At 38.4% G+C, this 288358-nt stretch overlaps 1 protein-coding gene across 4 annotated transcripts; it reads right to left on the reverse strand.

Moving 5' to 3' along the window:
• Positions 1 to 9546: 9546 nt before the first annotated feature.
• On the reverse strand, positions 9547 to 185635 carry RASGEF1A (RasGEF domain family member 1A). Of its 4 annotated transcripts, XM_030030738.2 has the most exons (14): positions 185463 to 185631; positions 66585 to 66699; positions 35400 to 35579; positions 28735 to 28863; positions 22727 to 22864; positions 19035 to 19256; positions 18669 to 18743; positions 18341 to 18433; positions 16488 to 16590; positions 16117 to 16196; positions 15285 to 15476; positions 13631 to 13754; positions 13296 to 13368; positions 9547 to 12225 (listed from the first exon to the last, which is right to left on the reverse strand). In XM_030030738.2, exons 2-14 carry the CDS (start codon positions 66624 to 66626, stop codon positions 12201 to 12203), a joined length of 1476 nt encoding a protein of 491 aa, XP_029886598.1. In that variant the 5' UTR covers positions 66627 to 66699; positions 185463 to 185631; the 3' UTR covers positions 9547 to 12200. The 4 variants fall into 4 exon arrangements, with proteins under 4 accessions (XP_029886598.1, XP_040983268.1, XP_029886600.1 ...); XM_041127334.1 differs by lacking the exon at positions 28735 to 28863 and having other exon boundaries at positions 185463 to 185635; XM_030030740.1 differs by lacking the exons at positions 66585 to 66699; positions 185463 to 185631 and adding an exon at positions 64808 to 64826.
• Positions 185636 to 288358: the final 102723 nt, after the last annotated feature.

The raw sequence follows: 288358 nt of genomic DNA on the forward strand, positions 1-288358 counted from the left end.
ATAGTTAATGTCAGGGTTGGGTATTGACACAAGTAGTCCAAATAACTGATTATTTGAGGACTCCTGAACTTTCAGGGGCCCTTGCAGGCCTGGTCTTTCTCATGTTTTAGTTCAGCTCCCTGCATTAACTGCCTGTGTAAGAACGTGTTGCTATGGCACACAGCAGCTGGACAGCTCATTAGGAGCAGAGGCAACCATCACCTATTGCATTCGTTACAAAAGCCAGAGATGCTGCTATGGGCTGCGTGCTGTGTTAAGTCAATGCAAGGTACTCGCAACTCAATGGTAGTAACAAGAGCAAGGATAATTTTAAGCATGGAATCTCCTCGGATGCGTTTTGCTGCTGCGTGGTACTGGATTCGGTACACACGCCTCACCACGTGCATCTGCGGGGAAGGTGGTTTTACTGCTAACAATCAATCTGTAGAACGTTTACAGCAGGAAAATGCTCGGCTCTAATAGTGCTTTACAGGTTGTGGAGTAGCTTATTAGCAACTCTGACATTGGAAATCAAATAAGTTACTTAAAAGCTGTTACTCATGATTTAAAACTTGCACTTCCAGGGAATTATTACTAATCCTGTACAGTTCATGTTCCCTAATGACTTACCATTTTACCTACTCATTTATCTCTAAATTATTATATAATTAGATTAAAAATTATAAATAACTACCTCAAACTTACAGCTTTCAATTAAATCTTAAAATAGTTGGGTTTTTTTAATCAAAATTCTCAAGTATTTTAACTTTTTCTTTTGGGGTAGGCTACAGGCTTTGACTATATAGTTAAAAAAAGATCTCTAAAATTCTTAGTTTGGATAATGATTGTCCCTCAGTGAATTAATAGGTATTTTTTTCAAAGTAAGATGCAACGTTTTTCTGTAAGCAAGGCCCTCACTGAACTGAGTTAACTGATGAATATTACGCAGGTGGATTATTTTGTTTGTTTTAACAGGGATTCCCCAGAAGAGGACAGGATGCTTTATATATCCCTAGTAATCCCAAAATAGACAAAGAAAAGATTGAGACCTACGAATTGCAGAGAAAATGATTCTGTTCAGTGTACTGCTCCGAAAGTTATTCAGATTTATACAAATACATCATAAGATCACCACATGGCAACTGCCTTCCTGGTCCTCTTCTGCTTTTCATCATTCTTTGTCTGGGAGTTTTTCTGGCAAAAAGTCCTCTGGAAGTGCTTCACTTCTTCTTGCTCCTCTGCCGTAGCCTCGGGGAAAGGCATGGGTAGAGCCTATTTCAGGACTCAAATTTTGCAGTTGTTATCAGTTACTGCTGCATTACCCCAAGCTAACTGAGCGAGTGTCTTCACTTCTGTGTGGCTGTGGATGACAGTGACACTTTAATTATGCTCCTGAGCAGTTAACGCAAAGCGGAGTCACTGACCAGCATTGGTCAGAAAAACGTATGAATCTGGAGAGCAGTTTGTTTTCCCCAAGTTCTTAGCATACCTAAAAGAAATTACATGTGCTGTATGAATATATTATACCCTGAAAGCTTGCATGGCTCTTTTCTTCACCTCTTTAAATCGCACATCACATTTCTTGTACTGTGGTTCATCTCTTTCTGCGTGCTGCCTTCCTTATCAACCCAGTCTATTTTTTCTTTGGTGTGGCTCCTCTTTTAGGTCTTCCAGCTCTGTGCCTTAAAGCCTTCAGCCTTTTATAAGCTCCAGTCCTGGCTCTTGGGTGACGGGGGAGCCATGGGGGCTGACCGAGCGGCGGTGGGGCTGAGCGGTGATGCCTGGCAAGGGAGAGCCCAGGGGCCAGACTCTGCGCGGGACGGGAGCTGCCAGGCAGCGCGGGAGCTGCTCTCTGCTATTTACCGGCTCTCAGAACTGGCTTTAAACCACAAAGGACTCTGTTTCTGAACTCTGTACGATGGATTAGGCTTTTTTTCATATTTCTGTATTTGTCATAATATTTCATGCCGAAATACGGTAAACCGTTACGGCAACATGAAGTTCATGGCAAAGAGTAGTAATTTAAGACCATTACCCATAGCCGGTGTTTGATTGCACGCCATTGCTTCTGCTCTGTAATGTGACTAGATCAGAAATAGTAGGATATGCCTTTTATTATAAAGTGAGTTTACAAGTGATTTCAGGTACCTGAGTGTATTTAACTTCTTTCTGACTGCATTTTGGCATAGCCGTGCATGTGATACGAGCGCATGTGTTTGTATACAGCTGTGTAGCTGTTTTCCGGTTACTGCTGCGTGCTGTAATGCAGGGTAGGTTTGCTCTTTCCCAGTAAAACGTGTAACTCTTCCTTGGAGGTGTTTGCTAACCACATCCAAGAAAAGGAGGAAATTAGTCATGTTTCAAATATGAAAATCTCTCGCTTGAATAATAAAATCTATTCTGTGTGTTGCTTTAGGCATAAATCTGGCTAAATGGCTGGAAAATGTTAGCTAAGTGCCTAGTCTCAAGCTCGTAACTGCCGGGGGGGGGGGGGGGGGGGGGGGGCGATGACTGCAGAGATAACGTTATTACCATGTGGATCCGCAGCCGCGTGTTGCACCTCGGGCTGCAGCCCGTGCAAAGGGTGTAGCTGCTGGGTCGGGCTGCAGGCTGCACCCGCGGCATCGCTGCCCGCCCCGCTGGGGAGAAGCTCCCGCCGGCCGGTGCGTGCCTTCGCCTTGGGAGCCTTGGTCTGGGTTTGGAGTCTAGCAACAAACACGGCATTGAGTTAGTTGCGGGAGAAGTTAAGCCGCAGGCGTGTCTCCGTGCACAGAACAAGTTCAGTAACTTAGTTATTAATGCTCCAGCATTGATCCTGAGTTGACATTATTGCTGGTCACCTCCAGCCTGAGCTGGTGCAAATGCAAAACCCATCAAGCTCGACGGGCCAAGGCCCTTCGGTTGGAGCCACAGGCGGTTTCTGGAGAAAGGAGGACCGTTGAGGTTTTGAGTAGTGCACTTGGGTTGTTACCAGTTGTTGCGGCTCCGACCTGCACAGCCCTAGGGTGTCAGAAATGGGTGTTTGCCATGCACGGACCATGGCTGGCTCAGTGGAGGAGACCAGCTCTTGGCTTTCCCAAGCCGTGTTCTGCCTGCAGAGGGAGAATAAAACCCACGCTGTTCAGCTTGGGCTGCCTGCCGCTGGGGAATTGCAAAGATATATGAAAATATTATGCTTTGGAGTCAGAACCACCTGTCTGCCCAGGGTCGGCGCTCAGGTTACGTGGCTGGGTGTTGGGCCACGTCCTCCTGTTTTGATAGAAGCTGTTTATATAACGCACGTTTCCCATTTTTTAAGCTGTGGTCCAAGTGTAAAAAAAGCCGGCTCTGTTTTCCTGGAGGCGTCACTGCATTTTAGTGTTAGAGTAGTAAATATAGTGACATTTGTTTAAGTAGGAACACGCTCCACTGAATTGAGATGTGATTTTTTTTTTTAGCTGTTGTATGCTATCTGTGTTAATTGTAACCTTTTCAAAGGCACTTGCAATCTGTGGAGGGAGGGGGGAAGTGTTCTTGATTAAGGGAAGTCAAAATGAGATTAGTTCAGGGCACACTTTTATGTTAGAACCTTTACGGAATGAATTCAAGTTGTGCTTTTGAATTTGCAAACTTGAATTTGTTTAAAAATATATCATTCGATGGTACGAATAGATACTGGTTTGGAGAATCAGAAAATACAGATGGAAAAGTGGAAAAAAGTACAAGGAAATACTTAGTTCTGGGTCCGCTGCATGCAGAAGAAAATACTTAGTGGCTTTTCTTTTAATTTCATAAAAGCCAGTGACCTTTTAGACTTTGAGATACACACAGCTATGAAACTCAAAACTTCTTTGTAAACTATATTTAAGACTGGAGAATTGCATAAGGAGGGAAAGAGAAGTGATGGGTAAGCCCTAACTACTTGTATCTGAATGCAGACACGTATTTGAATTGTGGCTTTCAGTGCATGCGTGAATATAAACTTTAGAATTAAACTAAACAGCTTTTTGCTTTGTCAGATCAGTGAATGAAAGGAAAAGAACTTCAAATAGCCTTTAAAATGATGATTCAGCATAAATGTAGTAACTCATTTGACTACTGCATGGGTGTAATGAGAAAATCTTTCTGTGTGGCCCAAGGTGGGTTTAGCTTTTGTTGCCTGAGGCACCCTTGCTGTGTGAGTGACCCCCAACTACATCTTAAAGAGACTGGTCATTCAGTTTTTACTCAGCTGTGAAGTAAAACAAGGAACATCAGGATATGGCTAAAGTTAAGCAGTGGTTGGTTCATGCCCCCACGATGCTCATCTCCTCCTCGCCAGGCCTGACTGCTTGTAAACTAAAGGGCTACACCTCTTTCTTCACTGGAAAAGCTGTACAGCAAAGGAGACTAGGATAAAATGCTGCTTTTCGCATTTCTGTGGTTGCACCGGCTCTGCAGACCTCTGCTTTTATTGATACAGTATCAATTTTTCCGAATGCATCACAACGAGAAGTGCGTTTGGGCCCCGTGGCTGTTGCAGTCGCAGGGCAGCTGTGCAGGACTCACCTTGCAGGGCCAAGCACCCCCCTGCAAACAAAATTCCCCTATGCTGGCTGACTTTCCAGGATCCAGACTTCCAGCTGTTGTAAATTATAGCATCGTGATTTCCTTCAGCCTCTGGTGAATTTGTCTCAGGTGAGAGATCGGCCCCACAGGTCCGCTAGGGAGGCGCAGAGCAGTGCTACCCCTTAGTGCCAGGTGATGCTAGAAGAGCTTTGGGGGCCTCACCCTGAGCCCCCTGGGAGGGGCTGCCTTTGCCACGGCTGTTGTGTTTGCTGTAACGATGGCAGCTGCATGCTTAATTAGGGCCTTGTGGAATAATTAGCTTTTCTCATTTGGTATCTGAAGCCAGGAGAAAAAGGTTCTCCTACTGCTTTCCCAAGCAACGTGGTCTCTCTCCTGGGTTAGAATAAGGTAAATGTTTTATTGAATTTTCTGGGATGTACTGCTCTGAGATTGCACCAAAAAGGGAATGGCTTTCAGTTTTTTAACACGGAGATCCTGTATGCTTCTGCAAAGGGTCCGTTGTGCTGGGTTTGAAGAACGGGTGGTGTGGCTGTATGGCAGTACTGTGCAGCAAAAGTACTTCTGAATGGAAGGTAGAATGTTAAATAAATCCCTTTTATGTTTAAGTCTAAATGTTTGCATAAGGTTGTATTAAGACACAGTCCTGTTTTGGTTAGCTTAGTCCTGTTCTAGGATAAGTGAAGTAAGTCTCTCTAAACTTGAAATATGCCTAGGTAGGAGTTTGTGGTGATTCAACTGGTTTACCTGAGCTGCTGGAACTTTGTATGTAGTGTGGTGAGTTTTTCAAAAGGAGTGTTTTCAACCCCAACAGTTTCAAGGTTGCCTTGTAGCTGTAGGACTTGTGTGTCTTGCATGACTTGTGTCTCTTGACCCATGTTCTCTCATCTTTCACTCCAATTGCTGTAAAACCCCTTTGCTGATGCAAGTGAACTTAGTTAAAGGCTTTATTGCTTTTTATCACTCTCTTCCACAGGTAGAATGCTTTGCAGGCTGTACTTGAATTGCGTGTAAAAGAGGATGTTAACCCATTCCTGCCATTTGCAATGCCAGTGGCTTACCAAACTCTTTTCGAGATGATCTTGTGTTTGTGGTGGTGTCCGATCTTAAATGCCACCATTTTTTGCAATTACTTTGGCATCTGCGTGTCCGGGGGCGGGGGGGTGCACGTGCTCTTCGCTAGCACCTAACTGGGCTCAGGCTGCTGCTAAAAATGCTCTTTTAGAGAAAGAAAAACGTCTCTGGAATCAAATAAAACTTAACGTAAAGGCTATAAACCTGCCTTCGATGCTATGGTGTGCGACCTGGCTGGCTCCTGCTGAAGGTGGTGTGCCCGGGCAGCAGGGTCACTCACGGTTGTGGAACGAATGGGGAGTTTCTCCTGCGCGAAGCGGTGGTGTGCGTTTGCACGGCGCGACGGATGCGGAGAAGACGGGAGGCGAAGCTGTGGAAACACGCGCGAACAGGCAGAGCGGTGGCTGTGGCCCGGGGAGAGCCTGAGCTCTTGCAGGGATTTCCTGCAGCCGTACGCAAGCTTACGTGGCTTCTCGCTGACTTCGTTACAAGCTGCGGGGAAAATGATCATGTTAAAGAGATAGTTTGAAGAAAAAAAGAAAAACCTTCGAGATTGCTTGGTGCCCAGGTACGCCGTGGAGGGGAGCTTAGCGTGAGATCGAAGCTTAGGCTACTCTGAGCGTGGAAGTTGCACGCTCTCCTGGGCCGTGCAGCTGTTGGGGAGGAGCCGGGATGGTGTTCTGGCCTGCAAGTGCAGTCCACATAGAGTAGTTGTTGGGGTTTTTTTGTGTTTGTTTGCTTTTAAAATCTTGTCAGTTTGACTTTTTGGCTGCTGGGTTCCTGTGAAGTTCTTCCTGGGCTACTTGGATACTGTGAAATTTCTGAGAAGTGAGATAAGAGGCGTATAGGAAAAAAAAAAATTGGATTTGCTTGGATTTGTGGATTTATTTATTACTTGCTTGGATTTTATGTTTTTGAAGTGCTTTAGGAGTGATTTTTTTCAAATTGAGACAAGTTCTTCAGCACTGAGCTATAATGTCCACAGACATGAATAGTTTAAAGCTTCATTAAATTCTGCTAGTGCCATGAGTGTTAGACTTCAATCAACTCAGTCACTTACAGCTGTGCTTGCTGAGTCCCCCAGTGCTCTGTTGCTGCAGTTGATGATACGTTGCACTTCTCCATTTTAACAGATATCTGAGGAGGTGGAGTGTTGTTAGTAATATCTTCCTTGAATTGAATGTAAACAACTGGATGTTGTTTAAATATTTAAAAGGAAACTTTCAATGTCAACACTGCTGGATAGCAAGATTCTTTGAATTTAGTACCGCCCAGAATCAGAAGAGGCCTTAGTGTGCTCATGTGATAGCAATTAAAAAGATGTTAAGTCCTTTTCTGTCTGTGTAATGAGGTTCTGTTGGATCTTATTGGACTTCTGCCTCCAAACAGAATTATATTAACTTTAAGGTTAAGATATCTGCTTAATCTGAAGAAGCTAGATAAGATTTATAAAATATTGGAAGCAAATTTCCACTAAATTTAAAGTTCCTTCCTGACCCAAATTAGGTGGGGATGTTTGAAACTGGTGCTTTGGCCTGTGTTTGTTTTCAGCTTGCTTTCAATCCTGTGAAATGGTCTCTGCACCTTGCGCTGAGGTGGGGCTATTAACAGGAATCCTCTGCATGGCAACAGCCCTCCATTTTGGGTGTTTTGTTTGTGTTTTGGGGGTTTTGTTGGGTGGTTTTGGCTTTTTTTTCTGGTAGGTGCTACTCATGGTTTCAAGTAACTGTATACTGTGTATATATATATAATATAACAGTGTATATATATATAATATACAGTATATATATATAACTGTATACCACCAAACAATGTTTCTTACAGAACTTCTTATATAGAAGTGCTTTTTCTTATTAGTTGTTAGAAGCCTAAGTGTTCTTAATATCGTAAGGTATTCATCCTAGTAGATCAGAAACAGTATATTTACTGTCTTAGTATTTTAAATTAATGTTCTAATTCCTGGTGGTTTGAATTTCTTCCTCATCACGCTTCTTGAGGAGAAGGCGGAGTATCTGTCTGAGGCTGTATCAGCAGTCCCTGTGTGACAGAACTTGATTGCTTTTTAATATTTCATTATGAAATAAACTAACATCCCACAATTATTCTGCAGCAATCAACTGCATCCGTTTTCTGTGCAAAAGCTGAATGTGGTATCAAGGAGCCACGAAAATGCTGATGTTAGAAATTGCTTACAACATTGGAAATATTAGAAACATTTAAATTCCTTGCTGTTATGAATAACATTATGGAAATGGTTACACTTTATATTGTACCTCCAAATTACTGCAGAAATACACCCCAAAATGTTGTTTCTCTCTCTTCCAAAGCCCAAGGCCCACCTTGGGGAGCGGTGAAGGAAACCAAACCTCTGCCATGTCAGGGAACCTCTGTTGGAGGCCCGTAGAGATGTGCCGAAACCTCAAAGCATACCCGGTTATCTCTGCCTTTCCAGGGACAAGCATGGAAGGAAGAATTTGAAAGCAACTATTGCTAATATTTGCATGCTCACTGGTCTGGAAACTTCCTCGATAGCATGCACTAACAGTTTAAGATAAAGTCTTTCTGCAACTTGATTTTTTTTTTAAAATATCTCACTCTCCATACAGCCGTTTAATAGCTGCCGAGAACTATAAGACAGAACTGTGCCTCCACACGCTGTTTGCAGGCTTTTGTGGTTAGCTGGGAAGCTGGGGTTGCCCTGATAAAATTATATACATTGCAGATTGAAGAGGGAAGATCTGTCTGCGCCTCCTCAGAAGAATTACTGATTTCTCTCCAAAAGATGTACTACTAATATCAGTTGTCAGCTGACTAGTCAGTTGAATTTTGGTAAACTGAGTTTTTTGCTAAAAGAAAGCTGCTGCTTGGGAACTATTAACTTGATAAATCAAGTTGCTAACATAACTAAAGATACCTTACTGGTGCTGAGTTACTGCTTGTCATACAGTGCCGTGCTCTAATGGCAGTAAAGTGCCTGGAAAGCAATTTTATTGTTTACTCTTACGCTTGTGTAAATAGTTTATTTATCCTAATGACTGGATGGGACATAATTGGAAGGGAGTCTTCAAGGATGTTATATGCCTGTTAATTATGAGTGTAAACTGGCCATCAGGAAGACTCATCTGCTTGATCCTCTTAATGCTGGTAAACATCATTATCTTTTCTAATGAGCCATGATGACTGAAAGTAGTACTGTTCTACTCTGGGAGTCTGTTGTGGATGTCTGGTTACCAAAACAATTTCCCCAGAGAGTTTTCAATGGATTAAAAATGCTTACGGGACCTCTGGATCTCCTGCACTTGCAAGATCTAACATTTTTTAAAGGCTTATATTCCTGAGAAAGGAGGTAGGTAGCACTGGGGCAGTGTGTTAGGAAAGCTGGATTCTCCTCGCAGGTCTGTGCTTGTCTAGTCCCTATGTGACCTTGGAGAAGTGGCTTTGCTTCTGTAAAGTAGGGCATGAAAAAGGGTAGTGGTTGCCACCAAAGGTCCTGGAGCGTTGATATGTCAACAGAATCTTGCGACAGGAAACCTTGCAGTCTGCTGCTGCCAGCAAACGTTTCTGTGCTTTTCTGGTAAAAGGATAAATATGTGGGAGGAAAAAACCAAAATTCAACTCCTGGGACACGAAAAATGTTTTTACACAGTGGAACTGTTCATCACTTTCACTGAGAGAATGAAAATGTTCCCTGGCAGAGACACTGTATCAAACCCATAAAATACTATTACAGAGAGCACATTAGAAGTGGCAGCATATTGTTGGCTTAGTGTTGCTCTTGCCTTTTGTTGAAAGATATTTAAATATTTCATAATGTATCTTTTTAAGTCAGAAAGTAACCTGTTGATTCATAGCGACTGTATTGCCTTTCACAGTTGGTTCATCCCCTTCAGCCACTGGTTTGTATCTTGATCCGTTTGCAAGTGAAAAATAAACATGGAAAAAGTTAAGCCTGGTTGAAGCAAGTTTTTTTTATTAATGCAAGCACATCCAGTCAAACACGGAATATCCTGCTTTATGGTACAGCTTTATATTTAGCATTTCAGCTCAGAATAGCAAAACACAGTATTTAAGGAACGTATCAAACTGAGGGAGGAAAAATAAAAAGGAACCGATGTGGATACTGCATTGATTTCAAGTATATACTAGGACTGATTGACCAGTGAAGTGCACATTCATGTGAAAGCTTTTTTTATACATTTACAGAAAGTGTTTTAAAATTGCATTTCAAATATATATTTTTTTCTTAAATTTTAAGCATCCCTTTTGAATTTCAATTACATAAACAAAGCTGATATACAATCCCTCTTATAGTGTCTGACAATGTTACTAGCTAGAACATCTCTGAAAGTGCAAAACACTGTAATAATACAGTATAAATATTCTTACTCTAATCCAGGGCTGAAGGTCAGTACTTCAGCACAGGAAAAATAGCAGCAGATCATAAGAATTATCCCTTCCCCTTTTCTGGGCTGTTACTGTTAACAGTATTCTACTACTTCTTTCTTCGTGGCATGACTTGGTTTTGTTTCTCTTTGATGTCAATGCTATGAGAATAGCAAAATGTTGATTTATCTCCCTTCCTTACCCCAACCTACTCTTCTAATTTTAAGTATTTGTCAAGGGGGGAGTGGAACAGGGAGAGAGGGAAGGCTCTTTAATTTTTCACTGTACTACAGGGCCAATACGGCAAAAAATTTCTACGAAGTGATTGCAGATGCTACATGAAACAGTGGCACTGCTCTTGGTTGTAGGCACTCAGCAAGAAGAGTCTACTGGACTGGAATAAACCAGACCCTGGGTCCAGCAAGTCTTGCCCCTTCTTCAACAGAAGGCAGAGTAAGATAAAACTCATCTACTTGGAGGTGATAATTTTTGAAGAAGCTTGTGCAGAAGTCCTCTGTGAGGCTCTGTGAGGGAGGCTGTAATCACTGTAAACTCTAGAGGGCCTTGTTTAAAAAAACAAAAAAATATCTAATTGTCTGGCTGAAGTCATCATCTTTACGAATATCCAGGCCTTAAGCCTTAAAAGAACAATTACTGGAAAGGACAGTAGATATTCATGGGTAATAATTTGTTCATTAGACAAAACAGATTTTAATCTGAGCCTTTTGGTTTTTTTCTTAATTCAGAGATCGGGTGAGAAAGCAAGTCCTGAACTGTATATTTTTTTCCTAGAAATGAATACCTTGAATCTTAACGTAAGCTCCTCAGGTGCTCACTTGGATAGCCAGATTAGGTCTAAACTCAAGACTAAAAGGAGAAATTAGAAATGGTAAGCATTAGCAGGTTTACAGATCAGTTCTAATTTTGATACTGACCTGAGTTCAGAAGTTTGACCAATTTCTTACAGTGTTTTTCCCTTATATTTCAATGGGTTCTGGCCCACAGTTAATCATGGCTTGCAAAATATTTGAAAAAGCTTATATCATAAGTTGGTCTTTGCTTTAATTGTTTCTAAGTGCAGACAAGCATTTTCAAAGGAACCAAGGGAATTAAATAACCAGTTCAGTGGTGATGAACTCTTCTTAAGCTTCTTTGGAAATTTTAGCCTTAATTTCAAATTGGACATCTGAGTTTACTTCCCTCTCCCTAGCTCATGTATGATTTTTATTTTCCAAGAACTGTTTTCAAAAAAACATATTGAGCCTATTTTGCAGAGATAATCTAGGTTAGATATCCTTCTCTTAAACAAAACAAAAAGAATCCCTGATTTTTAAAAAGGAAAACACAAACTATTCTGACAGCCAGAATTTAAAGGATAGTTCCCAGAAATCTTAAAACTTAGACACGTGTGCATCTTCACACATGCACGCACACATACTCACACACAAACGCACATCCCCCCAGCAGTTACCCCATCTTACCTCTTTTAAATCATGTAACAAAAATATGTTTGCTGCACCATCAATGTTACAGGCAGGTATACTCTACTTCATGTGCCATATTCTCCATTTTATTTAAAAAGTACATTGTAGCTGGTTTCGAGACATCCATATTTTTATTTTCTTTACTTCCAGTCCAGCGTAATAGAAGGTACACTAAACGATATCAGTACCTTGTAAGGCACTATTTTCTGATGTAGGAGAGGAACATGCTTACTGCAGATGTCTAAGGCCTTGACTCTACAAACACTAACGCATGTGAATGGTAGCACTGATTTGAAAGAGACCCTTCACTTCAAAGCTAGAGACACATGTTGAGTGTTCTGTAAGATACTGGTCCAATGGAGTATTTCACCTGAACACTGGCTTAAGTTGGGATGTGTGTTTTCATTTTTATTTATTTTGGTGGAAGTAATAAAAAATAAAAATTTGGATGCTGATAGAATAAGATCTCCCCAGGGATACCATCTCCCATGATACATTTCATCTCTGAGAACAGGGCCCTGCCCTTATATTTAAAATAAAAAACCAAAACCCTTCACTTAAGTGCCTTAAGGTTGACATGTGAAATATTTACCACATTTTATTTCATAAAAGTTACTGTATATACAAAACAGACCTCAGCCAGTGAGGTCTTTCTTAGCTCAGTCCAAGTCTTTCACGTTGTAAAAACATGTTCATTCGATGTGCTTCAAAGTCTGCAGATCAGATCCAAAAATCTCAGGCTCTATTAAGCAGAGTTGTCCTAGAAGAAGTAGTAGTAAAAAATAAAATCATCTCTTCTATCGTGACAAAAAGTTTTACAGCTTTGGTAAAGGTTGGCAATAGATCTATCTTGCATCATTAGCTGGAAGCCTTTCTTCAAGGGATAGATTTTCAACTGCTATAAACTGGAATACATCTATGAATTCCAATAAAGATGCTGACTTTCATTTAAACAAAAATGTAACTTTTGTAACATTACTTCAGGCCCTTAGGATGCTCTTGGGTAAATAACATATGTTTCTCTGTCATCCTAAACTATTGCTTGCTGAACAGCATCAGATTTGAATGCAAGGTGTATTGCATTTGTGTCATAAGTGAAAAGCTTACATGGACTTCCTATAAAACATTGGGATCAATGGGAAACAGTGTCTTGTCCAGGACAATACAGTCATAATGTAGCTCAGCTGCAGCTCAGGACATATAGGCGGCTTCATTCATTCCTTATCTGGTACAGATATGTCAAATCTAAATGTTTAACGTGATTTACAAAGGTCTAAATCTCTCTTTCTGCCTTGGCCTCGGTATTAGAAGAAATCTCATCTAAATTAACTGATCTTATCATGTACATGGAAGAGGTGCTTCCCCCTCTCAGAGGGAGGGAGGAGTCATTGAGACTTTCTCCTTTAAGAGTAGGCTGAAAATTAGAGTATTCATATAAAATTTCATCCTTTTATAAGATTTGTAAGTGTGTAGGTATGATAAATGATAGCACCTTTTGGTGTCTCTATATATTTGTTCCCCTGAGAAAAGCATGTCTGAAAACTGCCACAAATGTAGATTCTTTTACTGTATTTGATAGCCTAAACGAAGCACATTGTCTTTCGTAGTCCCAGCAGTGATCTTGCAGCCTGAACTGATCTGGCTGGAAAAGCTGTACCAAAATCCAAGCCCTACTGAATTTTTTCAGATTTGAATTATAAGGAAAAAATAATTATATTTGGGCCAAAATGGTCTTAAGCTGGGTATGCAAAGAGGAGGGAGGAAGCTGATAATCACATGCCTGCGTAGGTAGGTCTGCAAAAAGACTCATATTCTGAGGAAGTTTAATACCTGAGTGTTTTCCAGCTGTCTTTTTCCATGTGGTTTTCTGGACCTTCACTTTCAAAGGATGCAATGAACAGAGCTAGTAAATAAAGTAAGAACAATCAGATACATGGGTTCTTTAACTGGGGAGGGTGGGGGGTGAACCAACAAACCCTAAAAGTTACAATATAGCGGGTGTAACTTAGCAGACTTCATAATGATGTTTGTTCTCATCAGAAGCCAATACGGAAGTGATAATACATACTTATGAAATATTTTTTTGCATGTTAATTTTTCTGCATATTCTGTCTGCATTTCAACAAGTAGGAAGACTCACTATAATGTTCAGTAAAGGATTTTACCTTCTTCACTATAAATGGGTGCTGTGAGTAGATAGCTCTGGATCTTCTTGTCTTTTTCAAAAGGGCACTCAACCTGCTTCCATGTCAGGAAATCATGAATCTGTCTTGAAATTTCCCAGAATTTCTGCATGAGGTAGTTAAAAGAATATTATTAAAATCATATTTGTTTTCTTTCAAATGTTAGTTGTTTTGTTTCAATTTTGGAGCCTCTCAGTCTTGTTCTTATTCATACCTCTTCTCTTATCCCTTAGTCTTCTTCCTTGTTATCCTTTCTTCTGACTTCTCCCTTCATCTCCCCCTCTTGCTTCTAGTTCCTCATCAGTTGTTAGCCTCTCAAGTTTAGAACAGTGTATCCCTGCTAACTGCTTGGTCTTTTGCATTCAATTCTTTTAATCATCAACCTTTTCATATATAATAAAGTGCTATTGGCCTGTTTTCTGTGTTGTATCTCTAAATTAGCCTGCGAGTGGAACTGGTCAGTAAATAGTTTTTATTTACTTTTTACATTTGCAACTTTCAACTTAAATGAAATGTGACATATCTGATTTTTTTATAAAGCACTTCTTAAATTTAAGAAATAATCAAAATAACATATAGAAACTATAGATATCCTTCCCTTCCTAGGATTTTAAGACATGCATAACTGCTTAGGGTTTGTCTTGTACGTTCTGTGTGCCACCCTCCCCTTATCCAGCCTTAATAATGGCAAAAAACTTCAAAAGTACTTTTGACAGGCTGTGGTCTTTTGGACACGTATGTTTATCAGTCAGGGAGAGAGACTCCAAAACCTGTAGAAACTCCCTTGAAGACCTGCTAAATACCATTTGCTGGTTGTGTGTAGTGTTTATAGCTAGCTAACCTGATGAGGTTAAATCAGCTAATGCTGATGATTTAGGATGAAGTTACCTATTACAATTTGATCAGATATGATGGCTTGCTGCCACAGAAAAGCTTACTTTCCATTCTTTACTGCCTTCCGCTTCTCCCAAATGCTTTTAAACATAAGGCAGGGTGCAGGGCTGAGGAGCAGCCATCATACGTGGTACACTAAAATTCTTACGCTTCTTGATTTCAAGTGCTTTCCTTTATTTTTAAGTGTTGCATGAGTACAATGTTCCTTGAAGAAACTTCCCTTTCCAATTAGCTAACGCTAGACTATTTCTGTATTACTTAAGTAATTTTTAATGCTGGGGGTTTGGCTTCTGAAATTCTTATTTTCTTTTCAACCTTTTTGTGCATCAGTTTTGGTAACAAATTAGTATTATTCCAATCAGTTGTGCTTATGTGAATTTTATGTTTTGCAGTGCATCTGTCCCACTTCATGTAAAACTAACAAAAAATAATCTCTATTTCAGTACATTTTAAAACTAATCTTTTAACTGAAAGCAGTTTCATTCCAGCACTTTTATGGATTCTGTTCTGTATGTGCACTTTTGGGTCTGCTGGATATGTTATATAAGCATGGCAACTGCAAGCACTAGCTTTCACAGAAATTTGAAATCATTTCCCCTAGATAATGATACTGCTTTATGTCTAGATCACAGCAGTGCTGAAGGAATTGGTAATATAACAAGCTAGAAGTTCAAAACTGGCAAACATTTGTAATGTACAATGTTTAAAAAGCATTACAGTTTCCATAACAGCAAAGTCCTACCTTGAAGTTTATCTGCCCATTGGGCAAGCGGTTTGTATGTATTTTGTGCAGAAAGTAGATATCTTTAATAAACAGGTTGAAAACTGGGATGACTATTTTCTCTCGATTGCTGTTGGCAGTCTGGGATCGCTGTGCTGCTCCTTGCAGGGCTGTGCGGTAATTACAAAAGTTGCTGGATGGATCCATGTGATGCTGTTTTTATGGGGAGGGGAAAAGGCAGTCAAGTAAAAAAGCTTTGATCTAACCATCAGACAGTTCATTCTTTATGAATTCATTGGGCCCCTTTTTAAACTTTCAAGATAGAGTACTTTATACTAATCAGGTCTGGATTCAGGTTTTTCTAACTTCAATCTTGTTTGAAAGGAGGGTTCTGTACTGGCTTTACACCTATGCTTTGCTTCAGTGGTTAATGGAAGACTGAAAGGAAATGATAAATGACTATCGGGAAAAAAAAACCAAAATTCTAACTTGCTGTCACCAATCTTTCTGATGACAGTTTCAATTAAGTTTTGTTTTCATTCAGCTCTCCACTAGATGGAGTACTCTAATTAGTTTTAAGGGTAGCAAAACAGCATTCACTCGACTGAAAACTACCTTGATGTTAAATTGGAAAAAATATGCTAGGAAGAAATAACCTAAAGAAAACTTGCAGCCACTTTTCTCTGCAGGCAAGTAGGGAGTTTAAAAATCAGGAAATGTTCTCCCTAATGTTTATATGCTGGTGACCACTGACAGAGGTGCCTCTGTGATCTCTGACTTAGTAATTCCACAGCAAAGGTTTGGATGAAACTATTTGGTGGATTTCTGTATAAAGTCTAAACTTTATACATACCTCTAAAACATCAAATTTGGCTGTTTTGACCTTGGACCAAGTTTTCTTTAGCCGTGCCACAGGACTCAAGTTCATGCCAGCTGAATGGAGAGAGAAGAGACAAAGAAAGAAACAACTGAGTTGAAAAAATATAGGGCTAACACAACTGTGTTTATGTATCAGCGCCACACATTTTGGAAGGCGGTTCAGCTTGACAAACAAAGGTTGTAGCTAACACTCACCCACCCATACATTAATCTGTCACTGGTACATACTGCCCCTGTAGAAGGGTGCATGCTGGTGTGGTACCCCATGTAGGGCAAGTATGAGCATAGTCTTGCCAGTCAGGTTGTAAAATGGAGTGCCTTTTGTCATCTGTTAAGGATACTCACAGATAATAGCCATCATTGAGTTGAAGTTTCCAATATTGAAGCATTCTCTTGCCACATCAATGAAAAATTCCACCATTCTTGTACGCTGCTTTTTCTTTACAACCTGAAAAAAACCAACACCTGTTAAGAGGGAAGGGATGGCCTGAATTTTGGATGGGATGTTCAGTCAAAGGCATTGTAACAGGTTGATTGAATAGACATTTCAAGACTTTGTCCAGCTAAATCTTATGACAATAGAGGCCTGAGGGTATTTGTTAAGATTAATTTTCAATAAAATAGCAGAAGTATTTGTGCTACTATCAGTTATTTGTCTAGTTGTGGGGGAGTGTAAACTTTTGTTTATACATAAAGTTCAATGTCTTGGGGAATCTTGTATAAACAAGCTGGACACTGTCAGCAATTTCCTGTTACAGGAAAAGAGAGATAACATGAAGCTGCTGTCAGAAAGAATACATGCAAAAAATTTAAACCTCTGAAGAAGCAGGGAAGGCAGTGGACAGACTTAAGATCAGGGGCACGTAACCTGAATGTGAGAGAGAACAACTGCCATGTCCCGATTTTCTCATTTTACTGTGTATACTGTTAAATGACTTCTTGAGAGCAGGTAGTGATGATGATCAAATATACAAATTCCCACATGTGCAAAGGATCTAGCAAGTGATGCTGAACATCATCTTTGCAGATTCTTTTATAAATGGCAAAGCAAAATTAATATATAGCACTGTCTCTAAACTCCATTTCCAAAAGCCATCAATTTATTTTTTTTTTAAAGCTAGTATTATTGCCTAGATTGCATTCATTCATCAAAATCCTTTCCATATTTAGATCTAGAAGCTTGGTCTGGCTTATACAAAAATAGCTCCTGAGTGGTGACTGCAGGCTACTTCACCAGGGAATTCCCTTTTTCTTTTTCTAAAAACCCTCTTACCTTGATACTTCAGTTTCTGTGTCATATCAAAAGAAAATGGTTCAGTAGTCAATGGCTTGGCTTATCCCTTGGTATGCTAAAACCTTTTGACTGGTTTACTAAATGTATTAGCCATACCAGCCAGCTCTGGAAGATGTCTTGGTGTGGTTTTGTAATAAGTTTCTGTGAGAGCAGGAATCTTAAGAGATTAGGATCAATGTATCGGACTTCATGAAACTGCACCAGGCATCTGGATTTCCACAGAAGGGCTACTGACCAAGCAAGAATACAGAGAAAAATTCCCATTTGGTAGAATTGGTGCATATTAATAGGAATCTAAAAAGACAGAGAATACGCATGGTGGGGGAAAGGGCGTTTCTGGGGCAGTATACCTTCCATTTCTTTGCTTATTATGTGATAAAAGTTACTTTAATCTCTAATAAGGCTATTCTCCCTCTTTTTTTTTTTTTTTTTTTTAACCTCTCTGGGAGTCCACTTTCTTTCCAGACTTATGAAGAAAGTTTATTCCTGATTTTTGTATAAAAATGAATATATGACAGTGCTAATGATATCTAAATGCAGTGGAAGGACAGCTGTTTATTGGTAGATCTACGTTTAAAGATGAGTATCTTTGAGAATTTATGGATGTATTTAAAAAAAAAAAAAAAAAAAAAATCCAGAAGAGTTTCTAACTCAAACTCCACACAAGTTCCATTTTGCTGCGTGACTAATGCTACTACAGAAGCTACACAAAACTAGAGAATATATGCAAAGCCAAACATAGCCATGAACTCTTAATCATATAAGCATGCAAATAATTTAATGCTTGAGTAATGCCATTATCTTTAATTGCACTGCTAATGTTTAAATCTCTATTAGGCCACTGTCTGCCTTTTGTCCTTAAGGCCAGGATTGCTTTGCTATCTTGTTTTCTACAAATACCTACCCGACAAATCTCTGTAGCCACCAGCATGCTGAGACAATTGAACCAGTTGTCATAGGCCTCCAAATTATATGTTTTGGTCACATCACCTCGGCACTGTAAGAGAACAGTCCACATGTTCATCCTATCCTGTTTCATGGTGAAGTCAATATAACAAAGGATAAACTTCCTTTTCATGTCTTGATAAAATCTTGTTGGATATTTTTTAAGGCATGAGCTTAAAGAAGGTTAGAAAATGTCAGCCTTTCTTGCACAGGGTATACTCGAATTATGGAGGTCCTTTACCCTGGTTATTCTTTGTTTCATTTTCCCTCCATACCCCTTCTCGTACCTTGTGATTATCCAGGGAGTCCATGTGGCTGACAATCTGCATCAGATCCTCTGGGTAAATGTTGCTCACCCTTTCCTGTGTTTGGAGAGATGAAAGATTGTCACTATACAGACAAACAGGGAGTTCAGTGAAAAATGCATAAATAAAGCCAAAGTTAGGAGAACATTTTGGTAACTTTCATCTTCCCACAGTGTAGATGTGTGAGGTATTTTTAGCGGTGTACCTAATTGGTCTTGTTCATTACTTGGTATTTTTTGATTAAAACATCGCAGGCTTTCAGTGAAGCCATAGCAAAATTCGTATTGATGAGTATATTAATATTTACTAGATGGAAAACAAAATAATTCACACAAATTAGTGTCTCACCAGTTCAATATAGGTCAGCTGCTGTGCCAAGATCAGAGGGTCACAGCACACACTCAGGATGTCCTTCTGAGTTGACTGTGGCTTGGTTTTGAGGATGGTGCCTTTGTCAGTAACAGGTTGCCGGAATTTCTCTCTGATTTCCTGGTACTGGCTCCGTGCAGAGAGGGCCATCAGGAGATTCTGTGTCATCTGGCTAATGATCTTTTTCACTGTTCCATTTTCCTAATCAAAAGGCAGAAACAGCGACTGCTAAAAACCTTTAGCTCTTGCAGACACAGATCGCCAAAGAATTTCTGACTGGGAAAAATAAATGCCTATTATCCATTTTTCTTTCATCTTACCTGAGCTAATCATCCTGTGACAAATGAACTTGTCCTAACTGCCCACGCAATTTCATAACGACATTGTTATACCTGCCTGTCTTCTCAACTCTGTTCCACTTGCTTGGCTGGTCTGCTCCTTGTGGCCTTTTTTGGCTAGTACCCCATTTCAAAGGCATCTGTGTAAACAGCTTAAAAGTGGGTATAGTGAAAGGTGGTTGAGTTGCTTGCACAAGGCTTTTTGGATCTCCTGTGTACCAAGTGCCAAAAAGCCTCCTTCTTGTTCTGATCAGACCCACTGATGATCAGGTCTATCTAGCCCAGGCAGAATCCAGGGAATTCACTTCATGTCCAGGAATACACCCCTAGAATACCATGGCTTAGCTTTGAACAACTATAGCATCCAAAGATTTAGGTAAGAGCACAGTATACATCATGTTCTTGGATAACTAAAATGCCTTTCTGTTCATCAGGTACAGATTTTAAATGTAGGCTCTATAAGGATACATACTGGTAAAGCCACAGAAGTATAATCCATCTGCTCGGTGTTTTGACAACAAAGGCAAGCTGAATTCTTTCTGCCATTGACTGTTTGTGTCCTATAGACATTTCTCTGAGATCAACCCCAAAGAGCTAACTTGATCACTTTCCTACTCCTCTATCCCTCCTGTTACTGTTTTAAATGACCCAGGTCCTCTGACCCTGTTCTTCCTGCTACTGGAAAAAACTACTTCTACCAAAGACAGTCCTTCTCTTTCCTACACAATTGTTCTCTTGCTTTCATGCAAATTATTTTTATTGAAGTTAGCCACAAGGTTAACCATTAGTTTACAACATGCTGTGTTGGTTTCTGCCAGGCAACTGGGTACTCTACAAAGAACTGCAATGAATCTGGGATCATTCAAAGAAGCCACTAATGCGCAGTGATGACTGAAATTACGTAGCAGATGTGAGAGACGATGACTACTGAATACTTGTATATTGCATGCTATAATTAAGCAATAATAGTGTCAGAATGTTGCTTTACAAGGCAATAATATGACTCCCAAGTGAAATCAAATGAAAAGCTGAAGGCAGTGTAGCTCATCTTGAGGCAACTGGCTTACCGCTCAACAGCAGCTGGCTGGAGCCATTTCTGATATTGTGCTACAAGTGTTCAGAAATGCCAAGGGAGCATCGTGGGGGACTAAAATAAAGCGCTAATTCTGCTCTCTGGTATGCTGAGCTTCCTCTTAGAAATCATTTGACTTCAGCTGCTATGCCTGACTTACCCATGTGGCTGGGAGGAAGCAGACTTTCTGGATATGGATCATAGAGAATCAAACTTGAAGGCAGGTGACAGTATCGCAGGTATTATGTGAAAGTGAACAAAAACTGCAGTGACATGAAAAACTATGGCTTAATTAAGCTATTGTGAATTTATTAGCATCTTAATACTAGACAAATGCCCTTAGAGTTTTAGCAGTTTCTTTTCGTTGCTAGTCTTACTGTGAGTTTTCTCACAACTTTGGAAAACAAGTCAATGAGTGTATAATAATTTGTCCTTCTTTTGAGTTCAAGTGAGACATTTGTACTTCATTTGGGACGCAACCCTGGCTGTAGCTATTTGGTGTGCTGTCTGATAGCACTAGGACAAGCACCTGACAGCTTTGTGTGAGTTTTCAGTTGACCTTCTATCCTATGTATGGAGTATAGTGTCCTACGGGGGGATTTGGAAAAGCTTTAAAATACAAAATAAAACCCCAAACCATTACCATAATCCCTTGCTGAAGCACAATATCGGTAGTTTCTTGTGGTAACAAATACTGAGAGCAAGAGCTGCTTTTTGTCAGTGTCAAATTATGTTTCCTAGGGGTCAGATGTGGCATAGCTCTTCGCTGATTAAACTTGACTTGTAGCCTTGTTAAGGGGATAAATATGGTGATGCTGTAATTAATGGATGTCATCAGATGCCTCAGAGACCAGAGCACTGAGCCACTCCACAAAGACGTGGTTTTCTCAAATGACAATTTATTCATACATAACAGAGTGGGAGGGAAGGGGAAGAGAAAGAAAGGCCACAACTTCTTTCTAGTTCAAATAGACAAATTAAACACGAAGATACAGACGCTAAATAAAACCTCTGCCAAGTACCCTTTCACAGTAGCATCTCTGCCAACACACACCTCTTTGCCCTTGTCTACAAAGGGAATAGAAGGCATATTATAATCTTATTTCCTCTTCCCCTCCTACTCAGGCACTGACATTTTCATAGTAGCATCCAGGTAAACAGCTTTGCTGATGCAACAAAACTGACATGCTTCCTTTTGGCAACTTGGTAACACCTAATTATATTGTGTCCTATCACTGATTCATGAAGTGCTGTCAAACCTGTTCTTCATTTTCTCTGTACCTGAATCAACAAAAACACATAATACAATTGTCTTCCCGTTTCCTGCTAATTGTTCTCAAAAATATCTTGAAGTTGTGGGTTTAAAAACAAGGAGAAGCTTCTACTTCTACAGAAGTAAGCCTTCACATTCATACAAACACTTTACAATTAATTCCCTTGCAGTTCTTGATTATATCTTTCTTTCTGTCTATTGGTAATTATAGTGACTTTCTCAATGGGGAAAGAAGTATAGGCTTTGAGTGTTGAGAGAAAAAAAAAAACCACAACAAACAATAACCAACAAAACAAAACCCAGAAAACTAACAGCCCTTGTTTTATTTATTTGAATTTGCTTTATCCATTTGCTTTAGAAAACTAGATCTCAGAAAAGACTTTTCTTCATAGGCTAGAAACTCCCAAGCTGTTAAGACTGGTGATTGACTAGCTAGCAGAGCTCAAATATAACTTCCTTTGTGGAAATACTGTGCATGTCACCTCAAACATAGCAACAAAACAGTTGCTGATTATTGTTAGGAGCTAGGAATTAACTATTAAATAATAAGCATCTTCACCTTGAGCAAGAGTACATTTGATAGAACTAGTTGGTGTATCTTGCAGGACTTACATATATAGGGTAGTAACAAAGTACAAAGGATGGTACGTAATTCATGATGGAAGTTAACTACATTGTGCCATTATAGTCACTGTTCTTTCCTTTCTCCTTCTGCACCACATCCCTTTTTCACATCATTTGTGACTATTTTGTCTCTTCCTCTTACACTTGGTGATTATACATAGACAGTTTCTGCTAATGGACTGCTAAGTTCACTGCTCAGCCCATGTCCTGCAGTTACACTGACAGCTTAGCAACTGCTGCTGTAGTCCATTTAGAAAATACTGCATGCAGGAGCAAGGGTTTGTATATAATATGATAAGCTATATATAAAGGTTGACAAATACTGCTTTACCATTTAATGCTTTTTCTCCCCCCTCACCCCTACCTCATCACATTGTGTGATCCTGTGAGCAATCTCCTTCAACTCTTTCATGGATTTTTCATCTTGGAAATCATAGGGGAAAGTTTCAGTCCATTCCTTCAGGAGCTGAATGATTTTGGCAGCGAAGGATTTTAGCTTTGCCTAAAAGAAACAATGAGTTGATTACCGACCACAAACCTTTCTGACTGCGGAGTAAATTAGCTGATGACGGCTGACGTAAAACTAAAGACACCCATGAAAATACTTTGCATTAGTAGAAGCTGAAGGGGATAACAAAGAACATATGTAACTGTAAGCCAGATTACTAAATAGTATGATTTAGCTTGCTCTCATGATAGCTTGGTAATGTCTCTTACCAAACACTGAAGATATTTTAAACGTTAGTTGTGTAAAGCTAGGAAGATGACAGAATAGTTTAAGTGACTTATTTGACTGAAGTCAATGGGACTTAAGCTGACTTATGCCATCTGAGGCAGCAGTACCTTAGCGTTTGAATTCAAATGCATACAAACTGCAGCACTCTACCAAGCATCTTTGATGAGAAGCGTTCACAAAGACATTTTTGTTCTGTAGAATTTATCAGACCCTCCAGATTAAGCTGTATATTGAAATAAATGAATGACAGGAAAGATGTGCGTGTTCTCTCCATGACATCTAAAACAAAATGGACTTTGTAAATAAAAAGTATTGGATCTTACTCAAAAAGCTATCAACCACAGAAAGGGGAGGGAGAGCTATTTTCTAAGTTCTTCTGTTACCTATGAATCTTCTAAGGCTTTTCATCAGTTAAACCTGAACTGGATGCCAATTACTCTACTGTCGTAGCAACAGAGAGCAGCATCAGTAAATCCAAGGGAGCACTCGTAAAATTGGAAGTGAGAGTGCTAAGAACACTTTTAATGAACAAGAAGAATCAAAACTTAATTCAGGTTATATTTATCCTCCCACCCAACTTGTGATGCACTAAGAGGAAGTTTTCATTTGTGTTCACCTCCCCACTTGTGTAAGCTACAGAAGTCCCGCTACACTGCAGTTCCTTCTTCCCACACACGGTGCCCTGTTCTCACTGCACTCTCCATCAGCTTCTTAGGGGTTACAGAAGGTGACTTAGCATGTGAGTGTCACTACAGGAAATCGGTGTATTTTCTTTTAAGACTAATAGAGAATGTCTTCCAAGAATTGGTAGGAACTCCTGCCAAAACATCATCTGATCATAGCATGTCCCAGTTTGTTTAATCAAAACCAAAAGTCAACGAAACTAAGCTATCTTTTGCCTTTTTTTTTTTTTTTTTTTTTAACATCTCGCTGGTATATGGCCAGCAGGAATATTAATAAGAACTCTGAAGTTAAAGCATGCACCCTTGAATCCTCAATGTGTAAATGAGCCAGTGCTCCTTGGAAGTCTGAAGGGAATTTTCTAGCTTTTTTTTCAGAGCTGCAAACTGCATTCTGGTAGCATGCTTTTTGTAGCTGTTTTTACTGATAGCACTTAATTGATCCTGCTAGTGAGAGAAGTACAGAATAGTTGGATAGTGAAGGCAAAAAGAAAACATCACCGTTCTCTTTGCCAGCAGTAGGCATTCCTGCAAAGCAGTATCTGCCAATGCCACTCCTGTGGAGCCCAGCTTCAAGGTATTTCTAAACAGTGTGGGACAGGGTTCCAGATTATAGTTGTCTGTCCTCCAAACTCCCATTGTTGTCTGCCTTGGGGAGAAGAAAATTTATACTTTGCTAGGAAATGCATGGAACCTGACATTATTAAAAGAATAGTCTGTAGGTGGTGATGGAGAATTTATTAGCCAGGCAGTGTGCTTCCATTCAATTAAACTTAACAGGTATGTGCCTGTTCTACTTTTGTTCACCAAAAGCTGCTACAGAACTGTTTTTTGGTCTTAATTATCCTGACTATCCTTTCTTTTTTAACTTTTGAAACTGAAAAAGGAGGGACAGGGCCCGGAAGGTTCCAAAACCCTTTCTTAGGCCGTGGCAAGTATCTCCATATGAACACTGATGTCCCATCTCGTGTATCTGCTTATGAGTTGCTGGGGTTTGCTTCCTTCATGATGGAAAACTAGGCATCTGTTGCAAGACAAACTGCAAACCATATTACTCTTCGTGTAATTACCCTTCAGGTGTAAAAAAGCTTAATGTTTTATCAGATGCTTTTAATGCTCATGAAAATAAGGTATGCTTTCCGAGAGCAACACTAAAAAACATTAATATAGCAAAACATGAGATTCCTGTTTCACGTGCACTCTGATGAACCCCAAAGCCGCGTGACAGGCTTGATGCATATATTGTGTGATAACCTAGATAGAAATCACACAGATATGTGGGTAGCAGCACACGTTTTCCGTTTTGTCATGGTTGCAATAAACCTACCAACCTACTTATTCTGTAGTCCTACTCCAAATGTGAGCCTCCCCTTGTGAGGCCTAACACAGAGTTCTCTGGAGTCTAAGGGAATAATTCTTCCACAAATATTTCTTTGAGAAGAAAAATAATTCTATTGATTTAAGTACTGTGGATCAGCCCTGTTCTGCATGAGACAAGACAGGATTGAGAAACAGCTACCAATTAGAAAGGAAGGCAATAGCAGTACTGTGCTTGTAGGAAAGGGAGGTTTAATGAGAATGACCTGGTTATGAGTATTGTTCCGATTTTTTGGTTTTAAAAAGGAGAACTTATTGGTAACAAAAACTGAGGGAAATCATAATTTCTGAAGGGACTTATGTATTCCGAGACGGGCAAGACAAGCTTAATAGAAATTAACTTCTTCCTTCTCTTTTTATTTCTTTCTTCTTTAGTTTTTGGTTTAAAAAAATACCTTCAAGCTGCAAAAATAATGCACCACAATTTTAACAACAGGTTTTTCTACTGGATAATACTATACAAGTGCTTTTTCCTGTGACAATCTTGTTTGAGTTTTTCCAATCTCTAATGCGCTTACGGAGAGTTAAATTTTATCCTTTCTGGTCAAGCTTAACTACTGACTTGTATATTATAATTGACGTCTCAAACTGTGAAACCCTTCCTTTTTATGAGTGGCCAAAAGGACTCTAAGCGGGGTCCAAGACATCTGTCGTGGTTTAACCCCAGGCAGCAACTAAGCACCGCACAACCGCTCGCTTGCTTGTTCCCCCCCACCCAGTGGGACAGGGGAGAGAATAAGGGGAAAAAAAAAAAAAAAGTAAAACTCGTGCGTTGAGATAAGAACCATTTAATAGGACAGAAAGGAAGAAAAAGATAATAGTAACAATAATAAAATAACAATAATAATAAAAAAAGAATTGGAATATACAAAGCAAGTGATGCACAATGCAATTGCTCACCACTCGGCAACTGATGCCCAGTTAGTTCCCGATCAGCAATCCGCACCCCCAGGCCAGCTCCCCCCAGTTTATATACTGGGCATGATGTCCCATGGTATGGAATATCCCTTTGGCCAGTTTGGGTCAGGTGCCCTGGCTGTGTCCCCTCCCAACTTCTTGTGCCCCTCCAGCCTTCCTGCTGGCTGGGCACGAGAAGCTGAGAAAAAATCCTTGATTTAGTCTAAACACTAGTTAGCAACAACTGAAAACATCAGTGTGTTATCAACATTATTCCCATACTGAATCAAAAACATAGCACGATACCAGCTACTAGAAAGAAAATTAACTCTATCCCAGCTGAAACCAGGACAACATCCTAGAGCATTTTTCTTCTTAATTCACTTTGCTCTGGATTGTTTTCTGTAGGACTCTTTGGCTAGCCAGTAACATCAAAAACAAAGGAATGATAAGTATTGTGGTGTGTAACCTCAAAACCTGGCTCCTTGCCACTTTTTCAACTCATGCTATCCAGGCAACAAGTCAGCCAGCTTCTCATCTTAAGAGAGATTTGCATAAGCAAACTCTATCAGAAATGATCAGAGCTGCTTAAACTACTTCTGCCAGCTATTTCCTGCTACGAAGCCACTTAATTAGAAGGTGCTGGTAGCTGATGATACCTTAACGAGTTATGACTGTGAATACATAGAGTGTCTTGAAAATTTATATGTTGCATGTGAAATGAGCTTTTATTTGTTGCCAGATAGAAAAACAAATGTTTGCAAATGCTAGCGGCCAAACTATTCTCTAAAACATACAGGTGCTTGCAGTAGAGGACAGTAAAGTAGTCATTTGAGAGGGATGTCAGAAGTTTATGTAGTGTTTTCCAAGAATTTTGTGTTTAGTGGGCAGGAAAAAATTACAGTTTATATTAAGGGGGTAGGAAGGGATCAAGGGCATAGTAGGAAAAGCAACCAGTGAAGCATGTAAATTAAAGCAGCCTCCCAAACACTCATGTTTTATTGTCACTCTGCTGTTTGTTGGTTTTCCTGTAGGCCCATTTCCAAACTGTCAGCAGAAGGTGTAAGAGCGTGGGTGTTTGGAATATGAGCTGCTCTGTTTTACATCCTGCTGTTAGGATGTAATGCTATTTCGTTTCAATGTGGAAGCCATGATTTTTTTAACACATCTGCTGAAAAGCCAGAATAATACTCCTTTACAACTAGTATCTTATCTTTAAACAGCCAGGTGATTTAGTCCCCAGATACTGTTTTCATTTTAAAATCTCCTAACTATATTGTTATTCATAGAAATTTCATCTTGTATCCCATTATTTTTAAATCCAAGTATTTCACATATGTATTTTGACACTAGCTACTGACAGCAGTCTTCATATGTCTACAGATCAGCTTTACTCATTCCACATTTCAGATGGTCCCAGCATCTCTTACAAGTTCCTACCTCTGTTGTTTAGTTACGTGTTGCTGAGGAACCACTACAATTTACGGAGCATCAGTTTGAGGTTGCTCAGTCACAAATCAGTTTGGCAGCGGCGATGGGAACAGTTATCACCTCTGTGTACAAAGCTGGGTGCAGTGGTTCTTGCACCTTCTCTCCCCGACCCCTTGAATTCCCCAGCACCTACACAACAAGTTACATAGCTATTTGGGAGAGTAGATCAGGGGACTGACCTGGATGAAAGCCAGTTTGCATTAAGTGGTTGGTTTTTCCTGTGGAGTAATTTTGTGACATAATATGAGACTGCGCCCTAGGAACAGTAGGGGAGAAAGAAGCCCTTAGGTCAGTATTGCTGTCAAAAGCTCTGTTTTGCCAAACCACAGGGTTACCTTTTATGCTCCCCACTCAGTTGTGATACACTAAAGAGAAAACAAAATGGGTCTATCAACATGCTGAAGATCAGGAATGTGAGCATGTAACTTCTCACCATAGAATAATGGATCCAAAACGTGCCCAGGATTTGAACAATTTCGGTCTTTAAATACTTGCTGATTTCATCCTTGCTTCTGTAGCTCTTATGTGCGTCCCATCTTGCACTGTTCTGGTACTTCAATTTCAGTCAAAAGCCATTCAGTACACACTTTCCATAATGGTGAGACTTAGATGGGCTTAAGTGCATACCGTAAACTGATCCAGTTTGGTTTAATCGGTTGTAGTAAAACTGCACAGTCACATGTGTCAGCACAGGCTACCATTTTAAGTAGTGCATCCCTTTATTTTCGTGAGAAGTAACTTCCTGATTTACTGTTACATCAAGTTAAAACACCCCACCAATAACCTACAGCAGAGCACTCAACTCTAATAGGATGATGAGGGTGACTGGAGAAGAGGAGGGAATCAGATTCAAGAAAGGTGAAAGTCTGAAAGTGCAAAGCGACATACGGGGCAGGTTTCATGGCAGATACACATAGCTCCAGTGCACGCACCAACCTGTAGCTCATGAGCAAAGTTATATTTCCAGCTGCTGTATCCGACTGGTAAGATAGTACATAACCTATGTTTGTGGCTAGCAAAGAAGCAACAGTACTTCAAGGAAAAAGACCCAAATAAAAGTGCATCCAGTAACACATGCCAATTACAATTTCAATTTATTCTTTATCAATCTATTTAGCTTTACAACGAGAAAGAGAGTGGGAAATAAAGGACAGTAGCACAGCTAACTGAAGGACATAATGGTTTGTTTACCTTTTCTGCCTCAGTCCCCGTTTCTAGCTGCTGCTTCTGTTTAATGCAGATCTGCCCCACTTTAGCCAGGAGCTCGTGTGGGTGAATGAAGACTCTTGAACTCAATAGGAAAGTGAAGATATAAGTCCTCTGTGGAAGCAGAGAGGAAAAAAACCAAAAAAACCCCAAGTTATATAACTTTAACAGAAATAATCTGTCTTCCTTGGAAAAACTATTCCATAAACCACAAATGTAACTTTCCTTCATTTAAACTTTTTATAATTCTTCCTGTCTCCAGAGACGTGGTGGTCTTTTCTAGCTCTGTAAAAAGGAAATGTTGTAGGCTTCAAGGCTGTTAACTGTGGTGTTTTCAGATTGCCAAATTATTTCCCTTTAAAATGCCAAACTTAATATGCCCAACTAGTCATCACTTGCCAAAAAGACAAATGAAGTATGTCCGATGTAGGGCGTTATGCCTCTTGAACACCACTATTTCTGCTGCTTTGTTTCTTTAAGAGTGATTGTTTTTCACTGAGCTGCAGAAAACTGCTTCATGTGTATTCCAAACCACAGCTGTAATTTCTTCATGTATGAGGGGTTTTTGTTGCTTTTTCCCACAATCACTGACACAAGGATTGTGGCCGTATGACAATAATTTAGTTTTAAGCTTGACTTTACTTATTTGGGGCCTGTTTCAGAGTCTTTTGAGTATGAACGCTGCTAATAAATGCCAACAATTATTACTTCTCATTAGAAATAGCCTCTCTATTTGTATTTTAAAAGCTGTATTGCAGTGTATCCTGAATCATACTCTGGACAGTTTAGTTGAAGTGAGGATGCCTTCATGCCCTAGTCTTGCTTCAGTGTTTGAAATTTGGCTTCGTATTTGAATGTAATTTCCTGAGTAATGACAGTAGCACCTCATAAGCACTTCTGTTTTTCCTTTAGGCTTTCTGACAAAATTTGGAGTTAGGAAATTGTAGGGGATCTCCTTGACAATGGATTTCAATAAACAATCATTATGTTTGCAGTGTATACTGTTACTTTGCACCGTGTTTTTTTAGAGATGTGATTTGGCAGGCCACAGCTAAGTGTGCATATAAATAGTCAATGTGCACATATACCACCTTGGACTGGCAAGTAAATTGAGACCTCTAAAAACTTAAGACCACCTGTCTAATATGTGGCATCTCTGCTATCAGCTACTGAATTCTGCTGCTTGCAGTCTCTAAAACACACTTTGTAGTTAAACAATAACAGTATCTTTAGGACTTCAAAAAAATTATGGGGTTTATCTCTCTAATCACAATAAAACGTGCTATTAATGAAAAATGTTTCCACTTCTTCAGTACTCAGTGTGCCCTATAATATAAATTTAGCACTAAAAACTTCCAAATATCAGAAGGGAGAAAAGGAATTTTTTTTTTTTTAACAAAATGAATAAAACTAACTAAAAGTCACAGTGTTCTGGGAGTAAGTGAACAGTATAATAGATTAAGCATATATCTATTAAACATCCCACTCTGTCCTGAGCTTGTGGAGGAAGCTAGGGAAAGAGTGGAGTGTGATACAGAAGAGGCATTTAAAATGCTCATTCTGATTTGAAGATCTTACTAGCACTGGGGTTCATGTATTAAATTAGGAACAGCATTAATTCTCTACAGTCAGAACTGGAGATAATCCATAGTCTTTGCCTCTCTATTGTTTATGAATAGAGGAAGAGAGGAGGAGAAGGGTTGCCTGGATGGACATTTTGGATCAGGTTCTTGAGTAGTGCTTCCACTGATGCCTACAGAAGATGGACAGCTGGGGCCACCTAACAATCAGGCTCTTGGTGACTTCGAGCAGGTGGCCAGGGCAGTGACAGGACACTGACAGCGTGGCCTCCATTCTTGATGGCGTGGTTGCAAACATCCCCTACAAGTGTACATTGGGAAAATTTAAGAAACTGGGCTTCTGTTTGGTATTTTGTTTATGTCCTTTTCCAGAATTTGAGAGTTTATTTTTACAGTTACAATGACAAAAAATTGAAGTTCATTAATTTAAGAAAGAAATTCAACGTAGTTCTTACGCCTACATCTAGAAACAGTTGATGACATTGTGTCAGCTTTGGAGAAGCTTTATAAAAATCTATAGTAGGGTATGCAGTGTGTTATGGATACTAAAATTAGGCTGAAGAGCTAACCTGATTCACAAAAGGGGACTTGGTTGTGTTATGGGACAACGTATCACATCTTTTATTCTTATGTATGTGGGAACGATCCCTAAACTGTTACACACCCCATTCGGAATGAAAGCAAGAGAAAGAATAGTGTTGGGTTGTGAGATTTTTTTTTTTTTTTGGGGGGGGGGGCAGGGAAGTTGGGGTTGTTTGTGTTTTAAACTATGCCTGGTTATCCTCTGTTATTTTTTCGTAGCCAACTTCTGCATTCATTTCTATCAGTGTTGTCTCTGAACTTAAAACTGTGAGTCTGGACTATCTGGGAAAGGAATTTAGCTGTTGGGTGTGTCAGCTGTCACTGGTTGTGTGAAAATTTTTGTTCTGTAAACATGAAGCAGCCCTCACTTTTATCATATTTTGCATTTGAGAGAGATGGGGAATTAAAAAAAAAAAAAATTACGGACTTTTGATACTTTCATCCCTTCACCACATTCTTGTTTTGGGAGTTTAGAAGCCTGTCTGAAAGATGCCTGTACATGTAAGTAGCAGGGAACCACAACTTAAGCCATGCTGCCCTGCAAGTGACCTTTGCTCTGATAAGCTGGAACACATTCTTTTAAGGAAAGATATAATTTTGCTTCTCGTACCAATTCTAGTGTTGGTCTCCTTGGTGGAAGTTTGTGTGATGTGGGACAGTGTTTATCCAGAGTGACTCTGAGAAAGGCCTACTCAGAGTATCATTTCCCTGTTGTTATACTGCAAGAAAAGTGTGACCCAGATGACCTGTGCTTTTATTTGGTTTCTTTGATATGTTTTATATGATGTTCAAAAAAGTGCTGAACTGGCAAGATGCAGGAAGATATATGGCCATGGAAGTGTGTACTTTCCATTTTAGGGTTGCTGATGTGTCTCCAATCAGTAATATCTGTACTGGACCCACGCAGTGCTTTTCCAGACAACACTGGACTACTAGGTTTTAGAAACAAATTATTATTACTTCTGGAACCCATCTGCTGTATTTTTATTCAATTTTTTAAGTCACTTAACTGGAACTAGGTTCACTATTTTGGAAAACAAAATTGTTCCATTATGGTCAATCAAGATACGCTGGTTTACAATATATTGGTATCTAACTGGGGGTGGGGGGTTCATACTTTTGTTGCTTATGCTGGCATAGACAAGGAGTAACTGCAACTAAGAACCAAATTAATAATCATAGGTCTGACAGCAGTATTGACGCCCATCTCCTTGTCTCTCTGCTAACAGCCACTCCCTATCCAATAAAGAAAATTCAGGCTGAACTGAGCCATACATTTCAGCTTAGCAGTAGGTCTTGGGGCTTAGGAACACAGTTGTTTTGAATAGGAAATATTTCATACTAATGTCACATGCCTTATCTAGATCAAGGATTTCTGTGATTTGATGCACCTGCACTACTATACCTATATAGGCTAAATGTTCTAACAGTGTAAAAAACCTACACTATCTCAGAGGCAGTCCCCTAATCATGAAGCTGATGGTTTGGAGAAGGAAATTTAGCTATGAAGCTAGCTGGTTTGACAAAGAATGATTAAAAAAATGCTTCCATAAGCTATGAGATTGAAAGTTAAGCTCCATTTATCCTACAAAAGTGACATGTATTTGGGAGAAGAGGCAAAAAAAAGTCCTTTCTGCACTTGGAACAACGTAAGCTGATACAAAAGGGGCTTGTGCTTTACAAGGGAATAAGAAGCCAGATTCCTTTAGTGCCTAAAGTTGTTGCTAAGAGATGATCTGAATTATAGTTAAAAAAAAAATAAAAGTGTGAGCACACAAGCCTAAAGAAGGAATTGTTAATCTCTGACCCAAGAATGCACTGATGTCTTCTTGAGGAGGAAAAAAAGAAAGAAAAATATTTTCTTTGTGCTCTCACTGCTCATTCTGGAACTTCTTGTTTGTGAAATATTTTCTTGAAACGTTTTCTTGCTTGGGCACAAGGGTTGCAGACTGGTACATTCCATTCCTAACCTCCCGAACTCTTCTGTCTCATGAGTATACATTTTTCTATGTGCTGAACAAGTCCCTGTACACAAACAAGCCTCAAAAGAGCAGTACACAAATGTAGGCCCTTATCTTTCCCATCCTCCCTTGCCTGTCTCGTGTTCTGCCAACATGGCAAATACATTTTTGTTTTGCCTCTGTAACCAGCATAGAAAGATACTCTGCGTTTGCTTTTCCCCCCACGCCCTTTTTTTTCTGTCTGGAAGGTTACTGTGATCTTTTAGCTTAATGTCCACACAGGTGGGAATGCCTTCCAAGTATGGTGCTCAGATGGACTAATCAAAAAATTTGGATGAATACTGCAACTTACAGATATGTCACTCTGAAACTAAGATAATCTCTGCTAAGGTTACCAACAGCTTCTCATGGTGCGAATTAATTGGTGATGCCTTGCTGCCTGCCTTTGCATGTATAGCCAGAGACATGTGACTGAGAGGTGTTTATACCTTTCTCTTGAACATACAGTATTGGCTACTCTTCTGACAGGATACCAGCATAAATGGCTATCACTCTAACCCTCTGTGCCAACTAAAAATAGAAATGAGCATGAAATTAAGTATAAACATGCAACTGAACTGAAACAGGAAACTCGGATTTGAGGATGACTCAAATACAGCTCCTTCTTCATGTTGTTCAAAGCTTATTTATCTACTCACTTCATAATTAATCCTTTCAGCTAAATTGGGTGAGCTGATTTAACTAAAAGCATGTGTCCTGCTGTAGAGGAGATGAATTTGGTTTAATGCTGTTTTCCAAGTCCCTATCCCTGGAGTTCCCTTGATTGCTTCTGTTGTATCTCTCTCAGCTGTCAGCCTGCTGTCTATTTAAACAGCAGCCTCCCAGGGTGGGGTCTGTGACTGCCTGGTTTGCAATGCTCCCTTGCATGGGGTATGGGATAGCACGATGGAAACTAACAGCATTCCAAAATAAGCTGTAGACCCCTTAAGTAATGCTCACTTTATGGAACCAGTTTCAGAGTAGCTGTGTTATAAATAGATCTTACGTTACAAGTTACAATAAGGGATGTGCATTGGCAGCTCCTTAAAAAACTTAGCTATAGTCCAGAAATCCAAGCAGCAAGTAACTATATTCTAGTATCACACAAAAGACAAGGAACTGACTCGTTGGAAGGCTTAACTACAGCAGCCTAAAGCTATTCCACTGGTACATCATACCCGGCTCTACCCGCTGCTTTCTTCTGCGTGTCTGTTCTACAATATGTATTTGGGGGCAGGGAGAGGGAGCGGAGATTTAATGTCTAACAATGGTTATCCCTCTGTGTCTTATAAAGGACTTGGTACTAAGTCAGCATCTGTCAAAGATAGTACAGTTGTACGTTAGCCATATTTAAATGCAAGGTTTAGGATTACCTTTGAACTGGAATGTTAAAACATCCTGGGTTTGCTTTTTTGAATCTTCCACTGATGATTGCTGGCAATTCTGCTGCTTATACCCACTGAACTCTCATACAGGGAGTCCCTTTTATGTGCATGGTGATTGTGAAGATGGGTGGTGTATATGTAGGAGCTTGGAGGGACTTTATCGTGACTGATGTGAAACCACAGTAACAAGTTTTATACGAATTAGACTGAGAAACGTACAAGAAGATACAGCACAGCCTGCTACTGCAGGCATTAAGTTCAACATACAAGTTAATAGTGATTGCAATTTCCTGCCCCCTTGTTAGTCTTTACAAAGAGCTGGGATGCTTCTGCCATAGCTGCCACTTTTTCAGAGCTCAAATGGAATATATGCTATATAGCCTCTCTGATCTTTGGCAACTTGTTTAAATATCATCTTTCATTAATGGATACAAGGGTAATTTTAAGTGATAAAGTGATCTCTTAATAATATCCTAGGTTCAGAATCTTACTGCATGCCTTGGAGTTGTAAGTAGTATTTACTTCAGGGGACTGCACTGAGGATGTTTAATCAGTTGCAAAATCATTTTGAGGCTCAGGAATATACATTATTACAGTGCTGGCCCATTAAAATGTCTTGAGAAAGAGAGCATTTTAATTAAAATCTATTTTTGTTTTTTTTACGACGGCCTAACTAGGAGATGCATAGAAAATTAAGGAAAAAAAATACTAGAGCTGATTTCAGGTCTGCTTCCCTAGGTAGGAGCTGGTTAGTAGTTAATCTTGGCTGCATTAGAGCTAAAGCAGCTTAGAGGGATTGAAAATTCTGTAGCTAATGCTGCTTTTAATTGGTTCTTAAGGCACCCATTTGGGTTCAACATGGCTTTATCTTTCTAACAAGTGTTCTCATTTAAAATCAGAAAGGACAGTATCTCCATTGAGCAACATCTTTAGTGACTGAATATTGCAAGTAAAATAAATGCATCTTTAGCCTACATCTTAATCTTGAATCAGATGGAGGTAGAATTTCTTGAGGAAGCACCAATCCAGATACTAATGCAATAAAACCATGGGAAGGAAAAAAAAAAAAACAACCAAACCCCAAACCTTCAGCGGCTACTTACATCTGGATAATAGTCCATGGTGGGCACCAGGCGCTCTATCAAGGCCTCCAGCGATCCAGAAACAAGGTTCCCATCCTGATAAACAGGGTCCACACACCTATCTCCCATATCTGGCTGCACTTGTCCACTACAACTGGAACCAAGCATGGTGGAAAATATTGGCGTCTGGGGCATAGTTTCCTGCAGAAGCGGCAAAAAAAAGAGAAAGGGTTAGGCTTTTTTTCAGGATGTCTTATGTGTGGGTTTTGCAGAGGCATACATTAAACACAATTACATATTTCACTGAACGCAGCCTGGGCATTCGAGCTAAGTTCTGAATCCAAGCAGTCACACATCTGTAAGCTGGCTTTGGGGTTTGAAATGTACTTTAATCTATGTCACTAAGGCTGTAGATGCAGAAGCTGTAGAAATTTTCCTCACTGTACTTGATTTCTCCTTTCTCCCCAGTTTTCCCCTGGCTCTTTATGCATAAAACTATACAGGGATGAACATGCCAAATGCTTTCTGAATTTCAAAGATACTGAAGCAGTGCCTTACTGAACAAACAAACAAAAAATACTGTGCCTTAATGTACCTCTTTTTGAAGTCGGACCTTTGACCAAAATACTTGATTTGTGATGATAAATCATTCACCACTTCTGTAGCTAGATGTAATCCAGGTCTTGACAGTAGTGCATCTTCTCCTGCACATATACATCACTGGCAACAGTAGGGTATGTACTGTCTGAGCAGAATTGCCTTTTTTTGTACATGAAACCATGAACTGGGTGGAACTGAATGCTGTGACATATACTGTAACAGACAACTCGAATAACAGTCTCTTTGGAGATTTTTGCTTAGGAAACAAACCTGCTGTTGCAACACAAAAGCCACACGAAGGTTTGGGGTTTCCACCCCCCTCCTCTTGGCCACAAGCTATATCAGTATACCATAGTTACCAACTGTGAGTAAACTGTGGGGGTTTTTTGTTTGTTTGTTTTAAACTGGCTACAGCTTAAATATATGCAGAAGGCTAAACAAAACATCCTGCTACTCTATGTAAAGGTTGAAAATACTATTCAGCAGCAGTATCAAAACAGTCCCGTGTCCCATCCCTGTCGTCCCCCCCCCCCCGCCCCCCCCCCGGGCTGCTGAGATAGTTAAGACTGTTTAGAAGGTAAAGTGCAAAGAAGGCAGCGTTAACTCTTTAGCTGCTGTCTTAACATCTGTGAAACAAATGTGATATTGTCACACTCTGAACAGCGCTTAGGTAGGTAAAAAGGATTAGGCCATTACCAGTACCTTTAAACTGACAGCTGTTTCTAACTGCACTTATGTCTTATGCCTAAGTGCTCTCTTAAACTAGTTTTTGAAAAATTGCTAAAGCCCTAAACTCTTAAATGCTATAAGGTGTGGGCTTTGGTGGGTTTTTTTGTTTGTTTGGTTTGGTTTTAGGTAGCTCTTGAAACAACTGCAGAGAAAAACTACTTTGTATTCTTCTAATGCAAGGCACATTCTTCCTCTCAAACTCTCCAAAGCGATCATTCATGTTTACAACCTGGGATACAAAACATTTTTCTGTTTTTAAGCTCAGATGAATGCTAGGTACATTGGTAAGGAAAACATATCAGTATTAACAATACTTGTTCATCAAGGTGACAGATTTACTTATATATCAGGCTGATAAGTAGAATTGTTTTGTGGCTTAACCAGAAGACTTTTATGTATTCGTACGTGACACAGATATAAGGGAAGTTAAAATACAGCAGCTGTTTAACAGCGACTAGGAGGGAGAGTACTCTAAGGAGTGGAGTTCAGTTTCAGAAGTTCAGGACAGAGTCAAATAAAACAGAAAATTCAGTATCTAATGGCATATCAAAAGAAATGAAAAATGACAATTCTGCACAAACGTGCATTAAGGTTACTCAGTATTTCACAGATTTATCTGTTAGGCCTAAGCTCTGCAGTACACAACAATCTGACAAATCACCGGAGCATATGATGAAGCAGCCAGCTTTGCTATGCATACTATGTAAGTCGCCAGCAATTTGTTTTTTTCCCTTTTAAGGTCCATAGCAATGAAGCCGAAAGCCATTTCTCAGGCTGGACAGGCTGTGATGGGCACTTCAAGCTAATAATATGAAGTTGCACAGGGCTTTACGGGAAGTTAACCACCAACCGAGCACCTACTGAAAAGATGCTTCAGGAGGAAACGCGTGCCGGTTTTGCCATCAAGTGTTTTAAACTCCTCTAAGCCGTTCGCTGCCGCATCGGTTTTGTTTTTAAAGACCCTTTTCGGGAGCAGCCTCTACCGCTCTTGGCCGGATTGCAAAGGCCGGGAGGCGAGCCCGGCTCTCCCGGCGGGGCTGGCTGCTGCCACCGGCGCCCCTTTCCTACGGCGCCGGCTCCAGCCCCGCCGGCGCAGCCAAGGGCCCCGACCGCTGAGGGGGCGGCAGTTAATACCCCCGTCGACAGCCGCAGCCCCCTCGGCCCCTGTCACCCACGCGTTTCGCTGAAACTCGCGCTACTCCGCGGCCGCACGCCCCCGGCTCCTCGGGGGCAGCACCTGCCGCCCCCTGCGCCCTCCCGGCGGCGGTCGTCGGCCACCCCGGGGGCCGCGGACAGCCCCCTCTCGCCCCTCTCTCCCTGCCGCAGCACTCCCGCTCCGCCGCCGCCGGCGGTGGGAGACTCTCGCTGGCGTCCCCCGCGCGGCGGGACCCCGGCGGGGCGGGCTCCGGCGCAGGGCGAGTTCGGAGGCGAAGCCCCCCCACCCCGTCCCTTTGACCGCCACGGGGCGTTCCCCCCTCGGTACCACCGAGCCGCCGCCACCCCGGGGCTTTGCCCTGTCGCCCGCCGTTCCCCCCCGGTGCCCGCACAGGGTGGGCGGGGGTCACGACGGCGGCGGCGACCCACCCGACGCGCTTACCCTCATTTTCCTGGGCGACGTGTACATACGCGTGGGCAGCAGGGGCGGCAGCGCCGGCGGCCCCGCGGCTGACAGCTCTGCCCGCCCGTGGCGGAGCTGCCGCCCGCCCGGCGCGGCCGGCCCGGCCCCGCTCCGCTCCCGCCGCCCGTGACGTCAGGGCCCAGCGCGGCGCCCTGTTGGCTGAGCGCGAGCGTGGCCGGTTCAAACGGAGCCGAGTCAACGGCGCGGGGGGCGCGCGCGCGTGGGGCGGGGGGGGCGCGCGCCGTGCCTGTGGCCGTGGGCGGCCGGGCCGGGCCGGGCCGTCGCCTCGTCCCTCTCGGCAGGGGTTGGGCTGAGGCGGGTCCGGCCGCTGGCGTTTCTCTCAAAGGTGGAAACACTTGATCTCTCTGTTTTCGGGGGTGGGTTGGTGGTTTGTTTTTTTTTGGGGGGGGGGGGCTTATTCCTGTTTGGTTGGGTTTTGGTTTGCGTTTGCTTCCCCCAGAAAAAGGTTCTTAAGCGACCAGACCGCTCGGGTTTTTTTTGTGTTTTTTTTTTTCCTTCTTCTTCGTACCCCAAGCACCGCGTGGATTTCTGAAAGCTCCTGACCGGCGTGTGCTTTCCCACCGACGGCGGGGAAAGCGCCCCGGCGCCCGGCTCCGAGCGGCTGGCGAGGGCCGCGCTCCTCGCGCGGCGCGGCCTTGTGCGAGACGCGGCCCGAGAGGAGGCTCGGCAGGCCATTCCCCCTGTTGAGCTGTTTACGCCGGCACGCGTGGTAGCACCCGATGTAATTACTGCAGCATTGACGGATGCCGCCCAACCCTCCCTGCTAATAATTGTTTTTATTATTCTTTCTGCTAGAGTTGTTTTTCTTCTCGAATTGCCCGAGCCAGTCATCTGATAGTTCGGGGCTGGTCGTAGAGAGCAGGGCTGGCACTGGACCAGCCCCTATTGTTTCACACGCAGGCTTGGGTGCGTATCTAGAACCTGATCTCCCGTGGAAACACTCGGTACATCTAGCCGCCTCACCTACACCCGGGAGCAACTGAGGGTTGCCCTCTTTGCGGCCTTCCCCCACGTAAATGTATTTTTCCCATCCTGTTTCTCATTCTACTTGAGTTGGTATGTTTTAGTATTTACCCTGCTGTCTCCAGGCATTCATTAATCTTATTTTTATTATTGAACTTATTTATTTAATGGCTCTGAACACGTAGCAGAAGGCTTCACTGGTTTCCATGGTGATTAATGTAGGAAAAGCCTTTTTGGAAGAAAGCATGCCAGTCTAGGTAGGTGGGCAGGGCAAACGGATTTGGAAACATGCACATACTCAAGAGTATAAGGAATATATTCATATTCGCTCACCATTTGAGGACAAGCACTGTCATCCATCCTAAACACGCGGTAACTTTAAAAAGATTTGTAGCTACTCATCATCTTTACTGCTTGCTAACTAAATTCCTTCCTGGTTTCCAAATCTTAACAGATCTGCTGTATAGTTTATCTTCCTTATTTTAAATTAGCTTTTTCTCTTAAGTGACAACTTGAAAAGTCAGTCCTTTTCCTCCCTGCCAAATCTGCTTTGCTCTTAGTCTCACTCCTGTATCTTAGCTGTATTCCACAACATTTAGAGCATGCAGGTGTTGCAGCAGATCTGATACCTGTTTACTCTGAGGCTTTCCGTAGTTACAGCACCCTGCGTGCCTTGGACACCGAAGAACTCCCAGGCGGTATCAGCTTTGAACCCAGTGGTCCAACCTGCTGCAGTACCACATTAGGACGTTAGTGTGTAACACTAGAGGAGGGTGAGGGACAAGTTTTGTCAAGTCCTGTTCAAAACTATCATCTTTACAAAAGTTTATCAAAAGCAGGAGGTAGGAGTTCATACGCTAACACTGTATAATAAATATGATAACCTTTCTGAAGGCTCTGACCACCTTCTAATAACTTGTTTAATATTTACAGCTAAGAACACCACCAGCAAGCCTGCAAATAAGTACGCATGAAAAACAAAGTATTGGATCTCATTCTGTTTCTGTGCTAATCTGTTTTCCCACCTTACTCAAATGTTTGCTGAGGCTTGTAGAAGTATATGTCCATTAATCTTGGCAAAATGTACATAGTTAATTGAGCTCTAGTCACAGATTCAATCTGTTGTGAAAACAATCCCTCATCTTTTTTTTTGTTTGGGTTTTGGGTTTTTTTTTGACATCAGAACTTAGATCTATCCTGTCATTAGAACTAAGAAACACAGGAATTTAGAAACGTTCTAATAGCATTAAGGAAAACTGTACTAGCTAGGAATGCTCTCTCTTCTCCGAGAGTCATGTATCTGTTCTGGTCTATAGACAAGGGCCTGTTATACCACTGCACAATAAGCACCCTGAAGAGCACCTAGGGTTTCTACCAAGGTTTGGAATAGCTGACGGACCACACTTCTTCCCCAGAGTACAGATTGCATGGGAGCCAATTCTTGCCATAATTGGGTAAAAAAAAAAAAAAAGTAATACATGTAGAGATAAGTGTCCGAGATGTAGCCTGTTCTCTACAGTTCCTGATGTTGTGCCTATTGGCACCATATCAAAGTGTTTTTCCATGCTCCTCCCTTCTGCAGTCCAGCAGATTCTGTTTAGATTTTTTGGTATGTATACGTAAAGGGGTGTGTGTATATTTCTTGTTTGTATACATACCTATGTATGTGTATATAAACGTTGGGGTATATGTTAGAGAATGCAAGTTTCAGGGAAATGTATTTTTTTTCCTTTTCTAGCATACATAATGCTTAGTTTTGGGGGCACTGTATTGTCTAGTCTTGCAATGTTTTTGGAAAGCTAGTTTTTATAAATAGGAGAAGCTGAAGACCGAAATTCAGCTTGTATAGCATGTAACAGATGAATCATATTATCTTTTTATTTCCATTTCTCTTTCTGTAAAGTGTGGTTGATGACCTTTAGCTATCTATATTCTGAGTGTTGAAATCTGTCGATACAGAAACTCTCTAAGGTCTAATTATTTTTGTAGTTATGTAAGTTCTGTTCCTCAACAAATTGCTTGCATTTTGAAGATGTTTTCATTGGGCATTGCCTCATGTTACTGGTGGGTGGACCCTAGAGCAAGTTTAATCAGCAGAGCCTGTACTTGTTCTGTAGCTTGCTTTTGAGGCAACACTGCTGTGGTTCAATCCAGCTAGTCAGAGGAGTATCTCGCTGCAGAGTGAGTCAGCAGCAGTCACGCCATGACTGTCTCAACCTCGAAGGTTGCTTCAACCTCTCTTATACTGGCTAACGTCAGTATAACATGTTCTATTAACTTATGATTAATGAACTGGATTGTTATTTGCAGTATTTGGGTTCTATTCCTGCTTGTGCTACAGACTTGTCGGACAAATTGTTTAATCCCACTGTGCCTCAGTATTCATCTGTGAAACGTTGATAAGGATGTTTTCACACTGTTGCGCTTACTTTGTATGTTTTTATATTTGGACAGTAAGTTTTTGCTTTACTGTGTTTGGATACAATTTCCTAGTACAGGAGGAATCTCCTTATATCTCTTCATAAGTGGCAAGTTGCTGGTCAATAACTTGGTAAAATTAAGAAATATTAGCAAAGAAAAGCGGGTGAAAGTGAAGGAAAAATCAATTTGAGAGTGAAGATTATAAAGTTAGATGTGAGAGTCAGGGAAGAAGAAACTCGAGGTTTTTCCACTGGTCTTAAAAAAACCAGCATTTTGGAAACAACTTAAACGTGCTTGTGTGTATGTTTCAAATGTAACTGTACTTAGGAAAAGCAAGTAATTATAGATGTCATTAATGCTGATCTGAGGCTATAACCTCAAGTGTAAAGGGACTGTCCTAGAAATGCTGTCTTTGGAGCTTTCATTGTCAAGTTACTCAAGTCACTTGTTGGTCACCTTCCACACAGATCTGGTTATTATTAACATTTAGTTTCATTTAACAGAGTGTGTATTTAAAGCCCCAGGTCTGTAGTGAAGCAAAGAGGAACAAACACAGAGGAGTCTGCATGGAAAGTGGACTTAATTGTGTATGACATTTTTCATAGCATTGATTAACGAAATGGGATCAAGTCTTCATCTGTCCATTCCCACCCTTTTGTGTACACAGTAGGATGAATATAGCGTGTCGCTTCGGTCTTTGAAGTACAGCTGGGTTTAGTGCATAGCCTTGTTTGTTACTCTGAGGTTGAGTCTGAACTGTTACCCAGAGATCTACAGTCTATGAAAGTGGCCAGGGTATAGAGGGTCACTGTATTTGCATGTTATATTCTGTTCCAGTAGTTCGGATGGGGCTTTTGTATGGACTGTCGTGGTTTAACCCCAGCCAGCAACTAAGCACCACGCAGCTGCTCACTCACTTCCCCCCACCCAGTGGGATGGGGGAGAAAATCGGGAAAAGAAGCAAAACCCGCGGGTTGAGATAAGAACGGTTTAATAGAACAGAAAAGAAGAAACTAATAATGATAATAATAACACTAATAAAATGACAACAGCAATAATGAAAGGATTGGAATGTACAAATGATGCGCAGTGCAATTGCTCACCACCCGCCGACCGACACCCAGCTAGTCCCTGAGCAGCGATTCCCCGCCCCCGTCTCCCAGTTCCTATACTAGATGGGATGTCCCATGGTATGGAATACACCATTGGCCAGTTTGGGTCAGCTGCCCTGACTGTGTCCCCTCCCAACTTCTTGTGCCCCTCCAGCTTTCTCGCTGGCTGGGGATGAGAAGCTGAAAAATCCTTGACTTTAGTCTAAACACTGCTGAGCAACAACTGAAAACATCAGTGTTATCAACATTCTTCACATACTGAACTCAAAACATAGCACCGTACCAGCTACTAGGAAGACCATTAACTCTATCCCAGCTGAAACCAGGACAGGACATAAGCTAGTATGGACCATTTGTAAGAATTTATAATTTAAGAAGTAGAATGTAGGTAGAGCTTCAAAGCCTCAGGCGACTGTCTTTAGGGAACATTAGGATTTTGGTCTTATTTGTAGGGCTGCACAGATGTTCAAGATTTCCTTGCCGTGCGTACAAATTTTATGATTTGCAAGCTGTTCTTAAACCACTTTTAGATGAATTTGAAGATTTCTAGATTTCAGAGATTCATGCTGCAGAATAACTTGATGGCACATTAATAACTTTGCAGCAGATGGGAGTGGGAGAAAGGAGTTTCAAATCGTGGTTCTGAACTGAGCAAAGCTTTTTAAGCTTGAGACTTGAAGTGAAGTTGAACACTAATTATCAGTCTGTGGTTATTATTGACCATGCCTTTGTCTCTCTCTCTGACCTGGGACAGGATGAATCTTTCCACATAATAGTTTTGTCAGAGCCAATGGATGTTGTAGTTTGAAAATGGCATTTTCCAATTTTAAAATGTTTTGCTGAAGAGGTCTTGACCAGCTCTACCCCTGAGATATCCAGCAATTTTCAGAGCAAACCTAGCTGAAAATATAAAAACAAATTGAGATGTGGTTCACTGCTATGTCTGTTTTCAGTTCTACCTGAAAGGGAAAAACTAGTTCTGAAAATGAAGTTACATATCTGTGGAGCAAACTATGTTTTCACTGGCATAAGGTCAGCCCTGTGACACCATTGAGAGTAATTCTTTGCTGAGCAGTGTGAAACTGATTTTTCACTGATGCTTAGTACTGTAGCTCCCCCTTGGATTGAAAGGAAGCTCTTCCCCTGGATTTAGAGAGGACATGGTGCTAATCCCCAGTTTTTTGTGCCTCTGCCAAAATAGGAGATTTAACATAATCTGACACAAGTTGCCTATGATACTCGTGTGCGGCTGTTAATTAGTGACTGAGATTTTAATGGTTATTTTGGCACAGCTGCCTGAAGAAGTTCACTAGTAGTCTGTTTAGTTCCTGATTTTCATAGATGCTCCAGTCGTAGAATTCTGTAGTTTTTGGAATTCTCTTGCCTGCTAATTGAGATTTAAGGTACATCCAGAAGGGAAACAACACTGTAATATATCATGGGTGTCCTTATCATATTCTTGATTGGTGTGGATGAATCAGCTTTGGTAATATAAAAAAAGGGAGGGGGGGGGGGCAAATAAAAAGGGGTGATACTCCTCCTTTGAATCAATAATGTAGCAAGAGAAACATCTTACAGGGTTCTGAGGACCTCAGGTCATTTAAATGCATAGGAGAGCTAGTCAGAGAGTAAATGAAAACAAAAGATCTCAGAAAAAGATGGCTTCGTGTGCTCTGCTTAAAGGAGCTGTTACAACTTGTCCTGTGTAAATGACAATTTAGGCAATCAGGGTGTAGTTGAACAGCTGCTTCTCCTATAGTTGTAGAGTTGTTCCATTCTTATTCACGTTACGTGTTTTCTGGAGATGACGGAGTCTGCTTGCTGTTTCTCATGCCTTGTTTTCCAAGAAAGGGCAGAAAAAGCATAAAACCCCAGGTTTTAATGTTTGTGATTCGATCTGATTTTGGCTATAACATGGAAGAACAAAGGTATGTTAATGTTATATGCGCTCTTTTTATTGATTTTATTTAGGGTCTTTTTAAGCTGAATATTTAAAAGCAACTGATATTCTATTTTAAATTGGGTTCAAGCTTGGGTTCAAGATAAAGGAGTTCTGGTCTTATCCTAGCTAGTGTGTCCTTCACTTGCATATTCATGCTTGCTTTGACACCAGCTATTCCAAGAATGTGCCACCATGCAGAAAGTGAAAATGAATTATGCCAAGAAGGGAGCATGTACATACATCAGCAATTTGGTGCCCAGGGGAAGAAAAATCTGCATGTCTGCTGATGTCAATCTTCTCGATACAGTATTTTTGTAAATGCACGTGGGTTGCTATTTCTTTTAACCAGCTCAACAAAAAGGAAGTTTATTTTTAGTGTTTTAAGCTTCAGGGCATCACAATTAGCAGATCAAAATTGCCAGTCTAACTAGTCAACCTTCTGTTTGCTTTAGCAGAACCTATGACAGCAACATTGTTAGCATTCCCACCGGTATTTTAGAATATTCATTAAGGTCAGTGATGGGATGTCCTGGTTTTGGCTGGGATAGAGTTAATTTTCTTTCTAGTAGCTTTCTATAGTAGTGTTATGTTTTGGATTCAGTATGGGAATAATGTTGATAACACACTGATGTTTTCAGTTGCTGCTAAGTAGTATTTAGACTAAGTCAAGGATTTTTTTTCAGCTTCTCATGTCCAGCCAGCAAGAAGGCTGGAGGGGCACAAGAAGTTGGGAGGGGACACAGCCAGGACAGCTGACCCAAACTGGCCAAAGGGATATTCCATACCATGTGACGTCATGCCCAGTATATAAACTGGGGGGTGTGGATTGCTGCTCGGGAACTAACTGGGCATTGGTTGGCGAGTGGTGAGCAATTGCATTGTGCATCACTTGTTTTGTATATTCCAATCCTTTTATTAGTATTATTGTCATTATTATCATTATTATTTTCTTCCTTTCTGTCCTATTAAATGGTTCTTATCTCAACGCACGAGTTTTACTTTTTTTTTTTCCCCCTTATTCTCTCCCCCATCCCACTGGGTGGGGGAAAGTGCATGAGTGGCTGCATGGTGCTTAGCTGCTGGCTGGGGTTAAACCATGATGTGGGATCAATTCCCCCCCCCAGTTTTCAATCTCTTTGGTTTTACAAATTTTGTTTTACAGCTGATGGTGGGAAATGCTGGGCTGATGAGCTCATTTGCAGTAACTCACTTGCAGCTGTACTAGAATGCAAACAAATTTCTATTAAACATGATATATCTGTCTTACCTGAATTATGGCAAGTAATTCAGTTCCTGGACACATCTATTGCTTGGATTCTTTTAGCTGACACAGCCAAGAAGTTCAGCAGCGGTTATTAGGGAAGTTTTAGAGTGGGCTAAAATCTACTCAGTTTACAGGGCAGTTAACAGCTGTCAGCTTAATTCTAATGACTTTATTTGGAATAGAATCAAGGTATGATAGTCTTAACAATATCTTGAGCAAAAGAAATAGAGAAATATTGAGAAAATGAAGTTAAATATGGTTTAATTTTAGTAAGAGGTTGTCATCAAATTAGTATTCAAAAAATTAATTTATTTTTAAGAAAGCATTTTGATGAATAACAAGAGCTAGCGAACAGATGGATGAGCCCCCAAGCCTACTTAGAAATGTGCACATAGATGAGACTATCAGCTACAGTGTGTTTCAGCATACTTAGCTACTTTGGAAGGACTTGCACTATCATATCACAAACATAGTGAATAAACAAATGTATATTGAATTGATGCTGAGTAGTACAGAATACAGGATATTGTCTCATATATATGTATATTTATCCTATCTTATGTATCCTAGGACACAGCCTCAGACTACCAAGCATAAACTATTGAATGTGAAACACTAAAATATGATGACCCTCTGTCAAATCTGTGGTCAGATTTGCACTGGATTAAGCTGAGGACTAATCTGCAGGTGGACAAACCCCCTGCTATATATGCATAAATGTTGAAATTAAAAAAAAAAAACAAAAACAAAAACAATCCAGTGAGCTACCTGTATGCTAGTGAAATTTACTGAACAATGACTTAGTCTTCTGTTTTGCTAAAGCATCTTGACATAAATCAGTCAAAGAATTAACATGACTGAGCTACTTTGGCCCAACCCTTTATGACAATACCTGTATCAGGAAATAAATATAAGTGAACTACATATAAAAAGGATTTAGTGTCTTCCTGGAGCTTTTATTTTCCCTGTGCTCTGTTCTGTGTTGATCAAGTCACAATTCAAATAACTGATGATGAAAAAACGATATGCATCTTGAACCTGTTTGGCTTTGCCATTTAGGACTGGCACTCATCTGAATGTTAGCTATATCATAGGATACCAAGTTTCAGTAATTTCCATTTGAATATTTTTTTTTTTTGGAACACTTAGTTATTCTGATGTCAGTAGGAAAATAATTACTGAATTTGTCACCCTTTTCTCTGCCTTTTGCAAGTTCATTGCACCCATATTAAAGATCATTTAGGGAGGATGTGTTACTATTTTATTTAAATGTTACAATTTATATTCTTCCCCCCCCCTTCTCACCAGAAGAAGAATCCAAGAGTATAAAAAAAATTATAGTGAATTCAAGAGCCCTATATGTTCTGATGTGTCTGGGTTTGAACCTTACTGCTGCTGTTTGCCTCGCTCCAGTGGCATGAAACAGATGTCACCTCAGCTCGCAACTTCAAAGGGGATTCCCCAGGCATGAACATGTGGGAAACTTAAAGCTCATATTGTTTCCCCAGGGGAAGCTTGTTCCTTCTGGTGCTCACTTGTGTTCCCCTTTAGACTAGGTTCTTGGGTCTGCAAAAGCTGTGCGTACAATGGGCAGAGCCTGTTTTACTCTTAGCTCAGGTTTGGAGACTTTTTTTAAACTTATCTGTTTTGCAAATGCATTGTTACTTAAATATCTCTTCAAATTCGTTAACGAAGTCTAGCCTAATTTTAATCAGTAAGATTTAAAAATGCTTTATTGTGTGTTTTCATTGTAAGTGTTTTACAGATGTACATTAGTCGGGAGAGTTCTCTACCTAACTGGAGACACTATATTCAATCATTTTATTTTGTTCCAAGAATGATTATAAGCATGATAGTAAACATTACAGACAAAATTCTCCCATGGTTACACACCAGTCTGCATCGCGTCACTGAGATAAGTAAGCCAAGAGGAATTTCTTGGCATATTCTACTTTGTGCAAGACCAGTCCAGAAAAGGGGAAAAATCACATTGTTCCTACTTCTGTGTTTCTTATCGGATCTGCTCTTTCACTGGCATAAAAATTGGGTGATGCAGGAAAAATTTGAGACTATAGAGGCATTCAAGTGTTGGCATTTTAAACGTCTCTGATGTAAATTGAGCACAATCCTGCTGTATGCCCTTGGTAGATGAAGTCAAACGCCTGCCCCCTCTCACACCTACATCTATTGAAGTAAAGAAGGGTTTGTTCAAGTGAAGCAGTGGGTTCTAGGAAATGGAATTGTAATTTTAAAACAAAAGATGAAAGGCACTGTATATGCTAATGCTTTTTGTTGGTAGTTATTTTCTAAAGTAAATGAAAGCCTAGAATTGCCCTAGCATTACATGATATAGAAGATAATAATTTATAATAGCTAGTACATTAATTAACTTTTGTAACAGATGTTCTGTGAATTTGTTTAAATGTGTACTTCGTTGTTTTGTAGTCCCCAGTGAGTCTATTGAGTGATACAATTTTTTGTGGTTGTGAAAGGTTGTTTACTGCTACTAAAAACCTAGAGAATATTGGATTGTTTTATGTAGTCACTTCATTTTTATGGTTTGCGAAATAGTAGCAAACTTAAACTGAAGTCAGTGAAGGAAGCACCGGATTTCAACAAGGGCGTCTGTAAATAACAGTACAGATAACTTCATGCACAAACCATGAAAAATCATCTCTGGCCTGTTGTCAGTTACCCTTGTCAAAACTGCCAATAACAAGGCACTGAGCCTAAGTGCCAGCATTTGCCTAACTGGAAAGGCTTGCTTCAGATTGCCCACAGTTACAAAGATCTATGAAGATACAAGATAGATAATGGAAAATGGGTCTCTTAGGAGAGTACAAAACCCAGAGAAGTAGCCATATGTTTCTTCTTGTTCTTACAATCTGCGCTATCATCATCATCTTCTGAGATCCAATCTTTTTCACAAAATCCACAAAGTGAAGTAGAATTGCAGGAATATAAGGCAACGGTGGAACACCCACTGGACATCTTTATCGGGAACATAAGATAGATATCCAAGCAAGAATAGCTTATCCAACTAGAAGCATTACTGCCTGGAAGTCATTTATTCCTTAATTAAAATGCCAGATTCTCAGGAAGTTGGTAAGCTTTCTGAAACGAATGGAAATAGACTGCTTGGCACCCTTTGAGGATCTGGGCTACTGCGTTGACCTACGTGTTGGCTAATGAACCTTCCAAGATGCATCTTTTGACCTGGAACCAACTCCTAGGCTACTATGGTAAATGACAAGTGTTTTGGCATGGTTATTTCTTCTAAAAAGCCTCATAAAGAAGCTAGAGGAAGTTTCACAAAACACTTTGGCTTCTAATATTATCCTGAAAACATCAGAATTGCATCTGAAAGCAATTTATAATCTGTCACAAAACTCTGTTTTGACGTATGTTTTGTTAATTGAACTTCTGAGGATGTGCAATTCCAACGTGTCTGTTTAAAGAAGCGGTGTTGCTTACCTGTTTCACGTATTCACAGCTAAGCTAAACTTTCATCTTTATTCTGCTCAGCATTGCTGTTTCTACTAAAACCTAATACATTATTCATAACTGCTTCTAATTTTGGCCTAACTTTGAACTGGAGATAATTGGAATGTCTTCAATTGTCTTACATGTTCACACATCAAAGAACATCAAGTCAGCAGTCAGCATTGTTCTTGTGGTATATGTATGTGTCTGTTTTGAAGAGTGAGGAAATGTTGTTTTGCTAGTGATACTGGGATGTTCCCCGCTCTTCTTTCAAAAATAAATGATGATAAATTCCTAATGATCTTATAGAAGTGGTGCCATAGGTTATCATGTCCAATGCTGCAGATCTGTCTTAGTACAAAACTCATTGGAGGCAACAGAATTCGTCTGAGTGACTTCAGTAGGTTTTAGATAAAGCCCCATGTAAATCTTGATTTTCAGCGTTACCTAGTCACTCCTTTCCTTTTGGTGCTGCAAGGCTGTTACGCAGAAATCATCAACACTTCCAGGTATCCTACATATCCTTTATTTGCTTTCCTTCTACTCATACCTGTTTCCTCCTTTCCCTCTCCAAAGTCAACCCAAATTCAGGTGCAACTGATAAGGAGTGCAGTGAGAATCAGAAGATGCATGCTGTTCAAGTAGTGGGATTTGGTGGGTAATTTTACTGAGTACTGCTTGGGAGGATGCAGCGTGCAAGGTCCTGTTTTGCTGGATTAGCCTTTGATGCACAGCACGTTTATGGCTTGACATGACACCTGTTTCCTAAGAAACTGAGAATGTAGTAAGACACATGGGTTCTCCTGCAGGAAAAGGAGATATGCTGAGTATCTGAGACTGATGAGGATGGGGAGAGCAGAGTTTAGGCATGGGCTGAAGAGTGCTGCTTGAACTGCGTTGCATTGCAACTGGTATGAATCTGATCACATCACATGAAGGGAACTCGCAGAGGCTCAAGTACATCATGTGCCTAATTCCTGTTTGAAGTTTTGCAAATACTCCATAATAACTACAGTTGTATAAACATGCAACCTCACAAATGTTATGGTGCTTTTTTCTTCCTGCAAGCTAGATGCAGTTACAAACAGCCTCTCACTGGCATATGCTTATAGACATTTGCAGTGTATGAAATCATGAAAACTGTTTCTTAGGGATTAATGTGTTAAGCACTAAAGTGCTTTACTGTATAATTTGCAATAAGCCATATTACTTTTTTCTACAATCACAAGTCGCTATTTTTGTTACTGAGCTAAATGGCCTCACCATTTTTTTTTATTACTGCTTTTCCCTATAATCCCTTTCTCTCTATTGTGATAATACACTTGACTTTCAAAGTCAGATTCTGCATGTATTTTTTTTGTTTTAAACACAGATACAAATTGTCTCATTAACATGGCTAGCAAGAGCAAAAAATTAAAGATTTTGCTAATTTTTTTTTTAAGTCTGGTTGTACTATCTCTGTCAAAGTGGCTATTAATATTCTACAAACCTGCGAGCTCCGCTGAGTTGAGATCATATCACTCCAAATGTTACAGCACTGAAGTCACACCCCAAGTCAATATGCATAGGTGGTACTTAGATTTATCTTGAAGTTGCCCATTCAGTTTCCTACCAAGATCTCTGCTCAGTTTAGAAGATAACCAAAGTTATTACAGACTGCAAGTGGCTGATATATCTTCCTTGGCAACAGCCCAAAACTAGCAAAATACCATTTGAACTAGATTTAGGCATCCATAGACACCAGCAAGATTAGTACCTATAACTGAAAATCAGTTCCTTGATGTATAAATAGGTCACAGTTCTTTTCTGCACCTTTCAATTTTTCTTTTCATATTGTTGATGAATAAACAGATGATGTTGATTAAAAAAAAAAAAAATTCATTTCTCCCTCCCAAAGAATGATTTATACCATGCCTGTTGGGCAGTCAGGTAGTTTACTTAAAAGTCACCTACTTGCTTTTAGAAAGTAGTTATTAGGTGGGCTTATTTATTCCTTTTTTAGTCCTTTGTTTTCATATTTTGACCAAAATGAGTTCTTTTGCAATTGATTTTTGAAATAATGAAGTAGTTGAAAAGAAAAAGGAAAGATGTTTAACAAGTCCATTATGCTCAAATTCTCCCAAGGATAGTTTTGAAGGTGGCAGCTCTAATTTTACTGTGATATTGTTTGTGTTTGTACAAATTAGGTGTCATCTTTGGGCCATATCCTGAACATGCATCCATCTGTGTATGGCCAGAGAGCTCCAGTAGTTAATAGTTTGGATTTTATTTGAAAGTCTTGTCTGAGAGGATGCTGTAAGTTAATGCACTGTTGTGCGCTGACTGGGGAGCTTACAGGTGAATTCATGCCTGATTTTTTGAATACAAATAAAATTGTACCCTCAGTTGGGTGTGTGAACTCTGGTCTGAGAAGTGGTCTGGAATGACGCAGTAGGGTAAAATAATCTGGAGTTTGCCTGTGAGGAACAAAATAGCCATTCCCAGAAGTTACAGCTGTGGATTGGTCCAAACACTGAAACAGCTGAAGCCTTCTTCAACAAGATTTGGCTACAAGTGAGTGAGTTTAAAGTATTTACTGTAACTATGTTGCTTTTGAAGGATTTAAATACTAATTCAACTACTAGTAATATTCTATCTTTTAAAACCATCAATCTGATCTTTAAAATTTGATATTTTACAATTCACATTACAAAGGAAGTATACTTACACTGCCACGATAATAATTATAATGATATTTCATATTATTTTTTATTTAAGCTTTTTTATGCTTAAATATCTTAAAATTCACTAATGGTATTTATGCCCAAATTATTTGAACAGGAGTTTAGATTCTGTCCCTTTAAAGTACACATCAAGGCTTAGACACACTGTTGCTGTGTTGCCCTTTACCTACAAGCAAGTACCTATCATAGGCATTTGCAATATGTGTGGGTTTCTTTCAAGTGTATTTTTAATTGTCCTTTTTCTGTTTTATCATATAAAAAGGTAACCTTTAACAGAAACAGCTAGCTGGCAATACAGTCCCCAAAACTGAGCTGGCTAAATAATCTGCTCACATTTCTGATTGCTTTGAGGACTGTTCCTGTATAGTTATGGCAAATGTCCCAACATCATCTTTCATATCCTTTTAGTGATAATCTGTGTTCAGCTCTCAGCTGCAAAGAACTAAAAGAACATTTCAAGCCCACACAGAGTCTGACGAGAGCTCGCGGCTGTGTACAATTTAGAACAGCAAGCTGCATGTTCCCTGTTGCAGCACTGAAGATGGTCAGGATTTTATTTATTTATCATTTTTTAGCATTATTCAAATACCGCTGATATGCACCAGAAAAAAAAAATTGAAAATCAGCAATTTTTTTGTTCTATGCTAGCAGAATAAATAATTTGGTAAAACTATGAGAAGGAAGGAGGGTAAGGATGGATTGAAGATGCAGACAAGTTTTTTTTCTCCTTAACTTGTTGGTGAACAATAAGGAAAGAAAGTCAGCCCAGGAAAGGCATCACTTACCTTGTAAGCTTTTAACCTTTCCCCAAAGGCCTGTCCTGCAAATCCCTTGAAGTCCTGTGTTCAGCTACCAGCATGTTTTGCTACCCATCTTCTCCTTCCCCTCCTCCAGCCATCTTCCCCCCCCCTTCCCCCAACTTCCTATTAAAAGGAAAGCTACCAGGAGCTCATAAGTAACAGGCTCATGCTTTCAATCAAAGGAGAGAGCTGAATAGCCTTCCACTCGGAGTGAGTTCAGCAGATCTAGAGTCAGGGCCCCTTCATTAATGAGAAAGGAATCTGTTCACCTTCTGAAATCTTTCAGCACTCCCTGAAGCTGCCTGAACCACACAACTTGCATTTCTCGTGAATTTCCCCACTGTGGCCACAGTTCCATTTCTCTCTTTCTCTCCTTCATCTCTTGAAAACCAAATATGCAAAGGTAATTTCCCTGCTCTTGTACAAGTAGATCCTGAGGTTCCTGATCTTTGTTTGCTCATTAGAAGACGCCATTTCAAATTAATTCCCTCCTTTCCCTGGCCCCCAAACCCTTGGTTTCAGTGAAAAAAATTAGTTGGGCTTAGACTTATATGCAAGGAAAACTAACATTTGCAACAGGCTTGCCAGGCATGTGCACAGTGCAGGTCCAAACATTGGTTTTGATTCTCAGGCTTGGTGGTTTCCACTCACGTTTTTTTCACTCAAACCTCTTGTTTCAGTTCACACCAACTGAGTTTTGTTTTGAGTTTACAGGGGTTAGAATGAACCCTGGAAATTCAAATGCAAAGCTCCACTGGAACAGCTGCTGTTCTCTTGATCCAAACTACATTATCACCTAAAATGCTAAAATCGTCCTTAGCTTGTGAAACTTAGCTCAGGTTTGGTGAAAACCTTATTAACCTAGCATGATACCTGCTTGGTTTGGGAGGCTTTATTAGCTGATTTTTTTTGCACTAATTTTCTATCATAAATATTAATATGACTTCAATACCCCACCGCATCAGGAATTGTATATCTTCATTCCACATGTTGTCAGAAATAGAAAGGCGTTCTTTGTCGTTATTCTAAAAAGGAATTTTTTTACTATGTCTGTATCTATGCTATGTCTGTAATGTTAAAGGAATAGTTACCATCAAGGAGAGAATAAACCAGTGAGGGAAGACATCATATGTGACTTCTACCAGATGGGTCCCAAGCTTGCACAGAACAAGTATACAGTTGTTATTCTATGGATGGTCTCATATATAATACTTTGGTCTGGGGACCAATGTTTTGGTGGCACTCCTGCTATGATCACATATGTAAATATAAATGACTTTGCTTGTGACAAGTATAGGGGAAGATGCTTTGTGCGTGGCAATAGGAATTGAAAAGGAATGGGAATTGGTAAGAAATGCGTACTTTATAGATTCAGTGTAGCTGCACATAGGTTTAGGTTTTGCTAGCGCCTTTGACATCAGGCAGTTTCGGTTCCCATTATAGTATGCAAATAGTTATGGTCAAAATTCAGACTGAATTCGTCAAATTCAGACTGGATGGCCAAATTCAGACTTCTGTGGTCTTTAAATCCATTCCACTTCAAGAGTTATCTTTTTTTATTAATACCTAACTGATAGTGAAATTTTTTCTGTTAATTTCCATGGTGGAATCAGGAGAAAAAGTCATAATACATAAGAAAGAAATTTTTGATTGTTGAGCTCTCTTTGTTATTTTATGTTGATAGTATGTACACTTCAAGGATATAGTGACTAACTGAAACTGATAATCTGAGTGAAAAGTACCTAGAATTCTTGAATAAGCAAGAGATAACTTGTCAAAACAAGCCCCGTGCAATAAAGATTTCCATGGGAGAAAATAACGACTAGAGAATGCACAACTGGAGTACTGTGTATGTGATGTTAAGCACTGTGGGTGCTGATTGCTTGCTAATTTAAATAGATATTGTGAGAGCTCAAAACCAGGATATGAAGTGCTGGCAGTAGCTTTCTCTGCCTGACAATCGCGAAAGAATAATTTGTGATTGGAATTACAGATACAGCTGTAAGATTATAGGCATGACCAACTATGTTTCCCTCTTCTCCCCTTCCAGTTATTTTTTTTCATGCCTAAAGTAACTTAATTGAGGATTGAAAATAATTGGATCGGAACATAGGGATGAAGGTATCCCAAGTGGAGTTCAGAAGTACTGTAGCGGTAAGGTAAGATGCTGGTGTATGGCAAAGCACATCACTGCAGCAAGCGACTGTAAAGTCTGCCAAACAGAGTGCCAGTTTGGTGTGACTCAGTCACTGGCACGTGAACAGCCGATCAGTTGTTCCTGGTGTCAGTGGTGAATATCCTTAAGGCTACGTATTTGTGCTCCTGCCCGTGCCTACTCTTCCAGCTGTTCAGCGGCAGCGCCTCCTGGCACGCTTTGCAGCAGCCTACGCAGCAGAGGGGAAGGGTTCACTTCTGCTCTCCAGGCTTGTTTCTATACTAGCAAGCATTTCTCTCCTTGTTATCATTTCAAATCAGGGAAGGGACCTGCTGCTTGCCAGGACTGCACTCGGGCTGTGACGTCCGACTGCTCCTGTAACCGGGCTCCCGGGGCCGCTGCTGTGCTCCTCTCGCCTGCCTCCCCGCCGAGCCTCGCACCCCAGCGCTTCCCAGCCGGCTGTGCAGCCTCACGGTCCTTCTTGCTACTCTCTGCCCTTTGAAAGATTAAGAAATCAAAGCTTTTAAAGCATAAAACTCCTCCTCTCTCATCGCTTGGCGCTAGCCTTGCTTTCAAATGCAGCTAGTGTTCCCTCGTACTTCAAACAAGCCACTGAAACTCTGGGTTAATTCTCACAACACAGCTATCACCGACTGATTTGTGTGTGCGCACGTGCGCTGCAGGAGTGGCTTGAGGCCCCGTTGTGCAGCTGTGCCAAAACCAGGCAGGGCGGAGGCATCCCGGCTGCAGTCCCTCGCCTCTCTGTGTTGTGTGTGGGGAAACTGAGGAAGGCAGAAGTGGAAGGAGCTGGCCTGGGCCACACACTAGGTGAATCGTGGGGCTGGAAGGAGAGCCCGGGTGGCCTGGACCTTTCACCGGTCTCTTCCTCCTCCTTCCCATGCCCTCATCTGAGCATTTGACTTCCATTTTGCAGCTTTGCTTGGCTTCCCTTCTCTGGAAGCATGGGGATCGTTTGAGCCCCTGTGGTGCAATGACCTGCTTTTTTCAGGGGTTTTCCGGTTAGGCTCACCATGAAGAACAAAACTCCTAGGCATAGCTAAAGCTCCTTGCGGTGATTAAAACTGCACTGCGCCCACAGCAAATGGCATGAGAATGTTTCAAGGACTGCTCATTCGTGAATCGTTCCCTGCAGCTGTGCCCAGAAGTAGTTTATTTAAAACTTGTGTTCCTATTTCAGTATTCCGAGAGAGGAGCATTCAGGCTCTTTTAAATTCTGCCTAATAGAAACTAAATTAAATCTTACTGTCATCTATCTTCTATACTCTTATTGTTTTAGAATCGATTAAAAGCTTGTTTACTGTTACGTGGGCTGCTCTGGATTTTCAGGTAGGCAAAGAATGTGATCTTTTGAATTATTTAAGGTTGTGTTGGAACAGTTACCTATTTACTTTGCTATTGCTACTAAATTTCAGAAGAGGCTAAGGGGGGGGGGGGGTGTGTGTGTGAAAAAGGCACGCAAACAACTCTGCAAGTCCCACCGTTGCCACACAGGAAGGTCCGTCCTTAAACCAATTTAAAATTTGGGGCTGTGAGCCTTTGCCTTCTGTTTTGTTACTGCCGAGGTTAATGAGTCAAGGGTCAGGGCATTAATCAGTGACTATGGTGCAGAAAAGAGTTGCTAAACTTGTGGTGAAATACGAGCTTGCTGTCATGGGAACAGAGTGGGAAAGGCAACCTTTGGGAAGAGCCAGCCTTACCCAGCCACCGGCGAGGGGGAGAGCCTGGTGAGGGCACCTCTGCCTGGAGCCCTGGTTTAATGCTGATCTACATCCGGGCCTGTCTGTACTCTGTGTTTAATCTCCATTTTTATGGATTTTCCTGTATCCTTTAACAAGTCAGTAGCCTGCTAGAGTCTGTTCCCTAAAAATTAAGGTCAGTCATCAAATGCCTGATTATTGTTGCTTGGTCTGAATGGTGAGAAAATACCAAGTAGTTAAGGTAAACTCCACAACCCCAAAAGTTTCTGAGATGTTATCCTTGCCCAGCAGTAACTGAAGATCTAAATCCTCTACTCGGTCAGCTGACAAGTTTCCTTTAGCACAACCCTTTAAGAAAGGAACTGTTAGCAGAGTGTACAGCTTTTACAGTGCAGTTCTGAGTCATGATACTGGAAGGTGCTGAGCAGATGTAATGCCCATCAATTTGTTATTATTAATTAACAGAGAGAACTGCTTCATGCAGATTCTCCCTTTCTTTCATGCACTCAGCCTGACTTCTTTACTTAGTTTTTTGTTGTTTAATTTGTGATCAAAATGTGAAGATGCTGCTTTTGTGAAGAGATCTATGTAAATTAAGAGATTATTATTTATTTCTTTAGAATATGCAAATCAAATTTCATGTTCTCATTCAAAGCAGAGACTCTTTTCTCCTGGCTATCACCAGTCTACAGGGAAAGCTGTTGCACTTTGATATGATTCCTGAACCATTAATCAGACTGACTATAGTTTTGCAAGAGGCAAAGCTTTAGTTGCTTACAGTCTGTTCTTTAAACTTAAGCTATTTATTTACTGTGCATCCTCCCTCCTCCCTTAAGACCTTCAGAAATGAAAAATGTAAGGGTATACCAGTTTGTTCTCTCATTTAAGTGTGCAAACACTTTTCACAGCTTTTTTCTGTGGCAGAAGCAAGGTCAAAAGATGTGGCAGAAGGTAATATAAAATAATGTGTCCAAACTAGATTCTGGTTATAATTTGGAAGCATTCAGTACTGCCATCTGTTTGGTAGTCCTGAAACACATATGGATGCTCCATAGCACAAGTCAGAGAAACCTGGCAATTGCTCTAATTTGTCCATAGTGTCTGTGGTTCCCAGGGACCTGGGCACAATGCAGAGATAACTGGGGTCTGGTCGTACCCCACCTCAGTTTACTGCCTTCGGCTGCTGCTTTGCTATCCTAGCTTGCCCATCTCCCTTCTCTACAAGTAGCGCAGACTTACTCTTCTCATTTCAAATGATCATCAAAGCTAGCGGTAGATGTTATCCGGCGTTACCTCTGCAGATATCGTCAGCATATGAGATAAATAACGCTACCCTTGGTGTGTTACGGCTATTCTAGTTTATTCTCAAAAATCCAGTTTGGCTAAAATGGTTGCGTGTATTACTGAGAGACTTACAGTACCAGTTTTAGGATTCAGTTACTCTATGTTGTACGACTGTCTGTTATTTGCATAAAGAAAAAAGAAATAACGTTCATTTCTGTTATTGCTTGGTGGCAAAAACTGTAATGAGGTGTCTATTGCTGATGATAAACGTGTACAGTCCCTGACAGCAAATGAAATTTTGGCCAGCTGATTCCTAGCCTGCATTTTCCTAATTTCTTGCCCTTTGGTCAGTAAATTGTGTTGGTATTGCTTTTGCAGATTATTTTTATTTCATTTTAAGACCTGTTTCTCATTTAAAAAAAAGAATTAAAACTTTTATCAGAAAAATCAGACTTATTTCCAATCTGTTATTTTTCACTGTCAGTTTCCTAACCTATTTCCTTCCTCAAGGGACTTAAATATATGAACTTCTAAATACAGAGATAGGCAGTTTTTCTCCTTCTTCTATTTCTTTTCTTTTTAAGGGATTTTTTTTTTTTTTTTTTTTTTTTTTTTTTTTTCTTCCTCTAGTGCCTGTGAGGCTGGAGCCCTGGAGATTTCAAGCTTCTTTCATCCTCCAAAATGTCAGCAATTTCAAAGTAGTGGGTTCCTGGATGATTCTTTTTACATGCTCTACAGTACTCTTCAAACTTGACTTGCAAGCTCTTTCTCTGCAGGTGAGAAGGGAGTGCGGGCACGGGACACATTTATACCTTAGACTCTCTGGCTGAAACAGTCACCAGGGAGAGGAAAGCACCCCGGCACAAGCAAGCTGTGCATGGGCCAAAAGAATGACATTGCTTTTGGCATCTCCACCCTCTTTTTGTGGTCTCCTTCTGAAGTTTGCAAAGGAGCAAACTCATGCAGCTGAGAGCCAGCTTTAGGATGTCTTAGCTTTCTGTTCTTGTAGTGGAAAGAGACATTAGAAACCATCAAACAAAACCAGCTATGTCAAGTCCCTTTCTGTTGCAGTCTGTGATCTACACGCTGCAAGAACTCTCAGCCTTCAGCTAATTTTTCTTCTTTCTGGGTTACAAACTACCACGTGACAAAGCTGGAGATTTGTAAAGGCTTGTGTGTGGGGGTCCAGCGTGTCTCTTCATTTAGACCAGAAGATGATGGGGGGGTGAAGGGAAGCAGGGAATGGGAATAAATCCTATTCCTGGTAACCAAACCCAGCAGTGGTAATGAAGAGGCAGGCAACTGATAGGAGAGGAATGAAATTAAGAATGCTGCTATGAAAGACAGCTGGGCTGCATGACCACGTTAGTACAGAGAAGGGAACAAGGCAGAGAGCAGGTACATGCCGGGGGGAACAGAGGGAGATGTGGATGAGCTGGGAAAATAGTACGTGTAAGGAGGGAATGCAGAAAAGAGGATGAAGAGATAGGAATGAAGAAGTGGGACAAAGCCAAGTAGAGTACGCAATAATCTTTGACCTTAAAACATTAAAGGCATTTAAAACTTGTCAAAAGTTATTTTCTCCACAGATGTTTACTGCATATTACTTTCTTAGAGGAAGGAAAGGTGCTTCTCATGTTAACATGAAGGAGGAGTTTCAAGACAAATGTCCTCTTAGATTTGTGTGGTCTGTTCTGGGCAAAAAAGAAATGGCTGTGTTTAAAACAAAAATATCTGTGTGCAACAAAAATATCTTTTTTTTTTATTATTGTATATTATGATATTGAGGAATGGTCACTTTTTCTTTCGGTCTGTGCTCAGGATTTCCTTATTTTACAATGTGTGAGGGGTGCAGCTGTTATACCACTTTTATTTTAATGGTATGAGCAAGGGCTTAACTGTAACGAATTAGAGAATATTGTTTGACAATTCAGGAAAGGATCTTCTAAACATTTTTCTTTGGGAGATGACCTGTACCCTTCCAAGGAAGAATCTTCTAATTCTGGCTGAAACATCCCCCCTAAATTTTCAGTCCTTAAAGCATAAAAAATTGATCCACTATTGCCAGGCAGTCCTCAGAAAATTGGTTCTTTCACATTCTCAAGGTGCAAACCATAGGTTTTGGATGTAAAAGCTGTTATTGAATCTTAATTGAAGTCTGCACAGTAATAACCTACAGGCAAGATTCTGCAAAGCATGAAGATACATTGTTTGAGTTTCTTGGAGCTTGGAGTAATCTTTACGGCTACAGATAGATGACTCTCTTTCCATTTAAGTATCCTAGAGCATATTTAAGGCAAGTTTAATTAAACCAAATCCATAATCAATTATTGTTCTTTCCCTACTTCTCCTTCATTGTTAAAGTCTTTTTCAATGGAATGTTAATTACCCTGTCAAATCTTTCAGTAATATACAAAAAGGTTATATTAAAAAAAAGCTAAGATTCTATTAAGAGAAACTCTACTCCTTTTTTCTGAGTGAAAAAAAGCACGACCAGTTTAAGAACAGGGTGAAAGAATTTCTTGGACTTAATTTTGAAGAAAGTTTAGCAGTTGTGAAAAAGATGAAAGTAGCAACTTGGAATGTGTATTTTCATAGGTACGTTTAGGTAATAACAACTTATGTAGAAGAAAATCCCAGATTTTTTTTTTTTTTTCTTCTCTTGATATGTTATTTTCTACTCCCATGGAAAGAAAATGAATACAGGATCTAGGTGCAATGCTCTCTTATGCTAAACTGGAATGAAGTACACAATTCTTATTTTGCTTCATGTTGCTTTGTCCTTTGAAGCGTACAAGAAGCAAATTTGGAAGGTAATGTTTCATGAGAGCTTGTGGTTCCCAGGCTATCATAGTGTGTGTCATCTTGTCTCGGGTGGTGTTACTGAGTGTGACAGATGTACTACAATTTCCCTACCACAAATAGGAATGTTTATTTTACTTCTAGCATGCTAATTGCTTAGCTGTTGTATTTTGCAAAGCTGTGTGAAAATAAGGAGGAGGGAACACTTGGAAGAAAAGAAAAAATCAAACCATAGTTTTGGTGCTGTCAGAGGAGTGGGTGTTATATGTGGGAGGTAAAGGTGTAGGGAAAAGGAGTGACATTTACTGAACTTATTGCTCAGGCTCCTTGTAGTTCAGATGTGCCTACTGATGGTATTTGTAGACTAGTCCATGTGTGAAAGAGGAAAAAATGACCTTATACCTAAAAAGGAAAAAAAAAAAAAAAACTCTAGCCTCCATTCTGTCTAAATCAAAAAGCATATTTAGCAATTCAGAGTAGTCTTTTGTGCCTTCAGAACTGTCAAATCTGTCACATACAAAGGCTACATCAATGAAGGGCATGTATTATATTAGAAGTGCTTAATGCCAATAAGTAAAGCCCGGTGAAAATGTAAGAACAGGTATGGGGGTCTTTAGCTGTTGACTGCTACAATTAGCTGAATGCCATATGGCTCAGTTGCACAGTTCTCTGACTTGAAACATCATCAGCTATCCTGCATGAGTGTAATATCTAAAACTAAACATACTGCAGAAGACAATTGATATAAGGCTCCACAGAGAGCAAACCTACCTGCTCTTTATTTACTCTTTAAATTTTTGGTGGGTGAAATGAGCTAGGCAGCACTATGACCATGCTGTTATTTACTCCAATGAAAGAAATAAAAATATTTGATGTGTTATTTTCATGCTATTAAGCTCCCAAAGGCTAACTGCTGTGAAGAAGATAATGTAATATTTAGTCGTCAAGTTTGGGATTAATGGATTAGGATGCATAGTTAGTAAAAATCAGCACTTGTCACATCTGTGTGAGTCCCATGAGCTATAACCATCTTGAACATCTCTATTGTTCCAGTCGTTTTCAATTTTGTTTCCTACCCTGCAGAATTTCCCAGGAGATGTGATGGGTCAGTAGCAGGCCAAAGGACTTCAGACCTAATCTAATCAATATTGTGACAAACGTAATGCAAGAAGCTATGTCACCTTGGAATCCCAGTACATTTTATCAGCTCTGCGCCTAATGAGATGTGACAGCAAGGTTGATCTGCGACTCCTTAGGACAGGAGAGAAGTTGTGCAAGGGCTTGTGCAAGGATGGCTGTGTGACAAAGGATAATCTAGCTCCATGATGACCGCAGCTAAAGGTTGAAACTAGATGTCCTTACTTACACATCAAACATCAAATAGTTATTTTAATAACCTTCATTTTCAAGTAAACTGTTTATCCATTTATTACCTTTTCAGCTCCTCTAACATGTCATCTATATTAAAAGAGATGGTAACTTTATCTGTTTCAGTGGAAGGTTCTGAAATTGGTTTCACAAATTAGAAAACAGTAGTCACTGGCTTTATATGTATTCCAAGCAAAGCACATTCACTTCAGTCCTCTGTAAATGGTTTAATATTTTATTTTGAATTGCCCCTTTTTGCAATCACATACAACTAGATCACTTGTTCCACCAGTATGTGATGTTTCTATGAGACTAAAGTCAATGACTTTTACTTCTTTTGTCCTGTAATTTGCTCCCTCAGTACTTCTTTATCCTAAATTTAGCTGCTACCTTAGTAGTCTTCGCTGATGTATTCTGGGGTGCACTCTCAGATTTTTGTGCCATTCTAATTTTGAGGTGCCATCTTTGCTAGAGATTGTTTTTACGATAATCTCATTTTCTGTGCTCAGGATTGTATGTATCATTACCAAATTTGACAGTTTCTGTCCTTAATTCTAATCATTCTAGTTTCTCTGCCCAGCTAGGTTCGTCGAGACCCTCCATGTTTTGACCCATCTTGTCTGTTGTCTTTATAGTTTCTTTGTTGTTAAGTGTTGTCCATGTACTGTGATGCTACCTCTACCAGGTTATTCTCAAGGCATTTGCTTGCTCTGTCCCTTTACCCTTAACTTTCCACCTCAGAATGAATGGTAATTACTGTCAAAATGTTCTCATGCATAGAAGTCCTGTGAACATATAGACTATCATTTGGATATCTGGAAACTAGTTATGGTATTACTATCATAACTATCAATGTTGGTCAAGAAGCTCTCGTATCTTATTCCTTTTCCTTGGGGAGATAACCTTTGAAGTATCTTGTGAAAATTTACCAGTTTCTTCTCTACACATAATATTTTAACATGAAAAATTATATTGCTTGTCCTTTAATTTAAGAGCAAGCTGTTTCTGAATCTCATTTTCAATTATTGAAGTTTCCTATATGAGGATTTCCATAAATTGCCTTGATATGTAAATAGTGGAGCAAAGCTGCCTTATACTTTTTACTAATCCTGCAATTACATTCCGTAGAGCCTTTTTACTTTCCTTAATATGAAACTAAACCCTCCTCTCACCTCATATGCACTAAGAATTATGGACGTGGCAGCTAAATCCAGCTTTTAAATCCCAGGCATAGTAGCTATATGCTATTGCTGTTCACTGTCTCTTTCTAATAAGCTGTAAGCAGTGCAATACCTTATTAGTTAATTTGAAAATCGTTTCTCAAGGGATTGCATGGCTTATGTACATCAGGTCCCTACCAATCCACTTAAAGCTTAAATTCACCAGACTGAGAAACTCAGTGCGGGATTGGATCTTACTTGCTGCAGCAGAAACATTCATTTCCCTGTAAAGTACCAGGACAGCATTTTTGATCTGGCAGAAGTTCTACTGAAAACACCCCTGAACCACATTTTCTGGAGATGGGAAATCCCACGTGTCTGAAAATAACAGCTCTCACTTTCTAATTGTTTTTATTTGTGATATACCAAAACCTGCTATTTTTTTGATCTTACAGCAAATATTTTTTTATTCTATTGCATAAGCTAACAAGGTGTATTTTTTTGCAATTCACATGCACTGTTACTCTTGAAATTTCAGTGTTGTTATTGCTCTTTGTTTGTTTAATTAACTTGGAAAAAAAGGGACCGAGAATGAAATCTTTGAGACAAAATACCTATCTTTGACTCAAATATCTGGAACTTGATTGTTGATGTTCTGGGGAGCACCACCTGACTTTGGGATGGGCCGACCCCAAAAGGCAAATTCAAACATCCCTAGAAAGCTGAACTTTGATTCTGTGTTTATGGCTTCTCAGTGTACTGCATCACTTTAAACCTGCCTGCACAATATTGAAACCATCTCACTTTGTGAGTATTCATTCAAATCGGTGTTTCTGTCTTTTCTGGTATTCCACTCAAGAGGAAAAAAAAAAAAATTCATATACCACAATAACGTGAAATATCAACCTCTGTTTCCATTTCTCCACAACAGCATTGTATAAAGCCACCACCATGTAATCTTCCTTATGGATGGTATCAATTCATTACATACAATCTAAGTATGACATAATACACAGAATAACCATTGAATTATAAACTGCATCACAATTTTAAACGTGCTTTCTCTGTAACACAGTATTAAATTACTTTGACTATATCACGTTTGGCTAGATGTCTCTCGATGGCTGAACTCTGCCATCGCTGCAGTAGCAAAACCTAGCACAGAGATCCTCTCACCGTAGTTTGCCGCGAGGCGTATACGCCTCCTAAAGCACCAGCAGCACATGGAAACAGATAGTATAGAGCACAGCACTGTGCAAAACTTACCGGGGTCTCGAGGACCATGTCTCCTCAGAGCTGGGGCACCCCACGCGCCCGAGTCTGTCCCTGCTTTATGCTGCCGCGGAAGCAAAGAGCTGCTTCACCGCTCCTCTTTCGCGTCTACGTTCAGGCAAAGCGTGCTGGGGACTGTGGTGAGCCCTGTGTTTTCCGTTACAATTATACCCCAGAAAAACTGAAAGTACTACGGAAGGTAGTGCACAAGAGGAAATTCTAAGTCTCAGCCTTCCACTACGTAGGGGTCATGTGCTGGGCTTCTGGGTAGTGACTGGGAACTTCCATTCCTGTCCTTCTTCAGCTACAGTGAAAGCAAGGCTGGTTTGCTGTTTTCTCTACATACAGGGTTATAGGAATTGACATGCTCGTTAAGACCAGTGTACAGATGCTGCAAAGGAAAGGAAGTAGGTTTTGGGCAGGCATTTCTAACTGGCTGCTTTCTTGTATCATTGCTGCTAAAATTTCTCCAAAATTCTGGTTTTGATTTGGTAGGATTTTAGAACAGCATCTCTCAAATGTCTTATTTGGGGGGGGGGGGGGGGGGGGGGGTGGAAATATACAATGCCTACAAAGTTACCTGGAAATTGTTTACAATGTTTTCTATGGAAATCTGACAGCTAGAAACCAACAGCCTGGAATGAAACTTGTTGACTCTTTTTTTTTTAATCAATTTTCATTTGACCATTCTTTGTACTTGATTTTTGCACAATAATGTCCACAGTATACCAAACGTTCTTCAGAAGCTCAGTTAAATCATGCAAAGAAAATACTAGATGTATTCTGGTTGGAAACCTGAATCAGTTTCCCAAAGGTATTATATCCTTGATAAATAAAATAATAAGAAAGGAAGAGTTCTTTCTATGCCATATATGTCTACAGTGTGAACTCTTCCATGCAGAGGCAAATCAGGAAGTAGGAAAAGGAATTTTCTATGTAGGTAATGTTAGTTTGTAGTTAACAAAGGCAGCCTGTCAGTGGTGAGGTGTTTTTTGTTTTTTGGTTGTTTTTTTTACTGGGTTTTGTATAAAGGTATAGAAATTTAAATGAGGATGTAGACATAAGGAGACTAGGGAAACTGGAGACAAAGGAAATGAGGAAGAAAGTACAAAGGTGATTGCAAAAGACTTTGACATGCCTTTATGGAAATGGAGCTGGCATTTCCATACAGGAAATGCGGAGGACTAGTTTAGAAAGGGAAGGTAACGAGATAGAGACATTACTATATGCTAGTAGAATAGATTTGGAAGAGGTTAGTGGAATACATTTAATTTAATCTTGCATGGGGCATGGCACCCAAGAAGAACAATAGTAATGGATAAGAAGGATGTGACTTTTACAAGTGATGTGTGTGTTCAGATGAGATCTGAGAAGTGGATGACTGAGGAGCACATAATGAGTCCCTTAATCAGAGATTTGTCTGAAGTGATGGAAGAAAAGGATGGCGGGGCAGGGGGGGGAGCGGAGAGTAAGGGTGTTTTGAAAGCAAATATCAACAATACTGTATTTTACAATGAACTGCCACCACTGTTCAGTGTCTTTGCCTGCATTTCCTAGTGCACAACTGGGCTTCAAATAGTTCCAAGATTCTTTCTTCTGCACCTGCTTACAGAGTCTTCTAACATCTGAACTAATTTTTATTCAAGTCTAAGGCTGCCCAGTGTGATTTCTGAACAATATAAATCTCTAACTATAAATTATCCTACACCAATGCTTTCAAATAAAAAAGAAACTTCTACGTAAGAATCATAAAAAGTAAAATAATACTTACTTTGCATTTCTTTACAGCAGCATTGCACAGTGGTTCTGCCATCCAGCCTTTCCCAGTGGGTGGACTTCCAGCTATTTCACTCTATGATTTTTGTCATGTGTCTTGCCTCCTTCCCCTTAAAACAAGGGGTGCAATGGATTACTGTTCAGAACACAGTTATTTTCCACTGAAAATACATTGTAGTATCAGAATAAAATTTGACATGCATAGTTTTAGAGAGGGGAGGGTCATAAGAAGGAGGAAATAGCACAAATTACGGTATTACAAAAAAAGAAAAAAAAAGCAGAATTTTAAATACTAGCTGCCAGAAGTGCAATAGGAAAGGAGTTGGAAGGGTTAAACTACTAAACTGTCTTAAATGTGACATAAAAATAAAGACTATAGAGAAACTGGCAGCCATTCTGTTGACATCTAAGATAAAATGGACTGAAGAGAATCCAGGTTTGAGCTTTTTCAAGACACATTGTAGTTATGATAAACACAGAGATAATTCAACACCGACCAACTTCAAAACAGACTCTTGAAGGTTTTTGGTAGGACTTGGGTTTTTTTCAGTTTTTTTTTCTACAGGAAATTCACTCTTGCTGCACTACTAAGCTGAACTTTGTTGTGATTAGTACCACTGAGTTGGGTGCAGGTATTTGTAGTTTCAAGGCATTTTTTTTTTCCTAAATATGAAATTAAAATAGAGCTGTGAGCATGCTGGCTGGCACCAGCCACACAGGTTTGTTACAGCTGAAGCTCTTTTCCTTCAGTGATGGCACTAACCTGAGTTAATCTTCTCTAAGCAGGTATTTCTTTAGCACGAGACCTCTACCTTTTTCAAATTTGAATTAGTCACTGGAATTAAATATTGGGGGAGCTTGACAGACAAGTGGAATAAGGACACGAAACTCTTTTCCCTTGAAAATCAGACTAAAAAAATAACGCTTATTTGCATAAAACAAGGTGACTAAATGTATAAATATTTTATAATATTTTACACCAAGTAGGGTAACAGTCAGTTAGGAGAGTGATAATAACTTCATGGCCATAAGGAATTAAGGACTAAATCTTCATATACTTATACCTTCAAGTCTGAATTTTCCAAAGTGATTCAATGTCATCAATGAATTTTGTTTTCAGTTAGTGCTTGATCAATCTCTTAGTTTAAACCAACTTTTTAAAAACTTCTAAGACTCCTGTGGTATCAGTTAATCTATAGGTTATTTTAAATCAAAGTAACTGTCTGTTTTCAAAGCAAAAATCTGATTTCTTTTATTTTCATTATACAAACAGAAGGAAATACAGGAAGTAAGCAAGAAACATGAAAAATTCAATTTTGACTTTGATATATGTTGTTCTGTTACTTTCATATGATACAAGGTTTTTCCTTAAGAATATCAATGAAGAAATGTTGCTTCCTTTCCATGCTAACAGCTGCAGATTTTGCCTGGAACTGAAGTGAAAATGTTGTTTTGTTTGTAGTTTTCTGTTTGTTGTTGTTTGGGGTTTTTTTGTTTGTTTGTTTTAATAAATATGTTCCTGATTCAGCAGAGCTTCTCCAACGACTTTGAGGGTGAAGATGACTTCCATATAAATAATTCAAAGACCTTCTGGCAGTCCTTCAAGCTCTGCTGCAGATGCCATCAGAACCTAATGCAGTAGGAGCATACAATTGTATTTAGATTATGTGATCAGTAAACACAGTTACTGGGAAACCAGCTATGTTTACGAGGCTTCCTTGTAAAGATTTGTTTTTTCAGTAAAGCCTGAAGTGCTCAAAGGTACTGACTTCCCATTGTAGGGTATCTCCTGTTACTGTTCCTGTCTACTCGTTGGGATGACAAATAAGTCTAGAGCATGACATATATCATCTTGCCTGAGAATCAGAGAAAGCCTCTTTAATGCCATAGCCTAAATGTGATCCATGTGCAGTTACCAGGCAAAGTTTGTCTTGATGTTCAGCTTTAGCAAGACGTGACCTTTTGTAGTTGCTGCATTACGAGTTAGGCATACGCATGGGTGCAATCAACACTTACTCTGTCATTTCTTATTCTGCTTCTCGCAACCACATATCGCCCTTGAAAAGTCTGAATGGGCTCAGCTTTGGCGGAAGGTGGGTGTGCCTATATAGGGTTAAACTAGGCTGTGACTTCAAAAAACTGTGTGCAGCCAGCTTCCCTTTTTGTAAAGAGAGCAGCTTCCTGCTAGCACTGATAATGCAATATACCACTGTGTATATAAAATGGAAATCCCCATCCCCCTCAAAATGTTATGTAGTGGAACCTACGGCAAGTGTAAAAACATGATGGTATGTTTATTTTTGGAGAAGTGGGAAACTACTGTGGGAGTAAAAAGTTCTTATGGTTTTTTTTTCACCATCCACCCAGTTATTTGTAGACAGTGGTTTGGAGGAAAAGACAAAAAAAGCTAATAAAATCCCAAAGAAATCACTGAATTTGGGGGGATATTTTTGCAGAACTTGGTAGTAGAGGATACATACTTGGTATTAGAGAATACAGTGGTGATGCCTCTTCTGCTGCATCTTCCTTTTTGAGATATTATGATAATATTAAAATAACGCCCCAAATATAGTTTTTAAATGTATAAGTGTTGTTTAGTGTTGAATGCAAACAGTTGTGATTTTGCCTAATGTAAAAGACCCATATATGCTGCAGGCTTAAAATTAGAAGCACTGTACTTCCCAAGAAAGGTGTAAGAGTGCTGTTGACAAAAGGTGTGTCTTATGTGGGCAGATTGTGATTAATATTTCTTATTGTGAACACAGACATAGTCGTCTTTTGTCATTGGAAGTCACTGACTTTGGAAGGAGGCACTTTTTTCCTCCATTTTTGATATGTGAAGATTGGCTCCAAGTGTTTGGCAACAGAGTCCATTTCTGAATCTTACTACTGCAGTTTAGTTTTGATGGAGTATTATCTCTAAGCAATGCCAAGGCTACTGCAACGTATGAATACGGATTTCGTTTTATTTTTTTGTACTTGCATAGCGCCTGTATTTTGACTTGTACTTCATTATGATGCTAAAAGTTATCTTGGTGTCTCCTCTTGCTTGTACTGGTTTGTTATTATCATTTATCAGTGCCATTGATTCTGCTGTTAGCAAAAGCGAAACTTTAGAAGAGGAGGATGAGAAATCCAGAGAGATTAACAGTTTTTTATTTCCAATTAGTTGAGGACCATGAGCAGTTGGATAACAAAAGATATCTTGTTTACCAGGTAGGAAGTTGTCATAGTGTGGGTTCTTGGAAGTCCAGCAGGTTGGCTGGCATCTGAGAGATGGAGTAGTCGTGTAAAATAGTGCTGACACCTTTTCGGTTGGCTGCCTTTTGGGGCTACTTGCTGTGTTTTAGTCCTGGGCCACGCACAAAGTAACCTCAGCGGTGTCAGCACTGTGGTGCTGATGGAGAGGTTAGACTTATCTGGCACCCTGCTGCATTTGCGGTCTTTCCAAGACGCTGGAGGCTCTGCTGCAGTGACTGTTACAGGACCCTCTGGCAGAGCCCTGTGTAGTGACTGCTTTGAGGAAATACTGACCTAGAACAGGGAGCTGTTACTGGATTTTCATGGCTTTTCGCCAAAAGGGAGAAGATGCTAGTCATGAGAGAGGAAATTCCAAGCAGCGTGGTCTGATACGAGATGGGTAGCAACTTGGCCTGGAAAAGGTGGTTATTAATCCATTATTCCATTACTCAACTATTACTCTAGGAAGGGATTTGCAAGGATTGCAGGAACTAAGCATTTTTTGAGGTTGAAACTTTTATTTTGAATGTAGACTTGCAATAGTTAAAATAAAAGTGAAAAAAATAGTCCTGGTTTTTCAATATGTAGGAATTTTTACATTTTTTTTATTTTAAATCATTTGTCAAATAGTGAAGACTTTGAGGAAATAGTCCTTTGAGCTATTTCTCATATACTGTGAATAAAACTGTGTTCCCTTTCAGTTTTATTTGAAGTAGGAAAGAGGAAGCACTCTAAAAAAAAGACCCAGAATATCATTGCATGATGTCTGATTTGTGGCTTTCTGAAGATTATCTTTGGTTGCCCAATACAACTTGTTGTTTAAGAGAGTGTTGGTGAGAAAGAGAAACTTTGTGCTTGAAACCAGCTTCCTTATTTGAAAGAAAGCCTCTTCTTTTTTCTGATCATCATGACAACAGGATGGGAACTAGGTTTGATTACGTTTGTCAGTTAAACTTTGAAAATACAATAAACCCGGAAATATGTCAGGAAAACGTATAGATTATGACTGGTACTATCTTAAGTTTTTCCTTTAAAATGGAGATAAATTTCCCTTTAGCTATCCCTGGTACATTGCTCATAGGTTAATGGCTAGTAAAGGAGCTGACAATTCATAATTCCTTACAAGTCTCTGAAAGCGCATCTTCACTGCGCAGTGGAGAATCACGCAGATACCCCGGGCTGTGCCGCTTTGAGTTGCTGCCTTGCATGCAGTGCTGTCAGAGGCACTCACATGTAGAAGTAGTACAGCAGCATGAGCCCAGTATTGTGCCAAGGTTTTACACCAGAGAGTGGGACTTAAGTCTGTAGAGCTAACTGCAACATTTAGACCCTTAAAAAATGGACAAAACGTGCTGGACAAAACTCACTTCAACAGTTATTTTATATGCATGTAAGAAGATGGAGTGATCCTACTTCTTTTGATGATGCTTTGGAAAGTGACTCTGGGGGTGGGGGTTGTATTTTAACCTCAGGCTTTATCTATAGCTCTTGTTTAATGCAAAAAGCTGCTCTTAGACTCCCAACCCTTGTTCCTCCCTGTGACACCTGTTCAGTTACATATTCAATTTTTTGAAGTCATGGAGAGACATAGACCAAAATAAAATGTTTTCTTCCATACTGGTTTCACTGTGAGCTCTTTTCTTTTGTTGTTAAGCAAAGACACCGTGGATTAAGTAATTCCCACAGCTTTTTCTGCAATTTGTTGAAGACATTCTTGTCATACTGATCTAAATGGTATTAAATGGCTTTATTACAGAGAACACATCTCAGAAATACATCATGTAAAATAAAGATGCAGAGCTTAGGCCACAACTTGCATGGTCCCATCTCTGCCAGGGCCTGTCATGTATGAGCCGAGCATGGCCATGCTACTAATAATAACTAGACAGACGCTATTTGTGGAGAGCTTTCAGGGTGGCAATAAATGTTCTGGCCACCTGAGTAGGGAACAATTGTGTGGTATCGAAGGCAGAGTCTTGCCCGTGTTGGCAGCGCTGCAAGGACTACAATCCCCTGTTCTCCAACTGTTGTAACAGATCATAGCAGAATGTTGGTCCTTTACAAACAAATGCAATGTTTTGCTACCCATAACAATTATAGGACATAGAGTAAGGCATATATGCACACTGACAGTTTAGCTATATACTGGTAGTATAAATCCAATTAAAACAGTGTAATCTTGGGAGTGTCTGAAGACACAAGTTGGGACCAACTCCATTTTCTGGTTCTGCTGTAGATTCCGTTGTGAGCTATCTCCCTTGAGCTATTCCGTTGTGTTATCTCCCTTGAGTCTGGTTTGATATTCACATGGCTATTTTGGTATTGACTCTTATTTTTCTGAAGCATTCTTGGAGAAGTGGAGGATGGAATATATATTTTTCCATTTCTTAATTCAAGTTTCATCTCTGTCCATGTGCTAATGAACACTTTAATTTCAGCACTTAAAACTGGAAATGGGCAACTAATTGGCAAGGCTGTACTGTGCCTTACTGTTTCATTGTGTAGAACTCTATGATGCTGAATACAGGGCTTAAATTACTTGTACTAAGTCCACTGCTTTTTTTGTTTAAAAGCATTTCTATTTGCAAGTCAGAGGGGGAACTTCTGGCTGTAGAATTGCTCTACACTTTTCAGGAAATAGGCTATTTACTGGGGATTTCCTTGGTGAAGCAGGTTGCTTGGCACGGGCTGAACGTTTGCAAGTTTTAAGCCAAATTTTCAGTGGCCTATCTCCATTCCTGGACCCTATCTCCATTTTTGATCATCCTTCTTAGCACAAATATTTATACTCAGATCACACTGGAACATTGATTTCCTCTAAAAACAAGTGTCATCACTGGTGAATCACTTTATATTTGCATTAATAGTGAACCATCCTTTGTCGCTTACTAAAGACTCTCCGGTTGAAAAGTTGTGTTAAAAGGTAGGGCTTTTTTTCTGTTTTGTCTTACCGTGGTGGCTGTGTTTTGCTTTACTTATGTTCAGGTGGTTCTCTATAGCTTGACTGTTCAATGAGAGCAATCAGTGTATGAGCTGATGCTTTCAGCTATTATCTATTGCCGAAGTCTTGTGTTTTCTGATGTCCCCCAGTGCGTGTCCCAGAATAGAATGAGGATCCTCTGAAGAGCATGAGGCCTCAGGCGGTCACCACATGTGACCAAAGCAGAAGCTGTGGAAAATGCAACTATCCTTAATTCTGAAAGGAAAAACCCAGCAGCTCAAGTGAAAAAATCCAGCCTGGAAAGCACCGAACAGTTTCTCACATAAATCTTCAGAATCTTCAGCATTTTTCTTGTTTACAGGCAACTCCAAACTCTTTGATCTCAAAATGGTTGTACAGTCACAATGTTAGAATTGTTATAAAAGGTGTTTGAAAGTGATAATGTGGAAGATGATGAACACGTTTGAGAAGCAGGCTTTATTCCAAGAAAAAAAGGCACTATGAGAGAGGGTGCCAGAATACTTCTGGAAAGAAGGGGAGCTGGTGTTGCAGCCAGGATGTGTTTCATTGGATCGAAGTGAAAAGGAAGTGAAGAAAAACTTGGACTTTGCACACATTATGTAGTCATGGAAAGCAGGATATATATTAAGAGTTTGAAATTTTCTGCTAATAAAATATTGCTATTATGGTAACGCAGGCTTACAAAATAAGTGTGGACACTTCAGGATCTGGGCCGAGGGCCAGCAGACAGTGAACTCGGCTTCTAGCATGAATTACGACGATGTTGTTCTCAGTAACATGTTGTTTTCCTGGTAGATGCAAAAGGCCACTCTATGGAAGACTGACTTGAATGAATAAATAAAGCTTGCTGTGACAAATGAAACTCCCCCCCCCCCAAAAAAAAAAAAGAAAAAAAGAAAAAGCCACAACTTGGTTGCCATTCCACAGCACTCTAAAGAAAACGCACCAGGAAAGCCTCAGCCAGTGGATTCTTATCTTATGGCTGTGTGCTATGTACAGGAGAAAGCGTGATTCTCATATATCGGGATAAGGTGGTAAAAGAAAATGGTAAGATGCTTGGCTTCAAAATACTAAGAGGTTCATTTTGTTGTCATACCCTTCCTTTTTTGAGCATATTCTTGAGCATATTTTGCATGCATGTGCTTTAGCATTCCTTTGTCATGTAATTCTGGTAGAATTATCCCCTGCCTTTTATGTTTCTGGACAGAATTTTCTTCTCTAAAGCTCAGGCTGCATCTCCTTCTTTGGATTGTTTTAGTATTCCACACTGTGTTGTGGTGCTTTTATCTATCTATTTATGTATTAATTTCAAACAGTGAGTGTTAGGTTGTGCTCTAGCGCTTTGGGAGTGAAACATCACACAGAGTGAAAAAACAGAGAATTAGAACTCTGTGTCCCAACATAATACACCCCTCATTAGGCTGAATAAAAGTACGGGAAAAGCATTGGAAACCGATGCTGTGCTGAGCACAGTCTGCAGCTCATGAGAACTATATCGTTTAGGGTAGCGTCATTGATAATGTGTAGCTGATTCAGGGTATTGAGAAGTTACCGATTCCTACTCACTGAATGATGTCTTCTGTTTGAATCAACACCTTGCCTTTATATTAGCTTGATGAAAGTTTTATTTCTAATGTTTAAAAGTATAATGGATACTGTCACAGGCTACTATAAACAGCTTAGGGATTTTATTGACAAATTGTAAGAAATAATTTAGAAAAGCTATCTTCAAAAAAACCCAAACAAAAACCAACAGCTGCCTTTCCTTCGAGAAACTCTGCAACTCTTTACCCTCCTTTTCTCATAACCAGTGGGTGACAGGGTAGCATATGATTTGATGCTGAGCCTTTCTCACAACAGAAATGTCTCCATTCTAGTTTACAGTTTGAAAAACTGTCAGTATGTATTTCTATTTCTCAGAAAAACTTCTCATTAGCACTACGTGCTTGCTGTGGTGAGGAAAACATGACCAAGAAAGACACCCTTGATAATTACAGAAATGAGACAGTCATTACCACAAAGAAACACAGAAAAACCCCCAAAACACTAGTGGGTGCTGAAAATTATTAAGACCTGTACTTCCAAGTCCCTACTCTGTTGTAGCAATTACTTTGTGCATCAGTTGCCAGCACCTGTTAGCAGTTCTTTGCATTTCAGTTTTCTCACTGTGCAAGGTAGTATCTTCTTGGGGTTTTGGGGTGGGTTTTTTTTTTGTTTTGTTTTGATTTTGGTTTTTGCTTTGTTTCTTTTTCATTTATCTTCTTTTTGCAAATATTTTCCCTGCCACTGATGATGTGGGAGGTGCAAGTCAGGAGTGGTGAGCACTTGCGTACCCAAGAGTGGTTTTCCCAACAGCAGCAACACAAGGAAAAGGCTCCCCAGGGCTCAGCCAGGTGCTGGTGTGCCCGTGCAGGTACACCCCTCCCGCCCTTCCGTCCTTCAGTTTTATACTTTGCTCAAGAGAAGCAGCCTCAATCTGGCAGTAACATGGTGAAGTTCAGAGGTGAGCAGGCACCATGGTAGCTGTCACTGAGCTCATTTAGCACAGCATAATATCTGCTCTTTGTCGTATGTTCATCTAGGCTTCAGGAGAAAAACAAGTGTAAGTGTGACATGAGCAAATACAAGCTGAACTGATCAGGAATAAAGGTGAGAAATACAATTTCTCTCCCACCTGATTATTTTAGGCATTTATTTTCATAAGTCTATGTGTTGGTTTATGTTTGGTATTTTAGCATGACGTTTATGACAGTGTTCTGATCACGCTGCTTTGAAAGCCAGCATTGGTATTTAGCAGAAATTTAACCTGATCAACTAATTTTTGTGGCCACCATGAGCTGGGCACCAAAAATGCATCATCTGGCTGATTTATTAATGCATGAGCTGATGTACCATGTATATAATGTAGTTCTGGCCACTGCCGTAGTCCCGGGAAAGCGTCAGGGCCTAAAACGTGTCTAAATGCCACCTTTCGTAAGAGTAAACTTCAAGGTCACTGTTAGAAATGACATTTTATTTTAACTTTCAGGTCCAAGAAGGTGACAGTGTGTGAGATTCTCAGCTGAATTAATTGTTAATTCCATTAAAATCATTACATCAGCTGAAAATGAGGCTCAGTGCCATACAAGGTGACGTATGTAAATAGATGATGTCATAGCCACGTCCTATGCTCTCACCCACCACAAACCTGCAGACTGATTCTCACTCGGGCACTGGGAATATGCCTCCATGCAATGGCACAGAGAAATTTGCTCTCTGTCCGCAGTCTGGCTTGGTGGTTCACGGCAAGTCCAGTCTGAGAGCACTAGAAGGATTCTGATCTACCGTTGTGCCCACAGAGTGACAGATCACGTAGGCCAAGCATCGTGGTGTTCTCACATTTTTGCTTTGCAGATTCCAGGTGGCAGCTGCCCATATACCCAACGGGTAAGAGACACTTTGCCCATTCTGCCCTGCTCACAGAGATATAGGCTACTTTTATCCCACCCCTCTGTCATATCCTCAGGGACTTGACCGATCCTTTCATTTCTGTACATTCACCTTTTTCCTTATGTGCCAAAACAAAGGCTTTGTGTAAACCCTTTTGTTTCTGGAATCAGTGTTAACCATTTGTGAGACATCTTCTGTCTAAGGACTCTAAAGCATGCTACAAACAACAACCAATTAATCTTTACTATGGGGAGCTGGAGTTTATTAGATTATTTTTGAGCGGCTGGGTTTGCTGGCTACAGGATGTTGAATGAGTTACTTAAAATAGGGTGCAAAGTCTCAGGAGTGCTCTTTACCTCTCAGGATAACAATAATTTAGTAGTCTTCCTTTACAGACTGAGAAGGAGCCCAAAAACATAAGCAGTACCACTAACTTTATTTTTCAAATAAGGCAATGGGTTCTCTGCTTAGTGATTTTTGTCTGATGCCGTCCTGAGTTAATGGCAAAGCCAGGTAAACAATCCAGCTCCCACGACATCCAACCCTGTGACCCACTCAGCTCATTTATTGGTACAAAACCCACGAAGAAACCCATAGCAATACTGTCTCTCTTTGTCTGACCTTTCATCACTCCTTTGTAGGTACATGTGGGAGAACTATTTTTCATACAGATTTCCAGTAGAGATAATGTATAGTTTGTACACGTGAAGTAATTTCAAGGGCCTCAGCTTTCCCTGAATTGAAGAGATTTTGTAAAAAAAGTTTCGTAAAGCTAATTCATAATTAATCATAGCCCTATGAAAGTGAATTGCAGTTTCTTATAGATAGTTAACGTAGGCATGTGATCTCCTGTGGAAAGCCCGATTAGTCTGCATTTAACAAGCCTAATGCAATTCCATCCACTGAGGTGATTGCCAAAATATTTTAAAATATTTTTTCTGAAGGTTCTTAAGTCCTTCCTTGTCATCACTATATGATACTAAATACATCTTAGCTGATTTGGAAGACAAGTATTATTATTCTTTTTATTTTTTTCTGCAGTTGAAAAAGGAGTTTTTCCCCCAATTACTGGATGTTAAATCTGAATTGAGTAGAATTCTTCTCCCATTTTTTTTCATTTTTGTGATTATTGTAGCATGTAGGGACACTAGGAGTGATTGCTCTCTTAATATCAAGGGTAGAAGTTATTTGATTATTTTTTTTTTTCTGTATTATCTTTTCATGGTGTATGCTTCTCTTGAGAAGAATGTTTTATAGTCTAATTTTAGATTAGGTACAGATTAAACAGGTTTTTCATTTTTTAATTCTGAATTATATGGATTATCTCATAAGTCATTAACATTTGCAAGTCTGTTGTGTAAACCTTTCTGCTTTCACATCTATTTTATACAATGAAGACTTTCAGTGGCGGGGTTTGTTTTGTCTTGTTGGAGATATTTCAGGAAGAGCATCATAGAAATGGGGCCTGGAAGTGACCTGAGATATCACTTTAAATCCACCCAGGACAAGGTACATAGTATTCTTGGCACATCGCTTGGAAATGGCTCTTTAAAGCTTTTAATGAAATACTTGTTTGTGTGTGTTGTAAACAAAATAATTACAGTCTTTCCTTGTAGGATATTTTCCAGTATTTTTCATTTCTCTTGCTTTTCTCTGGATGCTTCCTGGGTTTTTATAGTTTGGAGCTCAAATTTGGGCACTGTATTCCAGCTGGAGAGACACCAACGTTGAAAAGAGTGGAATAGTTACCACCACTGCTTGCATATAACATTCCTCTCATCTCTTATTTTAGCAATCACGCTGAGTTATATTATTGCCTCATATTGGGATCCGCTACACCTCCTACTTACTGAGTTCCTCTGTTCGCGTGAGTGCATTTGCTAGCAGTTCTCTGGGCTCATCGTGCACGTGTCTAATCTGAACTTTATCCTGTTATTTTTAAATTCTAGTTTGCCAGGAACAATTGGAATTTAAATGCTGTCTTCCCAAGTACATCTCCTCCCACTTTGGTAACGTTCCTAAATTTTTCATGTCTAATTTAGATCATTGTTGATTATGTTCATAAAATACTGAATAGACTGGGCAGAATACAGTGCAGACCCCATATAATCCCACTGCAGACAATTTGCTAACGCAGTAGCAAGCCACTGATAACTATGGCTCCATTATGATTTTCCAGCGGATCATGGGTCCTGCTTGCGCTGATTCCCTGTGGAGGAAACTTTCTTAGGCTCCATTTAAGAATGCCCTCTGTGACAGAGCAAATAGCTTGAGCCATAGTTAAGATATGTCACTCCTACTGCTGTATCCTAGTTGCTAGGCCAGTTATCCTGTCAAAGAAGGAAGACAGACTAGTTTGACATGATGTGTTCTTGACAAGTTCATGTTGGCTATTTCTCATCACTTTATTGTGCTCTAGGAGCTTGCAAGTTGATTGTTTTTCTTCGTGGGTCTTCCTGAGCATTACGGTTAGTGACCTTGTATGTAATACAGTGAGTCCCTCCTGCTTCCACCATTTAAAATGCTGTGTTTATCTTTCCCCAGTAATCTAACATCTCCCCTTCTATGCTCTTTTCTGGTTACAAAACAGAACGTTATGGAATTGGTGCAAATAGAGTATTGGAAAACTAATTACATATCTATTCTCATGAGCTTCTCATCTGAATACTGCAGCTATTAGAGGATTAATTAGCTTGAACAAACATCAAATGTTTACAGCTAACTGATTTTTCAGCTTTACATCACACACAATACCATTATGCTAAATTTGGTGTGATTTTTGCACACAAACTTCAACAACAACAAATTCTTGGTACAATACAGTTAGTTTCCAGGACAACTTTTGCTGGTTTTGCACCAGCGTACTAACTGCCATGCTAAGCTGCCCTGTTCCAGCCCTGTTGCAAATATATACTTCAGCCTATTCAACAGCTCCCGAAAGCAGCATGTCTGCAATCTACCTTGACAGCCATTGCTCAAATATATCCAAGTATCTTTGACAAAAATGGTTAATAAAAACTGATGCTGATCTATTTGCATTTCTCAGACCTAAAGATGCACAAAAAATAGAGCAAAACGGGTGTAACTGAAATGTCAGAATCCAGGGGTTTATTCCTTTTCCATATTTGCATCATCTGTACGAAGCCTACAGTTGCTGTATTCCACGTCCTTTCTCAGGTTCCTATTTATAAAGAATGCATGTAACAGCTTAAAATTTTTTGTTGTTTCATTCAAGTCAAAGAGTTTATTCCCAAGCTTAGCAGTAAGCATACTTGCAAGCGATTGCAGGAATGTGCTTCCAGGAAATCTGCTATGTTTCTTGTGAGCATTATCACAAATTCAACCGATGGCATTTGAAAGAGCAAAATCCGTTGGGTCTTTTTGCACCGGTTCATGGTATCCTGTTTCACGAACTGGCAGGTCCTCTTGTTGCCTCCTGTAACTCTCACCTGCACTCTTTAGCCCTCAAAAATACCAATGTTTGTTTATTTTAGGACTACAGATTATGATAAATGACCCTCTGACTGCATTAGTTCTAGTAAAAACATTAAGATAAGATATTCTCTGGATGCAAACTGCTTGGGTTACATTTGTAGAAAGAATTCATCTGTGTCATTTAATGTCAACTCTATTGTAGAGCTGAATTTGTAGACAGTCGCTATCAGCTTTCTTCCTAGCACCATACGCCTGCTGTGAAAAAGTTTGTCCTGAATAAAGACAAGTACAATTTATCATTTACAACTTGTATTTTTAAGGAGTCTCTGTCAGCCAAGCAGACGAGGTCTCTTGTTTCTCGAGCTGAATATAACAAAGCATGACAACGAAGCATCTCATTCAGAAATATTAGCGAGTTATTCTGAGCTGTTGTCTCTTGGGTTTGGATTTGGCTTTCCTGGATTTGATCTCCTTTTGAAGTTGGTAGGGGGATTTCTTTTGATATCAAGGGAAACTTCATCAGATCTCTCATGAACAGAGCCTGTTAAAGTCACAAATTTAGCAGGATTGTTGTGGGCTAAAGATCACCTAAATGCCATCAGTCTACTATAAATGGGGCTGCTAGTGTGATTTAATCACAGATAGTATCTGTTCTGTTGATGAGCATTTTCCTATGCAAGGATAACGACCGGAACCGTTAATAATGTGTGATGACCTGTGTGCAGAGATTTTATAGCATAATTCCAATTTCTGGAGAGCAGAGGATCACAATTAAGGAAGCTTAATAGGGTACTAATTTATTTTTCAATGTTAACAGAAAAAAATACTTTATTAATCAGGCTGCTCTGAAAATAATGACAAGCATGCTAGGAACCAAAAATACCACTGTGCGTTATTCCCCAACACACTTATAGGAAGGTCCTTCATGAAATGTTCTAGGTAGGGCAGCCTGTAGAAGCTTGCAGAACTTGCAGAGCTACTACTTAAAATATTGCGTGTAAAAAGAGGAATTCTGTGCTTGCTGTTAAAAATAAACTTTTGTCTTTTAGAGGTAAATTCATGTTCTCTGACCTTTTGGAGCATTGCTTTAATTCACACTTAATCAATTCTGAATATACCTTTCCATATGTTCAGACCTAGATTTATTTCTTTGTGTGATAAAGTTTTTTGTAATTATACAGTTAAATGTCTCTTCTCTTTTTTTTTTTGTCAGCTTAGAAAAGAAGCATTCTTTATTTAGAGAGGCTTGCAATCTCTTTTGCCTACATTTATTTAAATGTTATTCTTGCTGGAAATTGCCTTTATATTTTGTTTCAGAAAAGTTTATTTGACAGTTATGAGTTTTCAGTTTGCTAAATCAGCTGTAAACCTTACTCTGTGTTGTAATGATGATCTTTAAAGGTAAAAGTGATTAGCTCATAAAAAGATTTTAAATTTCTTTTTAGATTAACTGTTTGATTTGGTCCACCAAGACCGTTTTGGGTTGTTTGGTTTTGGGTGAGGTTTTTTGACATGTGCATAACAGTATTTTTCTCAGTCACTCTCAGCAATTTTGTTGCTTTTGCATTGTTCATAACCTGCTGAAGAAATGAAAAGGAAAGAAGTAATTGCTGAAATAGTTTGTACTTTAGAAAACAGTAGGTGACATGAATATATTAATTCTCTCACTTAGGTCTCAATTCACACACTCATCTAAAGCATTGGCATCCATTGAGTTTCTACATGTACTATGCTGAACTGGGATATTGGGTTTATCCAAAATAATATGAAAATGGCTAGTTTATCTTAACTGATAGTAAGAGTGCTGTGACAACTTAGTGATATGGGATCTGAGAGTTAGAAAGGACTTTGAATGGAAAGCACTATTATTAAAGTACTATGTTCAGTGTGTTAAGCAAAATGTGCAGTATTTCAGTTCTTTGTACTTCCTTAATATGTATTGTTGTGGTAGAATAATAATGGAAAATAACACTGCTACAAACTATAAAGTAGTGTCTCCATCCACATACCATCAGCTAGTATTGTCTCGATCCCAGCTTTACTATTTAACCAGAGGTTGACCAGGCCACTGAATAGGGACGATGCATTTTTGTGTGTGATGGGTTGGTGCTAGAGTCTATCTGGTTTTGTTAAAATTGCATGGATATTGATTTGTGTGTGTGTGTGTGTGTGTATGTGTGTGTGTGTAGATGCACAAGTATAATGGCATTGCTTAAAAACAATGGATAATGCTTGTCATAATCTCATTTGGGTTAATCAATTGTACTTTAGCAGTTTTACATGTGAAATGCTGATGGTGATCATGATACAGGTGGAGAAAAGAGTGAGATGCAATAGTTACCGAAACATAGCTCGTATTCCCATAGTCACTCAGAAATATAACTTGAGATGAATATCATAACAATTGTACAAATATCTAGCAATAAGTTAATCCTAATGATACACAGTCTGAGCACTTGAAATAAACATTAGCTTTTTGTTGACTTGCTTTCTCCCCATAGGCCTTTGATTGTTGTAAGGGAGGACAGGCTACAGACCTATCTTTCAATCACAGCTGGTCTGTGGAAAGAAGTGCAGCAATGGTGCAGGCCAGGGAGCATAAAAAGTCACAGATCAGGGAAAGACAAGAAGTGTCTTTGAAGCTGATCTTATTTGCCTTTTGAGGACTGTCATACTGTGGTGCTCTTAGCGGTCTCTGATTGTAAGATTTCTGTCACATAGATATGAAGTTGAATATACGATATCTTTTTCTCTGCTACACATATCAACAGAAAGGATCAATGAGTTCTCCAAATGGTATAGAGAAAAAAAAAAAATCTGCATCCAGAATTTGAGCTGGGTTAGTCAAGAACAGGGCTAATCATATTTGCATTAAAGGACTGTTCGTTCCTTTTTTTCCCTCTCTTTTTTTTTTTTTTTAATTATTTATTTATTTTATTATTCCTGTCTGACTCGGTAAACTCTTCTTCCAGAAATGTGGGGTTTGTTTCTAGAATGGTGGTTGGTTGTCCTTAAGTGGTGTTCTTTTTCTAGTCTTCCAAAGAAGACTGTGCATTTAGCATATAGAGTACAAACTCAATCAGTTTGCTTTGTTAGTCTGTGTATTGCAATAGTAAAGCGAAAAAACACATGTTTTTGTCTTGCAACATATGAAGGAAAACTGCTTTTTCTTTTTGGTGTGAGAGTATTTTGGTTCTTTAAAATTAATTGTTACAATACGTATTTTGATATTTTGTAAATGAATGATGAATGATAGATATTGCTAAATGTGCACTGACTTGCTCTTGGTTGCTGACTCAGGAAATAAAATTGGTAAAAGCAGACTGGTTTGTTTTTACAGTTCATATTCTGGGTAATGCCAAAGGAGAAACCTTCGCTCCTAGGTTGCTTTCACACCCGACAAGCCTCCAGTTGGAGCTGCTTCTGAAAGCAAGTACAATTTCTGTCTCTTTCCTCTGGTCCCTGTTGCTGTGGGGTGGGCAGGGGAGAGGAAATCCCCAGAAGCAATTCCAGTCCTTATTGCCATCTGTTCAACATTCATCCTTGTCACTACACGTTGTGAGAAAACTATTTGCTTTTGGGAGTTTGATGAGCTTCCTACTGACTTTGCGTGTTGAAATGGCTTGGTGAAAAATGCAATCGGTGGTCGGAATCGATACAAAAAGAAGGCCCAAAATATACGGCCAGGAGCAAGAGGGTGCAGAGACTAGACTGGAGGGGCCAGCAATCAGGCAGGCTTGGTCTGCTGTGGAACTGCAGCCTCAGTGGCTGTCCCAGCTATTCACCTCTGAAATTTGGGTTCCAAAATGAACCAACACCTTTACTCCTTGTCACTTAAATTCAGAGACCTCTAAGTGTTTTGGCTCAGGAGGCTCAATTAAAGTTGTACTGGAAAGCTGTAAAAGAATTGTGAGCAGAAATCTGTCTGTAAGCTGCAAGAGATCTGCTGTGGCTTTCTTCCTGGTTTGGTCCCAAATTTACAAATTTCCAGAGGACTAGCAACCATCTGTCCCAGTTTTATTTTGTTTCTAGATGAGACTTTTTTTGTCTTCAGCTAGCAAAGAAATATTTTACAATTTTTTTTAATGAGTATGCTAGCAACAGAGCATCTCACATAAAAATGCATTTTGACAAAGTTAATACTGCAAAGCTTGCCAAAAAATTTGGTATTCCTTAAAATTTGCCAGTTTAATATGTCTCTGATAACCAACCATCTTGAGGGGTCTTTCCGCAGAGTTTCTTTTTTTGGTCATCATCTGTCACTGCTTGTGATAAAATAGTGTTGGGATTTAATGATATATCCTAAATCCCTAACTTGCCGAAGCCTTCAGTACTGTCCCAGCACATGTTCATCTAGATGTAACATTTGGTGCAAGACTGTAGTATGGAAATGTAGATAATGAATATTGGTATTTCCAATTCTTTCCTAATGTTCCATTCAGTTTTTAATACTCAACAATTTTCTCTAGCTACTCCCAGTTACACCCATGTAATTCACAGCTTTTTTTTTTTTTTAATTTTTTTTTTTTTTACTGTGCCCTTTCTCACTTGTTAACTGTCACTGCAAGGATATTTTACTTGGAAACATATGAAAGTAAAACATCTGACTTTGCTGTTATTGATATCTGAATTTTGGTTGCCTAGTAGAACTGGCTGTAGTATGAAGCATATTTTTCCTTCATGTCAGCCTAATGAATTAGATATTATTACTTAGCATATTAAAAGAAGAAACTAAGAAATTTAGATTGATTCAAATTCATACAGATATTTTGAAATGCAAAAATTGTCTGGCTGCCATTTTGCACAAAACCAAAAAAAAATAATATATGGTTTCACAGTGAGGTGGTTTTACATCCTGTGTTGGAAAGCCTGTTTGTCATCTGACACGCATTTCTACCCGCCTTTTCTATCTGAGCAGACTGGGTTCAGGAGTAATGGATCCAGTCATCTGTGGGTGGAAGGGTATTGCTGTCATAAAGAACAGAAGGAGAAGACCTTTGGTCATAGTCTTAGCAGAAAGGCCAAGGAATAATTCTGCGTAGACTAGGATACCCAGATCAGCAGGAGGGCAGCACGTGTAAGGGAAACTTGTCCTCAGGATGTCTGGGCTATGTCTGTCATTTAGACTGTAGCGTGGCTACATATCAAGGTGCCGCAATTAGATCACTGGTCGGCCCGGACCAGGGAAGAGACAGATAACACACATGGTGTGAGCGTCAACTCCGTCTTTTATTGCGCAGTTAATTCCTTTTATACTAACAACGGTAGGTGGGATTACTGATATGTCATAGGGAGGCGATGACTAGCCTTCTACCTTTCTGTGACATTGCGAGATCTTCCGAACGCCGTACCCTACATAGACTAAGAGGCTGCTTTATTCACAGTAGCCATCAGTTTGTCATTCCCCATACATATTAAAATTCACCTTGAAATACAGCAAGGCATTATTTTTATCAGCTCAGGAAAAACCCATAGTTGCAAAAGAAAGAAAAGTGCAAGAACATCTTATATGTTATGCTTTTATTAAGGGATGTTGTAGAACCACTTCTGAAAATTTTATGTACTGCATTTAATGGCAATTTCTAGCTAATGCAAAGTAAACTCCGACAAAAATCCTTACGATAATTTTTGGCGTTCGTTGCTCCACAAAGGCATTCCACAAGGTCATCTAAAAGGATTTTGTACAGAGCTGATAAGACCTTAGTCCGTAAATGGTCTCTTACTGAAAACAGCATTATACTTAGCTTTTATTCATTACGAATTTCCCGTAAACAACAGTATCTGTGGTTTTAATATTAAACTTTGTGAAGGGAGCCATAAAACTAGTTGCACAATGATGGTGTGTGGATAGTTTAACCCCTTTTTCTTCCAGAGCTTCTAGTGCCAGCATAATTGGAAGATACTGCCAATTATTACAAATGATGTTTGCAGTTTGAAGGAGCCGTGTTTTGCCAAGTTGTGTGAGTATGTAGCGAAAACATAATGTGCTGGTTCAACCAAGCACTGCTCAGTGTATAATTTTAGCCTGGTGAATCATTATATTGTGCTAAAAGCTTGCTACAACCTCATTGCTGTAAAGCATTAACACAGTGTCTGTAGGCCTTCATCTCCATTAAGTCAAATTCCATTATAAATGCATCTCTAATGACATGTATTTTGCTGTGGTCTAGTAAATGCTTTTTCCCCACCAAGCATTTCACTTTTACATGCAGGGCACTCTGTGGTAAATGAAGGTTATGTGAATTAATGCGATGTGGAAGATACTTAAAAATCTATAACTGAATCTTCCCTGTTACTCCCAACACCAGTGCTTTGATTGGAAACCTTGCAGATTAATTCACTGAAGTCAGAACCATATGGCAGTGACAAAGCATAGCACATACCCTGCAAGTTGCACACACAGCAGTAATTGGAAATGAGAGATAATGCGGAAGTCATAAATCTCAAAAGCATAAACATCAGCTAAACATCTACATAAAATTACTGACTGTGTCTATATTTCAGGGTTCTGTTGTTTTCTCTCATATAATTTGTTCTTTTGAAAAGAAAACCAAAATGGAAGGGTGTAAAATATGTGTTAAACCTAATACTGTTTGTTTAAGTAAATATGTAAAAGCTGCATGAAAACAGATGCCCACAGAGCCTTTCTGCAGAATTATCTATGTAAAAATAGCTGCTGTAGAGTAAAATAAGTACAATAACATACAGTGCTTGATACTTCATGTGATAAAAGATGCAGGTGAGAGAACTGCCAGTGGCATGTCGAGTTGTTATAATTTTTAGTGTCAGAGTGTATTAGAAAACTATTTCAAACACCCACAGGAGGCAGCACATCGGTAGTGAGTTGCTGAAAGTTGGACAGGACTGCACGTAATGGGTACTCTGGGGTAGATCAAACAGTAGCTTTATTCCTGGCATACTTATTCATCTCAGAGCTTCATCAAATCATTGCAAAAGTGTTTTTCTGGAGGGAAAAAAAAAAAAGGGGGGGGGGGGGGGTTTGCTATCCATTCATTCATTGGAATGGCAAAAAAAGAACCATTTCAGGAAGATACGAGAGACAGCAATAGCTAATTTACCAGTACCACCTAGGGGTCCTGCATAGGAGATGAGGGAATGCACCATATCCAGATTCACACTGTAGAGATATTTTAAAGTAGCAAAGGTGCCACTAGTTCATTTCGAAGCTGACACAAACAACATGGATTAGTAGCCAGGCGCAAGTGCTCTGCTTCTCCAGTTGCCCAAACCCTTGAAGATGTTAGACAGGAAGCCATCAAGGATCACTGAAATACTGGCCAGCACTTACTTTGTTGAGGCGACAAGGTCATGGCCATGGGTAATACATTACTGTAATAATTATAATGGCATTTGATTGTTATGGCTCTGAAATGCTGCACAGCATGCGGCAGTCCTTAGGAAACACACCTGCTGGGAAATAACTTAAATGGAATCTATTTGGCATCTTCTGATACTTCTATACTTGGAAATTACTGGGAATTTGGAAGAACCCTGATTTTTCCTGCAAACCCAGATTAAGCTAATAAACTAGCTCTCTTTTGGTTTAAAATCTTTAGCTGATTGGTTTTGGTCAAGGTAAGGAGTAAAATTTAAGCCATACAAAAAGGCAAATATGTTAACCATAGTTGCTGCTTTTGACTGTCTTATCTCTGAAATACTTTAAATTATGTTTCAGAAGAAAACAAAACAGCCTAAACCTGCATTAAGGTCTCCATGTTACAGCAAGTTTCATTAGAACTTGAGCCTCATTACTCTCTTCCTAATAATCTCAGTTAAAGCTGTGGTTTAGATCCTGTAATTTACTCTCAAAAATGAATTTTTTTCCTGCATCTAATAATAGAAAGGAAAGCTTCTTTCTCCTCAAGAAATTACCTAGTTCAGCACCCTACACTGAGGAAGATCAGATTTGTCTGCAAATTTCCCGATGGGTATTTTTTCTGATCTATTTGCCAATATCACAAAAGCACTGTACTAAGAAATTTGTTTAACGTTTTCATGTAACTAGAGGGTGTTTTCTGTAAGGAGCCTCTTCCCATTCCTCATTCCTCTTTCCCCTTCGTAATGTCCAGTGGTGGGTTCATTTCTGCATTCTGCAAAGCTCTTTTGTCAGACCAAGGCTGCATCAATACCTGCCCTGTTCAAGTGATGCAGTAAGAACAGGTCAACGTTTTTGCAATATAGAACCTTAATGCTTCTTGCTGCAAATAGAGATCTTTCCTTTGTGGCCTCCTTTTTCCTCCCCTTCCTAACCCCCAATGTACGTGTGGCCATTGAGAGCAATTAATGCTGTCCACTGTATGGCAATTTTTTACTTATCAGCAAATGAAGTTTGGTGCTCTTTAAATGAAACAATCCAGTTGCATTTTCTAAAATGTTGTTTTCATTTCTGCTTCTCTCTCCTGGGCACTGTGTGTTGTCTATATCCTTTTCACTGTGAAGAACTCCAGTTTGAGCCCAGTGTCCCATTAGTATTGACAAGAAAGGCATGACTACCTCTCCTATCCTGTGTATAGCATGTAATATTCCTGTCATTACCTACCAGGGCTGCTTTTATTTTTTTCTGCAGTGTTACATAATTGACTCAACTGTGATTCATATCAGCACTCTGGTAGTTTTCAGCAGTGCTGCAGTGTAGGCTGACAAGTTCTCCTCCTTCACTTTAAAAAAAATAAAATTATTTTGTCCTTTAATCCAGTGGATTTACTTTGTGCTCTCTGCATCCCAAATTATCCTTTGGAAAAGTCACACATTAAAGATGCATCTAGTGGTACATGCTAGTCTTCCAAGAGAAGCTACATGTAAATACTAATGCTGAAGTGGTTAGTTTTAAGCTGCATTGTAAACTTTTTGTTGCTGTTCAAGTCAAAGGTGTACGTGAATATAAGGTCAGCTGAGTTGCTTTGAAGAGCCAATTGTGGCTGAGGAATGACATTTTCCACGTGCAAAGCACTTGCTTGTAGGCCAAGTGTAGAAGTGACTAAGTCTTACTGCTGTAAAGGATGTTAATGGTTGCGTCAACTCAATTTGAAGTTCCATGGATTATCAAAACTGTCATCTTTATCATAAGATTAGGCAGATGAGGCAAAGATTATGCTGACCTTGGAACTGAGTTCTGTTATTTACAAATATGATCCATTCAAGCTCAGTCACATTTGTTTAACAAAGTACCTCATATGTATCTCAGTTTCTGCCCAAGTATGTCTGGCCTGTTGCTTTCTGTAAGAAATTGTCTTATTAGTAGCAAAAGCACCAGGCAGGTGTCCTTTTTTTTTTTTTTTGTCCCCTTTCTTTTCTTACTTTCTAATGTACACAACTTCTGCTTCACTGAAATTGCAGAAAAAAAGGGCTAATAGGTTTCAGAAATTCTTGCTTGGAGGTTTATAAGCTATTGCTAATATGAGTATATTCCATTAGCAACCACTTGACTAATTTTGCTGCTTAACTTGCTATGAAAATTGTTCCTAATACGTTTAATCTTGTTGCTCGCTTTCTCTTGAAATACCCTGTTGCCCAAATATTATGTGGCATAGTATATCAGCTATTGACTTTGTGTTATACTGTTTGTTTGAGAAATACCCTCTTTAGTGTCTGTCTACATTCGTAAAACATAATTTATCTTGATTAGAGTCCTAGTATTTCCTGCCTGAGGGATAAAACCTCTTGGATCATTGTACACCAGAGAAATCCCTATCCTTTCACAGTTTCAGCTATGTAAACATATCTTCTCTGAGCTTCCGATATCTAAATATTTTTAAAGAAGTTCTGTGATTGCAATAAACAAAGAAAAGAAATATGTAAATTGTGCTGCCTTAAAGACAACTAGCAGCACTGTAGGACTGGACTGAGACCTCCAAATAATTGTTCTAGTCTGAGGGACTCAGTTTCTATCTTAACTATTTATTTTAAATGCTTTTTTTGGCTCACATTACAGATACTTTTGCTGCCCTGGCACTTCTGTTTTTATTCTCTCTACAGTCAGTGCATGCTGGAGAAATATACATCTTAGTGTGTCAAATCATCCCTAAGAGAAAAGTCTGCATTTGTGAAGAATTCCTCCAAGATCAAAGAAAACCTCGTTTAGGAAAACAGCCTACTTATGTTGCTGCCCTAGGTTCAGGAACATTAAGACACATACATCAAAACTAAACTATTATAATGTGTACTAAGCAAAGAGAAGCCAATGCTTCCTTAATTTAGGTAGCCATGTCAGCTGAATGGCCTGGTTGCAATCCAGTACCAAAACATAATTGTTTGAACTAGTCACTTGGTTAAAAATGTGGAATCCCTACCTCATTTTTTAAAAGCATCAGACTAAGCTTGTAGAGGTGTTCTGCCCAAACATTTTCTCACTGAGAAATCCAGATTTGGATAAAACAAAATTTCAGAAACTTACATATTTTTTTTTCTGTATTATTCAAACAATATGACTTTCTTTAACAATGAATGAATACATAATCAAGCTATTTTTACAGGTTTTTGAGCTGTTAGAACAGTTAAGGCACATTGTGTGTTGGCACTGAAAAGCAGGGATACATGTCAAAAGAGGGAGTTTTGTGTTTCCTAAAGGGATTTTACCTTTTTTTTTTTTTCTGTTTAGAAAGTTTTTTCTTGTCCTTTTTCTTTTTATAAAATCATTCAACAGTTTCTGTACCCAAACACTGAAAAAGAAAATGTGCTGAGTAAGAATCCCTGTATCATTCCAAGCTAGCTGTTGCATTCCTCTTAGTCTCTGAACAAGACTTTGGATGTTTGGGGCCACATGGTGTAGTTCTGTAAAAAGGCTGGGGTATTTTTCTTTAAAGTCTTGTGCAGTTCTCCTTCAGTTTCTTTAATCTGGGAGCGACTTGTCAGTTTTGATTTTTTGCCACAGGGAGCAGTTATTTCTATTTAAAAAAAAATGCCCAAACCATTTGATTGAAATATTTGGCAAAAGAAGGAATTTAAGCTAGTGCTTTCAGAAGCTGATATAATGGGCTGATGTTTTCTTTCTTCCCTTGATGCTTGCTGCATTAAAAGCAATGTGGAAAATACACAAACCTGATGAAACCTTTTCAGAATGGAAGAGGAAAGAATAAAAGCTTGCTCAAAACCTATGGGGAAATTCAGAGATATTCTGTTGATTTGTCCTCCAAGACCAATATGGTCTTTTTAATTCCAACCCAGTGAGAAGAGCAGCAGCTTTGAAGAAAATGGTTGAGACAGGAGGATTTTAAGAGAGAATCCTAGGATTTATTGGGTCATGCAAGTTCAGATTGATTCTACAAAGGCTCTGTAAAAAGTTAGGAATGAAACTGCTTGTTTTTAGAACAAGACAGCATCAATTAGAAACATGCTTGTTAATTGGAAGGTGTTTTTGTTGGGTGCTACTAGTGTAATGGAAACAGGCTTAAGAGATTTTCTGTGTTGGATCTCAAAGCTGCATTCCAAAATTTCATGCCAAGTAAAAAACTTCTTAGCTGCAAAGAGGAGATAATAATACCTCCTCCCATAGCAGGTTGTAGTAAAGACTCTTGGCGAAGCACTTGGATACTAAAGCGAGGGCCACTGAGGGAAAGCTCTGTCAGAAAGATTCCTGTCTTAAAGCAGTTTTTGGTTAGTATGTAGTTAGTCATTCTGTCTTATGTCAGTATGTGGTAGTTTACACTGAACAGAGAGACTAAAGCAAATTGTTAATTGAAGTCTGGTTCACTGGGCTCTGCCTATTGTGTACACAGAGTGAGCGAAGTATGATCATGTCACTTGAACACTGGATCGTAACACTCCAGAGGGCGAAGTCAAGATTATACAGACCTCTTTAATCACGACCTTCCCTAACTTTGGAATGCTTTACTTGTACGTCCAATGATTACTACAATCATTTTGCAGCCTTAATAACCTTCCTCTTAGCACACTCTTTTGACTATGATTTTATATTCCATCTCTTCTTCACATGTAACATAGGAAGATACATATTCCATTTTTGCTCAGCAGCAATTTGTTCCATATTTCCCGGTCTAATTAAATGAGAATGAATGAGTGCTCTGCGAACTGTGACCCATAGTACACAAAAATTATTGTGGAAGGCTCAAAGTATGTGTATATATCTTATGTTTTTGTGATTCAGGTATGCATTTGCATGCGTAAGTGACCAAGAAAGTATCTCTTTAATATGTATTATTTCAGCCTTTGTAATTAGTCATCTGTCTTCTCCCTTCTCTCTTCTCCCCCTTCCTCCAACAATTTTTGATCACTATGGAATGAAAAATGTCACTGAACCATATGTAAACTCTTGAAGCTATCAATGCAAATTCCTCACTTTTTTCAGGGGAGGAGAGTTTTTGGCATGCACCATCAGTTTATGTAGTGTCTTTATGTCCCACAACGCTGCATTTTTTTTAATGGTTTCTGTTGTTTGGTGTTGCCCACCAAAAAAGAAATGCATGATAACCGTCCTCACGAATGCAGTGTTACTCTTCCAGCAATTTAACATAGAGACTTTTAACATAAAGCAAATCACTGTACAAAATCTGCTATGGAAACAGCTCATCTGAACAGCTTGAAGACTGGGATGCTGTAGCTGTCATGCTAAAGCACTGTGAATTGAATGTAAGATTGTAAGCTTAGCCTTACTATTTCCTTAAGTTTCTGATATCTGGATTGGAGTCTCTTTATTGTCGACTAACAGGACATTATTTTGCATGCAGTTATGTGTAGGTAGGAGTAAGGGGACTCAGTCGCCTGTGTGATGTTCTGCAAAGGCAATTTCTTTGCAGGAGAAGTAATAGTTGATTGTTTCTTTGGAGCTGCAATGTGCTGTGGTGAAGTTATATTTCTGTTGTTGTTAGTTCTGCTTCTCTGAGGTACCAAGCAAATATATGAGAGGATTTAGATGCAGAAGAGGTTGGAGGCTTTCTTCACTGGCTACTGCTGTTGGTCTGTTGAGGACCACCACTGGAAAGAAGCTTCTTTTAAGAAAGGAGAGTAAAATAGTAGCGTATTGTGCCCAATAAAAATCCTGAGTAAAGCAAGGGATGAGAGAAGCTTTCTAGCTCTTACTGCATAGTGTTGCAGTCAGAGCATTTTCCAGAACAGAAGATGTATTAAGATCTGTGAATATATTAAAAGATATAGTTGCCACTAATGTAGCAGCAGCATGGAGTATTTGATATATGGACACATATTTATGCAAGGAAGTTGAGAAATCTCTCCATTAGTACTGATCAGTATGTGCACAGTCTGGCATCACATGAAGTGGTTGTTGCTGCCTGTTTTAGATTGGATCTATATCCACTCCTTCCCTTCCTCACTCACTGAGCAGCTACCATATTTTCTCAGCAAGACTTAGAGCCATGACTGTTCCTGAATGATGTTGCAAAGCTTGAAACAGTAATTCAGCAGCAAGGCCGAGCTGGTTCTCAGTGTGATGCTACTTAGAATGGCCCCAGTGCATGACATTCCTGCATTAGGCAGCAGGGTCATTTCAACATCAGTGTCAATATTTAATGCAGTACTGCAATGCCACATCACTGAACTTTTCTTTTGGACCAGACCTTTCTTTTGTAGGAGCTGTAATTTAGAGTGGATCAGAATTTTCATTCCCTTTGTGCAATTTATATTCTACTCTGGTTGATGCCAACCCTTTCTTGAGGCACTCTATCCATTAACTACCCATTCTTCAGGGAATGGTATAATGCCTTTCCAGATTAAGATTACAAAATCAGTCTTTTCCTCAGATTTAACTGTTGCTTGCACATAAGCAATCATCTAGTCTTTTTTCTACTAAACAGTATTGTCATTAAATGACTAGTAGGCCTGAAGTCATTATCTTGAAGATAATGTCCATTGCTGAAAATGCAGTTGAGTTGCTGTTATCCTACTGAAGTGAAACTTGAAGAGGAAAGCAGCAGATCAGTGCTGCTTTCTGGTCTTACTAAAGAAAATAATTTTTAGCCTGGAAAAGAAAGTTAAATTCCTTTGATTGGTGCCATATGCTTGAGTTTATAATAGGCTTTTGTGTTCCCTCTTAGCTGGATCAGATTGAAAGTGGGATAATTATCAGTGAGGGTTAGAAATAAAATAATCAGTTTGCTATGTCAAAATATCTTCATTTTTATGTCAGTTGTGCTGTCTTTCTGGTATAGTGAAAACCAACTCTGGTTTTAACAGCAACAGCACAATAATCGAACTTCAACCCTTTCCTTGCAATTGGTTGTGGAAGTCACCTGCCTGTTTTGCCTTGTGCACAGGGGAGTAGGGCATACGTTTCTAACTATGGCTGGTATGCTGGTATTAAGGCTGAAAGGTTTGCATTGGTAAAAATTATAAGCACAACATCCCATGTCCCCCCCCCCCCCCCCCCCCCCCCCCCAAATCAGACAGTAATCGGCAGTAAATATTCCTTTCTTATTTATCTCCATTTTTTCCCAATAAGATTCAAATTTGAATCACCTACACTACAGAGTTTGACCGGAACTGTTATTTCAACGTTAACTTTGAGTGCTCAGATGCAATAGCTTTAGTTGACTTGGACAGTTGCATGTTTTGGAGAGAGATCAATGAGTCTGCGTGGTATGTCAGACTAAAGATGAGTTTATTGACATTATAACTGTTGTTACATCGGTATAGATAACGGTAAGTAAAGAGTACAAGCAAACAGTGCTACTGCATGTCCTAATATGTGCCTATGCTTCACACCCACTGTGAATTTAAAAAAAAAAGACCACAGTAAATTTACTGGTTTTTCAACAGCAAAAATTTTGCATTAGAATATTTGCAAAAGAATTAAGAGCAAACATTTCGTCTTGTAGCTATGGTCATCCACTCCTTGTGACTTCATTAAGAGTCCACCTGGTGGAGTTCTCCCTGGAAATGTGTGCCAAAATTGTGTGCACCTGTGTCTAATTAAAGAGCTTCTAATTGCTTAAGAAATGTTATGACCTAAAGGCTCTTATAAAACCAAGAATACCTAAGATACATAAGGGAAGCACTAAAGTCTCTATTGAGATTGTATTCTTTGTACTGCATTTTATGATATAATTTTAAGCAAATATCCAGCAGTTGTAAATGTTGGGAAAAGATGATAAGAGGCTGTTGCTATAGATGACTTGTATTGCCATGGAAATACTGTTCTTCAGAAGTAATAAGCCTCCTTCCTATTGTGCATTATGGACTGCTAATAAAGCATATTAAAAAAAAAAGAAAAAAGAAAAAAAGCAAATGAACTTACTTGAGAAATAGGAAATAATAAATGTTTTTTAGGATAATGAAACAAGATATTGGGTTTGGATAGGAAAATTGCATTGTTTTACAACGGGCAGTAACACAATTATCAGATGATTAGTCTTTGAACATTTTCCGAAATTCAGTTAGTACAGAAGGATAGAATTTATTTTCAGTTTTGGCACATTGTGATTCATTTCATAAAATCAGTGTGTGAGAAATCTGTTTTCAATACTGTCTGGTGGGGCTTTTTCCCCCTGGATTTCAACTGTGCATATATTATCCAATAGGATAACATAATAACTGTTGGTAACTAAATAATCTGTCACGATTTGTATAGAAATGGGCTATTTGTTCTTCACTCTAGTTTTAAATTGCATAAGAGTAGATAACTGTTGCTCTTCAGCAAATGGATAATAGAATCAATACAAGTGTGAAAGTGTTTGGGAAGTGTTCATCAGTGGAAGCATTAATTATTTTTCATTCTTGGAAATTTCATTTATTAATATCTGAGAATAAAATCTTTCCCTGATTTTCTGTCACACAGCTCAGAAAGCCTCAAAGCTATTTCCAGATAGTTCTTAAGAGTTTTATTTATTTCTGTTTCACTATTTTTTTTTTTTCAGTCATAAAATAAAGAAGGATGAGAGCAGAGATGTGCTCTGTCTTATCCTTTAGTCTGCTGAAGCCACTAAGAGTCTGTTGGTAGACTATAGTTCGTTTTGGACTTCCCAAAATGGGGAAAGACATTTCAGTCTTCCCATTTTCTGTGCTCTACAGTATAGGAATAAAACAATATGAAAGCAAGTATACGTAAACAATTTAGAGTAGAAAAGCGTTACTACAGCTAACTGGTTTAAAGCGCTCTCATAAGACATTACCTAAGGCAAGTAATTTATCTTTGTTCAAATAAGTATTAGGGAGACAATTCTGTTGCCTCAACAAGGATAACAAGAGAAAGGCAAGACAGTTCTTGTCTTCTTTTTACAGAAATCGGTTTTTGCTTTTGAAAACTCTTTTTAAAAAATTGTAGTTGAATCGGAGAAGTTCATCATTACCATCGCATGTCTACTGATTGTGTCATGATCCCAACAGGCATGTAAAATTCTTAATGGCACAGTAATAAATTCAGCTATTTTAGGAATGAGAAAATTCTCTTGCTTCATTGTGATTGGGATAAATGCTACCGACTTGATCCTAACTTGGGTTAAAGGAGTCCTTCAGGTATCAATTCCCTCCCTCCACAAATACACAGTATTTTGGGGGTATGCCAGTTTTCCTCTATATTTATTTGTTGTCTTGTACAACTGAGGAAAAGCTTCAGCTACTGGCACGCAGATAAGATATGCAGAAGCAGGATCCTGAACTTTGAGCACTGACTAAAAAAGAGCAATCTAAATTAATGCATTTCCACAAATCCTCACAGAACTGTCTTTAAAAGACAAAGTGGTTTTTTTCCTCGTGTTTTTGCCAGTTGTTTTAGGTGTGCCCTGTAATTGTATGAAAACAAGCTAGGTCCTGTTTTGCCGTCTTTGCCCTTTATTAGAATTCTGGACCTCTAATTCTGTGAAGTGCAGACTACCTCCACATCCTTTTGTTAAAGCAGGCAGAAAAAAATTGTGCTGCGTAGGTTTTGTTTTTTCAACCAATTTTTCTAAAAGAGCTTTAAAAATGCTTAACTCATTATAAAAAAGAAACAAGTCAGATGTGCTGCAAACATGTTATATACTGTGAGCCACTGTCTTCCTCTGAAATACTTCAATACCCTGGTTGCCATGGCAAGAGAGAAAAAGAATAAAAAATTCCTGCAGCGAATACCTTTATAACTCCAAAATCATCACTCAGCAGGGCTGTGTGCTTAATAACTCATAAAAAATACTGTGGATTTTTCAGAAGGCTGGGAGGGAATTTCTCCACTGATTTGTCTCGTTCTGTTCAGATGATTGCACATGCTGCTAAAGAGCAGAGGTGATCAGGAGGGGTAGCTACATGATGGTGTGATTTTTAGCTTTGACGTGGGCGTGAGCATGTTCAAACCTTCAGGCAAAGAAAGTCTGGTTCCCTGGCATGGCATGGAGGAGGGTGGGATGGACCAGTGCCGCTTTAAGCAGCGTGAGTGGCGTGGGAGGACAGGGACACTGCTAGGGTCCCTTGTGCCTCCCCTTCTACAAGGAGGAGAAGGAGAGACTGGGCAGCACGTTTTTCAGCCTGAGGAGTGCTTTTGTTAGCTGATGCAGCCTCACGCTCAGCGAAGGGCCCCTGAACCCACGTGCCTTGTAGCTCTAAAGAAGGCTGAAGATGTCACTTACATCTGTCAGTCAACAACTTTCACAGCCGTGAGCTGTCCCCTCTTTGCCAGGCCCCAGCTCACATCCCTTCCTGCATGCTAACAGGCTTGAGTATCTCTATGTCATGCCATGTACAAATACCCAAGATTTCCAAAAGGTCTGGGCTTTATGCTGGAAGTGGGGGAACGTTTTTGCTCAGTGGATACAGGGTACAGATCTCCAGTGTCCTGGCTATTTTAAAAACATCCCAAGTCCTTCTAAGCCGTAGGAATATAATTTCTGAATCTTTTCCAAAGAAGCCTGACCCAGAGGCACTTGGTACCCAATACATCATGCCAGTACTTGGAGCGTTTCATAGAGTTCAGGTTGAGACCTGCAGTAGGGTGATGGCATTTTGAGACTCTCAGTGATAGATGAGAGTGCCCACAGTCATAACAACTTGATGCAGCATCCTACTGCTAGCACCATCTGCTGCAATTTTTAAATATAGAAGGGGATTTTTCTTAGTCAGCATGTTTCTGTCAGAGCTAGCTCTTCATAGACCTAATCTGAATGCCTCTGCAGAGCTTCAAACTTCATCAGCTTTCTAACGGAATAACACAACACAGTCTAATCTTTTCAAAGTGTTTGCCTTTTCTTAGCAAATGGAATCAATTTTTCCTCTTCAGTGATTTCTGTGGCTGTGTCTGCACTTATGTCTAAAATTTTTCCCGTCTTCGCACTATCATTTGTATTTCTATCAAGAATGATTTTAGGATTTGAGAAGCCATTAGCTGCTGAAATATGTGGAGAGTTGCCTTTTTGCTTGAATATTGCTACCATAAAGCAAAATCTGTGATAATGTCATCAAACAGCTAAGTTACCTTACTTAGCTTCAGCTCAGTCCCAATTTTTATTCAATGGATGCCTCAAAAATGCGTACGAAAGCAATGCTAAATAGCCATGGCAACTGTCTGCAAAATGCCAGATAATTTTTCTAAGATTGTTTAAGCATCTGTCAGCTAGGAATCATGATTGTTAAACAGCTATATAAAGGGTTCCAAAAGCCAGAAATGAAAATGTGTTTTTATGGTGGTGGTTGTCAGTAGTTAAGATAGCACCATGCAGGTACTGATCCCGGTGCTGCAGGTAGCTCGCACTCTGCTTATTGTGCCAGTGAAGCTTCTAAACTTTGCATCACTCACGCTGTCCGGTACCTCTGTACTGTTCACCTGTATGGAAAATGGCCTGTTTCTGAACATGAGGACAAACACACTCAGAAGAAACAGCAGTATGTACTGCAGGAAAATTTTTCCTGACCTGACAGAGGGATTAGGCCAATACAAGCCATCAAACAAGCCAGTTCTATCCACTGGCAGTATTTTCTCCTTCCTCCCCAGGAGACAAAACTGTTCTGTTCCCTGCTGAAACTTCTTACGTGCTGCTGCAGGCTCAGGGCAGGCTCAGGCAGTGGCCAGGGTGGGGTGCAGTGCTGGCTGCTCATTCACCCAAGTCTGTAAGACACAAGTGATCGTTCAAGGAGTGCACAACTTGTCCTCACTTTCAGAGGCCTTTTTTTTCCACCTTCATGTCCCTTGGACCTCGAGGAAGGTGTGACACAACAGGGATGTCCCGCAGGGTTGACACCCGCAGGCCACTTCTTCCTCTGATTGTTCCCCCGCAGCTGTTCTGCAGACATTTCCTTCCCTTGCTGCCCACTGAATAGCAGCTTGAGAAACTAAGTGTACAAGGAATTGCTGGCTGTATAAATAAAATACAATTTTACATATGTATGTTGTGCTTGCAGATCTTAGGACTTTAGACTGGTCTACCTAAGAAAGATTTTACATTTAGTGTTTGTTGGGATCTTGCTAAGCAGTTGGTTATTTTGCTGAGATTGGTGCCTGTCTGTCTTCTCAAAATATTTTATGGCATGGTTATACTGTATTGACCTGAAATACATCAGTATTTTGCATAGGTAAACAGATGACTTAGAAACGCATATTTATTTATGTAGCAGTCCATAATGCCCCCTTCTGAGCTGTTAGTTCATCCTGCAAATATATACCTTATTTAGTTGCTGAACTGAGAATTTATATGTGTATTAGTTAAAGATCCTCTTGAAAAATAGCTACAGTTATCATTCTTCATAGCTGCATATTGTGTCTGACATAAAATGAAAGAACAAAATCACTAGCTGAAGCCTTGGACAGCAGATTAAATGTCTGACTAATAAAGCCTGAAAATGAAGATTGGTGACAGACATTATGATCGTTCTGACCAATGTGAGTTTAAGAAGCCCGAGATTATTTTGTTTGAAGAGTCTTAATGAGAAAGAGAGTGAGAATCACTTGCTAGCAGAGCCACACGTGGTAGGTGCTCTTCGGAGTGGGGTTGTCAGCCCTTAAGGAGATTGTTGCTTCATTGTTGCTTCCTCTCTGAATAACACATTTGCAAAATAGAAATAACAGTTTCTATTTTTCTGCATCTGCTGTTCATGAAATCCCTTGTATATGCTTTTTGCCTTTTTTTTACACTTGTGAATTAGCACAGCAAACTTCAGCCTTGACTGGCCTAAGTTAGTGCTGCAGTAGGATGCAAGTAAACACTCCAAAAGAGGGGACTGTGCTGTGAAGTATAATGGCAGCAAGTGTGAATGTTGGGGCTAATCCCTGAGATTTTGTTCTTATTTGAAATTTGAATTCAGTGTTAGTCTAATACAGTACATGACTGAGAAGAAGTAAGGCTCAATATCGATTTATTTTCAGAAAAAGAAAGTCTGCAGTTAAGTTCTCTATAATGCGTTATACTTATGCACAGGTTGAGTACAAAAGGCCAGAGGACATAAGACTAGGGATGATGGGTTCACGGGATTATAGGATACTCGTGATAAAAGGAGCCTCAGGCAGTCACGTAGTCCAGCCTCCTGCTCCCTTGTTTTATTTCTTTGCTTTGCCAGAATTCTTGTCTGATTCCGTGTAGGTGGTTCAAATTTTCCGTGCTCCCCTTAATATTTCAACGGAGCCATAATGTAAGAGTATCAAATGCATAATCTGAATTGTAGGCAACTTCACGAAGTCTTGTGAGAGCTAAGATAAGCAATATTTCTTTAAATCTGCGTACCGATGTTGGTCTATCTAAATCATATATGGCACCGAACAATTAGCTGAGTAATCAGAAACAACTTCTGTAAGCTTACAGGGCAATAGCTACAGTTACTGACAAAAGCAGAGTATCTGACTCAAGTGGTCCATTGCACTTCTGATGATGATTCCCGTTTAAGAACGGTAGTAGTTAAGTGCTCAAATGAATTCAGAAATACAAAGTACATTTTGTCCATCTCTGAAGCAGATTGCATTTCTGATCTAGCCTTCCTATTCACATTGTTAAATTTGGTAAGATGTAGTTACCTGATTTGAGAAATGTTGAGCTCTGGTAAGGTTGTAATGAATGCTGAATTTGCAAGGAACCCACAGGTGATCTGAGAACAGTTATGGGTTTCAATGACTTCTGTGTTAGCTCTCTGACTTGCAGAGCAGTTATTACGTAGCCTGTAATGATGTCTTGTGGGATCTCCATCAATCTTGGCCTACCTCAGGCAGCTGTAGCACAGAGAGGAACTGCATTGCAGGAGTGAGTACTGGAGTCAGAGTTGATGCTGGCTGACATGGATGATCAAATGATCAAATTGCAGGTGATATGTAGTACAAAATTTACAGCTCTGCCTGCTCTGAAATGTTTTGAAGAAGCTGAAATTTTCTAAATGACCTCAGGAAGGAGATATTTCTAAAGGTACAGAACAGATGGAGACATGATAATATATTGGTTCCATGTAGCTCTTACCAGTAAATTATAGCTGTAAGAAAGTTGCTGGGAAGATAATGCTGGACACTGAAGGATTCCTATTTCTGAATCAATTATCACAAAACTGGCAGCTGATGTACCATTTATCTTGATAGATTCTCTTTTGCTAGGTGATACAAAGATAAATTCACAAGGGGGAAAAAAACCTCCTATGCTTGTGTATTGTTAGGCATCACAAATGGTCTTTGAATAGTGTGTGACCTTAATTCCTGGAGAATGATATGTTCTGTAATGCATAGGTCGTGATTTCAGTTACTTCTATATTTAATTTTTTTTAGTCTTATATCTGTTCGTTGTATTTCCCATCTACTGTCCATAATATGTACATAAATGAGTTCAGTGCTTTCATACCAGATTCTGAATACGTATCTTCTTCAGATGTATTTTTTTTTTTTTAGATTCAAATCAAGGCTATTAGAATTGTTTAAAATCATATTTAAGGGAAAAGGGGAAAGTTGATCCCTAAAAAAATCTTACCTCCTTAGCACATTTTAAACTCTGAAATTGCAATGATTTATATCAATTTACTATGAAGGTGAGTGATGATGAAAATTTTCAGGTGTTCAAATTTGATAATAACTCTGCACATTTATTTGGGGAAGGGCCTCCAAAATACAGATACTTCCCTAAACTTTACACAAAGCTTTCACCTGCATTCTTGACTAGAAGCATCTCCAAGTTTCTGTCTTGAGCAGAGAGCTTCTGGTTTTACCATTTGAGAGCAGACCAAAATCACTCGCTCTTATTTCTTTCCCCAAGTTTGGCTTGTGCTCTGGAGTGGAAACAAATTAGTTTACAGTAGACCATATTTGTTCTTTAGCTGATGTGCCAGTTTATTGTTTGGGTAACGACTGTTACAGGAGAAAAAGTTTTTATATTGTAGCGCTCTCTACTCTGTATTTTTTAATAGAAACTTGTGGGGCATTAAAATTGACATCTTGGTTTTACCCTGTGAACTCCAATAGAGTCGGATTAAGAGCACTTACTTTTTTTAATCGGAATTTGGAAGATAACATGTCCATTAGGCAGACTTGTCTCCCAAAGCCACGAGGGTGATTGACAGATCATGCTCCCTTGGAACTCATCTGCACTTTACGAATCTGTTCATGAATGCTTATCTGTCCCCAACAGATATAATGAATCTTTCCCCTGCTATTCAGGATCCTGTTATTCATACCCACTTTCTTATGACCAGTAATATTAAAAGCAACCTTTTCAGTGTAAAATTTCTATACCCAGATAATCACAATATAATGAGGAAGCATCAAGCCTACAAAAAGTGAATGATGGAAAATTTGTTGGTTTTTTTTTTTTTTTCCCCTTTTAATTTGCTGTTGAAAATGGACATAGAATGGAAACATAATTGGGTTCATGACAATTTTATTAATATAATTCTACTTATGATGACATCAAAAACTCAAAACTTGGCGAGGAGAGTTTTTAAAATTGGTTCTCTGTACTTACTGACGGACAGTTTCTCAGCTTGTGATAGTTGTTATGGATATCATTCATATGCGAGATGGTTAACAGTAGTGAATTATTAAAATTTACAGACAATTCCCATTACAAGTTGGGTTTTTTGCAGACTTCTTGTGTTACTATTTTTGTAGGTCGTTTTGGTTTACTTTCAGCTATTTGTGATAGTAAATTCAGAAACAGAAATACAGGATTTTTCTTCTGCTAATTCAAGTGGCTGTTTCTTAGAATAATAGTGTACTTCATAGCAAGCCTTTATAATGCAGCAAGAAGAGGGTTGTCATATTTCTTGTGAATTTGCCAGACGGAAGTATATGTGTCTGGGCTTCATAGCCCGTGCTCAGTGAGTTCGTTAAATCCAGGAAGCACCGAGCTTACTAAGCAGGTGCTGCACAGGTAGCCTGAGTGACAGGGTGACATGTGTGTGCTGCAAAGTAGCTTTTTGGGAGCGTGGTGGCATGTCTGGGTGGCTGCAGCTGGGCTGTGGGATGCACACAATGTACAAAATTCTCCACTTCTGCCTGGGTAAAATATTAAAGTGGGGAAAATAAACGTGTGTTGGGCACGTGCTAATCCAAATGATACCTGCACAATTCCAACCCATTTGGGGCCGCATATAAGTCCAGCTAGAAAGAATGACAGCAGCTATAGCTGCCTTTGTCAGACAAAATGCTCTGTTTTTCATTAAAATTAAAAAGCTTTATTCACAGTTGGGTGTTTGGTTTGCTTTCTTTGATATAAGTTGCAGTCTAAAAATTAACTTTGGAGAAAGAAATATCATCTTACTGAAATGCCTGCTGTGGATTTTCTTTCTTTTTTTTCTGCCTGTCTTTTCTGTTTTTCTTTTAATCTCCCCCTCCCCTTCCCCCTGGTTTTTGTGTGTGTTTGGTTTTGGGTTTTTTTTTGTTTGTTGGGTTTTTGCTTTTTTTTTCTTTGGTTTTTCTTTTTATTGAATGAGGTTGTTGGAATTAATTTGTTTCTATGGAGTTTTACAATGCGAGTAAGTTATCAAAATTTTCAACAAACTCTAGTTGACTGCTGCTGACTCACACGGGCTTCAGTATAGTGTAAGATGCTAAAACATCAGGGGTTTTTTCCATTTGTTCTTATGCATGAAGGCTATATTTGACATATTATTAGACTTGCAGTGTCAAGCGTTAATAAATTGAGCTCTTCCATTTTGATGTTACTTTTATAGCTTAACAGCTTTTACAACTTCTGCTTCTTTTACGTGTATATTATTTTTTACGCTAATTACTGTAGCATTTTTTCCCATGGATTCTTTGATTCATTTAAGTATAGGACAGCTCTCCTTTGTGAGCATGACTGTTTTGTGAAACCTCTGTATCGTGTTGTACAAATTGGGAGCGTTACCCTTTCAGAGACAGAAATGCATGAAGAAATGCAACATTTTAAGCTGTTGAATGCTATCTTGGAAAAAAGGATTTTCTCACAGTCTTTATCACATGCAGATACTATAATGATATATGTGTACAAAAGGACTAGATGAAAGTTCTGTAGGATTTTTTTTGTTATTTGTTTTGTATTATGTTCCACCTTCTAACTGTTTGACTTGGCAACTTTAGTAAAGTTTTCCTAATGTGCCTTTTCCTGTTGTTCCCTATAATGTATGACTGAATGACTGCACTTGTAAAAATTTGTGTTTCCTTCTTTTTTTTGTTCCCACTCAAATCTCATTTACTATTTGTCTCAGTTACATCAAGGAAATTTTTTCCATTTTGCAATAAAGTCAGAGGATGAAAGTGTGTGCTCTGACAATTTTCTTTTATTAACCTGAGTAGCTTACATAATACGGTATGTCTTATTTTTTGCATTGTTTATTGCTTGCAAAAGTTTCAGGAATGTTGATTTCCTCTGTGTGCTTTGTTCAAGCAGCTATGCAAATAATTCCCCTGCCTGAAAGTAAACAAAAGTGCTTTAAAAAAAAAAAAAAAAAGAAAAAAAAAATCTGTCTCAAAAGGCTTCATATAAAATCTGCTGGAGCCTATGTAGAGTGGAAGGAAATTCCTACAGGTCAGTCAGGTCTTTGGGGTGGTGGTGATCTATGACAAGCATGGTAGAGTCCCATCTGCTACAAAATGTTCTAAAACCATCAACTGATTTTACAAAAGTCCGGGATTTTTAGTCTGTTTATGGTCTTAGAGCTTAGGGGAAATTAATTCAGCAATGTGGAGATACATGTGGATTCTTTCAGAATTAGAATTTAAATTAAAATTTAAATTAGAATTAGTCATTACAAATATATAGGTGTGGTTTGAGATGCAAATACGCCAAATAACAATGATGAATGTTTCAAATATATATATCTGTCAGTAAACAAGTCCCCATCTCTCTTCTGCTAGAGTGTTTCTTAGCAACTGCTGCATTTGTCTTTGAGCTAGTGTTTCCTTGACAATACTTGTGGCATATTGTACATGTGTATGAGGCATTTCATTCAAAGGACTTTATAGTCCAAGCATGTATTTGTAAAGCATCCTTGAAATGGAGCTATTGTTTGGCAAAAAGCAGAAGTAAGCAGGCACAGCACTGTTGCATGATTTGGTAGAAGGAACGGAGAATAGGAAACAGGAGTTTGGGCTAATTGTGACAGGGATTCCTTTAGATGTAACAAAGAGAAAGTCTGTGGCTAAAACTCACCCTTTCTATCTTCAAGTTAGCAAGGTGTATTTTAGACTGGTGAAGGAAAGCAGATGAATAGTCTGTCTTGTTAGGGTGTCATTTGAGCAGAACAGTGGAGTTCAGCTAAGTTATTGTCTGCTTTATTCCTGGGAATTTTACAAACCTCTAGTCCTTCTGTTGTCTAAGCCTCTTCACATGCTTTGTTGAAATTATTAATCCCCTTCTCTACACACTGTCTTCACCCTGTGTGTCCAAGACTAGGTTTCTGCACTGTTAAATAGCTGGACCTCTCTGTGGCAAGCTGTCTAACTGCATATCTCTCACTGGCCTTGTCAGCTCCTGCATCATGAGTAAGCAACTACTGTATTCCAGCTGCCTGTGACTTGGTTTCAAAACACAGACAAGGTGCTACCTTTCTTAAGATCTAAATATATCAACAAAAATCTTGTATTTAAGGGATCTCACCAGGCAAGTTGCTCCAAGTTTCTGTATTTCTGTATTCTGATACTAAGAAATCAATATTCTTACTGTTACCTGAGGATCTAGTTAAGATTTGCAACCATTTCCCAATTCAGAGAAAGCAGAACTTTTGTTCAGGGTAACTATCGGGTCCAGACAGAGAAATGCTATTGTTTTTCAGCTCCTCTATTATGATTCTTTGTTAATATTATCTGTCTAGTTTTCCAGACAGTCTGTTCTTAGGAGGCAGTAAAGGACATGAACTCTCAGATGCTTTTAATCCTATATTTCTTTCCATTTTTCATGTTTGCAGCTTTTGTTGCTTTCCATTTCAGTTTGTCTCATTTAATTCTGTGAGCAGAAAGAATTTGGAAGCTTAAGGCTATTGGTCTGGAACTGCTCATCAGCTAGACAAATTTGTCATGGATTGTGATTTAACATTTTGCTTCATATATTTTCTTCAGAGGATGATTGCAGTTTAATGTTATTTTGCATTCCAAGTAGTTGTAGATTCCCTGTCTGTTATCAGACCATAAGACTTCTTTCTGAGCTCTCAAAAAGTCCTTCAGTAGCTCTCAAAACTCCTGTCATTTGGGATGCTAAAAAGCAGGTTGAAATTTCAATGGTAATTTGTTACAGAGAAATCCATGAAATTTGAATAAATCAACAAATTCCTCTTTCTGTCACCAACCCATTTTAATAACATGAGCATTGTAAAAAGTTTAGTTTATGAATCTATTACCGATTGCAAGTTAGTTTGGCACACTACCCTAGAAACACTGACTTGAAATCAGTTCAAGAGCTGAAAATAGGTGTGCAATAAAGATTTTAATGGAAAATTAAGTGACTACAATTGGCTGTTATCTGATTAAGCTACATGAAACGGATTATAAGTTTGGGGCTGCGTGTCATATATTTGCATTATTGAAATGTCTTTCCACCTTTGGGAAAACAAAACAAACCAAAACAACCAACAACCAAAACCAACCCTAGTTGACATACTTTGGAATATCAGCTGAGAAGACAAAGCAAGGAAAGCAATTGCTTGGGGAATCACTGCTGGCTCAGATGCATTGGCAGGACAGTAGGAAAAGAACTACCACAGCTGCTTCTGTAGTTTGCTCTGCTGACTTTTGTGCTGAACTGTTTCCACCCTGTAATTAATGGTGAACTTTATCTTACGGAGCTGTCATTTTGGCATCTTTCACTAGTACAGCAATCACTTTAAGTCCCTCTTTTTTTTTTTTTTTTTTTTTCCCCTTAAATTGGCCCCTGTAGTTTTGTAATCAAGAACAGGATGCACCAGCTTTTAGCTCAAACTGGCCCATTATGTACACTTGAGAAATGAGTCACAGTCAGAACCTCTTAGAATAGGTTCTTGTTGGTGGGAAGACAGACAGACTCAAATTCCCAGATATGAATGTGCTTCAGTGTTTTTGTATGGTAGTGAGATCTAAAGCAGCAAGGGAAGTACTTTGAAGTTCCTGGTTTAGAGTTCATAGATATGCTAAAGTAATGATAACTTTATTTGAGACGTGTTTGTGGTGACATGGTGACACCTTTAAATGTGTCAGTTAATGTAGCATGTTGGGTGCTTAGCTACTGAGTAGAAGTAAGGATGTTGATTTCTAAGTCTCTAGTGTACTCCATCTACATTTTCAGTCCATTCTTTTCAGAGCTTGATATTTTCACTCCATGCTTTTCCTCAGAATCTGTTATCTTTGTTTCATAAAGACATTACTGAGTAACAACCATTCTGGTTTTGGAGCATGTCAAGTTTAATCAAATTACATTATCTTCCCTTTTGTGTGTGTTTTCTTTTAAGTCATAGACCAATGCTCATGCAAGGGTTTCTGTCTCTTTTTCCGCCTTTCTGATTTCTCACTATTTTGTATGCACACTGGATTTGAAATGCACTACCCGCTGGAGTGAGAAGCTAAGTATGGGCAGCCACGGGTTGGATAATGCAGATCTTCCTGCTCCTATTTACGACTGACTCTGCTGTTTCATTTTGTGTTCTTCTCTGCCACCTGGAATACTATTTCATTTTCTGACTATCTAAAATTTCCACTTCTAAATAGAGGTTACACCTTCCACTGAACAAAAACTGAACCTTTAGTTCAGTCAAAAGACTATCAATAGTGAGGTATAGGCCTTATTTGCCCACGTGAATAATTCTGATTGTGTAAAATCAAAAAGATGTCAAATTCAGTTCCCTAATTAGAATTTGCCTTCTCCATTTGCCCCAAATCAATTTTGATTTTGTTACTGAATCCCAGAAATATCTACCAAAAGAAGCTACTTACAGGAGTAAATGTTCTACCACAGTTAGATTTCTGCTTTCATTGCTTTTGGTTTTGCAAAAGGAAAATGCTTCTTGGGTACAAATTTAACAGACGAATTGCAAAGAAATTATTTCTGATTTAGAGTCAATCTGTTCCATTAACTGTGCAAGGTACAGGGGTTTCTGCCTCCTCCTGTTGTACACCAGAGTGACACTATCATTTGCCACTCACTGCAATGATCTACCACATACGTAGGAAAAGAAATGCACTCCCATGCATTAAAAAAAAAACAACCACCAAACACCAAAAAGCCCCAAATCCATATTATTACCATTTCAGCTTCTTTTTGCCTTAAACCTTGTTGTGTTTTAGTCAGCTTAGTCAGTGGGATGATAAAGATTGTCTTGCTTATAGCATTTATTTTGAAGTCCCCAAGCAGATTCCAATTAGTTTCTAGCTAAGAGGTTATCCAAAAGTATGGTCTTTTGGAAAGGATGGTCTCTGGGACAAAATATTTCCTTGAAGCTTTTTATAACTCCACTTCCTTATAGTTTATGATATCTGTCAAACGGGTGTTTATGTGTAGCAGTGATTGGATGTGCAAAGACACACTCTTTTACGTTTGCATCTTGCTCCCCATTCTCAGTACCTTCATAACCTTCAGAATCAGTCAGGATTTGATCATTTTGTTTAAGTTGCAGTTTTGACTAGCAACAGGTTTTTAATTAAGTAACAGCAAAACCAAACAAAACCAAAGGAAAAAAACCTCTCACAAAACCCATGTAAAATGGTCAGCTATAAAACAACCTTTAGCTTTATGAATAAATACACAAACACCTGTGCTAGCACAAGAAGGACTAGCGGGTAGGGCGGGGTACAAGAGAAAGAACAGTGCCAGACCGGTAGCTTAAAGTGTAGCTTAATTTTTGGCTTTAGCCTGCCTTGTTCAGGAGGCATTTGATTCAATGAAGGACCAGATTTTCCTTCTGTTATGGCATTTACTTGGGCATAATTCACTAAATCCTATAACCCTTGAAGTGATGTGAAGCTTTCCTTTAGGGAGTCATATATTGGTACCAGATCTGGTCTAACTCATGGTCTTGTGTTTTTGCTCATACAATTTTTTTCTCCTGGCTTTTAGAGCTGCAGGTTTTTAATTGTTTGAAAACAGGCAAGGTAGACTCTCTAACCTTGGAAACTGAAGGCTTGCATGAATGGGACTTGTTTGGTAGGATACTCAAGTGTGGAAGTACTTTTCAAAATTATCTTTTGTTGCTCAAAGTTTTGGAGTCACCTGTTCGGGTAGTAAGAAGTTTAGCAGAGCTAGACTTGCCTTCTGGTGATTTTTATTTGCATATGTACTTGCCAACATATTTACATGGTGTGTTTGGTTTTTTTTTTCTTTTTAATGTATATCTGGTTTTTAAGTGCTTTGAAACTTACAGATCAAAACACAGTGTACATATAAGTGTTATGATTATGAAGTCATACAATAGGTAAAGAGTTGGAACTGATTGTTTGCCAAAGACATAGTGCCCAAGATGAAAAGTTTATTCAAAGAAAGCCATAACAGAAATCAGTTGCTCTCTTTAGTCAATATGAATGATGCTAGAGATTCTGGAACAGGAAAAGGCATTAAAATGTCAATACGTGATGAGGAAGAATGATACAAAGCACATTTTTTATTTCGTCACCACGCATGCATTTGGCAACTTGACTCTGTATCAAGAATAGCATTAGCAAAGAGATTATACTGCCCATTGACAGCGTTAACTGGAATAGAATGAGTCTTAAAGTGGATTTTATAGAAGAGAGGGACATACAGTTAGGAGACTGGAGGCAGATTGACAAGAAACTAGCCTATAATCTTATATGTATGTAAAAGGAAAGAAAACTGATTTTATGGAGATTGGCTAAAAGCTTAATATTTTATTGACTGGTTTCACTAACAGGTGTAGAAAATCAAGCTCTAAATAAAAGCAGGAAAATTCAAATTAAATTCACCATCCAGATAAGAACTGAGGGTGTGCTAATAACTAGAAAAGAGATAATGCTGAAGCATTCTTGAAGAGCTAAATACTAAACTGAATATTAGGAAGCAAATTCTCTATGTAAAAGGCATTCTGAATTTAGATGGCATCTTAGATGGCAACAGTGAGTACAAGATTCAGAAGAAGGAATCATAAAGCAAAATAAAAAGCACAGCAAAAACCCACAAATCCTTTCATAATGCTATCTTTAATGAACCAAAAGTAGGATCTGACTGCTCTAGTACAAAGCATAGTTGGAATAAAGACATCTGGATAAACTGCAGCAGTCCAGTCGGATTTATGAAAATGATGATGCTTGAACCCTAATTCCAATTCCAACGTTTATAGCTAAATATTAGAGTTACTGTTCTGTAGGTTTTAACATTTTCTTTTGCATTAATTTTTGTTGAGGGAAGATTTGGACTGCTAGAGAGATAGCAGTTAAAAATCTTACTGACATGGAGATAAGGCTCCACTTCTGTGCTCCCATTATCAAGTAACCAGATCTTCAGTGTGATTGAAGAGCAGACAGGGAAACAGGTCTGTATTTGCTAGATTGTTTGCAGTAAATAACTCAGCCACCTCTGCTAACTGCACAACTCTGCCAAAATAGTTCGATATTGGACTACTATGTTACCTTAGATTAAAATTAATGCAGAACAGCATGCACGGTTTCCTTGTGCTTTCTGTCTGAAGAAATAAAAGCTTTTGATGAACATTAAATACAAATATGTCTTTTTCTACAGTAAGAAATTTTAAAAGCGTTGATTTGTGAAAGGATGTTATAACCCTGTATATAAACTGAACCTTCTGGGAAAAACGTAGGTTACTATAATAATGAATCTTTGGGATTACGTGTTTTAAGGACAAAAGACAGGTTAAAATAATGGGATAAAACTTGCTTTTAAATTTGACTTAAAGATTTTAATTTTGGTCCAGAGGGTTAAAGGCTAATATGTAAAAGAGGCCTAAGTCTGAAGAACTGTTAAAACTCTCATGAATCCTTGGTTCAGGTCTGCCTTTGTGAAAGCTCCGTTCAGACTCATCGTGGTCTTTGACTGAGGTTGAAGCATCCAATGGCTTTTTCCTTCTACTAACTGTGATCAGGTACTTCATGTAATCAATGGGTGTACTGGGGAAGACAGCACATTGAAATAGCGCATTAAAAATAGCAATAAATAGAATAATCCTGTTATGAAATACAAGGGTTCTGAGTTAGTTAATTCCAGATTATGTAAAGAACTAACTGCAACAGTATTGCTGAAATGTTAGCGACCATTTTTGTGATGGAGGGTGGATGGTAACCCAACCAACCAGAGTGCAAATGCAGTACTCAGGCATTTGAACAGGAGGAAAAGATATAAATAAATCAAAGTCTATTAGTCTGTCATATGAGTTAGAACTGTGATGCTTGGAAAAAAAAAAAACCCCAAACATGAGAGCAGATGTTTCAGCAATTAGTTGGTAAAGTCAGGGCTCTGGGCCCAATCAGAGGCCTCGCTGGCCCTGACCCCTCTCCCCTGGGGCCTTGCCCCCACCCTGCCCATGGCCCAGGACCCCACGTCAGCCCAGACCAGGGCCACCAGCTCCCCACAGCCCTGCCCAGCCATGGGCCCCCCTGAGCTGGGACTACCTATGTCCCCTGGCTGCCCCGTTCCCTGGCCAGGGCGAGCAGGTTGGGCCCTGACTCACTCCAGGCCCTGCCCCGCTGGACCACGGCGAGCCCCGGCCATCACAGTGCGCCCCGACAAGGAGTGCCTGGAGATTAATCCAACAGTAAATCATAGACACTCTGGGTTTGTCAAGAACAAATAAAGTCAGGATTGTCTAATTTGCCTTCACTGATAGGACGGCTGGGCTGGTGAGGGAAAGGGAAGCAGTTGGGTTTCAGCCGTATTTCTGCCTGTTCCACACAACACTGTCACTGCTGAGGAAATGGCTTCCGACCCGCACGCAGGTCTTGCGCTCATCCCGGCTCCTCTGAAAGTGAGAATTACTTCATGAGCTCCACCTCCTATACTTAGTCAAAATAGATAAATGGGCTTACTTGTGACCGGGCAGGAAGTGGCTATTCAGGATAGCGATCTGTAGTTTGAAGAGCAGTGGTATCAGCAGACTTGCTGTGAAGTGAGTTAAGAAATAGCTGTAAAGCACTTCAAAATAGTTATCAATAAAATTCATCAAAGGAGAGATCATTTTATCTGATTTCCCAGAAGGGATTAATATGTTTCCAGGTCTATTCAAACTCCTCAGCATCTTGGGTGATGTAACTGGGATTAGGTAAATGCTGCAGGTGATACCAAGCTGAGGGAGGGGAACTGGCAGGGTGGAGAGCAGAGCTGGGTAAATGGCGAGACAGCCTCAGACCAACAAGATGACACTCGGGAAGACAACGGCAAAGTACTGCCCTGAGATACAAAGCCACAAATGCAAAAAGAGGGAGCAACTGGCTGGACAGCAATACAGCGGAAGAGTATAGGAGTTTATAGTGGATGACAAACTAAATGTGAGCCAGTCGTGTGATGGTATGGAAAAATGGCAGAGCCTGTTCTGGGTGGAATTGGCAATGGCAGTGTGCGTGAACCGTGGGAAGCAATCGTCTCCCTCTGGTTCCTGCCAGGGTGTGCAGGTGGTGAGGCTGGCCCGATTATGGGCACTGCATACAAGGGAAATGCAGAGCAGGAGGAAAGAGTCCAAGGAACTGCAAAAAAAATGACAGCTTTAGAAAACATGATTTGTGAGGAAGGGTTTGAGGAACTGTTTGGCTGAGCTTAGAGACAAGAGCAGAGTTTTAAAAATCTGAAAAATATTGTCATAAGGAGAGGAGTATTCTCACCAAGGGCAGGACAAATGCTAAGTTGCTTAATTGCAGCAAGAGAGATTTAGGTAACAAATTAAGAGTGCGAGTTTTGTAGGTTAAGAAATAAACTGTAGACCTGTCTCCTTAGGAGACTGCAAAATAGCTTTTCTTGGAAGTGTTTAAAAATGGATGAGATGGATATCTGCAAGGATACTAATTCAAAGTAGCAGTTAGCTTAGATCATCTCTTCACCTTCCCCTTTCAGCTGTGTGTTGCTACATTTCTGTGATCTTTAGAAGAAATTCACTGCATTATTTATTCTGATAGGAATGGCTCTCTTCCATATGTCCAAATGAAGCTACCTGAAATTGCAGTTTGGATTGCTAGTATACCTGACACAAAGCAGTTTGTTTTATTGTTTGGCAACTAAAACATAGCAGAAAATCCATGGGAAATCAGTCCTGTAAATGACTAAATTACTTGTCAATGTTTTGTGACAGTGAATACTGAAGAAGCTCAAAGTATTAGTCAAGATTCATTGCTCCTCACTCTTTGTACTGAACAAGTATTTAAGTCAGAAATATCTGCTGTAAAAGCATGTAATGCCCAATAACACAAAATAAAGAAAGGATCATTTCTTGGGTTTGGGAATGGCCAGTATTTGCCATAAAATGATGTATTTGAAGTTCTGATTTGAATGAAGATTCCTTTGTGTCTGGAGCACACCATAATATTTAAAATGCAGAAAAAGGATACAAGTAAATGATTTTAAGAATTGCTAACCATACTGTCATCTTCTCAAATTCTTAGACTGAACACAAACAAGATTTCTTGTCATACTTGTGGCAATTAGAGAAATTGAGAATTCACACTGTAAGTAATGTCTGAACATTCTTTGTTGTGTCCAACCTTTGAAATTGTTTAAATAGTGCAATTCACAGCCAAACCAATCTCACAGTGTTTATATCTCAGCTGAATAATTTTGAAAAGAAGCTGAAGTGACCGGCCTGAATTCAAATGGAGTGAGCTTTAGCTGTGTGACCAGTTTAGGCTGACTGGAGCTGTAGTTGGTGTATAATTTGTCATTTCAAACTGATAAGTTACTGACTATGGATTTTCAATTTATTTATTTTCTTAGTGAAAATGGCAGTTTCAGAATATAGTTGGTGAATGCATGCAATTTGTTTCCAGTGCGTTTTCTCCTTAAGCATATAACCTTTGGGAAGTGTGTTGGAAGTTGTTCAAATGCTGCCTTGGGGGTCTACCCTCAGCTAATACTTCTGGAGTTTTAATAGCCTAGTCTGAATTGTTTAAAATTTATCCAAGGATGGGGAAAAAACATCATAGCAGCCAAGGTGAAACACTTGTGCTGCTGCTCCTCTGCCTATTAGCAGATTCCAGCTATTGTGGATTAGTTATCATCCACCAGATTCTATAAAAATAAAATCTCCTTCCTTTTGCCTGCCTTTCCTGGCTATAGCTTAGACCTACCTTCCCCATTTCTTCTTTTCTGTAATATGTCATGGTATAGCTCTTGTATTCTTGTGAATTGTTTATAATATTTGCCTTAATGTTCTTGTTCTTTGCAAAGCTTCTGACTTTCACTGTATGTTTACTTATGTTAGTATGCCTTTCCCTTTTTCTCACATCTCCCATATTTCAGTAATCTCTCAATTTAAATAACATCAACTCTTTTCTCTGCTACCTAGACAGAGTAAAGGTGAACTTTATTTTGTTGATTCCTACAGGGAAGCAACCACTGTTAAGACTAATAAGACTGAGGGGAGAAAAAGATGGCACTATTCTGCAGGTGGATTACAATAATATTACAGATTATTAAAAAGATTAAATCATGTAACCTTTTAGCTCAAAGTACAAATGCACACATTTCCACATTTCAGTTCCAAAATCATGGCTATGTTTTACAAATTTGGAGGAGAATTATTTTGTGTCAAATTAATGGATGTCTTCCTTATCCAGAATGGAATCTGTAACATCATCTTCACTTTCCTCAGAAAGTAATTTGTCTTCGTTGTTTTAGGCCTTTATTGGGTGTCAGTTCTTGAATTTAAATGAGGACAGAGGAGAGAAATGTACAAATGTGCTACTTTGCCATTTTCAAAATAAAATAGTGGAATTTGTGGTGTCCACCCATAGAATTTTGTGGACAGCAGGTGGCTTATGATAATTTACAGTAACAGTTCAGAAAAAGTTATTAATTACTGTAAGATTTTAATGATGTTACCCTCTTCATAGCAACCCCGCTTTTCTGTGCTCTCACTACTGCATCCTCGTGCAGGTGCACTTTACTGCAGTTGTTAACTAAATGTATATGCAACTTGGTTTATGTTTAGAGTTTGGTGCATGGGCTTGGATTTGCTTAAGATTTAAACGTTTGCAGCATGGTCATATTGTAGAGCAAGGGAGGAGAGGAGGCTTTTACTTAAGTAGCAAAATGATGCATGTTTATGAAGGAAAATTAAAAAAAGTTAGTAACACCACTCATTATGTGAGGGGATGCATCAGGACCCCTTTCTTTTATCTATTGTATCAAAGGTCAGAAAAAGCCTCAATTGTTAGCAGAAAAATCCCATCAATGTCTGTTAACTTGGAATCTTGTCGAAATGTCCTGCTGGTTAGCTCATGTTGACGGCTGAAGGTAACACAGCACTGATACTGATCTGACAAACACTGCGTGCATGACATTCAAATGCTCCAGAAGGTGTATTGGTGGTGCCTCTAAAATTAAAATCAACAGGTGGGGTTTTTTTTCTTTATTTTAAGACCTGAAGGCACAGCAATATTTTCTAGAATGGTAATGCAGATTAATTCCCATGAATATTTTCTTTCAATTTACTAGTAACACATAAGCTAAACTAGGAGCTTAGTCCAACAAGTTTTTGCTGTGTTGCTGTGCTTGGGAAAGCTTTCAGTCTGCCCTGCTGCACAGTGATTCAAGAAAACTTCAAATGTAATAGGTTAAAAACGATTTTGCTATTATTTCCTTGTGCTACTACCTACTTTCTATCAAATTTGTTGTTTAGTGTAATCAAGTCAAACTAAAAGATAATCGATTGCAGCTGGTACTTAAAATTACTGCTTCAGTTGCAGACTGAGGGAGAACTTGTGGAGACAAAACTTGTCTGTTTTTCCCAGCAATATCGGTTGGTCTAATTTAAAATAAATAAATTTTTGCACAAATTATATGGTGGCAAAAATATATATATTAAATGAGACAACCTTACAGCAATAGAGATTGTTCTTTATTCCACCTATCTGAATTCTTTCAGCTGTAATGACACTAATAACTTCTAATACAGTAGCAGACCGTTTACTTTAATCTCACTGAGATGAAGGAAATGCCCATTACAGACAGGTTTTTCAGATGCATAATTGTTTTCTTTTGTGGGTAACCACACCGAAATCCCTAATCCTCAGGGGTCAGAGGACTTGGCACATTCTCCTAGGGAGGCCTCCCTGTCTGAGCTGACACCTTGAGCTAGGCTTGGGAAAAGAAGACTCCGCTTTTGCTATACTCTTTTTTCCATACTCTGTGCTTCCATAACTATGTCTCTAAGTTTTTTCCAAAAATTAATATTCACAGTAGCCCACGAGGAATGCAAGACTCGCCCAGTTTACAATATAGTGAGCATTATAGTAGTGTCCTAGAGATCCCCAGCTTTAGAACATTCAATGATAATGGTGCCTTTGTCACAAAGTGCTGTTGAAGCTTTCTTGCTGAAAACAAATGTACAGTCAGAAACATGTAGGAGTTAGTCAAGTATTAGTTTTGTCACTTTTCCCCACAGATTTAATGACATAGTTGTGAGACTGCTATTATCCTGATTAAGTTTCCATAATAATGACTGTTCCTCTTATCTTTGGTCTTTAAACATGTCTCTGCTATTCATGGAGTTTAAAAAAAAAAAACCAAAACAAACCACCAATCCTTAAAATACTAGGCATCTGAACTATGAGGTGCTACACTTTTGAGATACCACTTGACTTGCAATAAAGTAGAAGGCGATCTTGTTGCAAAAAGGCAACCCTGCAAAAGGAGTTCAATGACACTGGTAAAATTAGAAATATGTTCTTACCTCATGGTGAGTAAAGAAGCATGGCTTATTTTACTGATTGAAGTATGATGGTATAATACCATTTTGTTAAGCAAAACAGGGTTTGTGTCAGGGCTTTGAAGTAGGTCGTTGAGAAATTTTAGAGGCAGAAGTTGCAAAAAATGTTGAAATGTTACATAACAGTTGGCCAAAGGATTTGAAATTATTGTATGAATTAAGAACGCCAGCCTGGAGTGCCTGGTAGCCATTAGCTAAGACACTTTTGAGCATGCTTGGGAAGAGCTCTGATGCTTCCATCGTAGCCTACTTCAGTTCACAAAGAACTCTCTAAGGGCAGTGGGCTGCAGTAGCATTTTCACCCATTTTTCTTTTGTGGGTGAAAGGTGTAGTTGCAAACATTTTTTTCTGAAGAACAAGTATAAAGCATAAAGGATCTGTGCAAAGAAACCATTTGGTTCACTGCACCTGCACAATGCACAGAGACTGCATTTCTGCAATTGTTATTAATGTTCTTTATTTGTGCACACTGGTCATTTGAAGTGCTTGTCTAAATTCATTCTTTATTTGTAATCTGGTACTAATTATTTGACTAATTTCTTTTTTCATGTCTACAAACTGTCACTGATGGATGTGAAATACGTTTGGGAAAAATGTCAGAGAATTTATCAAATAATTTAATCAGCTCATTAACAAGCAATTGTGAATATTGGTTATAGGAAAACCGGCTGAATGTTCTGTCCCAGCTGCATGGTCCTAGATCCTTTGCTGACATAGGAGGTGTTTATTATTTTTGTTATTTCACTGGAAGAGCTCCTTGCTGAATCAGGTTTGGTGTGAATGCTTGCAAGAAGTGAATTCTGTTTACGTGAAATGTGCTGCCAGTAACTTTATTCATTCAGAAATGCTTCCAGTAAATAGACTATTCAGAGAAAATAAACACAGATGCTCATACATACAATGGCAGATTAATTTAAAATTTCAACTAGTATTCATAGAAAATTGTTTTCAGTATTTTCACAGACCTATTTGCAGTAGTAAAATAAAAATTATTTTCCTTGTTCACGATATTATGACTGGGTGCAATGTATGTTGTGTATATGCTTTTGGTCACTGTTAGAGAGCAACTAACATGTCAGGGATTTCTTTTCAATATAGCTTGCTAGTTTTTTGAGGAAAAGCTGTAACACCAACTGTTTTAGAAGATAGTTTTAAAATGGTACAAAGAGCTTCAAACAATTTGGGGCCCAAAAAGCACCAAAAAAAAGGTGGGTTTTGTATTCAATTTAAATTTGTCTGTGGCTGGGCATTTAGCTCTATCAGATATTTTCTTTGAGCTTATACAAAGTAAGTTTCCTCTTCATGGGCATTTGCATTTGGTAAAGCGATGATTATAAAATGGCTGCTATTATCTGATGTGAACTTTGTGCTGTAACTAAACAAGCATAGGAAATATGGTAGAAAAGAAATTAGGTGAAAATCATTCTGACATTGCTCTTTGTCTTTTGTACCATGCTACATAAATCTTTTCCATATATAAAGTAACCTTAGTCATCTAAATTTAAGACAAAGGAATAGTACCTAAAACTGCAGATCACTTGAGGCTTCTTTGGTGCTAATTAACTTACTTAGCTCAGTTGGTTGGCAGATTTTAATCACTATAAAAGCTCCTGTGGATATTTTAATTTGTTTTCATTTTAAAAGCAGAAACATATGGTTCTTTAAAAGATGTGTGACTTTTTCTGTATTCATTTGAGAAATCATAATTAATGTTTTCATGTACAGACATACATTTAGTTTCATCATCACTCATTTTCAAGCTTAACCCCTTGCAAACATTGAGAGTTACTGTGCTGAGAACAGTCAGCTTATAACTTCATTTCCTGAAGACCTTGCCTTTTTAGTCTTAATCAGAAAAAAAGAAGGGTGTTTGCAAGTATTTCTACCAAAATGACCCAGATAATAGTAAAATCTCTTAAGCTTTCAAAATATATTGATAAATTGTTCAAAGTATAGGGCCTGTCTCATTTAGACTTTCAATGTCTGTCTTTAATAATTAGAATAACAAAAGCTAGAGGGTAGTTGGTCTGCCTTCAGACATGCTACTTCAGGTCTTGGCCTCTCTATGCTATTCTTCTCATTTTACCCCATCATCTGTATTAGAAACTGCTAGCCGTTCCAACTCTAAACGACTCCCAGTGTTCCCTAAAATGATTATAAATTTTTATTTGATGTAGACCAACCCCAGCCTTATGAGATTGCAAGCCCAGGTATCATACATTCTCTTGTGAGTAGGTAAAAAAAGGCCACTATGAGGCAAATACCTGAAATCCTCCTGGACATGATTTGGCTGTCCATTAGTCAAACTGCTAATGAACTGTTAATGAGTAATTTAAAAAGCAATCTTAATATGCATGCTTTCATGAAGCAGACATATGTAAAAGCATTTATATTGCATATTCTGCATGCGGATCAAAGACTTAACAAATTCGAATGCTTTTCTCCCAGTTATTCCACTGTTTCACTGATTTCATTTCTAGGTTTGTTCTACAAGGTAAGAGTGGGAGTCTCAAAGTTATGGATATTTCTGCCTATGAATTCTATGCAATCAGGTTAATGATAAATGATCAATCATCACTGATGATTCCAGAGTCACATCTTAGAGTTTACTAGTGCTAACAGATAAAGAAGATTCAACATACTGTGTCCATGTCTCATTTACCAAGTGGCATTAATTTATCAAGTGATAGTTCCAAGTGCAAAAGACAGATTTAACAATGTTTTAATCCAGCTGGGGTAGATTTTGAATTTTTGTGATAAGAGCATATAAGGTGTGGTTTTATCATTTTGAGTCTGTCATTTTGATTCGCTTGAGTCTCACTATCATTGTTACCATTCAGTGTAGTATTTATTTGGTATAAATTGTTGAACGAAACAAGTAAAAGAAAGCTCACAGAAAATTTGTGTGTGGGGTGCATTTAATCTCATTTCATTGCTTGAAAATGAGAGTGTTTGGTGAAATACTTCATACTAATTAAGAGAGACATCCCACCTCTGTCCCAAGCACCAAAACATTGCTATAAGATAACCCGGAATATTCTGCTCCAAAAGAATTCCTTTGCACGACAGAAACAGTAGGAGGGGAACCCAGAAGAGAGTACGTCCTTACTAGCTTTCCCCTGAATCAATGCTGTTTGCTGTAAAATATGTAGAGAGGCATCCACAGAGTCGTTTTTCTCAGAGTCTGTGAGATAGTGCAGGAGCATACCGAGAAGAGCTCTCTTGGAGTTTGTTTCAGTATTTGTTTCCAGTCTGCAGCTGGGCTGAGGCTCTACTGCAGCAGCAGCACAGTACTAGGTTGTGGTGTATTTTCCACCCCTGCTAGAGGGACTGAGTTTTCTGCATGCTCTGCCAATATAAACTGGCTTGCTGATACGCTAGTCATTGTCATTTGGAGGAAGGAACGTGTGGGGAGGAAATGCTGCCTTGGTTGTGGTTGCTCTCTGGAGCAACCACATCTGTGCCTAGATACTGGGGAGAAAGGGAAGCAAGGATTTCCACCCATTGTGTTTAGGAAATGTCTTCACTGATTATGAAGACTCTTAAGTAGAAGTTCTTTCCTGCACTTTCAGTTAAAATCTAGTTTTATTGCATTTCCATTGGGGGATCACCTCAGTTAAGTCAGTATCAGCCCAGTATACATTTCTGTTATGCTGAAAAGAGCAGAATTCTGCTCTCCACAAGCATTGCATCAGAAAATACCGTTATAGCTATGACCAAATGAGGATGATGTGCCACTTTCTGTGACAAAATGAGTTTGAATTTGACTGGACAGAGTGAATATATGTGAACGTACTCTTCATTCATTTGCATTTTACAAACTTGTCCCTTTTTGTGTTAGTGTGCTGTGCATAATACTGTCAACATACTAGCTGCGTTTGCACTGGATTTCCTTTTTGCAGCAGTCATCAAAAAATGTTTCTGAGTGTTCACATTTAATCAGTATTACACACCTGGGAATAACTACTAATACGGTAGGATTTAAAATGACCTTTCTGGCTGATAATTAAAATATAAGAACTTCACACATCAGTAAAAATCCATATTGCCTGGAAAGATATGGAGTAAATATAGCTAAAATAAAAAAAGGGTAAAGGTAGCATACAGGGTGTGTTTGTGCAATATTGCCATATGAGAATGGCAGAGGACAAAGAAAGGTGGTCATGCAGACAACAGCTGCACTGAGGCAGCCTTCTGCAGAGCCTAATAAACCTTTAATTTCATCTTGGAGTGCCTGAGTAGTGAGGCATTGTTGCTGCAGAAAACCCAGGTGGAATACCTCCGGGAACACGCTATGGTGAGTACCAAGTGGACACCCCCATTTTTTTGCCTGTCCGCCTCCGCTTTTCCGAGCTGTACCGCAGGCGGCAGCGGCCTCTGTTGGAAAATCGCCATCTCCTCTGGCTGCCTTAAACTAGAGCTGTCCCAAATTCTCACAGCACCTCCCTGCTGCGTCTCCTTCCCCTCTTCTTGGGGCTTGCAAGGGGAGATTGTCCTTGTCCTGCAAGCACTTCCAGGCCAGAGCGATTCCCCTGGCTGGCTGGGGGCTTTCACTGCTTCACAGATTAACTGTGCAGTGGGTCTTCAGGAGTAAGGAAGCTTTTGCCCGGTTTTGATGCTGCAGCAGTGCTGACAGCAGTAATGCCATGCGGAAAACCAAGTATTAAAGGCAGCGCATTTTTGCATTTTGGATGTAAATTGATCCTTTCCTCAAAGATGTTTCAAATGTATGGCACAGCTGGGGAAGCTCAGTATTCAGCATTATCTCTCCGAAGCAACAAAAGTAAGGGCAGATTCTGGACTTGGTTCAGGTTAGGATATCTTGGCTTGCCCTGCTTTTTGTGACATTCAAGTGATGCAATTGATATGGAGCAATAGTATACGAAATGAATGCTCTATTAATAACTTCCCTTTAACAGCCACTTAACCCAGAACCTTAATTTGGTATTGAAACCTTCACTGATAGTGCTTTGCAGCAATTGTACTGACAGCATGTCTTGAAAGTTAATGGCATGCCTAGGAATCAAATGTTTGGCAAGATTGACAACTTTTAGAGGTTTATTTCAGGTACTGTTTGTCTTGGCGTAAGAGACTTGAAAAATCTGTCCCCAGTGTATTCTGGTTCTTTTTCATCCTTTCTCTCAGTTCTGTGCATGGAGTGATTTCCCTACCAAATTTGCAAAGGTATCACTTGTTCCTTATTCTGTATCTCCTGTAATAACTCTCTTCAGTTGTAACACTAGTAGAAAGCCAGTTAATTTTATATGCCTGTATTATATATATAGAAATACAATACATTTACATTATATAAATTTTTTTAGCTATGTATGGAAAAAAAATGTATATTGTCCTCTGTAATTTCCATTTTCCAGTCTCTAACTTCCTTATTTCTCTGTGTTGAACAGCAGTGTGTATGTTATCAGTGCTACAGATGCAGTCTGTACCAAGGTGCAAAAAGTGGTAATATGGATATAAAAATGTTAAAAACCAACAAGGAATACTTTTTACCAATCCCAAAATAAAATGAGGACAAAATTATGTTTCTGACCTTTGGGAATTTTAGTAATTTGCATCTTGTTAGAATAAAGTCTTCGTTACTTATTTTTCTTAATCTGTTGGTCAAGACTTAATTATGCTTGGACGTATGTTTTCCTGCATTTACACAACTGAGGTATGAGAAAAGAATGCATAAGACCAAATATTTAATTACCAAAAAGCATTCAGAGAGTTATACGTAAAGCATCTTGAACAATGCAAAGCTGCTTTAGACTTTAAATGAATTTACTGGGATTCATAGTAGCTAAAACAGGAAGATATCAAAGAATTTTAAAATTTGCCATAATGTAGGTAGTTGGCCTATCTTAGGAACGGGGACAGTTAAGTCAGGTTTAGATTTAAGGTGAAGTGACCTACGCCTTCAGCCAGATTTAGATTTAAATAGAACCTGAATTTACAAGTGATGAATGCAATTGTAAAAGATGTGTGTAGCTGCACAGGCACCTGCTCACCGTGTAATGCATTTTTGCAAAAGCTCCATCTTCTATACAGCGCAGAGAGCCATGTAGAAAAATTTGAGGTCTAAGGGAGTGGAATATCCACACCTAAGAAAAATTGTTGCATTGTCTCCTCATTTGCACTGAATCAGGCATGTCTCATATTAACTAATGTTATAGCATTTACATTAATATGTAAATGTACGTAAAATTACTTGTCATTTTTTGTCTGGTCAAAAGACCTAATCTTAGCCTTTTTTAATAATATTTTTGAGTTATGTTATTTCTACTTTATAACACTGTATGCAGTTTTTGCAACACGCACACATGTGTATGTGTGTATATATGTTTTTACCAGTTGTATTCCTCTGTGACATAGCTGACAGTCTTTTCTGTCATTTGATTCACAGTGCTTTGTAGTCTAAAAAAACTTAGTGTGAATAAAGTTACTCTCTCTTATGTATAGAGTCCTGTTTCAGTCAAATATCTGATGAGATTGAAGCTGGAGCAATTCTTGTTACATTTGGAGTAACAGACCTGTAGCTTTCTGATAAATCTTACATTTTTTGAAATATTTTCTGAGCTAAGTTTCATATAGCATTTAAAAGGCCATCTACCATACAAAGGAAATTTTGTGTATTCAGTTTTCATTTTGTTTATAGAAATGACACGTTACAGACATATTTATATAAGTCTTTTAATTTATTTCGTATACTGGGTCAGTGTGTGATGAACCACTTGCTTTGCCAAGCAGTTTGCTCACAAGGGTAATCCAACTGATCACTTATGTTTAAAGCTTATCTGTCTGTTGAAACATAGGAAAAGATACAGCTAAGATCTGCAGAAAAAAAAAATCAATATACTGAACAAATCTTACGTAAGCAAGCAGCTCAAAAGATGTAGCTGAAAAAGTGATGAATAACACTTTAACTGCACGTGATGGAATGTATGTTCTGGAAAAGAACAATACCAGTCTAAAATGGGTGTACTTAATACATATGCGATAAAGGCAATTGCTCATTTGTGTCTAGTTTGGAAGGGATTGTAATGTAGGGGGATTCAGGATTTTCCTGCCATTCAGGACATGTCTGCTACACTACTTGTGTTGTAGTATGACCTTGGAAAGGTTGCACAGTTGCTATGTTTTTCTTTCTCTAGAATGGGAAAAATATATAACCTTTCCTATATATGCTCACAGATCCTTTTGTGGTATACCACATAATTCTAGAATGACATGACTGAAGATTTTCAACATTTTTCAGTGAAAAAGCATATATTTTTGACAAAATCCTTCCCTTCTCTTATTTTATTAACTGTTGCATTATTTTTTAATATAACGTTACAGTAAGAAGGATTGAGTCAGTCGTGTGTATGTGCTTAGTACTTGCGTTGCAAGACAGTCTTGTTCTTGCTCTGCATCCCTCAGGAGGAAAGAGAAATTAAAAATGCTGGACATCACTAACTTTTAGCAGCTAAGCCAGAGACATAACTGATCAGCTGAGTCCAGTACTAAGTGCTGTATACTGGTGTTTAAAGGTGCACAGAGTACTTTGTGTGTAATATAAATCAGAAAAAAAGTGCTACTACAAGGATTTAATTTTGAGTTGTCTTGCTGCGCAAGACCTTGAACTCGCTATCTGGGCTTTCTCATACTGCATGCAAAATCATGTTCTTTCATTTTTCTTTTAAAGGATATGGGTTTCCCTTGGTGCAAGAAAGGGTCAACAGAAGCTTTCCTTGATGCAGTGGACCAAACTGGAGTTAAATGCAGATCTTCATCTGAAGTATGTAGTAGCTCACTTGAAACAGTACAGGCAGCTGATGGTCTGGCTCTGACACCTTTAATTCTGCAAGTACTTCTATGTGTCTAAACTTTTAAAATCAGTGTGACTTAAGCATACACTTAATATTAATTACATGCTTAAGTGGTCTGCAGAACTGACACTTTAAGTAATTCAGTAGATCATATATATTGGAAGCAGCTCTTGCCAATACTGCAAATATTGTGCTACAGTTTTATAGTCCTCAGGTCTTTGCAATGCTATTGCGGAATTGAATTATAACCTAGGTCACAGCCTGCAGTTTTATTCTTATCCTGGAATTTTTCCACCTTTTGTTTGCATTTTCTGTTACATAACTAGTATTTTAGTTCTTAAGTTTCCCAGGCTTTTTTCTCACCCCTTTACAGTTACACTCAGAAATAAAGTAGATGCCTGTGGGGAGAGGAAAAAGGAAGGAGGAGTGCAAGAAGTAAAATGAATCATGCCTGTGCATGAACAGGGATGCGGTAGCTATTTATACTGTAGTGTAAATACCAGATTAGTAGGATTTAAAATGTTACTGCTCTGTAGGTTTTAAAAGGCATTATAAATTCTTAGGTTACTTCTGCTTCACTACTTTCAAGGTAGACTTAATTAAGAAGGCAGACATTTGCTTTCATTTTTAAGACTTACAGCACATAGTGGTTTTCCTGGACTCATCAATTATTTCCCCACCTACTGCTTGCTGTTTGAAAGAGGGGCTGTCTTACGCTTGCCAATGAGAACTGCCCACTGATAACCTTGCTCCTAATCTCACTAGCTCTCAAATGATTCATTGCAGATTGATGGACCCAGATTTTGTGAATCCCCAAGCACATTTGGCAACCTGTCCATACTATGCAGTCGGTACTGGGTATGGATTTGCCATTCCTTAAGGAGGAAGGTACTCTGCTTGTCCTGTTATCCCCAAACCGCTTGTTTTATGTGGGGGAAATAGTTTGTTATTTCTCGCGAAGTAAAAGAATAACTTTTTCATTACAAATTTGGCAAAAAATTCCTGGAAGAACAGAAGCAAAAGGTGTTGTCAAGATGTATTGAAACGTGCCTTTATATTTCTGAGTAAAGGTCTTTCCTGTTGGAGCAAACAACACAATCCCGAAATGCACGATGCCAATCTCAAAGATATTTCTTATGCCTAATCCCTTTCCTTGGTCAATGTTATCAACTTGCACGCCTCATTTATTAGGTAACTACTAAGTGCAAATTAATCTACAAAGCAGTCTCTGGAGCAGAGCTGTCTCTTCTCGTTATTCCTTTCAGACTTCTAGCCCTATGTGGCAGTAAAAAATGCAAATGAGTCTTTTCTAGGCTTGTTTAGCACACAGCCAAATCTGGTATCTTGAGGGCACTATGCTATATATAAGTTTATTCCACATTATATCCTAGCCTAGGAAGTTTATAATTCTGTTGATACTAGGTTTCTCTTGCAGATGTCTTAGGAAGAAAAAACATTTCTGTGTCTCTCAACATTTTGGCATACAATTCATCCTTCACTTGACGTGCTTTATTTTATCTGTTCTACATCAGGAATGTTTTTTGCCTCGATGATTTTCTTGCCTGTGAGGTGAGAGCTAGATGTCAGTCAGTGTGCATGACAAATTACTTTTGTGTAGATTACCTTGAAAACACTAAAGGTGCTGCTGGCAGTAAAGTAGACTGATAACAGGGTTGAGGAGGGGATTCTTGTTTCAACAGTAGCCAAGGAGGGTGAGAACTGACTGCAGGCTTGCTCCAGAGAGGAGGCTCAAAAAACAGTTTAGGCTATTCGTGGTGCATGCTGAGAGATGTTATAATTATGGGAGGAAGCATTTCTTAGTGAAAATTATTTGGAAAATAAGTAGGAAAGGAACAAGTATTCTTTATAACTCATGTACATATTAAGGTCTGGAAACAGAAGCTGCTGCCAGTGTTGGAAGCTGATGGGCTTGAGGTAGCAATGTCCTCAGATTCATCTGAGGATGAATGTTGTGTTGATGTCAGAGCCGTTGTTAAACCATCCCCTTGATTAGGGGCTGGTGGTAATGCCAAGCATTTTTAATAGTCCCAATGGAAATTCTATGAAAATAGAGGAATTGGCAAGTAATGCTGTTAGGAAACCTATTGTCCCTGGGAAAAAGGACATCTTCTGTGTAGTTGCTGTACGTGTCAGGTAAAGACAGGCTGGGGGCAACTGAATCTTTTGTCAGGCTAATTTTAGTGGTTAAACAAAGCAATTGTGTAGGCATTAGCTTTTTGGTAGAACTGATGTGCATCTAATAGGTGTTAAGTGCTTGCCACATAATGTTTTAAAGAATTCATGCAAGTGGTTTTGTCTATGGGAACTAATTATCTTTGCACATAATCTTCTGTAGTCATAGTATGATTCCAGCCACCTGAGAAAATCTACAATTTATTTTGCTGTAGTGCCATGGTTTCTTTTAGGGGAAAAACAAAAACCAAAAAGCCACCACAGATATGCTGGGATCTACATGTATTTAATATATGAGGCCTAAATATTGTCATCATCGAAAAAATAGCAATAGCTTTTTTAGAGTGGATGAGAGTATAATATGGATGATTGGTCAGATCTTTGTAGAGCTCAGTTTTGGTTGGAGGTATCTGTAGAGGTCTGCTTGTCTAGGGTTTGAAAGATAGGAACGTAATTCCTCACAGACTTTGTGAGCTCCCTGTGCTGTTTATGGATGATTTGGAATGGGACTGTAATAATTCTGTAGCTCTCAGGGAATGAATACATGAAAATGGTGTGCTGATAGCCCACTGAATGGAGTCACACACAGACAAAATGAATGCGAGTGAAGATCAATGCAGAGAATTCCATATAGTACTTTATTTCTTTATTCTGCTACTCTCTTGCTCAAGAGTCAAAAAAGTGTTCTTTAAGAATGTGCATGGAGTGGTAAGTATACCATTCCTCTCCCTTTTTCAGCTAAGTGTTAAGAACAGTGGATGAATGTTTTCAAATCAAAATTGCTGCTCTGCAGGATTATTTTACGATGTGAGGTGCATGTTCAAGTGTGCATAATTTCAGAGATTAAACCCACAGGCTTTCGCTTTCCTGTGCCTAAAAACATGATCTATAAAGAATTGATTTTCCCTGGCCTGTTTCAAGATGCAAATCCATTTTCAATTTACTTACTAAAATGTGTATTTGAGATCCATGTCATTAAAAATCATCTTCAGACTCACTATATTTGTAGGGAAAGGTGAAGAAGAGATAAAAATCAATCAAACTGTGTTCAGTCCAACTGGAAATTGAGCCAATTTCAGTGATATTAATATCTCAATCATAACAAATAGAGCCAATTTCTAGAAGTATTGCTATAGTCGAGAGAATTTATTTTGGCTAGCCTTTTTAATTCGCCAGCTGTAATAAGAGCATTATATCAAATTAAGGAAAATCAATGTCTCTGGAGACAAGGAATAGGACACCAGGGCTTTCATCTTTAAACCTCTGGTTCAAGTCCAGCATGGGGCCACGCTGTCCCCTTCCTGGAAGGCTCTAACAGAGAGAGACGTGTTTCCTCCCTGGATGGATGGTTCAGCATTGGAAGAGGCTGCCTGCTGGGGCTCTGGACTCTCATCCCCGGAGGTATTCAAGCCTCAGCTAGGCAGGGCCACGGCTGACTTGATCTGATGTTGTTGGTAGCCCCACACTGAGCAGGAGGTTAGATCTGATGGCCAACAACGGTCTCTTCCAAACAACATTTCTACGGTTCCATGCTAAACCTTATTATTCAAAAGTGTTGCATTTACATGATGGACAACTTGGAATAACTTTACTAAGCTGCAGGGCTTGTGCTGTTACAGAGGAGACAAGAGATTTGCTTCCCCACCCCCCCCCCCCCGCTATCATGACACTGATGGAAAACAGGTATCCTGCTATCAGTGCCATTTTCTCCCCTGCCTGGCTCTATCAGGAGCCACATTTTCAGCCTGCTGCCATTGTGATATCCTTTCTAACTGCATGCTGAAATTCAGTTCTTGAGCTGTCATCACGTACTAAATTGGCAGACAGGGTTATTTCACGGCAGAGAATTCCCTTTGGTAAAAATGTGAGATGTGCACACGTGTGCATGTGTAGTATCCACGTGACATTGGTTATGGTCAGAATATGGGTCTTGGCGTAGCGTTCCAAGTTCACCAGCACTCATTTTCACTAGAGTTATCCCTTCCCAGAGCAGACAGGTTGCAAGTAAGTGCTGGTTGCCTGAGAGAAATAAACCAAATTGTATCTGACGCCCTGTGGTCGCTCTGTTCCTCTGGAAAGTGCTGCTACACCCCCTAACTGTGTTCAATAGCTCGGTCACCTTACTGACTTGAGCTGCCTGATCGATGTCATCTTTTAATGAGCTACTTCTAAAACATCTGCAAGAGAACTTGTCGGGATCTCACGCATGTGGACTGCTGCACGCCAGTACGGCCGTACCTGTCACCTGCCCCGGGACCACCTGGCAGAGAGCTTAGCTCGGGGCATGCAAGTCCTAGGAACCATCTGGGAGTGGGTAGTTTACAATATTTGCAAACATTTCTTTTGTGTGTTTGTGTTTTCTTTACCCACTCCTAATTCACATGCGCAATGATACTTTTTGGTTGCCTGGCAACCAGCTGGGACATATGGGATGGAAAGTGGGACTTGAGTATATGGATTTGGTTTTCTTTTCAGGCAGTGTCAGAATGTTCAGATTGATTAATACTTAATTTGCATGTATTATTGCATCACTGTTTTTATTATTGATAAGCAACAATATTAACTGCCTTGGCTGCTTGGACAGGAAAGCAGCACACTTGCTAGAGCCCGTGCTAGGCAGTCTCTGGGAAAGCTGCCCCCAAGCAGCTCTGCCACTGCAGCTTTGTCCTGTCCCGAGCACACGCTAGTGGTAACCCGAAGCTGAGTGGTCCCTGGACTGGGAATAAAAACCCCACACCCACTGAAAATGAACACACCAAAAAGAAAATTTCCAAAATGCTGTGTTTCTCTTAGGATGGGGTTTTGGTTTCTTTCCTGCCTGGAAAATAACATATTAATCGCACTAGCTTTCTAACCAGGGGCTAGTCAGCACCAATATTTTTGTCAGTATAGGCTTCAGTTTTTCAATGTAAAATTCTTTCACTCAGGTACAAAATAAAACACTTGAATCGTGAAAATATAATCTGTACATAGCCATTGTCACTAATTTTTATAGAAAACGAAAGAAAGGTGAAATATGTCCAGTGTCATACCATGGTAAATAGATGTCCTTTCTGACATGTCATATGATGCACTGCTACTGTGCAACGTAAGAAAGTGGCAATATCTTTTGAAACTTTTTTTTTTTTTTTGAAACAAAGCAGAGGAGAAATGGATTTTGACTGTGATAAGGAAAGGTGTCTGAGAATCCCGATGTGCTTCCATGTGACCTAAAAAGCAGTTCTGAATTGTCAGAATTGCCATGAAAAAATGAAATTCAGAGTTCTTATTGGCTCCAAATCTTAATTGTTTTGATTTTTTCAAATGCCTTGAGGAATCAGTGTGATACCAACTGCCACCAAGGTCAGTGAGTTTGCTTGCGGTGTTATGTATTGCCCAGGGGTAGATAGGCTGCTAACCTTGCAGTTGTGCACTGTGAGGGTGATTCCATTTTCTGGAGTAGAGGCCAGCTGTCAAAATGAACGTTTTTGTTACATGCACAAATGGGTATCTGAATAAGATTATTAAGGGGGTTTGCAGTTGAATTTTTTTTTTTTCTTCTCCTGGAGAAATAAGCCAGTATTAGAGGTAGGCAAAGGCATCTTTCTTGCCATTTTCCTTCTCTCTCAAAATGTTCTTGTGCACTTCTAATTTGTGAAAATGCTTTTGGACTCTGAGAAGTATAAAAACATGTCCACATAAATGAGAAATAGGTTGATAGTCAGTAAAAGACCCAGGGGTATGAAGCAGTAATTAGGATAGTGCATCAAGATGTGTCAGAATAGTTCACTACTTCCTAAATTCAATGTGATAATTACAGAGATGGACCTTCAAGGATCCTCTGGACTAGTACTGAAAGAGATATGAAGATTAGATCGCTATCTGTGAGGTAGAATATAAAGTCCAGGCCTTTATACTGCTGGTCTTTAATCCAGCAGATGCTGACCTACCACATGAGCTGTCAGTCAACACTAAGATGGGTGGGACAGCGCATACGCTGCTTGACCAACAGCCAGCACTTTGCAGCAGTGTCACTGGTTGTGGGTCGGTGCCGGTTGCATCCTGACACCTCAATGACTCTTTGACATGCAGAGATTCTGCCAATAGTTTTGCTGCCAAAAGTATTGATGCCAACGTCAAACTGACTGAGGTCATTGAATAAAGCCCTAACCCTGGCAGGTTTTTTGCTTCACACACATTCCACAATGTTGGTAGCGCAAGGGAATATGAGAGTGGGGCTTGCAGTGTGCAAGCCAGATTTACTCAAACTCTTTTGGAAGCAGTACTTGCCTACCTGCACCACAGCAGCCATTCTCCAACTTGAGTTTCTAGTTTTAGGGGTTCATAGCAATGCCGATGATGAATTCTGCAACAGTGAGTTAACATGTATTTAAGCTACATCCTATGTTTATAACTCTGCCCCCTCCTTGTTTTTTTATTTGGGGCATATATTTGGTTCTTGCATGTCCACATTTTAGTAATAAGTGAAAATTTTAATTTGAAAACATAAGGGGATAATTTGTAATTGATTTCTGCTCTTCTGGTGCTTATTTCCATGCTGGTAAATAGGAACTATGTAGACTGCTACATGTCTTACAAAGTAATTTTATACCATATGCTCTGTGCTTGCAGATAAAGTTGCTTTAGTCAGTGATAGCAAGTGTATTACTTTGCATAACATCAGTGTGAGTTATAATTGATGTCTGGCAGTTTGGAAACAGCTCTTATCAAGAACATACAGAGATTATAGCACAATCATTGGTGGTTTAAATAGTGCTCACAGAGATTGTCTGGTGCTTTCTATTGGGTATCTTTCTTTGACAGCTCTTAACATATGTAGGTTGACACTTTTGCTACAAAGCAAACTTCAGTTACTCATTTTTTAAAATGTGTTCAAAACCATTAAGTGTTTGCCTTCAGCACAATCAGGACCGTGTCATTCATTCAGGGGCTTGTTAAAGGAATGCAAGCATTCAAAATAGATATTTCATTCCTAAGGCTGCTGCAGTTGTATATGTTAACTCCATCCCTTGCACACTTGGTAGAAAAGGAATTTAATATTATTATTTTATGCGTATGTTCCTGTTAACATTTCTTCCCTTTTTGCCACAAGTGGCTGCTCATATTTGTATTTATTTAATGCGTTATCATAATGATGTATGCATAAACTCTTTGGTGTTTGTCTCTACTCCTGCCTGTTTAATTTGTGTCTGGGATGTTGGGGTTGAACCTCGTGCTGACTCCTGAGAAACTTGTCCTGGAAACCCTAACCAGGTTCTAGGTCAGTGGGCTTGGCCAAATGTTGGTATATGCATATTAAGATCTTTAAGGGATGCTATGTTACATGGATGAATGGAATGGGATAAGAAAAACTAAAAGATAGGAAAGAAGGTAGTATTATGTCCTATTTGCAGAGGGGAAACTGAGACCCATCTTGGAGAGTATTTGACAGAGGTGGGAATTACACCTGTGTACCAAAGTTAGTAGTCCAGTGCCAACAGTTCTATCATCTATTTTAATAACAATAATAATGGATCATTAACCAAGCCTGGATGCGTTCGATGCCCTAATTTGGGAAGGACCTGCATGTTATTGAGCCATGGCTTTGAGTGTGGCTCTTGCACTTGTCAAATGCTATGTAAGGACATCTGATAATGCTGCATCAGGGATTAGGCAGTGGCTGCTAAAGGTGCCAAAGGTAATCCTGCCTGAGGAACAACTCACGTGCCCTTATTATTCCCACTCTGTGCTGGAATGAAGGAGACAGAGGAGCTGTGCTGCTTCCTGCATTGGTGACACCTGCCACCTTAAGCTGTGAAGGTCTAGGCAACCTAGAAATCAAAGCCTTTCAATAGAACACTTCTGTTCTACTTTAAGCTCTTCTCTCTTTCCTTTGCTCTTAGAATCCCTTCCTTTCTCCTTTTTTATGTTTCCTTGTTTGCACTTTTCATTTATTTCAACTTTCTATAGCTTTGCCTGTTTTGGAGCCTCATTTGATATATATGATTGGTAATATAGATCCTGTATTTCCCCCTTTCTGACTCCTTACGGAATGTTTTCAGACTTGAGCTACAATAACTTTTTTTAACTAAATGTTATTCCAAATTATAATTGATTCATTTAATCAAAATCTGACCATTCCTGGATGTTTTAGTAAATAGCTAGTGTTTACCATGGTAATTGTCAATAACAGCGAATAATACAATTCCACAGAAAAAAGTGCCATTTTGTAGCAATACCATTATTTTTTGTGAATCTAGATATGTGATTAACTTTTGGAACTAGAATGGCTAATTGTTAACTGGATGTAACATGACTTCTTTTTTTTTTTCATTAATAAGAAGTGCTTTTAGAACATGTATTTCTATCACATTACAAAGGATATAAAACTGTTAACAATTTTTTTTCAAATGAAGTATGGCTGTTCAGCAATATGTTAAGGCCAAATGCTTGTTCGGTTTTTATTCAGACTTTAGTGAGGCAGAATTGTCATTTATGTCAGTCTAAGATTTTAATTTCTTTTCTGATAAGCAATTTAGCTAAAGACTTGGTCTAAATTACAGATATTTGCCACTAGTTACCAAGTTTTGGATCTATCCTGTCACTATAGAGCCTATGCTTTACAGAAAACCAAACATTATCATTGCTTGCTGACTCTTCTGAGACTATTCAGCACCATATAGTGCTGCTTCTCTACAGTATTTCTGGATGCGAAGTGAAAAAACGTTTAATTTGCCTGACGCACCTCTGCAATTCAAGATGGACACAATCAGCTGAGCAGCTGACATGCTGCAGTCCTACATTTGTACTTATAATTTTTTAATCTAGAGACTCTAGGTTGTGAAAAAGTGACTTGGTTCCCTTTAAAACCTGCTAGCTAATTAATCATGGTTGCAGAGTGCTGTTGCAGGCAGCTTCTTATAACATTTGATTAATAATAACTGCTGATATGGGGAATGTGTTACTGTGAGCAGGATCACATCTGGCAAGTCATCATGGCTACTCGCTGCTCTGCACTGTAAGCAGTTTTTTCCCCAAAAATGTGTTGACCTGATTCTATGCTGTTAAATTCTCAAGTTATACTTACTACCTTGTAGTGTGCATCATATGTCCAATTCACAGTTTGAGACTATGGGAAGCAAAAGTAAGCTAAGGCTGCTATGCAGGCATTTAGATCTCTCAGCTCACCAACTTTTTTTTTGTTTTTCAGGCAAAATGTTGTAAATATCAGATGGGCAAATTTGTCAGTGACTGCAAATTTTGTCCACATCTAATCAGCAGTGTGATTTTTTTTAAACAAATGCTTCTGAATTTAAAACAAGATTCTGGATTCTGAATTTTATGTGATTAAATATTTAAGGAAAAAGTTGAGCTAAAATAGTTCAATGAACTAGAGCGCCAGAACACTGCTCTCGGGGGAAAATGTGGTCCCATTTCTTTCTCAGCTGGGAGAGGCTAGGTACTTTCACAGGTAAATGATCCTTTTGTGGATTCATCTTCTTTTTATTTCACTAGACTTTCAGTCAAGCTGCTCTTGTGTGAATCTCCCACACTTTTAATGTGTGAACCATTTCTCTCTGTATATCACATAGCAAAACAAATTCTTGCAGAACATATACATTCCTTAAAAAAAAAAAAACAACAAACCACCACCACACCAAAACAAACCCAAAGAAAATCCACCTTTTTATTTTTTTTCCTGAGCCCTTTCTACACCTACACTAAGGCAAAACTAGGAATGGCAATTGACTAACAATAAAGAAAAATATTTTAATTAATACCTGAAAGGCAGTTGTGTAACACTTATTTTTGTATTATAATTTTCTATGATATAACTAAGAAGCTCATGAAAGCCCTAAGCAAGGACTAAATACTTTGTAATTTCAAGCATAAACTCCATGAGACTGTCTTTCAGGTGTTTAAAGATAGAAACTAGACCATAGGCCTTTTAGATTACTTGATGGATGTACCTTTGAAACATTGAAGGTTTTAATTCTTATTATAGTTGAAATGCTTGCAAAGTACAATTGAATATGTTACAGATTATTAAGGGGGTTTTGTTGTTTTGAGAGAGAAGAAGATTGTACTTGATACCCCTTTAAGTTAGGGCTGAGACTTAGCCTGCCAGAATATGTTAGCTCATTTTCAGTAGCTAAGTTTTAGCCTAATGAAAACTGGAAGGAAGGGGTCTTGGGTACCACAACAGCAGAATATCTGTTTGCATAATGTGCTGCAATAAGCTTTGAAATCTGTCACTATTTATGTATGTGCATATTAATTATTATTAATTAACATATTAATTGTTAACTATACCAACATGCATGATGGTAAACTTGTTACCCATTTTACCATCTGCACTTCTTATTGTTTTCTTCTCCTATTTTTTCCCCTTAACATCACTACCATAAGGAAAACTTGACTTGGAGTTAACATAAAAATTTGTACCACCTCCCTCTCCGAGCCATGGAGGGAAGGATTGTCACGATGTCAATATGAGTGCTAGTAAACAATTGTGAGTCTTTTCATGATATATAATGAGAGTTTTACTTGTCCTCAATTCAGAGCTATTTTCAATGCTGACTCGGAATGGGCTAACACCGAGATTTACAATCAGCTTTCATCCTTTCCCATTGTTTCCATCAGGGTATATTCCTTTAACTATAAAAGCAATAAAATAGTAATTTGTAAAAGCAAAGCTATCCTGGTAATCATGCTGAATTGTTCCTATAACCCATGTCAACGGAAGGAAAACACATGACTGAATATTACTACAGCATTGTAAAAATGAGGTCTCCAGCAAGTTTAATAGGATGCTTACAGCAAAGTGGTGCCTTCCAGAAGGGCCAGACCAAACAGCATTAAGATGTTTTATGCTTGTTCTATCTTGACAACACAATCCTTATAGCACTGAGGTTTTAAAATTTAATGAACATGAATGCTACTATCTATTCAAGTACATAGTCTAAAATAGTGAAGGTTTTCTTACCACCCCACACTCCATGAACCAACATTTTTATGACTCAGATAGATAAGTCTGTTTATATGACATAATGGGACTCAGACCATATTTTGATATGATAAAAGATAACTCCTCTTAGGTTAAGACAATAGAAAGTCTAAATATGCAAGATGGGGACTAAAATATCGGAAGAAGGGATAAATCATTCTTTATCACAATAGAAGAGTGTTGGAAAAGATACTGTAGCCTTTGTCTCTGGAGTGCCCTGTCTGTTCTTCATGAAACATAGCCCGCCAAAGGTAGCTTTTAATTTCGTGAATTAGCTAATAAGAACAAAGCAAGAATATAGAAGTAGTAAATTATATTAGCAGAACTCGTGAAATTAGTACAATAAGCATATGTGGAAGCTATATACATCTCTGCTACCTTATTCAGTATCTACTTGTATCTGCAAATATTTCAGAGCTAAGATGTTCACAGACAGAAACTGCTGGTTCTTAAAGGTGCAGAATGTAAAAATCCCTGTTAGGGCTGAAAAGCATCCCTGGGATCAAGAACTGTAATCCGATCATGTAATAGGATTGATATAAATATAATCCTATTACTAAACCATGTGCTTGCATGTCAGAATGAGCATTGAATAAAGGCTAGAAGATGTTTGGGTCATGCTGCTCTTTCAAAAGAGATAGTCAGTGTGCACCATTGTAATATACACTGATTTAAAAGGTGTATTTTGGTGTAGGCAGCAACTTCATAAATAATTTTGCTAAAGGTTCTGAGCTGTCAGTTGTTGGGGTTCCCCCCCCTCTTTTCTCCTCCAGCAATATTAAAAAGGAAGGCTGAAATAATTTCTTTTTTAATAAACCTCATTGCCCACGATAGATGCAAACCAACAAATGATACCATATGAAGTAAACCCCCATATAGTGTCAGAAGGGAGAAATCGTCTATCTGTGAAGAATATACCATTGTATGCAGCTGTTAAGAATAAAGCTAAATGGCTCATGTCATGTAATTAGCACAGTTATAGTATATTAATCCCTTAACAATGTAAAAGCCAGCAAGTATTTGTTGAAAGCCAAGTATATGTGATGATTGACCTGGATTGCTGAGTCTCTTGAATTGTAGTCACAAAGAGGTTAGCAAATTAAGTGCCTTTGCCCTTTCCTGACACATTAATCTTGCAGTGAAGACACCGAGAACATTTTATGCAAGTATCATGCCAAAGAAGTGCTGGCAGTAGCTTTTTTTGGCCCACTTCTTGTCATCAGTCTTGAGGTAGGAGACACCCAAAAAGGAACTGTACTCTGCACTTTTTCTAGTTTTAAAGCCTGAACCAAGATAAAAGTATTACAGTAGGCCAATAAATTTCCTTTGGAAGTTTCATTTCTCAAAACACACCAGGTATCAAATTCCTTCAGGTACCTGATTTTGTTTCAGAAGTAGTGCTAAATGTGTTTTTCAGATACAGTGTAATGTAGGAAGTTTTGTTCTGTCTGTCTATGTGGTATAACTACCGAATATGTCAATCTGATTTTGGTGAACAAACTTCTAAACTATGCCCTCATGAGTAAGCATGCATGCAAACATATCTGTATGGGCGAATGCTATTTTAATTGTAATTAAATAAGTAAGAAGTGAGACTGAATTATCTGCTCAGCCCTTGGCATGGTGTTTCCAGTTCAGGGTCTGCAAAGCCTTGTGGGGAATCTTTGTGCTACTGCCACCCACCAGGTATCTCATTGCTGTCTTCAGGTGGCAAAGGGTATTCCAAGTGGGAAAACATTTGAATTGCCATCCTATCAGCATATCGGTACCTGGTAAAGCAGGAGCAAAAAGAACTGTAAAAAAAAAAAAAAAAAAAAAAATCAAGGTGTGTGTGACTTGAACATCTAGACGTGTATCAGTCTGTACTCTCTTGACTAGAAAAGTTTTTTCCAGCTTTGGTCTAGGTAGTGAGATACTCTACAAATACCTGAAGACTGGTAGATGCTGAGGATATGCATTAGTTATGTTGCTATCTAGAGTTATCTTGATTTCAGTATTTATCTTCTCTACTCGGGAGATTTAATACAGTAGAAAGAGACAAACCCTCATTAAAAAAGTTCAATAGCCTAAGCAAACAAAGGATTTGTGAACTTTCTAAAGGTAGCACTTGGAAAAGAGGCAGAGAAAAACTTGGAATTTAGTTCGTGTCTTTTGAATCCCCCCAAAATGCTTATGATCTCAAGACTCTCAGGTCTCTAGAATATTTCATTTGGTACATTCACATTTTATCTGTTCAACCTGAAGCAGCCTGTTTTGCAACATTACAATCCAGACATAGAGAAATTAATTTTATGGGTGGACTATTGGAGAAAATGGTTCTCTGGTATTAGTGTGACATGCTAAAAGCTAATATTAGGTGAACGTGTGGTATTTCACAAATCTCATGCCTTTTCTAAACCTAGTTGAGGAACTTGCTGTGGTTTGTTCTCATCATTCTTGAATTATCTCCTGATATAAAATATATGATTTATCAGTGGTGACAGATGCTGCCTTGGCTTTGCAGTTCCTATTATGTTAATGGCTCATGGTTGTCTGGCAAACAGCTTTTCTCAAACGGTCTGTCCTTGTTCAACAGCACTGAATTATTGTTTCACTAGCGTTAGTTTCTTCTTATAATTAACTTTTAAATGTGCTGTAGGAACATATGGAGCAAACAAATTCATTTTACAGTAACCTGTAAATAAAACCATTTCCAAAACAAAACTGAGAGTTAATACCAAGCAGTAGTGCAATTTGCTACCCCTAGAGAGAGTCATGAAATGAATTACCCATGGACATGAAATGTTGATGAATAACTAATGCTACCTCACTTCATCCTTTTCGTATATACTATGCACAAAGGTGTCTAGAATAAGAGCGGGAGAAGGGAACAGAATGGCTTTCAAAGTTTACTGACAAAGTTTACTTTCTTATTTCCTTTAACTATTTTCTTGTGTTTTCTGATCAGTCATGTAGGTTACTTATCAGTTCCTGATTACTACTTTTACGTAGTTTACCGATTTTTTGGATGATGTGATCTACTCTAAGATCTGTTCTAATTCATCTTTCAAAAATGACAGTGTTCAACATCTCCATGCTCCTAATCCAAGTCTTTGTAGACATTGCTAGTGGATGTCTACATTATATAGTGTATCACAAAGAAACTCATCAAAAGGTTCATTTTTTAAGTAGCAATGAGTGGAAGTGGAAAAAAAATGTTCCTATTAAGTTACTTTTATAATCAAACAGTATGGCTAACTGTAATGTAGAACCGAACATATGCTTCATTATATTTACTTGTGTTGCAAAATGTTCAGCCTTTAATGCTTTAGGAAAAAGTATTTATGCAGGTCAGAGCTACAAAAATCTCATTTTCTTACTTCAAGTTTCTTTAGACCATCTATCCTTGTAAATGTGGCTAGATAATAATTGTTTCCTACCAAGCAAAATTGTTATTTTAACTCCTATTTAAAAAAAATCTTTAAGGTAAAGCTATTTTGTAACCATAGAGTAATCTTTTTAGTCAAATGCTGATGATGTACCTAGTGTATCTGAAATCAAAACCACACGTTTTGCAACATACCATCATTTTTTATACATAAATGTTGGCTGTACAAATACAGGAAACTATCATAATTTTAATAACTGAAAAATAGTATTTAGCTTATGCGTAGAGCTCTTGAAATCCATGTAGTTATACATTTTCCTTTCTATTAAAACTTAGAAGTCTGTGGCACAAGGAAGGATGGCTTGTTCCAGGTGACCCGTCAATGTAGTGGCAGAACTGATAATTGAGCCCTATGATTTGGATACCCAGTGTGTTAGTGCTTCCATGATTTGGGCAGCAGAAATTTGTCAGAAAAGGAAATTTGAAAGAAGATACATTTTTACAATGTTTATCACCGTTTTCTAGAGCTATGAGCTTTATGATGCTCCCGTGAAGGTCATTGTGTAGGGGCAACTGGGGAAACCTTGGGATCAGAGAGAATGATGGATGACAGGGCTTCTCACAGTAAACAGTTGCAAAGACTTTTTAGAGTGGTTTTTGAAGAAAAGCAGAAGAGAAATGATACAAGGACGAATCTTGCCTTTAAAAATACCCACCCACCCACCCAACCAACAACAAAAAACCAAACCAACCGAACAAACCCACAAGGCAGCAGGACCTGGGTTTTGCAAAGAAATCTTGGCTCTATCAACAAGATAAGAAAAACACTCTAAATCTTAGGAAGGACTTCAATAATAATAAAAGTATTTCTGACTTAGAATGGCTCTTCTAAAAGGAAAAATGATCCCACAAGCCTGTGGTATTGTTTATGATCACACAATTTCTGTATAATGCCAGTTTTCTTTTTCTAGATGCTATGCTACACACAAATTGGCAGCTATTTTTAGTGAGGTTCAAGCAGATGTGGGCTTAAGACTAGAAATAAAAGTAGTGAGAAGAATATCAGTTTCATAGATCAGGAGGAAACAGATCTTGGTTTGATCAATTATAATAATTTCTCTGCATTAACAAGACTCACGTTTTCACTACTGGAAAGGAACGTGGTGTAAAACTGCTAACCAATGAAGGCAGTGCTGGATTGCGGTTACCATTATAGATTGGAGGCTTTATGTGAGGATTGGGTTTGAGGTTTTTCTTTTTCTTTTTTTTTGGTTTAGTATTTCAAAGCAGGGAATTATTGGATTAGTGTTTCCTATTTTATTGATGTCGGGATGTTCTTTCTGTTCCAACAAGCTTTTACATTTTAAGAAACCAGCAGGTCTGAAAACTCTATTCCTTGATCAAATTATGCTGAGGTTTTCCTCTACTGCCACTGATAGCAGTTGTTTAAAAAAATAGAGATAAATAAAAAGTCCTTTGACCAAATCAATATTTAGATAAGAGATATTTATGCACCTCTTAATTTAATTTACACAGGACCAGATTTATCTTCCCTGAGAAACCAATCCTATGGTTAGAGGAAGAAGGCCTGCAGGCATATGGTGCTCTGCTAAATGTATTAAGAGGCTCAGGACTTAACTTCATGCTTCAAAAACATGTTGGTATAATTACAGGTCAGCTTTACAGAGAGCTACATTGTTCTTAAAATTTAAAAAAATCAGGCCTACCTCAGTTCTAAGATTCGTGATCTTGTTTCAAAAAAGATAAAACAAAAACGCTAGTGTTGTAATCTGTGCTCTAATCTAAATCCTACCCACTGCAGTAGAAGGAATAGGAAAAGGCTTTGCAGAAAAGGGGAGATGTTACCTCGCTATTTAGAAACACGATTGGGTTGATTTGTTGCAATTTTATTGGACTGTCATACTGTTGATTTTTACCTATAAAGATCTTGAGGAAAAGTTAGGTCCTGCTAATGGGAACAGAAATATCATCTGATAGCTAGCGCAGTCGCATTACCTGGGAATTGTTTCTCAAGCCATCTAATCAGGACTAATTTCTGCAAAACAAGTAATGATATACTAGGAATGTGAACAGAGAGGAGCAAGGTCCTTCTTATCACTTCCTGCAGACTGTACTGAAGATAGGCTTATCTAAGGGTCTTGCACATGGAATCAGATTTGACTGTGGCCTTCACAAAACAGATTTTTTCCTCCACTCCCACTTAGAGCAGTTCTTAAAAAACAAGAATAAAATAAACAGGTGAACACTAGTGACAAAAATTTCTATATGAATACAACGTGTTGATGAATCTTAGTTATGTCCTTTTCCTTTTGTCTGTAGTGATTGTGCCGATTGCAGTGCTATTTTTCTGTTAATGCGACGTACAGGAAAAAGCTAGCCTCTGTAAAGCTGAGGCTTGACCCTTTGAGTTGCTGAATGTTCAAAACTCCCATCGAATGTACTGAAAACATTTCTGTCTAATCAACTTCAATCATGTGGGGGTCTCAATAACTGCTTTCTGTGAGTGACATTTTGTGTAATCTGTGTTTGTGATTGATTTCAAGCAGGAGATTGCCTAATTTACTCAGTGTCTCTTTTCACTGACAACTGTGTAGCAAACCTCCGAATCACTTCTCATAAAATGCTTTTTGAACATGAATTATAAACTGTGAGATTGTGAAACATAGAGAAACAGCTGGTCAAAGACAAATGATTTGGGAACATTATTGAAATGTTTCACTGATTTTATTTATATATTTATTTAATCTTCTTGGTATTCATCTGTACACACTGGAATTTTAGAATTTTTTTAGACTTCTTTTTTAAATTAATTTGCTTTTACCTTTTTTCTTCTGTGTTTTTATAATTGTACACTGGCTGGCTTCCCTCTAGAATGGTCTCCTTCTGCATCAAGTTGCTGAAGCAGTTTCTCCACTAAATGCATAGAAACTAGTAAACCCAGACTTCCTTACAGTATGTTCACAATATCAGAAAATAGCCATCTTCAAAAATATCTCCAGCTTTTGTCCCACTTGGGTTATGATTATAATAGTGAACTCATCTGCATGAGAAGCTTGGTGGGTTTTTGCTTGTTATTTCAGCTAAGTTCTGCACTCTGTGCTGGCAGATAGAAACAAGTTGTTAGTACTAAAGTTGCATGTATGCAGTCAAAAAAATATTAATTCCCCTTTATCTGTTTGTTGGGGTTTTTTCTCCACTTAAGAGGTTAACACCCAGAGATGAATTTCTTAATATTTGGTGGCATGTCAAAGTGACTAGATTGTGGGGGGTGGAGTCATTTAGAAAAGTACTTGGTGAAAGTAATTTTTCAAACCTGAGATTGATCTCTACTGAGTGAGATGTTTTCCAATTTAGAAAGATTGTAACATAATTAATTTGGTAACAATCAGGGGTTTTTTTGTTACCGCCTCAGCTAAAATAATAAAAAAAAAGAAGATAAACCTACACAATTAATTTACAGATAATCTACACAATACTAGAAATCAAATCAATTGTAGCTGTTTTTTCTTCTCCCTGCCCCCCAGCTCCAAATCCCTCTTATCCATTATTCAGCCTAAATATCTTCCTACCAAATCTTGGGGTTGTATTCCCACTTCAGACTTGGTGTGATGGTTCTTTGCAGCTTTCCACTCAGTTTCTCTCTTCTGTCATTCTCTCACAGATTCACAAGCTTTTAAATAATAATAGCTAGTGAAATTCCCCTGAAATTCCCCAAGAACTTTTAATAGAAATCATAGATACTTGACAACTAAAAAAAAAAAAGATTTTTCCTTGTGCTGCTAGTTAAATCAGTATTTGCTGAATACATACAAAATATAAGTAGTATGCTACTTTTTTTTTAATGTCTCAACAAAAGATGCTTTAAATTCTCTGTTTTATTTCACTCTTTCCCCTGAGCATTTCCAATGGGGATTGCATGCCCACTTACAGAATTATGTTATACATGGAAATGACAGCCTGATTTATTTGTAGAAAAGGTACTAGAAAAATCAGATATAACAGGTAACGTTGTTATACCAAGGAAAAGCTGATTTCCTGTCTTCAGAGAGCAGCCTGGACCTGATAAGAATGTTGCGTGCTGGTAGCTGAGCAGTTCTGGGGCATTATGACATACATGATACTGATGGTGAAACAAAAACCTGTGTGGAAGATAGCTTCATTTGATGACATAGATAGACATTCTCCTTTTTTTTTTTTTTTTTTTTTTTTTTTGAGACAATAGATGAAGAAAATATTTTTTAACACGTAAATACTTTTTAAAGTATTTTTGCTGTCTTTCAGTGATGCTTTTTGCATACCTGAAGGGTTACAGATTTAGTTTAATCTGTATTTAAGGTAATAAAAAATTACAGAGTTAATCTGATTCCTTTTATTTGGGAAATCTAATGTTGATTTCTAAAAACATTAAGATATTAACTAACTAAACAGCAACACACACCTCTGAAGAGGTATGACTGAATCCTCCAACAGCTAGCTACTGAAAGGCATGATGAGGTTTTGACATACCTAAATCACAATCAATTGTAGTTCTGGATTTTCTACAGTTTTTGATTTGCAAAACTCCATTTTAATTAATGATTGGTAGTCCTATGGAGGAAAGTACGTATCACTGTGTTTACCTTCTGTCAAAACACACTTTTCACTGGCTGGGTAGATATAACAGCACAACAATGCTTTATGAGACTCTAAAGTGTGTAGCATGTTCTGTCTTTAATCCATTGCAGTTCATGTATATCATTAATACTCAATGTCACAATTCTATGCGAATGTGTAATCATGTATTAAGTGATGAAGTATTGGCCAATTAGGTGTATACTCAAGCAGACTTTAGACTGAGTTTGTGTTTAGAATTTACAGCCATGTAATTAGTAATCAAAAACCTTGCCTTCAAATGAAACCTGTGTCTCGTGGCAGTTTCTGGTGAGCTCTATTCAGACACCTTTAACAATAAGCAGAAAATTGTCTTTCCAGTTGACATGTTGTAAATTAGGGCAGAATAACACTCATTTGTCATCTGTGGTGGTTTGATCAAAGTATGTTTTAGAGAGCAATCCAGAGAAACCTTAATTGTTGTCTTACATGCTCATGACTGTGGTGGTGGTGTTGTGTATGGTGGCACATTAACCAAGTGTTTGGTTCCACTTTGCTGCAGAACAGGGATTTCAGGGATCCCTTTTTAGTACAGAAAAATTAATATATAGTATGCCGTTAACTTAGCATGCTGTTACTGAGCCATCTTTCGGGAGCCCACTACATGCAAAGTGGCCTTTGATTGGAGGATTCAGAAAAATAGCAATGATTTGGGGAAGTTTTCCAGTGATCAAACTAGCATGAGTAAATAAGAGTGGCAGACTGCAGAAGAATGAATCTGTAATTTTAGTTTTTCCATCTAAGCTGTTTTCCTCTATTCAATCTGACTCAAAATACACAAGATTAAACTCAACAGACAGAAGATGGCGTCAGGTTACTCAGTCTTTTGTCTGAAAATGGGAGTTATTTGCAGAACTGTGATGGAATCTTTTGCCAAAATAAGATAAAATATTCAGAAAATGGTAGTACCTTGACTTAAAGCTTTACCATTTTCATTAAAGTTTGTGTTTCATTTATGTCCATCATCCAATTTCTTGTCAGAATTATAAACATTTACACCGCTGCCCCCACTCTGCTTCTCTAATTGCTGATAGGGAGGAGTAATAAGACTGAATTTGGATGTCAAAGGTGCAGATTCAAGTGCACACTCTGCCCAGTTTGAAGCAAAGACTGAACTTGGGAGGTCTGTCTCTGATTAAGACAATATAATGAACTTTAATATTATTATATTAATATCTTATCTTCCTGATTTAAATTTTCATGAAATTTTTCCCATCGGTGCCCTGGTTTCAGTAAAGCTTGTTAAGATTTTTTTCAACACAACTTTTTTCCCTTGCAGAAAATGCTGATTTGATTTTTCAGTAACAAAAGCAGCTTACAGAGAATTTTCAGGTTACTATTCCCAATATTTTTAACCTGCTGAAACACTTAACATCAAACTTGTTTTTCAGTTTAAAACGTGAAAATTTTTCTGAATAAAATAATATGAGGTGTTTAGCACCTCTTATAGTGAATTACTTGTGTAGGATTGTCTTAGATGGATCTTCATAAGCACAGTCATTCTGCACTGCAATTGATTGGACCTTTATGTAATATTGTCTGGTATCTGCATTTTTTTAACTTCAGTACAATAACTCTGCTGATACTTACTAAAAGGAGAGCTTTTAAGAGATACATAGGAAAACTAAGATATTTTGGGGCATAGATCAAAGGAATAGTCACTAGCTTCTACCCAGGTTACAGAAGTTTTTTTTTTCTAGAACAGTTGTAGCCAACTCAGATCAACATGTTGAATAGCCACTCTCCTGTCATTAGAAGAATTGCCCACACTGTGCTGGGATGGCTTTTACACTGCTCACCCAACTTTATTTTGCTCATCTGGATCTTGCCACAGCCGTCACTCTCAAGGCAGTTTAATACATATTTAGCGGATTGCTCAGGTGCTGGTAAGTCTTACAGTTAGTGCTGCTAAAATTCCTACAACAATAATAAAAAAGTGATTTCCTTTTTTCATATTGTGGCCTTGTTTTTAACATTTAAAAAGGCAAACCTGATTATGAAATGTAAGATACCCTTGCTCATCCAGTCTTGTGAAAAAGCTGCATTACATTAGCTTTTGTATAAACTCAGTGTCTGCAGGTTCCTATAAGAGCTATCTGTGCTGTACTACTATGTAGGAGATACTCTCAGTGTTCAGAATCTGATCGGAATTATGAAACAGTGGCAATACTAACATTTTCTCACAAGATCTTCTTCCAAGTTCTGCAGACTTGGAAAACTTGGAGAAACCTCAGATTATTTTTGTTTTTAATACTTACTCCAAACAACCCTCAACTCATGATCTGTTTAAGGTACTCTCATCACCAGTCTAAACTCTTGATAGTTAGCACACACACACAGAGTCATCTAGTTTTTCTAACCAGAAATCCCACCAAGTAGATAGATAGCAAACTTTGTTATCTCAGCTTCACCTTTTTTTTGATCAATATCAATCCTGTACTGTAAACAAAAAAATTTAGTGCATGAAATCTGGAATAGGAGGCCTTGATATGGCTACCAGTCGCTGTGTGTGGGCAGATAGGTCGGTGGAGAGTGGCTTGTGTAGAACAGCCTGCAGGATTAGTCTGTGAAGAATAGCTGACTTGGTGTAAATTAGGGATATTTGGTTATTTATGCAAGTACTGTTCTTGTAATGCTACCCGTGTGAGAGTGCAGAGAAACACGAAAGATGTCTGGGGTAGTAGTGTTTTAACCTGTTACAGTAGGATGTGCTACAGCTTGCGTGTTATAGCCCTTGCTTTTTGGAAGCATGTTCTGAAGATGATGAAGCTGGTGCCTGGGTGCACTACACAGTTCCTTCAGGTGTCATTCCTGAACTATGAGGAGCTGGGCAAGAACTGTCTGGCTGTGCAATGTTTTTGAGCCATTTCATGACTGAATATTTGGATCTTTTATGTTGTTGCACTGAATTTCAAGTTATGCTCCTACCCGTGTGCTTGGACCCCTGGCAACAGCATCTTCCTGCAAGTTTTCTCCCTGTCCTGCAGCATTTAATGCACTGAGCAGAACAGAATCTGTCACATGGCGAATAAGCTATTTAAGAATGAAAAGAAAACAAACTCTCCAAGTGCATAACCTTAAAGAAATTTTAATTAATGTCAGCAGGGAAATCTCTGTGGGGAAAAAAAATGGAACTGTAAAGTGTTTGTTCTGGTTTCACAAAGTCTTTCTGCCTCTCCCCTCCCCAGCTGGTTTCCTCCACAGATAAAAACCACAGTCTCCAAATGTAGAGAGATAAATATTGGCAGCTTTCAGGTTTGCTTTTCATCCCATGCCTGATGGGAAAATGCCAGTCAGTTTTCAAGCTTTTCCAAGGGAGCCTTTAGGGGCTTATTCACCAGACTTTGAATTTCTGGTAAACTGTTCCCTGCAGCTTTGGTCGTGAGACACAAAATTCATTTGTATCCCATTTTCAGTTTCTGATTTGCTGCCTAAATTTATTATGACTAGATTCTTAGAGGGTTTTTTTGGTTTGGGGTTGCTTTTGTTTGTTTTTTTTAACTCTCCTGAGCTTTACTGGCATTGTTGTAGGCAGTCTTTTTAAGGCATATCCTCTAACATGGTTTTAGTTACTTACAAACCTTACCTTTTTGTTTCCATAAAAATATCCATGAAGGTTTCTAAGATGTTTGCTAATGAGAGGTGATTTTTGCTGTATTTTATGGGCCATGCAAAATTGTTCCAATGAATCACCATTGCTGCCAGCCCAAAAAGGTGCATTACTTATTGCTAGTATGACTATAAAACAGGATAGATGGAAGGATATTGTACAAATAAACCCTAGGAAGACTCTAACTCAGAAGAAATTTCAGTCAATGTTTGATGTGTTTGTTTATAGCAACAAATTTAGGTAATCTAAGTGGTGTTGGTTTTCAAGAGAGCCACATATACATATTATGTCTAAAGTAGGGCAGCTGCTGAAGACAGACCTGTTTCCATGATAGGGACAGTTAAAACATTTAATAATAAGAAAATACAATGTGAGGAAATTAAGTTCTATCTGCATGATTTTCAATCTACACTACACATACCACATTTAAATTACTCTGTGGTAGGGACCATGCTGCATTTTCAACTGATTAACCTTTTTTTTTCCCTCAAGGGAAGCCTTTTTGCTCCTATCATGTTTATTAATTTAGGGGTTTTCCATCTATGTAATTCAGTGGGATAAAGTGCAGACATGCAAATAAGTGACTGGAGTGAGTTGATGCCTGATAGTTGATCATGTATTTGCTTTTAACCCAAGGCAAATGAAGGAATTTAAGTTAAATTAACTCTGTTTTACTAATGACTAGTCTAGCGTGGTTGGCTTTACTTTAGGTAACTTGTTCCTGTCAGAGCTCTGAGTTATATGGGCTGCTGTTTTACCAGAGAAAAAAGGATAATGGTGATTTTTAAATACTGATGTCATTCCAAGTGCTTTAGAGTCTTCCTCATAGATACTTTGTGTTGTTTTCTTTAATTGTAAAAACTGTTTTGTAGTCAGATGTGACAAGAGGGGTTTTTTTTCTTATTAAATTTTCATTGTAATTTAGGTCCCTATTCTTATATGAAGGGACTTATTCTTTCCTAATCTTGCAGGCACTATTAGATAAGAAAGATAGATCTGTTTGTTTTAAAGGGACATTATTTTTTTCCATTTAAGATTTTGATTATATGTAATATATTACTGTAGTACTGTGAACTACTCCTCTAAAGTAACAGAAGAAAAATAATAAAGAATATTTATTTTCATGTCAGAACGAAGAAAGTTCCTTAATATAAGCACAAGATTATTAATTGTATATCACAGTCCTGTGGACTGTTAGAAAGCTGGTGCTGTAAATAGGGCTGATGCTGTGCATTTGATAGGAAACAACTGGATATGAACATACAGCAAGATCAGCACACAGTATTGCAGTCCTGTTTGCTCTTATTTTTTCCCTCTTTCTCTTTTTTCCCCTTTTGTTCTTAATTTTTCCCTTTCCCTTTTATTTTAATAGGTGTTTTCAGCAGGTGACAGACTTGCAGCTAATTCCTAAATCTGTGCATAGTGAAGAGCCATTAATTTAATCCCTTTCTTCTTCATAGTGTGAGATCATAATTCCCCTGCTCCTGCTAGGCAAAAAAACCCGAGTGAATGATAGCATCAAGCAGATACATGAACAAAACTGCATCTTTACTTACGAGTGACTCTCCTTCAAGGGATGATCTCCTAGCCCGTTGGTACAGGAGGATCCTCCACACGCTGCTTAGATCCAGTTCCCTTATGTTAGATTGAGCTAAAGCTCTTGATCCTGCTCGCTAGTGGGTACTATATGGTACTTCTGATTTCATTATCATCACAGTTTTATTTAAATTTGATTTAAATTAAATTAATTAAATTCCAAATGTTTAAAATGGCAGGGCTGTAGGCCTGCCAGAGTGCTGTTTTTTTCACCTGAAATTGAGGGTATACGTTTTATGCCTCAGGGCACAAGGTTATCTCAAGTGTGCAAGGCTTAAAGGATAAGTCTGGAGGACTGGATAGGTTAGAAAAAAGGAAAAGTTGGTCCGCTCTGGCCCATGCTTTCTGCTGGGAACAGTTCTGCAGTGAATTATCCTTCAATGGAACTGGTATCATCCTCTGTGAAGTAATGGGAATTTTTGTGAGCGGGCAGGTATTAAAGAAAATATATTTCTGAGCTTAGTGACTAAGTAGGAACTTTGTTACTCCTCACAGAACGTATTTTATCCATTGTTACAAGGCTGTGCTGCTATTTAGAATGAACTATTTTGCAGGAACCTCAGTATCTTCATTTCTGAAAGTCTCAACGTTTTTGTTGTATTAAAAATGCTGTAGGGATGAGGTGCATTATAGATAACATTGCAACACTGTACAAGAAGAGAATGGAGACACTGGCATCATAGTGAATTCTCGACATCATGATTTCACAGTTTTGCAGTATGGTTAATACCGACAGGTGTTGATGTGGTGCTACAGAGGTCAGAAAATATATCAACAGGTGCTATATAATTTCCTAAGACAGGTAATACATTATCACAGTTTTTTATAGAAATTATATTTTCCCTTATACCCTAGCTTTTTCCCTTTGATCAGAGGGAGATTCAAATTGCTTGAGAACATTGTAATCTCATTGCCCGCTAATTTGGGTTGAAAACATGTTTCAGTTTTATATCTTCTACACATGTCCTAAAGATATCATCATAAAATGGCCAACTATGCTTTAGTGGGGCTAAAAGACAATTTTTTTGTTGGATGGTAACTCTGTCTAAGAAGAAAAGATGTACTCTCTGAAACAATTGAATGGGAAGAATCATGGATTAACTAAATTTAATCTGATAAAGACAACTCAATATCTAATTAGTCTCTTGTCTTTGTTGCATGTTTTGAAGCTTGAGGTTCATCATTAATGAAAGTAATTAAATTAACAAGTATTTTATCACCAACAGCATTCCAAGAGAAGGGGACAGGTTGGCAGTGAAGGGATAGGACAAAGGCATGGGTGGATCAATAACACGCAGGTCTGCCTTTCCTAATGACAACTATTGTGCTTCCAATTACAATTGCTTTGATAGCACCCAGGGAATCTAAGCTGAAGTGTGCAGAGATAAATTGAGATGCAGTATTTACGCGATAATCTTGTAAAGGTGACTGCTGTACTTTGAGTTGCCACTTTTTTGTTGCTTAGAGAACTTATTAATTAGTCATGTAACTTTTTAGAGCTTGTCCAAAGGACAGACTGAATAGGCTCTGCTTAGCAACTCATAATATAGTTCTGATTTTCTCTTGACAGCCAAGGTTAAGTTGCAAATTTGTACTGCAACTCATTACTATCTGCAAAGGATTAGCCTTTATATTGCCATTCTTGCTTCATTATATTAAAGGTCATTTGCCAATTGTTACTTTTACAAAATGAAGAGAATCTACACCTTACTAAAACAATTGTTCAAGAAAACATGCTGATAAAGACAAAGTATTTGCCAAAGGCTAACAGTAAGGATATTGTACTGACCTCTGTTGCATTTGCTAGTCAAAACACTTAGTAGGTAGGATTAAAGCAAGCAAGGGTATTTTGATATATATTACATTTTAACATGGAACAGCTAATTCTAGATTTCATAGACTTGAAAACAAAGGAGGATTCTCTTGGGCAGATCCATATGACAAGACTAAAATTTAATATTTAGCGCCCATGGAGCTACATACTGTTGCCTTACTGTTAGTGTATGCGTTGAAAGTGGATGATAGTTTCTCATGAAGGTCTGATTGTAAATGTCCATGTAGGAACTGAAGAGCAGGGAACATTTCTGAAAAATTCTGATCCTTGTTTAGATACCTGTTAGCATCAAAAGTTACTTGGGGAAAGGAGTTGTTTTTAGTGTAAAAATCTGTATTTAAAGCTCTGCTTTCCATCAGATCTGTTTAGAGAAGAGAATAGAAGAGCATAAAGACGAGTTTCATGGGGCAGGAGCTATGGAGCTCAATTCGAGAGAAAATAATGAGAAAAGGGGATACTTTCAGAATCCAGACATAATTGGGATATAATTTGCAATTGAGAGATAAACACTTGAGTCATTCCCAGCAAACTGGAAACTCCCTGTGGTAGTGTGACTCAGAAATGAAGGCATTTGTAAGTATTTCCATGGCAATATGCTCCTCCACAATTTTTATTCATATCTTGCAGCAGTGCACAGCGTTCCTCAGAAAGGCAGAGGCTGTGGCAAAGAAAAGGTAGCTTTGTCAGCCCTGTTACTAACGTCTGCAATAACAGAAGCATTTGGTGTCAAAGACTGTTTTTTTTTTCCTTTTCTTGGGGTACAGGCTCTTAATTAAGTTGGTAGAAAGGCCTGGGCTTGGAAGCAAGGTGACCTTTCAAACATTAGGTATAATGGCATTTTTTAAAAAGCTGGGGGAAGAGTTAGGAAGGGGATGTAATTAATTGGCAAGTAGGGAAGAGCAAATGATTATCAAATTCATCTATTATAGCTGACATAGAGACTTCTGCCTGTTTTGGACCATGAATGAGTGGCATATCAGAGGAAGGCCTAGGATGGAAGGAAAAGAAATAAAACAAGAAAAGGAAAGAATCTGCTTACAGCTGACTGAAAGATAAAGATGTTGCAGCAATGTGAGAGTTATAGCTCATTGATCCTTAAACTATTTTTGATGCTTCAGTGGCATATTGATTCAAAAGGTTGTTATGTGGGAAGGAAGATGCATAGACCTACAGAATGGTTGGTAAATTGTTGAATAAAATAATTATCATGGGTTCATGGGCTTTTGAGGACTTTAGCTATGTTGTAAAATGAGATTATTTTACCAGAAATTTTTTGTTAAAAGTTCTAGTTGCTATTGCCAAAATATCTGGTCTGTCACAGCAATTAGGTGCCTGTATAATGGTACCAGTAGATGATCACTGAACTGAACCGTAGTTATCCTAGACTTCAAAACACCTGACATGCCTGTGCTATCTGGGAGAAAATAGGACTAAAGCAAAGACATGCAAAGAGATTTTGAAAGGCTTTGAAACCATTCTAGTAGGTGTACTGTTGTATGTGCTGTCTCAGAAACAGAGAATATTCTGAGTCATTCTTCGTACACTAATGATGTAATTTAGGAACCAAATGTGCCTTTCTTTAGCTTCCCATTACCGCTCCTTTAGCAGGCAATTTGTCACTAGGTGAAAAACGTGTGTTTCTCTCTTCTGAAAAGTTTTGGTGTCTCTGGTAGCAGACGAGAGTTAGGGGGGTCTCTAAAAGCTCATGAGCACGAAGAATGAATGTGAGGAGCAGAAATACATTTAGCACATAGACCTCTCTACAGCGTGGGGTTTGCAAAGGAAGGGAAAAAAGGTACCAATGTAGCTCTGCAGAATCGGCTGCAGGGATGAATGAGGGGTGCTAAGCTCAGGTCTGGTGTGTTTAGATTCTGTGAAGTTTCTCTGACAAATCTAGCCCGGGTTGTCTCAAATGATCTCTTCAGAAAACATTACACAGTTAACATGTGGGACTCTTTTAAAGGTCCCAGCTGTACTTTACAGATGGAAGTGTAGTTGGGTGTATAGGCATGATAAAGCATGGTGATTTGCTGCTCTGGGTGACATACTCTGCACTGGCTGTTGGCTGCCTTCAGAAAGGCTTCTGCAATTCCTTACTGTGCTCTCTCCATAATCTGTTCAGTACTTCAGGTAAAAGATAAATAGGGAATTTATAGTAATTGTAGTGACAAGAAACCCAATTGTGCTAACTGTAGTTATGACTACTAGCAGTTATGGCCAATGCTTGATCTGGACAAAGCCTGCATTTAGCTAGTGCCACATGGTTCAGTGGTAGTAAATTGGGTGTTACAGAGGTAAAATATTGAACACATATTTCTTAGTACACCAGTTGCTTAGTGAAGACTAGATACATGTAAAATATATATACACAAATTATATACATATAAAATATATAGAATTTTTTGTAACTTTTTATTTATAGCTGTCCCTATACACAAAATTTCTATATGGCTGTTAGTAAATTGTATTTTGAACCTGCACATAGAAAAGATCTTATGCTTGGTGTGTCTCTAGATTTCAGAATCTAAAAATGAGAACTTTCCGTTATAAAGTCTAACATAACCTAAAGTAAGGCTGACGGTATTAAGTTTTTTATGTGGAGAGTTGCAGCAGTAACAACTAGAAAGAGTCAGTTTCAGCAATGAGCAGAAGGGAAATCAGTCTGACAATTAGGTGTCTGATGGTTTCGTCTTTAATGCAAGAAAAGGAAGATGATTCTGTTAATGACATAATAAAAGCATGTGACCATGTTAGTTTAAAATGTTTGTAATTGATAATAGCTTAATTGTCCTCATAAAACATTAGTGGAGGCAGGCTGTTTTTTTTTCCACGTACTTGCTAAAATTTAACTTAGTTAAATGGTTGACAACATTGTAACTTTAACAATATCATAATAAAAGAATGTGCATGTAGACTTAATCAACAGCAAAAGATAGTTAAACTGATATAGGTCAGAAATGTTGTACTATTTGCATACATTAGGGAAGAGCATGTTGAATTGAGAGAGGGAGGATGGGGCAGTTGATTCTCTAAGATGTTTCATGCATGTTAGAAAATTGTATTTGTTTTCTGTTACGTTATCTTTGGGAATTCCTAATATATTTAACTTCTGAAATGTAAAGGTTTTCTTCTTATCCTTTCTGACATTTGACTCCATTTTTTTGTAGTCTTGTACATGTTTAAATGTGTGGTTCTTAACCTGAATGCAGTCTGTGGAAAAGTTGAAATTCACGCACTGAAACCCAGGAATCTTTGATAAATAGTTGCAAGTAGCAACCAAATCTACTTTCCTAAAATATTTTAGAATTATTTCTAAGTATGTTATAATTATTTGCTTTAATGCCTATGAAAGAGGATATGGATTTGACCTTTTGTAAACACTTTCCCACCACTCCAAATTAATGAGTATTTGATATGCAAATTCTCATTACAGAAGGAACTGTGGATGATTTTCTTAAAAGCTTGCTACATGCTGAGAAAGTCTTAGCCTTTTTCAGTTCCCTGAATAGGTTATATCAGTGCAATAATTCGTTATATTTTGTCTGCCAGTTGGGCCTTTTAATTTAGTTGCAAAACAGCAGAATAGTATTGGGGAAAACAATGAAAATAAAATGAGCAAGAAGTTTCTTGGATAAATAAGAACAAATCCATGTTATTTCTGTTTAGCATCCAATCAACTTCTGTAACGGTTTATAATTAACTAGCATCTCTCTAGATCCACCATTAGGGCAGAAAGTGCAAAGATGCAGTAATCTAATAGCTTGCAAGCTTGCACTGCTCCATGCCCATAACTTTTAAACAAATAAGTTTATTTGATTTTTAAATAAAAGGAGGAAAGAAATATGGCTGTGAAGTTACAATGGCAACAATATGATTCCCCCAGAAGGTGCCCTGCGTCTCTTAGCTAACCTAATTTTTGCCTCTGTTCACCATCCTATAAGATGGTGGTAAGATTTCTTCCGTAAAATCTGCTGTGAGAATACAGATGGTTTTGAGAAGTTCTCAAAAACATATGCCAAAAAATACTTAAGTAGCTTAGATGTAGCTTAGCATACAATAAAATACGGATTCTTGCAAAAAACTTGTAAGTGCAGTTGTGAGATTTTGTAATATGATAATAATTACCTATTGATAGAGAAATTTAATCGCTATAAAGGGAAATGGTTTTATATAAGACATCGAGGAGTGGTATTTTGTTCTTTGTCTGCACTGTCACAGTGACTGAATAAAGTATAGAACTCATAGTAAGAAGAATGGAGTCCCAAATTTATAATGTCTTTTTAGTGCACATACGTGTGGTAAATTTTATGTGGGTGGATTTTGTAGCCCTTGTGCTGAAATAAGTTTCCTGTGATGACTCAGGAGCTTATTAAACAAAAGATAACAGCAACACTATTTAAAAAAAAATTAGTAGAATTATTTTTATTGTCATCCCAGATGGTACCTATGTTTTCAAAAGGGAAGAATTAGTTTGCATTTGATAATGACTGGTCACCAGAATAGACAGAAACATGTTTACTTGAATGTCATTTTTTGTATCAAGAACTGCAGGTTAGGAAATACAGCTCATCTAAAGGATGCTGAAAAGGAAAAAGGCTCCCTTAAGCACTTTGGCTTCCGTAAGCTTTGGATTAAGCCAGTGGTTAAGTGCAAAGGAAAGGTGTATGCTGAGACAGTCCATGATGAATTAGGTAGCTGAAGACCATCACATGTCTGGATGACTGACGTGTTATGGTGCTTAGCAAAAGAAGACACCTCTTTGAAATGAACTTATGTGACCTGAGAAATTTATTTATGGGAAGAACAAATGAATGTGAAGAATGAGGTTGTTCTGATACTGTCAGGGAAGCTAGAGCAGCCATGAACCTGAAAGTAACAATGAACATAACTCAGAAGGTTTTGTACAGATAAGCATTCAACTGACTAGAAAGCAGTAAGAGCAGAGGTGCACTGAAATTTAATGGAACCTATTTCAAAGTTCAGAAATGCATTCAGGTTGTGCTGGAGTTGCTAGAGTTCAAGACTGGTTAATATGAAAGAGTAGTTTCATCCTTCCCTTTAAAGAAGGCATCCAATTTTGAATGTAATGCCACTCTACAAACTTGGAGGACTTAACTATGTGTTTAGAACTAACAGAAATTAAGGGGAATAGCGTGTGTGGTTAAGTGCTCTGTTGAATACAATATAGAGCAGCAGAAGAGTATCGATGGTCGGTCAATATACTTGTGGGGCCCATCCTCACATAAATATTTCTACCCTGTGCAGCTTGCCATGGGGAATGTGTTAAGATTTTCTTCTGTTGAGTGTTGTGGTACAACTTACAGATTCTTTGCTCCCCAGTTTGAACCCCTAACCATGCAGCAGCTGACTAAAAGGGAGCATGATAAATGCAAGAGTTAATGTTAATTAGCTGAGGCAAGCTTTAGTCTTAATGAGATCTTGTGCTAATATAGATGACTGGGCTTCATCTGGAGGAAAGAATAGGCTGGTCACCACGTTCTGTATACCCTAGTAAGAGGAATTTGCAGTAAGCATTTGTGCTGTTGTCTTGGTTACTGTCATGCTCTTGCCACAAACCATAGAGCTAGCATGATCTCATCTGCACATGTGAATTGTGATCTGAAGAGCTGTGAAAGACCCTTCTTTATTCTTATTACTGCAGTTTTAGATTATACTGTGAACTTTGCATAGCCAAATTTCAGTGTTAACATTGGAAAGTTGATGCTCTGTCATTTTGTTCTCTCTAGGCAGACTTATGCCCTTTAGTAAATGATTGAATCTGTCTTTTAGTTCAAAGGGGAATTAATTATTTTTTTTATTTAGTTAATATTCTCATTAATAGATCCTCCTATCTATTAGGGAAGATAGTATTTTCTGTCCAGGCAAATGTCTCTGTCTAAGACAGTTATCTGTTTTCTGCTATCATGGTATCTGAGCAGCCCATATCATAACTGCAGTTATCTCCTGCATGCTTATGTTGTTTGCCTTTTCCACAAGCCGCAGAAAAAAGTATAACCTGTGGCAGCGGCAGGGTGTTGACTCCAGAGCCCTAGAATGCCAGAGTGTGACAAAAATTAGACGTTTCTTTAGAAAACTGACAGTACAATACTCAGTCATCCTTGCCCATATCCTTTTCTGTAACAAGCATGTTGCCATAGCGGGGGATGTTGTGTTATTTCTAATTAATATTACTGGTGCATGCCTGATTTTAGGTTTTTTTCATACTCTCTGCTACAGAAGTAAAAGCATTAATTCAGTCCTGAAGGAGACCTGCATGAAGGTGGCAGTGATAGTAACATAACTGTAGGTGCTGAATGAACAGCAAACTCTTTTGTAGAAGTGTACTTTAGTCCTCTATACCTTTATTGATAAACTAATCAGATTGGGCAGGCTCCAAATTCCCAGAACAGACAAAGAAACTTTGAAAAGAATGAAATGCTGCCTCAGAGCTCAGAGTAATGCACACCAATTAAATCAGGTTAAGACAAAGTCTTCTGGACAGCCATTTCATCTGTTCCCAATTACAGTAGGTACTTGGAACAAGTGGACCTCCCAAAACTTGCAAGGAAAACTTGCATATAGATCCTATGCACTTCTTTTTTACCATTTTCCTCTTGTCTTACGTTTCCTTGAACAGATAGCTGTTTGTTTTGAAGAGTCACTTCATATTTCAATAGAAATCAATAAGAGAGATCAAAGTCCAATTACTTACTGAGATAACATAGGTGATAATTGGATGGTGGTGACCTAGGGACTCGATTTAAATATGGGGTCATGCATAGCCATATGGTGGTTGCATTATTATTTTCATGTGTGGAAGTGTTCAGAGTACCTTGAGAGAGACGATTTCTACTTGGCAGCTGAAAGTACTGAAAATCTCGTGGGGAACCACTCCTAGATCTCCAAGCCAATTTTATGGACTCAGGGTTCTCAACTGTGCTTTAACTGGTTAAGCCAACTCATATTTCACTAAGTCAGTCCTTTTTCATAACAGAATATAATTATGCTCATCGATCTACTAATTAAAATGAACTTACTTTTTCTAGCAGTGGGGCATTTTCTCCCCAGAGACATACTAGTTGCTCACTCAAGAAAACCTTCTACAGTGTTAAAGATTTGTTCATCATCCGTTCATCTGAAGATTCCTCTTGCTTTTGATTTGCTACATTATAATCTTTATGCAAGGAATAGAGGTGAAATGAGCAGTAAAATAAAAAACAATAATCATGGTCATTTGTCCTTTGCTGTGGCTGTGTCCAAACACATAACCTAGAATAGCATTAAAAGCCTAGCTTTAATGTTGACGCGTAGTGAAGGATGTGCATAGTTAGCTAATTATGTTAAATGCAATTACTCTCTATAGATTGCCTGTATGTTCCATGTCTTTAGAGAGAAAGAAAATGTCTCTCTTTGTAAGCACATCCTTTTTGATGATATCTATTGAGGGTGTTGAAGATAAAAATGTTCTGTAATCAAGAAACATGTAGTAATTTTAATCTTCAAGGAGATGTACTGATAATCAATAAGGATAATATTTTCTCTAGAGCATGCAGAGAAGATATGCCTTGACTTTTGTAAGAATAAAAAAAAAAAAAATTTTTGGCTAGTACACTGCACTTTTGTCGGGTCTGTGTGCTGCTGTGTGGAATCTTCCACTTTAAAATATTTGTCATTTAATTTGATGGTCATAAAAATGCTTGACTGAAAGTTGTGGATAATGTATCTTCTGTGTTCCCAGAGCTAAGGGAGAAATATAAATCAGGTTGCTTTGGTAAAGGACATATCCCTTTGAGGGTTTTTTAGCACAAATGTTTGTGCAATGAAGCATAAATGTTCGTACTTGTGGTTATAATTTTTTTCAAGTATTCTTATTGGCAATGTTAACAGGGAAAAAAAAAATGGAATTAGATGAGTGAAAATAAACGCCCCTTCATGAATATTCTAGTGCACTATAGTTAGTTAGAGAATATCTAAATATTAACTAGACCAACAGTGTGTGTATGTGGGGATGACCCATGTTACTTCTCTCTATAAATGCACATCCTAGTTCATACTTGTGTCTGTTGCTGTAGCTCTCATTAAATCTATTTTCTTAAAATTATTTATTAATAAAATTAGAGTATCTCTACATATTGGAGAATTTTGGGAGTGTGCTATATGCTAGCCTCTGGATGGTATCCAGCTTTTAATTACCATGGCATCTGGGCTTAATGTGAGGTGGGTTAGACAACATGGTACTCAAGAACATCTGCAGCCATATGGTGTTCTTCATAGGTCAGCATTCCCAATATTGCTGTTTCTGGTGGAGTACTGGGTGATATAAGTACTGGTAGGAAATTACAGGGCTTGACATAGGTTGGGAAGCAATTGGCAGAAAAGAGTGATCAAGGACAGCTTAAAAAAAAAAAGTGGCTTTATTTGGGGAAGTATCCAGTTTAAACAGAACTGTGTAAGAGGAAAGACAGAGGTAACCAAACTGGAGTCTAACCAGGACACTGTCTGATCTAAGGCTCTTGACCTACACTTGTGAAATTGTTCAGGGACTTTGATAACCAGGAGACACCGTATTATTGATTCATTATCTTCTCAAATTACAGTTTCCTTGAATATGGGAATTAGTTTTGTGCTTCTTACTTAATGCCAAGGCAATTTTACCCTAGCAATGTTGAAAGTGTGATAGGATGAAAGTGCAATATGGTATAGTTGCAGGCAGAGGCAGGTAAATTAGGGAACTGAATAAAAGTATAAATCCTTTGTAGGTTAGCTTTTTGGGATAGCACACATTGCTGGAAACAGGGTGCATGATTCACTTTGCTGAATTTAATTGTGACTAAATTCAAGTGCTACTGTAAGTTTTAAAGTCCTGGATTCATACAGCCTTTTCTGACATCATAAATAACATCTGTTGGTAGTTTTTGGAACAGCAAATATGCAGGTGTGAAGCCTTGGGCATATAAAATCTGTTGTGTAGGCCCTTTGGTTTTGGATTTAAAAACATAAATTTACTGTGCATGTATCGTCTCTACATATATTTTCCATGTACAATTAACAGCATGCAGGTACATTTTTAACGAAGCGTTATATGAAGGAAACCCCTGAAAAACATAAAGGAAATAATTCTTTGTCAAGTATATCTTGTTGGACCACACTGCCTATAATGAAATGTAGAGCTCAACACATATGAACAAGATTTTTACTTACTTTCATAACACATTTGACAGCTATAAAATAGGAGATTATGCTTCCATGGAAAGATGTTAAAACAGTAATGAAAAGCTGGTAGTGGCCTGGCATCAAATTACTCTCTACTAGTCAATACTGGAACATTTGCAGCAAAGCTAGGCGTAACACCTCTCTATCAAAAGACTATTTGTGCATCTTCATCTGTACGTTCTGTTCTTCTCAGTGACAGTTTAGTATCTGCACAAAGATGTTGCTTTTATTATTAGTCATTGCCTAAGATAAAACCCTACCTGCTTACACGCCTGAAATATTCTAGGCTTTAGAGATCAGTTCTATCACTAATACAAATAATTTTTAAAAAAGTTCAGCAGAGGAATCAGTATTTTTCCTTTTGTAAGTGGAAATAAAAAAAGAAATTATCGGTGGTGTGTCTTCTCTCCAAGGTCTTCTCTCAGGCTGGCCATGTACATTTTCTTTGCCCTTTGTCATTGCTTGTTCTGTCTGTTATGTACAGCTGCTCACAGGGCCATTGACAAGGACAAGAATGGCCACAAGATAGTATTATCCTATTTCTATTGCACAAAGTTGCAAAAGGAAATGAAAAGCTTCTGTATGGTGCAGTCATGTCTGCTGTTAGTTGAGTGTACGTTTTTTTCATCCTTTAATGATGCCATACGTCTTTCTGGCTGTCCACAAGGACAATGACAGGTGGTATGCAAAGCAAGCTGAATGGGATCTTTAAGCTGTTTTGCCTACTTTTGAGCAACTTTGTTTTGAGTGGAAAACAAGAGCTAACTATTTTAGTGATTTGCAAATAGAGTTGGCTGGATAATGTCAAAGATTGTCACAATAAATTACTCAGCAATCAATAGAAAAAATAGATTAATAATTTTGAAACCAATACCCCAACTGACCAAAGGGATATTCCATACCATGTGACGTCATGCTCAGCAACAAAAGTAGGGGGAAGGCTGGCCAGGGGACTGCTGCTCAGGGACTGGCTGGGCATCGCTTGGTTGGTGGCGAGCAATTGTTTTCATTTGTATCACCTGTCTTTCTTGAGTTTTATTTCTCTCTCTTTGTTATTTTCCTTTTCATGACAGTTTTTATTATTATTATAATATTTTATTTTATTTCAATTATTAAACTGTTCTTATCTCAACCCATGAGTTTTCTCACTTTTACCCTTCCAATTCTCTTCCCCCCATCCTGCTGCAGGGGGCGAGGGTGAGTGAGCAGCTGTGTGGTGCTTAGTTGCCGGCTGGGGTTAAACCATGACAAGAGCACAGATGGGAGTCATTAGAGAAACGTATGTGGCTCTTCCGGGCTTTTATGGAAAAGGGTATAAATCGAAAAGTTGTTTGTAGAAGCGTAGTTTATACTTTTTAATAGGAATTTTTTGTATGTATCCATTTGCACCTTTTCATCATACTTTCTTCCAATTATTAACTCAAGATGGTGTCTAGTTCTAGAATGTACACTGGATGATTAAAAACAAAGGGCAAGTAAATGCCACATACTTTTTTAAAGTGAAAATACAGAGCTTATCTATCACTAGTGAAAAACTAACACTGGGAGAAAAATTCCGCACAGCAAAAGAAAAACAGTTCTTGGAACACAGATCATATTTATAAAATTTCCAAGCAATAGTAGGAAATAACCAAGGCATTGCCACCCACGATTGGCATTTTAAAAAAGTAAAGTAGTAGTTTATAACAAATTGCTGTGATAAGATGTTAATGTTTGAAACCCAGAACAGATTTCAAAGTCCAACTTTGACTTTGCAACCTTCTGCAGTTAAGTCACTCATCCTATGTGTTTCTGTTTGTTTCTTTGTCACAGAGCTTATCTATTAATGTGTGTGAAGGATCTGATTGCTTTGTGCAACTGTGTGATATAGGGATGTTGGGTATCAGAAACATGTGTCCTGAGAAAAACGTTTTCCAACATGCCTGTTGGACAACAGGGTTATGTGTTCAGAAAACCAGTGTTGTTTTTGCCAAAAGGCTAACACATCTTCAATGAATGAACATTTCTTAGAAAATTTTGTGGTTTAAAATCTTGTATGCACTGGTAATAATGCTTCTGGACTGAATGTGAACACAAAAGGGAGATCATAGGCTCTTATCCGTATTTCTCTGTCTTATGTGGCACACAGCTGAACAATAAAAATGGTGGATGGGACCTCAAAAATAAATTATTTCTGTAACAGTAACAGGGGTTTTGCATTTCTTTTGACAAATAATTTTTTCTACTTCTTCACTAAGGCCAGGATAGAGGAGGTGTGACAGGTGTTCAAAGTGTGGTCAGCCAATTCAAAATCCCTTTCCTTCCTAACTGCCACATCCTGTGTCAGTGAATTTCAGGGTCTAGATATGTTAAATGAAATACCTCTTTTTGTTTGTTTTTAACCTGCTACCTAATAATTTCACTCTACTTGTATTTTCTCATAGTTAATAGCACTAACAACCTTATTCTTCCTGTTGCTCATGGTTTTATAGACTCATGAGCCAGATGGTGCCATCTTAGTCTACTTGGTTTTCCTTATATAAAAGATATTCTCTACCTTCTACTGGTTAAAAAAAAAATGTTTGGAGAAATATTTTTTTCTTTTCCTTACCAATTTAGTGGTTGTAAAACTGTTGTCAGAGCAAAGGTGCTTGTTTGTACGCAAAATAAGTGATCCACGGTTATGTCAATGCCAATGTTCTTGCATTCTGCCCTGCCCTTTTGGCCTACTTTCCTCTTGCAAAGTGCCAGTTCATATAGGTATGGACAATGTTAGTGCTATGTATTTTTTCCACTCCACCTAGTGAATCAATCAATCTCACAAACACACGCGCACACAAATTTGGCAGTTTCTAGTGATACAGTAGCCTCAATGCACAAATTATACTTCAGTTTCAAACCAAAAAATATTGCTGGCAACCATTTTATTTCATTAAATATGTTGTTTGATACTAAAGTGACTTAGCTACTTGTTTGTTAAAATTTTGTTTCATTCATCATCAGTTCTTTGTCTGCTTGATTATCTAGGTTCCTACTATAACTTTTATCTGGGTGCCATTGCATGCAATTACATTTCCAGAACAGGGAATATTTTTCTGTTACTTGTCATGATGGATTTTCATTGGATATTATAAATAAACCTTTTGACCTAAATTATTCTTTCCTCTGTACATTGACCTTCTGTGATTTGTTTTGCTGAGTAGATTTGGTGTGAAAGCATGGAAAAAATCCATGTTTTTCTGAGACTACTCTTTCATTTTGATTCTTTTGTTGCTAAGATCAAAAGATTTATTACTAGGGATCGTACTGTAAAAAATTATCACAACGTGTTTGAAAAGGGTTCTCTGCAGAATCATACTTTTTTAAGTAGAGCTATTTCATTAGAAGTTAGTGAATCTTTTAATGAGGTCAAATATGGATTTTTTTTAATATGCTATTCAAATAATGCTTATATTTTTATTCTCTTTCTTCTGTCTGTTGTTATGCCATCTTTTATTAGTGGCTTGGTTTCTCCTACTCTTCACTCCCCAGTTTCCTTCATATTATCTTTTTGCTCTGCTTCTTCATTATCAACAATATCCACACTCCATTATTTCCCATGTAACTTCTCTATAGGAGGTAACTTTGTATCAACTGGGATTTTAACCTAACCCTGGTAATGAAACCATCCTTTCTCATTGTGTGTAATGCTAGATGTTTTACTGCAGTAGGTGTGCGCTATTGTTTGTGCACACCTTTTACATATTCATATTGCCCCGTGTTGAGTATAATTATCACTTTCTAGGCTGAAATGTTGTACTATGGGGTATCTATATTATTTATTATTTATTTTGACCGGACTGTATGTAAATTGATTAAAATGCGTGGTGTCAGTGTGGAGGGTGCAGAGAGCTAGGTTGTTGAGAAGTTGTGTAATTGAAGAATGAGCAAATAAGTGGCATGTGGGTAATATCTAACAGCACATACTTCTAGAATTTGGGGTTTATTTTAGGAAAATATTTATGAAGTCATAATAGATTTTGCATTTACCCTTGGTGCTAGAGAGACTGATATATGTTAGCTGTAGAACTACATGGGGAAATTTTGAATTGTTCATTTCATAGACAGTTGTTCAAGAACTAAACACCTTACAGTGAGAATTTCCTTTACAAATTCATTATATATTCCTGTTACTTGTTTGCAGTTTTCACAGCTCTCATTGAGTTTGCTTCCTGCTGAGAACTGATACTTACTGTACAAGGAATTTAGTAGTGGTATTATCTGTGAAACCTTAGGGGCTCAGAAGGACCTACTCCAAGAACCACATGCAAATCCTAATGCTGCGACTTGAGCTAAACAAAGTTTTCTAACAGAATTAGCACACAGCACAAACGCAGAATAGGAAAGAATGAGATGTTTCAATGTACATCTTGACCTCTGGGAACCAAGAAGAGCTAATGTACAAAAATCTTTAAGTCCACCAGTGATAAGTGGTCATGAATGGGGTGTAAAACACAGCATCTGTTTAACATAGCAGAACACTGCCAAACTGTTGAGGACAAATAACTTCCCTGCTCTAGTGTGGAATATATTGAACAGCTTGAGCCAAAGAACAATCAGTTTATTGGCAGGGGGTGGAAAAATGTACTTGGCTTTCCCCTCATATATTTATTTAAATAGCTAAGAGGAATACAGTGACATGGATAAAGAAAGGCAAACAAAAAAACCCCTGTATTAAAAGATGCACTGATTTATATCCATTGGAATGGAGAGTAGTTTAATCTCTCTAATATCTAACACTGTCTAAAAATGAGACAGGTTCTGAATATGTAAAAAAAAAAACAAACCCAAACCTCTTGAAATAGGTTAGTTTAGTTGCAGTTGCTACCCACACTTGGATGCAATGAAGAAATGGGAAATGATGTACGCATGGCCACCCAGTGAAGATGCTAGAAAATTGCCAACTCTGACATCAAGTGAGAGGAAGATGGTGATTAACACCACATGTCATACTAAAAGGGTAGGTTTGCATTCTACTGTTTGTCACTTTTCGTAAGCATAAGTCTTAAAACCAGTCAGCTTTACTGCCTTATGCTTCCTTCATTTAATCTTTTTTGAAGTATCTGGCGCTTTGCAGGCACTGCAAAAAGCCCAAAACATTGGAGCCTGAACAAAGGTGTTGCAGTAATTTCTAGACTGCTCTTCTACCTGCATTGTCTTCCTTTCTGACCAGCAACTCAAGTTGGTTACATTGATGCTTGTGCAGCGGTGCCCGATTTTAGCTTAAAGCTTAAAGAAGAGCATTTGAGTGCGTGTCAGGCCTAGCTCAGGCATATTTTCAATTGGGCATTTAGTATTACTTACTTTTGTGCTACCTGATGAACCTACCCTAAGCTTGTGATGAACTTTGTTTAATAGTAGGGCAAACAAGCTCTAGACAAAAAGAGCGTTAACTGATAGTGAAGACATTTACGTTTTGCTCTATTTCCACACAAATGAGGGAAATAGTCATAGAAATGTCTTGCCCAAGGTCACGTAGGTGGGAATTGAACCTAGCTCTTCAGATGGTGATGCAAATACTGCAGGCATTCCATGTTGTCCCTGCACCCTTCCCTGCCGCCCTCCCCGCCCCCATTCAGGCTGCTGCTTTCTGATGAGCGTCAGAATGTTTTTCAGGGTGTAAGTCTCAGCAGAGTTTTGTCTGTGTGCCTGTGTGAGAGAGACTGAAACTGGTGGGGTGGTGTAGCTACCTCTCCTTTCAACTTCCACTTCTGAATCTTCCCAAATTTTTGTGCTATTTCATGGCTTATAGTAAGGGTTTTTAAATCACTGTTTAAAAAACCTCAGAAAGGAACCATCAGAAGAATACTTGGTGTATGAAAAATAAGCTAGTATGACAAAGAATTTAGTATTTCTTTTTTCTCTCTGTTGTCATATTATTGCTGTCGTCTTCAAAAGGTCTTGTATTCTGTGCATGTTGAGATAGCAGGAAATCATGCAATATTGATGGTGATTTCCTTCTTCTTAGCATAGAAATTAAGAATAGTATAAATCAGGCAGTGGCAATATTCAAATGGGGTAATGTCTTTTAAACATTCCCAGCAGCAAACTATGACAGTAAAGGTTAGGGCTATGCATGATTCAATAACATGCTGCTTTCCATATATGTATCATGATTGCAATCAAGAAACTACGAAACTGGAGGCCAGGATATCTCTTAGGGGTGTCTGTTAACATAATGAAACAAAAGGGTGGCTCACAAGATTAGTAACGGCATAAAGAATCTTTTTTTCTCTGGTTATTATGATAAAAATTTGTTACTATCTGACAGCTGTTTGGCTCTTTGTGCTCAATAAAATGACGGGTCTGGCTGATGACTTGTGGGCAGCTGTCCACCCATGCAGCTGGCACACCCTGACGATCATTCAGTAAGGCCAAGTTTTGTATGGGTGTAGATGTGCAGTGCTACCCTTATGCTTAAATGTGTCCCCTCGTGGCCATGATTGATGTAATTTGGCTGTCAGAGCTGTGGAGGCAGCTTGCACTGCTACTACCCGTGCTGTACTTGTCTGTGCTTTAGTGGAGTGGTTCCATTTCCATGGCTGTATTAGTCTGGCATCTTTCTCAAGCACAATAAAAATTCCTTGAATATGCCACATGTGCAATTTTACTTAATTACCAAAACAGTATTTCTTAATTAAAAAAAAAAAAAAAGATTATTATATTAACTGACTTCTCATATAGAGTGTTATTTGACACAGTGGGCAGGCAGTTAGCAATTAGTCACAAAAGTCAAAGGGCTTTTTTTTTTTTTTTTTTTTAACGTGAAATCTGCCAAAGCTGCTTACTGCTCTAAATCTTTGGGACATAATATAGTGTCATGCAGAGATGCCTATCCTTGCTTTGCCATTTTGGCAAGGTGCTTCTCAAAAGGCATAATGAACCTGGATGGAGGAGTACATTAAGGCAGGTCTGTTACTTTACTGGCTGGCATGCTTGGGTTAGTTTGCATATCTCTGCATAGCATTACATTATGTGGTACTGACAGAGCACGAGACATCTAAAGAATGCTTTTTGTCAGACTAGACTTTTGGTCCTCTTGTAGTTTGGCTTGGTTTGATGTTGTACTGCCAAAGGATCTGAGTTACTCAATGTATGATAATCTGCTTGAACTTTGGAAATCTGAATGTTTAGGTCTTGCTTGCAACTCTGGTATCAGATCTTCTGCACGTGACCAGCCAAGTATGGAGGGTCAGCTGCAGAAAGCCTTTTTTCTTGCATATGTTGAATGTGTCTGGCCTCCCTGCCCTTGTAAACTTTTATTTCAGACATGTGCTGTACAATTCCAATATGTCTAAAGTAAATAGAGAGAAAAACCTTCAGCTATACCACCCCAAAATTACCTCAGCCCTTCACCAAACCAGCCTGTGTAGCATCTAGAAGAACCAGAAAACCCGGAGAAAGCATTGCATGTAGTGCACATCACTGTTAAACCTGAACCATGCAGCAGACAGGCACTGGCAATAAACTTCTCTCACTTGTCATATTATAAAGAGAACTTTTCTGAAAACAGGAAATGGGGTTTCAAAAAATAGTTCTTAGAGTTTTGAAATAGGGACTTGCCTATCCCACATAGGTACCCTGGGCTACTAAATATTGTGGAGCCTCTTCTGTTTTAAATCACAGTGTTCATTCTTGACTGGAAAAAAGCTCAACCTTTTCCAATTAAATGTCTTATGAAAACTGACAATTTCATTAAACAAAGACAGTTTTTTTAAAAACTCTTGTAATGCTGGTGAAGAACGCTAGTCTGTGAAAGCTACAGTTAATAAGATGTAAAATCAATACTGCATAAGCTGATGGACATTTAAGATCTATTTGATAGTTCTTACACCCTTAGTAATTTTTAATCCTAGAGTCTGAATATCACCCCATACTGTGCAGTTATAGCATAGTATATGTCTATGTAAATTCTCCCTGAAGTTTTAAGTGGACATATTTTTTCCTTCACAGCAATCCTGAAAATGTAGATTGTGGTAGTGTTGAGAGCTGTCAAACTGCTACGTGGTCTGTCTGGGGTAGGTGAAGTGAATCTGCTCCATGGTATATTAGGCTTGTGAGCTATTTTTAAAATGGAATCTATTCTATAAATGGTTTAGGCATAATTAGAATATATCGGGAGAGAACTCCCTATGGAAATAAGCACAGAGCCTGGCTGGCTGGTGCAGGGTCTCCAAGGTGCTACCTGCCACAGACATATAAAAGGTATAAAGAGCTCAGTCAGCTTTAAAGGTAGGTGAAATAAGCAGCTGCTTATTCTAGTAAGGTGATATTGCTTGCAAAGAAAGAAAGGAAATTTGCCCTGGTGGCACGTTTGCTATTTGCTGGCAATGAATATTTGCTGCTAAAATTGTCAAAATGTTAAAGCTAATCTTTCTAACCTGTTACAGAGACTTGAGAAGCTAATAAGGGAGGGTAGGAGAAAACACTTAGAAATAAGTCTTCCTAGCAGCAGCTGTTTCAACTCAGTTTTGCAGTATTTGTGGAAAAAGGAGAAGACTGGGCTTGAATAGCTGAAGACAAGTTTATCTATGGCCTGTTAGCTTTATCAAAGCAACCAGATATGGATGAAAGACACCCAATGGAAACAGGATTTATTGCAGAGGTAAAAAGAAATGTACAGAAAGTACATTTGTCTGATATAAAATAAGGAAAACCAGGACTTAATTTAATTTAATTTACCTGCTGTAAGACTCTTCTGTACAATTTTATCTCAGGACTCTAGTATCTTCCTCAGGTAGCAATGGACAGTGGAGTGGAAATGAGATTGTAGTGATCTAAAATGTTGGCTGCCAGCTGTCATGAGAGTGCACTTCTGTTGAACAGTTTTTGACATAGTGCTAGTTAAGAGTTTGGAAGAAGGCCAGCTTTGGAGCTAGTATAATACCTACGTGAAGTGGAAAGCAAATTTGGTGCAGGAGGTAAGTCACTACTTTGGCTAAGGAGATGAGATATGAATTCAAAATAATCCTTCAGCTGCCTAAGTTTGTTTGTTTGTTTGTTTTTAAGCAAGTGTCTATACACATACACTGTGGCTGTATTTAAATAGATCTATAAATTCTTTGCTTATTACATGACATTGTTTGGAAAAATTCATCTGTCTTATTCAGCTGGTAGAAAGCCGAGCAAATGCTTAGGTGTTGAGAATAGTTAATCACCTCTTCACGTTTACCATGATCTGTGGTTGATCGTGCCCCAGACTTTTCCTGTCCCTTTGAGATAGGATATTAGTTTCTTTATCCTTAAAATGTGGCCATATTTCAAGTTAATAATTTTGACTGATATTTGAAGTGCTTTGAAGGAAGTATGAAGATGGAAGGGACTAGAGAAGTGCAAACCGTTATTACTATTATACTTCTGCTAAAATTAAATTTTGCTCTCTCTAGAAAGAAAATCTGCCAAAGTTAATATTTAATCCCGTGGACTATCAGTAGTTTATTCAAGAAATGCATATGAACCACAAACCCCATGCAACAGAAATGTTCACGTGTTGAAGTCTGTGTAATTTAGCCTTTATAAATCTTTACATTTTAAAGGAACCAACAGATCCATCATTAATTTTGGGATGATGTACAGAACATTCTCTCCCCCTTTCCATCTGTCTCAGAAGATTATCTTTTTCTTTGCATCCCCCCCCCCTTCAGAGCAAAAATGCTAAGTAATCCTGAAGACAGGAACTGTATTTATAGTCCCCCAGTCAGCTCACTGAGAGAAGCATTAATGCAAATCAGTTTATGCCTTTTAAAGAATGCTGCAATCATGTGATGCCTTTCTTAGGCATGAAAGATAAGGTATATCGAATTTAGAGGCTCTTGATATAGGTATATCCTCTTAAAGAAAAACCTTTGCTGTTATAAAATGAAAACTATGCAATAAGGAAAAACAAAAGTAATGGATTTATGTTAGCTAATAAGCGTGTATTTTAGGGGGAAAAAGAAGCTAATAAAAACCTGTTAGACTATCCCCAACTCCTGACAATCACATCATTTGTGTAAAGTCTATGCTCCTATTTGTTAATGTGGTTGCTATGGCAACTGAAAACCTACATCTTTTCAAGGTAAAATCAGTGCAGTGAGTGTCTAAACGCAAGAACTGACTTTTCACATACGCAAATGCATGCTTTGCCTCTTTTTGCCTCTTTTCACGATAGATAATGACTAAAGCTTTTCTCTTCATTTTCTTTTCCGTTCTGGCACTGGGGAGGGTAATTGTGAGTACTGAGTGGTAAAGTGTGAAACCCACTGGAGGACTGAGAGACTACTACCTGCTGGACTGCCAGCGATTTCTTTGACAGATGGTATCAGGTCTCAAAAGAGTCTAATTGGCTTATCATAGCCAATGCACGTGTTACAAGTGCTTAGATAAAGCCAGCAAATACACATTAGCTCGATGACTTGATTTTGTAGCTGTGCTTTTAAAGAAAAATATAGGCAAGACAGTTCAACCGCATTTGAAAGTGCTGGATTTGAGTCTCTCGGAGCCTGCAATCGTTTGCTGGAGTCCTAGTACAAATTACTAAAACCATCTATGGTCCATCTTACAGGCTGGCACAACCTGTGCGTTTGCATGGGAAACTCTGTGCTATCCCTACTATAGGCGTTAGCCTGCTGCATCACTGGTAAACTGCTAAAATCTAGGTGACTTCATAGGAGCTGTCGCAAAAGTTCCCTCTGAGGTAAACGTGTCTTTTATGGGTATTTCTAAAGAGCATCCACTTGAAGATCTTGGCATATGTAACATTTGAGTACAACTCCTCTGGTCCTCTGACTGACATGTGCACAAGGAAAGACTGGACTGCTGAGCTGGCTAAGGAAGTGACAGGTGAAAAGCAGCTTCTAGCAAGGTCTGGACTGGGGAATCAATAGGATCAGCTTGCTCTAGTTCAACAGGGAATTTAGCTTGATGTGTCAGAATAAAGAAATCTGGTTGAAAATATAGGATTTGTTTTTCTCCTATCCAGTAGTTTCCCATTTCAAAAGATGTTCTGAAGTTCAGCATCTGTGACGACTTTTAGGGTTTGTTCTGAGGGTCAAAAGACTTCAGAAGTCTGAAGGACAGAGAGTGGCTGATCTGAAGGTGGTTTTGGCCAGGGCATTAATGCAGATGTAGCACATGAAGTCATCCTATGGTTCCAGTCTGCTGTACCAACTGGCACAGCCAAATGATTCACTGCATATAAGGGGTTTTGGTAGTATTTTTTTTATTGCCTTTAAAAAATATATTGGCCACTGTGCTATCATGAAGCTTCCTGTAGGTCCACAACATTGCCTTAAAAATAAGAAAAGAGCTATGAGATCCTCAGGCTGATATGTGCTAGATGCCTTTGTTATCGGTCTGAGTAAAGATGCTAGGGAGATGCTGGTAGATGGCCCATCTATGTGAGCACAAAATGGGACCTACGTAAGGAAGGTTGGCATATCACATTGCCTCATCATCCTTCCTCACTAAATTCCCATATATATATGTATATGAAATATATATTCATATATACATATAAGAAATGAGCTAATTAATGTTCAGTCACTTGGACTTCTGTTTTGGGTTTTTTTTAAACTAAATTGAAACACAGAGGCACATGTCTCATGGGAGTTGTCAGGGAAGATCAGCTAATGTTTCTAAAGCATTGTCATGATCTGTAAAATATTCATGACTCCTATACTGTAGTTTAAGGAAAGTTATGGAATTCAGGAAATTGTAATATTGTGGGAGGTGGTATAGTCTCATTAATGAGCTATATCTGTTAGTTTTAATGAGCACAAGAACATTTCCCTGTTTCTTTATACAGGACTTACCAACAAAATAAGGCCACTGCTGTTGGTAGGATTTTCTGAGGTTTTCAGTTTTATTGCAAGGCTGCTATTGAATATACAGTGTTAAGAAAAATAACTAAACTGTCTGTAGTTAAATGTGTTTTTTCTTTTTCCTTTTCTTTTTCTTTTGTCCATTCTCTCATGGTTCTTTAGATAGCAGAGATGCTTCTCTAGATGCTATATGAAGCCATTCAGTGTCTGTCTGTGAAACAGCACTGACTTTGCAGCTTATCAGTGCTTGTCAGTACTCCTTCTGGACCTTCCACCCACTATGATTTGCCAGAAGGTGATTCTGGCAAATTTTTCATGCAGCTGCTTAGTTAAGCTGGTTAGCAAAGCCTGCCTTAGCCATAAAAATAAGCCATTCATTTATGTGTTGTGTAGTCTCCACGTTTTAAAAAAATCTTCATTGTCCTGGAATGAAGCTGCTTTTTTCTACTTCAGGAGCTCCAGAATGTGTGTGTCCTCAGTGGGCAGCCTAACTTAAAAACAATAACAAAACCAACCAACCAACCAGAAACCATCACAGAAACTAATTGCCTCTGTTTGACATATAATATGCCATCCAGGAAAAAGCAGCATTGAAACACAAGCGAAAAAAAACCCCAAAACTCTTATCAGTTTTTTACGAACTTGCAAGTGCAAGAGGATGTGCAGACCATATAGGGAGAATAATTCTGAATCTAAAAACAGAATTAAAAGACCTTTTTTCCCAGTTATTGCAAGATTTGAAGGCCAGACACCTTCAAATGAGCCTGGGCACAGAGATGCTACCTCAGATGGCAAAAGGAAATTATCCTGTTGAGAATGACTTTCAGAGATTCACTGGATTCATGTAGTTACTGTTCGCATGTTGTGAACAGGGGCACAGAAGCTGCTTTTGTTGACTTACACAATGAGATTATAGAAGAGTGGAGATTACAGAAAGGGAGCAGACCCAGGAACCCACAGAGTATTATTTGTTGAGCATGATACTGAAACAGAACTGCCTACAAATCCTTATTCAGTTCCACAGTTCCTTGTAGGTTTAGACACAGATTCGCACATGTCTTGCAACATTTGCTGACTGCTTGTGGGATAGGATTGTTTGTGACTCTCCAGGACCTGGTCAGCAGTCTTATATGACAAGTAACATTCTGATTTTTGTCATGCTCAGATTTTGTGTTATGTTTCGGTTTACAAGTTGTTTTCAATTTGAACTTTGTTCTTCCAGTTGCTATCATGTTAGGAAGTTACAAAAATATGAGTATATATCAATTAGCTGCACTGTTCTTAAATTACTTCTTGTATGACACCATGAGGTTTGCGATTAAAAACTTGTGTAGGTCCACTCTTCTGGAAAGAAACAGCTATGCCAAAAGGTTTCTCTGAACTATTTACATGTAGGGAGAGCAAGCAGTCTACAGAAACCAATAAAGTGGCACCCCGTGTCTCCAAATTAGCAAGCAACTAGAGTTTGATTAAAATTGATATTGGATTCAGCAAGTCAGAGAGTTCTTACCTAGTACAATCTATAAAATTAATCAGCCACAAAATACCATATGCAGATTGGCAAGCTCTTTATCCAAGAAGTTTTAGAAAATAAGCACAACCGGCACTTTAGGTCCCCAGCACATATGAGAACAATATGCTTCACAGCAGTTTGTCACAAAACAGCATGCATATTAGCAATTCATTACTCATTAAGACTGCCACATGTGCAGTAAATGCACATACATATGATGCTATTCCTGGGAGTGCTGCTTCGTTGTATGGATTGGTTATGGCGTCCATTGTCACCTAGAGTCCCTTCTATAAGTAAATGCTTGTTTCTGGTTTCACAGATGCTATTTGGAGCACAGCAGGGTATAAGTCTGCACAAAAAGTTTGTTGTGATAGCTTAAAGGCATCAGCATCAGTGTTGCAAGTGCCCATTGTACCGCCCCTGAAGAACCCTAAGGAAAGTAATGTAATTATTCATTTGGATTTTAAGTTGTGTGGCAAAACCACAAAAGCTATGGCAGGACAGGCTAGATGAGTTCCACCATAACTCTGCATCCCAGTAGAGACCTGGCTGGGAACAAAGTTCCTAATCAGTGACCATGTGAAAAGAAGGTACGTGTTTCTCTAGTTGCAAAAAGCCAGATCTCTTCAAAGCACTGTTGTTAGGTGCTTCCCACACTGGTGTTCATAAACCTTCTTCTGATGTGCTGTACAAGCTCTGCAGAATGAGAGTAGTACTCCTTGCAATTTTCAACTCCAGGTAGACAGTCTTCACAATAGTATTAAAAATCTTCATCCCAGGTTGCTCCAGGCTACTAGCCCAGGAGCTTATTTCCCAACCTCTAATTTATTAACCATGAACCAGTATCTATGTTAGATGACCTGGGGGAGATAATTTATAGACTTTTATACTGGATAGGGCTTTCTGTTGCCATACTGTGATGCTGAAGGAATGGGACAATTTTTTTGTCCAGGTCTGTGGTAGGTTCAGGCTGGATTATTTCATGCTGAGCTTCTGGAGTAACTATGTCTGCAAACCAACAAAATCTTACATTGCACTAATTGGCCTACTCCCCAGGTACACAGAGAACTTCTGTCCCAGAGTTGTCAAAATCTGTTTCTTGGCAGCTTCCAACATCCTTACACATTGCTGCAATCCCCAAAAGGGCTTTCCTGGACTGTTTGTGCAGTAGATGCTTCTCTGAACATCCTTCTGAATTGCTGCATATGCTGGCTGCCGTCAGTCCATACCCCCAGCCCTCTGGAGACGGGATCCACAAGGGATGTGACCTTAGCGAGACTGAACAGTGGGGTGGAGAGGTATACAGTTTACTGCAATTCAGAATGATACTTAGTGTTGTTCAAACAAGTTTCTAATAAAATATTTTGAAATAGTCCTGCAATACTGAGAGGGTAGTAATGAGTGTTGTTTTTTGTGGAGCCTCCTTTCTCATTGCTCTAGTCTAGGCCTTTTGCTCAAATGATTCTTTTGGTCAAGGTCAGTTCGTTCATTACTAGAAAGCAATGTTTTCTTCTCCCCAGAGTTTAGTTTCTAAGCCTCAGAGATACTGCATTGTAAGACAGTAGATGTTTAGAATCGATTTTAGAAAATTATAGTTCAAGATCATTGTTTGGTATGTTCCAAGGCTGCTACATCATATTTTGAATGCTTGGGTGATTTGAATTGAAGTAGGTTTTGGTTTTGTAAGCAATTTCATCTGGCAAATTAGTTGATAAATCAATTATAGTAGATAACTAAGTCTTATACTGAATGCCCTTTAAATATAGAGTATAATCATTTGTCTAAATAGTGCTGCAAGTTTTGACTTTAAAAAATTTGGCCCTCATAGTTAATTTATAAGTTCTCTTTTGCACTCGGGCTTCAAATGAGTGTTAGCAGATGTTAGCAAGAGGAAGGAGCTAACCACTGTGCAAGTTTGTGCCCCGTACTTGGTGACTTCCAGCAAGTTATATCATTACCCTCAAGAATTTTTGATTAAAAATCACTCCTCTTTTCGGTTCGGTCAGCAGAACATAGAATCTAATTTTATACCAGTGCTGACCTAATTTTAGGAAACTAAGTTCCTGCGGGGGCTTGTATTACTCTCTAGCCTATTTTCTGCAAGCCCCTCTTACAAGGCAATATCGGAGGCTTGCCTTGGAGTCTAAAAACCTTAACCAAAGGCAACACTTAGAGCTATTTTCATGTAGGCTCTTCTTGCTTGCATGAGATGTACCCTGCTGTAACCTTTCCTTTAAGGTTTTGTTTAGGCAGCAGTTATCGTGGTTTATTGCTGCTTGTGGTCACAGTAAGGGATGGAGCACAAAGGGAAATCAAATTATCTGAATTCCTTTCAATCAAATATGTTTCCTAATCATGCTTATTTTGAATGCTAGTATTCAAGCCCGCTTGAGTATCTGTCCTTATGATGTGAAAGTTTAGGCCTATAAATAATAAATTAAATACATCATAGCTAGCTAAACAAATGGTTTCTAGGAAAGGCAAGTGATTTCATTCACTCATATCCTTATTTATTCCACAAACATTTATACAAATGGGGGGCGGGGTGTTATCTTCAACCATTTTTCTTGGATCACAGACAACCCCTTCTTTTTTTAAAACAGTGATGATTCTTACAGCAACAGCTGGAGAACTGAGTGAGCTGAAAGAAAGAAAGTGCTCCTTTCAGGGAAGCTAAGCACACCACCATGCCTGCTTCCCTTTGACACAGTGAAATGCCATTGTTCGGCTATTGCTTACACACTTTTTCTGTTTTAATGTACCTGAGCTGTCGCTGTTGAATAGTATTCATTGTCTGTGAGAAGCTGTGAATAGGGGATGATGAAGCGATGGCTTCCTGGAAAGGAGCAGAATTAATCTTCAGAATTCCCCATCCCTTATAAATGGCCTTCTGACAATTTGAAAACTGAAAAGTGTAAGCGTTGTTAAAATTCATGCGGTTTGGAAAAAAGCCCTGTTGGATTGTCCATTTAAGCACATTTTTAGGCTGGAAACTTTTACTAGCTAGTTACAAATATATTGATTTTTAAAAAGAAATTATTGACCTTTAAAACCCTGGAGTCAGTTGCTGCCTGGCTTATTGGAGACATTTGGTTATTTATATTCACAGAGGCCTAGGTAAGAGCTGGCAGTTTTGAGTCAGACCCTAAGCAATGATCAGAACTGAGGGGTGGGTGATGAAAGCACTGTATTTACATGAAATATAATTACACAAGACTGACTGCAGAAGGCTGAGATACCACTTACAGGACATCAGTCTACATTCCAGGGTGGGGGAACTTAAACTTTGTTTCCTCACTTCTTCCACCTCCTCTCTGGGACAATTCTCATACCATCTGCAATTTGAAAAAGTTGGTTTATTCTTTTCTGTGCCTGTCCCACACATGCTGTCATAACAGTTAGTAATAACTTTTTATAGTAATATTAGGCCCTACCCTCTAAGCAGTTTAGTACTCACAGAAACGTGGGTGATTATAGGTTTCTGAATGAGGCCTGAATGTATATACCACTAATTGTCGTATTTACCAGAGGAGGACTGGTCTGTTACTGCTGTGTCTTGTATTTACATTTTCACCTGAGAAATTAAATTGTCTCCTAAGTTCAGGCGGAGGAACAATTTTCTGGCTGTCAAAATAATATCAAGAAGAGGTATATGAATGGGATATTAGTTACTGTGAGTTAACACTACAGATCTGAGGATAAAAACAGTGGTGTTATTTAACAACTGTAAATTGACAATAGATTCAATAATACCTATTGGGGTTTTTTTCTATTGATTTTTCTTCTGCTTTTCCTTAATTAAAATGCTCAGTTAATATCACAGAATTTCCCATCCCCACCAGGTTAACTGGTGTAGAAGGCTTGGCTCTGGCATATCTAAGATGTTCAGTGAAAAGAGGTTGTCATGATTTAGCATGGCTCTGAGTCACAACAGGTGAAAATTAAATCCCTACTTAGTTCTATACCTTTCAGCTTTTATACTAGTGATATACTTCTGTTGGACAGTTCAGTATCCATAAATTGTCAAGACAGCAGAATCCACGCTGTCTTTTAGTTTCCCACTGCCAGTACACAAGGGTGGGCATCCAGAAGGAGCAGAGTCTTGTAGATGGTGGAGGTATGGGACAGTGGATGTTGTGATGCACAAAAGAAAGAAAAGACCTAAGAACAACCACTGAAATACAAAGAATATGGTGTGAACATGTCCTTAAAAATACTGAAATAGTAGAGATCTGTAGTCTGCTGAAGAAAGAAATAATGAAGGGAAAAAATGTGGGTTTGGGGGAGATGTCATCTTTAACATCACCTGTATATTCTATTTGCCACTTTATTTCATTCCATTTGCATTTGCTTTCTTTTTCTTTTGTATTCATTTGTATCTCAATCCTTATTTCTTCACTGATTCTTCCCTAAATCCATTATAAATGTGGGAAATGTTGAGAATAAAGGAGGGGAGCAAATACTTTTCTTTTCCCCTTTTCCTTCCTTCTCATTTCTTTTCTTCATTTTCCAGTGTGGTCTATCTCTCCCTTTATCCCTCAGCTGTGTTCATTTTATTCATTAGCAGAAGCAATGTTGCAGATTTTTCAGGAGGCAGTAAGGGAGCGCAGAGAATGGCTGAGGGAACTGAGGAGTTTTCTCTGTTAGTATATCCTACCCTAATGCTGCACAGGGATATTAGTCTCTCCTGGTCTGGTTCTCTCCTGCTGCATAAAAGACATCCTTTCATTTTTTGAATCCTTTATGGTATGTATGAATTTGTCTCCAGACAACTTTATACACTGCCTTTGTGAGAAAGTGCACAAAGAGAGTTAACATTTACATTTACATTTACCTTTCGAGGTGCAGCACTGATAAACTTTTGTTTAATGTTAAACCTAGCAGTTTTTCCTCTTTCCCCATTATGGTATCTAGGAACAATATGCTGAAGGAAAAGTACATTATTCAGGCAGGCAGGGGAAAAAAAAAAAAAGTAATAATGTGATGTTGTTGCAATTCTTCTGAGACTTCTGGAATTATTAATAACTTTTTTTTTTTTTTAATAGCAAGTGGTAGAAGTGCCTGTCATCTGTGTTGAATTCTAGCTCATGTTCTCTAATCACTTTCCCTTTCTTTTTTAAATTTCTCTTAGCTTTCTGTGAGAATTGTGTTTTGAGATTAAATTGCCATGTTTAGACAGGGTGAAGGTGTTGCAAGGTAGGGAGCTTTAGGTTAGCTGGTTTGAGTTATGTGCAGGGAGCAGAAGGGAATGATCCCACTCTGTTGTGATCAGCTGTTGTAAGGTCCTGCACTTGCAGCCTGTATTATCATTTTCAAGATCTGAAACTATTTTTATAACAATGGACTTATCTATACAAGCTACTAGGCTTGACACAGGTAGAATTGGATGAAATTACAAGGTTACTGTGGTATGCTGGAAGTCAGATTCAATTATTCAGCAGTCCCATTTGGCTTTGATATTTATGGATGTTTCTGTTAGTTGTTTTTTTTTCTTTTTTTCATCAAATATCAAACTTCATTGCAAGCACAAATATCCAACTTAATTATTTTCAACTCCTGAGGTTTCAAACCCATTAAACAGCAGAGAGGCTCAGTAATTGTTTTATTACTAATACTGAAAGTGTAATAATACCAGTGGCAACAGAGGACAGCGAGCAAAACAATGAGAAAAATGTAAAGGCATAAATAGCATCATTAAAGCTATTTCACAAAAGATAAATATGACTGTCAGGTTAATATTTCAGATATTCAATATTTCACAGATAACAGTTTTTGTTAACTCTTTCTTACATTTCCCTTGGTGAAGAAACTAGCTATAGAATTATTTGGCTTTCTTAAGAAGTGCAAGGCTTTCTGTATTGTTTCCTTTCCTTTCAAATCAGTTACCAGCTATAATGAAGTTAACAACTAAAATGTAGTAAATGCTTTCTGCAGTTCCTGGTAGCATACAGGTTGTCTTTTTTTTAGCCCAATTTTTTTTGTCAGTTCCCAGTTCTGTTCTGGCCTGGCCTCCAAGGGCAGTAGATGGAGTATCCATGGGTCTTGGTGTCTCCTGGAGGGGTATGGCATTGCTCTGCTGCACACCACCACAGTAGTGTCCCCAGGTAGGAAGCCTGAACTGTGTCCTGGCATGGCAGGGTCTTATGTGTTTTATGGCCTGAACTGTGTTCTGGAGTTTCATGGGATAATTTCTAGTTTACTATATATTCGATATACCAGACATGATATAGTGGTGATGGTAAAGTTGTGCGGATGTGGTTGTAAGCAAGGCAGAGTTTGTAGGTGCTTTAGGAATGGAAGAAAGGCTAGTCTGCTTAAACCTTCCATGTTCTTTTCTATTGCCTATTTAAATTTATTATTTCTGCCTACAACCTTGCCTCAAAGATGATCAGATGTGATTTGTGAAGCTGCACTTGTATTTCTGTTTTGGGGGTGGTTTTTTGCTCCTTTAGCATCTGGAACTGTTATGGTGTCATATATGCACAGCTTCGTGTGATTTTTAAGTGTTTTACCTTTTTAAATTTCATGACAGGACTTGTAATGTTTAGGACCTAGAAAAAAACTTGAGCTTTTTCATTGTAAAAGATGGAAAGAAGCCTGTAACAGAGAGTAGAGAGTTATGTATCTCGTTTGCTGTTTCCACCACACTCTTTGTTTGTTTCCTTGTACATCTCGATGCACTGGTCTTGTTCTGTAAAATTACAGTATCTCTGCAGCATGCAAATTCATCCTTTGCTATATGGTTTCAAGCAGGGTGTGGCTACAGACTCCAAGCTTCCTTATAAATCAACAATCTCAGTAATTTTGTTAGTAAACCCAGCTCCTGGATGGCTTTTACTCTGGTTGCTTCACCCTGTGGATTGTGGTATTGTCCTCTGTGTAACCTACAAATCACTTGGATGGTACACGCTTCGCTAAATGTTACCCAACGTTGCTGGTGACCTCAGGAATAAGAACATTTTTCTCAAACACACACCGTTAGCATGATAAGGTTGGGAAAGACACAAGGAGAGATAGGAAGGAAAAGCTGCATGGAGCTTGTTGAGTTTAGCCAAAAATTTAGATTATGTCTAAAATCAATTTCAGATGTGTTATCTACTGGAACCGCTCTAGAGAATGTACTCTTTGCTCTCAGAAGTGTTTCCCTTTGAACTGTTGTCCATTTATTCATAGAGATTGTCTGTAATGCAGCATTCCTAAACTAGCCAATAACTCAATAATGAAAACGCCTCAAAACCTAAAGACAATACGTGCCTAACGTACTTACTTTCCTCATCACTTTGCAAATTTGAATTACAGTCAAAGGAAAACAAACAAGCAAGCTGATATTGAGTGAAAAGACATTTCACATGTTAATGAAATGAACAAGAAGGAAAAAAGTATTTTTCTGTTGTTTCATTTGTTGAAAGGCATCAGTTTTCACAAGTCCAAATTACATGACAAAGCTCAAAAGTATGGGAAAAGCTACTTCGTGGTAAACACAATATTGTTTTTATTTTACTTGAGCAAGAAAGAACTAAAATGGTGCCTCAAAAACTGCACCATCTGTGTCTTACCTGGGAGAAAATACAGAGCACTGTTTGGAATAAATAAATAATGAAATAATATAGATTTTAATGGAAAAGGAATTAGTCCTAACAGAATAATTAAATAGAAGCTGAAAATTGCTGACATTATTTTAAAGAAGAGTCTGTTAAAGCTCGTTGTGATTGAAATGGATATATTACCTTGTGTTTATATTAGGTTCTGACACTACTTTCACACATGTATCCTGAGATACACTACATGTTTCTTACATACTCCTTTATGGTTCAGTTGGTTGTACTCTTCACTGGTGTAGGTGGTCAAAGGTTCAAATTCTCTTGGACTGAAAATGCTACAAGAATGTGGCCAAGTTTGTTGAGGAATACAAAAATTGAAGGCAAAGAAAGCAATAGTACCTCTCCAACAGATTCATTCATCCCTAATTTACAGGATGTTTGAAACTAAGCCTTTTTTACTCTGAGGAAAGAAAAATGCTCTCATGAAAAGGTAATGTCTAATCATAAGGGTTGGATGCCTGTTTTGCATAGCATATGTGCCTTACTTTCGTCCCTATGAAGATCCTCGATCTTAGACTAAGAATAGATTCGATCTTAATTGGTGAGACTATGTTACAAGAAAGCAATGTAGCAAGTGTGTGAAATGTCATAGAATCATAGAATGAATCACGGAATGGTTTGGGTTGGAAGGGACCTTAAAGATCATCTAGTTCCAACCCCCCTGCCATGGGCAGGAACACCTTCCACTAGACCAGGTTGCTCAAAGACCCATCTGACCTGGTCTTGAACACTTCCAGGGATGGGGCATCCACAGCTTCTCTGGGCAACCTGTTCCAGTGCCTCACCACTGTCACAGTGAAGAACTTCTTCCTTACATCTAATCTAAATCTACCTTCTTTCAGTTTAAAGCCATTACCCCTTGCCCTATCAGTACATGCCCTTGTAAAAAGTCCACCTCTGGCTTTCTGTTCCCTGTTCTAAAACAAGTGCCTGCGTACAGTTCAACTTAAAATACCATTTTAATGATGATCAATAGTACTGTTAAAAATGTTGCCTGTAGGTACTGTTTGTTTACCTTTTAACAAAGAACTATGCAATGAGGAGGAGGTAATCTTGACTCTGCTCCGTGTGCAATGAATAGAGACATAGCTGCCTGAGTTACAGTGACATTAATAGTGAACCATGACAGTGGCTAAGTGTGCTTGTTGCAATGGAGAATGAAATTTTACCCATCTTTGCGTGCCTATGTGCAGGAGAGTATGGTTTATTGAGTAGTTGGGATGAATTTGATACCTTTCCAGAGGTTGTTATCAAGAGCTGGTATGTTCCTGATGTGTAAAACCTTGATTTCTTTAGAGCTCTTCATCTTTAGATGGGGTTTTACTTTCAACTGAAATCTACAGAGATAAGTGAGAACTGAAGTGAAGCAGCTTCTATTTAAGCTGATTTTTTTGAGCTGTAAAACTTGGCTGAACCTTCATCTTTTTTGAATTAAATCAGTTATAAGACTAAATTCACTTAACTAACCACAGCAAAACTTCTGCCTCTCCTGACTTCAGTATGTGGAGGTGAACTGCCAACAGGGATGTGAAACTCGGAGCAGAGGGGATCCCTGGCCACCCGTCAAAGCAGCTGACTGATTCCAGTTAGCTGTTTTGTGGCTGGTTTAATTTTTTTAGGTTCAATCAGAGCTCCAGAGTTGAGCATCTCTGTGTCTTGGGGATGTTTCCTGCTGATTCCAGTGTAGCAGCTATGTGTCTCATGCCCCTTGAACATGTAGTTACATAGATAGTGGAGTCTCCATTTGGAGTAAGATAGGTAGGACAGTAGGTAGTACTGCGCTAGCTGCTCTCTAGCAGTGCATCTAATTTCCCTCTTACTCTCCTCCCAGCTCACCAGTGAATGAATGACCCAAGAGATCATAGCTAAATAGCATTGGAAGTGCTTGTTTGTTTAGTTTAGTGAAAATATTACACCAGAAATGAAGCTTCACAGAAAGGCCAGCGATAACCCCATACAACCCGTAGAAGTCTTATCACCTGGATCATAGCCAGACCATTTTTTGACAGTGATATTAAATGCCATACTTGTCCTTAATAATTCATGCTGCAACAAAGAAGCTTCAAATTAAAGCATGTGTTTCTGCTTTACAAACAGCTCCTTGCACATGTGCTGACTTTGCAGCTGCTTCCTGCAGTCTTTGACTTCTGTAATTAGGACAACTGGTGAGCCCAGCTAATGATATTAAACTGACTGGTCCCCAAGCCTAGAATGTAATTTATCTCTAGGGCTTAATTTGCTGAGTATGGGGCAGTACAATACAAGGTTTGCATGTGTGATGCATGTAGCTTGATTTTTTTAGCTCTTGTTGCCAAGTTACAATAAACTGTTTTCACAGTAGATCATCTGCATTTAAAAGGACAAAGATTCCACCTGAAAAGAGACACACTGATGAAATCTGATAATATATTGATGTTTCCAAAGAGAGGAAAATAAAACAAAAACCCCAACTTGCGAACAGGATAATTTTGTATTCTAGACGTTAGCCAGACAGGCTCAAAAATAGCTCTTCAGACCCCAGAGACTGACATGTGCTACAGTAGCAAGTGACTAAGAGCTTGCATACAATAAATAGCTACTAATTTAAAAATAAGTAGCATGAATATTATCTAGTGCTTAAAGACAGAATCACAATGATTTGTTGTCTGAATTGCATTTTAGAGTTACTTTCCCTGGAAATAATCCTATACCCTTGCAGTGAGCATCATATCTAAATGCTAAGAAAAAAGGTAAATTAGGAAAAAAAAAAAATGTATTGAAGTCTCTGCACTTGTCCAAATGATTAGAAATAATCTTAAAGCATAATGCTGGTAAATGCTTTCCACTTTTATCAAGGTGAAAAATGTACCATATTCTGACAGAAAATGAGGTAGAATCCATGCTGACATGCCAAGCCGTTGTCCTACCTCTTCCTGAAGATGCGTACCAAAGTCCTTTAAGTTCTCTGAAATAAGAATCTGTTTTCCCCTAATCTATTTAAAAGATTGCATGAAGGGGCGTAACCAAGGGGAGTGTTTCTTACTGCCATCTTTGAGTTAATTTCAAAAATATTCATGCTGGGTCAACAGACTGTGGATCTTGGTGACTACCTGGAAGCTGAACGGTGTTCAGTGTTAACTGCCAGTACCTGTTTGGTCATCTCTGTAGACGTGATCAACGTGGGACCTGTTATCTTCTTTGAGTAGAGATTCCTTTTTGTAGCAATAATATCAGGGCAGTTCTTTGCAGGTTTAAAAGTCAACTCTTAATAAACTGATTGCCAGTACACAGGAGGTCTGAACAAATAGGATGTATAAGGTATTGCAGAAAAATACCGTATAATGTATAAGGAACATAGGCACATCCAGTTACAATTGCAACGCTTTCCACAGTACAGAGAACATGTAAACCAAACCAAATGTCTTCACTGCAGTTAGACCATTAAAGATCCAAAGGTAAGATTGTGCGATTCTGCAATGTGCACTAGCTAGTCTGATATTCTGTTTATAGATTTAGAAAAGCATGATGCTGGGTTAATTTCAAGGTGTCACCTTCTGAAGTAAGCCATTTGGTAAAAAGCATTGGATTGACAGAAATGAAGCTGTAGATATTCAGTGAAATCATTTCATTAAAATCACAGCTAAAAACTGTCAATCAGCCCCAGCAGAAACCTGCTTAGATAACTCTGCTTGAAATACTGTACCTCCTTCAGAAAATGGAAGAAGGGGTTTTTGCCAGGATTTTAGAATTGGGAGAAGCTTCTCCCTTTACTTTCAATTTCTGTGCCAGAGACATGTACTGTCCTTGCAAAAACCCTCCTGCAACACTGAATTTTTGATTCACGGCAGAAAAACCAGAGAGGGGAATGCAGACAGAATATGTAGTGCAGCACTGGCTGCGCTTCAGCAGACTTGTTCTGGTGGTTTCAGCGAGCACTACTTTTGAAAAGCCTGAAAATGGATCGTATCTATATGATCCTACGAGTATCCCTCAGAGGGAGGGGAAACGACAGGGAAGCGTTTCTGTGGACTGTGGAATTTCAACTCATTAAAGTGATGAAACAACTGCCGTGGGAAGGAATCCGCACGGAGTCCATGACGGATGCCTGATACGCTATGTGCCCGGTGGCAGAACACAAAAGCCCGATCAATTAGCAATATTGAGAAGCTTCTTGCATTCACAGGAGCAGGTGGTAGAGCTGCTGTAAAAGTTGCATTAAGGGGAGAAAATGCAGTCGCTAGGCTATATTTTGACCTGCCGTCTCTCCCCCTGGGGGTAGCTGGGTGGTACGCAGAGGGTTAACACCAGAAAGCACACTGGTGGCATGTAATGCCAGGTGTTCAGACACCCACCGAATTAGTTCCAGCGCCAGCTTTTGTACTCAGCTTGGCACCCTCACAGCATCGGCCGGCTTTAGGGTAAAAAAGACTTTTAAATCACTTACCTTGGTCTAGTCCAGTGTAGCTTTTTGGTTGTTCTCCGTCCACTACCAGAGAAAGAGAAATTAATGCCAGATTCCAGTGAGTCATCCTAAATGACAGAGTAGGCTCACTCTTTGCACCGGCTGCTGGCTGCCTCCGCTGTGTGACAGCTGCCGGCTGGCTGGGGAACAAGCGTGTCCCATTCTGCAGCCTGCGGCAGGGGGAGAGGGGAAGGCAGCGCCGGGGAGAGGAGGTGGGAGAGAAAGCCGGAGAGAAGGACCAAAAGAGAGAGGAGAGAGAGGCAGAGGCAGGAATATACCATGTGGCTGCGTGCTCCCCTTCTCTGCCTGGTGCTCAGCCTCGCGACGCGCTGCCGAAAAGTTACTTTTTAATATGGGGTGCGCTCTCCGGTTTTAGAGCCTCCCCACTCCTGCCCTCTTTTCAGCCTCCGCTCAGAGGATCTTCTCAGCATTTCGGCGATTACATTATCGTCTCTCTCTTTTGGAGGCTGGCATGGATGCTGCACACAGAATATGTTCAGTAAAGGAAGTCTGTCTTGTGGCTGCGTGAAAAGCAGCGCTTGGTTTCTTGCAGCAATTTTATAGGCTGTTTATCTGAGAGTGGGAAACCAAGGGCAAGGGCAGTAATTCTGGCATCAGAGGGAAAAAAAAAAAAAAAAACAAAAAACAGAAAAAGATGTTGGGAAGCACAAAATTGTACACAAGATTGTTGGGGAGGGAGACATTTCTTGGTTACTCCTAACAGAAAGGAAGGTTGGAATAATTTCTGAGCCTCTGGTTTATCATCCTTGGATGTGTCTCTGCAGATCAGAAATCAGTGCTAGAGACAGGACCTTTCCTGGGGATTCCCCAAATAATTCTCAAGAGAAAAAAGCAAGCTGTTGGAGTGGGTAATACTGCACTAAATGGCAGAAATTTCTCGGGGGAAACACTGCTAGTTTCTAACCACCCTAAGTCTCCAAAGTACAGTTTAATCATTTCATTACACTCACACCCCTTGTATGCATATGTTTGTTTATACAAATATTTTTTTAGGAAACTAGTACGGTACAGCTTCACAGAAGTTAGTGATTGCTGTAAATACTTTAGTGTCACTGGGAAAGAGGAAGAAGTGTTTAGGTTCCCACTGTTTGCTAACTAGTTCTTAGCCTCTATCAAAGGGTAGGTCTGGAAAGCTTTCGTGGGCTTTTGAAGGCCCTTTATTAAAATATTAGTAGCAGCATCTTAAGAAAATCGAACATGCTACTACCTCTGTGTCAAGCTATGTTCAGGTGCTCTGAATATTTGTCAGTCATCTGCATCTAAAAGGGGTGGTGTTTCATATTTTCTATTCCTGCAGCGTGAATGTGAGTGGATGATCTTAATCCTGATTAGTTGGCACATAATTCCCAAAGAAAACTAGGGGAAGAAATAAGAAATAGCAGCATAAAGGTGGAAGAGCTAAAATATGTATGCCTTCTTGAGTAGAAAACTGAATGTATGACAGTTTCACATCTACTCCAAATGATTGCGCCAGTTAAATATCCATTAGGTGTTCTGCCTGTGTTTCCCTCTGCAGAGTACAGTATGATGTTTTCTTTTATTCTGGTGTTATTGGATAGGGATGGTCCTGTGAGAATGAGATATGAGCTCTTCAGATCTTTTTTTTTGATGTGTGATTTAATTATATATATAATTCTGACTTTGCTGAAGGTACTAGGGATTTACCAGCCTCATAATTCATAATGAAGCAGCCCATATCCAGGAGCTTAGGAAATGTTTCCTTAGGCTGAGTGCAGGCAAAATCATACTTTGGGTTTTTTCCCCTGTAAATTTGAACCACCACAGCAACTTTTTTTTTTTTTTTTTTTTTAATCCATAAATTTCCACATCTAACGCTGCATGGTGGCATAAGCAGTATATACCTGTGAGTCATGTGCTGCTGTAGAGTATAAGGAGCTTTCTCCTTCAGCCTGTGAGTGAACAGCATGAAGAATATCCACAAAAGTGTTTAATCTGAACATCCTGTGGACATAAATTCATCAGGAGAAATGGGTCTTTGTTACTATTGGGTAGTGACCATGGAGAAGTGCATCATCAGGGCTAATCAAATGTGTGTGTCCTGGTTTCGGCTGGGATAGAGTTAACTGTCTTCCTAGTAACTGTTAGGGTGCTATGTTTTGAGTTCAGTATGAGAAGAATGTTGATAACACTGATGTTTTCTGTTGTTGCTAAGTAGTGTTTAGTCTAAAGTCAAGGATTTTTCAGCTTCTCATGCCCAGCCAGCGAGAAAGCTGGAGGGGCACAAGAAGTTGGGAGGGGACACAGCCAGGGCAGCCGACCCAAAGTGGCCAACGGTGTATTCCATACCATGGGACGTCACATCTAGTATATAAACTGGGGGGAGTGGGGGCGGGGAATCCCGCTCGGGGACTAGCTGGGTGTCGATCGGCGGGTGGTGAGCAATTGCACTGTGCATCATTTGTACATTCCAATCCTTTTATTATTACTGCTGTCATTTTATTAGCATTATCATTATTAGTTTCTTCTTTTCTGTTCTATTACACCGTTCTTATCTCAACCCACGAGTTTTACTTCTTTTCCCGATTTTTTCCCCCATCCCACTGGGTGGGGGGGCCTCGAGTGAGTGAGCGGCTACGTGGTGCTTAGTTGCTGGCTGGGGTTAAACCATGACAGTGTGTAAGATGTCTATCCAGGGTTCATCCAGGTCTCTTAGAAGTCAGCCAGAATTATATGCGAATTGATTAGCTGTGTAATAGACCTCAACTGAAAAATGATTGGATGGGAGAAGAAAAGGACCTTGTGCCATGGACTACATCTGCTGTAACAAGGACTATGCTTCAGACACCGTGTATGGTACTGGAGTTTTCCCTTAAGATCCTGTACTGTTGGGAGGACTCAGTGGGGAGAGGCAGTGTAGGGACAGGTATCAATGACAGAGGGTATCACAAAATAATTAAACACGTTTTTCTGAAGTGACAGACAGCGGTGACTGAAGCTGGGTGTCCTCCGTGGTAGGGTGGGAGTGCATAGAGTTGTCCAGAGGTGTCTGGAACCAGGCCTGAAGGTGTGCTGGGTGTCTGGGCTGCTGACACCTAATCACAAGCGGGCTGAGGAGCAACAGGGTAATAGAAGGATCCTCATCCTTGGATATGAAAATAAACTTGGATTAATTATCTGCTGAGGTAAACTAATATTTTTTTAAGAGTATTCTCCTAAACTTTAATAATTCCTTTATCAAAACTGGTCTAGTTTCTTCCACGCGGGTTGTTCCCCTTCTGTCTACTTAGTATTGCATAGAGGATGCTCAGTAACCATGTGAACTCTGTCTGTAGATGTGAACCCGAGCTGCATGTTTTGAAGAAACCTTTAGTTAATTGAACTCATTTGTTATTGTTGCCAGTATCACCTGGAAACACAACACCACATACATATATGTTTCTGCCCACACAACTGATGTTTCTGTAGTCAGAAGTTGGCTGCCTACCCAGACATTTACTGATGGAGAAGAAATGAAGCAGGTGGATATAATCAATTGTTGTCTTTTTTTGGAGCAATTAAAGTGACTGTAATTGACATTCATGCCTGTTCAGAGAACCACAGACTTGGTAGATTGTTCAGTAGTACAGTTCATTCTACCTTTCCCATTGATAGAAATGTCACTGTATTGCCAACTCAAGTTCCTATCAACAAGGCATGAATATTAATATTAAAATGAACATGAAAAATGTTTTAAAAGTAGAAAGGACTGGCTTGAAATCTTTCTTTCTTTTTATAGCCTTGCCCTTTAATTTCCTGATGGGGTACTGTATTAATTCTTTGCAAATTCCATTCTCCATTGACATTTGACCCAATGTGAGAGGTTAAGGAAGAATAGACCTGGTTTGTCCCCAGTTTGGCTGGGAGGATTGCTGCTATTGTTTTGGCAATGAACGTTTGTATCAGAATAGCAATATGGAGTAAATTCTAATTCCAATTACAGCGTGATATTACAAGACCTGCTTGAGTATGACTCTTTGTCAGATGTCTTTTTTTTTTTTTTTTTTTTTTTTTTTTTTTTTTTTTTTTTTTTTTGTGATACCCATGATTTTTTGTAAAAGCACTAGCTGATGACAGGAATGCTATTTTCTGGAGAGGTTGGTTGACATCCTTCTTGGGAGCTGATAGTGAGGATTTGGGTATGCCAGAATAGTCCTTAGGATACCAATTGCCAAAATAATTGGAAATCTTTGCTCCAGAGATAATGAGTAGGTCAAGAATTAAATTAAATTGTAAGTCAGAAGTTGGCAGGGTTGTGTACAAAAACACGTAGTGCAAGCATGTTTGTCTGTAGCTGCCATAAAACCCAGGCTGCCTGGGGAAGCTGTGACATCTGTATCATTGCAGTATTCAAAACCACTTCAGGCAAACACAAGAGGGCATCCAGAAAAAAGAACATACTTTTACTCTGAATATGGCTGTTGTGATTTTCTTACTTTCCCATGTGCAAAACAGTTACTGAATATACAAATGGAATGAGGTTAGAGCTGGTCCTTTTCCTTGACTTATTGTTGAATGCAACAAAATCACTTGATTGTAGAATCACATTTTGGACTGTTAAATTTATCTTTCAAGTAGCTGGGCACCTTCCAAGAAATTACCGAAATCTCTGGAAACCAGTGGTTTTCAATATAAGCCATGTACTTATTTCTTACTCTTTCTCATCCAAGGTGTTATTGCTTCTCAATTTGATCCCTTCACACCTCTTTGTCTTTAGTTACAAACCAAGAGAGAACAAAGCTTTTTCTTTTTTTTTTTTTTTATTTTGCCTTTTTCTTCCAAAGGCATATGCTTTGGTGTTTAGTTGCAGTTAAGACTCCAGCTGAAGTTACACTTAGTCAATATTTTGCACTTCAATCTAGGTGCTGAAAAAATTGTTATTTTAAACTCCAGTAATAAATTTCAAGCATTGATCCTGCTGTAACTCCTCTTACAAGCATTATTTTGAGGTTGAAGTAATGGGGTTTGAGTTCTACAAAGTGCTATAGACTTGAGAGAAACTTTACCCGTGACTGTTAAGGGCAAACCTACTCCAGTGATGATCTGCTAGATACAGAAATCGTTGATTTACAAAGTACAATTCCAGATTGCAAAAGCATTACAAAAGTTTGGTTGTTTTTTGTTTTTTTGTTTTTGTTTTTGTTTTTTTTTGTCAATACTCAGTTTGCAGCCTGAGGTATTACATTTGATGTTAGAAACGTATTGATATTCAAGAATCTGAACTTACTGTAACATCAGTATTTTTTGAATGGCGGCTATTACGTCCATAAAATTGTTCATATGAAAAACTATGATTTTTAAACCAATTAAATAAATGGTATGAATGAGTGCTTCAGCTGAAAAGATGGCTGTACCCAGCTGCCATTGGCCACGCATAGATATCTGTGTTTCTGCTTACTTTTTAAATATGAAGAATGGCATTGAGGGAGAACACAAGAGGCCCATGTAAAAAAGAGAAAGGACTTTTTGTCTATAGATAGATAAGCTGTAATATTAACTGGTGAGAAAGTTTCATGATTGCTGAAGCTGCCTGAAAAGCTGAAATTTTTATTTCTCATGAAACTGGTAAGATTAAAAAAAAATAATCTCCATTGTGTGAAATTATGGAAATTTTTTAAAATCACAATTTAGAAAAAAGGCACTGCATTGGATTGATTTCATTCCTATACCACAATGCAGCTAAACCTATGTAATTTTTGGGTTTGCCTGCACTGTCTCTGAATACTCCAATGGTATGGATTTCTCAGTTGCCCCTGGCAACCTATTCCAGTAAGTCATTATTTTGTTGTTAGAAAGTTTGGGGTTTTTTTTTCCCCTGATGTCTAATGCAATGCTTCCTCAAAATACATTGACCATCACTTTTTGTCCTAATCATGAAGAAGGGAAGCTGACGAATCCCTTTCTTTTTCTGCAGTAACTTTTCAAGCAATTGTGTCTGCCCACGTCTCATCTTCACGAGGTGGGCAACCCATCTCTGAAAACATTTATCTCTCACCATATTGTCACATGAGAGGATACTTTAGAAAACAGATGGATGGTCTTCCTGCAGAGAGTATTCAAGTGAACTTAATTCTGTAGCACTGTATCAGTGAATCAATATCACTGAGCATCAAGATGATCTCAGGTTTCTAAAGCAATAGCCTTGACGTCTAATATGCACTACATGATTTTATATGGATGCTGAGCCCTTGAAAACAGATTTTGTAACATGTTTGTAATACTGTAGCTTAGTTCAGTTGCAGTTTCCATTGCAAAACAATATTTTGGTGTCTGAAAAATTCCTGAAAAAAGTCCTCTTGGTTCAGTTTTTAAGGACATGTGCCCTAATTTTTTTTCCCCCTTTTAAATTGTGACAAAGTATTTTGGTCATTGTTGCTTTTAGAAGACTTTTGCAGTCTAATTCATATATGATTATAGAACCAAAACTCTCAACATTTACCTGTAAATGAGAAAGATGCAAAACTTAAAGGCTGAAAATTCTTTAACAAAATATTTTTTACACTGGAAAATTAACAGTCCATTCAAATGCTAGGCTAGCAGGACTTTTTTCCACTTCTTTCCTCCTCCTTTCCCACTGGCAGTGTGTCTGTTTTGGTATTACTTCTGGAATAGTTCATCCAGAGGAATGAAAATTCACCCCAGATGAATGATAGATAGATTCAGATCCAGCCAGTATTTGTGGGTAAGACCCTTCTTGGAAACCAACTTCAAATTTATGCCTTAAATTGAATGACAAAGAGACTGTCTCTGACTCAGCGGAGTTGGGGAGTGTGCCTTATCAAGTGTTATTCCAGATTACTAAAATATCTTCATTTTAGATCACCATAGAACCCAAATAAATTTGAAGTTTAAAAAGACCCCAAGAAGTTTGTAGCTGTCAAGGGAACAGATAGTTGAATAAGTGCTATTTATGTGGGTTCAGAGATAAATTGGATGCCTTTTCTCAACAGCACACTTCAGCTTTATTACTATTAGAGGCTGGCTTGAGCGATTGTCTACTGTTTATTCAAAAGCATTAAAAGTGCCCTGTGGCAAATGCACTCATACTAAGGTATACTCAGACTGATATTTGGGTAGTGCTAACAGTTCCAGAAACTTGGGGTAGCTCAATTTGTGTGCCCAAAATTGGAAAACATACATCTCGGTTCCTTTTTATCTAACAGTAGTACAATCCTGCACACAAAGACATTTCTCTAAAAATCTTAGTGCTCTCCCTAAAACATTGTGAAAGCATCTCTGTCAACCCCAGACTAGCATTTTTCACTTTGAATCTTTTTCACTTGATGCAGTGTGGGAAAAGATTCAGAAGGAATTAAAATTGCAATTTTTTTTTGTTTGTTTTGCTAAGGAAATGGGTTTGTTTCAATGAGAGAAATATAGTTATATTTTAGAATAAATTGTTGAGAGCCTTGAAATTCTGAGTAATTGGTATCTGCTGTTACCAAAATATTTACACATGCATACCCCAGAAAAACTAGTTAATAATCTGTCATTTGCTTATCTCTCTGATGGGTAAAGCTTAGAAAATGTAGCTTGCTTCACTGAGCTGGCTTTTGTTGCTGGCAGAATTGGTACTTGGTGCCACGCCAGTTCACTTTTGTAGGGGAAGGTAGTAACAGAGTCTTGCCTGGCACAGTAGCTATTTTGGGCTCAAGAGGTAATGAGAGGTTAAAAAGTGTGAAGAAGGGTTCCAGCTACCTGGTTTTGATAGCCCATGCATCCTGGAAATTTAATTACATATTAATGGCTGTTTTCTGTGCTATTAACGTTGTGAAATGGCCTGCGAGGGAGATGGTCTCAATTAGCCCTTGCATTAACTTTTTGTCATTAATGTGTGTCAGTATTGACGCTTTTAATTGCATGAGACTTGTGGAGAGCTCCGAGTAATCACACAGGGATGCCCGATTTGACTGAAGTCTAGCCTTTGAGGTCACAGCAATAAAGAACAATTGGGTCTGGCTTTTAAAAAAATCCAGAAATAGGGCAACCAGTGGAAGGAGGTGTTCTATTTTTACAACACCTAAAAAAGTGGTAAAAGAGTGGTTTAGAGCCAGCTATTATTTCTAAGTAAACCTTTCCTCTTTAATGATAGAGAAACTATCTGTGACTTGTTTTTAAAATCTTAGGAAACTTCAACTCCTTTTTCTTGTCCGCCGTTCATTTCTTCTCTGTTGACTCTCTCTCTCTTCCAGCAGGCTCAGTCTTTTAAAGAATTCCTGCCTTTCCTGTTGGATACCCAATCTGTGATGCAACATAGTGACATAATAGCCTAGTCACCATGACATCATGCTCAAGGGTCACTATTTTTAATACAGGCAAAATTTAAGGGAAAATTTTTAGTGCCAAATGATTCTATATTTATCTGCTTAAAACCTCCTGATTTGGGAACAGGAAGCACAGGACTGTGAAAAGGATCTGCTTGGTGTATGGGATATCATAGAATATTTCATGTATTCATTAAACATGTGATATTTTTCAGCCTTACTGAATAGATTTATTGAAGTCACAGTGATATAAGGTTTTTGTTTTTAGGGGAAAGTATTAGTTTGGAATGGTTTAGCCTCTTAAATTATATCTAATTTACCCCTAAATCTATCTGTTTTCCCTTGAAGATTACATATTACTGAAGCCAGACTATGTAGTTTGCAGTTTCTTAACATGTTCTTTATTAAATACAGTTTACTATGTTTTCTTTTCTCTAGCCATGCAATACCAGGCCAGATCAGTTAACATTATTAGAAAACCTGCCTTATGCATTTACAATGTCACATATTATTTCCTTTGCAATCTGAGCTGGAGGCCATCCAGTCCCCAGTTACCCTGATGCTTCTTTTCTGAATTTTGCTTCCATATCAATGTGGACATTTCCGTTTCAGTACACAAATGCTTCAATTTCTGTTTCATCAATCTTGTATGAAAAAAGGCAAAGGTTTTATTTAACTTTTCCTGGTCACCTTCCAAATGCGTGACTACTGCTATTTGTTTCAATATAATTTCCAAATTTTAACTGGCTTGACTTTCAACAATTCTTACCTCTACTACAGTAATTTTTTAAAATATATTTTATTCATCTCTACTTTTTTTGACATCCAAAGTGTACCGTTCTTTCTTTTTGTTGAAGCAACTTGCTATTGCCTCACCCAATAATATTTTCCAGCCTAAGACTGCTCTTCACAAAAGCCAGTCTAACAAAAAGCAAAGAAATTTGTTGGCTACAACATTGATAAATATCTGGATTATCACTGTTAACTACTACCCTCCCACACCCCCTCCCTGGAAAAGCAGTCTTCCAGAGTAACACAAATCCTGGTTCTTTTTGTCTCTCTAGTAACAATACAAAGATTTTTATGTGCTTATATTCAGTCCTGATGATATGTATTACTGTCTCAATTTTCCTCCAGAACTACCTCTTTGTAATAATTCTCTAAAGGAATATTACATAAATTGACTCTGTTTTACCCATACTGTGGTTTTACCAGCAAAAATGCTACTTCATTCTTAATGTACAGATCTGTTACACTCACTTAATCTTCTTGCATGCAGCACATATTTGTTAACTCTGTATCTGTTTGGTTCTTCAGAACTTATTCTCAGTCCTCTGCTTTTGTTGCCTTGTTCCCTGTTCTCACACCTGGTATTTCAGTGCGCCTTAGTCCCTCTCAGTAGCGAGCACTGTGTTCTCACCAGTGTTACTTCAGCCTTTATTACCACGCACAACATGGCTAGGCATAAGTCTCAGTGTGCCTAAAGGGCCTATGGTTGCATACTAACCCCTGATCTCTTTAATGCTACATTTTAAATCATACATCTATGAGATCTTGCTGGAATTCAGTAGTAATTTTAGAAAGTAGGTATGCAGCATCACAGTTTAATTGCCAAAATGCATTTTGGTTTTGTCTGGATGATGTGAAATAATGTTGCATAAAATTTTAAAAGTATTAATTAAAGGTAACTCTCAAATAAAGAGTAGATGCCTGTTTTAACAAATAAAGAATCCATTTAATAAATGTTAGGAATATCAATAGCAGTTTAGACAGGCTACTTATCAAGGACAGCCCCTCTTCCTTGACATAGGAAGGATATGGGTGTGGAAAAAGGTTCATTTATTGATTTTTAAAGCTAGAGAGTTAGAGACACAGTAGTGAAAAATGCTAGTAGGTTTGTCTGGGTTTTTTTTCAGTGTTTTTTTGTTGGTTTTTTAATTTTTTTTTTTTTTTTTAAGCAAAGTTGACTATCAGCAAACTTCCAAGAAGTTCCTGTTATTAAAACAAGTTATCACTTAGTTCAGAAAAGTTTCACAGTAGCTGAAGGGATGTTTGGTGTAGGTATTCTTCTTGCGTACAAAAAATAATTCTTTATAATTCTTGAGGCAGTGGTTGTCTGCCTTCTTCCTCAGCTGAAACATTAAAGTAGAATAAAAGGCAATTTTTTTTCCTACTGTTTGCATGAATTAAATTATATTTATATTATTTTACATTAATTTATTTTTCTGTATTAATATTTATGTCAAAATAGTTTCATAACTTTATTCATTGTAAATTCACCAGTTTGTTTCTAAGCTTGAATAAACTTGTATGTTAGGAGAGAACTTCTTCGCAGGTGCTCCTAAAATATCTTTTAGGAACAATCTAAATGGATCAATAAATTAACTACTTAGAATAATTCACTTTCTTCTAGTTTTGATTTATATGGTAGTAAATCCTACCTGAAACTAGCAAATGGAAGAAACCTATCTTCTTCTGTACCATGAGAGCTTTGTTATGTGAAGAAGAATATTCTTGTAGTAGTGTGTGTATGTATGTAGTGTAACTTCAATTTTAAGTCCTCAGAAGCTTTGAAATTAGTGGTGGCAAATGAAGTGCTTTTATTTATCAACCCCTAATAAAGTCAGGCTTTTGCAGTGTGTATCATATTTTTGTAAATGTCACTGGCCTAAGGTCCTACCACATTCTGCCACATCCTCAATTCCATGTAATAACTTACCATTCAAGTTTGACTTGTAGAAGTCATCATTGGCTTTCCTTTCATTTCTCAGCTTATTTACTGCTGTCATGACTAGGCTTTATTAGTACCACACAGAAACCTATAGAAAACACAGAAAATGGACCGGTGAACATCAAAGGTAAAAAGTTCCAGAAACGCAGGAAGACTGTTCTCTGCTTTGCCAGACTAGTGCTGACAATCTTCAGGGCATTTCACTTGCAAAACTGAACTGAGCTGTGTTAACTGGAAAACTGTAAAGTTTATAGAGGGTTAATTTTTATGGAGTTATTAACCAAAGCAGCATATTCCCTACCAAACCAAAAAGATGTCACTAATGTAAATCGTGGGCCTGTTAGAGTATGTTTGTGTCAGAATTATAATATTACCTTTTATAGGGGAAAAATATATTTTCCCTTTTTTTTTGTTTGCATGTGAATGTGCATGAACACACACAGATCTAAGTTTGTATCAGAAAGGTGCCTAGCATAGAAAATCACAGCCAACCTGGTTAGAATTTGGCGAAGCGGAAAAAGAGTTTTATAATGGGGGAATTTGGAAGAAAGCTTTTTTTCTGTCTTTCTAATATTTTTTCCTCTTCAATATGCTATAATAATCAATGACTCTATTATGAATAACAGCCAAAATGAATAATACATTATGCAATTAACTGTCTAACCCAAATGCAGTGCAGCTATTTTTACTGTGATTTAGGGAATCTTGTGGAAAGATTTCATGTTAGACTGTTACATATACAAGTCAGAAATGGTTTGTAGTATCAGATATATAATCATATATAATGACAGAAATGGAGAGAGGTGTAAAGAGAGTGGCAGTTTGATTAATAATGACAATTCTGAGTGTGCTGTTTCTCAGCCTTGCCCAATTATGACATTTGGATGTCATTTTTAATTTTCACAAATTTGAGCTAGTAGAAATGGTAGTGTTAGCCTTTCCAAATTCATGAAGACCAGACCTCTACATCTGTTAGACAAACCATGGCTGTTTCTTTCACTTATCTTTCTAATTGAACGGTGGGTGAGATTTAAGTGCAACTGTATTCCTGTCATGAATATTCAGGTGCTAGACCGAAGTATTTTCTCCTGACTGCTGAGTAGGTTTGCATCTATTTTTTCACTGCAGAAGCTGCAATCTATATTTTAGTAAGTATGGTAAGATTTTAAAGTTTAAAAAGAAATAATCTGGGTAATTTCACTAAAAGGACAAACTTGGAGAGTTTTCTCTGATCACGTGTTAACTTTGATATCAGCAGAACTTGAAATCTGAACATCTATGTGTATGATGTTCTTGATATAATTTTAAAAATGCATCTTTTTATTAGTATTGATGTAGCTGGTGCAGATAAAGCACAACAAACAAAAAGAATTAACTGTTCTCAGGTGTGGCATCTGCCAGTTCTAATTCTGTCCTGTTCTTGTCCTGCATACATTGAGATGATCATGCAAATAAAGATCACAAAAATAATCTGGGCATTGTGTGTAAGGCCAAAAGTAAATGCTGATAATTTATATAAGCCTAGGTAACTCAGAAGTTTAACCCAAACTCTGAATCATCTGCTATTTCTGCCACAGCATTATATTTTCTTTCCAAAATAGTTTACTTCAGCCACAGTTCAAGTAGTGGAAAAAGAACCATAACGTTCTTGTTATGAGGAGCTGTTCTTACATCCAAGGCTTGCAGTGGAGGCGTATGATTCCCATTTCCTCTTACTATGCCGGTCAGGAGGAAACAATATCTAAAACTGAGTCTTCTTGGACCTTCCATCCAGCACTGGGGGCTACTTGAGGAGTCCTTCTGGCTGGCCAGCCTGGAGCTTTTTCTAGATGCCTGACTTTGCTCTGGATTGAATTCTGTTCCTGCCTTGCAAGAAGGTACATCTTGCAGAATTTACCATCTCCTCCCTGAATCTGTCCCACAACCTGAGTTTGTCCCATAACTGCTGCTGTGTTCAAAATACCAGGTACGTGAATGAGTATAGCTTGTTCTTAATGGTGGTAATTAATGTTAGATTTGTAATATTTTTAATTTCACACAAAATTGAGAAATTGACCAGTCTACAGCTGAAAATGTATTGCTTTTCAAGGGGATAAGATCGGTTCTCAGCACGTCTTTTAGTTGCAGGGAATGGACAGCAGATACCCAGGAGAATTGGTGTATATAAAGAGCTACACCCAGGAAATGGTTTGAACCAAACCAACTTTTATTAGCTATAGACAAAGCATATGACTACTAACAAGCCTTTATTAGCACTGCTTTTAATACTGCTACCAAAAATATCTATACACAGAGCTACGGAAAACATCCCAATTTGTAAGACTGGCTTGTAGCAGTCTTAATGAATTTTGGGTATGTTGCTCTCCAGGGACAGACAGAAGGGGCTATAGCACCAGTCACCACTGCGGCAGATGTAGCAACCTACTTTTTTGTTTTGTGCTAGCTCTGTGCCATGAACATGCCTGTGGGAATAAGACACACAGTAGCTGTGACCAGTTTACTTTATTAAGTAAATTTACTTAATAAAAGAAGTTAATTAAACATCTTGCATGGGTAATTTCTTTCAGTGTAAGCTTTTGAAGAATTTATTGCTTTTCCTCTTTGTTGCTTTTCTTTAACTGATACTTTTTTTTCACTGAATTCCAGAATCAGTCCATCTGCATTAAAAATTCTTTCACAGTTTCTGATCAGAAAGTGTATATCAGGAGAGGTTCTGAAGTCAGGAAGTATAAACCAGGAGAAGTTCTGAAGTTTCTCATGACTTAAGGATTCATTTATTTCTCTCAAAGAAATGAGCCAAAAATATCCTTTCCAAAGGATATTTGATTTTTTTTTTTTTTATTTTATTTTATTTTCAAAAGTTCCAAACAAACTGGGTTGGGGTGTTGGGTGGTTTTTTTTTTAATTTCCCAACAAGCTGATATTTCTCCATGGTACAACGTAAGTTTTATTTTATTTATTTAAATTAAATTTTGTTTTATAATTAAAACATGGTATTAAAGTTACAATATCAGTATCTAAGACTTCTAAAGAAAAGCAGCTACAAATATGGGCATATTTTCCAGTGCAATAAATAGTGCTCTCTATTTTTGAAAATAGGACCCATACCAATTTAAAATACATGAAACTTTAAATCTCATTGATAAAAAGTTTACTAGTCTTAGTCTTCATTTGCCCCACCATGGCACATTTATTTGTTGAGCCAACTCTTCCATGTTTCAAAACATCCAAGAAACCTATCAGACCAACTCTTCCATGTTTCAAAACATCCAAGAAAATCTCTTCCCTGACTTTGCAGTTATTTTTGCAGTTACCTCAAATTTATCTTGTTCACCTGGTTTTGTGCCCCTTCTCAGTTAAATGTGATTTCATTTCTTCTGGAAATGATGTTTGATTAGGAGGAGTCACTTGTTTCCTATGTATTTCTCAACTGATTAGCAAATTGCTGGGAGGGTTTTGTCCTTTCTTTCTGCTTCAGTATTTTTCCCCTGTTTGAACCAGAGGTTTCAAGAATCCCCATCACACTATTGCTCTCTTGTTTGCTTCTTGTCAAATACCTGCCTGCTCAATTCATTTTTAATAATGTCAGCAAATAAAGACAGGTTTGGTTTGCTGATTTATCAGTTTGATTTTGTTCCAAAATCTGTCTAATGTATGGAAGAGCTTTTATGCCTTTACTGAAAGATCTTAATGGTCAGCTGGCTTTTTTGTTTTGCAACCATGTATATCTTCCACTTCATCAGCAAAACAGCATAAAATATCTTAATATGGTTGGCAATTATTTATTTTTAAAAACTGACCAAAATTAAAAAAAAAAATTGAAATATTCCCACATGATAAAAAAATATATAGAACATTCTTGACCTAATCTTCTTGAAAATCTTTATTCTTATATATTGCTAGGGATTGCTATTTGCAGTAAATATTGCTGTTGTTCTTTTTGTTGCAAATTTCCAACTACACAAAGATATTTACCCAAAAGAGTTCTCCAGATGTGCCATGCATCTTTGGGGTAACTACATTAATTCATCCATTTATTTGGGTATTTGTTTTTCTGAAGATTTTGCTGCAGCTGCAGCCACTTTGTGAATTATGAAAAATATCAAGGCCAGTTATTAACATCTAAATCCTTTCTTTAAACTGAAAGGGCAATTTATATTTAAAGAAAATTATATTGGGTGTTTAGGAGATTAAGCCTTCTACAGGCTGGAATATTAGTTCTCCCAGTCATGCAGTTCAATAACTGACCCTTATTAGCTATCACTAATAGATCAGTTTAAACATGAAAGGTGAAAACCTACTTTTATTAAAGTTGTTGGCAAAGCTCCCAGTGACCTCAGCAGAGCCAGGATTTAGATGTAGAAAGGGCCTCTCAGAATTATGTTCTGGTTTGGAGAAAGAAAAACTTCACTCCTGTTTCCACGAGGAAAGAAAACCTGGAAATTCAATAGATGAATGATTTTATCACAAACTTCTGCTTGTCGCTTTTTTTTTTTTTCCTACACGTCTCAGCTGGATGGATTTTTTGAATCTTTACTTGTAGTGTTAGTACTGAGTATGTAGGTCTTCACAAAACTAAATCAGAAACCCACCTAGCTGATCTTGTGAAAAAATTTCCACTGCTCTGGATTTTTGGATTCTAATTTGAAAACACTTTTTCATTGATCCTTTGGAAGAAGAGAGGAACACAGAACTTTAAAATCTGCACTGCAACTCTCACTATAAAATCTGGCAGAGTTGCTTTACTGTCTGAGATGCATGTTTGAGTGTGTATAATTTCATACATTAAACCCACAGGCTATCAGTTTGCCTGTGTCTATTAAACATGTTCTATGCAGAATTGATTTTGCTTGGCCAGTTTCAAGATGAAAATGTATTTTTATCTCTTTTTCTAAAATCTTTGTTGAGGTCATTTCACACACTGCAGCAGGAAAGGTGAACATTCAGTGTTTTCATGAGATAGATGAGAGGCAAGATGATAAAACCTTGCTCAAATGAGTTGGCCGGCACCAAATTAATCCAATCTCAATGTGGAAATGAGACTGGAAAAAAAATATGTGCAAGAAAGGCAAGGCACAAGCACAAAGCCCAATTTTTTTCATAAGCCCCATATAACACTTTGTCTTTAATCTTTCCTTTTGGACATTATTCTGGAATGTGCACTGCAATCCCATCAAATGTTGGGGTGGAGGCAACTCAGATCCTTTTATCTTTTTTTTCTTTTCTTTTCTTTTTTAATACTACTGAGTCCCTCTGTATTGTTCCTTGCCCTTCAGCTGCACAGAGACCAAATGCAGATGAAAAAGCCAAACAGACTGATTCTGTCCAAGTTATCTGAGCGATGACTAGATGGTAGGCTATTCAACTGGTCATCTAGGACATGCATCCTATCAGAATGTCTGGTGAAATTGGTCTTAGTCATTTGGTTTTGTTCCTCCTTCTGATTATATTGCTCCAACGCTACAATAATGAGGGGTTTGAATGCTATTTCCCTATTATTACTTAAAGATCATAGAATCTTTTAGGTTGGAAGAGACCTTCAAGATCATCAAGTCCAACTGTCAACCATGCCCACTAAACCATGTCCTGAAGTGCTTTGCCTACATGCTTTTTGAATAACTCCAGGGATGGTGACTCAACCACTTCCCTGGGCAGCCTGTTCCAATGCCTGACAACCCTCTCAGTAAAGAAATTTTTCCTAATATCCAATCTAAATGTAAAGACATATTGTAAAGGTTGTAAAGATTGTCTAACATTGATCCAGAGCATGTGTTTACACAAACTTTCAACATATTTTTTTCACTACTTTCTGCCCACCCATTTATTCAAAGGTGTGAAATGTTTTCTATTGCTATAATAAATGTCTAAAATACAGAATTTGTCAAACCTGGCGAGACATTTGCTGCATCCATGCTGATCCATTTTCCAGTCAGTCTCTGACTGCAAGAGTAGTGTAGGGTACGGCGTTCGGAAGTTCTCGCAATGTCACGGAAAGGTAGAAGGCTAGTCGTCGCCTCCCTATGACATATCAGTAATCCCACCTACCGTTGTTAGTATAAAAGGAATTAACTGCACAATAAAAGACGGAGTTGACGCTCACACCATGTGTGTTATCTGTCTCTTCCCTGGTCCGGGCCGACCAGTGATCTAATCGCGGCACCTTGATATGTAGCAACGCTACAAGTAGAAAGAATCCATAGAGCAAAAAGAAAGTTTCTCTCTGTTGTGGATTGATTTTCTTAAGAGCTGGTTGGAGGAAGTCCCATCTCTGATAGTTCATATAGCTTTTCTTGCTTTTTATGTCGAAAATTTGAATGCACACATTCAATAGAAAAAAACTATGCTATTAACATGTTGAGTTGTTAAATTAACATGTTAGTTCCAAACCGCATTTTTATTAAGAGAGAGGAATCCTCTCCAGTGAGAAAGATGCTTCATTGGAAACTTTGTAAATGCATTCTGCCTTTTCACTTCATCATGGGCTTGGTTGAGTGAGGCTGCATTACTTGATTTTTGAACCCGTTGCATAATCTATTTTTTAAAAGTGTGCTTGGACTACATTAGCACTTGAGCTACCTAAATAACTATTTTCATTGTGCATCCACGTGGGAGAGAGGCACTGTTAGTGCATTTTTTCAATATCTATACTTATTGATATATGTAAATCTGGAAGAGGGGGAGGGAAACAAGTTGTTTAAAAAGACCTAGGGCACCCTTTTCAGATATGTCTGTTCTGATAAAGGCTGGAGCAAAAAGGATAATTCTAGACAATTTTCAGCAAAGTATAAAGAGCTAAAGATTTTTACAGCTCTGTTATAAATATATAATTGATTTTCCTTTAGATTCCTTTCTGGATGAATACTATAGAAAAATGAGGAATCACATCAAGAGAAGTTTTAAGGATGAAGATTTTCCTCTTGTTTACACACACTAAATAAGCTTTAAGCATTGGGGGTGTAAATACAAGCTCTCATTGTGTCACACTACAGATCAAAATATCTGCACTAACATCTTTTGTGATAATATATCATGTATAAGATTTTCTTCCTGAGATGACCGTGTGTTTGCTTGATCTATTTACCACTGTTTAAATGATTATACAATATATAGTACCAGTAGCAATTTTGCCCAAACAGGGTTAAGATAATTATTATAATGGAATTTCCAGATATCTCAGCTTCTGAGTACTTGGTTTCTCAATTAACAGGGTTTTTGTTAGGGGAGCTAGGGATAGATAATGATGACCTAGGAGAGCATCAGGATTTTGGTTTATCTATGAATTCATCATGCTTCCTTATCTACTAACAAGAAGCTACTAGGAAAGAAACAGTAGTTCACTATCAACTAGTTAATCGGAAATAATATAGGTAGATACAGAATAAACATGTCCCATACATATACTTTAATAAAAATATATTTAAACTTACTTCTAAGCCCACTATTTTTAATTGAAATTTAATACCGTAATAAAATTGTTATAGCACAGAAACCTTATGTGTAACTTTCCTACCAGTAAGCACCAAATTGGGTGTGTGACTTAAGATGACCATGAGTCTTTGTTTCTTTATTTAAAAAACTAGAAAAATCATCTCACCATAAATATAACTGAAGAGGTTCCTAAAGCATGGCAGTAAATTTTCCTCTTTGCTCTTACAGCTTGAGTCATCAGCAGGGTTAAAAAGAGAAGTGGTTGTCTAGCAACACTAATGTCTTTATTTCTTGTTTTGATAGTACTAACCTAGCAGCATCTGCAGCTAATGGGAACACATAGTTTTTCTTATGGCTCTATACATGAAGCAAAATGCATATTTAGTGGTGGGCAGGAAACTAAAGATGACCTTTGTTTTAAAAAGATTGTTGTCATTTTAATATCACTTAGTAATGCACATATAGGGGAATTTTTACAAGGTAATTTAAAAAAGTGTGTTCTTCAGAAATAATTCCTGACTGTAGATTGAGTAATTCAAATTCATAAATTACAGTAGGTATCCTTTAGATTCATTTGTGTATCACTAAAAAAATAAGGTATTTTCAGCTCTTGGGTTTTTTTTTTTTAGGTCTTTTTTTATCAAGTGACAACTAGATTTATATGATGACACTTTCTGCTGAATTAATATTCTTTGCACTTCTTATCCTTGGTAGACTGAGGTGTTCAGTGACCAAATTTCTTTAAAGCAGAGGAACAGTAGGCTGAAAACATAAGGGAGGAGGTGACTGAACTTGGGAAATGGATGATTTCAAGATATTCAGGGTAAACAAAAGACAAATTCTTGAATGTGGAAAGGGTTCAGAGGATGATAAGAAAGGACAAAGATGGTGCATCAGAGAAGAACTAGGCAGATGCAGTCAAAATTTAAGAGGAAGCAACAAGAGGTAGAGAAGGTCTGGAAGTAGTAATGCAGTTCTGAATTGGATTCAGATGCGAATTCAGGTGCAGAAGATGTAGTTAATGTGGTCCTGTGTGACTAAGTTAATAGCTCAGTGGTGTTATGTTTGCAAAGGGAGGACATCAGTGAAATTCTATTAGTAAAGTTGCTCAAAAATAGGTTAAATAAAGTGGTTCTGCTTGTTAATTGGTAGTTTTGTATTTGTACAGTAAAAAACTTTAACTCCCTGGGTAGAGGTGGGTTTTTTTCAGAGGTAGTGGAGTGATAGTGAAGTTTTCTTTTAACCAAGTATTTCTAAATCAATGTATTTCATTTTGAAATATAAAATGTTGAAAAAAGACCCAAACCAAACCAACACCAACATAAGAACTGGTATACTGGATTTGATTAAAAGTTTACCTGGCTCAGCATCCTGCTTGTGACAGTAACCTGTGAGGGTAAGAAACATTACACATATAGAAAAACCTGCCTTTGGTATATCTTGCTTCTGGGAAGTAGTTTCGGGACATCTCAGATCAGAGGCTACATGTGAATCATTGTTTTTATAAGTACTGTTGGACGTGTTTTCCATTAATTCCTCTCCTTCCATTTTGGATCAATTTATACTTTGGGTCTTGGTGTTATCTGAATAGGGAGCTTCAAAATATTCTTGTTTTATACTTTCTTCTGCTCATTTTATTCAGGTGCCTCATAACAACGCTGATTTGCGTGCATATCTTGTATGATGAGAAATAGTAAATATTCATTTTCCACTCACTTTCTCTGTACTATTAATGATTTTACAGTTTCCTGTGATAGTTCTCAGTCATTAATTCCTTGAAAAATGCCTCTTTTGGGAGGCAAGCACAGTGCCATGAAGCCAAGGATAGCTGTCTGCCTCTTCCCAACAGGTAGGGCATTGTGCAAACACCCATTTACATTGGGTCCAGCGAACAGATGGCTAAGGAATATGTCTGTGGGGAGACTTTAAAAATGGAAATTATGACCTGGGACATTATTTATCGCATGTATGGTGAGCAAGATAATCATAAGTATTTTACACCTCATTAAGAGGACTTGTTACTTGCAATTGCTAACATTATGAGAATTTTTGGAGTAGTGCAAGGTTTTTAATAACTCTTATAAGAAAAAGAAATCTCTCCTCTTTCTGAAAGTAACATTGGCACTCATTGATTTTCTCAGATATTGCATTTCATTTTCCCAACAATTTTTGTAAATCTTAGGCAAATGTTATCTGCCCTGGTTAGATTTTTCAATAAAACAAATTATTTTAGAATATTCTCTCCAACATATATGTGTAAATGCAGTGGATTCTCGTCTGAAGCTTAGAAAGTCAATGTCATATGTCTTATACTTTGAGAATGTAAATCTGGTTATCGCAGGAAACTACTAAGTGTGAGCATGACTGAAAAGTTGAAATATTGGAGTGTAATATCAGAAATGTTTAAGTTGAGCAGCCTTGGTACATTTAATTACGTGTCTGATGAAGGTTTCATGGAACAGTTATCTTTCCTAGTTTTGCTATCAGTTGATTAAAGGTTTAACAGAGGAGTTATGAATATGTAGTTGTACTTTATTTGCACTGTTTGCTAGGGTCAATAGCTATATGGACAACACAAAGTAATCTGTTGTAAATAATCTCCTTGTCACAGGGGTATTGGATGACAGTGTGTACACAGCTGCTTTCTCTCATCTACAGGTGGGCTAATCAGACGCTGACCTGATGTTTCATCTTTTGGAGACAGGAAAATGTTGAGGTCCTGCTTGCATATGATTCTGGAGAAACTTACCACGTTTGGACATGACTAAAGTCCCCTTACAGAAGTTTGCTCTGCAGTTTCAACAGAATGAAATTTGAGCAGGAAGGGGCTAACCCTCCGCCCCACACCAGACCATAGAGACGGTGTCAAGCTTGGGGAATTTGGAAGCAAAGGAGATGAGGGAGAGTAAAATAACTCAGGGCAGGACTGAAGGCGTAAAGAAGATGTTTGATGAATGAGATGGGAACCAAAATGTTGGGAGTTTGAGGCAGGAGGACTTCCTTTGCTTCCCTTCCTGAAGGTCTGCTCACTGGCCCCATCCCTTGGGTGGGTCATTGTCCTGAGGGTAACAGGACCTGGTTCACCCCTCTGCCAGAGCAGTCCATGTGATCTTCAGGTCTGTCTGTGGCTTTATTACTATTCATAAATAGTGAATAACAGCAGTACTTCCCCACCTACTCCCTATACGAATATGTACATTTGAAGCTGTGAAAGACACAAAAAAATACTGTGTATTAACCTGGCTAGCTGAAAATAGAGACAGGATGGGACTGATACAAACCCCTAAATAGAAAGGGACAAGAATTTTAGTGAGATTTCACAAGTGGTCGAACTAAGGTCCCAACACCTGATCTTGTTAACGGCAAAATTTTTTTATTTACATAGCTGAAGTAGGTATAGCACCATATTTTTTACACAAGTAATTGATGAAGTACATTACAAGGAAATACAGTCAGCATCAGCAAAGCAAGTGTACGTGCTCGCTGGAGGGTGAAACAAAGCAAGAAATGAAAAAGACTGGAATTCCAACATTTTTTCTTTAGACATCATATGGATTTTTTCCTTCCCTTCTATCACCTTGCCATCTCACAGTCTTCTTTCCCTTGCTCATAGTTGTTTAAGTTTGTGCTGGTTAGAACTAGGACGTCTTTTGCAACTATAGGAGTCATGTGGCTCTTTGAATGAAAGCATGCTTTTCAGTTGCTGCTAATTCATTTACTTTTCACACATTCAGATCATTGGGTTATTCTGTTGTATAGAGCAAATTGCAAGCGTTTTTTTTTCATGTTTCAGAATGATACTGTCAGCTTACAGCTTAAGGAAGTTAGAGTTTGTAGGACTGTAGGTTAGAGCAAGTAATAGTTTAACTGGTGTAATTTCAGCAATGTTTATTATACTTACCTCTGAGCAGGCAATTTGATTTATTCTTCTGAGCACTTCCCTGGCTCTGGAATCACCATTGCACAGTAAGGCTGCTGTGAACGGTAACATTTAAGTGAACACCTGTCCCATATTATCTGTAGAACCATATTGTAACATAATAATTGGCGTATCACAGCACGGTCTCCGCAGCTCACTACGAATTAGCAAAGCTCTGCTAAATATCTCGGTACCACTGTAGGATGCCTTGTTGCCAGAATTTTCTCCAGACTAGTTTTAAACTTTCCGTACCCTGAGAACCATGTTGTTCTTCCTGTAAGACTATTCATTTCACAGTGTTTCTCTTACTGCCCCACTGAGTAACAGTCTAGGCCTCAGTATTTAAAACTTGTACTAGAACTCAGTCCCCCACACCAGCATATTGCAGACATAGGCATGCATAATCCATCTTCTATTTTCATTGTTAATACCCTTTCAGGTATTTCCAGACTGTTATGTCTTGCGATCCTGTCTCCATTTTCAGCTAGCCAGGTTAATAAATATTTAATTATATAAATTTTCCATCATAAATCAGTTCTTCCATGCTCTAATCTGTTCTGCTGGTCTTTTCTTAACTCACTGCAATTTGTCAGTCTTACAGCTAACATTATGTCCCGCACTGAATTCATTCTTTATAGTGTGCTCCCACTAAAAACTGTCCAAAGGTCAGGCAATTATCATTTCTGCACTCTGTGATGCATTGTCTTCATGGATTTTAGTCTGCAACTGGACTAAGCCTGTGTTGTTTTTTGGTATTGCTGCAACATGGGAGTATCTGTCGCCCACACTTCTCTTTTGTTGTTACTATTTCCTAGATTTCTTAGATTTCTTCCACACAGTGAATAGCCAGGCACACGTTGATTTCTATCTCCCTAGGTGTTTTTTATGTGCATTTTTCTAAATTGAAACTCATGCTGTCATTTTCTGCCCACTAATGCCTCTGGCTCTGTCACTAACATTTTTCTCAGCTCTGACGGATGTTCACAACTCTTTCTGATTTAGTATTGTCTGCAAGTTGCACCAGAGCATTATAAAGGTATTAAAAGAAAGGCAGAGCTCATTAAAGGATTCTAGAAGACATCTTCCCCAAAACTGAATATGTTCTCATCAACCATCTCATCTGTTGTCTCTAGAGGATAGCATACTTTGCCATATCAGAAATCAAAGCTCATGCTTAAAAAGAATAACAATTTTCACTTTCTGAATGGTTTCTTTTTTTTTTGGTAGTATTCTTCCCTGGTCTTTAAAGGACAAAGTTGAATAAATATGTGGTGTATATAAGAAAGCCTGGCAAGAGATTTGTCTCATTGCAAGATTAAGGCTAGAAGTCAGCTTATTTAAAAGGAAATGGGAGAATTCTTCAATAGGAAGAGAAAAGATGAAGCCTCCGAAGTTCTTCACGCTCAGAAAACTATAACATGTTGTCCTTAGACGTGTTTTGGAGAATTGCAGTACTCCTCAGTGCTACTCCTGTTCAGTTCTAGTAATTTGGCTAGATTTCCCTGGCTGTCCTCCCAGGTGTCATGGGAAAATAAAACAGAAAATGAGAGATTGTGAGACTTCTCAGCTTGGTGCTTTGAGTAAGAGTACAGCACATGGTAGGTGAAAGTCAGCTGACTTGATCAGGAGTTGTGTTCACAAATCTAGCAGGATGGCTGTGTCTGCTGTGGTGACCTGTAATTTACTGCAAAGATACTTTTTGGATGTATTAGGTGCCCCTGCTGATGAGACCCTCTAGCTGTGACAAATAGAAGCTGGTTACTGGGTCTTTGGATGGGGCACTGAATGTTGCTATCTGGAGAGGATAATGGTAATAATGCTGAGGAAGAAGAGCAAGGAACAAAAGGAGCAGTGGGCAGCCTTGCCACCCCACTTGAAATTTCTCTGCCTGTTCCAAGTCAGGGCATTTCTGTTCCCCAGGGGCGGCTGCACACACTTTTGTTAGGAAAGCGAGGTATGGTCTGTCAAAGAGCACCTGGCACTGTAAGATTGTCCCAATGCTAAATCTCTCACCTACATGCCAATTTGCCACATGGCTCAAATGATAACTGGAAAAGGTGAGAGAGAAGCCACAGGCCTGCAGAGCGGCTGCTCTAACACGGACACATGGTAACACAGTGAGGAAGTTGGCGTAATCAAATGAATTACCACAGCCTCCTGCAAGGAATCTGAGATGATGGAAGGGATCCAGACTCAGGGACAGAGGCAGCTGTGAACAAATGCTTCCAATCTTTAGTGCATCATTAAAGACACAAACTGAGTCCAACAGTAAAAAGATCAGTCTTGGAGGAAGTTTCTTTATAACAACAAAAGGCGGCCTTAGTCCTCTAGCTTCCTGCTTACAGCCATGCTTTATTGCCAGTCTAAGTGAGAGCTACATGGATCTACAAAAAAATCAGTGTCTTTTAATATGCAGTACATGTCACATAAAACTCCAAATGTATCATCCACCGATCTAAGAAATCACAAATTAAGAAACTGATATTCCAATGTGGAATTTTGTACCATACAGTAAACTGAAATAAGATCAGATAGAGTGGGAAACTGAAAAAAACAGAGACACCCTTCCGTGAGCCTTCAGGATCCCCTCTCCTGGAACATGATCTTGCTCTTTAATTGTTTCCTTACTATTTTTTATTTCTTCGGGTTCTCCTGCTGCCTTCTCTACCTTTGCAAGGTCATTTCTAACAAAGAGCACGCACAGAGCCAATGGAACAGCTTGTGCAGTTATTGCTACTGAGGCACTTTAATTCTTGGACTTTCCCTCTTTCCTGGGGCAGCCATTTAAGAGACATGTCTCCCACCAGGTGCGCAAAATGCTCTTCCAAAGAAATGGGAGCTAATTGCTATCATTTTGCTTCTGAACCTCAGGGCCTGGAAACCAGCAATGGTCTGCAAGACCAGTAACTTGAACCACAATACTGTAGGCAGTTTGCTCTGATACATGCAGGAATTAGGAACAAGCTTAATAAAGGTAGAAATGTTTATGAAATCTGACTTCTTTAGTGTTAATTTAAATATTGTTTAAGCTTATGCCACAAAGGTAGCTAAATAAGGAACCAGATATCTGAAAATATTCCTATAGTTTGCAATGAGTCCACTGTGGCTTAAGATAGTGGATCTGCTTTTCATAAATGTGCTTCTGGGTCTTAAAGAAATGTTTGCTGTAAGTGGAAGAGAAGTGATGTTCTCACTGGTCTCAGTTTTCTAAGTATGGTCTCAGCTTGTTAACTTTTTGGATTTCCTTCACTGCTACAGATTTCTGTCACAGCTTTTTGTCAAAATAGGATGGTGCCTTTGTTAGGCCACTGCCATACTGCTTTGAGGAAAAATGGTTGTAGCCTTAAACAGTCTTAGCACCAAGAGGTCATACTGTATTTGGCATCTTGGAAATGTTGTGGATTTTTGTAGGATTGTTATCCATCAGTTATTGTTAAACAGCCTAGGAGTATATCCATTAAGGATGAGGCTGCAATGGCCAGTCTGAAAGAAATAACAGATACTTAACATGAAATTCTTTGTTCATACTTTGGAATAAAAAGATAGAGTGAAAAGTTTTAGTAAAACTTATTATTTAAGCTAACAAGATTATCTCAGACCCATTCTGAAATTTGCCATGGTTGCGGTGTTTACAGTAGGCTGGATGTAATGTACAGGTAAACATGATATATTTCAGTATAGTTTTAAAATGCTAAACTTAACCCCCCCAAAGTTTTTGGTACTCTAAACCTCTGGAGCATTATCTCAGTGAAGGCATCTGATCTGTGTTTAGAATTAAACAAATCAGCTTGTACTGTAAAGCACAATCTTGGCTTTTAACTTGGATGTCCAATGAAATGTAATGCAACTATTCAGAGAGAGAAGATGACCTACTATGAGATATTAATTGATTGACATGAACTAATTTTGCTTCCCTCCCATTCTGCTTGGAGGAGTTCTGTCTGTTGATGTATGCAGGAAAGGAGGAAAGACTACACTGTGTAAGATTATTCACTAAGTAAGTTTCCAGTTCTATGGAGTTGGCAGAAATATCAAACTAGCAAGTCACCTTCTTTCCAGGTCCTTTTCTAACATCACTTTCAGTGTTACCTTAGTTTGTTCACACAGAAAATAGACGTTAAAACTAACCAGCCCTTGTCTCCTCCCCAGTAGTCTTGGGTTTTTTTGCCATTTCAAAAGTTTTCATAGCACAGTCCTGATAGTCTCCTGAGTTCTGCAGAGAGATTTACATAAGATGTAAAAAGGTGTAACAGGAGAAAAAAGTTATCGTTCCTTTCATTCTCCCTCCCCCCTTTTCTTTTGTTCTGTTAGCAGTTTCCCCCAAATCTCACCCTTTTAAAGAAGCTAATTACTGCTCTTCCCTGGCATGCATTAGCATTATGCTGTTGTCAGTCTGTCAGGTGCACTTAGTCAGGGTTTAATAGGCTTGCAGTGAGCTACAATTAAACTCTGGAATTAACATTTAAAGAGTGTTTACATGACTTCCTCTTCCCTTCCTCCCCCGCAGCAGTTTGCTTAAAGACACAAGCAGTTTTCTGGTTTGTTTTAGTTGTTACATGAGGAAAATACTGAAGAAATCCATGAAGTTGACTCATTTAAAATTTGAGTTGTATGTTTTGCAGCTCTTGGTAAACATTACAGTGCTATCTTTCCAAAGAAAAATCATAGCAATTTAAAACCATGTGGTCAAATGCAACACTTCTTGAAACCATACTAACAAATGTCACCAATTAAAAAGAGGAGGAGTTGTTGCTCACTCTGAAGTTTTGTTTTCCACTGAGTCCTGAGCGGAGTGAGAGACTCCCTGGCCTGTTATTCTGGTCCGAAGGCAGAGGGGACTTGCCTGTGCGTGAACTACCACTTTCTCTGTAGCCCCCGTGATGGTCTTCACTTTGCTGTCTGCAGATCTCAGTGCTTCCCTTGGATACTCAGCAACTGGGAAAGAAACAGACAGACACGTGGACTCTCGAAAAGTTCAGACAGACATTGGTTGGTTGTATGGATTTAGAAACGTTTTGTGCAGATGAGGATGTGCTTCCTTCCCAGTCAGGGAGGGATCCTTTGTGCCGGGTCAGTCCAGGCAGGGTCCTCCTGGCACTTGGACCAGTTCTGTTTCCTCGGCTGACTGACAGGTCTTTCAAAAGACCTCTAGACTCAAGAAAGCTCTGCACGCTCCTGCCTGTCTTGCAGAAGTCACCTGTGGGCTGAAAGAACTTTTGGAATTAAATGCTAGATGCATATCTGGTGCTGCGAGTGCTGTGTAGAGCACTGGTGGGAAGCCTCTTAGTAATGGATACGGAGGGGTGAGTTTTGAGGATTCAAAATCCTCAAGGGAGAAAAATTAAAATTATGTTAGATCTGTGTCAGTGCCCTGCTACCTATATTATTTTACTACACCTGAGGATATGCCCTAGAGCGTGGGGGTTTTCTCCTCAGCTTAGGCATTGGATGTAAAAGAAGAATCTGTTGCCTTTTTTTATATGATGACTTTGCAATTTAGTTCTGAAGTATTTCTCAGATATCCCTGCTTTTCAAACAAAACACACAAGTTTGAGCTTCCACATTTGTCGAGTTTATTGCTACACTGTACATTGTCGTACATTTGTTAATGATTATTATCTATATCATCTTTATGTAAGCCAGTTGTGACCCCTTAATTTTACTTGTGGAAAGTGAGGGCAGCAGGACCTCAGCTTGAGAATTTTCAGAGAAGTTTTGTATCACAAAAGCCATGCGGATTTACAGTCCTCAGGTGACATAGGTCCAAACAGTCTCCCTTATTTCCATGTGCAAAGATTATATCTGCTCCATCCTAAATTCCCTTTTAATTAAGAAGCCATTCATCTCTTTATTTTATTACTTGTGAAGCTATAGGTTGGTGGTTGAGGGAAATGTGAAGGTTTTAAATTAAACAGCTGATGTTGTTTGTCCTTCAATATAAAATTAAATTTTCTTTTAGGTAGGCAGGCATGCAGGAACTTTATAAAAAGAAACCTTGAACTCTCCACATAACTCACATATCAACACTAATGCAGCCACATTACTGCTAATTGCTGCATAAACCTATCAGGCACAAGTGACAAGACCAAAATAATGTTCACCTTCAGTTCCTCTTTCTCCATTTCTCCGTAACTTTAAAACTTGTCCTGTTTCTCTCTCAACACAGCTGTTATCAGAAGAGTTATAATGATATCTGGTGATGAATTCTATTAAACCAGTGGGAAACTACTAGCTTTGAAAACCATTTCAAAGGTGCTGCAGAATCAGTGTTTGAACAGATATAGTGAAGCCTAAACTGAAACAAAGGACTTAAAAATAATATTACTGAGGTGAGGCTTTTTTCTCTACCATGGGATGGGGGAAAAACACAAACGTTCGCAGGTGTCAAAGCCCTTCGTGATCCACCGTTAGTGTTAATAACAATAGCTAATTCATAAAGGTTTTTGCTATCCAGCTGGTGATTGGTCTCTGTCAGCTAGGCTTTGCCTAGGCTATGTAAATTATGCTATTTATATCAGTATTTGATGTTACGCAAATCTATCCATTCAGATTTTTAATGGCTTAATCTCTCAAATCAGTTCAATTTCCTACACTGTGGTGGAGTCTGAAGGAAACAATTTGTTTTGCAATATTAAAAGCTGACACTTGGAGCAGGAAATGCTCAGAAGCAAATAATCTGCGTGAAAGAGGTGAGGATTATTTAGTCAATATCTCTCCACCCTGAAGACAGTGATCCTATAACACAGGAACAAATTTAATCTCTAATCTACAGTGTTTGAAAAAAGAAAAAAAAAGAGACATTTTCTTTGTATATAGGTCTCTTTGGGCCATTGACTGATGTGTTACTGGTGTGTAACAGTAGAGAAGAGCTCGCTTTCTTGTCCTTAGCATGGTCTTACCCAATGCATCACAGCTATGTAATTGTCTTAGCAGCAACAGTAAAACACAGATTGTAGAGTGCTGTGTAGATGAGTCATGCTAAAGCCAGACATTGTACAATATGGCTGGAAAAAATGACTGAGCAGAATGCTTTATTTTAGATTAAATACTCTGACTCCTTCACTTGAGGGTACGTATCAGGTTACAGAGCAAGTATGCTTTAGGATGAATGATGTTCCAAAAAGAAATGGAGAACTTTTAAGACACCGTGCTGTAGGCCAGATGAATTAAAAAAAAAAACCAATCCAAAACTCAGGAGAAAATGATCCTGTCATAATACTATGCCAATCTTTGAGTAATTCCACTTTGCTTAGACAGGAGAGATGCATCTTTTTAATTTGTGTTCTACCTCATAAAAGATGTAAGGTTTATGGTGTTGGAAATCTAATGATATCTCTTTATTCAAGAACAATATGCAATAGCAATGACAGCAGGCTTCCTACACTGTCCTATTGAAGTTGCTGAGCTTTGAGATGGAAGCTAGCAATCTAGCAGGACTGAGCTTTGCAGTTTTCAGTATGGTACTCTGCATATCTTTGGGAAGTCCCATGTATATTGCTATGTAAAGTCCTGCCAATAACTAGACAATTGCTTTCACTAGAAATGGGATCAAATTAGCTGCTAAAGTGTTGGCAGAGGACATCCCTCTCTCTGTGAGCAGAGTTGTTAACCTAGCTGTACCCAGGCTGGAGGATGAACCAGTGTAGATAGGCACTTTTTCTTTTAGGAGTTCTTTTGCAGAGTACTTTTATTAGGCCTGAACTCTAGTTAAGACCAGTAGGGAAAACTTCGGTGGAGCTAATTGACAAAGGTATTCGCTTCATCTCTATACTGAAGATTCACCAGGCCCTAAACCATTCCTTGCACTAGCAAGAGTTTAGTTTGGATGGGGACTGAGGAAGAATTTTCGTAGTACTAAGTCTTGATAGATCTGAGGGCAAGAATTTCAAAGATGTTTGGTGAACATGTTTGCTTTCATCTTGTGTGTCCAATAAGAGCGTTTTAAAGGAACAAAGTTTTCAGAAAGTGCTGCATGTTCTTTGCTCCTTGCAGAGACTCAAACTGGTTTCTCAAAATAGATGTGTCTGATATCTTCTTACACTAAATGAGCTCCCCAGTGAAAGGGAGGGAATCTGGGCTGAATTTAGAGTAGTAGGCTGAGATAGAGTATCTTCAGCAGCTGATGTTTTACACTTATAGCTCTTGAAATCACACTGTGAAGGGTCTTTCGATGTTAGTGATAATCTGTGTTCATTTAAAAAAAGTCTGTCTTTGTACAGTTAACATTTCAAAATGAAAGATGGTCAGCAGTGTTGAAAGCCAGTTTTGCTGTGAGCATTTTTCTTCAAACACGAGACAGAAAAGGCATAAACCTGTTGTGGAGTTTGTTTAATTTTCTAGTATGTCATGGTTTTGTTACTCAAATGATCTAAAACGTTAGATCAATGAGATACTGGAATATTTTAATAAGAGGGGCCTACAGCCCTTTTTGAAGGTGTTTAGACACATTTGTAGCAGTAGGAAAGATATCTGGCATGATTGCAAATGCTAGTTGCCTGCAGCTGATCTCACTGCACTACTGAGCTACCAGTGTGAAAATGGGTAAGACATTAAAAAGTTGGATGATTAACAGCAAGAAGGATTTGTGTTAGTATATTGGACTTAAATCATCTTACATCTTGGCACACTTTTACTAAGCGAAATATCAGTGTTTGTCGCTAACGAGTTACATTAATGTAAAGAATGGCCTGCATATTAAGGAGAAGTCATTAACCATCCAGATTTCTCGATGTTCATTGCATTATCTCTTCTGCAATGCAAATCTTAACCTACACTAATGGGATAATGGAGAAATTGAGCCTAAGGATGTAGGCAAAAGCAAATAATTATGCAGTAAAACCCTTTCTCATCAGTAGACCAGGACTGTGATCATTTAGGGAGCAGAAAAGAATTGGACTAATGAAGTCAGACATGGAATAATAGTGGTTTACCTTTCCTTTTTGATTTTGCAAGGAAGAAGCCATGCATCATCTTGTGGAGGGTTCCCCCCTGCCCCTGCCCTCTCTTTAGGAAGATTGCAAATTTTTAAAGGATCTTTATGAAAAAAATTTTAGAGAGGAGTTTGTTGCTGACTGAAACATGTTGCAACAGAACTACTGTGTATGTTGATAGGATATAAAAGGAGATCCTGTTTTTTCATCAGTATAATCTCTTTTCTCTACTTCCAGTTCTCTGTTAAATATTTTAGCAGGGGAATGAGTTAATTATGTTTCAGAAATCAAAATCAGATTTATAATATTCACACAGTTTCACGTTTAATAAAACTTCTACATTGATGCACCAGCAATAACTCTTGGAGCTATGAGATATATAGGAGTTAATAAAAAGCCTATCAATTTTAATTCAAAATGACAGACTAGATCCTGATTTATTATGATGTAAAAACATGATCTCCTCTGTGATGTGATATTCCCACCCTGAAGAATGTCCTAATTTAATCATAATTCCTTTATATTTCTAGTAATTAAATAACATCCCTTCAGTTACAAATAGAACACTTCATGTACCAGATTTTCATTGCTTTACATCTCTTTCTGAGCAGTTACAAACAGTTATAGTGCAATAGGATGAGGCCTGGTAGTTCACTAAAGCTGGAATATTGTAACAAGAAGCAAGCGTATTTTCAAGAATACAGGTGTTTTAAAATAGTATACCATGTATGCCATAAACCAAATGACTTGTTTTAGGCAGAAAAAGATGCTTTTCTGTTATGTTTTAAGACTCTGGGAGTTCTTAATTTGAAAAATTGGCATTCTACCCCAAAGATGATGCAATTCTTATTACTAGCATTGAAAAGGGACTAGGATAACAGGCCTAAGAACTTGTGACACTGTTGGTACGCAAGTTTTTAACGTATTTGTAGGTTTTTATCATTTTCTCTGAGCCCTGTACCATTCAACTCAGAGAAATATAGCACTTCTATCTACAGGAGGAAAGTTAAAAAAATATTCTGGTGCCTTTTTAAAAAAAAAAAAAAAAAATCTTTTAAATATTTGTGAACTTCTTTCTGCAAAATATGTAGTACAAACTGAATGCTATGGTACATTATAAAGATTTTACTGGTGCTTCTCTGAGGGAACCTGAGTAACTCACCTTGGCCTTCAGCACTCTTGTATAATGCAACTACATTAAGCACATACTAATGATGTCTCTGTACTATATGTTTCTGTAGTCTGTGCATGGAAGATATTAAGTATAGGCCAATTAGTCTGTATGACAAGTGCAATGTTGTTTCCGTATCCTTTTAACCCAAGTGTGAAAAAAAAAAAATATTTTCAATGATTATTTTCTCCATGAAATGCAGAAATGAATGTATTTACATGTAAGGATCCAGTAAAATACTATGGAATTAAACTCAGAGGACAAAAAAAAAACCTTTTAGGGATTTAGGCTCCTCTCTGTGTAAGGCACATCTTATGCTTTGAGACTTACTGTAGAGAAAAGATGGGAAAAGGTCTGGTGACTTCTATTTTTAATACTATTGAAAATTGTTGTGGGTCTCATGGCATTTAAAAAAACCCAAAACAAACACAAAACAAGCTGGGGGTGGAGCAGCAGCAACAAATGGGTATTTCAGCAGCTGTTTAGCTGCAGAAGCCTTACTCTTAGAAGGAGAATAGGATTTTTAAGGTTTGCCATAAATACATCTGGGAGAAGGCTTTTCTCTATGGCCTGATGAAGGATTTTTGTTATCATTAGATGCAAGCGTTGTGGTAGACGAGATGCACCTTGGAAAGAGGTGAATCTGTCTGAATACCTGTGAAGTCAGCTAGTGGAATTCTCCTCTCAGTTTATTATTATACACCCTAATGGTCATTAAAAATAAATATACGACTGTCAGCTCTGCATAAATAGACCTTGAGTAAGGTGAACTAGAGCGGCCTTGGTGATCATGATTTACCAGTTCAGCTGTTAATAATGTTTCAATACAAAGTCTACTTGATAGAACTGTAATGGCTTCAAATTACACGCTTAGCAATGCTGTGGCAGTTTACTGCCAGCAAAATAGAAGGCCATGGGAACAGCAAGGTACACATTAAGGGCAGCTCTGCTGGGGAGCTAAAACTTAGAACAATAATTTGTTTTTCAGAAGCTTTACACCTGCTGTTGATCTTGAAGGTAATGAGAATCCAATTTGACTTTCTGCTCCAATATCGAGCTGGTATTTGCAGAAAGAAAAATATAGATGTATGTATGCATGTGTGTCTGTCTTCTATACTGGGGAGATCAGAAATACAGAATAAATACAAAACTGCATGAAGCTAGGGTGGTTTTATTTTTGGAGTTCTAACAGCATTTTAAACTATATTAAATTCCATTCATTAATTCAGAGTTATCTGATTAAGCTAAAATATGTCATCTTCTGTGCCTCTTTGGCTAATGCAATTCCGAAAGAAATACTCTGTTCTATGTTGGACCGCTCCTTCAGGGCATACAGTCAGATCCGACCCCCCCCCCCGCCCCGATAAAAATCAGTTGCCCTTGGGACTTCTGAGGTGAGAAGAACTGATGCATTGTCTATTTTGATTGTTAGATCTTGCAGTCTTTCTAAATAGTGCAATATTCCTGAAATATAATCAGTAGCTGATACTGAAATCAATATATTACCGTGGCTTCCAACTGGTATTTGAATATTTTAACTCTAAATAATCATCTGTGGATTGGTGTGATTTAATGGAGCAGAGAACATATTCTATTCTTGTCTAATCCATTCATCCTCATTTGCCAACTTTTTAAGCCTGCCCAAGTCTACATTTTATCTTTCTTCCCTTCTTCACTGTACAGGGAAGTAATTTGGTGACTTTGCATTTACTTGCATGACATTATTGCCAGGTCAGTACTGTCACTGGGAAATGCTAAATACTTCAGCTATTCACTGTGCGTTGTCACCTCTGACAAGTACAGGTGGAAGAGATGGAAAGGGATGTCTTGCAGAACACATTTTGAAGTGAACCTCTACACAAGACACCATTCCAGTACTGCCTGCATTCCCATGGATAGGGTAACTCACCCAGGGCCTGATTTTGCAAATGGGGTCCTTTTACATTTTTTCCCTGATTGGTTTGTTTCTATTTATATTTGCAAGCTTTTGCTGGGAGTTCCACCACCAAATCACCTCTCAACCTAGTCCATTTCTGTAGATGCTTCCATGCCTGTCTGGTTTGCACTTCTTTCTTGTTGCCTAATATATAGCTTACCCTAAAAAAGTGACGTTTGGGAAGCTATCGCTCTTTTTTATTGACAACAAATTAAGTGTGTATTATTTGTGTTAGTGGAGGATTTGCTAGTGTTGCAACATCTCAGGTTTGGTTTTGTTTGTTTTTTTTTTATTTCCCCCTCTCCTCTCTCCAAGAGTTTTGTTTCTTTTACGTAGGAATAAAGTGGATGATCAGCCTTAAAAAATTATTTCTGATCAGAGAGTATGCTGAACAAAGTCTCACACAGGTGTCAATAGATGGCTTGAAGATAATTTTAAATTATAAAATTTTAGGATTTTCTTGTAATTCCTCTTAGCACCTTTTGGCTTTGCTCTGGGCACTATCTCAATTTTTTCTCTGGAACACACTTCTCTCCCCCCTCCCCCCCTTTTAAATGAAGCTGAGATTGCCTTGCAATTACTTTTATCTGGCATGTATGACTTCAAGTAAAACAACACATATCAGAAAATATTAAAATGATTATAGTTAACAGTATTACTGAAGTTAGCTAATGAAATGTCTGCATCTCATCAGTTAGTATCTCAAGAGCAGGAACTGTAACCTGGTATTAGATGTACTGGGTTGGTGCTAGTAATCAAACTGGAGTAAAGAAGTAATAGTGATGTTTAATACAACGTATTAGAGGGTGTGTATGATGGAAAAGCCCATCATACTGATCTGATTGTATTGGTAACTGCCACCATCCTGCACCATTGCAAAAGTCTGTTACTGATTATTCATAAACTGAAAAAATCACTCTTTTCAGGTTAGGTGATTTGCAGCTAATAATTGTACCATCTTTGCCATACAGCAACATTATCTGTCAGTGGCAGTAAAGACAAGATATACAGTGTGCATGAAAAAGACCAGGGACCTTATTACCGAATTCAAAGATCATTCTGTTCTAACCTGCCTTTATTTGATTCTTTTCTGTCCCATTACCAGGATATATTAGAACAAAGCAAATCTCCTCCAAGTATACATTCAATTACTAGGCTTGCAATGTACTGCAATTTGGTGATGCATTCAGTGCTTGCTGGATTTATAGGATAATAAGCTGGTGCATACTGATGAACCTCACTTGGAGACGGAGGTGTTTGTAGTGTGTTGTTTGTGTTAAGACAGCCAATACTTCGGATAGATATGGAGGGGAAAGCAGACTTGTTTTTATTGTGCTAAATGTTGCAGTAAAGATTGTGCCCGTTTTTTCTCTGCCATCCTGCTGTGCATCTTTTTAAGCAATTCATAGTTCCAATCAGTCACGTTGCAGCAAATTGGGTTTTATTAAAAAATTTAATTGGATTGGTCTTATGTGAATAAGTATTAGGAAAAGTCCTTTATCTGGTTAATGTTCAAAATTTTAGGAATGTTAAAATCTAATTTTTTTGCAAACTGCTTAACTGGTGAACATGTAAATTTTGCTCATTGAAGATTATAACCCCTTTTTTGGATTCTGTTTGAATAAATGAAATTTCTTCAAGTGAGTGACTATAATGTAGTCATTTCTATACGTTTTGCTTTCTGCCTATTACTACATTAATAACATTTCTAGCTTTGCTGAATAAACAGATGGATTAAGTTTTGTTGCTCTGATTCCTCATTTCAGATCCGTGACTAGTTGATCTGAGGAATGGGGAATTTTATTAACCAGTGCAAGCCAATGATGTGACAGGTTAAACCGCAATCAATTAATTTCTTACAAAATAGCTGCTTGTAAGTAAATAGCTACATATTATGACAAAAGAGTGGAGACTGCCTCTTACATCAACATTGCAGGAATACAGCCCTTATGAATTTAAAGTTCTTGCTTATGTAATTAAATAATATCTCAGTGACTCTCTTGAAGAAAAGCACAAAAGAAAACATGCTGTATATGAAAAGAACAATGCATATTTTAATAATTACATTAATACTGAAGGGAACCCTCGGGTTTGTTCCATTGGTGGGTAACTGACAGTAATACAGATTTCAATTTATGTCTTGCCATTCCTTTTCCCTGTTTCAAAATTGAGCTTGCTGTCCTTTTTTTCTTCAGGTTTCTTTATAGCCAGTAGAGAAACTGATAATTTTCTGAATAAAAAGCCGGGACTATGTGTGCTTTTGCTCATGTTTTCCTGGTCCCTGCACACTCTGCTTCTGCAGCCCCATGGGGATTAGGCTCTTTTTTTTCCTCACTCTTTTTGTGACAAGTTGCTGCGGCACTGACTGGCTACTCACTGGATTTGGCCATAACATGAGATAACTGTGCAGCAGTATTTGGTTTGGATGGTAGTGAATTCACGCAGTGAACTGACAACTTCTACAGCTTTTTTTAACATCTGTGGTTAGAGCTCCTTTCTAGATCCTTTTACTTAATGTGGAGCATGAAAACACATGATTCTGTAAAGCACAGCAATGCAGTCTCAGGACTTGCCTCTAAGAGCTGAACGAGCCCAGAAGTAAACTTGATCCTCCTAGAAAAACATATGTTTGCTACTCTCAGGCAGGGCTAATATATATGGTCTCTTGTACAGGTGCTTATACACATGCACACTGTTGTGGGTCTGAGGAGGAAAGTGTCTTCTCTTGAAGACACTGCTTTCATCTATAGGCTTCATAGTTTTGCCAGCTACTGTGGTAAATCACAGGTATGTGCCAGGTAAAACTTAAATAGCAGATTCTAGTAAAAGCAGGTTGTCACAATTTTCCATTGAAGTATCATATGCAGGAGCAGTTCAGGATGTCTTAAAAACTAAGTTACATACCACAGAAGTTGGGGGGGCGGGTTGTTTTTTGGTTGGTTTTGAGAGCGGGGGAAAGAGTGCGTGAGCTCTCTGTCACTTGGGCTGCTAAAGTTCTTGATTACATTAGGAAGCAAACTCTGGGAAACTTGCATTATATGTAGCACCAAAACAAACAAAGCCACATATGTGGAATGGAAAGCAAAGGAAACCAGAGGGTGTGTATTCCAGCTGAAAAAAAAAAAATTCAAATGGCTGTTTATCTCATAAAAGCCTTTCTCATGAGAATTTTTAATAAGTTAATCCTGGACTCTGCCTTGAGCCGAGATTCCCTTAAAACAACTTCAAGTCCAACAGTACTTTTTATGCCAATACAAAAATACAGAACTTTCAGTAAACAGTGCTGACCTTCCCCAGATCAGAAAGGATCTTCGGGGTCTGGTTTTGCAAATCCCTTTAGTACTGAGCGAGGTAAATCGCATCCTTTTGTGCACAGTCAATAAGCAAGCTCTTTGGTAGATACTTCATTTCTGGATGGAATATTTTACAACTTTTTCAGCCAGGCTTTTCACAGTTGTAGTTATTTTGGTGGTGTTCTTGATCTCCTGGTGTTGTGAAACATGAAATAAACTTTTAGAATTGTTCCTCCAGATTTGTTTTGCAACTCCTCCATAACACTTGTATTAAGCATGCCAGATCTTGAAGAGCTTATGTGTTTTATTCAGTTCAATATAATTTCACATAAGGAATTTTAAGGCAAATGAGGAGTTTGGTATTTCTGATTTTAGACTGTGATTAGCCTTACTGAACTAATAGGTTCCATGGTAGAAATAGAACTATTCAAATGGTATGAGAGCTTACATAAAGAAAATGTTTTCTCAAAATATTCTGAGGTATTGCAAGTGGAACAACAGTTCAGAGTCAAAAGAAGATTTTATATTTCCAGATGCCTTTGAAGTATCAAACAAATCTGCTGCTTTCCCAGAATGAAGCCTGCAAGTTTCTTAGTAAAGTCTAGGAGTTCCAGCTAGAGAAATAGTTGGAACATGAAAGCAGCTCAGCAAACTGTAGAGCAAGCTCCCAGGAGCTGGGGCCTGAGAAGTTTCTCCCATGAACATTTTTTTGTCCAAATCCATGATTTCTCATAAAAAGTGTAAGATTTCAACAAATTGACAATTTTTTTTTTTTTTTTTTTTTTTTTTTTTTTTTTTAATAAGAAAGTAGGTTCAGCTGAAAAACTCCCAGTTAGCTCTTAGGTTGGTGTATTTTTCATGTTTCTGGGATATGCAGATGTCCCTCTCTGGCTCCTTACTTATTTTTCAGTTGCTGAAGGAATTGGAAGGTAATGAAGTTACTTGATTTGATATGAACTCTAAGCTTTCCTTTTAATTTGTAGGACTTTTTAACAGATTTATTTCACTGCAAATAGTTACACTTCTAGGACATACCTTAGGCCAAGGAAGCTGCTTGCGAGAGCAAAGCTATGTCAGTTGACAGAGAGCCTTGATGTATTCCACATGCTCTGCACAGCGGGGTTTCTAAGGGCTGATCCAGAATGTGGTGACTGAAGCGCAGTGAATCCAGCTCAAAATTCGTTTGGTTGGGGAGAGGCAATAGTTCAGGCATGTTGTTGGCGATAAAACCCACCTGAGAAACTGAACAAACTTTCAGAAAGTTACTATGAGCTTCAGGCTCCTGGGGGGACACAACATAAATAGGATTACACGGGTATGTCGGTGTAAGAGCAGTGCTGCAGCGAAGCGTTACTTTAAAATACTTAAATGAAGAAAACATCCTCTTTGTTCATGCTTGGCTGGCATTGGCATGGCCCTCGCCCCTTCACCACCCCCAGATGTTCTCCAGTGAGCAGACTTCTCAGCTGCTCCCGGGACAGCCTTGCTCTGTCTTCACCTGCATACGTCTGTCACTTCCAACATCTGCTGAAAGAAAACATTTTTCCTCCTATATCTTGTTTTCCTTTCACTTCTCTCTCCTGAAATTCTGATACACGACTAGAAGGCTTGGAAACAACATCTTGGAAAGCTACCAAAAAATACAGTAATGTTGAAGGAGAAAGTCTAATTGTTTTAAATGAGTCTGTGGAACACTTCTGCAAATCGAATCAAATATATAAAAAAACAAAGGCAGAAAAAAGAGGGCGGGCAGGGCAAGGGGAAGATCTGTAGAGGGTGGTAAGAAACAGAAGAGCTAGTGCTACGTCTGACTTGGATTCCAGAATTTCATGCCTAAATTTTATCATGTACTTTTTTGACTTCTAATCACATCTTCAATGTAGGTCTGGTGATTTGTAGCATACTATATTTCCTTGGCAACATATTTTATGCACCTATGTTGCTTAGTCATTATAAAAAGGATTTTGCTTGTCCTCTACGTTTTGGATTTACAATCTATGATTGTATATTTATGCAAAGCATTATCACTTCAGTGAAATCCAGATGTTTTCTTCATGTCCGTATCTGATACAAAGTGGTCTGAGAGGCTCAGAAGCCTGCCACAATGAAACATCCCTGGGGTGGTACAGCATCAACAGAAAAACAGCTTTAAAGAATTCTCTCCATAAAACTGGTCATGGTTTCTTAGGCAAACTTCTCCAAACATGGCGAGCCTTGTCTCTCTCAGGCTGCTGAACTTCCTGCTTTTCCAGTTCTTTCTGTGAAAACCTCCCACATTTAGTAAAATCCTCAGACTCCTATTTTTCCCTCTTTTATTTTGTCTTTTTTTGATGGAAAATCTCTGACGGCTTTCGTGTAGCTGCTGTCTATAGCTTTTCCGCCCTTAGTAAGATGAAGATGTCTCAGTATAGCTTTTCTATTCTTAATAACGATCACAGATTTGATTAAGACTGATGTTGTGTGTAATAACAGGCAGTCGAATACAGATTGGGCAATCCCATGGGTTTTCTCTTACAGGTGAGGTTCAAGTTTTTGTTTGATAAAGAAATCTGTCCCAAGATGAGAGGAATTCCTTATTTTTTACAGACACCTGACTCAGCCCTGCTACTGCATGCTGAAGATAAGGAAGCTATAAGGGCTTATACCTGTTGCATGACTGGCGCTTCTTTATTCCTGTTTCCCAAGAACTGCAAGCATAATGTTTTTCTTTTCCGGAGGTGTTTTTCAGGGTGGGGAGGAAAATTAAAATATTTCACTTATGTAAACTTTTTTCTTTTTCTACATTTTTGCAATAAATCCTATGAAAAATTGCAACATTTCTCTTTTGCAAGACAGCTGTATATAAAGTTTTGCCTTATGAAAAGTGAAGACTGAAAAAGTGAGATTGGAAAATGGAACAGCATTTCTCTGGGAAAGGTTTTGGGAGTATATTTTCTCTTTCATGTGTGTGCTGTGTATCCAACTCTCTGGTGCCAAAGCTTAATGCTCTGTGAAGAACTCTCATTACTGTCCGTATCACAAGATCACAATGTGTATCAGTGCCTAAAATTCAAAGCAAAGAGAAATGCATATATATAGGAACTTGAGTTGATATGAAAAGATGCATTTGAAGACTGTGAAGAAATGAAGTTTATTAGTAGAGTACATACATATCCTGGTCTTTGAAATATATCTTTCACTCTTACTTGTTTTGTTTACATGTTCTAAAGAACCTCGATAAGTCAACAGAAGTAGTTTCAACAACTAAAACTAAAATTTCATGAGGTAAGCCCACAAAGCTAGCTGTTAGAAAACTAATCTAAACCTAATTTCCTTTTTGCATTTTGGGTTTTGAAATGTGAAGATTTTGCATTTTCAAGATTTTGTCCATAGCATTAAAATTTTCGTCTGATGAAAGCTAAGATTCTCACAGGAACAAATTATTCCTGTTATTTTAAAGAAAAACACCAATACAACATCAAGATTTGATTAAAAGAAAAATTAAATACTGTTTGTGATTCTGAACACTAAGTTGAATGTTTCATTTTCTGTTGCCATTGGTACAGGTAAAGAAGTCATTGAAAGAAAATTTATTTTGGCATTTTTTTCAAATTTTCCTTGGAGGTTAATTATGAAGACTCTTGTTTCTCCTTGTCATCTGCCTCTGTATTTAAAAAGAATATATAAATGCTGGACTAATGTGTTATTGTTAAAATTGCTTGGTTGTATTCAGTAAAGGTAGTAAGTAGATTCGTCTGTAAGGCAGAATAGCTCTAATACTTTAAATACTGTAGAAAAATGTCATTTAATAATACTGAATTTTTAATTTTTATTTTCATGGAGTGACTCTGGGCCAAGTATCCTTGCATAAACTGTTTATATGAAAGCAACAATACAAGTGGCCTAAGAGATTCCTACTTCTGTGTGGCTGGTATGAAAGGTCATAAGAGTTAAAGAACAACATTTCTCCTTTCAATAGTGCTCATGGAGGTTAGGAAAAGAAACTCTAGTGCATCTCATCTGGCGCTCTGTAACTGGCTGTAATCTCTGTAGCAAAGGTACTTCAGGAATTCCTATCCCAGATTCCTGGGACAGATGGTAAAGAAAGAGGAAATAAATTTGCATCTGTGTAAACTAACAATAAGGAATTTCTAAAAAATACTTGATGTAGTCAAGGTGCACAGTTTCTTGCAGGCACTGTCTTGCCAGGACTCCTGAAAGACAGAAATATTTACAAGGGGTATGGATGAAAACCATAGTGCATTCACATTTATTTTTATGTTGCTTGTCAGGGATTTGTGCTGGTTGGCATCTTTTCAAGACAGGATGCCTTTCTGTTGTAAGAGCTGGGTAGTAGTGCAGGACAGTAGTGCTTTCTGGTCTATTTTTAGCTGTATTAAATCTGAAGCAATAATCCAAAATGATGAATTTATGGAAATGGTTTTGCTTCCAAAGTTTCTTACCCTTCCTTCCTGCTTCCCCTCCTCTCTCCTCCCCCCCAATGCTTCATATCAGCATTTTTAAAGCCCACTTAATTAGTGTTTGGTGAATGTAGCCAGAGTTCATGTTGCACAATTTTATATGAAGAATTTCCTTGAGATATTTTTCTTGTCTGCTATTGCCAATATATACAATGGTCCCAAATGTCGCATTCCTTTTGCTGTCCTCTCAAAATTGTTCCACGTAACATATGCAGAACCAAAGTTTCTTTCATTGTTTTCCAGGTGGATAGTCAGCACTTTTAAGCTTAGTTATACATCAAAAGCAGGTAAGGCACTAGAGCATGTGAAAATCATTTCAAGGAAGGATGCCATTCTGTTCAGTGGTTTGTCTAAATTATAGATGAAATTTTCCCTTCAAGAGAGAGGTATGTCTCAAAAATTTTAGGCTATATTTTTTTTTTCCTCTTTTCCCTCCAACAGTAATGATTTTATATTGATAATTTTCTGCCTGAGGTAAACAGACTCTTTGCTGAAATATACAAAAAGTGTGTTTTGGTCTTGGCAAGCCCTGTAATTTTAGCAGGATAAAAAGTCATCATATTTATTAATCCCCTAGTATTCAAGGACAGGGAGTATTTGTGCAGCAAAGGGCACTTTGCACAGATTCAAACTGTACACTCTGTGTTATCATGCCCCCTGTGATAAAAGCAAGAGTCCTACAATAGGAAAAAGATCTAAAACTAAAAGGGAAGCAAATGGTGCCAGTCAGATGGACACTACTACACAGATACTATGCTTTCCCTGAGTAACAGGAGTGATAATTAAATAGCAAGTACTATATGTTAAGCAACATCAAGTGGTTCTGGAATTTTACTACATCTTTTTGAAAGGATGTTAATGCTGTGTGCCACGCTGAAAGCAAAGCAACTAGGTTAACCATGTGAAAAGGGAGCATGCCCTTTGACTTAGATTTTAGCATGTTAATGTGCTTTCTCAAACTTGGCCCAAAGTAGGTTGAGATGTATGGCTGATTGAATTATGCATTTTTGATCAGTGAAGATGAGACGCGTGCTTAGACGCAACAATTAAAAGAAGCACCTCTGAGTGGGATGAGTAAAGACGATGAGAATGTGGCTGTGGTGTCCTTTCTTTTCACATTAGGTATCCATTAGAAAAAAGCAGAGGCAATGAAAAAGATCCCTACAACAGAAGTTTTTATCACAGAAAACCCTTATGTTTCACTTTGGATAATGTTTGCATTCCCACCAGAAGTTTATATGGCAGAAAAACTGTGCTTCATTTTAATTAATGATTGCACTCCCAGCAGAGCAGCATCTCCCCATTAGTGTGTGAATGCTTAGGGGGACAAAAGAATGGGTTTTTAAACCAAAACCTTTACTAAATTTTTATAACAGAAGTAAATTGGCTCTTCTGTCTGTGTTTTTGACATTCCACAGCATCACGTTTCACCATGCAAACCAAGGATGTGGATGCATAAGCAGTGACTGCTGCGGTGGTCGTAGAAACAATTCACTTTCTAACTGCAGCAGCTTTTTCCCTTGTCTGCTCGTGTCCTAAGATGAATAGCTAATACGAACAGTAACAGGGAGTGCTGTGCGTAGGACAGGGATGCTGCATATCCATACTGCTTCCACAGTACTTGTGTGACTAGGACATAAGAATCTACTATGTGAAAATTGAGTAGGTTTTCTCTGATCCCTGTATGTCCCATGGTAAATCTGTCCTAGTACAAGCCATCTAAAGGGGACTGTAAGCAGTACCCCATGCCTGTAGTTCACAAAATGTAGTGTCTGCTCCTGCCCTCCAATTAGTCAAGATATAATTAAGCCTTAATTTATCAGAGGTTCTCACAACAGTGAGATAGCAGAGATAGCATGACAAAGAACAGACAGCATCTCATGAGGTAGAAATCTTAACTGATGACTGTTTTCTCTCTATAAAGCATCAGTGTGTGCATAAATGACCAAATAATACCCACCCAACTGGGAAAAGGCAGAAGGAGGGAAGGGAAACAGGCAGAGTATGCATGTGGCATCTCTACGATAACAGGAGAGTGTAACGAGTAAACCCCACACAGGTGAATGCATCATTCCTTCTCCAGGCCCGTGATGGGCTGAGAGGCAGAATGACAGGCAACTTGTCCTGAATCACCTCATAGCATTGCAAACTACTACTTAGGAATGAAGATTTCTTAGCAACTCTGTTTTAGTAAACACCTCAAGCAAAGATGAGTTGAGTTGAGTTGCTTTACAAGGAAATCACGTGAAATTCTAGTCTAACCAGCACAGAAATTGTTCATGAAAATATACTAAGTGCTGAGGACTGTAAATCTGTGTTAAAAACAAAATTGCTTGCATTATGGAGAGAGAAGCATGACACAATTGCTAATAGTGTGGAGAGGCAAGAAAATTGGAAAACTAGGACACTCTGCTCAAGGTGTGAAAATGACATAAGTATAAATACCATCCACTGCTTGTAAAGTGAATGTAACTGCTTTCTTGTCACTTCGCTAATTGCTTTAGAGGAGCCTTGATGTTGCAGCTGTGGCAGAAAGTAAATACATGCTTGTTAGTACCTTAGCACGAAGCTTAATTCTTTTAACAAGAAAGAAGATTAGTCTGGCTGTGTTTGCTGTTTGTTTTATATGGTGAATTATATCTTGTATCAACAAGTTACTGTTCTCAGGCTATGTATTTATCAAGATGTTCGTGGTTCGTTAAGTCCATGAAGGTACAGTCAGAAGCTAAAAAAAAGCCTTGTATTTTACCTGCTTGTGCATTTTCATCCTTTTGTCCCATCCCAGATGAAATGGATTAATAGCAGGCTGCACCAGCTGAGAAAGTGAAAAGGTAGATTTTTGAGGCATGTTTTTCTTATTGGAGCCCCAGAGTGTTTAATTCACTGCAGGGGGAGAAAATAGACTATATTTTTAATGTTGGTCCCCTGTACTAGTTTACATCTAAAACTTTATAGTCCTATCAATAGAGTGTAACTTCTGCTAACGTCAGGGGGCTTTTACATAAATATATTGCAGCAATGTCGTGGTACATTTATGCAACAATTACTTACATTGCATAAATATATAGTTGTCACTTAGCACTAAGAATTTTAATTATCTTCATTATGTGGTTGGTTTCTTCCATCATTTGTGGTATCATATAGTAGCATCCACTGCAACTTCCGTATCATATTCCATCTTTCTTGATCTATTTCTTTTTCATTTCCCTGTCTAAAATACTTCCCCTTCTTTCTATATGTCCTCCTATCTCACAGCCTTACCCATCCTTCCCTAGCCAGTTAGAAATTAACTAACTGATGCTTATATGAAGTGTTAGTGCTTTTTTTAATTACTATTTACTTTTTTCCGTATTTTATTACTACTTAGTAACGTGTATTAGGACATAGCTGAAGCTGACAGTGAGCAGAGCTTGTTTTTATGTACCAAGAAAATGATTTTGCTCTGGATTTTACCGATTTCACATTTAAAATCCTCATGGCAAAAGAGTTAGGAACTAATTTCAGACAAAGCAAAATGACTTACTCTCACACTTCTCAATCTATGATGCCTTTATAGTACCTGCTTGGCAATTACCAGCTGTGAAAATCAGCCCGTGGTAGGCAGGCGCTGATGCACTAGATTAGCCTATTTAAAAATTCAGGTCTCAGCGGGCAGGTCCAGGAGCGGTGTAACCCAGCTGCCTTTTTTGCAAGAGGAGCTGCTTCCTCCTGGGCCACAGGTAAGAACTGTATATCCTCAGTCCCCAAGAGCTGATTAGTTGAGAACAAGTGACACTTAAGCTTTTTCAAAAGGATTGTCCAGGTATGAAAAGAAAAGCTAAACAAAATTAACAAACAAGAAAGAATTGTCTTGCAAATGCAATCTGAGCATAGTTGTATGGCCCCATCTCTGCCTATAAATAAGACTTTGTTTTCCACTTAATCTGGCACATACTGTCAGGTGTTAAATTTTATTGCATCAAGTGATTTTGTGGCTGGCTTTTTTTTCCTCTCCTAGTCATACTGATTAAACTGCACCCTAACTATTACATAGTTGTTAAACCTTTTGTAAAAAGCCTTTTAAGAGATTACCATACAATAATTGTCATACTGTGTTTAAACTAAATTTTGAATTTCGGATTTTTAAAAGCCAGTTTAACAAAGAATTTCAGATTTTTAAAAGCCAGTTTAACAGAGGAATAATTACTGAAATTATTGAAAAAAAAAAAGAAACTAAAACGTGGAAGAAATGTAGATTTCCAGTTTCCCTTGCAAGGCACTGGCAGTCTGTTTTTGCAGGTCACTCAAGCCCTAATACTGGAGAGCATTTTGCTTCAGATACAAAGTGTGTAAACCTCCATGAGTTTACGTTATGCCCCTTTATCTCCCCTGTACCCCTGTGGAACATGAGTATTTGCTGTAAGGGTAAGAGGATACTGAGCACTTTCCTGGGGCCTCAATATTTGGAAATTTAATGGGATTGGCCACATTGTCTGTCTGCTCAACTCTTAGTCCCACGCACTTTCTGTCAACTTGCCTATTCATACTGAATTATATCTGCTTTCACATGAAAATTGAGGTAAACTGATGAGAATCAGTCATCTGTAAGTGATAGCTAAGTTTGATTCTGCTGTTTCTGACAAAATTATTTCTTTAAAGATGTCAAATTTGTACTGTAAGCTTCAAGTGAATTATGGCTGCCATTGTTCAATTGCAGTTGTTAGCCTGTTTGCTATTCCAGCTGCTGTTTAAGAAACACTTCTGTTGTGAGATTGGGCTCTTGCAGGCAAAAGTAGATTGTTCTTCTAAGAATTAGAGGCTGACAGACCATTACATGTCTAGCATTGGACATAAGGAATACATAGCTGTATGTGACCCATAGATGTGATGGTAAAGTAGCAGCCAAAGTTCATCTGGCAGATTGAGTAAGCAAATATCCCCACTAGTGAAATAGGATCATTTTTCATACCACATTTCTTTCCCCTTTGGGACCTACTCAAACCTCATGCTGTCTCTAAATTATTAAATTAGGTCTTCCTTGATCATCCAAAGGTCATGGTGCCTAATGTGTGTTAATGTGATGGAAGTGTCAGACACAATTAGTTTCAGTAGTAAAACATGGGTTTATAGCCCTAAATGCAATAAATTAAAGTGTGCGGTAGACTGCTGTCGTCAGGGAAATTTCTGCACCATTAAGGTTTGATGAGGAAGTTCATGTCCTCTTTAGGCAGGAATGGGGAGCACTGGGTAGAAGGTGGTGTGATATGCTTCACCTCCATGATTGCTATTACTTCTCATTTGAGAGATTATATATCAAATGGACATATAACCTCAAAAATCCACTTTCCCTCTCAGGCAAAGCCAGGCAGTAGAGTTTTACCAGCAAAGAGAATATGCAAGCAGTGTATCTTTATGCTGAGAAAATTCCAAGGCACATTTTAGGCATCAAAACATCTTTAATCTTGATGCTGAGAAGGGTGCATGCTGTCAGAAACAGATCTGTTTCCATACAGCTTGCTGTTGAAATTTCAAACTTCTGCCATGAAAAATTCAGCTATAAATAGATGTGGATGATAGAAGTGGGTAACCCAGGAGGGAGTAATAAAACTGACTAAATTGGCATGTTCTATAATCTGTCTAATGGAGCAAGATTTTACAATTAACTGTGACTGTATCCGTTTCCTCTCTGTAAGAAGGAGAAAAAAAACCCCACAACCAGATAGTAGCAGATAAGCAGGAGAGAGATGGATCAATTTTAATTGAAACTTCTGGTAGCTTTGCTGTTGGAGGACAAAAAGCAATGCCTAGCTGTGGTGAATATCATTGATAAACCAACAACCTACCTGTACAAGCCCATTTACATTTACAGTGTATCCTGAATTGTTGCAAACTTAGACAATGTATACAGAAACAAGTACTTTCAGTACCAAGGAAGTAAAAACTTTTCCCCTATGAAAAGTGATCCTTCTGGGAAAAATATTGCCCTCTTAAGTGGCAATTCAGTGTTTTTAATAGTCCTGTATTATTCATGGGCAATCATCTCTCATGGGCTGTGGTTTCAGAATGGAAAAAGAGGCTTCCTCTTCTCTGAGTGGAAGGAAGAGACTGTGCAAATCGGTTTGCACATAAGTGGGCCATATTTGGATGTCTGGCTTCCTCTGACAGAGGAATCCTCTTTGACTGGTTGAGTGCAAAAATGAAAACCTCGAATCAAAGCCTTCAAATCTGGCAGAGTTAGTGAGGGGAAGTGAGCAAAGTTCTCACTGCTGTTCGATGGTTCTTATCTCAGTGTCATGCAGTTTTCAAGGGAAATCTGCTGAAATATACTGATAACACAAATAATGGGAGGCATATTTAATTCTGAGGCAGACAAAGACACCTAGAAAAAGTGGACAGCAGTAGACAAATCCGAAGAGTGAGACTGAAGCAGAGTAAATGCCATAGCAGTCCCTTTGGGAGCAGGTAATCAAATGTATAACTATAAGCTTAGAGAGTGCTAATTAGGAGATGGAAGGGAAGATATAATTTGAGAGCAAGCATCCAATTGAACTTGACTGTATAATTCACTACTGCCATGAACTGCAGTGCTCTAGTATATAAACAGAACTTGGTGAAGGAGAGCTGTTCCACAGTGGTTAAAGTACACCTGGAAAACATCTGCTTTGGTCTCTGCACTTTTAAAAGTAAGGCGTGTGACTGCTGCAGCAAGATGGAAAATCAAACCTGAAAGATGTAATCAAAGTAACAAAAGCCCTTTTCCCCTCACTTGTGCAAATAGTGCCTGGCACATTCCTGCCACTGTAGAAAGTTAGAAAACAAGACATGTAAAGTCAGCCAGTAGTCCGAGTTCCTGCTGTTTGAAAAAGACACTGTTGTTTTCTTTTTCATTCAAAAAGGAATGAAGCTCCAGAAATGGTGGAGAAACCTGGTGCTTTCCTTGAAGCTTTTAGAATACTCAGTTCTAACTTGTAGCTTTCAGTTACAGTAAAAAAGCAATCTGAACATAGAACAAAGGAAAAGGTCCTGCTACGCTGACAACAAAGATGTCAACGAAGCCTTTCAAAAGCAATCAGTAACAGCAGATGTTGGTGGCAAATCTTGTGTAATTTCAACAATGATCCATTTTTTAACAAAACCTTAATTTGCAAAAGTGGGGTTTCTTTTCAAGGCATCTCAAATTGTTTATAGATGGAATATTTATTGTGGAAAACATTGACCCCTTATTCTGGCTGAGAAATACAGAATGCTAGTCCTGGTAGGATATTTATCTCCAAACCATGTGGTAGCCCTCACTAGGTTTCTTCTGTTTTGGGGATTTTTTTTTATTTTTTTTTCATGCGGAGGGAGATATTAAGCACAAATGTGACATATGGAGTGATTTTTTTATTTCTTTAAAACATTGACACTAAATGTGTTTTTAAAAAATAAAAATGAAGAGGTCTATGCAAATCATAATAAAGCCCTTAATCTACCAAAGTGCTTCAGTAAGTAAAGATCTCATTGGCTTTAATACGATAATTCTGGGTTTTAAAGTTAAATATATGCACAAGTGATTTGCATGTTGGAGATGTTATCTGAACTGGTTTGTTGTTAGAGTAATTTCATTTCTATGCTGTTGTTTTTTGGCTCGGGATTTTTTTTGTTGTTGTTGGGTGGGTTGTTTTGGTTTGGTTTGGTTTTTTTTCCATAGTGTATTTTAAGGTTTTTCATTTAAAACTGTGAAATACCTAGTAAAGAAAGGATTACCAGCTATGATTGTGATCACCCTTTGTTTATGACAGGAGGAGTTATGAGCACTCCTTCCTGCACGCTTCAGTGGATTTGAGTTTGCTTTCCTACTGAGTCAGCATATACTTGCATCATCCCTGTTTATCTAGGCGGAGAAATCAAGGCACAGAGCATGTAAACAACTTAACCATGCCCTGTGCAATGGCACTAGTGGGCCCGAGAATGCAGTCCACTGTCTGAATCTGACCTGCACACAACCAGCCCAGCAGCATCTCCTAAATCTCAGTTGAAATATCCTCACTAAACCTGGATTATTCAGTGCCAAATCAATTAGAATGCTGTTATCTGCAGTTCCGAGAACGGCTGTTCTGCTGGGACTCAAAGATTGAGATTGTCACCTAGTAGGGACAAGCTTTGATGATTTGAGAGATTGCCCCAGCTCCAAACAACTGGATGCGTAGTCCATGACCTCACACTCAGAAATGCCCTATGTCATAAATCTACATTTTTAAGATCACTATTATATTAATCTTTCTTCCCAAATAATTTCCCACATAAAATGTGTATTGATTAAAAAACATGAATGCCTGACAGCATTCTAACATGACTGCAGAAGAAGTACCCTAAGAAAAAATTATATCTTATACGTTAATGATATTGTACATAGGAATCATTAATGCCAGATTGGCACCCATTTGTAAAGTTCTTTACTGGTTAGTGTTTTGCATAATTTTATATGTACAAGATGAAATCTCTGCCCTGTTGAGTTGCACTGTAAAGTTCCCCAACTGAGTCCCCTTTTCAATTCTAAGACCAAATTCCTGATGGTTTAAGCCTCCTCTTTGTGTTTTTGCTTTGAGCTACTTTGTAACGTTCTTGGGAGATAAGAGTTAGTGAAATTTGCTTGTGGCATTTTTTATCTTAACTTGCAGTTTCCTTCCAGATCCACAGACTATTTCTAAGAGGCCAATGAAAAGTAAAGGAAAAAGTCAGGTTTACTGTCTGTAGGCTGAAAGGTTATCGTGCAGGAGTCCAGCATAACTGGAACGTGTTAAGGAATCTACAGATCAAGAGAAGTTTACAACTATTTGCCTAAAACCCTGACCTTTTTCTTGCAGCTTCTTACAAAATGGATTCCTTCAGCTCTTTCAACTCAATGTGAATTGCACACAAAAAATTTGTAGTCTGATGGTGCTTTTACTTACTCAGAGGAACCTTTCCTAGTAAAAGTTTACATCATTCTAAAAGTACTGTGTGTTTCCAATTCCAGGCTGCAGGCTGGCCCCAGGATTCTCAAAACTTGGCTAAGGTCTGTTCCAAACTTAAAAAAAAAAAAAAAACCAACCAACTTTCTAGGAAATCTGCCCAGATTTCCTGAAAGATGCTCCCATGTCCATGTTACTATCTTGTCTTTCATCTTTTTGTGATGAAAGTTGAATTCAAACAGCCTTGCTGATCTGGAGTTCATTAGGTAAGGTTTGTTGGTTTGCCCTCTGTGTGACCAAATGGGATATTATTTTTGGTACTAGGTGTCTTTAAACCTCACCAGCTGTTCATATGGCACAGCAGAATGAGTTCTCTGTTTGTAGCCTTCCCATTTCCCTCACCCCAGTGCATGCTGCACAACAGCAATACTATTCTTTTTAGTTCTTGTAGGAAATCAGGATTGCAAAGCGGAACTTAAAACCGCGAGGGAAAAGCAAACTGGAGGTTTGGATGAGGCACGGCAAGGATTTTTAAGTCTGCTGCTCTTAGGGCTGCATTTTGGCACTCTGACTCTTGGCCAGCATATGTCCCTGTTCAGCAGAAGGAATCATTCAAGCAATCTGTGCTAAGACTTGTCACAGTCTAAATTAAAATGCAACTGTCTTCTCCTGTTTTTGTCCTAGGCTTTTACAGTGTGTTTCCTGCTAGTAAACTAGAGAAGAGGGGAAGGAAAAAAAAAAAAAAAGCGTTTATTTGGTGATAATTGAGATTGAGATTATTGATTACATATTTTACATCTTTTCATCTATGAAATGAATATTTTAGATCATTTATGTCTCAAGAGAAAAAGAAGCTGGTGATGACTTCCTCAAAAGGAGAGTCCCTCTAGCATAATTGTATTTTAAGACAATGTAAGTGTACTTCTCTTTTTAATGAGTTGCATTTATGATCATGATTTGGTGTGTGTCTCTTAATCCACAAAATCTCCACAGAATGGTATCAGACTTTTGTCCCATGGCTCCTAGCTGCATTGCATTTTATTACAATCACCTTCATTATAAGAAAACCTCTTAATTATGCTTAAAATGCTTTGAAGTTGAGAGCAGTGCTGTAATGAATTGAAATGTATATATGGTATTTTCCCAAATGGCACAGAAAAGAAAATGTACAAGGCGGTGCAGGAACATATAGTGCTATGTAACTTGAAGAGTTTAGTTATTTCAGGGAGCAGAACCGTTGACTAGAATTCAGTTCTCGTAAATTAAACTCCCTGTGCTGCAGCTGACAAGCCAAGTGACCTTAGGGAATACCCTTATTCTTTTTGTACTTTTTCCCTTTTGATAAAATAAAAATAATGGGACCGCAGAAGGGCACAGTGAGGCTTAAATAATATTTTCACAAAGTGCTTGGGGATCCTTTAAGGAAGGGCATGTATAAACGTGATTATTTAATTATTTCATCATTTTAATCTTTTGAAGTGCATGAGTGTTGCTAGATTCTGTCATCTTGGATGCATACAGGTGTAGTAAAAGTACAGATACATTCTCCTAAATAGCAACAATATTGATGTTGTGAATCTTCAATGCCAAGGCAGTTGGGCAAGATTTAGGGTTGCAGATGTAGTGATAGCCATCACAGAAGTGTGAGTCTCAAATATTGTCCCTGAGAAGAGATTCACAGGGTCTTCAAAGAGCTTTAGGAATGGATATAGCAAGCTGGTCTGCTTCGTTCACCTGGTGTCTTATGTTTATTCTTTGATCTTTTAATATACAAGGTTTGGTATTTTACTTTTAAATGCACTTTGGATTATATTTTATTTTTTAGCTTGAAAAGTAATTATTTGAAAGAAAGCTTGTGTTCTTGTTCAGGGCGGGGGGCGTATGAGAGGGGGAAACTGAGCGCTAAGAAATGTTTTGAAGAAGTACTTGTGAGATGTTAACGAAGCTGACCGTTACAAAAATCCTCATATAAGCTTAGCAAGAAGTGCTCCCTGTTGTTCAGAGGATTGCAACTTTTTAAAAGCACTCTGGCCTCAGAAAGCAACCGTAATAGCCAATGCTGACAGATGGTATTAAAGATACAGGCAGGGAACCAACATGGTTTTGATACTTCACTCCCATTACAAGCTCTCTCAGTGCATGTCTCGTGGGTTAATTACTTGAGCTCTCACAGAAGGAATCCTGGCTTCTGGTGCAGCAGCTTGTCGCAAGACGTGGTAAGAAATTGCACACAATTTTGAGCTTGTAGCCTGTGAATGTGTGTCACCCTGGTAACCGTTTGCACCTGCAAGCATGAGTCATAAGAGCTGAGGAATTGTAGGGTGATTTTTTGTAGTCTTCTGAGCATCGGAAATTCTTCATAGACAAAGCCATGTAGAATAGAAAAGAGCTTTATTCTGACATTCCCGTTGCTTGGTGGGCTTGACCAGGGCACCTACTCTGGTCGTCTCTGTCCCACTGCAGTGCACACGTACGCCAGCTAAGGGTCTATCTCCTTTATTTAACTTAAGCTGGTTCAGACAGTGATCGTTATATCTACACTTGATATATAGGAAAACAAGACAGAATTTGTCAGTAACTACAGCATTTCATTTTTAGGGTTGTCAGACACTGGTTAAAAAATGATAAAGACTGACCTTTTTCATAGTTTAAGAAAGGTACTTGTCAGAAGTAAAGCATATCTTAAAATTCAGATTCAGTATGGAGACCATGCTGATAAACTGGTGTTTTATTCTGCAGATATCTTTCTAATAAGAACGGTATTTGTCCTCTTAAAAACCCATTTGATTTGAGGAGCAGGTGCTTATAAATCGGACAGCTTCAGTGACTTTAGAGGGGAACTGACAATTAACACCATCCAAGGATATGTTCTTGAAAGTTTTACCAATGAGATATTGCTGTTCTGTAGCACCTTTCATCCCTGTGTCTCGCAGTGATTTGCAAACATTAATTAAGTCTTATAGCACCCCTCTGATGTATGTAAGTGTTGTTAGTCTTAGAGATGTGTGAAATATTCATGACAAAATTGGAGGCATTCAAAGTTTACCCCTCTCACAAGCTCAAGGATATTAAGGAAATGCAAAGTTATTTGAGATTATCTGCATCAGAGAATTCGTCTGTCTTTTCCTCTCTTTGCATATATCTGTTCACAACCAAAACGTCTATAACGTTTGTATACAGCCTTCTTGTTATTGTGCCAGTTTTCAACACGAGTGGCGTTCTTTCACATAGTTGTTGTATTTTAACTCTTTACACTTCCTAATTAGCCAAATCTAAATAGCTGTCCACTATACAAAAGGAGATCAGGTGAGTGACTCCCTGTCCACTCAAGAAAACTGCAAGTTTAGGTGGAATTTATCTGGGCAAAGATTTATTATGAAACTGTAATGGGAAAAGGAAGCTGTAAAGCAGGAGAAGTTGTTATTGTTTGATTCCACCATAACCGTAAAGGAATATTTTCCTCTTCATACCACTGTGGGAGTGTCTACGTTAGTAATTCAAATGAATACTGGGCTTTTGAAGTGACTCTCCAGTCCCCATACTTTAATTCCTATCACAGAGACGTCTTGTAGCTCATGAACTGTATTTCTTTGGATGAAACTGAACTAAAAGATGCACCCCAGCCACAAGTGGGCCATCAGTTCATGGGACCAGATTAGACTTCATTGAGACCGAGCAGCAACTGTTTTGTTTCCCAGATCCACTCCTCTTGCTCTGCACTAATGGGGACCTACCCCATGAGTCCCAAATACACCCTTCTCTAACAAACTTTGTAAGTCTTAGCTCCCTGATATTTATGAGGATGACCAGAGTTTAAAGAACAAATACAGCTCTTGTTTTGGGTCTCCTTCACCCCATGTGGTAGGGAGGGGATGTTGGTGTGATTGAGTGACCCTGTTTATTTTCTGCACTATGCTTTTTTGTTAGAGTGTGCTTCAGCTTATGTAGGACTTTGTTTTGTTTACTCTCTGTGCCGTTTAAGCTTTGATTTGTTTGTTTTAGTAAGTAATTAAGTTTGGTTTCCTTAAAACTGGTTTGCCTGTTGTTGCATGGCTTTAAAATAGTTAGATTGGGTTTGGCTGGTCTAACCTTTCTGGGTTTAAGCTGCACATATTTTCTAGACTGTTAAAGGTCTCTGATTTGATATAGTTTTTTAGTATAATTGAGCAAGCAGCAGGAAGGGGAAGCTATGGCTACTGAAAAAAAGGTTTTATTGGAATATTAGAACTGTCCACGTGATCCACTGGACTGGGATCTCACAAGCAAGTAGCAAAGAAGACTACAGTGAAATTAATATACAAGATACTGAATGATTCATTGCTTCCTATGTCTACTATAATCTATATAATTTATCACAACTTGCTTTGTGAACTTGGTTCACTGTATTAGAGTCACAAACCCCTATACTTTCCATTTCAGAAAGCAGGTGAAGTGGTATGTTGAAGTACTGTGGGGACTATTCTTTAGGAATAGTTGGCTTTCCTAATGAAAATTGTATAAGAAAAAAAGAAGCCATGACCATACCTATTTTTCAGGTTATTTTGCATGATGTAAGCATTTTAAGCTAGGGAATGTCCCTTTAATATGCTATCTCATTCAATTAGTTTGATAAAGCTCTAAAGGTGGGAGGTAGAATTAGTGTGCAGAACACTGAAACAAAACTCCAAAAGACCAGAAGAAAGTACACTATTTTTAATAGTCTATCCTATTGTGTAACTCAGTGTCAAAAGGAAGCCCCCTGCCCACACATATCACAAAGTAAATAGTTTGATTTTTATTTCAATTTGCTTTTGGTTAGTGGTTTGTGATCATGAAATTTTGTATCATCAGGCAGATTTACCAAAGCTGCGGATGGCAGGGGAGGAAAGGAGGCTCTGCAGCCATGTGGACATACGAGACCATGCTACTTTTTAGCCCTTTGTTTGTTTAAATGACCACTGGATGGAATTTGATGGGTTAGCAGAATTTGGCAGACATTTTTTTCTCTTTGATAATTTACCAGTAACATCTTCCTGTAATACTAATACTCTGTATTTGCCATAAAAATTCAGTGCTTTGCATAATCATTCAGTGGTCCGTAGTGGTAAAAAAAAAAAAAAAAAAAAATCAAATCAGTGTTATCCTTTTCTTATTATTAATAGAGCAATAGTGGTACCTATCTACTACTCCTGAAAGACCACAAACAGCCTGCTGGAAGTCAATTGCAGATTTCCTCCATCAGAAAATTATACACTAGCAGAAGGCTTATTTGAACTATGAATGGTCATAAGCTGCAGAGTCTAGTTCTAGAGATGAGCTCAGAGTGTTATCCACCAGGTACTTTGGGATTCTGGCATGGACCCATCTGTCTCTGTAAGGGACTGTGTAATGACGATCGAGTGCCATTTTCTCATCTTGGAACTGTTAGGTGATTCTGCTGAGAAGGATATGTTGGAAATGACATTAGAGTTCATATTATAGACGTAGGAACATGCTGCAGAAATGTTCTGCTGAGTCACCCTGGTAACCAGTCCAAGTGCAAATCATAGTTCTGCAGAGGAAAATAAAAGGCAGGACACAAGGGCAGGTGGTTCTTTAACGAGAAGGAAAACCAAACTATCATGCCTGGCAGGCTACAGTGGCACCTCAAGCGCAGCTTTGTGTGGGAGAGAAGGAGCAAAATGGGGTGTTTTGTCACTGAATTTTTTGGAAGTGGAAGATTTGAAACAAGCTTAGAGCACTGCAACCTTTCAGCTCCCTAGTATATTGAAGAGGCTGTCACCTAAGCAAATATTAGGCAGAGAAGAGCAAATCAAATATATTTTGTAGCTGTTGACTTTAACCAGCAAAAAGATGGAAAATTTGAATTTCTAGTCAGGTACACGATAGGCATAATGTGGTGTTGTGCCATAATCATTAATTTGAAAAAGAAGAGTGTTGTGTTTGGGTCTAATCTAGTTAGGATCAGCTCCCTTTTTAGTTACTACTGTATTTTAAGAAGGCAATTTTTCAACTCTCTGCTAACGTAATTTATCACCTACATTCAAGGCTCTGACAAGATACCAGCTCTTGTGTTATGCATAGTAATTGGTGCTGCCCTCTTTGGATTTACTCTCTGTGTTCTTCCTGTAGCTGGAGTACTTCTGCTCCCAGATCTGCTTTTCTGGCAAGGATATTATAATGAAACAAAAGTGTCATAATTTCTCATTACATGCAATATATACAGTCTTTGATTTTTCCTTTTTATAAAATGAGGCATACAGAAACTTGCTATAAACTTGCTTGTGTTACATCCTCAGAATGAAAAAGGTAAATTTGATGTATTAACTGGCTAGAGGAATGACATATAACAGGGTAATTCATTAGGGATCAGATATAAAAAAGTTGGCAATTAAAAGCTACTTACCCACTAGTGACTGCTTGATGCATAATTAAGGCAGATTCTTTACAGACTTCAGTTTATGCAGAATGATTACAAATACTCAGTATTTGAGCAGTTCATTCACAAGATATTTCATTACAGGCTTCTTTAGCTCTTTCATGATCTAAAGGATATTGAAGGCATAGCACTAATTTAGCCACAGTTAGAGCTCTAAGCTCAATTTCTCAACCTGAGAATCTCAGTCTAATAAATTATCCAAATTTCAATATTTACCAATTATAATTTCTAGTTACACTTAACTTTGAGAGGTCTGAAAATTAAAACACAGCTCGGTTTTGATATATTAGTAACCTAAAAGCAATCAGCTAGAGTAAATGTAGGATATCAGCTATCTTTTTGGCTCTAGGATTCACCATTACAATACTTTCAGAGCAGCTTTTTCTCATTGCTATCCAGGCAAGTTCAATGTACAAATTTCATTGGAAAGCAATGCTCATGCAAAATATTACATACAAGGAGTTGTATACAGGAAAGTTCATCTGAATATTTCTATTAATTATAAAATCCCTGAGAAATCCTGTGTGGATTCTTACAATACAACTTTTACAAGTGAACACAGAGTTCTTCTGGATCCTATGGATGATGGATAATTAAAATTCTTTTGGATTCTTACTATCTCAGATGCTCAGAGAGAATTTACAACCTCTCTGCTTATTGCTGAAAGTGAAGTTCTCATGTTAGTACAACAGAGATCCAGAAATAATTGCAGTCTCATCATGAATATGAACATCCAGCTGGGATTTAAATACCGGTGAAGGAGCACAAAGGGTAATGCATTAAAGCTGAATTCTCATTAGTGAATTGAACCTCCACATTGTGGTAGGTACAAAATGTCTATGCTAGTTGGAAATTAAAGGAGCAAGAGAAGAAGGAAATAAGCAACGCTTCTGAAAACGTGGCCTGGAAAATTATAAATGTGTTTGTTCAGGAAGATATTTTTAATGAAATGGCTAATACCCTAGTCATGCCAAATCATTTTCCTGCAGCTTGATAATCAAGGTTAGACCTTGATCTAATCTCATCTCCTCCTCTTGAATTTGATGGCACAGATATGTATGTTGGCCTGAAGACAGTTCTGTTCCATAGCACCTTTTAGTCTTCCGACTTTTATCAGCTGTGTGCTGCAACAGAAACAAAATTGTGCACAGATTTTTCATAACAAAATTTTGTCTAAACAAGTGTTCAGTCTGAATTTCTTCTACCAGATGAGTCTACAGAGCTGTGGCCACAAATATCTTCCTAATTAAAATGTTGTAAAAATCGATATATTTCCATGAAGTAGGTGTATGCACATATGCCAACCCACACTGTATATTGTGAATGGGGAAGGTTTTGAAGACCACCTTCTTTATCAGTGCATTCATTTAATTTCTCTGTGTTGTCAGTTAGGACCGCTGACTTCTGTGAACTTGGTTAGAAGTAATTGCTCTCTTGATAACTACAGCCATTCTTCATCGTCTGACAAGGCAGTCAAAACTGACAGCTTTGCCATCTAAAGAAAGAAGAAGCAAAAAAGAAAAGTGTCAGGCTCTGGGAAGTCTGTCCTCTATGCAGATCAGCTCAGGAAATACGTAGTTCCACAGATAGAAAAAAAGTATTTCATCCTCAGAGCATATTAAATACAGTTGAGGTTTCACAGGTAGAAAGAACATTCAATCCAGATAAGTAGTTTTAGGAAAAACTTTACATTGGATACAATTCTGCTCTAGTAAGATTCATTTACTGTTTTTTAAGCAACAAAACCCCCTCACTAATAACAGGAGATTGACAAAACTGCTACTACTTCGTCTCTTAGTACCTATGAATTTCATTGAGAATGTATGTTTTAAACAGCCCTTCCTCTTGCATGCTTGTTGCATTTGATTTTTTTTATTTACTTCTGTTAACTTCTGCAATCTTGACTTCTGCAGAGTCAAACTCATCTGGAGTTGACATGAAGACCTTTGACTCCTAAGATCTTCTATTCAGCACCTTCTGACCCTAGATCAAGTATCGTTTCAAATTAACGATATTTAAAATGCTAAAGCCACAAGGTGAGGGAAGAAATGACCTTGTGGAAGTTCTTATATTAATTTTGCTGTGTTATCTTTGACAGTAATCATGAATGCAAATGATCTCCTAGCATATATAGAGAATATGGATTTAATTTTATAAGTCAGTAGCTACTAATCCAAATGAGGATGGTTTACTATCTTGATATGTCCACTAGAAAAGAAGGAATCCAAACAGCTGTGCTTGAAATAACAAGTCTAGAAACACAGGTGAGAGTTGATATCTGTGCATTGATCACAATGTACGGTCTAGTACTGGTCTGTTTTCATGCGTGGCTAATAGCGGCTGTTAGGAAGAAGAAAAACCAACCCTCCTATGTATCTCATCTTTCACAATGTTAATTAGTGTGTAATTAATCTACTATATGCAACTCTTCAAAGTGGGAAGCCTTTCCTCAATATCTTTTCTGATGCAGAGGGCAGTGTTGTCCGCAGACATGGTGCAAGCAAAGTACTGATAAAATTCAACTCTTTTAATCTTCAAAGACCTCTGTCATGATGCTCTGTAATAAGCTAAAAAGATTCTGTTATCAGGTTGCCTTTCTACACATTGAGACAGTGGAGTTTTTAAGGTTTTATGCTAATGTAAAATAAAACTTGTATCGGTGTTAATGTCCTTAGGGCTGGGACTGTGAAGTAGCATTGGGATTCCTGTCTTTCCAGAATGGACGTCTCCATCCTACAAGGAGGAAGGTGAGTAATTCAGATGGATGTACTTTTTTGTTCAGTGAGTAATCAATTAGTGATCTATAAACCAGGTTATGACCACTTGTACCATTGTCTTTCATATGTAGTGTCAAACCAAGAAATGAATTGGTAACTGAGGATTGTATAGCACACTTTGCAAAAGTAGTCTTGGATTGATAATGGTGGTACCATTATTTCACTGTCTTGTAAAATTACCATCGAAGTTATAATTGATGTTCTATAGTGTTGTTGAAAGCTGTTGATAATTAATTTTTAAAATACTGTGTACCTAATGTATTGCACCTCATTCTGGTACATCAGAAAATTTTTAGGAAGAGAGTATCATCTTCATTTAAGAAGAAACTTAAATTGGATGCCGGTTTGGTTACATAGCTAAGAATAATACTGGGCTTTAGGACTGTATCTAGGGTTGTCTTTGGTAGGTCACATCACAGGGGAAAGAAGTCGGTATATTTTGATGGGGAACTTGTACATCTGAACAAGATTTTGATTGTGGGTAAGGTGGCACAAAATTAGTTAAATGGAGTTGCTCTGGATTTCATCAGAGTGAATGAGAGAAAATCTGGCCCGGAGCCTGACAAATGTCCCAGAACTGCTTGCTTCCTATTGGATGTGATACTGTTTTCACTATGTTTTTGATGAATGTATTCTACGGTAAACTTCCTCCTTCAAAGACATCTTTTTTGAGCTCTCGTTTATGAAGTGCAAAGGCATTCTCCCTGCCTTGTTATCTAGGTCCCATTCACAGTGCGTAAAATTATGACATTTTATTCTTTATGTAAATGTATTGTAGGGAAGTAAAGCAAATAAAAAGTAATGAGAAGATGAGCTTTGATGGTACCGTAGAAGGAATGCAGTATTTCAGTGAAACAAGTGACAGCCAATAACGCTGCCCTGTTTTATCTTTTTGAACACATTTTACATTTCATTCTAGCACTCTGCAGTAATTCACATAATAGGCCTGTTGATAACAGGTTTATTTAAAACTCATTAAAAGTTATAGAAAAATGAGATTTGCATAGAAAAAAAAATGTCTTTGGAACTTTCTCCATTTCCCCCTTTCTCCTTTTTCCAACCCCCAATGTACACAGCAGAAGACTAATATGGCAGATGTCAATCAAACTTCTGTTGGCATTGCTTGTCAGTATTTCTCAAAAACCTTCACATAAAGGAAGCAGGCATAGGATCCAGGCCTGCCAAACTCACGAAGGCTGTGAGCCTAAGGCAGTCCTAGCTTCTATTACTGGGAATTGGGAACCACTTAAAAGCGCTCCAACATGGTAGAGAGGCCTCGTGGTCCAGTGATTCTTATTTCTGAGCGTGTGAGACCCTGGTGTTTGTTGGAGGTGCCAGGCTGAGAGCCCTGGAGGGAGTAACTGTCAGCTGGTGTGCAGAGCAGCACCTGCTCTGCTCCTCCGCCACGGCTCGCCCAAGTACCCAAATGCCCTTGTGCATTTGTGGATCCCCTCCAGCAGTAGAAATGTAGATTTGTTTTTTCTCTCCTGCTCATTTAATTCTTGGCTGTATTCCTAATTCTGCCCGCGAGGAGGCATATGCATAGCAATTGTTAAAAATTTGGGGATGTGGATACCTGCCCATTTGAAACTGAGGGCAAAAAGCATGTATAAACCATCCAGTACGTTAGTCATGCCTCAGCATCCAAAAGCCTTTTCCTTGTAGCTGCCCTACAGTAAATCTTCTATTATCCATTGTGTTATTTACACTCTAGTATATGTATTTATGCTATAGTATGAAACTGTTTCTTCGGTGATGTCTAAGTAGATGTCACTCTAACCTCTGTAATTCTGAATGCACTGTAACCTCTTTAACTCGTTCGCCTTATACTATCTATCATGTTTATTAATGGTTTTTCTGTGACACAATATGAAGTAATGGTTGCCACAGGAACTGCTGCAGTTGTGAACAAGCAGCCACGTAGCTGTCACTATACCATGCAAGGGCAGAGGGACAGCACCGGCAGCTCCGCGAGGGAAGAGAGTCACGCTGTGCCTGCAGTCAAGACATCAGCTTTCTAGCTACGCTTTTCTAGCTACACTATGTTTTAGGGGTAATCTTTGCAGTATGCTTTCTGGAGGTCCAAGCGTTAGATGCTGTCAGCTGGCTGCAAGCAATAAATACGTTCTGCTTTTGAAATGACTAGGTAGAAAGTTGTTAGCTCTCTACTGGCAGCAGAGGTGTTTCAAGTACGTTGTCTGCAAAATAATCAGCACAAGTGCTCTGGGACGTTTCAGTAGGTCAGCTGTAAAAAGTCAGGCTTATTAAGGAGCACAGAGAAGTACATTTCCCTCGCACTTGGAATCCAGCTATTGACATCAGTGTTTCACTGAATCACAAAGCAAGCGAGTCCTGAGCTGTTGGCATTTAACTAGGTAAACACTTTCCATGGGCTGAAGGAGGAGAGGTCAGTGTGAGGCAGCCATGTGTTGTGAGTGTTCTCCCCTCTTCCTGGGAAACAGTTTTCTGTATTATCTGTGGAATTCACTTCCCTTTCTTCTCTACTTGCATAATTTGAGGTGATCACAGCTCCCTCTGTGCTCCTGCCTGTACCGTTTGTTGTTACCTGCTGAAGGAGTTGGGAGAGTAGGGGCTTTGCCATGATGGCGTAGGCTGGAAGTACAGACTCCGCTTCCTAAATCCATCTGTGCCATCTCCTTTACTTGCTGCCAGAAAGAAATGATTCCTTACCATTTTGAAGAGGGGGCCCCCCTTTTTTACTTCATTTTCCTCAGTAGCCCGCTGTTCTCAGCAAAGAAATAAAGCAAGCCTCAGCTCTTTGCTCATCTCTAGCAGTCCATAGCGGCCAGAGGGAAGGAGGAAATTATTTTAGGAGGGACCAAAGCTGGGAAGGATACAATAGGGCAGGGGGGAGGACAGAAATCTTTTCCTGTTAGCAGTGAGTCAACTCATGCAAGGGTTTCAAGGCAACCCTTTAGCACGAGCCTGCTCTACTTGATATGTTGCAGTTTTTATCAGGATTTCCCCACTGCTCTAATTTTTTAACAATTTAGGTACAACCAGTTATAACAGCTACTTCTTTTCATTGTTTGGCTTGCAATGGAGAAACTGTCAAATTAAAATAAATTCTTGGTTGTAGATTTTTTAAAATTATTTTTAGGAAAAAAGTGCTCTTTCAGGTGTGTAATAAAAAAGGCAAACTAGTAGTGGGGAAAAAAAAAAAAAAGGTATTACACAGGTAGGATTGAAACACCCACTGCAGTAGAAGCTGAATTTATCAGTCCTAGAATGCGGGGGTTGTGAACCAAAGTTAATGAAAGGTCAAGACCAGTGGTATTTTATAGAACTCCTTCAGTGTGATAGTGCTTAAGAACAAGCATTGAACCTCTAAAGAAAGGACTAGGATAGCTTAATAAATTAAAAGTATATTCTTGGATAAAAAAAGTTAGCTGAAGAACTAGGTGGATCTCAGTCAGCCAGTTGTTGCTATTGCGTTGCTTTGGTATATTTCCATACTACTTGTGGCTTTATAATGTGTTAGGCTGTAACAATGGTGATTTATCTTTTGTTGTGCAAGTTGACTGGCAATTTTATTGCATGAAGCTGTTTTAATTATGTGCCCAGAAGAATAAAAGACAAATTAAAAGTCATAAGGGAGTAGCAGATACTTTCAAAATTAGATTGCTTTCACGTCCACAATCTCTGACCCACTGTCTGTCTTGTGAGGTGAAGCAATTCAGTAGATGCTAATGTGAAAGTGAGGGAATGGAAAAGAGTGATATCATACATATCTATTAAATTATTGAAGATTCTGAATTACTTTCTCAATGGAATTTTCTCATGTTAATAGCATGTTTCAACTCTTGAGCTCAACACTGTGCACAAAGTCTTATACGATCACCAGCATTTTAAAATTAATATATTAAACTTAGAGGATGTGTATGATCTTTTTAATACACCGTGAGATATCTCTTTTTGATACTGTTCACCATGAAATTTCTTTCTTATGTTAAGTTATGCATTTAGCTTTCGGCTCTGAAGAACCCCATTATAAGTGAATTAATACATGGTACAGCTGCCAGTCATATCCTCTAGTGTACTTCACATTTTTCCTTTCTCATAATTCAGGTTGTATGGCTTGTGGAATATTACTCTACAGGTGCATATACAGAGATTGGATAGGCAAATTGCCCAAGAGCCCTTTGAACTAAGAGGAAGGAATAAAGAGAGACAATACGTCAAGGAGTGGCTGTACAAGGTGGCTGAGAAAAGAAACTAAAGGAAGAGGGGGCTGCTGAGCTTTGATAAGAAGCCCAGGAGCCAGCCTTGGGAACCAGTGATAATATAGGAGATGAGTTGGAGTAGGTGAAAGTGATGATGATGTGGAAATTGAGAGAAAAGTTTCAAAGAACTTTTGTCCTATGACATAGATGAAATTGGTTTCTTTTTTCCAAAGAAATATGGAAGGCTGAGATGGAAGGTCTAGGATAGGGGTCCCAGAAGAATCGTGGTCTTGATGTCTGTTCTTCAGAAGGAGAAGATGGCAAGGCACTAGAAAGTAATGCCATCACACAAAATTTACAGGAAGACATAGCTTATCAGGCTCATTCTGTGAATGACCAAGTGCACCCAGAAAATATCCACTAAATAACCCAAACCTGTCAGTCCTAAAATCAGTGTTTCTTGCAGTTCTTCAGAGAAATTAGGTAGCTTGTACACATGCCTCAGGCAGTCCCGCAAAGCCAGAAGTGCAGGGTGGAGGTGATGTATTTTTTATGAGAGTTAAAATATTCATAGATAGCAGCTGAACTAGCTGGAGACAGAAAACCGCTTTCAACTATAAAACCTGCTAGATAGGCAGGTTAAAAGCCCAGACCACCATATTGTGTCAGCATGTGTGCCGTTCACAGATGCTAGCGTCATCCACATGTGTGCAGGTGGCTGCAACCAAGCTTCTAATTCACTGACAGCACTTTCTGTCTGATGTCAGAGTGCTTCAGCTGTTTTCTGTGTTGAATTGATTTATAACTTCTTGACGTCAAGCCTAGCAGTATGTGTGCTTAATGGGCTTTCAGTGGATGTGCCAGCAAATTTGCTAACCACATTTGTGTCGAACTTTTTGTTCTTAGTTTAGTGCTGTCGTGTGGCGGAAGTGAATTCTGCGTGGTGGGGTATGGCAAGAAACCTTTTGTTTCACTTTGATTTTGAGTAAGATAAATATTTTGGTTTTTAAACCAGCTCTGCAGGGTTTTTTGCCTTTTGTACATGTCATTCACCATAAAAGTTTTCTTTGCTTTGAAAGTAATTCTGGTTTTGAGCTTGAAAGTGTGCACGATTTTGGTGTGGGTTTTCATGTCATTGTACTATCTTGCTAACAAACATTGTAACTCAAGCACTTATTCTAAATATGAAGATATTTTTCTGAGCATCAATTTCTGATGGGGGGTTATATTGTTGTTGGTTAACTGGGATAGCATTAGAAGAAATCTGGGACAGAAATGGACTCGATGCAGGTATTTTAGAAAGAAAACACAGGTGTAACCCTAGTTCCCTGCCATGGCATCGATTCAAATAGCTGGTTTTGTCTATTCTTTGGCAGTACAAATAAGGAGGAATTCAGGAAGCAGCACCTGTGCATTTAAGGGGATTAATTTCTTTTGGTAGGATACTATGTAAATAAATCAATGTCTGCTACTGATTAACATTTTTATTCTTCTCTTGCCATGCTCTGATGAAGATGTAGCTCCCTAGCTGCTGATGGCAGCTTTTTGGGGGGTTGCCTTGAGGTTGTGGGGTTTTTTTAAGTGAATTTAAAAAAAAATTTAGAACTCTGTCAAAAAGTCTAATTCTATAGATTGGTGGATGAGAAATGAAGTATTTTTGTTGCTTTTTTTCTTTAAAAGGTAAGAAACAGGGCTTTGCTAAGACCAAGCCATTTCTGAGTGTCACACAGTATCAAGGAACTGAAATGTGCTCTCTAGTTCAGTTCCATGGGTTAAACGACCTTTCTGTCATGGGGCACCAGCCAGTCCTTTCCTATATCCTTGTTTGCCTAAAAACCTTTCTGTATACCCATGTACCTTCATTCAGGGACATTCCTGAATGACCTCTGAGGAGACTATAATGGTATTTACATAAGCAAAGAGCTGTACTGATAATATTGCCCTGTATTATGGGGATAAAGTGCTTCTAAATGAAACCATGTGAGGAGAGTTTAAAACTCTCTTTTGCTATGAATTTTATTAATCAGGCTGCTCTCAATGTTGTGATATTGTCTCCAGAATAAATGGTATTAAGCCAATGTAAATAAAATAATTACACAGAGGGGTTTGTAATTGAATAGACAATTCATGTATGATTAAACCCCAACTTTCTGATAGATTTCTTTGTTAGACATTTGTTTTAAATTGATTTTTTATGAATTTATTTTTGCTTTAATTAGTATGACCTAATTTATCATTCATGTATAGTGTCAAACATTTAGGAATATATTTGAAAAACTTAAAAAATGGTGTATGAGTAACTTCATCCTTGTGTTTCTGAATTCCAAATGAAATATATGTTTAAATAAGTTAGTAGGAGAGGGAAGGTGCTTCCAGAAATTTCAGCACAGAAATATGCAAGTCTGAGCAAACAGCAGCTGCTTTGAATGGTTTTTAGTGTTTAGAATAACCAATGTCTTCTGAAATAAAAGCAAAAGTGTCAATTTTGCATTGATAGTAATTATGAAAATCCACCATTTAACATTTATTTAAAAGCCTAAAATTGTAGCTTGGCTTTATCATACCACAACAGAAAGGTGGACTATCCCTGTGATTGACTGAAAAACTGTTGGTGGATAGGCCCGTGTGAAATGAGTTGTCCCCTACTTTAAAACCACCTATTTTTCATGCGAGTGGTTTCTGGTCACTGGGTTGAATACAAGTTGCAAAAAAGCTACAGATCCTTATCTCAGCTTTCAAAGCATGTATTCAGTGTTCAGGAAAGCCACTGGAATAGGAAGTCTATAGGCTTTGTTGAAGAACCTGATTTAAAACAGGAACCAACCTTTCAAGTTTTTCCTCTTTGTTCTGCCTTTGTTCTTTGTAAATAAAGTTGAAGGAAAGGCTCAAAGACAAGAATAGTTGTTTCTCATTCCTATCCAATTATTGGCCTTTCTGCCAGCTGCAACCACATTGACCGGTTGCAGGTATGAATACGTGCAGTATGCAGGTATGTATGCATGTATGTAACCGACCCAACAAAAAACTTCATTAAAGTCCTGGTCACCAAATTTCTATTAGTCACTGTCATCTAGATTTGTACTGACGGTTCAGCTGGAAAACTTTCCAATCTCTCTAGTTCCTGGAAGAAAATCTTGTTTAAAAACAGCAAGTACTCCTGCTCAAAAGCACACTCCTTGGAGATGTTTTACTCTGAGACAAGACGTAAGTTTATTATAGAAAATGTAGCAAGTTGCAGCAGAGCAAACATTAAGCCCATGGTGCAGATACAATGAATTACATGTATGTCTTTTAAAGTCTGTTTCTGATGTATCTGGTATCTGCAAAGCTGCTGTTGCAATTACATGTCTTAAGAAAGCATAATTTAAGAACAGTACTCTATTGGACACAGCATTGTAACTACACTGATTTGGTCTGGTTTGTTCACTAGGGGCAATTCACTGACTTGGACCCATCTTTTAAGTTTTAGCTATCAATGAATGGCTCAAAAGCCAGTGCTGTAGAGTAAGAGGCATCTTGTACTGGTAATATCAGTTTCATTTAAAAGAGTAGGAGTCTTTCTTGGAGATTACCTTCATTTTCCATAATTTCTGCCTTGCTCTATGGTAACATTCCTATGGCTGAGTTGTTTATTGAGAGAAGGGGCACACGCATCACATGTGCCTGTGTATGGGGCAGCTGCAATGTTCTCTGTCTATTTCTCTTTGAATTTCCATAGTGTTTAGTGTGTGTAAACTGAAAGCAAGTGCTATTTCTGGAACAAATCATAGTTGAATTATGTAATACTTTGATGTATGGTGCTCTTTTAAAAAAATGTGTGAATTTTAGCTTCAAAACAAGAAAGAAATGCAAATGCTTAGCCCTTCCACCCATGTGCACACACAGATAGATGTATGCTGTATTTCTTATGAAGGTGGAGAGATGGTACACAAAAGAAAAGAAGAAGGAGAGATCATTTAAAAAAATCATGGAGAGGAGTAAATATCTTCATCAACTTTATTCCCCAGATTGTTACTTTGATTCATTTCTCTTCGGAGAAATCAACATCTACTGCTGTTGCTGTTCTGATCAGTCCTATTGTGTGTTAATTTTTCTTAAAGATTTCTTTCTGGGCACGTAAATGGACATCTTTCAGAGCCCAAAACAGTCAGTGTTTAGTCAATCTGTTAAATGAGAATACTTTGGACAGTGAAAGGGAAATGATCCAGAAGAGCTACAGATGTCACTGTAAGAGACCCTCTATTTATTTGTATCTTTGCATGTGTGTAACCATTTTAAGTGTGTGTGTGTGTATTTATATGTACTTTAGAGAAGGACAACTAGAATTTCTCGGTGTATCAACACATATCAATGTATATTTCGTAGAAATACGTAAGTTTATGCTAGAGGAGGGAAGCTCCTCATTAGTATCAAACTATGAGCTAATCAGCTTATTAGTCACAGAACTTACACCTCCAATAGTTTAAGCAGGTATGGGGTCAAAGATTTTCCCGTGGGATTCATGATCTTTCTCTCCTCGCAATTTGCTTATAAATATTAGCAGTTTGTTGTAGTCGGTCCATTAAAAAAACAAATAGTAAGGTCTTCAGATATACTTTTATATCCCTGGGACTTACAAGTGCTTTGTACTGAAAAGATTCAGCCATGTCCAAAGGAAATTGATTCAACCTAAGACAAAGAGACCATCCATTCTTCCCTCAGTCTGATGGATAAATTTTCATGAGGGGCCTCTGGGAGCTCCTCTAGATCCCTCTCCAGCATATCAATTACATTAAGTAACTGATCTTGCTTAATGTAGTGGTATCAGTGCTTTTTCATGTGATCTGTCATGATGAAGTTCACAGCTGCTAAGGATATATATATCTTGCAAGATCAGGCCCTCTACTAGTGCTAGATGAGTCATGGAAATCAGAAAAAAATAATTTGCTACGTAGGCTAGTTCTACCTGCAATGGAGTGGAGGCTGTCTCTCTAATTTTTACAGGACTAGGAAGCACAGCTGTGCCTAATACTTGTCTCAGAAGTCCCATTAATGAGTAATTCCTTTTTTCTTATCAGGCAGTCTGGCATGTACAAGCACTTTGTGTCTATCCACCCACACTTTGTCCTTTCTGTCTTCATCTGAAATACTCCACTCTGGGGCTCAGTAATACAAAACTGATGAACAAATAATATGCTACAAGTGGGAAAATACACTGCTGAGTAAATGAGTTGGTCTCTGCTACTTTCCAAATGCCTGAGCTTTAGCTAGAACAACTCATAAAACTAGTGATTTTCAGTATTGTTTTAACATCTCCCAGCTCTTCATGTTAAACTATATGTACTCTCATTCAAGATAAAGTATTGGTGTGGTAAAATGGTTTTATTCCATTGAAGGAGAAAAATGGAAAATCTATTACCAGTATATTATTAAAAATAAAACACACACCTGGCTTTTTCTGTAACTGTTCAGTTTTCACCATGTACACAGTACTCCTAATCATAAAACATATTTGTACATTTTTGAAGGTTTAAAATATACTTTTTAGTTTCCTGACAATTACAAAAGATTGAAAGATCGCATGGCATCAGATAGATTCTGAATATGACCTGAGATTTATCTCCGCCTGAGGTGCATGCCACTTGCCTTTAGGCAGGATGCAATGACCTAGAGTATCAAGCAGGAAACATGTGGCTGTTATTGTTAATAGTGGTTATTACAGCTCGGCTATACTGAGTGTACGACGTTACCTTTTGCTATCATCAGTGACATCAAAAACACCTTTGCTACCCTATGATCTTTATTCAGTCAGTTTCCTGGTGCTGTAGGTACAGAAGGTTGTGTTTTTGCTGCAGAAGAAGGAGGAGGTCCTTGTTGTTCAGTTCAGGAAAAGCTTTGCTATGTGTTAGGTTCAAGTGGTGAAAACCGTGGCCGTTTTTGAGCTCAGTAGTTTAACTGGAATCTCTAGTGTGATTAGAAATGGAAATGGGGGGTAGAAGAGGTCAGGGCTTTGAGGTGACTAAGGGAGGCATATTTTGGTGCAATGAAAAAAGTGAAAATAAGACAGTTCCCAGACTAAGTAAGAAAGAGATGAGTATTAAGGAAGTCAGTGAGGAACAGGTTACTTCAACCAAAATGGAAAATGGGCCTGGATGAGAGGAGATGTCAGAGAGAGAGATGAGATAATTTATAATCTGGGTGATACAGAGCATTCTGCATATTGCATTATTGAAAACGGCTTCCCAAACGACTCCGGAGAGTTCCTGACCTCCCATCTCCTTCCCTCCCTACTCATTATCTCTTCTCAAGTAATGGTGCTTGCTTAGCTGTTTTCTTAGACCTCTTTCTTTCAGAATATTCCAGTATTCCCTAACTTCGTTAGTGCCTTGTTAAAGAAGAACGGTCTTATGCAAATACCCCTCAGCACCTGGACCAGTTGTCCTAAGGCACTGTGCAGACCCAGTAAAAAAAGCTCGATTTTTTGTTTGTAGAACACTTCTTCCTGGAGGTCAAAAGAAATTCTCCATGGGAGATTAAAATTCTATTTTCAGTTTACCTGTACAGTCCCGGTGATTACAGCTACTTTTCACATGACGCTCTGAAAGGAAAATTTGTCCCTGTAATTCTGAAGTTGAGAAAAGAGTAGAATTAAGACTTTGCCTAATTAGTGCTACCTTTTAAAGGTCTATTTTAAGCTGTCTTCCTTCAGCCTGAACCATTTTATAGTTTCCAAAAATGTAATTTAATCACATCTGATTGCTTGCTGGAATCTGCAATTAACTTATGTGCAAGGGAATTAACAGTACTTGCCAGGTGCTGCATAATTTACCAGGAGCTGCTTGTGCCACATATATGTAAAGTGTGTTGGCTGTTTAAATTTATTGGCCAGAATATTTTAAGCTTATGATTGACTAATTTTTATTGCTTCCTTTCATTTCTGTCCCCAGGATGACTCAGATATAAAATACCATGTAATTATATTCTCTATACTACCATACTATTCCTTGTAATTATGCCACATTGTAGTTTTTATTTTGAAAGATTTGAAACTACCTATCTAGAAAGTTATTTTGGGGATGCAATTGGTTGCTAGGATGAAGCTAAATTTCCAAGTAATTCTACACATGATATTGAATAAAAAGCTTAAATGAACTTGTTGAAAAAGTAGTTCTTATCTCAGAAGACCTCTGAGAGCCCTTTCCATCAAAAAGGGTAGAAGTAGTTTTAGAAAATATCTTATTCTGTTAGGACTAACATTTTTGTCTGATTTGGGAGTCAGTTCTTGCATCAGTTTCTTGATTAAAAATCGCAAGAGAAAGGAAAAATTGGCCAGCTCCCTGCAGGAAAAGTTTTGGAGTACCTTTCTGAGATCCAGATTTGTACCCTAATCCTACTCTCAAGTCTTCCTGCATTATAAATTTCTGAATGCTGGGCAATCTCAGGAAACTTTCACGTAGTCTTTGTACTTATTTTTTTCTACAGTTTCATGAAGGTAAAACTTTAGATGAAAGTAAGCCTCAGCTTAGGTCTTGGTTCAGGAATGACAACTGTTACGGGTTTTCACACCTCATGATCTGGCAGAAAGGCTTCTATCCTCTGATGTCTCTTTTCTCTGTCAAACTTGGAAATTTGCATGGTCATTACTATCTGAAATTCCCTGGAAAATTATCGTAAAAATAAATTGAGAAGGCAAATATGTTAACTGGAATACTTGCCTAATCTAAACATCAGCAGCAACTCTGAAATTTAAAAAGGTCATATGTACTTTGTGGTGGCCAGGAGTTTATCAGAAACTGTGGCTTTAGACTGCCATTTAGTTGGAAGATATCACAATAAACCTGGGCACAAATGATAAAATGACTCTTGCTTCATGATTTTGTCAGTCAGACACACAAGATTATGCAACTTTCATTTCCCAAGTACAAAGCAGCATGTGTCTGCCGACAGCATAACAACGTGGGCATCTGCAGTCAGTTCTGCATGTCTCATATTACATGTTATTTACACTAAAACCAGGAAGCAAATTGCGCAGTTTCATGCTTCTGAATCCATTTACAGCCTTTTTTTACTGTTCATAAAACTGGTGAATACTGCCTTTCATTGAAAAGACTGTGCAGATTTTAAATTTCCCAAAGAATAATGCATTCCCATAAAGCTGTCGCAGACTCCAGAAAGCAAAAGATAAGGGGAAAACAGCACAAACCGAACAGACTTGACAGTTTATGGTTGTGTGAACCAGTTGCAATTGATGTAACCATATCACAGTCTTGCAGGTGTTCAGATTTTAAGATGACATTTGAGACTGTAAAAGTAATACTTGCAGCAACAGCCTTGATAAATATAATCTTGTTTGAAGCTCTGTGTGCCCCCTGTAAAACTGGTACTTTAGAAGAAGAGAAAAGCTTCATTTATAATCACATACAGACAAGTTAACAAAAGTTACTAGAAGCTTTTCTGAGACTGTGAACTGCCAAAACCTGCCAACTCCTCTAGCCAAAAGGGACTGCCAAGTGATTTGCACAAAGTGTGTTTGGAGATCCAGAAAGGCCAATCTAGAGAGTCAGGTTTAAGTATTTTGGGTTTTTTTCTGGTAAAATCTACACACTTCAGGGAGCAATTGTCCATGGAAACTAGTGTCCCCTTCAGTTTGCAGCCTTTCTGGAAGAGCCTGAGCCTGGCTTCTCAAGTGACCCCCGAAGACTAGAGAACAAGATACTCTACAGCAAAATGACATTTCCCTGTGTATGGATGTAGATTTGAATACTTGACATGCTACTTCTCTGCTTATGGAGAAGCAAGAGGAGCAGTCATTCCTACATTTTTTCCTGAGCTTTCTTCCCGTTCTGCTACTTTCTACCTGGTTTTGCCTTCCCACTTTATCTTTTTCTGTTGTCTCCTATTTTCCTTCCTTCAAATCTTTGTATCATTGCATATTGTTTTCTTTCTTCTTTTTCATTTTGACACTTTAGATATTTCTCATTATTATTCCTAATTCACTAAAATGGGCTTCTTTCCTGTCTTGCAGAGTTGGCCTGTTTAGAGACATCGCCTGCAATGGGTGATTTCCAGAAACACTGACTCAGTGGAGTCATGGAACAGTAATGAAGGTTAACTGTCCAAAGGTAATTAGAAATCTCTCTACTATTTTATTATCATGGAAGCCTTGTTCCTGCCAAAGATGGTCTTGTTAAGGAGATGCCAAGTCTCAAGGAGACAATTCAGTAGTACAACAAGTCATGCATTAGTAGACTCCTAAGCAGAATGTAATGGATCACAAAAACAGACAATACTTAATGGCCTTGAAATAGAATTGGAAGGCAGTAATTCTTCATTGCATGTAAAATTAGAGAAATGATCTTGCAACAATGATTCGATAAATCTTATGTTAACGCTCTTTTTAGATTTGAAGATCCCAAACTGATGTTTATATATATATGGGAGAAAGTTACTTGAGGGAACAGATGTGATAAAGTTCGCAGAAGCTCGTGTGAGCCAGTAAAAAAAAAAAAAAAAAAAAAAGGCAGTTGATTTCTCAAAAGAAGCAGATACCACTCAGGATATCACAAATATACACACACACACACAATGCACAGTGAAAACCTAGAAAGTTGGGTGGTTTTTTTTTTTAAATGCTTTCATTAAGAATTTGAATTATTTGAATTCAACTGGATTTACAGAAGCATTGATGCAGAACTCTGCCTGACATTTTACTCAGCCAGTGCAACAAAGGACGAGAGCCGGTATTGTCAGAACACTGCAGATCATTGAATATGCTGGGAAAGATACATTTCACTGGGAACTTTGATTTCCAAGTTTTCTTGTGAATTGACACAAATATGGTTCAAGTACCTTTGTGTGCTGATGCAAGTTTTTCAGTGTGTTTCAGAAAATTCATTGCCATTTATTGCTTCAGCTGAATATGAGGAGACTTATCATCATTCTTTAACCTCTTTGCAGGTTTTCAAAAAAGCTTTTAATGTATTGCTTCATGTTAAAAGTTGTCAGCACCATTGGCAAGCAGTAAAGATGAACATGAAGGAGTTGTACTTTTCTGGATGTGATTAATTTTGGCACAGTACTTGTTCCCATGGCTAAGTCCTGTGTGCACTGCTGTTCTTGTCAGGTTCATTATGTGTGTTTTCTCTTTCCAGGGTATTATGTCTTCACTGTGAACATTCATCCAGACTCAGATTTGGCAAACAGAGTCTGAATCTAGCAGCATGCTAGTTTCCAGGAAAAAATAATTTGTTCCCTTGGAGGGAGGGAAGGGATTTGGATTTTAAAATGCTTCATTGTATTTTATAACGCAAAACTCATTTTACATTTCTGTATGTAACATTTCACAAGCAGTTGCTTAGAAGCGACCTTGATGATCACGAGTAAATTATAACATACTATGTGAAATTTCAAGTTCTGTTTTTAAATGTTAAATTCTTAGAGAGTAATAATAGCTTCAGAAGTTCGATGCTCTTAACGTGACTGTTGACAATATGTTTTCTTTTCCAACTAAGAGCAGTATATAAGTAGTGACATTTTTAAGCACATTTTCCCCTCTAGGAAATTAGCCTTGAAATTATAACATGGCTAAGGAAACTGAGTAAAGACACAGGTATTGTACATGATCTCCCAGGTTGTCTGTGAGAGACTTAAGAGGAAACGCAAGTGGTTTAAAGCTTTTCTAAACTAGATTGTGCTTATACAGACAGAAATTCCTATATGGGATTAAACTGAAGGTTCATCTGGTTCACTTTTCTGTTTCTAACAGAGGCTACATAGAAAAATGGAAGAATCTCATAGTAAACAGGGGTAGGATTTAAGCACTTCCATATTTATTTTATTTGTCATCTCAATTTGCTAATAAAGCATAGAGATCATCATGAATATGACACAAATATGAAGAGGTATTAGTATTTAATACTATGCCAACAGTCAGTCTCCAATCAGATCTTCTCAAGCTACATGGAGTGAACAACATAAATAGCTTCTAAATATCAACAGATTTTTAATGCTGGGGCAAAAAATATATAATCCTAAAAAAATTGAATGATCAGTGCTAACTCTTGAGGGAAATGTTTATATCTGCATTGCAATATAAGCAATTAATTTATTGCTGCTTGTCTTTCAACTTCTGTAATACTTTTAAGATAAATGGACGTTTATCTGCAAAAGCAAAACCCATCATGCCCAGGGCAGTTTTGTGGTAAAATGGGACTAGTTCAGTAGTGAACTTGGAGGCTATAGGGTTGTGTTTTCCAGGAATGGCTGGCTACCCATGGCTTCAGTATACCAATCTAAACTTCTTTTTATCTTGGGCATAATTTATTTTGCTTTACATAATACTGACATTCTGGGAAACTGTGCCTTCATGAAGGGCCTTCTAATGATCATAATGAATAGCTGGGTGTGGTTTTGTGGCAGTTTAAGAAACAAAAAAATTCCTCCTCAAAATACATATTTAAAGGAGGACTTCATATTTTGTTGACTCCAGCAAATTTTTGATTTAACACAGATGAAGGATACCAAGTACACAGTCCAGGAGTCTGAAATTCTGCTTGCTCCCAGATTAGTTCAGGGAGCAATTGCAGCAGTGATGCTCTCCCAGTTTCATTCTTGTCCTAGGTATTAGGACTTGGGAACAGCTGTCTTATTTTTGTCCACAGTATTTGCTGCTCTGAAGCTGCCAGCTTAGATGACTGTTGTAGGGTGAATGATTATCACTATCTGTTAGGCCTGAGGTGAAACCAGTTTCACAGAAAATAGAAAGCTGAGTATATTTTTATAATAGAATCATTTTGAAATGAAAGTAATTCTTCTGTTTCTTGAACTATTATTTCATCTGCTGATGGATAAGGAATTGTATGTTGCAGTACCTCTTATTTCAGTCAAATCTGCATAAGGTATGGTACAGACTTCAAGCCAAGACGATTTGTGTTTTAACAAGTCAGAGTCATTATTATTAGATGATTATATTAATCAGTGTGATAAGTTTCTGAACTTTGTTATTCCAGTTAAATACAGGCTTCTAAAAGTTAAGGGTTTGAGTACGCGTTGCTCAGTTACTCAAAGCCATTGGGATGCAGCTTTCGGCCAATGTATTTCTTATACAGTTATTGGGTTTCTTTAAAAAAAGAGACAATTGTACATTGTAATCTTCTATACTGCCAATATTGAAGGAAGTCTACCTCATCTTTTTTGCTCAGTGAGATAACTTGGCCGATAACCTCTATATAGTTCAGGGACTTACTTCATTGCTTTCTAATGGAGTTTCTGGAGAGTATAGATTTAGATTACAATGTCGAATGGCCATAGGGCCTCAGGGAAATATGTTCTCATTAATGGACTTGTTAATGATATCATTGAAGAGACTCTAATAGTATCAGAGGTAAGCGTTGTCACAGCCCTCTATCTTTATCATGTGGATATGGAGACGCATCATTAATTCACAGACTGATTCTCAGAGCTGTGCAAATTGATGCAGTATGATAATATGGGAAGGAAATTAAAATCTGTGCATTATCAATTTAATATTTCAGATTTCTATTTCTAATTAATACGGTCTAAGAGATAAGAGGAATTGAACCACGACAGTAGTATGGGTCATTCAAAAGAGATCAAATTCAGACTATGCCTCTATCAGTTCCAGCTTCACTATGCTCCTTTGTGTCCTCTTTGAGATGGATGTGACAAATAAAAACTTGTATCAGTGAAGTCTCTCAGCTGCAAAGTTAAAAACATATATGCTATACAAGCACAAAAAACCTATGGCAACATGAAATAGTTTACAAAATCAAGAATAATTTTTAAACAACTTCTTTATCAGGAGTTACTTACATTTATTCAAGTATAGTAGTATCTTATTCTTTTATCTTGACTTTCATGGGTTTGTTCATAATGCATTGAGTGTAATAAATCAGAATCTGTCTCAAATTTATAGCTTTAGACACTACACATTAATAGCATATTTGTTAATTATTTGCTCAAATGTTATAAGAATTTGATTGTGAATATTTGGGTTGGGGGGGAGATTTTTTGGTAGGAAACACCCTGGATTATTTCTTTGTTATAACTATCTGAAATATCAGTATTTTCAGAACAAATAAGAAGTGCTATGTGTTTTGTATGCAAAAATGAAGGTAAGCTTTTAGAAATAGTAGTGCACTTACAACTATGTTGTCACTTGTGTTGGAAATGGTAAATAGGTGAGTGCTAAGATAGAATCAGAAAGTAGCTTTTCAATGACCTGTTTTGATATCAGACTGTCCTATTGGATAGGTCTCCCCAAATGAGGCAGGGGGGTTGGGGAGGGGGAGTGGAAGAGCAGATTTTACAAATGGTGATGGTGTTAAGTTGTCCTAAAAGGAGGACAAAACATAAGCAGCTAATAGTGTCGCTTGTGCTGAATTGTAACCAGTTGTGAAGTCATGAAGGAGAGAATTCAACTCCAAACTCACCAAGAGCAAATGTATGGGGTGTAAAGGCACCACATTGCCTTTGAAAAGGCAAATGGGATATCCCTAATAAAGATAAACAAAGTATGGAGATACTATTTTAGACCAGTGAAGAATCAAGAAAAGCCTGAACTAAGCATGTACATCAAACTAGGGAGTAATTGATCTCATACAGGAGAAAAATCACAGGAGGGTTTAGAATAATGAAAAGATGAAAAGCACACTACTAGAATGCTACCTGCGATTGGGAGATACATAGATTCTCTCAAGTCTACTCAATTATATTCCCATTTTGGGGAAAATGCTGTAAGAGCTTTTTTTGTGTCTGTCTCTGAAGCATAAAGCAGCTAGAACATTAATCTGTTACAAACTATGAAACCTTGAAAGAATATTAGTGAAAAGCATTTGGGGAATTGATGAAAGGAGTCAATTATAAGGTCCAAGTCAGGAGGAATGCTATCTCAATCCATATGCACCATACTTTTATGGGTACAGATAAAAGATTACAGAAAGTAAGGTCTTGCAGAACTGGAAAAGATGTAAGAATGAGTGTTGACAAAGGAAATGTACATCAGAGGCTCTTCTTTCATGCAGGATGGCAGTAAGGGAAGTCATCTGTGAAAGCAGATCTTAACACAGCTATGGTAGAAAATTCATGCTTCGTGCTATGCTACCAGCAGTCAATGTTGAGCCACCACTAGCTGTGACTGTCTTGGCTGGGATCAGTTAGGATATCTGTAAGGTGCCACAGTTATGCTACTTACTGCTGACATAGTAAGTGAGAAGAAGCTAAAACACAAAAAAGTTCTTAAGTAAGGCTTCCGTACTTTTAGCTTCACAAGAAAAAGAAATCCTGAAAAAAACCTTTATTTCTAGTATTTCCTGCCTACACTGATGTACACTTGAGTGTCATATTGCTTTTAAGTTATTGATAAATCTATGAAATTAAGTATTCTAATTACTCTAATAAGAACATGCAAACATCTGAGTTTGGTCCAGTGCTGCTATGAAATGTCATATTCTTAAATTTCTTCTATAAGGCAAAAAAGAAATTGGTGGTTTTTTTCTGAAATCTGAAACATATTCCTCTGGCGTTATTTTTGCTGCAATACACTCTGCTCTTTTCTGAATTCCCAAGACTGAAGAATAATGCTCGCTCGCTTCTTCTCAGTTGTTTGGACATTGTCTTTTGTAGGGGGCTGCCAAGCCTTGCAGATTTTTGACAATGTGGAGAGTGTATTGTAAGGTCTGTAACGATTACCTGGCTTGCTGTGAAAATTTAGAGAAGTGAAACATTAGCATTTTTTGTGCCATGTTAACTCTGCTTTTCACGAAGGAAGTTCTCTCTCTTTCTCTCTCATCCATACTGATTTGATATGGTTTTTATTGTTGCAGTCTGTGCAAAGTATAAAATTTGCCACCTATTCATCTCAGTCTTTCTGCCACGCTTCTCACCGCTTCTAACTTCCCCTTAGGAAGTCGCTTTCAATCCCCATTGCAAGGTTCCAATTTTAATAATCCCAGTCCATCCAGAACTGTTTCCCCAAAGAAATATTTCACTGCACACATCAGTTAGTGTGTTGATATTTCTTGTTAGTGTGCAGCTTCAAGTTAGCACCTCTAGATAACCTTGATAAATTAAAAATCGGCTTATCAATATTCAATCAACCTAGCTCATTTATCCAAATGTCTGACTTCCTTTCTATCAGAGCTGAGCTAAAAAGGCACTGCAAAAGTAAATGAAATTAAAATTGTATATTTTCCTTTTAAACAGAAATCAGTCTGCTGCTAATGTCACCTTAAACACCATAGTTTAGCAACAGTGAAATAATATACAGTGGCAGATATAATATCACAAAATGTTAGTTTTCATTAGACAGTTATTCTCTGAGTACAGTAAACATGTAATCAACATTTTATTGGGAAAATTTTGGAAAGGTGGGTTTTCTCTGTCCAGTTCTTGCTGTATTACTGTTGAGTCTTGCTGATTCTTCTATGTCATTTTTTAAATTTATAGAGATTTACATCTTCCAAAGGCCTGGGGGGCAGGTGGGGTGAGTGCCTCCTGATCTCATCTTCTTTTAGCATACCAACAGCTGCATAATTTTCCAAATCAGATCTCCCTTCCTCTTGTGCTTCATTGCCTTTGCAGTTTAGAAATCCTCAAATGTCCCTTTGTGTTTGCACAACAATTGTTATGCAGTAGTTTTCTGTAACTGTCCAGCTCAGTTAATCAACTGCTTTGACTGCTTTGGATGAGTCTTTGTGTCTGTTGCCCATCGTCTTAGTTTTGCAGATTACAGTATCAGTTATTCAAGGGAAATGACAGTGTTGTTTTAACGTTATAACAAAAATCTAACAGCACATCATGTGAAAGGACAGGCTTAGAGAAATTCACCACGCCAAGGTTTTCAAAAGTCATGGTGGTTTTGGTGGCCTGTACTGCGATGCCATAAATAGATCTGATAGTCAGTAGGCAGATGGGCAGCAGCATTGTCGCTGAAGAGGCTTCTCATCTCTCTCTGCTTGAGAATGGCTTTCTTTGACATTCTGGGTATTACGCAGGGTCCCTGAAGCTCCAGGATGTTCTGTGGTGTGTTCCTTAAAATGTTCACGTGCTCATTTCTCAATGGCTTTCTGTTGATGAAAACTGTCTGCACTGTCAATCAACAGAAGGCAAAGAGAGGCCAATCTTTTATCACAATACATAGACCTCACAAATTTCTATATAGCATGAACCCTGAAGGCCCTAACTCATAAAAACAAAGTTTTCTGGGGGTTTATTACCTAGGTTCATTTTCTATTGTAACAGCTGTCCTGGAAACAGAGGACTTCAGCAATTCCCTGATTTACTTCTATTTTCAGTGATCTCTAATTTTGTGGTGAAAATGAATTCCGTATGAAGCTCCAAAATTATTGGGGTTTCTGTTTTTTGTTATCCCTGTTGCCAACTCAGAAATGCACATTGCTGAGCACTGCTTATTCTACTAAAGTTAATCTACATAGGTTTTTGCATTAAGATAGTTAAAAGTATTTCAGCCCTGCCAAATTAAAAAACCTAAGGCCAAGCAATTTCCCTTTGAATTAATTTAAGCAAAACATTTAAACAACATCTTGTGGGTTTAAAACCTTAAATTTAAAAGTAAAAATATTGCTGTAACAGGGAAAATCAAAAAAAGAATTAAAAACTACATAAAATATTTTTATATGTTTGCTTTACAAGGAATTTTATTCTCCAAATTTTACATCTCTGTGAAAAAAATGAATTATTTGCACAGTTCTAATGGCCTAATTAACTGGTAAACTGATTCAAGTACATTTTGTATCCCTAGACTGCTTCCATGACACTCTCTTTATCTGAACTTGACATAGTCTTATAACAGAAGCCAAATAAAACATGGAAGACAGAGTCGATGAAAAGTAATTTTTAGGAAAGTCCCTCCCAAGATTTGAAAGTTTTCCTGGAAAATATGCAAAAGGATCAACATTTTATTCTTGAAAGCATCCTAGTAATTTAAAAAGGTGTACCTAGGAAATTAGTTTCTCAATTTTGCAGTTGCCCAAGGATATGAATATTAGAAAATTTTAAGGCTATTTTCTTAACTTCATTCTTACATTAGAACTTGCAAATTGGTGCTTAGTAACTCCTCAGGGAGTCTTTATACCCACCTCCCTGCCCCCGGCCCCCAACCCGCAGTTTGAGTTTGATTAATGCCCTAGGTCACTCATTGATTCTTCAGCTATTCTTGTCTTCCTCCACCCCCCACCCTGCCCCAAGGGCAGTTATTTTAAAATTAAATAAGTATAAGATGGGTTTAATTAAATCCTGTCAAGATTCAAAGGCTTTTTTTCTTTTTAAAAGCTCAGTACAATTGTTGCTAATTTTAAATGAACCAAAGAAAATGCTTCAGATGCCGTATATGTACCATGGAGAAAAAATACAAGGGGAACTGCAGGCAAGGTACTGCTGTTCGAACTTTTTTATCTTAGCAAGTTGTTGCACTTTTACATTAGATAAATATTTGTGTGTTTCCTAGTGGGACTGGCAGTGCATTTTTAAAAAGCGAACAATTGCAAAGCATATACAATATCAAAGATGCCATTTGATATCATCAAAATTTTGCTCTACTAGTTTCACTATAATCTAGGTAGAAGTATAACAGGAATGACCTTATTATATGGTTTTGCATCAATAACTTCTTTGTAGCGTGGTCCAACCACACATTTACCCTGGATTAAAGCTGCCAATTTGAATTCCATTAAACAATGGCCTGTTTTATTATCGAAAAAATGCAGAGAAGCAATGCTGTCCTACTGCTGATGTTATTGTTCAGAAAACAGATTTCTAGAAGCAGGAAGAAAAAATGTGCCCGTTTCAGAGGTGGTTTTCTGTGTGTTTAGGATGTCTGGTGCTTCTTTAAATCAGTAGCTCTACAAAGTAGGTTTTGTACTGTTAATCTGTAGCTGTTCAGTATATCGGACTGCTCTGTTATGTTGTTCCTGCAGCATAGGCAAGCGCCCTTGGGGATGTATGGCTGGAAAATGCTCCGTGTCCTCTGCTTGTTAGCTCACTTCCTTCCACTGCAAGAATCAGTTTTTCTGTAAGGTTTGGAATTATGGAGTAGGATGGAGTAAATGAAAGCACCTGAAACAAATAGCAGGCGAGGACAGGGTGCATCCTGGGACACTGGCTAGAGGATGGAAGTCAAAGACTGTTCTAGAGGTACAAAATACTTCTGTGTTTGAATAATAGCAGAGAGGAAAGAAAACACAATTACCAGTAACAGAAGCTTGAAGCATCCAGACTGGAACACGATTCAGTGGGTAGGAAACTTTGGTAACCACAGTAACAGCAGGTGGCTTCAGCCTTCGAGTTATTCATTCTTGAAGCAGGAATTTAATAGAGCAGTTGTGGAATTTGTGCTTGTCCCTTGGAAAAGATAAAACAGACCCTAAGGATGATAATGTGGAGGAGAAAGCTCTTTCTGAGTTTGAATTTTAATGGAAAACCTAAACTTTCCACACAGCTTACTGTCTTGTATGTAACTAGTTGAAAGTCTGTCCAAGGAAGAACTAAGACAAGAACATCTTTGCTTTCATTTTGCAGTTTCATGTTAGCTTAGTTCTGTGAAATGCAGATTTTTAGGATACTATACTGGAAGCTGTGATTACTTGGCTATCTGTATGCTATGTATTTCCTTTTAAACAACATTTAAATTTCATAGTAATTCAAATTTTGAAGCTAACCTTAAAATCTGCAGTTACTAACTGCTCTTGCTATTTAAACAGTATTAACAACAGATCTGAGTAAATCTCTGCCTGTATTGCTTTGACTTGTGCAATACCTGTGATGTACGTTATGGTTTTAAATCGGGTCTAAGAACCAAAATTTGTGGTTGGTTGAGAGCTAGGCATCTAAAGCTAAGAGGAGAATATTTTCTAACAAAACTCATGGTAGTAACACACAGGGAGGGCTATCTAATGTCCTTATAACACACTACATTCTCACCTAACAGATTATCACCTTCTTCCTAGGAGTCACCGAAGGTCTGGCCAAAACCCATGTGCCCTAGCTTTAACGATCCGTTTCTTCTTTGAACATCCTTTAGCAGAAGGCCCTAAGCACTTCGCAAATAATGAATGCTATTGTTTAAGGAACGGCGTTCTGAGGCATGGAGTAGTGATGTAGCCTGTCAAATCAAAGAGGCTGTCAGGGGCAAAATCCACGATGTCTTGTCTCCTCTTTCTCCTGCCTTTCGCACAGAAAACGCTAAGAATTCCTTTGGGCAATGTCAGAGTGGGGGAGGGAGGGAAAAAGTATGAAAAATAAAACTAATTTTTGGTTTTGTTAGTTTAGATTTTAATAAAACTAATAAAACCAATATAGTACTTTTTCTCATATGCAAAATGAGGATCAGTTACCTCAAAATATTGAAACCTTAAATCTGAATTCAGAACAGTTTGTTTAATTTTAAAAACCAGCTGGTCAGCTTATTTCCCATAAAATATAAAATTGCAGAGTACTGGGTTTGTCTCTAATAACGGAAAGAAGGAACCAGATCTTTTGATGGGAGGTGGAAAACCAGTATGCTTAGTGTCTTTCATGAGATCATGTGTGCTGTAAGGTTAACATAAATATTAAAATATAGGGCATCTGTAGCCATGTGGGAGGGGGTAACATGGTGGCTGGACAGACTTTTTTTTCCAAAACTGAATTTCACAGGAAGACTACACTGGTGCATAAGTGTGTGGGAGATGCTGGTGGGAGATGCATGTCAGCCTAACCTCAGGCAAGGAAAAACAAGCCAGGATTTGATAGGAAGATGAATCATGTTGTTTTGTGAATTTCTTTAAATGTCCCACTAAATCTCACAGCGAGAAATTTTGCCCAGATGTGAGCCCTAAACCATTTACTTTCAAATGCCCTTTCCATTAGATAATGCTGATCAAAGAACTGAACTCACTTAATGGATGCAAATTAAGCTTTTTCTTAATCTCTGATTGTTAATGACTTTGTTCTATATTGACTACCATACACATTTGTAGGACTCCGCAGATTAATAATTATTGCTGTTGGAGGAGTTTTCAATTTCTCCAATAGCTGGCTTGCTTGATAAGGCCATGTTAAGATATATATTCCATAGTGGACTTCCACAGGTTTTTCAGAACCTCTTTTAAGCCTTCAAAGATGCTGAGCAAATTGTAAGTTGGGAGCATTCTTGGTTTATTGTGAGACCCAAATATGTCTGTACTAGAGAAATAACTGGACTGTTTGGATATTATTAGTAATACAGACTCAGAAAAAAGTATTTAAGAATTTGCAATCTCCTTCTGCTGTAATTAGTGTGTAATTGTTTTAAGTATTTCTTAAAATATTCTCTTATTCTGTCTATAAATTTTCTTCCATAAACCAGAGCTCCTTCAATACAAGTGATGATAATGGTGCCCTATTTTTCATGTTAACCAGTTACAGGTCTAATACATGAATTGTCACATATTCTTTGTATAACTGCCATTTCATATAGCCATTGCTATACTTCATATTTAGATGAAGTAAAATTGCTTTTATTTTTTCTTTTTGTGATCTGACCTCGTTGGAGAAGCAGAGAAAGAGCAAAATCATTTACTTCATTTTAGCAACTAATAAAAATTCTAGGCTGTATTTCAGCCAGGGTAAAACTTAAGGAAAAATTTCAGTGTAGCTTCTGAAGAAAATGGCTTGCACTGAAGAAGTAATAATTTCTACTGTACTTTCAATTTCCTCTGGCATTTATGGAAGCTGATAATTCTTTGCATTAATGTCCAAAAAGGGAATTACTAACACAAGATATAAACATATCTTGTATCCCTTCTTATGGATGTATATAAACTCATCATCAGGTGGGTAGATATATTTCCTTTACCTTGACAGGCACGTTATGTATGTAAATTACATCCTGGTTTACTTCTATTTATAAGTTGCCAAACATTTGGTCATCTTTGTGCTTTGTGATGGGTCTTTGACTTTTCGACTTACAAGAAGCAAAATGCCTGGCAGCCAAACATTTTGGTGGGTGGCCACATCTGCAAAGGATAGTAATTAGTGACGTTTCCTTGCCTTCTGCAAGGAAAGCCTAATTTACAGTTGCACTAAGATTCTAACCCTCACTGGAGAAAGTACTATCTAGTGGGATAATTGGCATGGATTTCTTTCTCTAGGGAATACTGAAAAACCAAAACAAGGTAAAGTTTTAAATTTTTTTCTAGTGTAACTAAATTCATACCTAAATGGACACGTTTCTGCTGAAACGTATGCAACTAAGAACACTCTATACACTGGGCTTCACTACTGAAACTTAATTAGACTACAGTATTAGCTTGAATGTCAAGCCTGACCATGAGGATGCCTACTAATGAATACGAAGTCAAACGCAACTTTGGAATAAACTAAGAAAAAAGTAAGTTTTGTTTTAACACATTTGTTCTCATAAGTTTTTTCTTTTTATGATCATGAAGTTATTCACGCATGAAAAAAAATAATTTCTGGCTAATGATCCAAGATGCAGTCTCAGGCACATGTGGGAAAGCACTAAGACTGCTGGGGAATGACCCGGTCACCTCCAGAGTGGGACGGCAGCGGTCCCCCTGGCCTTCTCCTTCATTTCAGATCTCATGCTGTGTCTCTCCTTGCGAAGCACCGCTCTCCCCCAGCAGAGGCCTGCCCAGCAGGAGTGTGTTTCTTTGGGCAGTTTGGCAGGGGATCTGTGCAGACCTGCCAGCTGGGCTGGGTGCTGATGTGCTGAGGTTGGAGAGCCCCACCGTGTGTCTCGGGTCCCCTGAGCTCCTTGGGGCATCCTCCAGTCGGCCTCTGTGTGTAGAGTGTAAGTAAGCCCTCAACAATTTAAACTTTTTAAATACTTATAGGTAAATAATGAAAATCCTCTTTAGACAATTAAAATGCTCAGCTATTAGCTAAGCAGCTGATGGTGGCCAGCCAGTGCTGGCAAAGATTACTGGTGACTTTTATTTTAAAATGAGAAATCTAAGAACTGAGACTTCTTGCTAGGATGAGAAAAACATTTCTGTGCCTTAATGTTGTATTGTACATATTTTTCCACTTTAACGATAAGGGTAGCCAAAAAGCATCAAAAAAAATCTATAATTAGTTCCAGCTATATAAGTATAAATCCATATGCTAGTTAGCCTTTAGAAAAAGAGCCATTTGTGTTAAATTCATTAAGACTTTCCCATTCAAACCTGAGCATCCATGAATTAGTTTGACGGAGAAAAACTGCTGGAGCGTTTGCTTGGATTTGGCTGGGTGTGCTCCCAGCCTTTGTCTCCACTGCAAGCGGTGCTGCCAGTTATTTCACCCAGCCTAGCCACAGCCTTGGAGCCCAGAGTGATTTGATTAACAGATGATCAACTATGCTAACTTGAACTGTGGCTTGTGGTTGAAGTCCCACTGCATTATTATTTTGATTCTCAGCAGAGTTTGAATATTATGCCACAGGTCCTATTTGACTGGCTAGTTCAGATTTGAAACATTTCTTAAAATTAAGATAGAGATATCGGTGATTGGATGGGAGTTAATTTATAGAAAACATATACACATATAGCTTTTGCTAATACTGCAATGAAAGAAGGGTAAATAAAGATATGAGTAAGTCACTCAAATGTAAGCAGCTCATCAGAAATGTTCACAAAGTGAGGCTGAATTGTTTTCATTGTGAGGTGTCTGAGTAATGTTGAAACAAGCTGCTGCTTTTTTTTTTTTCTGTTTACACTAGAAAAATCTCCCCAAAAAATCTACAAGTGTTTTTCCTCTTAAGGCACAGACACAGAAAGGAGAGGTGAGGGTGATGGAGAATGCTAAAATATGAAGAGAAGTTATAATTATAGCAGCCCCTATTCTGTTGAAGCAGAGTTCTCTGTATTATCATGAATTTCTAACCTCTCTTCAGAAGCTGCAATATTGAACCTTATTTATTGTTAGCTTTGTTTTGAAGCAGTTCAGACCATGACTTAAATTATTTGATTAACCGAGTTACCTGTATGTTGAGTCCTCCACAGTTCAGGTAGGGAACTGCCTACTATATTTATCCACTTGTCTTCAGGACATATTCAGTTCTTCTGCCCTTTTTTTTTTTTTTTTTTTTAAAGGTAAGTGTGCAAAGAGTTAAAAAAAGGTTATAACATTGAAGGAATACTTATAATTGTGTTTTAGCAGTAGTTTCTGTCAATTTTGTGACTAATACTCTGTGCATCTTTCCCATGGTTAATTTTTCTTAGTGTTGGCTAGTACACATTATTCTGCATTCTTTCCTCTAAAATTGAAATAAATTGAGTGAGAGCTTATGATTACTCCCCTGTTCATTATCACCCAGGCTCAGCTTGATTGAGTCACAAGAGATGGGGAGAGTAGGCTGGAAAACGAGAAATACGCAAAAAAAGAGATGATGGTATTGCCACAAATACCTTAAAAATGCTTGTTGGAACACACAGAAATGAATTATGTTACAAAGAATATTGTGCTTCCCAACCCATGGATACTGCAATTAAGCTCCTACTTTGTTTCCAAATCTATTTATAGTTCCTAGATTATGTGAAGTCCTTATGAAATTGTTTAGTACCCATGGTTACCAAACACATTTCAGAAACTAACACAATTCTAGCACTGTGATATATCAGCAATTTTTTTACTTTTCCTAGAAGCAGTTTTCTGGTACAAATCCTCACAGGTATAGGTAATAAAATCCAAAAATATATCCTGTGTTTGCAATAAGCTGTATTTAACATTACTGTTTCTGCATGGCTTTACCATCAGCATGATATTGTGGCACTTTGGAAACATAAATAGTCTTGGCCTGCATTGTATTCCATCGAAAATTGTCAGTCTTTAGGGCATACTATTTCTAAATAGATGAGAAAGAGCTGAAAAGCCTTCATGTCTAAATCTAAAATGGAAGTTGCACCTAAGCCACATAAAACTCCCTTTTTATTGTCCTTTTCTATTGAAAATGTAAGCAGAAAGCAGCAGCTGTTGCAGCTATAGTAGTTGTAGCATTAGAGGTCCTGTGATATTTTCCTACTGTGGTAGGATTTACACTTTTTCAATGTTTTGTTCTTTTCATCTGATGGTTCAGGAAACGTGTGAAATTGAGGTGGTGATGCTGTGTCTTACGGATTCTCTGTGATAGAAAGATAGGAGTATTCACCAAAGACTTTTACAGCTGTGAATGATTCCCTGTGAAGGAAAGAAAACTGACATAATTGGTGTAATACAGTGAAATTAAAGCTATTATTTTTTGAGCCTGTTGTTTCTTTTTTCTCCTTTTTAATGCATTAAACCATTCTTTGTTTCTTCATTCACCCCTCTCCTCTTTTGACACCTCTGATATGTATCTCACACACACATAAAAAAATTGTGAGTTATAACAGAAAAAAATAATATTTACAAACTGTTAGATTTATCTATTCCTTTCCTGTTGTCCTCTAACAGTCCCTTGATACGCGCTATGTATATATCTAATTAAATCAAATAGCGGAAGCCAACATGACACCGGTATGTACGAGTAATTAGCAGATACGCTCTGATTGCCGTCAGAAGCGGGTAATGTTTTGGCACTAATGGGCCATTACAATGAGTGGGCATTATAGTCTCAGCACTTCTTTTGTGTAATAATGTTGTCCTGTGCATTTTCTGCTTTTCTTGCTGACAACAGCTTGAAGTAAAATCTCAGCTAAACCAGGTAATCCACCTGATCCAAATCTGCTCACTAAGGAAAAACAGTTGGGAAAAGGAAGTATTTGGAGTAATGCTAATATTTCAGAAGCATGTTTAAATCATGTAGGGCTTGTATAGTTTTCCACTTTAATCGTGCTACTTGTTTTTAAACAAAAGCTTACGGGAATCCATTCAATTCACAGGAGAGCTACAAAACTGTAATGCATATATTCATTCCTGTGAACTGGTTATTATATTATTGCAATTCATCTCCCGCTTCAGATATGTGTGTTACATGGTAAACACAACAATTGGAAACATATCTGAAATGCCTATTGCTCAAAATAGATTTCTGGAAGAGGGGAAAAAAGTAAATGGTTTGTGTGGGGCTTTATTTGTAGAACGTAAATTCTTGTTTCATTTTCTCATTCTCTCCTGAGCAGTACACAGGGACGGGTAGGTGCCGTGTTATTATTTATCAATGGGTAAAAAATAACTTTCTGCTCACTTCTGTCAGCATTTATGCTGTCATTAGGGACTGGGAGACTGAGGTAAGCCGAGAGAGGTGGATGGCCTGCCAGGAGGCAGTAGCTGCTCCTGCCCCCGGCTTGGCTGTTTTCACAGCCCCCCGCCACACGCTGAGCCTCACCACCAGCAGCTTCTCCTCCGCCTCGCAGCGTGGGGCTGGACCCACGCGAGTTGTTTTGCAAGGGCTGTGCAGAGTGGCTTCCCATTAGGAACGATTAAAAAAGCACCCACTATGTGTGCGTAAGGTTGTTTAGGAAGGGAGAGACTATTTGAGCATATGCTGCAAAGCACGTTATACCTGGAAAAAAGAGAATTTTCCCTTCTCTTTTTAGCCTGGCTATGAAGCTTAACAAACTTGGCATAGCTAGAGCATGGAAAGTCTGTCTGTGGGAGGAACGTATCAGATGTCTTGAGATATGAGATGCCAACAGCTATAAGCCTCGCTCCTCATTTTATACCTGCCCTGGGAGCAGCACGTGAAAGCGGACCAAAGCTGTTAACGTAAGAGAGTGCGAACTGCCTAAGCAGAGAGTGGGCAGCTGTTCAGAAAGTGAAATGCAGTGAAAATGAGTATGTCCAAATGACTATGTGATTGCACTGCATTCCTCGCGCAGCCGTGGAGGAGCTCTAATGTGGGAAATGTGGGGCCGTGTTTGACGAATTATCGCCCGCTAAGCCTGTCAAAGAGGCGGCGGCAGCGAGGGGTGCTGGGCGCTGGCTGAGGCAGGAGGGGCCGGCTCCCTCCCCTGCTTCCCCAGTCGCAATTGTTTGATGCCTTCAGCCCGTGCCGGCGCAGCTGGGCGCCCAAACCGCTGCTAACTCTGCCCCTGAGCCGGCCCAGCACGCCAACACAGCCCGCGACAGCTGGCGCGCCGTGTAGGAACCTGCTCTTCTCTACCTCCTAGCTAAGGCTTGTTTCTTCATGAACTCTACGTTACCCCAAACTGGAAGGTGTTTGTGCAAATGCTTAGGATATGTAAATCCAGGACCATACTAAGGTGACAGTATTTGTGATCCGAGCCTCGGTATTCGATTGACAATCCGATCTCGGCATCTGTTGTGTGAAACAATTGGGGCGTCTTGGCTTTGTGTCTAGTGTTAGGCTGAGCAGAAAGATGAACACACTGTGCAGGTTAAGGTTAAGCCCAGAACAATGTTTCCGTGAACAACATCACTGGAAGTAAGTTTGTCCGCAGCATGATCTTGCAAATGTGATGTGTCTCCCCATAAATCGTTTTCTCTCTTTCTTCCAGATACTCCTAAGTTCTGTGTGGTTTTGTTTCTTTGTGATCTATGTGGAAAAATATGTCATCACACTGATCGCAGTCTCTGGACACTGTTCTTATTTAATGTCACTGTGATCTGGGCCCTGTGAGATCGCTCCCACTATGGACTTAGGTGACCGAACTCTTTTAACATACATTATTTGATCTGTCTATCTGGAATGTGGCATGAGTAATTTTAACTACATTGAATGTGAATAAAGCTATACTTACAATCACAGAGCAGCAGAAGAAACAGCAGGAAAAACAGATATTACAGAAAAGAGATAATTGATTGGAAGAAAAGTGAATGATGCCCACTTCGAATATGAGATTTTGGATTTATAATGATTAATGGCTTAAAATCCATATGGTTTTGGTGTAACTTGCAAGTGAAAAAAATAGTAATTGATATTAAAGACCTATCGGTGGACTTGGGTTAAGTTGTGCTATGAATAACAGCAGGAGCATCTCTGTTTATGTGCAGAAGTGATCACAGAAAACTTTTTTATAACTGTAAATTTTAATTGTGAGAATTTTTTTTTTTTAGCATGTCACTTGCTCTTCTGTGAAGTGTTGTTGTCCATGTCCATGAAGGCCAGTCCACTTTCAAATAACTGAGAAAATTTACCAAAATTTTGAAACTGAACATACTGGAGTCTCAGTTAACTTCTTCCTTTTGCCTTGTCGCAAGCAGTGAGATAATGGGCATAGATATCTGTGATTTGAACATTTTAGCTTCAGATTTCAGCGTTTTATGAAAGGAAGAATACATCCCTTTTTGTGATCCTCACAGTTCTTAAAGTCATTCTTGTGACACTTGTGCTCAGATGCAATTTCTACAGTGGTAAGTGAGGTTTTGTGAATTACTTGCAAATCTACCTAAAGCTCTTGAATATTTTTTTCTTAATTTTCTGTAGTGATTATTCTCCCTCCCTCCCTCCCTCCTTCTCTCTCTCTCTTCCCCACCTTCCCACCCCCTCCTCCAAAGCTAAGTTAATTTTAAAGTCAAGTTTTCCCAGCTATGTGTTGGGGAGGATGAATCCTAAAATGCTAACTAGTTTAAACCTGCTCTCTACATTTTCACTGGCCTCACTGCAAAGCCCATATACAACAAAGGAGACCCTGCATCAACTGTAACACAATTCAGGATGAGTAAGCATATTGTACTTTTTGGCAAAATACTGTTTCTCCCTCCTCCTTTTTTCTCATTCTTCAGTATGTTTATTTTTTTAATATTTTTTTAAAAGTCTGAATGCTCTTTGCTTCACTTTTCCCCTAATTTTATTTTCTCCTGAGTGGGATTGGATCCCAGTAGAACTGGGGTTCAAGCTGATCTTTTAGAAGCAGAATTTGACTGGGTTATGCATTAACTACAATAAGTACATTAATCTCTTATTAAATTTTCCCATATTTAAAGTTAAAATCTTAATTTCACTTTAGAAGACGCTACTAACGCTTCTGTAACTTCATTGTTTAATAAGAAAAAAAAGAAGAGACCTAGAAACTTGCTTTTTAATTGTATAGACCTAAGCAGTTTCATACTGTAAATCATACTGCATAATACTACAGTTTCACACTATTAATCTGTAAATCATAAATTATAAATGTAGCCTGTAGCTATATGACTGTGTGCAGTGATCACATTTTTCTAAGTTTTTCCTGTAATGATTTAAGTCTTCTTTTAGGGCTTCTTATATTGGTTTTACAGATTGTGTTGGCGATGATTTCGAAAAAGGCATTCTTCTTTCCAGTTTGAAACAACGTGGTGCCACAGTTCAGTGCTCAAAAGCAGAGCTGTACAAGTGGGCTGTGCTAACAGAAGGTGTATATGGTGGTCTGTGGATGATGATAATGGCTTGATCCACTGTCCTTGGAGGATTTGCTAAGGTATTTCATTTTTGCCTTTTACAGGTTTTTCAGTTAAAGGATTACGTATGCCGTTCCACTGAAAGTGTTAAGTGTTGATAAAGTCAATGAAGTCTTGCAACCTCTAAGTGTGGCAGAGAACGACCTTAGATATCATCAGCAAAGAATGTGAGCTCTTCCCAAAAGAGAAGTAATTTGCTTTCCAGCCATGAAAATGCAAGGTTGGTAGTAGAAGAGGGGAACTATGAAAAAGCACCAAGAATGCAAGTGTATTGCGACAAAACCTGAGCAAACAGACGGGATTTTATTTCATATCTGGTGGCACTGTTCATTTCTCTTCATCTGACAGAATATACTTGGGACACATCTTTTTAGTTCTAGTACTATTTTTTAACCACTTTTAATTAAGATTAGATTGGATCATCACTGATGTAAATAAATCTTCAAGCTCGCTGTCCCAGTGAATACAGTGAAGATGCCAAAACTTCTCATGGGCTAGAATTAATACTGGGGGGAGTTGTGCAAATTAATGGTAATGGATTAGGACTAAGAATAATTAAACAGTAAGGAATTTTCCTGTTTCGTTATGTGTGTATTTTATGAAATCACTAGGTGAAATTAAGCTTGTTTTGAAATCGGTAGGAAGTTTGCTTTTGACTTTAATGGCAGTGGATTTCACCCATTACATTCTACAGCTTTTGAAATCAAAAGGGAAAACAAAGAGCACAAACTTGTTCTTATTTTTTTATTACAACTGTCCCTCAGAAATTGCTGACCAGCATTATATTCCTGCGTGGGTCTCTTGGAAGGATGGTGGATGTGTCTGCAGGTGCACTGTAGGTTTGTGCATCAGTTTTTAGTGTGAATAGTGGTTTCATTTTCCTTTTCTCTGGGGCCTCAACATGCTGTTTATTAGACAAGCATGATCCTTGTCTTCTCTTGGCAGAAGACATCATATTTCTATCACTCATCTAAGACTCTAACTGTAACAACCTCCAGCATGCTCCTGAGACAGTGTCCTCTATTTACAGTTTTTAAAAGAGCTGACTTGAATCCTTTTTTAATTTATTGTTGTATTGTCAGCAGGTTAATTATCCCCTTCTCATTGTTGTCCATGCCACTGTAGTCATTTATCTTAAACAGTTGAGGTCATTCTTCTATTTACACAAAGCTTCTGAAGAAACCATGTTGCAGTATAAGCAGGATTTCAGAAGCATTTAATCCTTCCTTTTGCAATAGTTTCATCTATCTTTTTGATTTTATAATTCATGTCATCACTTTTGCAAGAGGTTAGTTGCTATTCTAGCAGAGTGTTTTATTGCACTGTCTTGTCATCGTAAGTCTTCATGCTGTCAGATGCTAATCTTTCTGTCCTGAAAGCTTCCCACCATCTGAGATATTAACTGCATGTTTTATGTCCCAGTTAGCTTTACATTAACCATACTCTATGTATTGTTAAAGATCTGGACAGAGGTTTCTTTGGCATCTCTTGAGCCTGCAGGAAAAATAAGCCAAAGGGGAAAGTATTTCAGTGAGAAGTATTTCATGTTTCTTCTTAAATAAAATTTTTGGGAATTTGTCATTAGCTGTCTCAGCACATGCAAAACTTCTTCTTAACAGGAAGTGTCTCTAAAGAAGGCTTCCTCACTTTGTTGCAGCCTCAACTCTTGTTCAGTGCTGGCTGTGTCTTCTATATTACACTGCCAAAATGTTTGATAGCAGAAAGGCTTTTATTTCAATGTTTTATCTATTTTTGGTATAAAGCATTCATTAAGTGGCATCATCTAGCCATCACAGGAAGCAGGTGTTTCCTCTGTTGTTATCCATGAGAGGTAATATAATACCAAGTGCACTCAGAATTACCTAGGATAGAAACACAGACTGATGTTAGGGGAGAGTTTGCCTGTCAGACATAGGATGCACACCTGGTTGGTGATGGTGTCATAGCTCCAGTCTCAGAAGACTGAGCAGTCAGTCTCCTGAACTGAGACAGACCATTACAGCAACTTTTATAAGACCAGTCTTTTTGGATCCTAGACTTCAGTTGTTAATTTCTGTCCCTCTAATTTCCTGGTGAGTGATGATGAAGGTGCAAACCTTACATTTGTTTCCTAGTCAAGAGATGCCCTCCTACATAAATACAATTATATTGGGAAATTTCAGTATATACGCAATCAATATCAATCTAATTTCAATCTACTGTGGTTTTTTAATTTGGCATGCCACATGGTCTTACAAGTGCCGGGGCTGTTTCTTAAGCAAAGACTGAAAGGAATTTAATCTCATTTTAAGTTGTAGCTCCACACAATTTAAAACTCTATAGCAGTTCCTCATATTCCTCTCCCCAGCCAGCGTTTAATCAGTATTCCATTCTTGAAATTGAAAATAATTCATTGAAAATAATTCTGACATATGATTTTGGATACAGTTTATTAAGGATGTTTGTATGCGCATGCGTGTGTGTGTATATGTATATGTATGTGTGTCCTGGTTTCAGCTGGGATAGAGTTAATGGTCTTCCTAGTAGCTGGTACGGTGCCATGTTTTGAGTTCAGTATGTGAAGAATGTTGATAACACCGATGTTTTCTGTTGTTGTTCAGTAGTGTTTAGTCTAAAGTCAAGGATTTTTCAGCTTCTCAAGCCCAGCCAGCAAGAAGGCTGGAGGGGCACAAGAAGTTGGGAGGGGACACAGCCAGGGCAGCTGACCCAAACTGCCCCACAGGGTATTCCATACCATGGGACGTCACATCTGGTATATAAACTGGGGGGAGTGGGGGCAGGGGGAATCGCCGCTCGGGGACTAGCTGGGCGTCAATTGGCAGGTGGTGAGCAATTGCACTGCGCATCATTTGTACATTCCAATCCTTTTATTATTACTGCTGTCATTTTATTAGCATTATCATTATTAGTTTCTTCTTTTCTGTTCTATTAAACTGTTCTTATCTCAGCCCATGAGTTTTACTCTTCCTGATTTTCTCCCCCATCCCACTGGGTGGGGGGGGAGTGAGTGAGCGGCTGCGTGGTGCTTAGTTGCTGGCTGGGGTTAAACCACGACAATGTGTACATATATTTTATATATATGTATAAAATAATGCTTGGTAGAATGGTCATCTTTGGAAATAATTTTCTACCTCTTGCACAAAATTATTTTTCTCTGTATTGATCTTTTGGTTCTTGGAATTTTATTACCATAAACCTAAACACTTTACAGTTCTTATTTCAAGGGCTTTTACTCTTATACTTCACATCTAGTTTCACACAGGATTTGGATCCTTTTTTCTCTTGATTTGTTCTATAGAACAATTCTAAACCACTGATTTTGTAAAATGGCAATCGATTCCAGAGGTAGAGAGTAGTGTTGCAAATACAGAATTACATCTTCATGCCTGGCTTAGACAGTAAAAGAAACCGGATTCAAGGGGTCTATGTGTTTTCATACATGTGCAAATATCTAACGAGCAAAAGTGAAGGAGAGGATTGTCCAAGTTCTCTTTTCTTTTTGAAGCCTGTTGCAGTGAGAAGGCTCCATTTTAATTATAGTGAGCTATAATATAGTTTCTAATGAGTCTGAAAGACATAAAGCATCCCAGACACACAGGCTGCCCGCAGGAAGCCAAGCAAGTGTCAAACTGAGGTTCCTCTTTAAGAGTTAAGGAGATTATATGCTGCTGTAGAAGCCCACTGTGCAATTACTTCACTTTCAGAGTCACAGACTGCTACTGAAATCCTTCTATTTGACAGTATTTGATGAAGCATTTAACGTTTTGAATCACAGTGGACTAATACAGTTCAGAATGAATCTCGACTATTTTAACTGGATGAAATGCATCTGAGAATTTTTTTGTCTCAATATGCCATGCTTTTTTACTTTAAGACAATCTCAGGCACTTTAAAAATACAGTATTGAAAATTCCATATGCTGCTAGAGATGCTATAGATTTTTTTTTTTTTTTTTAAATACTTTCCTTGGTGGCTTTGGCCATTCCTTTCTCATCATGAAGTATGTATCAGTTCTTTGAGGCAGCTGAGCAGTCCCATTGTCCTGGGCACTGAAAAGCATAAAATCACTGGCAATCACTTTGCCATTGTATTTGGAGATTAAAGGACAGGACCTAACAAATGAGGCAGACCTTGAGTCAGATGATGAGGTAGCATCAGGTAATGCAGCTAAACAGTATGTCTAGCACAGATTAGATCCGAATGAATTCTCAGCCAGTCATCCCTTTGCCAACCTGTTTGCCAAGGTAAGGTCTTCATTTATCTTTCAGGTAGTATTGATTTTGATTTTTAATCTTGAATTATTTTTTGTATTCAGTTTTAATTAAGATTTGCGATGGTCTTGCATGCTTCCAGAAATACATAAAGAGCATACTGTACATTAGAAAACTCTACCTGGGCACTCACTTCTGTGGTTGTTCTTTTTACTCCTGTCCTGCCACCTGAATGACCTGATCCTGGCAGCAGGTATTTTTATCAATTTATCAATTTTCTAACGTAAAAAGCAGCATATAAGGATTTGTGTGAAGGTCTTGAGATGACTCAACTATTGGCTTGCATCTCTGCAGCAGAAGGCTGTGGTTTCCATTCCCACCTCATGTCCTAGGCTCATACCCAATGCTTGGCACTGTATTTCAGTGACAGGGGGTGTTTCATTGTGGAAGATGTCATCCTGAAGATGACATGATGAACTCAGCTCTATTGTTTCTCCATCTGGAAATGAAAACCCCAAGGAATACTTCAGAAAGAGCAGGAGTTTAGCTTAGGGCCTCACCAAACGTTCCGAAAATCATTTCCGTGGCAGTGTGTGTGAGATGTTCAGTACATGACAACCATGCTTCTGCCTGAAGAGTTTTTGCAGCATCACTGTCTACATTGTTTTCATCAGAGCACTGCATCTGTTGTGCCATTTGTAAAACACTCAGATTTCAATTAGTAGAGCAGAAATTTTTCTTCTGTGCAAATGACAGCAGTTGTAACAAGTCAGCTTTGCTGCTGCCTCCTCTCCCTGCCTCTGGAGAAGCGTATTCTTCCTGTTGCTGCAGCTGCAGGGTGAAAGGCGGTTGTAGAAGTCAGTGTGTGGCACCACTGGAGCATTTAAATGCATCTGTCAAGGGAAACGCTGTAGCTGATTGCATATTTTTCAGTGATATTGAGACAGAAATTCTTTAATTATAGTGCATGGTGGAGGTGGTCACAAGGGGCCAATCTTGACAGTTTATAAATGTCTTTACTAAAGAAGCTTGATGTATCTAGGGAAACTAGAAGATTTTTAGTTCATTAGGATATTCTGCTTTTAATCTGCACTTAAAAAAAAAAATCTTTACCTTCCTGAAGTCTACATAGTGGATGTCATCTGTGTCTGTCCATCTAATTCCTTGTTACCCCAGCTTTTCCGTACTTCTCTGTAATCTTATTACAGCTTTCTGCTCGTTTCCTTCCTCCCCTCTTCAGAGGAAGAAAGAAGAAATCTTTCAAGTCCTTCCTCCCTGTTTGCTTCTTTTCCCTTTGGTTTGAGAAACATGGAAAATGCTTGATCCCACCTATGAAAACTGTGATAGCCAAGGGCCAGTCTTCTGCCCTGTGTTTTCATGCTCTTTGACAGGGAACATGCTGATGAATCTGCACAGATCTAGTCATAGCCCATTAATGAGCTCATTTTTCACCCCGTGATAGTAGATTTCCAACAGATTTGGGGTTAGGTATACACAAAGAAAATGCTTCTGTTTGCTCTCTTCTCTTTAGGCTGGGCCATTGATATTATACTGTACAATATTTAGTGCAGTAGGTTTTCATGCATTGATGTCAGAATTTACCTTAATCCTGAAATAATTATGTGATCATTCCAAGGTAATCTTTCTATCTATCTATTTTCTGATAGTCTAAATGCTATTAAGAGACCTTATTGCAAACTTTTCCCCTACATGGCTGTAGGACCTAAAAAACCATCAAGTTTGCAGTTTCTTGCAAGTCGTGAAACAACAAACCCATTTATGTTTTGATTGGTTTGGGGTTTATGGTTGCTTTTTTTAGTTTCCTTTAGAATTCTGCTTAGGAACTATAGAAAATCAAAGCTGTAATTATATGTGAAGTCTTGCCTCGTGCATCAACATGAAATGATTGGACAATATTCAGAGTGCAATTTGGATGCTGATAGTGTTAAAAAAAAATTAAAAACCCCAAGCCACCAAAGCCCCAAACTCAAATCCATAAACCCTGCACATGAGAAAGGATTCTCTCTCTCAGGTTTAAGCAGTCTAAGGTAGTGTGGCTTCTCTTCAAAAGTGATTTAAGCACTTGCTATATAAGATCTTCTCTGAGTCCAAATCTGTCTTTTCTAAGATGCAATTGAGCATGTTACCTAAAAGCAATAGGGCCCTGTATCATTGTTCCATTGGTGCTTTCTGAGACTCTTTTTATCCTTTAAGTACTCTTACTGGACTGTTTCTACTTTTAATTTATATCTAATAGGTAATAATGAACACTTGTCTGTGAATGTGCATAGGTTTTATGTGAACAGCACTAAAGTTTGCGTCAATGAGTTCCTATAAACTAGTCTTTCTTGTAAGTTTTTTAATATCTTTGCCTTCAGCGACTATAGAAATAATGAGCAAGCAACTATTTTTCTAGTGGTGTGACAGATTCTTCCATTTATACTTGGAAGTATGTGGACATGGACAGCTGAGAAAATACTAAAAGGAAAATGAGATGTCAGGAAGCTCTCAGGTTAAAACACTGGTTGTCATCTGGCATGATGAGTAACCAGAGTTTAACCCAAAAGTGTGTCGTTCTCTGTTACATATATCCATATATATTTAAAAACACAGATATTTTGTCAGTGTTTTCTCATTACAGGTAGCATGAACTATTAATAAATGGTCAGTTAGTCTTATTCCAGCATGTTTAGAAATGTAAGAAAATAATCAGAAGTGATGACCGAGAATACTGCTGCAAACTTGAGTTTAAATAGCTTAAACAGCTTTGCTAGTGTACAGAACTCCAAGTCTGTTCTGGGTTTATGATCCCATTGGACTGAGGCATTGGAGAACGCTGTCTGACCCTTCTTGCAACTAGAGTTTTGCTGTTCCTGCAAGTCAGATATGATCATTGGTTCTGTTTAGAAACACGTATAGGGATCACATGGGCATTGTGTAATGAAAATAGTTTTGAGTGCAAGTGTCAGGCTGCTGGATAATGTCATGGATTTATACTGTAGCAAACGCAAATATTCTCAGCAAGGTATGGCATACTTCTAGGATCTATCTAGACAAAACCACAGAGGTTTAATGCTTTCCTGGGACTTATCTTAACCCACAGCTGACCAGTGTGCCAAACATCTTCAGTTACTCTCCAGGTTTCATAAAAACTCAGTTTTTTTCTTGGTAATTTAGACATTAGGCAAAATTACAGTCAGTTGTGACACCTCATTATACTACAAATATTCTGTGAACAGGTTGGTTAGGCTTTTGGGGGCATGGTACCTTTGCATATTACAGTGAGTGATGCCAGTGACTGGGACTAGTGGTGGCACACTGTGAAGTACCTGTCTTGCTGATAACAGTGGAAAATTTGCCTGCTCCTCCCTTCCTCGCAATTCTAATTTTAAAAAGCAATTAAAAATGCACGTTAAAGGTATATTACAATGGCCTGTTATCCCTAGGTAGGGGATACCAGGATCATACCAAGGATACCATCATGTTCTAACCCCCTAGGATTCATAACCTCCTGGTAGTTGCTTTGGAGGGCTGAATCTTTCTCTGTGTCTGAGGTCAGAAATAACTCTGGATGGAAGCTCATGAAAGATCAGTTCTGAAAAGTATTGGCAAGTGAGAAAAAATATGTTGTTTAGTACTGTGAAGAACATCTTGTATCTTTACAGGTAGTATAAATGTTCAAGTAATAATACCATTGTTGTCCCTGCAATTCTCGTGACACAAAACTCAGTTGAAAACCCCAAATTAAATTGGTCTTACAGTCCACAGAAATAAGAGAGCAGGCATCTTCAAAAGAGTCTCATGTGTGAGCAAAGTTGCATATAAAATAGGCTGCTGTTAGGGAATTTAAGTAGTTTTCTTCTTTAAGAAAAATATGGCAGTTAGATGCTCTGCCAAACTTTTAGTGGGTTAAAACACAGATCTCTACAGAGATCTGGAAAGAAGCCACCTTGGAACATGATTTTTATCAACAGGGATTAGAAGGAATGATCAAAACTAATTTGAAATTTTAATAAAACACACAAGTTTCCATCTTCATTGCTTACGTTACTCTTTCCTTCTGTTATGTTATGCAGGTATTACTAGATTGCAGGTAGCAGATGGGATTCTTGTTCTTCATTAGACTTTAATATCACTTCACATATATTTAAAATTTATAACAGGTCTCATGAATTCAAATGAGATGTTACAGTCCACAGATACAACTGCAATAACAGTTATACAGCTTTTAGAAAATAGCCTACCCCAGGTGTTGACTCATGAATATTTATACACACCAGTCATCATGGAAGCAAAATACAATTTGGACCTGATCTTATTCCCAATAAAATGGATAAAAAACACCCAGTACTAGAAGCAATCCTTTAACAGACATCTGAAGAAAAAGAATAAAAATTCGTCCCCATCTCCATGTGTTTCCCCCCCCCAAATGGGATGGGGGAGAGGGATCAGAAAAGGAAAACGTCACAGGTTGGTTTTTTTTTTTTCAATTTTTGAGAGAATACATATTTTTCCTAAATTTGGAATATATTCTTATCTTAAGACATGTAAACAAACTCTTTTTTACACACAAAATTTTTAAATTGTGTCACAATGTTTGAACTTAAGCGAATATTCTTTGCATTCTAGATTTCATGAAGTAATTTTTATGATGCCTGTGGAAGTAAAAGCATACTTTTCTTTTTAAGTCAGTAAAGATTTTATTTTAGTTTTATATAACTGGAATGCAGCCAAATGGATTTTTCTCACTTGAAAAAACACCCATTCAAACCTGGAAAGTTTCTATTCCAAAATATAATTTTTTGATTGTTCTAGGAAAAAAAAGAGTATGCAATAGAAATGAGATAAAAATAAATACCTGGTAAAGTAGGAGCTGTAGGGCAGATTCTGATTTTATTTACAGCCTTGTAGATACTAGGATATTTCCATAAAGGAGGTAACGTTGTTACAGATTTATCTCATGGCATTGAGATCCAGTATGATGCACACAAATGTCTGACAGAGCAGAGGTGAGATGTAGGAATTTTTATCCATTGAGAAAGGCAGCCAGCTCAACAGATCAGGAAAAAAGGACCAAACCCAGACTTTATGTGGAACTTACATTTTTCACTCTCTCCTCATTTCTACATTTTCCTCCTGAAAACAAAACTCCATGAACTAAGGAGACAGTAAAAAGGGTACGAGAAAATCCTTGTGGATTATGTAGTGAAACTACTTAAAAATAAATGAGGTACATTTTATATCAATTTAGAATGTAAATAAAAGCTTGTGATTAATTGTTTAGAAAGACCCAAATCTGTCCTTTTTTCTAGTGACTGTGGATGATGGGAGAAGTTGTGCAGAACTGGTGACTGTGTTCTTTTCCCAGTAGTTCATCATTTTCCTGCATTGGCAGGTAAGATACTAAAGTATTAAAGATCTAGTGATCAGCTCAGTCTGGGAAGTCTTCTCTGTCTGTCCTCAGAGTTAAAGAACTGTACAGAGTTACAAAATACAGTATATAAGTGCAGTAGCCAGCAAAATTAGAAAGGAGTAACTTCTCATCTGTTTATTCAAATACGATAGTTCTCTAGCAATGGAGAAGAAAAAAGTTGGTATCATGAGGCAATATTGCTATTACTTAGGGGATCAGAGCTATACACTGAGAGCTTTGTATGTGTTCCGCTGTCTTTCAACTTTATAACTTGTGTCAACTTCCAAAACTAACTACAGTTTCAGGAGCAATATTACTTGAGTAAAACACATAAATGTAGGAAAAATTTTGCAAATATGGCAAAAGTGATACTTTGGTTCACTGTGACTCATCTTGAGCACTTATTATATGAGAGTTTTTGAATAGCCATTATGTATTTGTGATAAAGACTTTGAATCCCTGAAGATTTCCAGAGAGCACTTAAGGATGTTATTTCATTATTCTTCCAGTTAAAACATTT

The sequence above is a fragment of the Aquila chrysaetos genome, chromosome 11, assembly GCF_900496995.4.
Source record: "Aquila chrysaetos chrysaetos chromosome 11, bAquChr1.4, whole genome shotgun sequence".
NCBI classification, from domain to species: domain Eukaryota; kingdom Metazoa; phylum Chordata; class Aves; order Accipitriformes; family Accipitridae; genus Aquila; species Aquila chrysaetos.

Coding starts and splice junctions, on each gene's coding strand:
- RASGEF1A (XM_030030738.2), bottom strand. CDS start 66,626: ATGGCAGAACCACTGTGCAATGCTGCTGTAAAGAAATGCAAA. Junction 18,744..19,034: donor AGCTGACCTATATTGAACTG/GTGAGACACTAA, acceptor CTCCAAACACAG/GAAAGGGTGAGCAACATTTA. Junction 13,755..15,284: donor ATGGGCAGATAAACTTCAAG/GTAGGACTTTGC, acceptor TACCTCATGCAG/AAATTCTGGGAAATTTCAAG.